This window comes from Pecten maximus, chromosome 7, assembly GCF_902652985.1.
Source record: "Pecten maximus chromosome 7, xPecMax1.1, whole genome shotgun sequence".
NCBI lineage: Eukaryota > Metazoa > Mollusca > Bivalvia > Pectinida > Pectinidae > Pecten > Pecten maximus.
In genome coordinates, this window is record NC_047021.1 from 34,337,665 (window position 1) to 34,613,819 (window position 276,155).

General features: G+C 35.7%; 4 protein-coding genes, 1 long non-coding RNA gene and 38 other non-coding genes across 46 annotated transcripts; 3 read left to right on the forward strand and 40 right to left on the reverse strand.

Moving 5' to 3' along the window:
- The first annotated feature begins 3,083 nt into the window (after positions 1–3,083).
- LOC117330667 lies at positions 3,084–12,170 on the forward strand. The gene is made up of 6 exons (XM_033889105.1): positions 3,084–3,720; positions 4,737–5,137; positions 8,166–8,389; positions 8,947–9,234; positions 10,062–10,408; positions 10,585–12,170. The coding sequence occupies exons 1-5, from the start codon at positions 3,441–3,443 to the stop codon at positions 10,396–10,398; spliced, it is 1,530 nt and encodes a 509-aa protein (XP_033744996.1). The 5' UTR covers positions 3,084–3,440; the 3' UTR covers positions 10,399–10,408; positions 10,585–12,170.
- Positions 12,171–13,865: 1,695 nt separating this feature from the next.
- Positions 13,866–94,822, reverse strand: LOC117330668 (prestin-like). The gene is given in 22 exon segments (XM_033889106.1): positions 13,866–17,616; positions 17,946–17,998; positions 19,035–19,124; positions 20,150–20,277; positions 20,448–20,502; positions 20,761–20,892; positions 21,404–21,505; positions 21,507–21,587; positions 21,930–21,999; positions 22,607–22,713; positions 23,372–23,467; positions 23,936–24,013; positions 25,058–25,171; positions 26,329–26,476; positions 27,220–27,302; positions 27,937–28,098; positions 28,829–28,993; positions 30,157–30,422; positions 33,167–33,277; positions 34,290–34,619; positions 85,589–85,861; positions 94,755–94,822. Coding segments are annotated over 20 exon segments (2,607 nt in total). The 5' UTR covers positions 85,857–85,861; positions 94,755–94,822; the 3' UTR covers positions 13,866–17,616; positions 17,946–17,977.
- Positions 73,850–95,280, forward strand: LOC117330669. The gene is made up of 2 exons (XR_004533383.1): positions 73,850–74,478; positions 93,693–95,280. It is a non-coding gene; the product is annotated as an uncharacterized LOC117330669 (long non-coding RNA).
- A 12,968-nt stretch (positions 95,281–108,248) lies between these two features.
- Positions 108,249–132,580, reverse strand: LOC117330672 (serine/threonine-protein kinase Nek4-like). Its single transcript, XM_033889108.1, is given in 18 exon segments — positions 108,249–112,756; positions 113,231–113,312; positions 113,756–113,813; positions 114,329–114,507; positions 117,144–117,271; positions 117,483–117,565; positions 119,528–119,579; positions 120,010–120,075; positions 120,078–120,186; positions 123,021–123,068; positions 123,319–123,479; positions 123,957–124,353; positions 126,704–126,861; positions 127,337–127,444; positions 127,827–127,923; positions 128,416–128,516; positions 128,978–129,241; positions 131,892–132,580. Coding segments are annotated over 18 exon segments (2,310 nt in total). The 5' UTR covers positions 131,997–132,580; the 3' UTR covers positions 108,249–112,642.
- A 1,983-nt stretch (positions 132,581–134,563) lies between these two features.
- Trnad-guc lies at positions 134,564–134,635 on the reverse strand. The gene has a single exon. It is a non-coding gene; the product is annotated as a tRNA-Asp (tRNA).
- A 238-nt stretch (positions 134,636–134,873) lies between these two features.
- Positions 134,874–134,945, reverse strand: Trnad-guc. The gene has a single exon. It is a non-coding gene; the product is annotated as a tRNA-Asp (tRNA).
- A 240-nt stretch (positions 134,946–135,185) lies between these two features.
- Positions 135,186–135,257, reverse strand: Trnad-guc. The gene has a single exon. It is a non-coding gene; the product is annotated as a tRNA-Asp (tRNA).
- A 237-nt stretch (positions 135,258–135,494) lies between these two features.
- Trnad-guc lies at positions 135,495–135,566 on the reverse strand. The gene has a single exon. It is a non-coding gene; the product is annotated as a tRNA-Asp (tRNA).
- Positions 135,567–135,805: 239 nt separating this feature from the next.
- Positions 135,806–135,877, reverse strand: Trnad-guc. The gene has a single exon. It is a non-coding gene; the product is annotated as a tRNA-Asp (tRNA).
- A 237-nt stretch (positions 135,878–136,114) lies between these two features.
- Trnad-guc lies at positions 136,115–136,186 on the reverse strand. Its single transcript has one exon. It is a non-coding gene; the product is annotated as a tRNA-Asp (tRNA).
- A 241-nt stretch (positions 136,187–136,427) lies between these two features.
- On the reverse strand, positions 136,428–136,499 carry Trnad-guc. Its single transcript has one exon. It is a non-coding gene; the product is annotated as a tRNA-Asp (tRNA).
- A 241-nt stretch (positions 136,500–136,740) lies between these two features.
- Positions 136,741–136,812, reverse strand: Trnad-guc. Its single transcript has one exon. It is a non-coding gene; the product is annotated as a tRNA-Asp (tRNA).
- A 240-nt stretch (positions 136,813–137,052) lies between these two features.
- Trnad-guc lies at positions 137,053–137,124 on the reverse strand. Its single transcript has one exon. It is a non-coding gene; the product is annotated as a tRNA-Asp (tRNA).
- A 240-nt stretch (positions 137,125–137,364) lies between these two features.
- On the reverse strand, positions 137,365–137,436 carry Trnad-guc. The gene has a single exon. It is a non-coding gene; the product is annotated as a tRNA-Asp (tRNA).
- Positions 137,437–137,669: 233 nt separating this feature from the next.
- Trnad-guc lies at positions 137,670–137,741 on the reverse strand. The gene has a single exon. It is a non-coding gene; the product is annotated as a tRNA-Asp (tRNA).
- Positions 137,742–137,980: 239 nt separating this feature from the next.
- Trnad-guc lies at positions 137,981–138,052 on the reverse strand. The gene has a single exon. It is a non-coding gene; the product is annotated as a tRNA-Asp (tRNA).
- Positions 138,053–138,291: 239 nt separating this feature from the next.
- Trnad-guc lies at positions 138,292–138,363 on the reverse strand. Its single transcript has one exon. It is a non-coding gene; the product is annotated as a tRNA-Asp (tRNA).
- Positions 138,364–138,600: 237 nt separating this feature from the next.
- Trnad-guc lies at positions 138,601–138,672 on the reverse strand. The gene has a single exon. It is a non-coding gene; the product is annotated as a tRNA-Asp (tRNA).
- A 237-nt stretch (positions 138,673–138,909) lies between these two features.
- On the reverse strand, positions 138,910–138,981 carry Trnad-guc. The gene has a single exon. It is a non-coding gene; the product is annotated as a tRNA-Asp (tRNA).
- Positions 138,982–139,221: 240 nt separating this feature from the next.
- On the reverse strand, positions 139,222–139,293 carry Trnad-guc. The gene has a single exon. It is a non-coding gene; the product is annotated as a tRNA-Asp (tRNA).
- A 241-nt stretch (positions 139,294–139,534) lies between these two features.
- Trnad-guc lies at positions 139,535–139,606 on the reverse strand. Its single transcript has one exon. It is a non-coding gene; the product is annotated as a tRNA-Asp (tRNA).
- Positions 139,607–139,847: 241 nt separating this feature from the next.
- Positions 139,848–139,919, reverse strand: Trnad-guc. Its single transcript has one exon. It is a non-coding gene; the product is annotated as a tRNA-Asp (tRNA).
- A 238-nt stretch (positions 139,920–140,157) lies between these two features.
- On the reverse strand, positions 140,158–140,229 carry Trnad-guc. Its single transcript has one exon. It is a non-coding gene; the product is annotated as a tRNA-Asp (tRNA).
- A 238-nt stretch (positions 140,230–140,467) lies between these two features.
- Positions 140,468–140,539, reverse strand: Trnad-guc. The gene has a single exon. It is a non-coding gene; the product is annotated as a tRNA-Asp (tRNA).
- A 239-nt stretch (positions 140,540–140,778) lies between these two features.
- On the reverse strand, positions 140,779–140,850 carry Trnad-guc. Its single transcript has one exon. It is a non-coding gene; the product is annotated as a tRNA-Asp (tRNA).
- Positions 140,851–141,088: 238 nt separating this feature from the next.
- Positions 141,089–141,160, reverse strand: Trnad-guc. Its single transcript has one exon. It is a non-coding gene; the product is annotated as a tRNA-Asp (tRNA).
- A 236-nt stretch (positions 141,161–141,396) lies between these two features.
- On the reverse strand, positions 141,397–141,468 carry Trnad-guc. The gene has a single exon. It is a non-coding gene; the product is annotated as a tRNA-Asp (tRNA).
- A 237-nt stretch (positions 141,469–141,705) lies between these two features.
- Trnad-guc lies at positions 141,706–141,777 on the reverse strand. The gene has a single exon. It is a non-coding gene; the product is annotated as a tRNA-Asp (tRNA).
- A 238-nt stretch (positions 141,778–142,015) lies between these two features.
- Trnad-guc lies at positions 142,016–142,087 on the reverse strand. The gene has a single exon. It is a non-coding gene; the product is annotated as a tRNA-Asp (tRNA).
- Positions 142,088–142,323: 236 nt separating this feature from the next.
- Positions 142,324–142,395, reverse strand: Trnad-guc. The gene has a single exon. It is a non-coding gene; the product is annotated as a tRNA-Asp (tRNA).
- A 239-nt stretch (positions 142,396–142,634) lies between these two features.
- On the reverse strand, positions 142,635–142,706 carry Trnad-guc. Its single transcript has one exon. It is a non-coding gene; the product is annotated as a tRNA-Asp (tRNA).
- Positions 142,707–142,948: 242 nt separating this feature from the next.
- Trnad-guc lies at positions 142,949–143,020 on the reverse strand. Its single transcript has one exon. It is a non-coding gene; the product is annotated as a tRNA-Asp (tRNA).
- Positions 143,021–143,253: 233 nt separating this feature from the next.
- On the reverse strand, positions 143,254–143,325 carry Trnad-guc. Its single transcript has one exon. It is a non-coding gene; the product is annotated as a tRNA-Asp (tRNA).
- Positions 143,326–143,561: 236 nt separating this feature from the next.
- Trnad-guc lies at positions 143,562–143,633 on the reverse strand. Its single transcript has one exon. It is a non-coding gene; the product is annotated as a tRNA-Asp (tRNA).
- Positions 143,634–143,869: 236 nt separating this feature from the next.
- On the reverse strand, positions 143,870–143,941 carry Trnad-guc. The gene has a single exon. It is a non-coding gene; the product is annotated as a tRNA-Asp (tRNA).
- A 237-nt stretch (positions 143,942–144,178) lies between these two features.
- Positions 144,179–144,250, reverse strand: Trnad-guc. The gene has a single exon. It is a non-coding gene; the product is annotated as a tRNA-Asp (tRNA).
- Positions 144,251–144,486: 236 nt separating this feature from the next.
- Trnad-guc lies at positions 144,487–144,558 on the reverse strand. The gene has a single exon. It is a non-coding gene; the product is annotated as a tRNA-Asp (tRNA).
- A 236-nt stretch (positions 144,559–144,794) lies between these two features.
- On the reverse strand, positions 144,795–144,866 carry Trnad-guc. The gene has a single exon. It is a non-coding gene; the product is annotated as a tRNA-Asp (tRNA).
- Positions 144,867–145,102: 236 nt separating this feature from the next.
- On the reverse strand, positions 145,103–145,174 carry Trnad-guc. Its single transcript has one exon. It is a non-coding gene; the product is annotated as a tRNA-Asp (tRNA).
- A 235-nt stretch (positions 145,175–145,409) lies between these two features.
- Trnad-guc lies at positions 145,410–145,481 on the reverse strand. The gene has a single exon. It is a non-coding gene; the product is annotated as a tRNA-Asp (tRNA).
- Positions 145,482–145,717: 236 nt separating this feature from the next.
- Positions 145,718–145,789, reverse strand: Trnad-guc. The gene has a single exon. It is a non-coding gene; the product is annotated as a tRNA-Asp (tRNA).
- Positions 145,790–146,025: 236 nt separating this feature from the next.
- Trnad-guc lies at positions 146,026–146,097 on the reverse strand. The gene has a single exon. It is a non-coding gene; the product is annotated as a tRNA-Asp (tRNA).
- A 34,061-nt stretch (positions 146,098–180,158) lies between these two features.
- LOC117330673 lies at positions 180,159–229,084 on the forward strand. 4 transcript variants are annotated; one of them, XM_033889109.1, is made up of 11 exons: positions 180,159–180,290; positions 181,656–181,901; positions 215,733–216,569; positions 220,173–220,251; positions 222,604–222,745; positions 223,845–223,957; positions 224,764–224,866; positions 225,820–225,930; positions 226,206–226,351; positions 227,186–227,326; positions 227,975–229,084. In XM_033889109.1, the coding sequence occupies exons 2-11, from the start codon at positions 181,741–181,743 to the stop codon at positions 228,140–228,142; spliced, it is 2,001 nt and encodes a 666-aa protein (XP_033745000.1). In that variant the 5' UTR covers positions 180,159–180,290; positions 181,656–181,740; the 3' UTR covers positions 228,143–229,084. The 4 variants fall into 4 exon arrangements, with proteins under 4 accessions (XP_033745000.1, XP_033745001.1, XP_033745003.1 ...); XM_033889110.1 differs by lacking the exons at positions 180,159–180,290; positions 181,656–181,901 and adding an exon at positions 193,661–193,746; XM_033889112.1 differs by lacking the exons at positions 180,159–180,290; positions 181,656–181,901 and adding an exon at positions 203,341–203,505.
- Positions 229,085–276,155: the final 47,071 nt, after the last annotated feature.

Genomic DNA, 276,155 nt, shown 5'->3' on the forward strand with positions numbered 1-276,155 from the left:
ATATATGTCTCTGATTATAATCACTATAATACATATATATATATATGGACTATCATTTATAAAATCGTGCCAAGCCCTTGTTGTCAAAGACTAACTATTCGACCTAATGACAAGCCGCGGGCTTGGTTTAATTCGGACTTAAATACGATGTGAGATAAGGAAAAGACACCGGCTATTAAAACAACCAGAGACATATATACATATCTATATATGTCTCTGAAACAACTGAAAAAAAATCGTGCACCAACAATTTAACAAATTTTAGGAAACAACGTAATCACGTTTAAAATTTAAAAAGACGTACAAAGGAATTGTTTTATGCGGACATTAATGGAATTTTATATCATTACTCTGATTCAGACCCTAAAATGTTTTTGGAAAATTTATTGTCCGTAGATAGTTAAAATCAGCTGATACTTCAAGCTCTATACCACCTCTAATTAATGATTATACTGGAATTCTTGAATTTACCGATGAATGTAAAGCTAATTAACGTCTTAAATTATTATACTTTGTTTCTACATATGTATTTCTACAACTGACGACACTGACATTGACGTACATTGTACCTGAAGTTGAACTACGTACGGACGCTACTTTTTGAAAGGTTAATTGTTAAATATCTAATTAAGTATTTACTTGAAAATTCGTTGATATATAAATACCAATCTGGCTTTCAGCCTGGTCGCTCTTTTGTCCACCAAATAATTAAAATCTATCATACTTTATGTGAGAATATAGAAAAAATGAGGCCAACATGCTTAGTATTGTAATATTTTCAAAGCGTTCGATCGAGTGTGGCACAAGGGACTAAATGTAAAATTAGCTAATTATGGTGTAAGTGGGATTTTTTTTTTTATTATCTTGGTACGTTAATTAAGTGACTTCGTAAGTAATAGAAACCAGCAAGTTTTCGTTGGGAATAGCAAATCTACTACAAGACTCTGTATTAGGACCCTTACTCTTTGTTATATACATCAATGATATAACGGATAAGCAGACGATACCTCCTTATTATGTTCTGAAAATTCTCTTTTGGCTGTCGAAACAAAAATTAATAATGACCTAGCAAAAATTCAAAGTTGAATACATCGAAATCAAAAATTACAAACTATTATATAAAGTATTAGTTAGACCTCATTTAGATTGATGTCGCAATCTAGATGTACAGCGTCGAGCAACAAACAATTATCTGGAATTTTTTTTTACATCTATCATTTACGGACGTCTACAGATATTAAGATTACAAACATTAGCATATATAAGATCACGTGGTGATATGAGAAAAGTGTGCACAATTATTTCTGGTAGATATGAGAAAAAGCTGTCAAATTAAAAAAAAAAAATGAAATTAATTATTTTCTCTGTGTTATGCAGTGCCAATAGGTAGCGTGATGAACTGTGATTTGCACGTACAAATCCCTACCGCGTGTTACCTGTACGTGTACGTGCCATTCAGGCGATGGGTAGCGGCAGGCAGATGTGTAATTTGATTGAAATGGAAAATGAAGAAAGTAGTGGACATATAGGTGGAGTGACTTTTAATGACATTTTGCAGCAGCTGAAGGAGCAAAAGACGAGTTTAGGTGGTATAAGATTGTCTAATTGATAAGCATTTGACTTATATAATATACAGCTAACCTAATATCCATTATACATATATATATATACTTGAAGCAATTAATTAATCCATTATGAACATTCCTTATCCTATTGTCTGTGTTCCTCTACCCTAACAGGGGATCTATGTTCCTCTACCCTAACAGGGGATCTATGTTCCTCTACCCTAACAGGGGATCGTACAATTTTACACGATTACATGTATAATAACTACAACAAAATTGTATTGTGCATTCGAAAAAAATGTAAATAATTCCAAATGCAGTTTTGTATACAATATATATTAAGGCATTGAGTCAATTTATAACGCTTAGATAATTGGAAATTCCAGAGAACACCACTATATAAGAAAACGCATACAGAGAAAATGAATCAACTGGCAATAACAACATCCATAGACCCTCTAACTTCTAATTTTGCTATCTACTACATGTATATCCATGTATGTCATTGATATTCAGTAACAAGGTTTTTCTTGAAAATATAAGTTCTTACTTATCAAATGACTGGTGTCTTGTTCCTGAAGATGTTTCCATTTAACTGTCAAATTTTGCCAAATATTTTACTTGACCAGTACAGACATTTAATTGAGGTAGATAATTAACTAAATCACTTTCTACTCTAGATCTACATTTTATATATATATCAGATCGACAATTTAATCATACTCTATTGCATCATGCAGCAACCATTTTCACAAGTAAATTAATGCTCATAAAAAGGTTCTTTTATATAAAAAGAAAATAACTTTAAAAGAATTGACACCAGTTGCTAACTTTTTTTCTAATTCTCTTCTAAATAGGGGTACTGGAGCGTACTTGGGGTAAGAAATTATATGTTATATATATATATACTATATAGCCTCGTATTACTATATAAAATGGAGTATTATATAGTAATACGAGGCTATATAGCATATATATACAATATATCATTTCTTACCCCAAGTGCCTATGCTCACAGGGGCTCGGTTTCGGGTTTCTGAGTAACATATGACATCAGTAAACAACCACAACACTATAAATTAAGTATTCATATACTTCTAAAACCTTATAAAAAATCGGGGTTATCGGGTGTTTTTATGCATCGATAACCTCGATTTAATACTTAATTTATAGTGTTGTGGTTGTTTACTGATATCATATGTTACTCAGAAACCCGAAACCGAGCCCCTGTGCCTGTGCTTAGATACAAATCACTCTAAGGTGAAATTTTGTATGGTGTCAGGGCCAGAGGAAACTCGGGCTAGCCTTTAATTTGTATTTTGAGTATCTTTAAAAACATTATCAAAACTTTAATACATGTATTTGGGGAGTGTTAAGTGCATATTAAATTACAGGCATAAATAATGTCGAACAAAGCTTCATAGCCTACTGTATATCAAAGAAATTTCAAATTATAGCCGGAACTTGAAAGTTGCCATGGCCTTGTGTTTATAATATACCGGCCACTTCCTGTTTACATCGTGGTTGTGCAATAGATTGAGTGATGACGCTCACCGGCTTGTTTATTGCACAAAGCTGACGGGAAACCTGACATTGCATGAAATGTGCTTACTATTACATATAACGGAGCTTTCTACCTGCTGTCATTCATAAAATAACTTTACAGCCGACATGTAGACGACAGCACACGACCAAAGTCTAAGCTTACCGGTAGTAGGCCTACAAATCAGTTTAATGATATTACTCTTTTAAGAACTGTTTTACTGTTTTTGACAGAATGACAATATTTCTACGCATGTGAGAAACAAAATTCAGCTTAATGAAAACCAAAAATTAATAGAAAATCTTAGCAGATACTATTTAAACTTTCCGAAAATGCCGGGACGAGGAATGAGAGGAAGAAGGGGACGAGGTCGTGGAAGAGGGCGTTATGGTCGGGGCAGAGACCTCCAACCTGCTGACCAGTCGTCTCGCTCTGGGGAAGAAGTTGAGATTGCCTTAGCACCTGAAGATTTGGACGTAAACAAGAACGCGAGTAGCTATTTTATGGGAAATGTGACATTTGACCAGCATTTTAAAGGTCAGGAAGCAAACAGAGACCGATATGCAGCGGCTATGGATGTGATGGTGAAAAATGGAGTGGAGATACCAATGAGTAAGTATTTTATTATAACATGATTGTGGGATAGGCCTATATAAACTTCAGATTTTTTTAATGGTGTACCTTGTTTAAACTTGTCTAAAGTGAACTTCTTTTTAAGCTTGTCAAAGCAAAACCCTAAAAACCTTTCTAAAACAAAAAAACTTATAAACCTGTCTAAAGGGAACACCCGATCAACTTGTCTGAAGTAAAAACCTCGTAAACCTGTCTAAAGGGAACACCCTATCAACCTGTCTAAAGTAAACTTATAATCCTGTCTAAAGGGAACACCCAATCAACCTGTCTAAAGTAAATAACTTATAAACCTGTCTAAAGGGAACACCCAATCAACCTGTCTAAAGAAAAAAAATCATAAACCTGTCTAAAACAAACACCTCGATCCAGACCTGTCTAAACTGGAATCCCCTGCATAATGCAACATCTTGCCTGAAATACCAAGTCCATATCCTGTCAGACATATTTGTCATAAATGTTCAACTTTTAGACCTGTTTTAACCAGAGACTTGTATATCAGATACAGTGTATATATATCTGATATACAAGTCTCTGTTTTAACCGAATAGATTAAACCTGACTAAAGCAAACACTTTACAACCTGTCTAAATCAAATTCCTTTCAAACTTGCCTAAACCGAACATATCTCAAACCTGTCTAAACCAAATTAACACTTCACCAGGAAAAAGCTTTTTAATGTTCATCTTTTTAGACCATACAAAAGCAAATGTAATGTCAAAATAAATGTCTAAAGTTGGAACTCAAATTTCAGCAGATGTTAGTGTGGTTGTAATATCTCTAATGCCAAAAATATTACACAACCAAATAAAAACCTATGTAATCCAGTGTATAATGTTGATTTCCGAGTTGAAATATAATCCAGAAAATTGCACAAAATTGTGCATTCCTTAAACTTTTTCATATTGCATGACAATTGCCACCCAGACAAAATGAGAAATGTTTTATGATATTGATGTTGTCATACAACATATATTTATCATTTTAAACTATTCTAGATGCCCGTGCTAGATCCCTAGCAGCTGCTTGGGCAAGGAATGACAAAGATCTGTCTGAATCCTTGTTGCGTTTGAGGGGAACTTTCGGACTGGTTGAGGTGCTGAAAGCAGTTACCTTATTGGATGCAGGACGAAGTGCAAGGACAGTTGAGAGAAGAATAAAACAGCTTCAGATCCAGAAAACTCCAGTCAAATCAAAAACTCTAGGAAAGCTAAAATCCAACCTGGATAATTTGCTGGTCCTCAAAACCACAGCAGGATCAGCAACGGGTTCGGTCAGTAAATACGTAAAGAAATGGGTGCAAACATTAACAGCTGATGAACTGGAGTTCTATGCTCTACACTTTCCGACGGAACCATGGAAAAAACTAGCTGATATTTGCCATTTCAATTCAGAAAAGGTAATTTGTTCATCTGCAAAAAAAAACAAAAAAACAAAACAAAAAATGCATCCTCAAATAAGCCCCCTCCACTAGTTAATGAATAAAGCTTATTTGCATAAGAGGACTTTTGAACCACTTTTAGCTAACTGTTTCAAATATTCTGATTCTGCAAAAAGGAAGAAGCAGGCTTATTTGTGGACGGGTATTTTTTGATAAATGTGTATGGTGTAGTCACCTCTAAGTCATGTAATTTTTATAACTCCCAAGCCAGGTGTAGATGACATCAGGTACTCTATAATGATAATGGCCATTATTCAAGGATTACCTTATAACATTTTTTAATGTTATGGAGATACAGTAAAACACAAAAAATGGAAGGTAATCTAAATAAGCGATTTATTATGAGAGTATATTCCTATTTTGGTGTTATAGCTCCGTGACATAAAAATATATTAAAGTTTATCCTTATGATTTAATTTACTATACGCAATCCCTGTGGAACTCTTTTTCTTTTAGAAATTAATTAGTACCTTGCTGTATTAGCCAGTCACAAGCAAAGTTACAAATGGCAACGTCATTTTTAGCTCACCTGGCCCGAAGGGCCGGTGAGCTTATGGCATGGCGCAGCGTCCGTCGTCCGTCGTCCGTCCGTCGTCCGTCGTCCGTCCGTCAACTTTTCCTTTAAATCACTACTAGTCCTAAACTACTCAGTGGATTTTGACCAAATTTGGTCTGAAGCATCCTTGGGTGAAGGGGAACCAATTTTGTATAAACGGTGGGTCTGGCCCCCCAGGGGCCTTAGGGGCGGGGCTCAATAGGGGAAATATAGCAAATTCTTTAAAATCCTTCTTCTTCTGTAGAAATGAAGGGATTTGATTCATATTTGGTCTGAAGCATCCTTGGGTGAAGGGGAACCAATTTTGTATAAACGGTGGGTCTGGCCCCCCAGGGGGCCTTAGGGGCGGGGCCCAATAGGGGAAATATAGCAAATTCTTTAAAATCCTTCTTCTTCTGTAGAAATGAAGGGATTTGATTCATATTTGGTCTGAAGCATCCTTGGGTGAAGGGGAACCAATTTTGTATAAACGGTGGGTCTGGCCCCCCAGGGGCCTTAGGGGCGGGGCCCAATAGGGGAAATATAGCAAATTCTTCAAAATCCTTCTTCTTCTGTAGAAATGAAGGGATTTGATTCATATTTGGTCTGAAGCCTCCTTGGGTGAAGGGGAACCAATTTTGTATAAACGGTGGGTCTGGCCCCCCAGGGGCCTGGGGGGCGGGGCCCAATAGGGGAATATAGCATATTCTTTAAAATCCTTCTTCTTCTGTAGAAATGAAGGGATTTGATTCATATTTGGTCTGAAGCATCCTTGGGTGAAGGGGAACCAATTTTGTATAAACGGTGGGTCTGGCCCCCAGGGGTCTTAGGGGCGGGGTCCACTAGGGGAAATATAGCAAATTCTTTAAAATCCTTCTTCTTCTGTAGAAATGAAGGGATTTGATTCATATTTGGTCTGAAGCATCCTTGGGTGAAGGGGAACCAATTTTGTATAAACGGTGGGTCTGGCCCCCCAGGGGCCTTAGGGGCGGGGCCCAATAGGGGAAATATAGCAAATTCTTCAAATCCTTCTTCTTCTGTAGAAATGAAGGGATTTGATTCATATTTGGTCTGAAGCCTCCTTGGGTGAAGACGAACCAATTTTGTATAAACAGTGGTTCTGGCCCCCCAGGGGCCTTAGGGGCGGGGCCCGATAGGAAAAATATAGCAAATTCTTTAAAATCCTTCTTCTTCTGTAGAAATGAAGGGATTTGATTCATATTTGGTCTGAAGCCTCCTTGGGTGAAGGGGAACCAATTTTGTATAAATGGTTGGTCTGGCCCCCAGGGGCCTTAGGGTGGGGCCCCAATAGGGGAAATAGGGTTAATCCTTTAAATCGCTACTAGTCATAAGTTATAAATGAATTGAACCAAATTTGGTCAGTAACATTCTTGGGAGAAGGGGAACAGAGTTTGTATACATTTTTACTCTGAACCCCCAGGGGCCTGAGGGGCGGAGCCAAATAGGGGAAAATAGATATTAGTCTTTAAATCGCTACTAGTCATAACGTTTTTAATGGATTTTAACTAGATTTGGTCAGGAACATCCTTGGGGGAAGGGGAACCGAGTTTGTATAAATTTTTACTCTGAACCTCAGGGGCCTGAGGGGCGGGGCCAAATAGGGGAAATAGGGTTTAATCCTTTAAATCGCTACTAGTCATAAAGTTATGAATGAATTTGAACCAGATTTGGTCAGGAACATCATTGGGAGAAGGGGAACAGATTTTGCATAAATGGTGACTCTAACCCCCAAGGGGCCTGAGGGGCGGGGCCCAATAGGGGAAATTGAGGCAATTCCTTTAAATCGCTACTTGTCATAAAGTTATGAATGGATTTGAACCCAATTTGGTCAGAAACATCCTTTGGGGATGGGGAATAGATTTTGCATAAATGGTGACTCTGACCCCCAAGGGGCCAAAGGGGCGGGGCCTAATGGGGAAATTGAGGTAATTCCTTCAAATCGCTACTTGTCATTAAGTTATGAATGGATTTGAACCCAATTTAGTCAGAAGCATTCTTGGGGGAAGGGGAACAGATTTTGCATAAATTGTGACTTTGACCCCCAAGGGGCCAAAGGGGCGGGGCCCCATATGGGAAATAGAGGTAATTCCTTTAAATCACTACTAGTCATAAAGTTATAAATGCATGTTGTAAACTCAGAGAGTCTGGACTTCATTATTTCTTTAAAGCAGTTGGGATCCCCACGCTATAACCATAAATAGCATTGTTTGAGGTTAACAAACAAAAGGAATTGAACATGAACATTATTTTGACATTTGGTCAAATCCAACCAGGTGAGCGATACAGGCCCCATGGGCCTCTTGTTTACATTATGGGCTATTACATGAAATTTTTATGCAAATGGAAATGCTTATTACAAGCAATATATTCTTAAATGTTAAAATGGTTTTGTGTAAATTGAAAATCTATATTTTGTCTTCATATTTTCAGGATTTCCACATGCTGCCATGGTTTCTACCATTTTGTTTTGGAGCGTCAGCGCCTGATGGATCTCTTGCACTTCACTGCCGAAATGTGACAGCAGAAAATGTCAACGATCTCTTAAAGGAGTATGCTATTCCTTACAGCCACATCAAACCCCTCACTGACAAACTGACTGATGAGTCAAAAGGCTGTGTGGCTGACAAGGAGGTCAAACTGGACACTGCATTGTGGTATGTACATAACGGTACTATAAGTAATTGAGTAACTCATTTTTTGTACATAGTATGTGTAATACGAGTCACTGACTTACTTTTGTGAGTCACAGTGAAACTCATATATTGTACATGTATTTGTAATATGAGTCACTGAGTTTCTACTTTATGCAATACATAAATGTGAGTCACAGAGTAACTCATGTGTTGTATGTGGTGTAATATGAGTCACCAAGTTACTATACAATATATAAATGCGAGTCACAGAGTAACTTGTGTAATGTTAGATTAACTCCGAGTCATTGAGTAACCCATATACATTTATACTGTACATTGTATGTGTAATATGAGTCAGTGAGCTACTATACATATGTAAAATGTGAATCTCTGAGTCAACCATGAACATGTATTGTATGCCATCGTGAATACAACCCCACATTTAATATATTGTACACACAAGAGTCAATGATGTACAATTTATTATACGAGAAGGTTGAGTAATGTATGTAAGTTGGTTTACCAATTTATTGTATGAGTAGGTCAGTTGCTAAGTATTTGACGTATTCTTTTTTTAGGTACTATGAAGATCTACAGTGTAAGGAGGTTGACCAGGCTATTCAGGCCAGACTGGACGCGGGTCATCAGGTTACACTGGCCACTGGGAAACTAATGGAGCGATTGCTAGTCCTGCGGATGATTCGGGAGGGAATGAATCTCCAGTCATTGGACGACATATATTTTAAATGGGACTGGGAGAGATCACCTGATGGTCCAAATGTTTTTGAGAGGACGCCCGATTACAGCAAGGCTTCATTTTCCCAAAGCCTACAGCTACATGCAGAGAAGAGGCTTCAGCATATCAGGTAAGTGATCCTACATACCCTAGGATATCAGGTGTGTGACATACATTCCCTAGGATATCAGGTGTGTGACCTACATACCCTAGGATATCAGGTGAGTGACCTACATACCCTAGAATATCAGGTGTGTGACCTACATACACTAGGATATCAGGTGAGTGACCTACATACCCTAGGATATCAGGTGAGTGACCTACATACCCTAGGATATCAGGTGTGTGACCTACATACCCTAGGATATCAGGTGAGTGACCTACATACCCTAGGATATAAGGTGAGTGACCTACATTCCCTATGATATCAGGTGTGTGACCTACATACCCTAGGATATCAGGTGAGTGACCTACATACCCTAGGATATCAGGTGTGTGACCTACATACCCTAGGATATCAGGTGTGTGACCTACATTCCCTAGGATATCAGGTGAGTGACCTACATTCCCTAGGATATCAGGTGTGTGACCTTCATACCCTAGGATATCAGGTGTGTGACCTTCATACCCTAGGATATCAGGTGAGTGACCTACATACCCTAGGATATCAGGTGTATGACCTACATACCCTAGGATATCAGGTGAGTGACCTTCATACCCTAGGATATCAGCAGGGTAATTTTATAGAATAAAATGTGTAGTTCTATGTTTGAGTGCCAAACGCCATTGCAGATTCTACCAAGATGATCAAAACTTTGCTTGATAATAAGACCACCTTATGTCAAGCAATTTGTTTTTTTTAATTAAATTTCATGACTGGTTATGAAGTTGAAAGTTTCTGAATCTTTATAAAAATCATTCAGCATTAAGATGGTGTATTTCTTTTTAAACTTGCAGTCTGCCCTTGGAAGCACCTATAGTTGTCATGGGAGACGCCTCAGGGTCTATGGAAATTGCGATCAGAACAAGCTCTATCATAGCGGGCATATTAACAGCTGTCACATCGGCCAAGCTAGTCTTCTTTGATGACCTGAATCGTGAGGCACCATTCTTGCCAAAAACGGTTGAGGAAATTTTGAATCTTGCAATCTCAACCAAAACGGGTGGAGGAACAACTCCCGCGGCCAGTCTTTACCCCTTCTATAAGAACAAAGAGACCGTGAAAACCTTCATTGTGGTGACGGATGAGGAGGAAAATGGATCGGTGGAGGTTGAGGAAGAAGGGGAGAGTTGAAAAACTACCTGTAAGTGTTGTGTATTTGTACGGTAATGTATTGTATTTACACCAGTAAAATAGGAATATCATTACCATACTTATCCTGTAATAGTTTCTTGCCATTATCAAATAATTATATTTTTAACAATGATCAGTAAATTTTAGGCAATAAATTTAAACAATTTATATCCGTTTTTGTTACAGATTCAGTCAGTTATTTAAAAAGTACCATGAGGAAGTTTACCCTGCCAAACTGGTGTTTGTGTCATTTCTCAACCAGACACAGGATGGACAGATGGTTTCGGAGCTCCGAGAGGCAGGGTTTAAACCTCTTCAGTTTAAGTTTGACAAGGACAGGCCTGACTTGTCCAAACTTGACCGGATGTTTGGTCTCATGTCGACAGAGACAGCCACCTTTGATGAGGAAATGGACCTTGTAGAAAAGACAATTAAAACAGAAGGACTTCAGAAAGTGTTCGAGAAACTGCAGAATGTAGCTTAATGATATGTGAAGTTTTACTTCAAATCAAAATACTCTTCAAAATCATGAAACGATGAACAGTAGCCATTGGACTCTCATCGGGATTGATGCAATACATGTACATTAGTCTTTCTACATACAGAGAAAATATAGGTTTTGAAAACCAAGGGCCCATATTCAAGAAACCATTCTCATACTCAAGCTAGAAATCTGTGCTCAAAAGCTATCTAAAAGAAAACCTAAACATCGAAAATAATATCTCGCATGTAAGTATTTTTGGAATGACTTCAAATAATTGAAAAAATATTAGTGATATCATATATTGATTTAGATTGATTCATCACCCAAAAGTATTTGTGTCCGAACACAAAATGTGTATTTGAGCATGAGTACATTTCCGTGAATACAGGCCCTGTTCACCCTTCGGAAATGTTATGATTTGTGATATTTATTGATAATTACCAGGTATGTTTTATTATATATATATACATCTGTTAGATCATGCAAGTAATATACATAACATATATACATTTTTATCGTGCAACTGGCACCGCATTGTTGGAATACACCCACCATATATACCATATATTTTGCTGTATATGGCAGTAACGGAAAACAGCTGTATTTTAGAATCTTAGCATTTGCGCATATTCAACTGACCTGATTCCAAGTGAAAAAACGTTTAAAAGGCAAACATATTTGGGACATTGTTGATACCATTTCACTTTGAAATGCTTATTTTTGAGGACTGTTGCAGGATAAATAGAATACATGGTCAGTATCTTAAGATATAAGCTGTATTTTTGGCTCGGGACAGAAAGACAAAAGTAGCTCGCCACTTTTGTCTTTCTTTACCCTCGCCAAAATAGGCACAAAAAGACACCGACTATGTATTCTGTATGTACAATAATTTGTTTTATGAAAATTTACCTTTTGTATGGATTGAATCCTCATTGTCATTAACAGTGATATGATGTTTGATCAGTTGATAAACTAAACCAGCATAGCACATGTAGAACATTATTTTTAGTTTGATTTGCATGACGTGCCATTGGAGTTAATCTCCAATCTGTCTATAGCTGGTGTTGATATTTAGGGAAGCATACATGGGGAAGGGCTATATATTTTTTTGTTTCCATTTTCAAAATAACAACAAAAGATTAGTGTTACTTCGAAAAGCATCAGTTATTAAATATTAAAATGTCTTATTTATACAAAACAGTGCAAGATTGTTTTTAATATATTCAATATGTTGTGTAACATGGATTTTGTGTTTAAAATATAATTTAAATAAAACACATTTTCAGCATTTTAATATTTTATGTAGTGTGTAACATTAATTATTTTTTATTTATTTTAGCCCTTTTTTCTGTTTTTGTTGTTGTTAAGTAGTTGTTTGTCCGAGTGGTCAAACAGTCTAGATAGCTTATAATTATAAAGTGAAGTGTCCATTTTCATTGTTTGTTCCTATTCAGCAGTTTGAAGATTTCATATTTTTTCAAATTATCATATATCTTTCTGTCTGAATGGCCAGAACCTGTCAATATATGTCCATCTTTATACCTCTTCCTGTAGATGCCATCACACGAGTGCACATATTGTACAGTACATTCACACATGAGTGCACATGTGCATTTACACACAAGTATGGTTTTTTACTTCTCTAGTCTTTAATATCAATGCTAGTTAGTAGTATAAATTCACAAAATTCTACCAGTAAATCAATTGTTTCCCTTTTTCATGTTTTCTTGTAATGATATTGAATACATACAATGTACATTTGTTTATTTATGTTTTCATATAAATCTGTGATATACAAATTATATACGAAAATGTTTTCAGATTTACAAAATTTAAAATAAAATATATTGTTTTGGAAGGTTTGTTTGGTTTTTTTGAATTTTTTTGAATTTTTTGAATTTTAAACCATTGCAGACATCTTAAGTGGAGAATACAGGTCACCTTACTAGTTCTGTATAGTGTGAATTGAAATTCCCTTTAGCCTTTAGTGGTGGGATGTCTGTTCTGAGAGACAGGTCACTATATAGCACCCAGTGTGTGTGGGATATTTTTATATCACTTTCCTATTACACAATGTAAGTGATATGCTTCCTGAACTCATCAGTCTAAACTGCTGTATCATTATTTTGAGAATAGAGATTTAATTTATCAGCTGTTGTTATACTGTTGATCGATAGTCAAACGTGATAATTTCTAACTATTTATGGGCGGTCTTCTCCAGCTCTTTTCTGTTGTGTTTTCACAATGTAAATTTTTACCAAATTCCTGGATGTACATCAGAAAAGGAACCAATCACATAGACTTGGTACCTATTCCTGACTACAAAATCAGCCTGTTATTAGTGAAATCACTCGTAAAATATTTTTGCATATGTCACTATAGTGTGATATATCCTGGAGCGTTTTTACATATGTCACTATATAGTGTGATATATCCTGGAGCGTTTTATATTGGCCGTGCCAACCAGAAATCCATTGTTTCATTTCACAAATATGTCATTAAATCAAAATGATCTACAATGATGGGCAACAAATCCATCGTGACATCATAACATAGATAATGACATCACTTCATAAATTGTGAATGACGCAACAAAATGCCCGTCTCCATTTGATTTAGCCCTCCGCATTTTGACTTTAAAATATAAGTTTTCTGAGTGATGTGATAAAAAGTATTTCAAATCTGTTTTCATTTCATTTGAGATTTTATGAAATTCTTCTCATACCGGTAGTTTTAATTTTTGCTCAATAAGGCTTGCAAAATTGTAAAAATGATTTATATTTAAGACTTGCTTCATGAAATCTCATATGAAATGAAAACTCATTTAAGTTCCTACATGTATTAAATATAATACAAATGATTAATATATAAACAGTGAGGTTGTAAGCTGAATTCTACCAAAGGGTTGAATATTTTGGGGCAAAACCTTGGAATCATTGTATTTGTGATCCAGTCCTCCAATAAAAAGATAACATACTAAACATTTAATATAAAAAACCTCAAATTTAATATTTTCTTGCATTTTTGCATAAGTCACTCAACATTTGATGCACTATGTGTGTGTTGGTAAAACCTTATATACAGAATACGTATATGTTTGTACAGTTTATAAATACTATACCCACAAATAAACACTGTCCTTAAATAGTACTTATAACGTGAGTATACTGATTAAGTACAGCACTTCTTCACATTTACACACATATAAATTGTTCCAGGCGATTATTTAAACTGTACATGTACATTTTTAGGTAACTCTGATTTTCAGGTATTAAAACTCTGATTTTCAGCTAACTCTGATTTTCAGTTAACTCTGATTTTCATGTTACTCTGCAGATTTACATTCATGCAATGTGACACATTAAAATAAATAGTACATGTATTAGGACCTGATTGTATAAAATATATAATATGATTTAAACAAAGGGAGGTAACTCCTCGGAACTCTTGTTTTATAAAACCGATGAATTTAATTTCTTTATTGTATTATTTAAAGGAGAAGACCATTTATGTGTATTGGATATTATTGTTTTAATACTCATATATGGAGTGTGGTATAGGGAAATTATGCAAAATTAAGTCCCTATAATTTGTTTTGCTTTTACAAATTGAAAACTCAATAGAAATAAAGACACTATAGAACTGAGGTCATAACTTCAACAAGGCCTGGCTATTTTCTTAAGGAATTTCAAAACTCACAATTATTAACATTTTTTTCTCTTTTGTTTTTTTTAAAGAATCTTAGAATGTGTCAAATGATTTTAAAAAGATATCACTCTTTGAGTATAGAGTGCTATGCAATTTTTTGAATTATAAATCTAAAATTATTTTTCAACTTATAAGCAATATTAAAACAATGTAAATATATAACTGGCAATATTTTGTGATGAAGCATTCTAAGGATTGACACAAGTAGATATTAACATACCTGATTACACTCATGATTGAGTTACATGTAAATGAGGGAATGGAATGAAATGAATCTAATGTTACGGTATTTACATATGAATTTTTGTTAATGATCAATTAATTTATGAAAAAACAAACAGAAATTGCCAACAAGTTTTGAATCTTGTGACGCTGAAGTGTCTGAATGACAATGGTGTGTATCTGATGACGTGGTTCACTACCAAGTTACCACACAATAAGCTCATGCCTTGGCTTATTTCAGGATAATTACGGTAGACAAATTCATGGGATATGACCATAAAGAAAAATGAAACCTTATACAGACTAGAGATCAAAATATAACTGTTATATAGGTCTCTGTTTAGGCTATTTTAATTAAAATACAAGTGAAGGTAAAATAAACAGGATGATTGATAATGGAAGATTACAGGTACTGGTTACGTTCAGGTGATCAGTCCACATCAGAAATAATTGTAAAAATATTAAATATATCACATATTTTATAAAATATATGTAGAATCAAAATGATCTAGATATCTAACACCATTTTAAATATATATATTTTCATGATGTAGGTAATATATGTTTTTATTGTATGATGATTTTACAACATTATAATCATAGCTAAAATTTTTCTACTCGATTCCAACCCTTTTTACTATGACACATACCCAAAGTCAAGGTCATAAAAAATGCAAGTGATGAAACAATACCATTAAAAGTGACAACACAATGCATTTTCGTTACATTCTCGCATACACACATTTAAAAATTAACAAAGAAATTTTAGAATTTTAAACAAAAACTCAACCTTCATTAATTAACAACAAATGAAAACAATGTTAACTACTCTTCAGAAGTGTATTTTAAATCAATTATTTTAATTAGAAAATAAAATTGAAATCTTTTGAATTTTCTTGTCATTTGTTTCATGATAAGATCCTTCCTTTCTTACTCTGGCTATACTTTATGTTATGTATTACAAGAGAAGAAAATAAAAAGAATTAATTGAAATAATTGATTAAAGAATTAATTTAGTAATAGTTCATGAGTCTCATAAAAAACCTTTGATTTGTAAAAGTTTGAGGAAACTAGTCTCCCACATATTGCACTTTAAAACAGTATTTTACATTTTTTTTTTAGACTTTTACCCTTACAATATGCCATACATGTATACTCAAAATGTTACCCTTACAATATGCCATTTATATATACCTGGTACTCAAAATGTGTTACCCTTGCAATATGCCATATACTTACCATCAATATTTATTTATAGTTTTATTTGTACTTTTAATAATATACATTATTATTAAATTTTGGGACCTTCATGATATATTTTCCATTTCTAAGAATAGATTTAAATACCTAAAGATGTAATGAAAAGAATCTTATTAAGGGTGCATGCTACCTTGTTTTGATAAGCATACTATCCAAAAGAGCTCCAGTTAAACAAACATTTAAAACCAGAATTAATTGAATGACTCAATGAAATGTAGATTTCATATGAATGCTACAATAAAGTACTGTCTTCTATGTAACATCTTTCTAAATTGAGGGCCATTTATTTGTTGATATGTCTTATTTAAAAACATCTTTGATTGCCTAGCAAACTTAAACTTACAATGGTCTGTAAAACAATACAAAAACATTCACATGACTGACTGTCTAACACCCATTCTCATGACTGACTGAGTAAAAAGTCACAACACTGTGACTCCCTGCTGTCAAGTAGACAGATGCAGAATTGTTGTGTAATCTCTTGGAGTTAGCTTAGTGGATAATTTGAATAGAATAAAAAATACACATTTTGGTATTTCAGAAACAAAAGTATTGGAAGCCTGTCAACATATTGTTGCCTGCTTTTGACTGGTCGGGATTTTGGAGAACTAGTTTTAACAGACTGGAAAGCCTTCGACAAGGGAGAAAACTTTTACAAAAGAAGTTTCCTTGTTCCAAGTGATGAAATCAATACTATATTTATGTTGTTCAATATTCAAACTGTAACAAATGAAACTGTCCACAGCTAACATAAATTTAATATACAACAATTTTTGGACAACTGTGAATGTTTCTTTTCTCAAAAGCAAATACAGCATTTTATAGCAAGGAACAAAAATAACCATTGGGACAGGGGATGGCCGTCTCTAAAATTGTGTTCATTACTTCTTACAACCAAAGACAAATTCTTAGTTTGATTATTTTTTTTTTTTAAATCAAATCTAATATTGGTGATTAAAACAATGATTTTAACCTGTTATTATTAAAATTCTTTTACCCAATCAAACAAATTGTATTTCTTTTATTATCATTTTTAAGTACATTATAATCAAATTGTATTATCACAAATAAAAATGGCAAACAACTGGAACATAAAATATTGATAAACTCAATGTAAAATTTAAGTAACACACTACTATGTATACTGGCATATGGAAATGAGATACCTGTTTCAGCAATGAGTAAATTGCTTATCACAGTATCTGTAACTATCACAAATAACTAATTTGGCTGACCATGACTCAAATAATTATATCTAATCTATAACTGGGTAACAAAATACTTGTTCCTTAACCCATTTACGCACACATTCACACTTTGTGAATAACTTCAGTTTTATTGTCAGCCTCAAGGCCTGGTCAAGTTGCTATTACAACTAGTGCACCAGTTTGGTTGCTATGACGACCATGACTTCAAGTTTTGTTGTGACAGCAACCAATGCTAAATTAAGTATACTGTAGCTATGATATCCAGTGCTTCTGGTTCTGTTGCTATGACAACCTGTGCTTCAAATATCAGTTTCTGTGCAATTTGTTAAAAACATCCTGAAAAAAAAAGATTTTGACTAATCAGTGAATTATTGTGAATTGCTACCATTTATTACGAGAGTTTTAAAAATTCAAATTTGTTCAATATTTTATTTTACAACATTTTTAGATAACTTCATTATTTTAGCAATGATGGAAAATCACATATTTTTTAACCAAGCATAAAGATTAAGAGATATATTCTGGGAAAAATAACGTTCCAGTAGATGAACACCCATTTTTTGCTTTTCTTGATTTTCTGTCTATTATATACAAAGTATTTGAATTCATAGCTTCCAAACAAATAAAAAAACAACAACAAAATCCAAATTCAAATCAATACTTACCACTACACACACACTAATGCTCTTCCACTTCATCATAAATTGGTTTTGGAGTCCTGGTAAAGATCAGAAAGATTACATTGTAATTCATTTCTAAACTAAACATACAGAAAAGGAAAATTGTGATTTAGGGACAAAACTATCAACTTCAGTAAAAAAAACTGTATTTGGAAGTAATTCATGAATATACGCATAAAAAAACAAATTCTTGTAAAAAACATCTCTATTCCAGAAAAAAAAAATTCTTTCCTAACATTTAACAGAATTTCAGCCATCCATCCAAAGCAAAGTTTATTTATAAACAATGTTCACACATATCTTCTAGATTCGATATCAACAATCTATGGAAGTTAATTTGTAAACATAATAAATTATAAACTCCTTTTACTTTCATGTCTATTTTCTTTTAATATCACATCTTGAAACACTTTTTTTCTCCTATATAACCACATCTGTTAATGTCATGTCTGTTGATGTCACTTTTCTGTTAATTTCATACTTTCTTGAAAGACATTTTTTCTGTATGAAAAGAGTTATATAACACAACCAATATGATATTTAAGAGTGTGACATTTCGATGACTACACTGTCACCTTCATCAGACCAATGACAGTGTAGTCACCGAAACGTCACACTCTTAAATATCATATTGGTTGTGTTATTATATAACTCCTATTATATTACATTACCAACCTGAAGAAAATGTTTCAGAATACATGTATACTTTTTGTTTGTGTATACAATCTAAATAATTCAAGAACTTTTAATGTCAAATGTTGGTGTGATCTCATAATATCACTGTGGCTGCATGCAGTTACCACAAAACAATACAGAAACAAGAGGCCCAGAGGGTCTGTATCGCTCACCTGGTTGGACTTGACCAAACATTAAATATCTGTATTTGTTGATGTCAAAAAAGGCTATATATGGTTATGGAGTGGGATCTCAATGGTTTTAAAGACCCAGGGCCTATTTTTACATCATGATTGTGTTTATCTCTTTATGCCCAACAATACTATACACTGTATATGGTTATGGGGTGGGGATCTTAATGGTTTAAACAAGTGGTGAGAATTAACGGGAATTAAATACCTTCTTTGATACGGTCTCATCGTCCTCAGCGATCTCGCCTATACTAACTGATATGTCTCCTGCTATCAACTCATTGTTCGCCGAGCCGTTCTGTAAAATGAAAATGTGGAATTTATCTACATAGCCACTTAAATGCTCCAACACCTTCATTAAACCATGATGGACAGGAATTTATCTACATCGCCATGATGGCCTGGAACTTATCTACATAGCCACTTAAATGATCAAATACCTCCATTAAACCATGATGGACAGGAATCTAAGCACAACAAATGTTATGTCTTTTATCCCCCATGGGTAAACATAATGGCCATCAAGTCAATTTTCATGAAAATTTCATTGGTGTACCTGAACATATCACAAAATCATGAATATTATTATCAATTTCATGGCATGACCCCATGTATTCATGGGTTAACTGGATTAATGGTTATTTCATGGGTTTTTCATGGTCAGGTGGTAACCTATGAATAATTTTGTTTTTGTTTTTGTAAATATATTATAAATGACCTACATGCACATTGTAACATATCATGAAAAATATGCTTAATTTCGTATGAAATGAGAATTTGTTGAGTTTAATATGAAACTTGAACTGTCTTCAGTATTGCTGACTTATACACCACTCCCCTCCCTAATACACCCCAATTTCTTCTCCTTCTATTAATTGACAAATGCAAAAATATTACACTGGCAGATTCACTTGATAACAAGTCAATTATGTGATAATACATATACAGTTGACCCTCGTTATCTTAAAGTAAATTGGGCCATGAAAAAACTTCCAGATATCCCGAGCATTCAAGGTAACCGAGTATATTTTATAAAGTTTTACTGCTGGAACTAAATGTTTACTTTAAGTTAAGCAGGGTCTTTGAATTAAATTCTGCATTAGATTTCAAGATAACAGGGTTTGATAGTATTTCACAAATAGGATGGGCCGATATATTGTAGGATGGGCCGATATATTGTAGGATGGGCCGATATATTGTAGGATGGGCCGATATATTGTAGGATGGGCCGATATATTGTAGGATGGGCCAATATTGTTACCTTTATCAGATTATTTTGTTGGATATATCAATTAAATCATATATAGTCCTGCAGTACTGTACCTTTGGCTTACGACTCATCCATTTCTGGTGTCTAGCTTGTAACACTGCGTCGTGTATAGACACAAATAGATTTTCTGTAGCTAAGACATCAAAGAATCCTGTCTTATCAAACATTTCACGTACACCCGCTGAAAAACAAACAATAATCCTTGTTTCAAATACTCTATCTTAATTCTGAAGTAGTTTATATTGAATTTAATACCAAATGATCTTCTGAGATTATTTTTCATAACAACACTTTCAAAAATATTATGCATTTAATTTTAGATTTGTAAATAATGAAGTATTTCATACTTACATTTACAGCAAGTTAAATATATTTTAATATCTACAGCCTTGAATTCATTTATCACCTGAAAAATAGAAAAAATAACAAACTAAGGACTTTTAATACACTTATATAACTGAATAAAAAAAAATTAAACATCAATCTATTTAAATTTATTTAAAAGAAAATTATCAAATCCTTTGGTAAGTAAACTGTAAAAAAATGTTTATGAGGGTGTGAGGTTATTGGTGAACATGTTTATCATGGATAAAATCAGTTTTAACATCTGTAATATGAATCTTGAGTTTGTACACAACTTTTGATATTGTGTTGGCAGACTTACAGCTTTCAGGGTTTTAATTCCCATGGAGTCTATAAAGCTCCAGTTGGAACAGTCGATGATGACTGTGGAGAAGTCGACTCCGGGTATTGATGGGTCGTCTCTGTAGTTACTCGCTAATTCTTCAAGGTTTCCCTGGAAAAGAAGACATATATTTATATCAGTAATAAAATTCTGGGTAAGAATTGCTAGCTGCTTCCTATTGGCTCATCTAGATTTCTCTCTAGGCCATTTGGCCATGTTTTGGTTGTGTGAGTCACTGGTCCCGAGTTCAATCCCCAGTACCTAATGGAGACAATGGGTAGTAATGATCACTGTTAATGAAATCAAAACATTATTGGCAATGTGGTTTTTTTTATTTTATCGCCCCATGAACTGCCAAGGTCATTTTGAGTAATTAGTCCACTTAGAAATTATAAATAACTTATCTGGATGACCTTGAGATCATAAAAGCCTCACCTCTGTGACCTTGAGATAATAAATACTTACCTGGATGACCTTGTGATATCATAACAGCCTCACCTCTGTGAGCTTCAGGTAATAAATAACTTACCTGGATGACCTTGAGATAATTATAGCCTCACCTCAATGACCTTGAGATTATAAATAACTAACCTAAGTGACCTTGAATTTATAAATAACTTACCTCGGTGACCCTGAACTCTACATTTCTTTCCTTAAGTAGCTTGATTTTGGCAGCTTTAATATCCTTGTGTAGTTGTTTGGGATTCGTCGTAAACTTGTATAAACTGCCCGCGGAAGTGATCGACACTCACAAAGAATAACGCATTCTCAAAACGGAATATTTTTACATCAGGTATCTCCACAGCCTGCAAAAGAGTTCAAAATTTAACAAATTAGCAATTAATTGTCTTACCTTTAGTCAAAACAAAAAACAATACTTGTTTACCTCAAAGCTGACATAGTGTAATTTTTTTCACTCAAATTATCAAAAGATATCCTTAAGGAACCTAAGCTAAAATTAAGTTGAAATTTTATTTCTGTTTTATCCAGATACAGAAATAATAGTATGCATGAAAAACAAATACACCAAGTCTTGATGTTATTTTCTCACATATATAAAGGATTCTACTGAGTCTAGTTCCCAATATATAAAACATATCTGTCAAAAATCAGTGATCTGATGAAGATTAAAGGGCAAGAATTCTTACTTCTTTATATACAGACACATCCCTGTATATATCTGTCTCAGGCATCTGGCCCAGTAAACAGGAGTATGGCCTGCAAAATAATTAATACAAAGAATTAGCAATTACGATAAAATATACAAAACTTTAAGAAATTCTGTTAGTCAATTAAATTAGTTGAAATTACAAAATCTTCAAACATGAGATCTGAGAGGAATCTTTGGTATCCATAATCGAAACAATCTTTTCTCTGGATTTCTTTGTTCTGTTTTTATCAGATAAATTTAGAAGTGTCAAGTTGATCATACACAATGAGTTGGATCATATTTTATGTTTGAAATTACATATTTTTTATATAAAGCTGGTTTTATATGCAGTTAAAATTGAAGCATACACAAACTAGCAACAAGCATACCAGGTATTGCTAAAGCAATACATACCAGTACATTGTACATGTCCACTACTGGCTTCTGCTAAAAATAATAACAGTGACCTTGACCTTGACCCAAAAACCCTGAAAGTTAAACTTGTCTGAGATATTATGGTCCTTTATCATTGTGTGAAGTTTGATCAAAATCCCTCAAGGACACGACAGACGAACAGGAAAACTACAGTGCCTCAGTTTTACCAGTAGAGGACTAATGAAGGGATACATCTACAAACGTAATTCATTATGATCCTACTGATATTTAAATTGTTACCTTTGAACCCTGTATACAATGGTCAGTATTGCTACCCCTACACCGGTCATCAAACCAAGGTCGACGTCCAGCACCGCCGTGGCAAGGAAAGTTACGATCCAGATTATCTACATTGACAAAATAATAGATTTTACTGACATACATATATACAGAATTAATCAACTGAAGTATTGAACTGCTTTCGGACAACTATCATATATTTACATGTATATAATAAAATGTTCACCATTTCCCTCCAAAGTTTATACTTATTAAAAGCTTTACAAAATAAAATCTGCATTTCTATAAGGTGGCAATTTCCAAAAATGGTCCAGAGAAACCACAGGGGCTTGACACATTCCTATGACCCAGAATAAAAAAAAATAGCCCTAGGGCCTGACTCCTACATCACATTTTATTGTTGCAGTGTCTGACCCCTAAATAATTTATTATTAATTGAATAATATGTGATCTACATGACAGACCCTGGGGTTATTTTTTTCATTTTAGGTCCTAAGAACATGTCAACCCCCTGTTGTTAAAACACTAGACCACCTTCACATAAAACCCAGAAATACTTTTGTTAAAAAATATGTAACCCTGGTAAAGAGAGATCTTCTCTTAAGCTCGATTGGTTGAGCGTAAGGCTAGTAAGTCAGAGGTCCCGGGTTTGATCCCTAGCAGAGGCAGTGATTTAAATTAAATTAATCCTGCACTCTGTTACAAATATATCAATTAAAATATAAGTATCATAATCAATCATAACATTACTTATCATATACTTACAAAATCTATCTTTGACAATCTCCACAAATTTGGAAGTTCCAACAACTGTTTAAACATTCCCTTTAGGGCTATAATGATGATAGATGCTAGTACCGCCTGGAATACATGTAATGGTAATTATTTGTAAATAAAAGGTTAATTACAATGTAAATCATTTGTGATGGTTAATTAAAGCTTAGCTAGAGAAGAAATGTTAATTACAAATGTAAATTACTTGTTTATAAAAAAAAAAAAAAAAAATGTATTTACATGTTCACATTTATCATGATAATGATAATCACAGATAGATATTATTCAAGCTGTACAAATATTCAACTGTCAGCAAAAGTGTAAAAGCTAGAATTGGTCTATATACACAATTATAAATTTATCGCATCGACAAAAATCCTTATTTTCTCTCCAGTTAACAAGAAGCCCAACAAGATAAATAAACAAAACCTTCACATGAGGTAAAATATAAAGAAATTACTCTTATAAATCCAATAATATTATACTAATATACATATGTACAAATTTTGATTTTCCTTTTCAACAAAGATATGAAGTGAGAAAGAGTTATCTTACCTTAGGGAGAGTACTGAAGTAGGGTCCTAAGAGGAGCAGTACAAACAGGAGGAGAATACAGGAAAATATACCAGCAATCTGAAATATACATCCTCATTAGGCTGGCATTCCTTATAAGGTTTATATCTAAATAGCTATATTGTATCAGGACCTACAGAGGAAATTATTATCAATTTTATGTATTTACTGACCTATTGAAATAAATGCATGTCGTAAATCACATAAAAGAAAATGTATCGCAGAGCAAAACAATCATTACCTACCGCCCCACCCATTTCTCTCCTCTTACCCCAGTTAACTCCCCTGACCAATCTCTGACCCCCGCCCTCCCCTCCTCCCTCTCCCTACCAATTAATACAGGTATATTTTTGTACTCTCCATCCTCTCCCTCTCCTCACCAATTATACTGATATATTTTTGTCTAACCTGAGTTTTTCTCCTCCTAAACACTCTCTGTCCCTCGATCTCCCCACTAACTAATACAGGTATGTGTTTGACTAACCAGAGTTATCTCCCCTTCCCACTCTCTGTGCCTCATCTTTGTCTAACCTGAGTTATCTCCCCTACCCACTCTTCGCTCCTTCCCAATGAATGTCCCTACAAGCTTACAAATGCATGGTTACCCTACCAGAGTTAACTCCCCTCCCACCTCTCTCTACCAGCTATTATAGATATTATATTTAACTTACCTGAGTTATCTCCCCTCCCACCTCTCTCTACCAGCTATTATATATATTATATTTAACTTATCAGAGTTATCTCCCCTCCCACATCTCTCTACCAGCTATTACAGATATTATATTTAACTTACCTGAGTTATCTCCCACCTCCCACCTCTCTCTACCAGCTATTATATATATTATATTTAACTTACCTGAGTTATCTCCCACCTCCCACCTCTCTCTACCAGCTATTATATATATTATATTTAACTTATCAGAGTTATCTCCCCTCCCACCTCTCTCTACCAGCTATTACAGATATTATATTTAACTTATCAGAGTTATCTCCCACCTCCCACATCTCTCTACCAGCTATTATAGATATTATATTTAACTTATCAGAGTTATCTCCCCTCCCACCTCTCTCTACCAGCTATTACAGATATTATATTTAACTTACCTGAGTTCTTCCCCCTACATGTTCCTGCACCAAACTTCGTGACAACGATGCAGAACTTGTGTAAGCGGAGAAGAAAGAACTGACGATGTTACAGGCGGCATATGCTAGCAGCTCCTGGGGACAACAAACAATACATATCCATGATAATACATTGTTATTTATAGCTAATTCTCTTTAATTACTAATCTGATACTCCATCCATTTCACTCACCATACTCTTCCAGTAGAAGATTTAACTGTACAATCTAGCTGATTGATGCAGTGAATAATGTAGTTCTGTACTTTCAGATGACTTTTTTTTTATATTTTTAAAATCAAAATCATGTAATGTAAAGTTACAAGTTGGGAAGTCATGAAGAACAACATCATTATAATTACCGTATGTGACCTAATAAGGGCGCCTGCCCTAATAAGGGCGCTCCTACCTTTTTTCAAGGAAATAAATCTGTGACTGAGTGTCAAAATGGTGTTCAAAAGTAATAATTCATGTGAAATGTTTTGCTACTTTATGTGTTCTATTTTTATTTTCGCCACATTTTGTCTATTCCTTCAGATGACATGTCAGTGCAAAGAACACCCGAAACTAAACACACATACAAATAATAACTTACCATCTTTATTTGAAGATAAAGTAAATGATTTCATTCTTGTTGATAAATAACTTTTGTTCAGAACAGAAAGCTAGTAAAAGACATTGTAAATCAATTATTAGGTCGAAGAAAACGATGTCTGATATGATCTGGGAAATTACCTGTGTCTATAAATAGAACACAAAAGAGTTCCACTTGAACATAAATGGTGGAACACACGTTCTCTGGTCTAAAGATCAGCTGGCATGGTTTACAAGTTTACAGGAATATTCAAGTGATGTTTAAGCTTAATATATGATAATGAATAGATATCTTCATCTGGAATATTTTCATGACTGAATATTTTACCGTTTCCTCAGCCTGGGGTATTCTGCTAGAAGGTATAGTCTGTTTCATAAAACTTCAGAATAACTTATCTTAATAAGGGTACCCCAACTGTCAATTACCTGTGCCCTGCGCCCTTATTAGGTCAAATAAGGTATATACATGTATATTATATACATATGATTATTTTCAAGGACATTTTTGGGGCGTTATTTTTTAGCTTTTGTTTTGCTTTTGTAGGATAACCAAAAAAAAAAAAATCACCATATTTCCATATTATCACTAAGCTGTTTTTTTTTTAATCATCTTATTGGAATTTAGTTAGGCCAAGTTAAGGGTTATCACTTCCATAATTACCTGATTTGCATCAATCTCATATTCATAATTTTTTGACAAAATTTTCCCCATTGAGACTGAAACAGCAAACACCACAATTGCCAAGGCAAAGGTATCACCGATCACATCAGGTGCCAACGTCAAATCTGGAGTTTTTGGAGCTGGAAGTCTACAATATAACATAATATAGCCAGTAAATTTAATCACAATCTCCGAATCACATCAGACAATGTAACTCTGTTTCTACCACAATACCCTGTGTTATTCAACTCTCAGACCATCAGTTAATCATTACAGCTGTTGATTAACAATCTGTTTATACCACATGTGGTATAAACTCTACGCATTTCGATTGGCTAACACGGTGAACTTTGACCCAAGCTGCAATTGTTATTGACGTCATCAATAATCTAATGATGTCACATCACCGGGTCCCGGACGTCACCGGTACACTTTATTTGCATACGCGAAATTATACTTGGCCACGTTTCCCTTTAATTGATTCAAGCCGATATTATTGTGGTAGAAACAGGTCACACGACTCGAAATTGTTGGATATGGAATTTATTTCACACTCGTAAGTTATTTTTTAAAAGTTGCAAAAAACACTCGCTTTCGAGTGTTTTTTGCAACTTTTAAAAAATAACTTACGAGTGTGAAATAAATTCCATATCCAACAACCACTCGTTGTGTAACCTCTGTTTATCCTCTAAAACAACCACACTCATTGTTAATTAATGTAAAGATGCCACTACAGTTTCACAAATCAATGTAATTTTAGACTCTAAACTTTCTCTCAACAATCTTTAATTTTCCTTTATCTATAAGAAAAGTCCCAGTAACTCCAAGTGCTCACTTTTACAACTTGGGTTAAATGGAACAAACATGTTCACAGAAAAAAATAAATCTTACCCTGTAGGAATGTCACCGACGATATCGACTTCATGATCTTCGTTAAGTTTCACTAATAATGATATGACGGTTCCTAAGATTACCTGTGGGACAAATAAACGTTTCAATGGTAAATACTGTCATGTGATGTATATGTATATTACAATATATCTTTCCTCTGATTTGTCTGTAAAAAATAACAGCTACCAAATTTTAAGACCATTTTTATAACTTATCTTCATTCCTTGTGTATATCTGAATCAGCAGGAGAAATGATGGCAATAAAATAAGATTATATATAAAAAGGTTCACAGAAAATAGGTAATACAACACTTATCTCTGTTTATATCCTGACTTTGTTACAAACAAAAATTTACATAAACTGTATTTGAAATTAAATTCATTTTCTGTGAGAAAATTTCACAATAAATATCTTCTTATTATGACGTCATTCAATGACGTTTTTAAAACATGATAAAGAAATATATAGCGGTACGGTAGATATCCTGTCATAAGCCCAGGGTTCTAATATAATCATAATCTTTATTTTTAATATGATGAAAACATGTACAGAAATTATTTTGTCATGGGTCTAATATAAGCTTAACTTGAAGTAGGCAATGGGTTTATTACAGGGCGATGGAATAATGTTTGTCAGCGTTTGAACTAACTGCAATAAACAAGGTTGGGCTTTTTACCAGGCGATGGTTGACTGTCATATAAATACGGTATACATACCACGATAAGTTCGATGGGAACTGGCATCTTTAGTTTCGGTTTAATTTTGGGGTTATTGTTGATGAACTCTTTAACACAGTAGAGTATTACGAGACACACTAGTGAGGTTCCTATGGTTACTGGGTTTGTCATCGGAATGTTCTTGAAGAAATCTATGTAGGTCTGGAATATATACAAAAAAATATCTTTAATTGTAAATGAATTATAAAGTATCAGCATATTAATTTGTTAACATGACAAATTGACATCAAAATGATGCACTATCACAAATTGATTGTCACATTAAAAGCTGAACAAAATTTGTTGAATTTTGTGAACATTTTCATGAAATATTTTCAATATAATTATATATCAATTATGAATACATTTGTGAAGCATATATACTTTGGTTTGGTTTGGAGTATCCGGTGAAAAACCATCAGCCTACGGTCAGTACCTGGCAACTGCCCCACGTAGGTTTTGAACTCGCAACCCAGAGGTGGAGGGCTAGTGATAAAGTGTCGGGACACCTTAACCACTTGGCCACCGCGGCCCCTCAACATATATACTTTCGCTCCCACTTGGATGCAAATGGAGCTTCAAAAACCCTTAATTTCACCAAGGTCCAAAACATGTCCCAAAAATTTAAGAAGAAAAATCCAGTCTGACTATAATGTTCAGACAAAATATCAGAATTCTAACACTAGTGATATGTACATGATTATAACTCTTCCAAACTCAATTGATGCATATATAACCATAAATGAAGTTATAGAATTCTAGCTGTACTCATAAGTCTATGAAAGATTTTTTTAATGGAAAAGTTAAAGATGCAGAGTACTACAGTTGGCAAGGTGAGCAAAACGAACAAATTAAACTTCAACCAAGAAAAACTTCAAAGGCTGTTACTTACATATACAAGTTTAAAAGCTCCACTGTATCGGCCAGTTGTTATCCCAAATATATGTTTGATCTGACTTGTAAACACATGACAGGCCGCCCCGGTAGTGAAGCCGCTGACGAGTGGATCGGACAGGTAGGTGGTAACGAAGCCCAGGTGTGTCAGACCCATAATCAGCTGTCAACAAAACATAAACAAAATCAAAATATTTTTATAAAAAAAATTCAGTTTCTTTATAACAAATGATATTCTGTTTAGTCTCCTGATTTCAGTCAATTTCAAATTCCTATGTATGACTTTTGGCACGACCTTCATCAGTTAGCTATAGGGATCTTCAATCACTTTTAACATCCTGTTATAAGCCCATGACATAATGAATCAAACTAAAAGGTGCCTTTAAGCAGCCTAAAATTTTATTCTTTTGATCTTCCTCAATGAGATCATAGGTGTGAAATTTTCCATAACAGTTTTAAGAATAATCAGCTTGTATCATCCATCTACCAGGTGGTGCAAATAAGGCCTTTAATCTTATTTTCACATATTCAAAGGACAAAACAGAAATTAAAATTTCATTTTCAGATTTCTAAAATTAGGGTGAGCTTTTGAATAATCATATTAAAACTGATATACAGTTAATTGGATCTAAAACACTCTGTTCCATGAGAATATGAATTCATTGATACGTTGTTTAAATATGTACCTGTAAAGTTTCATGGATATATAATTAATTTTTCTTTGTTTTCATGGTAAATAATCGAATGTGATTGGTCGAAAAATTCTTTTCATTCTTCTATGAAAGAAATTCCGAGAATGGCGCGAAAAATGTGACGTCACAAAACAACAATTGACGTTGCGTATTGATTTGAGAAAAATAATCCCATTTAAAACCAGTAAAATTGTACATAAAACATGTTTTAAATTAGAAAATCATTTTCAAAAATTAATTATAAGCGTTGATGTCAATTTTTTTTTAGTTTCATCGGGGTATGAAACAAATTTTGTTTGCAAACTTCTGTAAGAATCCGCTATGCGCAATACCTGTATATTATATCATTACTTTCCTCATTTTGTGATAGGGTAGAGAAAATTGTGGAGCAACACCTACAATTTTAAGACTGAGAAAGTTATGTCCCTTGTGCAAATTTTTTTTTTTTTAAACATGGAGGCCTCAACAGAATGTGGCATTCTTTGTCTGTTTACTTTATCTTGACTTGTTCAAACATCAATTACAACATAACATTGTGTTGGATCTTGAGATTTTTTTGGGTTCCTTAGTTCTAATATGCTAATATATATACATATGTAATAGTTACAAATGTATATTATGCAAAAGTACTCACATGAATTGCTCCAGACACAAAGGTGATTGCCATAGCATACTTAAGCCGAATCATCTCCAGTTCGTATTCAGTCATGCATCCCTTTACCCAGTCATGGGTACCGTTTGATTCTAGAGAGCTGTTCATTAATATAAAAGTGCTGTTTTCTGTTCCGTTTATCATTACTCCTTCAGTTGGTTCCAAAGTCGGCGCACACGCGGTGACTCCGGCGGGCATGTGTTTGTCCAGCGCTGATCCTATCATCAAACTAGCCACCGCAAATGTCCCTGAAATTTAGTGTTGTAAAACATGACTTTTGTACCTTAAGATACAATAGTTATAGCTCTATACAAGGTACATATTATTTTAATAAGCTTTTAATATCTTTTCTTTGAATTAGTCAGAAGAGTTTACAGTTCACAGTATTTACATTTAATGCATATCATAATGAATGTTTGAGTCACGTATATCATAATGAATGTTTGAGTCACGTATATCATAATGAATGTTTGAGTCACGTATATCATAATGAATGTTTGAGTCACACATATCATAATGAATGTTTGAGTCACGTATATCATAATGAATGTTTGAGTCACGTATATCATTATGAATGTTTGAGTCATGTATATCATAATGAATGTTTGAGTCACGTATATCATAATGAATGTTTGAGTCACACATATCATAATGAATGTTCGAGTCACACATATCATAATGAATGTTCGAGTCACACATATCATAATGAATGTTTGAGTCACGTATATCATTATGAATGTTTGAGTCATGTATATCATAATGAATGTTTGAGTCACGTATATCATAATGAATGTTTGAGTCACACATATCATAATGAATGTTTGAGTCACGTATATAATAATGAATGTTTGAGTCACGTATATAATAATGAATGTTTGAGTCACACATATCATAATGAATGTTTGAGTCACGTATATAATAATGAATGTTTGAGTCACGTATATCATAATGAATGTTTGAGTCACACATATCATAATGAATGTTTGAGTCACACATATCATAATGAATGTTTGAGTCACACATATCATAATGAATGTTTGAGTCACATATATATCATAATGAATGTTTGAGTCACACATATCATAATGAATGTTTGAGTCACACATATCATAATGAATGTTCGAGTCATGTATATCATAATGAATGTTCGGGTCACACATATCATAATGAATGTTTGAGTCACATATATCATAATGAATGTTTGAGTCACGCATATATCATAATGAATGTTTGAGTCACACATATCATAATGAATGTTCGGGTCACACATATCATAATGAATGTTCGAGTCACATATATCATAATGAATGTTTGAGTCACGTATATCATAATGAATGTTTGAGTCACTCATATCATAATGAATGTTTGAGTCACACATATCATAATGAATGTTCGAGTCACACATATAATGAATGTTTGAGTCACGTATATCATAATGAATGTTTGAGTCACGCATATCATAATGAATGTTTGAGTCACGTATATCATAATGAATGTTCGAGTCACACATATCATAATGAATGTTTGAGTCACACATATCATAATGAATGTTTGAGTCACACATATCATAATGAATGTTTGAGTCACACATATCATAATGAATGTTTGAGTCACACATATCATAATGAATGTTTGAGTCACACATATCATAATGAATGTTTGAGTTACGTATATCATAATGAATGTTTGGGTCACACATATCATAATGAATGTTTGAGTCACGCATATCATAATGAATGTTTGAGTCACGCATATCATAATGAATGTTTGAGTCACGTATATCATAATGAATGTTCGAGTCACACATATCATAATGAATGTTTGAGTCACACATATCATAATGAATGTTTGAGTCACACAGATCATAATGAATGTTTGAGTCACACATATCATAATGAATGTTTGAGTCACATATATCATAATGAATGTTTGAGTCATGCATATAATGAATGTTTGAGTCACGTATATCATAATGAATGTTCGAGTCACATATCATAATGAATGTTTGAGTCACACCTATCATAATGAATGTTTGAGTCACACCTATCATAATGAATGTTTGGGTCACACATATCATAATGAATGTTTGAGTCACGTATATCATAATGAATGTTTGAGTCACACCTATAATGAATGTTTGAGTCACACCTATAATGAATGTTTGAGTCACACCTATCATAATGAATGTTTGAGTCACACATATCATAATGAATGTTTGAGTCACACATATCATAATGAATGTTTGAGTCACACATATCATAATGAATGTTTGAGTCACACATATCATGATGAATGTTCGAGTCACACATATCATAATGAATGTTTGAGTCACACATATCATAATGAATGTTTGAGTCACACATATCATAATGAATGTTTGAGTCACGTATATATCATAATGAATGTTTGAGTCACGTATATATCATAATGAATGTTCGAGTCACACATATCATAATGAATGTTTGAGTCACACATATCATAATGAATGTTTGAGTCACGTATATTTCACCAAAACAAAATATTAAGTTTTATTACTGCACTCAAACAGAACGGCTTTAGTCTAATAAATGTTAACGATGAAATCTGTGAATCATAATTTGGTTTTCATATCATTATCAAGATTCCTAGTTTCGTGAGTAATAACACAGGCAGATATAGTTAAGTAAGAGTGCCATATACATTTTGTATCAGAACCCACAGGGGAACATGTATTTGATGTTCTGATGTGATTTTATAACAACAGGTAAAGTTATTATATGGGAGAGACATGGCAAAAGTTCATATATCTAAGGATGCTAATTTGAACGAGTTTGGTCAAGATCTGCTCAGTCGTTTATGACTAGTAGCTATTTTTAAACCGTCCGTCCGTCCGACCAGTGTGGAAATGTGTGACATTTGGGAACTTGTGCATAGTGCTCTACTAAACCTATAAATGTTTCTGTACTGGAATTGAAATAGGACTGTGTTTATACTATAAAAATTGCTGACTTACCCATCGAAACATGCCTTGATGTCCCAAGGAAGAAGTAGACAAGTGTTGGAAAAAAGGATGCATACAGTCCGTATACCGGTGGTAGACCCGTCAACATACCATAGGCCATACCTGTAGTGTCAGAAACAAAATTTAATCTCATTATGAATATTGATAAATTTCATATCTGTCAAGCCATTCTATGGCAGTAGTTTTTTAAAGTCCCCACCATTTCATGATTGGGGCATATATCATTTTACCTGATATAAGCCCAGGTGGGTAGTACACTAAAACTGGGCAAAAGTGGGGGGTGGACTTATCCCCAGATAGGACCTTATGCAAGAGGGAAAATTTTGGCCATCATCTTTACAATATAGAGAGAATAGCCCTTGGCTGTCATTCCTTAAATAATTTTGTTTCAACTCATTCATTTACTTTTAACAGATACATCAATTACAGAAATGAATTTGAATAATAAAGAATTTTTTTTTTTTAAACGTAGGGTCTAAATTTGAGAGCCTTGATGGACTCCTGTGTGAAATTTTTAAAAATCGCACAAAAAACGTGACAATATCTGGGGAGTGACTGAAATTAAATTAAATTAATCTTATATCTGTCAAATTGTTCTACATATGCTCCCATCTAGTTTTTACTTAATTCTGGCCACCGATTTCACTATAATTTTAATGCATATAACTGCTTTAATATGAATGTAATATATTTCCGTTTCCTCTGGGAAGCTATACCAAGGTAGAAAGAAATCAATATTGATTTTAACTGTTAAAAACTGAAAAGCTTAGAATTAAATAAATTTTACACCAATTATGAAATAAGTAACATCTATTTATATCAATATCTTCTGTCACTAGACAGGAATCACCAGATAGCGCCCGAATCAGTACACAGAGGAAATAAAAATAAATTCTGTTTGACTTGTGTGACCTTGAAAATAGGTCAAGGTCAATTATGTGAGGAAACTTTAAAGCACTCTGTCCTTAAAATAAGGCCTCTGGGTCTTTTGAGTTATAACTATGGAGAGTCCCTACCTGTATAATTTGCGCATCCCCAACTTAAAACTTTATTTCAGTACAAAAAAAATGCGCAAATTACACGAGGTTTTACGGTACAAGAAAAAACTACATACCTTGAGGAATATGCATGATCCCGACTGTTAGACCCGACACAATGTCCCCGGACAGGTCCTTTTTTACATTGTACTCCTTAAGGACATCAAAAAATGGAAAGATCCCATATAGAAATTTTAAACAGCAATTCCTGGAACATTGACATTTTGATTTAGCTTTACTTAAACTCTGTCTTAGAGTGCTTTGTGGGCGAGTTCCGGGTTCGAATCCCTCATCAAATTTCTGCTGCGAGAAAACTGGTCGGTCTATGACAAATTTGGCACTACCGTTAGACTGAATGTCCAGCAGCGATTCGCTGAGATCCCGATCCTCAGCATTCATCTTCTTCCCTGTAATGATCACCAAAAAACATCATTGAATAATTTGCATATTTTATCTAAAATTATCTTAAGTAATCGCTAAAATTACTGTGGATGAAAACTAGGGAAAATCTGGAAACATGGTTTATAAAGAATCTGAAATACAAATTAATATTAAATCAAAGTATTCTCAAACATTAAGAAGTTTTGCACTTTTCTGGAGTTACCTGCACATTTCAATTAATGTGCAGGTAACAAAATACATTCATGCTCCCTAAAAATTTTGAATTTTCCCCCCGAGTTTTTTTATTGATTCAAAACACACAAGATTATGCACCTGATTAAATGCTTGACAAATTAGCTACGAAAACAAACTTACTCTAAAACACACAAAAATATTTTCAATGACAAAATGTATCTGTTATAAAAACATTAATAACAGACACTATTTGTAACACACCTTTTCCATTAGGAAGCTTCTGTGATTTATACGGTAGATAAATATGTATATAGAACCAATTTGACTTCTCCCAAATTACTCCCATCATCACGTTAAATATTCATTGGAACTATTTGAGCCATCCACGGCAATATAATATACTGTACTGTAGAAGTTACAAGATCAATTCACTTCTATACAAACCAGATGCATCAGGCCAATCCTCTCCCAGGCAATTCATGATCAAAGTTGGTGCAATCTGAGTGCATTTATAAATTACACCACAAACATTTTGAGATGAAAATGCAGAACAATATCGTATTGAAGAATGATGCAACACGATGTTGTCATACAGAGCCACATGGTGCGTAGATACAATATAGTCTAGACAGTCAACATAATGACGTCATACAGGGCCACATGATAGATACAATATAGTCTAGACAGTCAACATAATGACGTCATACAGGGCCACATGGTAGATACAATATAGTCTAGATAGCCAGTATAATGACGTCATACAGGGCCACATGATAGATACAATATAGTCTAGACAGTCAACATAATGACGTCATACAGGGCCACATGATAGATACAATATAGTCTAGACAGTCAACATAATGACGTCATACAGGGCCACATGGTAGATACAATATAGTCTAGATAGCCAGTATAATGACGTCATACAGGGCCACATGATATATACAATATAGTCTAGACAGTCAACATAATGACGTCATACAGGGCCACATGATATATACAATATAGTCTAGACAGTCAACATAATGACGTCATACAGGGCCACATGGTAGATACAATATAGTCTAGATAGCCAGTATAATGACGTCATACAGGGCCACATGGTAGATATAATATAGTCTAGACATTCAACATAATGACGTCATACAGGGCCACATGGTAGATACAATATAGTCTAGACAGCCAGTATAATGACGTCATAAAGGGCCACATGGTAGATACAATATAGTCTAGACAGTCAACATAATGACGTCATACAGGGCCATATGGTAGATACAATATAGTCTAGATAGCCGACATAATGACGTCATACAGGGCCACATGGTAGATACAATATAGTCTAGACAGACAACATAATGACGTCATACAGGGCCACATGGTAGATACAATATAGTCTAGACAGCCAGTATAATGACGTCATACAGGGCCACATCGGTAGATACAATATAGTCTAGACAGCCGACATAATGACGTCATACAGGGCCACATGGTAGATACAATATAGTCTAGACAGCCAACACAATGACGTCATACAGGGCCACATGGTAGATACAATATAGTCTAGACAGCCAACACAATGACGTCATACAGGGCCACATGGTAGATACAATATAGTCTAGACAGCCAGTATAATTAGGTCATACATGGCCACATGTTAGATACAATATAGTCTAGATAGCCGACATAATGACGTCATACAGGGCCACATGGTAAGATACAATATAGTCTAGACAGACAACATAATGACGTCATACAGGGCCACATGGTAGATACAATATAGTCTAGAAAGCCAGTATAATGACGTCATACAGGGCCACATGGTAGATACAATATAGTCTAGACAGCCGACATAATGACGTCATACAGGGCCACATGGTAGATACAATATAGTCTAGACAGCCAACACAATGACGTCATACAGGGCCACATGGTAGATACAATATAGTCTGGACAGCCAACACAATGACTTCATACAGGGCCACATGGTAGATACAATATAGTCTAGACAGCCATTATATGACGTCATACAGGGCCACATGGTAGATACAATTTAGTCTAGACAGCCAGTATAATGACGTCATACAGGGCCACATCGGTAGATACAATATAGTCTAGACAGCCAACACAATGACGTCATACAGGGCCACATGGTAGATACAATATAGTCTAGACAGCCAACACAATGACGTCATACAGGTCTACATGGTAGGTACAATATAGTCTAGACAGTCAACATAATGACGTCATACAGGGCCACATGGTAGATACAATATAGTCTAGACAGCCAGTATAATGACGTCATACATGGCCACATGATAGATACAATATAGTCTAGACATCCGACATAATGACGTCATACAGGTCCACATGGTAGGTACAATATAGTCTAGACAGTCAACATAATGACGTCATACAGGGCCACATGGTAGATACAATATAGTCTAGATAGCCAACACAATGACGTCATACAGAACCACATGGTAGATACAATATAGTCTAGACAGCCAGTATAATGACGTCATACAGGGCCACATCGGTAGATACAATATAGTCTAGACAGCCAACACAATGACGTCATACAGGGCCACATGGTAGATACAATATAGTCTAGACAGCCAACACAATGACGTCATACAGGTCTACATGGTAGGTACAATATAGTCTAGACAGTCAACATAATGACGTCATACAGGGCCACATGGTAGATACAATATAGTCTAGACAGCCAGTATAATGACGTCATACATGGCCACATGATAGATACAATATAGTCTAGACATCCGACATAATGACGTCATACAGGTCCACATGGTAGGTACAATATAGTCTAGACAGTCAACATAATGACGTCATACAGGGCCACATGGTAGATACAATATAGTCTAGATAGCCAACACAATGACGTCATACAGAACCACATGGTAGATACAATATAGTCTAGACAGCCGACATTATGATGTCATACAGGGCCACATGGTAGATACAATATAGTCTAGACAGCCAACACAATGACGTCATACAGGGCCACATGGTAGATACAATATAGTCTAGACAGCCAACACAATGACATCATACAGGGCCACATCGTAGATACAATATAGTCTAGACAACTAATGCAAACACACATTATAGAAACTTGGCAACTATAGCTGTGTATACCAAAGATAATTTTTACTAAGAGAGTCAATATGGAATTTAATGTAGGAAAAAGCAAAAAACAGAGCCAACACAATTCAATATTATCATTACACAAACTGCATCATTAGACTAAAGACAACTTGACAATTGGCCAGGAACATCAAAGACTTGAAGCCTACGAAATGTTTTCCATTGTGTTATGTAAATTGTTATGTTTCAGCCTCTTTTCAACCTGGGAGGGATCATTACAGCTGTCCATTTAAATGTAAAATATTTTATGATGAAAAGTTATCAAAACAAATATCACAGCCCCCAACAGCAATTAAGTACAAACTATTTCATTTAACCAAACATTTTAAAAAATCATACCAAATTTCATTTCAATATGGTGAAAGACTGCGAAGTTTACCATTTTTATGTCATGGTATATGTTGGAAAAACTGAAACAGCATGTTACTTCAATTTTCAGATTCACTTTTACCAAACTTTAATGGATGTAGTGCCTTTAACATGAATTATATATTTATAAGGGAGTAATTCAATAGCAAGTCAATGCTTTTGATCCTTTGTACGATACAAACAAAACTGAAATTGCATATTATCATCAGAGAATAGAGTTAAGCCAACAAAATGAGACATTTAACTCGGGAACAAATTTGATAATATATATGAATTAACTTGATATATATATGGTTATTAAATGCAGCTTCAAAGTTTTGTTAATCTTGTTGTAGTATTTGTTTTCAACATAATTCAACTTTCTTCAGTAGAATATTTTCATATGAAAAGTTATTTTTGGAGTAATGAATTAACTTCTCATTTTTTTGGAGCCGTACCATCTACTGGATCAGAATATATCTACCCGTGTCACCTTAACGAGGCCTACATAACGATTTGGATTACCACAACAGTAAATGTTGAAACTCCACATGTTCAAGTAGCTAAAGTTTTAGCATATATGACCTCATTCCGATAAAAAATGGCTGCATTTCATATTTTGGTTGGCTGGGTTGCACAGTGATAATGCAAATTGTCTTATATCTAATCAGGGCTTTTTCTGGGGGGCGTTTTTGGGTCGTAAATGGGCCCCATTCCCAATTGAAATTATTTCATATTTAAGCCTAATTACTAACATTTGCAGTTTACTCCTGAAACAAATCTTTCCCAATTCACCAATTTTTCTCCCATAATGAGACAAAAGGCCCCATCCCAAGCCAGTGAGAAAAAACCCTGCTACTCTCCTAGCTCCCACAGTATAACCTCTCACCACACAACCATAGGGACCAACAGGGATGATTTCACATCCGTTGGGACCAACATGGATGATTTCACATCCATTGGGACCAACAAAGATGATTTTATATCCGTTGGGACCAACAAAGATGATTTCACATCCATTAGGACCACCAATGATGATATTTCACATCCATTGGGACCAACAAGGATGAATTCACATCCGTTGGGACCAACAAAGATGATTTCACATCCATTGGGACCACCAATGATGATTTCACATCCATTAGGACTATCAAGGATGATTTCACATCCATTTGGACTATCAAGGATGATTTCACATCCATTTGGACTATCAAGGATGATTTCACATCCATTGGGACCACAAATGATGATTTCACATCCATTGGGACCAACAAGGATGATTTCACATTCATTGGGACCACCAATGATAATTTCACATCCATTGGGACCAACAAGGACGATTTCACATCCATTGGGACCAACAAGGATGATTTCACATACATTGGGACCAACAATGATGATTTCACATCCATTGGGACCAACAATGATGATTTCACATCCATTGGGACCAACAAGGATGATTTCACATCCATTGGGACCACCAATGATGATTTCACATCCATTGGGACCAACAAGGATGATTTCACATCCATTGGGACCAACAAGGATGATTTCACATCCATTGGGACCACCAATGATAATTTCACATCCATTGGGACCAACAAGGATGATTTCACATACATTTGGACTATCAAGGAAGATTTCACATCCGTTGGGACCACCAAGGATGATTTTATATCCATAGGGACTAACAAGGATGTTTTTATATCCATAGGGACTAACAAGGATGATTTGCATATGTTGTTTCACAATTATTGATATTTTATATATAGATAAAAATTATATTTCATTCATTTATTTTTCTTCAAAACTGCATGCAGTGCTGGTAGGTTTCATCACTAACTAGAGCTGATCGCTGTAGAACTTCATAATATGAAATAATAAAGGTGGCATGACATCACAGTTCAATACAAATTTCTCCGAATCGCAAAAGATTCCTCAATAAAACATTAAATATCCTTAGTACTAAAACAATCTTATCAGATGTATACCATGACTATCATCCTGCAGAGATCTTTTTATTCTGTAGAAGAGGTTTATTTTTATGAACTTTATTCTGTAGAAGAGATTTATTTTTATGGCCTTTATTCTGTAGAAGAGATTTATTTTGATGGCCTTTATTCTGTTGCAGAGATACATTTTTAAGACCTTTTTTTTTGTAGCAAAGATGGATTTTATTACAATATTATCATTTCTTTTGTATTTTACATTATGTTCTATAGTTGACAGGAAATTGAGCAAATTGCACCAAAACTGGATTTCTTCTTTGTTGGAGGTGCAACACAAATTATTGGGACTGTCTACCTTAACTTTGTGAAAATATAAAGATATTTTTAGCCCACCATCATCAGATGGTGGGCTATTCAAATCGCCCTGCGTCCGTGGTCCGTCGTCCGTCCGTCCGTCCGTCCCTCCGTCCGTAAACAATTCTTGTTATCGCTAATCCTCAGAAAGTACTGAAGGGATCTTTCTCAAATTTCATATGTAGGTTCCCCTTGGTGCCTAGTTATGCATATTGCATTTTGGGACCGATCGGAAAACAACATGGCCGACAGGCAGCCATCTTGGATTTTAACCATTGAAGTTTGTTATCGCTATTTCTGAGAAAGTACTGAAGGGATCTTCCTGAAATTTCATATCTAGGTTCCCCTTGGTGTCTAGTTATGCATATTGCATTTTGGGACCGATCGGAAAACAACATGGCCGACAGGCAGCCATCTTGGATTTTGACTGTTGAAGTTTGTTATCTCTATTTCTGTGAAAGTACTGGAGGGATCTTTCTCAAATTTCATATGTAGGTTCCCCTTGGTGCCCAGTTATGCATATTGCATTTTGGGACCGATCGGAAAACAACATGGCCGACAGGCAGCCATCTTGGATTTTAAACCATTGAAGTTTGTTATCGCTATTTCTGAGAAAGTACTGAAGGGATCTTTCTCAAATTTCATATGTAGGTTCCCCTTGGTGCCTAGTTATGCATATTGCATTTTGGGACCGATCGGAAAACAACATGGCCGACAGGCAGCCATCTTGGATTTTGACAATTGAAGTTTGTTATCTCTATTTCTGAGAAAGTACTGAAGGGATCTTCCTGAAATTTCATATCTAGGTTCCCCTTGGTGTCTAGTTATGCATATTGCATTTTGGGACCGATCGGAAAACAACATGGCCGACAGGCAGCCATCTTTGATTTTGACTGTTGAAGTTTGTTATCGCTATTCCTGAGAAAGAACTGGAGGGATCTTTCTCAAATTTCATATGAAGGTTCCCCTTGGTGCCTAGTTATGCATATTGCGATTTGAGAGTTACTAATCGGAAAACAACATGGCCGACAGGCAGCCATCTTGGATTTTGACAGTTGAAGTTTGTTATCGCTATTTCTGAGAAAGTACTGAATGGATCTTTCTCAAATTTCATATGTAGGTTTCCCTTGGTGCCTAGTTATGCATATTGCATTTTGAGACCAATTGGATAACAACATGGCCGCGGGCAGCCATCTTGATTTTGACAATTGAAGTTTGTTATCACTATTTCTGAGAAAGCACTGAAGGGATCTTTCTCAAATTTCATATCTAGGTTCCCCTTGGTGCATAGTTATGCATACTGCATTTTGAGACCAATCTGAAAACAACATGGCCGACAGGCAGCCATCTTGGATTTTAAACCATTGAAGTTTGTTATCGCCATTTCTGAGAAAGTACTGAAGGGATCTTTCTCAAATTTCATATGTAGGTTCCCCTTGGTCCCTTGTATTGCATTTTTGGACCAGTCTGTCCTGAAAACAACCTGACAAACAAACAGCCATTATCGTTAAATCTCAAATTTTTTATATAGCTAGGATTCCCTTGTTTGAAAAGTACTGGAGGGATGTCTCAATTTGCACAGATTAGTAAAATGAAGGGAAAAGTAGAGAAAAGATCAATCTGACATGGAACCTATGAAGATCATTCAATGGTGGGCGCCAAGATCCCTCTGGGATCTCTTGTTGAATAATTAAAGTCAAGAATATTTTCTATCTTAAAAAACTTCATAATGCTGCTATCACTGTACCATGATATAACTTATCTAACAGTGTTACCTGCCAGAAGTACAGGATATATATCTTAAACAACATCAAAGAAAACACAATAAAAGTATACATAAACATGTCAACATATGTATAATGTTGGCTGGGTAACTAAACAACACATCACTGCTTACCTACATGTACATCGAAACCGTCACTTGTAAAATCAGTCAATACACTTATCAAAGACATAATTCCCTCCACAAAATGTCCGAAGTCTTCCGTACGAAAAAAAAACAAAAACACTCAAATATGTGCACTGCAGGTAGGTTATGTTAGGCAATCCGAAAATAAACTAACATATTCAGGAAACCACAAACACCAATAAATCGTAACAGAAAAGATAGCATGACGTCATTTGCTTTTTCCAAAAGTCAACTTCTGTCAGTTTCTTCAGCGTACATTATGATAATTAATTTTGTTTTAGTTATGGCAACTGGTGTATCCAATTAATCAAACATTCACTTTCAACAGTAGCCCATTTTTCTCCAGTTTTCACTCCATATCAAGTTAATTCATTACATGTTTATAGCCTTCAGACAGCAGGCAGCTTTATCATGCATTAATGAATTTTATTACTTGTTAATCGATTTTTCGACCATTTATTTTTGTTCATGTTTAATCAATTTAATTAATGTTGATTAAAAATTTAAAATATAATCTGAATTTCAATTGAACATATAAGATTTGAAACATTATTAAAAAAATCATATTTTTATATCGATTTAGGAATATTAAGAAAATATTGGGGAAAATCTTTAACCAAGAATAATATAAATCAGATAATTGTGCTCATCCTACACACAAATGCAGATTGAAAACATTTTAACATAACACCAATCCAGACCACTTAATCTTGTTCAAGAGCGAAAGTCAGGATCAAGACCACTTAATCTTGTTCAAGAGCGAAAGTCAGGATCATTCATTACTATCATGTATTACTGACATGAGAACGCGATCATTAACCCTGTGTGTCACAGAACACAACTTTATACTGAACAGGTACAACAGTTGTACAGGGCCCTGTGTTTGTTAACTGTATGTGTCACAGAACACAACTTTATACTGAACAGGTACAACAGTTGTACAGGGCCCTGTGTTTGTTAACTGTATGTGTCACAGAACACAACTTTATACTGAACAGGTATTACAGTTGTACAGGGCCCTGTGTTTGTTAACTGTATGTGTCACAGAACACAACTTAATACTGAACAGGTACAACAGTTGTACAGGGCCCTGTGTTTGTTAACTGTATGTGTCACAGAACACAACTTTATACTGAACAGGTATTACAGTTGTACAGGGCCCTGTGTTTGTTAACTGTATGTGTCACAGAACACAACTTTATACTGAACAGGTATTACAGTTGTACAGGGCCCTGTGTTCGTTAACTGAATGTGTCACAGAACACAACTTTATACTGAACAGGTATAACAGTTGTACAGGGCCCTGTGTTTGTTAACCCTGTGTGTCACAGAACACAACTTTATACTGAACAGGTATTACAGTTGTACAGGGCCCTGTGTTCGTTAACTGAATGTGTCACAGAACACAACTTTATACTGAACAGGTATAATAGTTGTACAGGGCCCTGTGTTTGTTAACTGTATGTGTCACAGAACACAACTTAATACTGAACAGGTACAACAGTTGTACAGGGCCCTGTGTTTGTTAACTGTATGTGTCACAGAACACAACTTAATACTGAACAGGTATTACAGTTGTACAGGGCCCTGTGTTCGTTAACTGAATGTGTCACAGAACACAACTTTATACTGAACAGGTATTACAGTTGTACAGGGCCCTGTGTTCGTTAACTGTATGTGTCACAGAACACAACTTTATTAGCCCACCATCATCAGATGGTGGGCTGTTCAAATCGCCCTGCGTCCGTGGTCCGTGGTCCGTCCGTCCGTCCGTCCGTCCGTCCGTCCGTCCGTCCGTCCGTCCGTCCGTAAACAATTTTTGTTATCGCTATTTCTCAGAAAGTACTGAAGGGATCTTTCTCAAATTTCATATGTAGGTTCCCCTTGGTGCCTAGTTATGCATATTGCGTTTTGAGACAAATCGGAAAACAAAATGGCCGACAGGCAGCCATCTTGGATTTTGACAATTGAAGTTTGTTATCGCTATTTCTGAGAAAGTACTGAAGGGATCTTTCTCAAATTTCATATGAAGGTTCCCCTTGGTGCCTAGTTATGCATATTGCGTTTTGAGACCAATCGGATAACAACATGGCCGACAGGCAGCCATCTTGGATTTTGACAATTGAAGTTTGTTATCGCTATTTCTGAGAAAGTACTAAAGGGATCTTTCTCAAATTTCATATGAAGGTTCCCCTTGGTGCCTAGTTATGCATATTGCGTTTTGAGACCAATCGGATAACAACATGGCCGACAGGCAGCCATCTTGGATTTTGACATTTAAAGTTTGTTATCGCTATTTCTGAGAAAGTACTGAAGGGATCTTTCTCAAATTTCATATGAAGGTTCCCCTTGGTGCTTAGTTATGCATATTGCGTTTTGAGACCAACCGGATAACAACATGGCCGACAGGCAGCCATCTTGGATTTTGACAATTGAAGTTTGTTATCGCTATTTCTGAGAAAGTACTGAATGGATCTTTCTCAAATTTCATATGAAGGTTCCCCTTGGTGCCTAGTTATGCATATTGCGTTTTGAGACCAATCGGATAACAACATGGCCGACAGGCAGCCATCTTGGATTTTGACAATTGAAGTTTGTTATCGCTATTTCTGAGAAAGTACTGAATGGATCTTTCTCAAATTTCATATGAAGGTTCCCCTTGGTGCCTAGTTATGCATATTGCGTTTTGAGACCAATCGGATAACAACATGGCCGACAGGCAGCCATCTTGGATTTTGACAATTGAAGTTTGTTATCGCTATTTCTGAGAAAGTACTGAATGGATCTTTCTCAAATTTCATATGAAGGTTCCCCTTGGTGCTTAGTTATGCATATTGCGTTTTGAGACCAATCGGAAAACAAAATGGCCGACAGGCAGCCATCTTGGATTTTGACAATTGAAGTTTGTTATCACTATTTCTGAAAAAGTACTGAATGGATCTTTCTGAAATTTCATATATAGGTTTCCCTTGGTGCCTAGTTATGCATGTTGCGTTTTGAGACCAATCCGAAAACAACATGGCCGACAGGCAGCCATCTTGGATTTTGACAATTGAAGTTTGTTATCGCTATTTCTGAGAATGTACTGAATGGATCTTTCTCAAATTGCATATGTAAGTTTCCCTTGGTGCCTAGTTATGCATGTTGTGTTTTGAGACCAACATGAAAACAACATGGCCGACAGGCAGCCATCTTGGATTTTGACAATTTAAGTTTGTTATCACTATTTCTCTGAAAGTACTGAATGGATCTTTCTGAAATTTCATATGTAGGTTCCCCTTGGTGCCTAGTTATGCATATTGCGTTTTGAGACCAATCAGAAAACAACATGGCCGACAGGCAGCCATCTTGGATTTTGACAATTGAAGTTTGTTATCGCTATTTCTGAGAAAGTACTGAATGGATCTTTCTCAAATTTCATATGGAGGTTCCCCTTGGTGCCTCGTTATGCTAATTGCATTTTGAGATCAATTGGAAAACAATATGGTCGACAGGCAGCCATCTTTGATTTTGACAATTGAAGTTTCTTATCTCTATTCTCAAAGTACTGAATGGACCTTTCTCGAATTTCATAAGTAGGTTCCCCTTGGTCCCTTGTATTGCATTTTTGGACCAGTCTGTCCTGAAAACAACCTGGCAAACAAGCAGCCATTATCGTTAAATCTCAAATTTCTTATATAGCTAGGATTCCCTTGTTTGAAAAGTACTGGAGGGATGTCTCAATTTGCACTGATTAGTAAAATGAAGGGAAAAGTAGAGAAAAGATCAATCTGACATGGAACCTATGAAGATCATTCAATGGTGGGCGCCAAGATCCCTCTGGGATCTCTTGTACTGAACAGGTATTACAGTTGTAAATGTACAGGGCCCTGTGTTTGTTAACTGTATGTGTCACAGAACACAACTTAATACTGAACAGGTATTACAGTTGTACAGGGCCCTGTGTTCGTTAATTGTATGTGTCACAGAACACAACCTAAAACTGAACAGGTATAATAGTTGTACAGGGCCCTGTGTTCGTTAACTGTATGTGTCACAGAACACAACTTTATACTGAACAGGTATTACAGTTGTACAGGGCCCTGTGTTCGTTACCTGTATGTGTCACAGAACACAACTTTATACTAAACAGGTATAACAGTTGTTCAGGGCCCTGTGTTCGTTAACTGTATGTGTCACAGAACACAACCTAAAACTGAACAGGTATAATAGTTGTACAGGGCCCTGTGTTTGTTAACTGTATGTGTCACAGAACACAACCTAAAACTGAACAGGCATAACAGTTGTTCAGGGCCCTGTGTTCGTTAACTGTATGTGTCACAGAACACAACCTAAAACTGAACAGGTATTATAGTTGTACAGGGCCCTGTGTTCGTTAACTGTATGTGTCACAGAACACAACTTTATACTGAACAGGTATTACAGTTGTACAGGGCCCTGTGTTCGTTAAATGTATGTGTCACAGAACACAACTTTATACTGAACAGGTACAACAGTTGTACAGGGCCCTGTGTTCGTTAACTGTATGTGTCACAGAACACAACCTAAAACTGAACAGGTATAATAGTTGTACAGGGCCCTGTGTTTGTTAACTGTATGTGTCACAGAACACAACCTAAAACTGAACAGGTATAACAGTTGTTCAGGGCCCTGTGTTCGTTAACTGTATGTGTCACAGAACACAACCTAAAACTGAACAGGTATTATAGTTGTACAGGGCCCTGTGTTCGTTAACTGTATGTGTCACAGAACACAACTTTATACTGAACAGGTATTACAGTTGTACAGGGCCCTGTGTTCGTTACCTGTATGTGTCACAGAACACAACTTTATACTAAACAGGTATAACAGTTGTTCAGGGCCCTGTGTTCGTTAACTGTATGTGTCACAGAACACAACCTAAAACTGAACAGGTATAATAGTTGTACAGGGCCCTGTGTTTGTTAACTGTATGTGTCACAGAACACAACCTAAAACTGAACACGTATAAAAGTTGTTCAGGGCCCTGTGTTCGTTAACTGTATGTGTCACAGAACACAACCTAAAACTGAACAGGTATTATAGTTGTACAGGGCCCTGTGTTCGTTAACTGTATGTGTCACAGAACACAACCTAAAACTGAACAGGTATTATAGTTGTACAGGGCCCTGTGTTCGTTAACTGTATGTGTCACAGAACACAACTTTATACTGAACAGGTATTACAGTTGTACAGGGCCCTGTGTTCGTTAAATGTATGTGTCACAGAACACAACTTTATACTGAACAGGTACAACAGTTGTACAGGGCCCTGTGTTCGTTAACTGTATGTGTCACAGAACACAACCTAAAACTGAACAGGTATAATAGTTGTACAGGGCCCTGTGTTTGTTAACTGTATGTGTCACAGAACACAACCTAAAACTGAACAGGTATAACAGTTGTTCAGGGCCCTGTGTTCGTTAACTGTATGTGTCACAGAACACAACCTAAAACTGAACAGGTATTATAGTTGTACAGGGCCCTGTGTTCGTTAACTGTATGTGTCACAGAACACAACTTTATACTGAACAGGTATTACAGTTGTACAGGGCCCTGTGTTCGTTACCTGTATGTGTCACAGAACACAACTTTATACTAAACAGGTATAACAGTTGTTCAGGGCCCTGTGTTCGTTAACTGTATGTGTCACAGAACACAACTTTATACTAAACAGGTATAACAGTTGTTCAGGGCCCTGTGTTCGTTAACTGTATGTGTCACAGAACACAACCTAAAACTGAACAGGTATAATAGTTGTACAGGGCCCTGTGTTTGTTAACTGTATGTGTCACAGAACACAACCTAAAACTGAACACGTATAAAAGTTGTTCAGGGCCCTGTGTTCGTTAACTGTATGTGTCACAGAACACAACCTAAAACTGAACAGGTATTATAGTTGTACAGGGCCCTGTGTTCGTTAACTGTATGTGTCACAGAACACAACTTTATACTGAACAGGTATTACAGTTGTACAGGGCCCTGTGTTCGTTAAATGTATGTGTCACAGAACACAACTTTATACTGAACAGGTACAACAGTTGTACAGGGCCCTGTGTTTGTTAACTGAATGTGTCACAGAACACAACTTTATACTGAACAGGTATTACAGTTGTTCAGGGCCCTGTGTTCGTTAACTGTATGTGTCACAGAACACAACCTAAAACTGAACACGTATAAAAGTTGTTCAGGGCCCTGTGTTCGTTAACTGTATGTGTCACAGAACACAACCTAAAACTGAACAGGTATTATAGTTGTACAGGGCCCTGTGTTCGTTAACTGTATGTGTCACAGAACACAACCTAAAACTGAACAGGTATTATAGTTGTACAGGGCCCTGTGTTCGTTAACTGTATGTGTCACAGAACACAACTTTATACTGAACAGGTATTACAGTTGTACAGGGCCCTGTGTTCGTTAAATGTATGTGTCACAGAACACAACTTTATACTGAACAGGTACAACAGTTGTACAGGGCCCTGTGTTCGTTAACTGTATGTGTCACAGAACACAACCTAAAACTGAACAGGTATAATAGTTGTACAGGGCCCTGTGTTTGTTAACTGTATGTGTCACAGAACACAACCTAAAACTGAACAGGTATAACAGTTGTTCAGGGCCCTGTGTTCGTTAACTGTATGTGTCACAGAACACAACCTAAAACTGAACAGGTATTATAGTTGTACAGGGCCCTGTGTTCGTTAACTGTATGTGTCACAGAACACAACTTTATACTGAACAGGTATTACAGTTGTACAGGGCCCTGTGTTCGTTACCTGTATGTGTCACAGAACACAACTTTATACTAAACAGGTATAACAGTTGTTCAGGGCCCTGTGTTCGTTAACTGTATGTGTCACAGAACACAACTTTATACTAAACAGGTATAACAGTTGTTCAGGGCCCTGTGTTCGTTAACTGTATGTGTCACAGAACACAACCTAAAACTGAACAGGTATAATAGTTGTACAGGGCCCTGTGTTTGTTAACTGTATGTGTCACAGAACACAACCTAAAACTGAACACGTATAAAAGTTGTTCAGGGCCCTGTGTTCGTTAACTGTATGTGTCACAGAACACAACCTAAAACTGAACAGGTATTATAGTTGTACAGGGCCCTGTGTTCGTTAACTGTATGTGTCACAGAACACAACTTTATACTGAACAGGTATTACAGTTGTACAGGGCCCTGTGTTCGTTAAATGTATGTGTCACAGAACACAACTTTATACTGAACAGGTACAACAGTTGTACAGGGCCCTGTGTTTGTTAACTGAATGTGTCACAGAACACAACTTTATACTGAACAGGTATTACAGTTGTTCAGGGCCCTGTGTTCGTTAACTGTATGTGTCACAGAACACATCCTAAAACTGAACAGGTATAATAGTTGTACAGGGCCCTGTGTTCGTTAAGTGTATGTGTCACAGAACAAAATCTGTAAGGTATCGTTGCATCATTAACCGGACATTAAGCTTTGATTCATTTGGCCTCAAAACAATTTACGCAATTTACTGCTACAGGCAATGACCATGGAGGACCCCACACATTAATTATACCCCTTCAAAAGTGAAAGGAGCAACAAATGTGTGCATCTGTCTGTCCGTCTGTCTGTACATTTTCACCTCAGTTAACCTTTGTGTTTTCGTACCCTTCACAAATCAATACATTTCTCTAATATAAGAACTCAAACATTCATCAAACTTCATGAATAATTATGTGAATAATATTAATGAGTACATGTACAGTACCTGGTAATTACTATAATATCAATACATAATGAAATTAGGTCATAGTGACCTATATTTTCTATTTCAACCTGTATTTCTACATTGATATGGTGACGTACAGCTTCACCAACCAATTAAATGCTAATGTTAATTAGACTAACATGTTAACTAGCAGTTTCTTTGTGTGGGCTAAATGTCAGCTGACAGACGGTTTTCATTTCTTGTAAAGTCTCATGGATACTTCTGAAGGGACTGTTACAGAATGTACAGTGTGAAAGGGAGGAGGGGGGGGGGGGGGGGGGGGGGGAGCGGGGAGGGGGAGGGGGAGGGAGGTTGTATATTTCAGTGTACATGTTCCAGATGATACTTATCTTTATTTTTCTCTAAATATATCACAACTTAGTCAGCTCACTATTTAAAGATATGTCTTTTAGCCCTGCAGTCTAACAATCATAACAATTTATACTACTCGGTACTTCAAAAATGAATACAAACAAATACATGAGGAAAAAGACAATACACATTGTATTGTTTTCTATTTCATAAATCAAATCTCAATGTATTAACCTCTCCATAATTGCAGTAAAATATTTCCTATATATATGATATACAAAAAGTAAATACCTTATACCACCTAGAATATAGACATCTTGTATCGAGCGATTTTGGGAAACTTCAAATGCTACAATTTTATAGTCACATTTAAGTCATGAAATTATTTTTAATATACTTTAAAGATTACTGAAAACAATTCAAAATATGTCACTCCTTGAAAGGCCTATGTCTATAATTACCTTCACATAAAATTAAAAACTTGAAAATAATTTACAGTACAAAGAAGTAAATGTATACAGCCAAAAAGGGGGAGATATCTTAACCTAAACAATATGTTGAGACAATCTAACCCCCAAAAATATGGTGAGACCAAACCTCAACTAGAAAATGTCTGTAAGGCATAAATGTCCCCGCTACCACCAAACAAAATTTGGTGAGGATCACATCAGCAGTTCCCGAGACAGGATGGGACGGGACGGGACGGGACGGGACAGTGCGATTCCTTAACCTCAAAAAAATTGTTAGATACGGTATACCTTATCCTCCAAAAATGGTAAGACACTTTAACCTCGAAAAATGGTAAAACACCTTTTAGTTTTTTCCAAAAAATTTGTGAGACATAGAAAACTAAAAAAAAATGGTGAGATACCTTAATTGTAACCTCAAAAAAAAAGTGAGACACCTTCATCTATATAAGTGGTCTTTTCTTTTATTATCATCTTACTCTTAATAACATCAAACTGTTTATAATCTCCAAAAAAATGGTGAGATACCTTAATTCTATTGTTACCTCCAAACAAAGGAAAACCTAAAGAAAAAAGTGAAGCGCCTTAACCTCTGAAAAACAAGTGAGGCACCTTGATCAATATAAGTTGTCTTTTCTTTTATTATCATCTTACTCTTAATAACACCAAACTGTTATATAATGAACAACCAGAGCCAGTTCGGCCTGTTAAATTACCGACAATTACATCAGGTACCACTGTATTCCGCCAGCAGATCACGATCATAACTTTTCCAATGTGTTGTACATGCCTTCGGCCACTTGGGCAAATCACCTAGTTGATGGCATTTTGTTACGATTAGTATCTGCAGGCTATCGTCTTTGAAGGTGTAGATCCACATTGCTATAACATTACATTTGTACATCAAACTATTAATCAATCCCAGCGAAGTATCGCTGGTTTTGCGTACAAAGGAATTGTTTATTATGGCTATTACAGCACAATCCTATAGTCCTGCATGATTTTTGAATTTGAAGAAGCTGAACCTTAATTTTTGTAAATAAAAAATAAATTGATTCAGAACTTGGACTTTATGTAGCTGTTATTAAATTACATGGTAAAATTGATAACGATAAGCCACGAAGGACATTATAACGTTGTATCAAAATGTCAATAATTTCCTGAAATTATAGATCAATGACCAAAGCAAGATATTGACCCCAATGTTATATGGAAAATATTCTGGTAAATTTTAACAGAATACACGTACATATATTGAAAGGAATGTTTTAAAAATATACATTATATTAAAAGGAATATTGTAACATAATATATTATATTAAAAGGAACATTGTAACAGAACACTTTATATAATGAGGATCATTTTAACAAAACATTTAATTAAATGGAAACATTGTAACAGAACACTTTTTATTTTATCAAAAGGAACAATGTAACATTTTTTTTCAAAAAAAAAGAACTTTTAAAAAAGCTTACAAACCTTTTCAAAAGGAACATTGTAACAGCTAGACCACTTTATATTAAAAGGAACATTGAAACAGGCCACTTCATATTAAAGGAACATTGTAACAAAACTTTTTATTCAAAGAAACATAGTAACAGACCATTTTATATTAAAAGGAACATTGCAACAGACCAATTTATATTAAAAGGAACATTTTAACAGAACACTTTATATTAAAAAGGAACACTGTAAAAGACCACTTTATATTAAAAGGAACATTGTAACAGACCACTTTCTATTAAAAGGAACATTGCAACAGACCATTTTATATTAAAAGGAACATTTAAAAGACCACTTTCTAATAAAAAGGAACATTGTCACAGACCATTTTATATTAAAAGGAACATTGTAACAAAACTTTTTATATTAAAAGGAACATTTTAAAAGACCACTTTCTAATAAAAAGGAACATTGTAACAGACCACTTTATATTAAAAGGAACATTGTAACAGACCACTTTATATTAAAAGGAACATTGAAACAAAACTTTTTATTTAAATGAACATTGTAACAGACCATTTTATATTAAAAGGAACAATGTAACAGACCAATTTATATAAAAAGGAACATTGCAACAGACCATTTTATATTAAAAGGAACATTGTAACAGACCAATTTATATAAAAAGGAACATTGCAACAAAACTTTTATTCATCGGAACATTGTAACAGAACACTTTCTATTAAAAGGAACATTGAAACAAAACTTTTTATTAAAAGGAACATTGTAACAGACCATTTTATATTAAAAGGAACAATGTTACAGACCAATTTATATAAAAAGGAACATTGCAACAAAACTTTTTATTCATCGGAACATTGTAACAGAACACTTTCTATTAAAAGGAACATTGAAACAAAACTTTTATTTAAATGAACATTGTAACAGACCATTTTATATTAAAAGGAACAATGTAACAGACCAATTTATATAAAAAGGAACATTGCAACAAAACTTTTTATTCAAAGGAACATTGTAATAGACCACTTTATATAAAAAGGAACATTGTAACAAAACTTTTTATTAAAAGGAACATTGAAACAGACCACTTTATATAAAAAGGAACATTGCAACATAACACTTTATATTAAAAGAAACATTGTAGGTGGGGTTTTTTTAAAATAAAGAAAAAAATTGTAACAGATCACAATTAGAAGAACATGTAACAATTTTTACAAAACTCATATAAAGATTAAACAGGAATTACGTTTAATTACCAATTAGTAAATTTTAGAAAGAAAAAAATAATGAAATGATTAAAATTTTCTTCAATAAGAATTATCTGTAAAAATCAGTTTCTACCGTAAGTTAGTTAATAAACAAACATTTTTGGAAAACATTAGTGTAACATTATGATCTTTCAAAACATTCTCATAATGATGATAAATTAATTAAAAACAAATCTTACCTCGGGATGAAATACAATTCCAACTACCTGTTTAAGGACCGAATTCAAATAAATCCAGGTCAGAGATTTCAGACATCAAATAAAAAGTAATATAATTTCAACCTGAACTACATTAGTGTTTACATTACCGTGTTGGTGGGTTACGGTGCTCTCTAGTAATGATGAAAGTTTACGTTGTCAGCGGTATGAGTGTCTGGCCTGAGGTCTCAGCTAAGTTTCTACAACTCACACCTGTATCTACATCTTGGTAGGTATACAGGATGGAATGAATGCTTTCAATGTGCCACCAAGTACTAATGCTATGCCCAGGCTAGGTAAATCATTACTGAGAGGACAGGTAAGTTCATGTCTTTTGTTTACCTGTCAGAGGTACAGGTAATCCAGCATTGTAATGTACACCTATATACTCATAAATAGTGTTAATGGAACATGTATATGGTTATGGATGAATCTAATTGTTAATTGTTAAGCAACGATCTCTCAGACATTTTGGAAATTGTTGCTGAATTTCCATCAGTTGCAGAAAAAGCAAAAAAAAAAAAAAAAAAAGTTGGACTCATTTTCATGACAATGTCATCAATGCATAATCTATTGCAATGTTCATACAGATAGTAAGAAATAATAATATGAAAATTGCATGCTCTTGTATATTTTGTACACTATTGCGGAAATTTAAGGGCAATTATTTAAATTGTAATTACTAATGTTCCCAAACCTTTTATCAAACCTTTTGCAATAAAATATGATTAAACTAATTGAAAGAAATAATGTGTGTAGCAAAAACAAAATAAAATTCCCATAATGATCCTTGACATACTGTTTCTGATGTGCAACAAGAGGTTCACAGTATGCATGCACATTGAAGTTGGTTTAGCCCAACTTTTTTCATTGCATACCGGCCCCGTTTCGGTTAAGCCCTTTTTGTTTTATAGTCTAGCGACAAGCTTGTACATGCTTGTGATACGCTTCAGACAGACTTCAATTTTTATTTCATAAATCAAGTTGCACATTTTTAATCCTTAAAATACAAGTGTGCAATACAAATTGCACTGTATGAAATGAGCTTCATAAAATTTTTGATTTTTTTTTTTCTTCAAATTTTTAACTTATTAATATATAATTTCTTTTAAGCATCAATTCCTTTTGTCAAATTATTGACCTTGAAATCTGAAAGCCAGCTGAGGTCAAGTTCAACTTACATGTACATTACAAATATTCTGTAAATCAAAGCAAAACAATATAGTATTAGTTTTCAAAACTGTTAATAATGTTTTACCTGGAATTTCATATTGTTGTAAATATTCTGTAGGTTTATATGTGTACAGGTAAATTTTGTATGCCACATAAACAAAATTGAAAGACTGGAAAAAATATCATTAAATTCTAAAAAGTACATATTCATGCATGGTGTACTTTTTCCTTGTTAGCATATATAACAATAGTGATGTACTGACAATGATATCCAGCGCCATTTTGTACAGAGAAATTAGTGTTTTTTATCTGTTGTACCTTTAATGATAATATTTGTTTTAAAAACATATAAAACTTCTGACAACTTTAGAGAGCAGAGATTCTGCAACCCCACAATTACAAAATAATTTATCTGACTTCAAACTGTTTGTAACATTTAACATGGAACATTTGCACAGCATTGATTACATCATCACTTCTCGTGTACATCATATACATGACATGTAAGTGTTGACACCTGTAATCATCAATCACATCTACCTGTGAGAAACGGTACCTCTCCGTCAAACCTATAAATAACCCTGAGTATTCAGACAACCTGCCATCTCCGACAAGTTAACAGTGATCTTGTATTTCCTATATAAAATAACAACTGAGAGTTACGTATTCTGAATCTCTGTCTAATCCAACCCATTTAAATCCAAGTTTTGTATTCTGGACAACCTTTTGAAAAGTTGTGATTAAATTTTAATAAATACAAATAAAACCATTTTCTGACATGTACACCTTGCTTAATTCCAACCCCATTGTCAATCTCACTGGACACCAGATTAGACAGGTCCTAATAATAGACATCTTATCTAAATATCTGAAATTCAAATGCATTATAATTAAAACTGTTTTTTATATTACCTGTTTGTAGGATCACGCTTCAACTCGAGGTAATATCCCTTATATAATAATTCCAGATGATGTTATAACACTCCGGATGTTTTCAAAAACTATCAAATTTTAACATCCTTGTAATAGGTAATATATAGACATTAACAAATGTAAATCCAAAAGGTGAAACTCAAGAAAAATTTTCTTCACTTTTACACTGTAAGAACATTCAACAGCAATTAACGGCCTATGTTAACACAGACAGAAAACAGCATCAAATATGAATCACGTACAGTACTATTGAAACATACATAAAACCTTACAGCATGTTTCTACGACGTCAAACAGCATCTATATTTACTTATCTCGTACCTGAGATAGTGGTCTGGAATTCTATATATATATATATATACGAGAGAGACGTCAAATATTACAATTCTGCTGTTGGCTAGAAAGTTAACTTGGCCAAGGCCTTGTTAACAGTCGATATTCACTTTAATTGTGTCGGTACAATGACAAATACAGTGATAAATCAAGCTTACAATGTAAGCAAAAATAATGACAACCATTTGTAGTTTTAAAGAATTTCACCTAAACTGAATTCAAAAGAACTTACATGAAAGAAAAAAAATAAGAATCAAGTTATTATTTTATGTGAACTAGCTGATCGACCTTCAAAACACTGACATAATAAAATCATTAGACTTATCAATGTTTATTATAGATCTGTTTCTATTTAAAACAAAAAATCTTAAATTAACATTTGTGCACAGGAACTTGAATTCAATTGGTTGGTAGGATGTAGCAATGATTTAAATATATACTTGCAACTTAATAATTATCTATAGTCAAGAGCCTGTGATCTATGTTTTAAAGGTCCCTGAGATATATATAGGTATTATACACCTATACTCTGTGAAGCCTTCCCTAAGCAAACATTTCCTATTTGTGAAGATCTCGATCTTCACTTTTCAAGTATATTAACAATGTAATTGAAAACAATAAAACATTTTTCAAACACAAGACGAGAGAGCTCGAGCTCTCCAAACTGAGTTTATATCAAGGCCATGTAGCATTATCTCATTCTGATAAAACTTCAATGATTTGGTAAAGTATATACCACTACAAAGCTACGTGATAAAAACTGAAATCTATATATTGTTCCAAATTCAGATAGGATCAAAGACAAGGCCGGTAACTTATAAATCAAACCAATTCTGTTGGTTCTGACTTTAGTTAAGGCCATTCAAATTTATATACAATTGTATTTTAATAGAATTACTTCTCCACTTTTAGAAATAGTTAGCCATGGAGTACAAATCCTAACTTGTAGAAGTGTACAATTAATATATCTCCCAGTAACTGTATGTCTGGTGTAAACCTCACCTATGTCTATATATACTATCTGTACATGTAATTGGTCGGTTAAAATGACTTTTTTTGTCCTATAATAAGCCCACCCCTTAACCATGAGCTGACATTTACATACAATGGTTCCGTGGACTAAGTCCACCACTTCACCATGAGTTGACATTTACATACAATGGTTCCGTGGGCTAAGTCCACCCCTTCACCATGAGTTGACATTTACATACAATGGTTCCGTGGACTAAGTCCACCCCTTCACCGTGAGCTGACATTTAAATACAATGGTTCCATGAGGATTAAGTCCACCCCTTCACCATAAGTTGACATTTACATACAATGGTTCCGTGGGCTAAGTCCACCCCTTCACCGTAAGTTGACATTTACATACATTGGTTCCGTGGGCTAAGTCCACCACTTCACCGTGAGTTGACATTTACATACAATGGTTCCGTGGGCTAAGTCCACCCCTTCACCGTGACTTGACATTTATATACATTGGTTCCGTGGGCTAAGTCCACCACTTCACCATGAGCTGACATTTACATACAATGGTTCCGTGGGCTAAGTCCACCCCTTCACCGTGAGCTGACATTTACATACAATGGTTCCGTGGGCTAAGTCCACCCCTTCACCGTGACTTGACATTTACATACAATGGTTCCGTGGGCTAAGTCCACCCCTTCACTGTGACTTGACATTTACATACAATGGTTCCGTGGGCTAAGTCCACCCCTTAGCCATGAGCTGACATTTACATACAATGGTTCCGTGGGCTATGTCCACCCCTCCACCATGAGTTGACATTTACATACAATGGTTCCGTGGGCTAAGTCCACCCCTTCACCGTGAGTTGACATTTACATACAATGGTTCCGTGGGCTAAGTCCACCACTTCACCATGAGTTGACATTTACATACAATGGTTCCGTGGGCTAAGTCCACCACTTCACCGTGAGTTGACATTTACATACAATGGTTCCGTGGGCTAAGTCCACCACTTCACCGTGAGTTGACATTTACATACAATGGTTCCGTGGACTAAGTCCATCCCTTCACCATGAGCTGACATTTACATACAATGGTTCCGTGGGCTAAGTCCACCCCTTCACCGTGAGTTGACATTTACATACAATGGTTCCGTGGGCTAAGTCCACCCCTTCACCGTGAGTTGACATTTACATACAATGGTTCCGTGGGCTAAGTCCACCACTTCACCATGAGTTGACATTTACATACAATGGTTCCGTGGGCTAAGTCCACCACTTCACCGTGAGTTGACATTTACATACAATGGTTCCGTGGGCTAAGTCCACCACTTCACCGTGAGTTGACATTTACATACAATGGTTCCGTGGACTAAGTCCATCCCTTCACCATGAGCTGACATTTACATACAATGGTTCCGTGGGCTAAGTCCACCCCTTCACCGTGAGTTGACATTTACATACAATGGTTCCGTGGGCTAAGTCCACCCCTTCACCGTGAGTTGACATTTACATACAATGGTTCCGTGGGCTAAGTCCACCACTTCACCATGAGTTGACATTTACATACAATGGTTCCCTGTCACACATCAAACCTCTGGTCACAGTCTGAGCATGTGCAGTACATAAGTAAGGTGATCACCTTAAACAAATTTATTTTTTTATTTAGCCTACTTTTAAATAGTGGTCAGCATGATAGAGACAATGTCCAGTATTTATGTTCATGAAGAAACAATAAATTTAACCGGTACAGAACAGATTTGTCCTGAACTATAACACTCGACATACCACAAGGTTGAATTATAACACTGCCGACCATAACCGCTGGACTTTTGATCTGCAGCTCTTAAATAATGTCCAGTGTCGGATACTTATGTACATAAATGTGCTGAATTGTTACTCATGGAGATAGTAGATATACGCCAAGTATCTACATATATACAAAGGTCAAAGAATATATGGTAAGGTCAAGGTCAGATATGTGACCACTACATATACAATAAAGGTCAAATATGTGACCACTGCATATATATCTTATGATCAATATGAAAAACTTTTTAAAAATGTCAAGGTCAAAACTGACCATTGCATAAATGGTTAAGATCAAATTGAAAACTTCATAAAGAGTCACGGTCAACCTGACAATTGTATCAAGGGCCAATTTTGTCAAAACTGACTACTGATCAAAACTGACAATTAAATTGATCAAATGACCATTTATGAAAACTGATCAAAGTCAAGTTCAAGAGTAACCATTTTTTATAAATGGTCAAGGTCACAAGAATTACGTGTAATTGTATGTGTGGCATGTCCTGATTTGTCAATATATTAAGCATTTTATATGGGTACTCAAGGATTTATTTGAAGTCACTAATGAAATTCATTAATTTCCTTCAGTCCAGAAATTTAAAGTTTTCACCCAAAAATCATAGAAATGCTAGTAAAAGAGTATAATACATGTATCTATACATCCCATGATACACCGTCATGCATAACTAAAGTTTGCTCTATTATAGCTTTTATAGTTTGTCAGAAACAGCCTACCAGCAATATGCGAGAGCTAGATGCAATATCTTAACGCTGATTTTCCAAAAATTCAGAAATCCATGAAATATATTTTTATAATAGTGTAGTAGGCTCTACTTCCCATGGTTTGTTGGTCTAGCTTTCACAGAAACAGAGCTTAACGCAAAACCTTAACATTGCTGTAGTGCCATCAGAAAAGCCACTATATGCCGACTTTTCAAAATTCGTCGTAGTTGACACAAAAACTGTCCTATTCACAAAATGGGTCGAGGTAAAATATTTGACCTTATTTTATGTCTCCAACAAAATGCATTAAAGGATTTCAGAATCAGTTTCCTTTCAAAGATTTTTTTTAAAAATGTGTAAACAGTAGAAAAAAATACGAAAAAACGTTTACTTATCTTCACAAGTTATAAGATGAAAGCTAAAACAGTGGAACCTGAAACTTATAAAAGCCTTAGTATAAGTCTCCTTAAACTGGGAAAATGAAGCAATATTTTCTTCAAAACTGCGAAGATAGGCATGGTTTTTTTTTCTTCATTTTGGGAAAATAAACATTTTTTTTCTGTAAATCAATGCAAAATATATCTATCTCTGTCAAATAAGCTGACACCCAAAAACATTGGCATTGTTGACACTGTAGGTAAACAGGGTTGCCAACCTGTAAGTAGCCCAATGTGGGAGACTTTTTTCACGGCATCTGAAGTGGTGGCCATTTTGTCATGTTCTTATTTTGTATAAGGAACTCAGTAAAATGGCTAAAAGTAAGAAAGAAGAATATTTGACTGGTCTCTACATCTGCCAGCCAGTGTATCATTTTAACTATAATATGGTATCTTCAGGTTCTCTGTCAAGTGTAGTGGTCTACAAACACTTCAGGATGAAGAAGTACCTAACGTTTTCACACCTGTCTCACTCTTCGGGAAGGTCACCTTTACCATCTGTTAATGTCAGGGTCATTTGATATATTTGTGTATATGCCCTGGTATAGAAACAAACAAATCATGCTATCACCAAATCAGGAAATACTTGGTACTTATATGTGTTATAAAGATATTAACAGTATTTGTACGTTTAGTAGATATCATACATTAAATTTTTTTCAACAAATACCAGGTTAAAATTATACCCAAATTCCTGGTTTTGTCTCTCACTTTACAAAAGTATACTTCGCAACCCTCCAAAATTAGGAGGCAAGTTCCTTATATTTAACCTCAGACTTAGACAAAAGGTGTTAGTAAAACTTGATAATGATAATTTATCATTACAGCAGTTTATGATAGGTTTTATTATTTCTTTTTTTTAATTGTTAAACTAGAAACAGGTCTAGTTAAACCAAAGGCCACATAGGTAAAAGGCAAGTGTATTGCCACTGTGCCGCCAAATCACCCGGAAAATTTTTCCATTTTAGAAAATCACTATGACAAGCATTACTCTAAGAGAATGCTCGGAAATACAGACAATTCCCAGACACGTAGGTGAGAGAAATAAAAACGGATTTCAAAAGAAATGTACTATCAAATAGCCGATTAATCTTGTTTGAAAAGACCGCAATCTGAAACTACAATAAAAAATATGTTTGTTGATACTGATCTATATACTGTATATACATGTAACATATGTCGCTAACGCATCAGATATAGATATATACATGACTATTCACCTGTACATCAATATTGGCAGCATGACAGGTGTATCAATTACGTAACTACCTACCATGTGGAATACAATGGCAAGATATCAAATTATCAAACATATGCAATTGTTGAATCTATGATTTGCATAACATTTCTTATTTCCTTTAAGGACATGCTGTACCTTATAAACAAACCTGGGAGTTATTTCCCTTGATGATACATGCTGTATGTACCTTACACAATATCCTCACCATGGGTTGTGGATTAAGTTAATTTCTTTAAGAATGTTTGGTACCTGACAGTGATCATTAAAGCTGTGATTTGTGAAGAGTTACCTCCCTTAAGGATATATAAGAGAGTTTGTTTTTTGTCATCTAAAAGAAATAATACAATGTAATTACATATACAAATGAATGGCATTTCCTCCAAAACCTTCAAAATCCAAAGTGACAGAATCAGAATGAGTGAGCGTGTACTTTTCATGACCCGTAAAGTCATATATATTTTATGAATATATAATTTCTTCAATTTATTGGCATATTTTAGTATGTTTACAAGGGCATTAATTCAAGTTTTATTCAACATTTTGTGATACTATAACTTGCAATAAATATAATAACTTACAGAGAATTTTTGCATATATATGGCACAAAATAAAACCCCACACGATTTAGAAATTGATTTATCACTTAATTTATGATTATCTGAGTGTTAATTATCATTGTTGTACCAAGGTTTTTTTCTGGTGGCTTTTAGGAGCCACTAATCGACCCCTGGCTGGTGATGATTCCCGACTATAATTATTTCATATTTAAGCCAAATTCCCAAAATTTGCAGTTTACACCAAAAAATATAATTTCCATTTCACCAATTTCCTTCCAAATATGAGACAAAAAGACCTCATCCCAAACCAATGAGAAAAAGCCTGGTGTCATTAACCTTGGGTATTTTGAGAATGTAAAACCATGAAAAAGCATTAATTAGACACTTGTCAGACTTTCAAATACTTACATCAAAATACAATTAAGGAAAAAACAGTGATATAATTAAGTTTCTTAGTCAACAAAAACTCTTTTGTCACTATAGTATATGACTAGTCCTAGTAACACAAATCAAGATCTCAGAAGACTGTGATTTCTTATGGAGTCCTTACATGTTATACTCAAAACATTATGTACATAAAAAAAACTTCACGGATTAATTGTACCATATGTTAATTAGTCATTTTCTAGCTCCTGTATGAACTTTGTGTCCAAACCAACATTTTGTAAATGACCTACGAGAAAATAAAAAAAAAAAGTTGTCACTCAAAGCATTCATATGGCAAATTAAGTGTCACTAATTAGCTTCACTAAATCTTAACATATTAAATTTGAATAATTTAACACTAGAACATTGGGAATTAGCACTAAAACACAGAATCAAGTTTGAGCCAACTGAAATGGGTTCTATGAATAATATAAATATGGGCCTAGATCAGCCTCTAGCAATGACCCCTTGTAGAACTCTGGAGTGAAGAAAGATGAGAAATAACACCATGGATGATGTACCGTTTATACATCATAGGGACTCAGAGATGTCCAAACTTTTTCTTTATGCAAACACAGACCTTAATACATGCTAACAAATTAAGCTAAGTCTGATAATTATCATCAACATTTTAACCTTAAACCATAAAGTAGTTATTGTCCTTCTTATATATATAAAAAATAACAAAAAAACATACTTTGCCGCAAGGCCTTTCTGCCCTCTCAGGCTTCTTCAGGCGCCTGAAGAAGCCTGAGAGCTGGGCAGAAAGGCCTTGCGGCAAAGTCTTGTTTTTTCATTATTTTTTATACATTCACCTTCGCAAGAACAGATTACTTTCTTTTATGCTATATATATATACATGTACTAAGAAGTTTTGATTGATTGATATTTGATGTTTGGCATTTTAAATATGGTTATAACTAAGTTGCAGACAAAAAAACCAAATAATCATTACAAAAAGAAGAAAACAATGAAGTAATTGTGATTCCCTACATAAAAGTTTCCAGGTTTATTTATAATCATCTGATAATTATTGGTGTACTGGTTATCAAAAAACATCATTTTAATTGTCTTGAGTCCACTTCAATCATCAATTTTGTTTGTGTGAGATTATATATATACATATATATATATATGATTTTGTAAAAGCTTTCATCTAAAATCAAAGAATACATATACTGAATGATTGTATTTTAAGCGAAGGTGTTATTTATCTTCATGAGACAATTTCTTATGTTATTTGCTGGTTTTAATTTCAAAGATCAATTATCTTATTTTTAAATCTATTTTTTTTAGGGGAGGGGGGTGTCCCAAATGTAGCAGCTGGTGGCTACCTCACTCAACAACATATGAGACCCCCCTCCCAACATGCTATCAATAGCAGGGCAAATTGTCTTGCCCTGGGACTAAAGGACACAATTAACCACAACAGTACAAATCTCTAGAGAGGTCCATATATCTTCATTTAAGGTGAGATTCAACACAAACCTGACCATAGGGCTAAGGATTGAACGAGATATACTACAGATCTTTATAACATCACTTACCAAATATTCTGATGAACCATTTGTTTCTGAGAAATGAAATGTAGTCTGACCATAAGGATCCGCCATGATACCAGTCTGCAGACATTTTGTCGAAAATGACACATGCAACATCAAAGTAGCATAAAAATCCCCAACAGAGTCCAACTGACAAAATATTTGAATTTCAAACAATGTGTCATAATTATGATACATACACATCATATTATGTATACAAACTTCCATTGATATCCAAGATGAGAGAGATTAAAGATAAGAATTTTACAATATATTTTACATGAACATGTCATATAAATTAATTTTATGTGCTGTATTGAAAATGGACTAAAACAGTCACTTTGATTTGGTTGTTGCTTGGTAACAGATGTCCTAAACCAACATTGTAGATTACAAATGATTAAAGTCTAAAGGTTCATTATTTTTCTACTTCTACATTATATTTATATATAGATTAAATAACCATACAATTAATTGTATTGCGCTAATTATACTTATATTCTACCATGTTTGCTATGTAACGCCAGTTTTGATTGGTTTAAAACCATGTATTATTTTCCAATAACCCACGCTCGTGCCAATAATACACGGTCGTGAGTCACGGCTGTTACAATTTTATATATCTAAAATTCACCTGTTTTATGAAAGGTTACTATAGCCGAGTGGGCTAATGGGTTAGTCTTTCAATAAATTTTTATCAAGACGCGAGTTCCAATCCTACAGAGGCCCCTTTTTTATCTTTTTCTTTTTATCCTTTTTTTTTTTTTTTAATTTTCAAAATCAATACCATATGATAGATGCTCTTGATCGTAGTACTGTATTGCCTGTACATTTCATCAACAAATAATGCAATACTCAAGAAATAAATTACAAGGTTTTCTCGGGGTTTCTTTGCTGTTTTTCTATTAGAAAGAGGTCGATCTCAGAACTAAACAGTACATGGTAGAATAGAAATAATCAACTTTGACTCGTGTATTGTTGCAGGATATACAACTCGGACTCGGATATTTTGCAATTTTAATTAATAACTCAGGCCTGTGGCCTTCGTTATTAATTTAATTGCAAAATATCCTCGTCCTCGTTGTATATTCTGCAACAATACACGAATCATCGTTAATTATTTCTTTAATAAGCTGAACTTGTATAAATTAGTATACTGTTTGTAATATCTTGTTTTCTTTATCATACAGAAACTTTGTAACATTGTTTCTGATTGGTTCCCCCACATCACATGACGTTCGGAGGTTATGATCTTGCCTCCTTGTTTGTGAACCGGCTGCTCCTTGTTGATAAAACACTGTCTCAAAGCAGTGAGATATCATACTATCTATTAGCTGGGATCCTGTCTGGTTTTCCTTCAAGAATTTTTACTCAATTTAAAACAACAAATGCAGATGGCCAACCCTACAACAACAACAGGTAATTTATTTTTGTTGATGTTTACTCTATTTACTTGTTGATTGAATATATATAGCACTCTGTACAGCACACTGATATCTGACAGTCTTGTTTAGTGAGAAGTTGTTTAAAGGTTTAAAGGAATTCGACCCTGTGACCTTGAATATGGGTCAAGGTTATATTGATTCACAAATTTTGTTGGGCCTTTATCTAAGAAACCTATCAGCCAATTAGCATGATTCTGTGAGTCTTCATTAGGGAGAAGAAGTTGATTACATGTTTTAAGGATTTTGACCCCTGCGTCATAATGAATATGGGTCTAGGTCATTCCTTTTGACAAACTTTGTCAGGCCTCATCCAGGGAACCTATCAGCCAAATATCATGAATCTGGGACGCTTTGTTAGTGACGGCGACCATAAAATGGAAGTTTGTTCCTGACCAAATCACAAGTAAGATTTAATTTTAAAGTTTCCAAAAGTGTTAAATTAGAGAAATACTTGACTACATTGGTCCCTATGTACATCAACACATACCATATATATTGTGTATGTCCTGAGCAAGCTTTCACTACTACATGTATATAGTGTATAGGTATTACATTTCAAGGGGCATATATATATCTTATGTAATAAGTTGTCTTTTACAATTAACAGTTTGAACTAGTTTGGAGTTTCGAAATCCAATACAACTGGTACCATATTGTAAACATTTTGCAGTAAACACTTCTACACATTTGTGTGTTTCATAAAAAAAATATTTGCTTGTATTTATTTTGCAACTTTTCTGTATTTAATGACTACGAATTTAATCCCAGGCCAGCATATAATAATAACTACACAGAATCTGTTCTGGAAACTTCTTGCAGTAATAAATTCACAAAACCAACTAGACAATTTCTCGAAATTATTAAGTTAATTAAGTTTAGAAAGAAAACAAACCTTAGTTTTATGATAATCAATTCAAGTTTATGTGTAATATATATATGATCAAGTATTTTTGTCCATATTAGGTAAATATTCAATGACAAACTATGAAAATCATTGTAGGCCTCTATTTTTGATAAGTACATTGAATCTCGCCATCTATCTCACATTTGCTACGTTGACACACCAGAGAAGTGTAAGAGTTATGTCCCTTCCCTTTAAATTTTTTCTGATCGTTCATGGGAGGTAATCTTAATTAAGCATGGATAATTTTAAAATGTGTGTACTTTTGAATTTATAATTTCCTTCAAAATTTCATTTTTTAACATTTGCAAGCAATTTGGCAGATATTTGTTATCTTGTTCATATATTTTGGTGACTCGGGTGACCTGTAAAATGGATTAATTATTACTGTTCATAATGAAATACAAAGAAAAAAGTAAAATGATAATTATTCAAATCACCTGCACTGTCCAAAGTTGAAACAGGCGATAAAAAAAAAAAAAAATCGAAAAGTTTATTTATTATGAATTGCTTTTCAACTCCTAATGCATAGGAAACAGAATTAAGATGTGATAATTTCTGATTGTAAACGTTTTAGTTTGTAGACAGGGAGTAAGTATGATTTCACTGCAACCTGGCACCCCCAGCTTCACAGTAGTCCACTGACTACCGACTCCACTGACTACCGACAGGGCTCAAAGTGGATATTTTTAAGAGGTGGCCTATTTGACTACCAAGTCATAAAATCTAGGCGCCAATTGGAAAAGTTAGTCGCCGTTGAAAGATTAACCAATTCACACATTTTCATAAATTTTTATTGACCATGCAGGCGCCTTTTAGGTCAATAACTGGTCGCCAATGGTGAATTTAAGGCGTCATGGCCACTGAAATAGGTGCCACTTTGAGCCCTGTACCGATCAAATTAAAGGGAAATTCCCTCTAGAGTGTAAAACAAAGAACACTTTTCACCATTATTCAACTTTGGAGAGGGTTAACAATTTTCAGTATTAACCATTTTTGAAATCTGGAAACATCAAAGAACTCCTGAATATGCAAATATTGAAAAATATAATCAGAACAATTGAAATTTGAAGTCAACAAATCGGTAAAATATCAAATTGGTTCCATTTAGTCTGTTTTTGTTTAGAGTTTTTGGAAACCCTTGGGGCATATGATCAGTTGCCAAAATTTGCCGTCAAGGTACTTGGTTCAGATAATCAAAAGTTGATATAAGTATATAGCTTTTGTATTCTGCTTTCAATTAGTTTTTTGGATGACTTCATGCAATAAAAACACCCAGAATTTTTTTGGTATCAAATAAAACAGCTATATTTACAATACCGTGCTTTCTTAAAAGAGATTTCTATCAGAAAAATCTGTCGGAAAGTGGTTTTGTTTTCGTATTTCTACCTTTACTTTATTATAATTTTCAGATTTAAATAGCCAGACACATCCTGATTATTATTATGAGGAAAAGTCTACATTTCAGAGACGTTTCATAAAAACATCCAATTATCAATTTGGCAAATTGAACAATTTACTGTCATGATGAAGTCATTAGACAGAATTAAGATACACTTGATGTAAAATTGTGGAGAGCACTATTGCCAAAGTTCTCTCAGTTTATACCACAGAATTATATCCAGTCCAATTCTAAATCAATACATTTGACACTTACTGGATAGTCTGAAAATCTCTCAACTGTAACACAGGTTGGGAGCTTGTGTGTAAGATCTTTATATGAAATTAGAATAAATCTACAACACCACTCTCTCAACTGTAACACAGGTTGGGAGCTTGTGTGTAAGATCTTCATATGAAACTTAAATACATCTACAACACCACTTTCTCAAATGTAACACAGGTTGGGAGCTTGTGTGTAAGATCTTTATATGAAATTAAAATAATCTACAACACACTTTATCAACTGTAACACAGGTTGGGAGCTTGTGCTACAGATCTTTATATTAAATTTAAATACATCTACAATACTGGTTCTTGTGAATATTTCCTGTGTCAATAAATTAGAGAACTAAATTTTCTTCATACAGGATGAGAGGTCTCTACAGAAATGGTTGTTAAATATGGAACAGTTTATTATTTTAATATGTTTTCTTTGGGGAATCGAACCCAGGACTAGATAACTTACTTTACTGACATGAGCTAAATCTATAATGGGAAGCATATTCGATCTCCCTGAAGAAGGGTAATATTTCTACCTTTTATGGCTGGCCACCATCAGCCCTGAAGTTTCTGAAAAGAGTTTTTAACCAGAATATTCTAATACTAGATTATCACTGTCTAGTTTGTCTAGATTATAAAACACAATTTTATTTTAAAGTTCTAATATTTTAGAGACAGGGACCAGTCTAGTTAATTATATACAGTTGTAATATATATAATAGCCCTGAAGGCCTGGTATCTCACTGATACACATCTGTCAAATTGGCTTAAGATCAACAAATGTTTCTATTCAAAAAAAATATATATTTCAACATGATTGAACATCAGTCATAGGCTATATAATTTCTTTTAAAACTGTACATGTAATATGCATTCTCTTTGAAACTACATGTATACTCCTTGTCTCTGAAACTATATTCAAAATTCTCTCTGAAACTATAATTGTTCTGTCCAAAACTATATTTGTTGTCTCTGAACCTATCTTAAATCTCTGAAAAACTATATATTTGTTCTCTTTGAACCTATGATTTTTCTCTTTGAACCTACAGTTGATCTCACTGAACCTATAGTTGTTCTCACTGAACCTATAGTTGTTCTCACGAACCTATAGTTGTTCTTTCTGAACCTATAGTTATTCTCTCTGAACCTATATTTGTTCTCTCTGAACCTATAGTTGTTCTTTCTAAACCTATAGTTGTTCTTTCTGAACCTATAGTTGTTCTCTCTGAACCTATAGTTGTTCTCTCTGAACCTATAGTTGATCTCTCTGAATCTATAGTTGTTCTCTCTGAACCTATAGTTGCTCTCACTGAACCTATAGCTGTTCTCTCTGAACCTATAGCTGTTCTCACTGAACCTATAGTTGTTCTCACTGAACCTATAGCTGTTCTCTCTGAACCAATAGTTATTCTCTCTGAACCTATATTTGTTCTCACTGAACCTATAGTTGTTCTCTCTGAACCTATAGTTGTTCTCACTGAACCTATAGTTGTTCTCTCTGAACCTATAGTTGTTCTCACTGAACCTATAGTTGTTCTCTCTGAACCTATAGTTGTTCTCACTGAACCTGTAGTTATTCTCTCTGAACCTATAGTTGTTCTCACTGAACCTATAGTTATTCTCTCTGAACCTATAGTTGTTCTCACTGAACCTATAGTTGTTCTCTCTGAACCTATAGTTGTTCTCTCTGAACCTATAGTTGTTCTTTCTAAACCTATAGCTGTTCTCTCTGAACCTAATGTTGTTCTCTCTGAACCTATAGTTGTTCTCTCTGAACCTATAGTTGTTCTCACTGAACCTATAGTTGTTCTCTCTGAACCTATAGTTGTTCTCTCTGAACCTATAGTTGTTCTCTCTGAACCTATAGTTGTTCTCACTGAACCTATAGTTGTTCTCTCTGAACCTATAGTTGTTCTCACTGAACCTATAGTTGTTCTCTCTGAACCTATAGTTGTTCTCACTGAACCTATAGTTGTTCTCTCTGAACCTACAGTTTATCTCACTGAACCTATAGTTGTTCTCACTGAACCTATAGTTGTTCTCTCTGAACCTACAGTTGTTCTCTCTGAACCTATAGTTGTTCTCACTGAACCTATAGTTATTCTCTCTGAACCTATAGTTGTTCTCACTGAACCTATAGTTGTTCTCTCTGAACCTATAGTTGTTCTCTCTGAACCTATAGTTGTTCTTTCTAAACCTATAGCTGTTCTCTCTGAACCTAATGTTGTTCTCTCTGAACCTATAGTTGTTCTCTCTGAACCTATAGTTGTTCTCACTGAACCTATTGTTGTTCTCTCTGAACCTATAGTTGTTCTCTCTGAACCTATAGTTGTTCTCTCTGAACCTATAGTTGTTCTCACTGAACCTATAGTTGTTCTCTCTGAACCTATAGTTGTTCTCACTGAACCTATAGTTGTTCTCTCTGAACCTATAGTTGTTCTCACTGAACCTATAGTTGTTCTCTCTGAACCTACAGTTTATCTCACTGAACCTATAGTTGTTCTTTCTGAACCTATAGTTGTTCTCTTTGAACCTACAGTGGTTCTCTCTGAACCTACAGCTGTTCTCTCTGAACCTACAGTTATTCTCTCTGAACCTATAGTTGTTCTCTCTGAACCTATAGTTGTTCTCTCTGAACCTATAGTTGTTCTCTCTGAACCTATAGTTGTTCTCACTGAACCTATAGTTGTTCTCTCTGAACCTGTAGCTGTTCTATCTGAACCTATAGTTGTTCTCTCTGAACCTAATGTTGTTCTCTCTGAATCTATAGTTGTTCTCTCTGAACCTATAGCTGTTCTCTCTGAACCTATAGCTGTTCTATCTGAACCTATAGTTGTTCTCACTGAACCTATAGTTGTTCTCTCTGAACCTATAGCTGTTCTCTCTGAACCTATAGCTGTTCTATCTGAACCTATAGTTGTTCTCTCTGAACCAATAGTTATTCTCTCTGAACCTAAAGTTGTTCTCTCTGAACCAATAGTTGTTCTCTCTGAACCTATAGTCATTCTCACTGAACATATAGTTGTTCTCTTTGAACCTATAGTTGTTCTCTCTGAACCTATAGTTGTTCTCTCTGATCATATAGTTGTTCTCTCTGATCATATAGTTGTTCTCTCTGAACCTATAGTTGTTCTCACTGAACCTATAGCTGTTCTATCTGAACCTATAGCTGTTCTATCTGAACCAATAGTTGTTCTCTCTGAACCTACAGTTGATCTCTCTGAACCTATAGTCGTTCTCACTGAACCTATAGTCGTTCTCACTGAACCTATAGTCGTTCTCTCTGATCATATAGTTGTTTTCTCTGATCATATAGTTGTTCTCTCTGAACCTATAGTTGTTCTCTCTGAACCTATAGTTGTTCTCTCTGAACCTATAGTTGTTCTCACTGAACCTACAGTTGTTCTCTCTAAACCTACAGTTGTTCTCTCTGAACCTATAGTTGTTCTCTCTGAACCTATAGTTGTTCTCTCTGAACCTATAGTTGTTCTCTCTGAACCTATAGTTGTTCTCACTGAACCTATAGTTGTTCTCTCTGAACCTATAGCTGTTCTCTCTGAACCTAATGTTGTTCTCTCTGAACCTATAGTTGTTCTCTCTGAACCTATAGCTGTTCTCTCTGAACCTATAGCTGTTCTCTCTGAACCTATAGTTGTTCTCTCTGAACCTATAGTTGATCTCTCTGAACCTATAGTTGTTCTCTCTGAACCTATAGTTGTTCTCTCTGAACCTATAGTTGTTCTCACTGAACCTATAGTTGTTCTCTCTGAACCTATAGTTGTTCTCACTGAACCTATAGTTGTTCTCTCTGAACCTACAGTTTATCTCACTGAACCTATAGTTGTTCTTTCTGAACCTATAGTTGTTCTCTTTGAACCTACAGTGGTTCTCTCTGAACCTACAGCTGTTCTCTCTGAACCTACAGTTATTCTCTCTGAACCTATAGTTGTTCTCTCTGAACCTATAGTTGTTCTCTCTGAACCTATAGTTTTTCTCTCTGAACCTATAGTTGTTCTCTCTGAACCAATAATGTTTTCTCTGAACCTATAGTTGTTCTCTCTGAACCCATAGTTTTTCTCTCTGAACCAATAGTTATTCTGTCTGAACCTATAGTTGTTCTCTCTGAACCAATAATGTTTTCTCTGAACCTATAGTTGTTCTCTCTGAACCTATAGTTGTTCTCTCTGAACCTATAGGTAATCTCTCTGAACCTATAGTTGTTCTCTCTGAACCTACAGTTGTTCTCTCTGAACCTATAGTTGTACTCTCTGAACCTATAGTTGTTCTCTCAAAAACAAGAAATATTACCAAGCCAATCGATTTAGCATAAAAAATAACTTGTTTCTTGGGTCTAAAATTCTGATGTCATTCTCATCCCCTGCAGTGGTTACCAGTACACTTCCTGGCATTAAAGCTATATATCTATGGAGTACATACAGCATCACCAGCCACTCTCCACAGCTCTCTCAAACACACCTGATCCATCATTAAGGAATTTAATACAGATGTTTCTGACATTTTCTACCAAGTCTATACATCTGGTGAGGACAAAATTGTTGTAAACTTTATCCCTAGCTATTTCTATAATTACCATATTTAAGGCTAATGTTGCTATTACTCAACACAGGAAAATTATTATAGCAAAGAACTGTAACAGAACCTGTATATTATAAGCTCTAATATCAGGGGAATTATTAGTAAGGTATTGCATAAAAAAAATATGGAATTTACATCAAAAGATCAAAATCACGATGACTACAAATAACTGCTGAAAATTTTAAAGCTCAAACACACACATATATATATAAATTTATATATATACATGTATGATATTGTAGTGTTTTGTATATATAATGCAATTGACTTGTTCTGGTTTCGAGATTATATTGTTTGTGGACTACAGTATGTATATGTGATGTCGAGCATGGGCTTTTTGATCAATATCATTACATGGCTTAATTCAATACTGACTGTTTTATAACCATACATTATTAATAATCGACCTGCGACATATATATAATACACACATGTACAACATGCATTGATACATGCGTAACGTACACGTATATACACAATGTTTATGTACGGCCTACACACACATACGTGTGTAAATTACACATGTGAAAGTCCTACTAGCACACATGCAACATAAACACACCTACAATCTACACATGTGTGCAACATGTACAATTGAATAACACACATGTACATTATCCAGCAATATAAACGCATGTGTGCAACATAAACATGTGCATAACACATATATACAACTTAGTAGCAATACACACATATGTAAAACTCATATATATACACATATGTACAATTGTATAACACACATGTACATTATCTAGCAATATAAACACATGTGTGCAACATAAACATGTGCATAACACATATGTAGTACAACTTAGTAGCAATACACACATATGTAAAACTCATATATATACACATAAAATTATGTACTATATATCTTTACGACATGTGTGTATCCTACAATTACACAAATTCAATCTATCAAATGTACACACATACATATATCAGATGTATACACTTGTACATGCAGATAGATAGATAGAGAGAAGATATATATATAGAGAGAATGAATCGTACCTATATACAACACTACAAGATCTTTACTGACAGCTTGTACTAATATGTTATAATGTCTATGGTACTCACAGAAGGGATAATACTTTTGCCTGTTGAGATGAGTTCCCGCCATGACTGTTCAGCTAAATGGGTAGGTACGAAGATATTTAGTTAGTCAGTATAAATTCAGCATCCTGTGCACGAGGTCCTACACTAATACTAACATTAGCTTATACACGTTATACAGCGCTGTACTCTGTATAGAGGCTCATTCATGTTCAATCATGGAGAAAAACCTACTATAATCTTAAGCAGGTTAACATTATAATGAAGGAAGTTGGTAAAAGACTATATCTACTGTATATATATATATATATGTGTGTGTGTATGGGTAGATTCAGGACTCAGAACAATAGGTAGTATGGTAGCCGGTAAAATAGTGACAGATTGATTTTGACTGCCTTCCAGGCAAATATTGGTTTTCTGAAATAATGATGATATCTGTTTGCGACCATTACTATAAAACTCCTTCAGGCATCAAATTAGGAATCTATGCGTTCTGCATATTGAAGAAATTCTCTTTGGAAATTTTTGCTTATTATCAGCTGCGATCATCTCCAGCCAGAAAGCTTTGATTGGATTTAAATTCAATTCTCCTCAAGGAACATCAATGATTCATCAAAAATATTTTGCACATGTGCATGTGGAAGAAAAAATCTCATCATTGTTCAACGGCAAGTTTACACCTGTGAGTATCTTACGACTGTTTCTTGTAAAATGTTTTATAATGAAACATGGACACTTTGTAAATAAATTGAGTGAATATTTCAGTCTGAGGAGCATTTATTTATTTTATAGCAGCCTTGTGCATACCTTGTATGTCTAGTTTTATGATAAGTGTCTTTTGCTGAAGATTTACGATACAATATTAAAGGTACCAAATTGTGAGAATTTGTTCATTTTTTTTTTTTTTGTCTTTTATGTACGGTAAATCAATTTGATATATATAAAACATGATGCATATACAATGTATATTAAATTGGAAGAAAGCCAAATGAAGCGAGTATTGATATATTATATCTTTATATATATTAGCTGATCATTGTCGGGTCTGGATCAAGAATGAACACCAGTTACAACTGTTAAACTTGACAGCTGGGTTTATAGAGGTTAATATTTCACTTCATCCGATCCTGGGACTTATATCAAGGAGCAGATGACATTCACAACAGTGAATCTGACTTTAAGGTACAGTTTCTGACTTAGTCAAATTGAACTCAGATACTGAACTAGTATTCTATATATTAATTGCTGTGGTACATTTTGGTTATTAAGTTATTTGTTTAATTATTTTAAGGCTAAACAAAATTATCTGTTAGTTTCCTGTTAAAATCTTGAGAACTTCGGCTAGTTATGTGGGTATTTTTTCCACTTTTAAAGACATGTGCAGTCTTATATTAGTTAGATTAAGGCCAGATCAAAATTTCTGTTTGTTTCTAGAAAAAGTTTTGAAAATTTATATGATAGAAATTATAAGACATCTAAAGTTTTTTTCATTAAAAACATGTGGAGCCATAAATGATAAAATATATATACATGTAGCTGGGTGATCGTTACAATTCTTAGGCCAAATCAAAAATGCTGTTTGTTTCTCCAATGTTAATGTAGGGTGGTTATACTTAACCAACAATAATCTTATCATTAATTGTGATACATGATAGAAGGATAACAGTACTTTTAATCAATATTTTATATTAAGGGTCATTAGTAGTGTTGTTCTGATTAATTAATTCAATCAATGATTAGTCGTTTTACCTCTGACTATGACTAATCAATCATGATTTTTTGTGATCGATCATAGTTTGACTATAACATAGAAGTTTTCAAGATTTATAGCTAACTTTAACAAATTATAAATGAACAATATTATTGGTAATATAAAACGCATCAAAACATTATTTTAAAACATAGCTAGATGTTTTAAAACATATTCACAACATTTTCCCCTATTTTGGTTAATATTTTTGCAGATTTTCCCTTTCTGTTTATGATTGATCATCGATCATTTAAGAAATGGTGATGATCGGTCATGAAATTTATTGTGAAAATTTAAGTCAGTATTCAAAACTAAGAGGCACAATGGGCCTGTATATCTCATCTGCTTCTAATACAACTTTGAAGTTGGTCTAATATGATCACCATCAGGGCTCAAAATGGATATTTTTACCAGGTGGCCTATTTAGCAACCAAGTCATAAAATCTAGGTGCTAATTGGAAAAGTTTGTCGCCAGCCAAGTTGTCTTAACTTTGAAAAAAATCTTTTAATTCTTTAGTACAGTATAATATCTCTGTAACTTTCTCGATTGTGAATGTCATTTTAGCATTGACTGCAAACCTTTCAAGGATTAACAAAATCCCAAACATACACAATTTTTTAGGGGTTATGCAGGTGCCTTAAATGTCAAATAACTGGTCACCAATGGTGAATTTAAGGCGCCATGGCCACTAAAATAGGCGCCACTTTGAGCCCTGACCATTTGATTGTAATATAAGAGTTTGATTGTAATATAAGAGTAAGTCTAGCTATATAGGTTTAATTGCTTAAATTAATTTTGTAGCCATTCATTCCAGCTACTCACCCAAAACCAAGACCCCGGGTCCCTTTTTATTAAAAAGTCATCATGTAAAGAATTGACAGACTTGTCACCTGTGACCTTGAAAGTTGTTCATAGACCTTCATCCCAGCATCCTAAAGACCAAATATCAGTTCCTGGGCTTCTTCATATTGAAAAGAAGTAATTTAAAGAATTTAGCATATTTGACACCTGTGACCTTGACTAAAGGTTAACTTCATTCATTTGAACAAGCTTGATAGCCCTTCACCCCAGTAGCTACATGTGCATCCCTAATAGGGGCCGCGGTGGCCGAGTGGTTAAGGTGTCCCGACACTTTAACACTAGCCCTCCACCTCTGGGTTGCGAGTTCGAAACCTACGTGGGGCAGTTGCCAGGTACTGATCGTAGGCCGGTGTTTTTTCTCCGGGTACTCCGGCTTTCCTCCACCTCCAAAACCTGGCACGTCCTTAAATGACCCTGGCTGTTAATAGGACGTTAAACAAAAACAAACCAAACATCCCTAATATTGTGTCCTTGGTTCTTGGTTATTGAAAAGGTAATATTTAAGCCTATTTGACCCCTGTGACCTGCAATGTGGGTCAAGGTCATTTATTTGAACACATGCTACAGGCCCATGCAATATCAGGTTGCTGGGCCATTTGGTAATTAAGAATAAAGTTGTTCAAAATAAAAAATTGCCGCCAGCCAGCCAGATGACGGCCGGGTGGCTGAATGATCAAAGAACACCATATCACACCACAACCTCACTAGACCAAAGAACACCATATCACACCACAACCTCACTAGACCAAAGAACACCATATCACACCACAACCTCACTAGACCAAAGAACACCATATCACACCACAACCTCACTAGACCAAAGGACACCATATCACACCACAACCTCACTAGACCAAAGGACACCATATCACACCACAAGCTCACTAGACCAAAGGACAAGTGAGCTAACAAGTATTTTTTTCATGTCTACAAGGACAAGTGAGCTAACAAGCATTTTTTTCATGTCTACACGTACTTATACAACAATATCAGTAACAGATTTCTGTTGGTGATATTCATAGCAGTATTAAATTCTCACCTAGCTACCACCTGTCTATGCCAGCCTGATTCAGTCACATGACTTAATCCCTGTGTCACTCGACTGAATCCTACACCAGATTAGTCTCTATAGCCCCTGACTGACCATATAGGGCTGAAGAAGGCCACCAGGTAATGGTCGAAAGCTACCAGTGAGTAGAACTATTTGTTGAGTGACATTATTTAAAAATTTCATTTATTTTAGTATTCTCTAGCTTTTTTAACTATTTTTTTCCTTTTTTTTTTTTTTCATAATTGATGGATCACTACTTACCACGTTTCATACCTGTCTTTTCTCTATATAGTAATAACAGAGATTTTCATGTCAGGGAATTGGTCCTCTATATAATGGTAAACTATTAAAGCCTGCTGTCAGAATGGTATGTACACTGATCAGGGATGCCCTTATACACATAAAGGGGGATAGCATTTTCATGTTTACTAATGTATCTTTGGACGCTATTGTCATATGGCCTAAAGTTTTCTGTATGTAACCTTTGAGTTCCACCAGTTGAAAATGTGAATTTTGATCATAAATAGTAGAATGGTTCAGCCAAATACATCTGCACTTTCATAAATTAAACTATAAATAGGATCGATTGACATTTAGAATTTAACAAAAATGATGAACAAAGGTTTATGAATATCTTGATATCTAAATTTTACAATTCTGGTTTAAAAAAGAAAAAAGGATGAAATGAAAAAGATAGAATCTAACACACTTAGACCAAATACAAGGACTTGATTTTAATACAATGATAAAATGGTGAATAAAATAAACAATTTAAAAATGATGTTGAAGAATTTGACTAGTTCTACAACAAAATGAACTTCTCTTCAAATAATCACTCTATATTTAACAAATGTTGTTTGATTCACAACAAAAATATTTCTTTTACCAGCCATGAAATTCAGATAAGATTTTGTCCTTAAATATAAAAAGAAGTACAATTATCCTGGTAAAAAATAATAAGTTCAGCAAGTGAGGGGAGACAACTCCTAATGAACTGACCATTTTTAATGATTAACTGTGAAATCAGTAAAATTTGCTCAAAATTAAGTTTAGTCAACAGAACATAAAAAGTTTAATTCTAACATACAATAATTGGTCGTCCAAATCAGACATAAAGACTCAAGAGGATTCATTTTCCACTGTCCATCATTGATGCTATCTTTAATTATCTGAATACCTAAATAAAAGAATTCAATAAAAGACAAGAGATTTAGAATTTTCAGAATGGAAGAAAATGTAGATTATTTTTTCTAATTACCATATTTAGCCGCAAATAAGTAGTGGAGGAATGGTAAGCAAAAATGGCAACCAGATAATTAACTGCCTCAGGCTTACCGAACCATAAGCGATTAACCAAGTCGGACTAACCAAACCGTAACTAGACAGACACAAGATGTGTTGAACAGATCTTACTCTGCCGTAGGATGTCAAAAATACTGTACTGTACATGTTCCCCCGTGGGTTCAATATACAACACACTTAAGACAGATTTGGCTTTTTTAGTAATCAAATTCATTCAGGTTAACTATAAACCTCTTCAGAAAACTATTCTACAAACCTCAAACTTAAACAACTACGTGATGTACTGGCGAGTGGTGACGTATCCTTCATGCAGTCCAAACGCGCATCCTAGAGTGACAGTAAAAAAAATCTTGCAAACTAATTAATGCTTGGACAGATAGAGTACCCTAAATGTAGCACAAACGCTTGTGGGATGGCCTATTATTTCATCAAAGAGAACTCAGTCAGATTATGAAAGATTAACACTGTTGACCTAATGTGAAGTATACTCTCAAGTACTATGATGTAAATACTCGTACCACTTAAACAAGATAACATAAATTGCAGAGTGGGATAAAATTCAGAATTGGTGATTTTAAAGTAGTCAATAGGTACAATCAAGGTCAGCAGGTCGGCAAATGTAGTACCATAGGAAATTCTTGTGACATTAGGGACATGTCAAATACATGTACAGTGGACCCGCGATAATCCGGACGCCGATAGTCCGGAAAACTCGCAGTCCGGACGGAATAGCACGGGAACGGATTTCCGTAACGTTATTTGTACTCACCAGTCCGGAAATTCGGTTTCCGATTCCGGAAGCCCATTTTGGGAACGGAAAGTACTTTTCATTAGTAAATTGCCCCCGATAATCCGGACGATTTTTTCACCACGAGGAGAGAAAAATGTCGGGCAAGTCACCCGTGTCGACAGCTGTACAGACTATCGCTTGACATTGTGCGTAGTCATAGCGACCGCTGCCAGGTCATAGCCCCGGGTGTTTACCTGTGTTACAATGTAGCTCTGTTTTTATAACGGTACATTGCTTTTCTTTACGATCGACCTAAATGCTTCAGTATTAAAGGCTTTTATAGTGTAGACTGGTCTTGCTTTTATCAACTTGACGTACAATATCTATTATAGTTATTTTACATAGTGCTATTTCGTAGTTAGCAATAATTAATTCACAAACATACAGTATGTGATACGATACTTAATCAATCACAAATGCATGTAATAAATTTATTATCGGTAATTAACATCACTAACAATTGTATTGGGTAAACAAGGATATCGGCTTGTAACACCGTTACGTGTAATGACGACTCATTGAAAGATGCATGCTATTAATTACACACATGGTACATTTACCGGGTCTTTCATTTCAGGTTCATAATTTACGTAAAAAAACGTACATTGTACATAGTGGGTCTTTCATTTCAGGTATTTAACGTATGTAATTTCTACTCGTTTGTGAACCTCTGGGACGTAACCCATGTGTGTTGTTTGTAGGTCACATATGTCCGCTATAAATAAAACAACTTTCACTTCACATGTTCTTTTAAAAACATTGTTTATTTTTTAGTTTCTACAAAATAAAAGAAAACAAGAATCATATCAAGAACATAAGTATATTTATTTTTTAAAAAGACTGACAATTAGACGTGTTTATGAAACGTCATTAAAACGTCCCGTATTGTATAGAGTCAAGGGAGATAACTCTTACACAACAATTTTTTTTGACCTGGTTGACGAAATTCGGTAGTCCGGAAAACTCGTAATCCGGACGGTTTGGGCTGGGAACGAAGGTGTTCGGATTATCGAGGGTCCACTGTACATATGCTGTATCCTCATTAGTATTGTAATAAAGCTGTTTCATGAAAATTTTAACCCGGCCCTTACAGACAATGCCAGTTCATGGGGCCCAGGGGTATATAGCTATACATGTAGTCCCCCTGGACATTGTACTGGGGCCCAGGGGTATAGCTATACATGTGGTCCCCCTGGACATTGTACTGGGGCCCAGGGGTATAGCTATACATGTAGTCCCCCTGGACATTGTACTGGGGCCCAGGGGTATAGCTATACATGTAGTCCTCCTGGACATTGTACTGGGGCCCAGGATTAAATAGCTATACATGTAGTCCCCCTGGACATTGTACTGGGGCCGAGGGGTATAGCTATACATGTAGTCCCCCTGGACATTGTACTGGGGCCCAGGGGTATAGCTATACATGTAGTCCCCCTGGACATTGTACTGGGGCTCAGGGGTATAGCTATACATGTAGTCCCCCTGGACATTGTACTGGGGCCCAGATGAAATAGCTATACATGTAGTCCCCCTGGACATTGTACTGGGGCTCAGGGGTATAGCTATACATGTAGTCCCCCTGGACATTGTACTGGGGCCCAGATGAAATAGCTATATATATACATATAGTCCCCCTGGACATTGTACTGGGGCTCAGGGGTATATAGCTGTACATGTAGTCCCCCTGGACTTCGTCCTGGTGAGCTAAAGAGAAACAAAACCAGTAAGTAGATGGACTTGCATGTAGAGTACACGTGTACACTTATAATATAGTAATTGAGATGAGGGGTGGATATATATTGAGATCTGAACAGGGGACCACCATGGGGAGATGCAATCGGACGGTGAACTGGACATCTGGTACCTACCATGGTATTCTGGCACTACCAATAAGCTGCTGCCCACAAATAAGCCCAGTTCATTCTGAATTTTTCCTAAATCATCAAATTTTAAAATAGAAATTAAGCTAAAAGTGGTTCACATATAAGCCCTTCACACTAAATTTTCCACTAGGGGAGGGAACTAATATTTGAGTACAAATACAGTAAATTGAAGGGACATAATATAAACTAGAATTTTGTGTAAATGAAAAACCGATTTGCTTATAACAATACCATCAGTATACTGTACAATGTAGTAATATTTCCAATGCTTAACAGGGGAGTAGAGTATGAAGAAAATGGATACACAGACAGCATAGTCGGCCATAGTCCATGTACGATTGTACTGTCGGATATTGACGGCAGTAAGTGAACAGATCTAGACGTGTAACGAGACTACAGTGGCCCCCATGCATGGGTTACCAACAATTTACAGACAGAAACTGCAACACAAAACAACATGCATAAAACACACAATATTAATGGGGGTGTTTTTATTTATTTATCAGAGATTGTTATGTAAGTGTTTGTCTTGGCCACAGGTATTTCCTGACATAAAAGGGACTTTATCAGGTATTCTGCAAATCAGAACATGTTTTCTTTTTCTGTTTTTTTTTTTTCGGAAAAGAGCTTTTGTTTTAAATTTTGGCAGTGTACAATTCAGATTTGGAAAATTTAGCTGAAGTTTAGAAAAACACAGGGCTAATCTTAACAAGAATGGATGTACTGATACTGAACCCTGCAGACACCTGACAAAACTCCTTTATAAAAACAACTCAAATTATATCAAAGGGGACATAGACCAAATAGCATACATAAGGTGATTATTGCCAAATCCAATGGTTATATACTGGGTATAGTTAAGTGACTTTAACATTGGAGCATATATGGAGGCTGTTTTGATAAAAGTCCTTGGATGGCAAATTCTCAATTGTTGGTCAATTTAATACAATTCTATACATAGTGTACACGTATATCCTACTAGATCTAGAGAGAATGTCTCTTTGGGTCGATCAGTTGAGTGTAAGACTTGTAAGCCAGAGGATCCCGGGTTTGATCCCTAGGGGAGGCATTGGAATCAGAGCCTTAATTTTCTCCTTGATTTTGGAAAGGCTTTTTTGTCCCATTTTGGGAAGAAAATTGGTGAATTGGGAAAGATTGTTTTCAGGAGTAAACTGAAAATTTTGGGAATTTGGCTTAAATATGAAATAATTTCGATTGGGATTGGGAATGAGGCCCATTAACGTCTCCAAAAAGCCTTGGGAATATATATATACAGGTATAATTGATAATGACAGTTGTTAAGATGAACACAAGATCCATTAGCACAGGTCTGGTGATCACCACATGTACAGTTCAGCATCAATACAAATGTACTCCAAGTTTCCCACAACTCTCATATATCATATTGTATCGATCCTAAAAAAGTATTGGGATACTTCATTTCTAGCCATCATAAAAAATAAAGCAGTATAACCCCCAATACCACTCAAACCTACAGTAGTTGTATCCTGTTTGACATGATTTTGAAACTTCGTACGAAAAATATTACAGAGACATCAAGAAAATTGAGAAACTTTCTTTGTTTCATCTTGTTATCAGTTCAAATCATGTCCTGGTATGTAGTTTTGATATCTACAATGTAATCAAATGTTATCAAACCTTTAGTCCAAGTTTCCTCTGGCCCTGATACCAGACATGGTGCTATGCATGATCAGGGCCAATGAAACTCATGTTACAAAACCTTCAGCCTCATCACCTCTACTCCCTTACACATCTTTTGTGATAAATCAAAGGTCACGTGTCAATGCCCCGAAATATTCCATATAGCTTTTACATAAAGTAAAAAGGCAAACTTTGTGGAAAACTCAACATTAAAGTGTTATTACATCAGATATGATATTCAATGAGGCCAAAAACTGTAACACGTTACAAAAACACTGATAGTCCCAAAACTACGTATGTATACGTGTTCTACATGTGAAATAAAAAAAGTTCAGGTCAAAATATAGTTTACAGTGGCGGCAAGATTGGTCTAATACACGAATTCAGCGCGTGATTTAGGATGTTTCTTGCACATGGTGATTGAATACAAAATCACAGTTCATAAAAACGACCGTGTAATTTGTGTTACTAAGATGAAAGAATAATATTCATCATATTCAGAGATAATTTACTATGTTAAACCCACCTTCCATTTGTAATGATCAAAGTCTTCCTTTTCATATCAACAATGACTTGGCCATAGATAATATAATTCAGTCCCGTGTCCTCAGTAGGCCGTGGAGGGATGTTCTTGTGTGCTGCTTATCAAGTAAACAGAAACTTCGAACGTGGAATACCCCCACTAATTTTAACCAATCACAGCACAGTTTTTGCTGACCGTCCGGATTGATCTACGTCATTAGGTGTTTCCCGAATAAATGCGTCTATTTATAGAACATGAGGAGACATCGTGATAAGTAAGCTACTAAAACATTATGTTTATGTGAATTTGTTGCCTTCACAGGTGTTTCTCCTTATTTATAATAGCTAGCAGGATAAGATTCCATGTCAATTGATAAATTATATGCGTTTGTGTACCTAAGGACGTACGCGACCATGCTTTTCAACACAAATTCTTCTTTTCAAAAGTGTTCCATTTTTCTTGATATTTAAAAACTATAGATAAATACAGTATATATATTTTTCTTCGTGAAATCACTTACTAATATGTGTATCTGATCAGTCCGTGATGAAATTCAAATCAATATTAAACTATAATTTGTCCTATAGCTATAACGTACACGTACAACATACCTCTGATACAAATGTAGCATTAATTAAATCTATCAAATACAACCAAATGTTTATATACATGGAGGTCTCTACCCATATGCACGTGTATATTTTTAGCAATCTTAAGGCAAATCATGAGCTCACACATATTTGACTGTATAAATCTGTTAAACTTACTGGCTTTTGAATTAAAGTTTTGTGTATTCTCCATATGAAACTCATATCCTTTCCTTCAGTGCCTGGCTATCATCGCTAATCATGTCGTTCAGCCTCCCAATATTTTTACTAGATCCTATGCCACCAACATCTTACTCTAGTTTGTCTCTATATATCTGCTTACATTTAGTTTGTTATACAACACTAGAACAAAATACCACACGAATATGTATCCCGTTAATAGGCTTACACTGTAAACCATATACTGTAGTATCATAATTAGTACACACATAGATTCTAAAACATCACAGAGCCGTGAAATCACGACATTTATCAGCATCAACCATGCCAATCTGCAGCATTCTCTGCTGGTGACATTGAACTTGGAATCGTGGATAATTACAATAATAGAGCCAGAAGGCAGGGACTTTGTACCGAGTTTGTGACTTTGGAGATATCCATTGGGCCATGTGATTATCACCATGCACAGGGACCTGGGGAATTTTACAGCCCGGGCGGATTTGAACATATCCCAATGTGTATTAGGCTGTTATTATGTTTTATTCTTCTTTAAAAAATAAATAAAAATTTGAAGGGGATAAACAGATATTTTTTTTCTTTTGAAAGTTATTTTAGCCCCCTAAATCGCCTAAAATTGACTGTTTAATACCAGAATATTTTCATATTCCTAATACTCAGAAAACGAGTACCACAGGGGATGGGTAAAAATATTCAACCCACGGCCCTACTAAATCTAAAATATTGGGTTTCCCTGAAAGTTTGCTTGTCGGAGTCGACATGCCCGGTACTTTGAAAAGTTTCGGGAAAAGGAAATGTATAAATTGGTTACTATTTTTGCCTTATTTATCGTTTAGTTACCGTCTGGTTTCCAACTTAATTAATTACAGGCTAACCTGCCTTTTGCGACCCACTGTATCCAGCGACCTTCTGTCTTATCCGGCCTATTCAGAGTCCCCGCCGATTCCCACGAGGTTCTGAAATCGCATTCAGCGACCCCATGTATAACGCAAACGACCTTGACTTTCGAAGTTTAAAAACATTAATTTAACAATTTCCATAGTGTTTTTTTATCATCTTACTAAATTTATTTAAACCCACTTATCATTCAATCGCCAAGATCCACTCGAACAGAAATAAAAAAGGGTTTCACAAGCCATACATAATCCAAATATTCAAACACACAAAAAACGAAAGAAACTAACCTTTGGAGTCATCTCCGTCCTTGATTCCTTGTTTGTTTGTTGTCATGGTAACCTCATTTTGGTCATTCGTTGATTTGTTCTCGGTTATTTTATTTTTGACAGCATCAATATGGGTTGCCTTGGTAACGTCATTTTTCGTCGTCATGGGTTTGGTTTGATATCTGACATTGTCTTGGACTATGAAGACTCCCGGTTTTGGAGTGTAGGAGATGCCCTTGGGGTAACCACCGAGTTCTCCCTCGGAACTGAAGGCCTTGTTGTCGCTCATTGTACCTGGCACAGATATGGACATTGAAATATGACAACAGTAAGAAAAGGACATAGCTGTCATCAGTTTCCCTGACGTCATTTGAAGGCACTGCTAAAATGAATTTCAATATTACGTTTTTGATTTAACCCAAGCAGTTTTCTTTACTGAAAAAAAAATTAAATAATTGGAGGAATGAAAAAAAAAAAAAAAAAAACCAACCAACAACAGAAAATTAAAAAAATTAAAACAAAAAAAAAACAAAAAAAAAATACGATAACAAAAAAAAAGCAACAACAACAACAACAATAACAAAAAAACAAACATCAATCATACTTTGTAATTAGTTATATTTCCCCGTGTTATTTTTTACAGTTACTTGGTTATTACTATTCCTCGTATCACATGAAACATTATCCTTCAACGCGATAAATTGGTTCAACATTTTACAGCATGCAGCTTCATTTGTGGAAACTCGCTAACTTTTCAATCCCGTTGAACGATGTTGGCTAATACATTTTAAGGTCTTGACAAGACAGTTGTTTATGCATTAAATTGTCCATGTTATGTTTTACCAGCATTTGACTCCGTTTGCTGAGATAAACATTTATAATGCATATCACAGGGACATGAGAATCAATGATGATGTTTTGTCTGTTGAACGTAATATCAACAGCTGTGGTCATTTGATGATGAGGACACACATTAAAATTCAACGCATAGAAAAAAGACATTGAGTAACGGATTCCCCTTTTACCAAATCCGTATCTAAGATATGGAAACACATAAAAATGCAACTATATTCCCTTTACACGATAGACTACGGAGAGAACTCCAGACGATATGTCACAATTCGCATGCCCCTGTGTAGCAACACCGTACAATACATGAGTAATGGCAGGGTCATTGTAACCTCGTGTTTCGCGCTATTTTCCGGTCGTCAGGAACACTAATTAGTTATATTTATGAATAAGCATGAGCAAAAATGCCTTGTTTCAGGACAGACAAATACATCTTCTTTATCAATTGTTACCGAAAATATAATAACAACCACACGAGAAAGAAAATACAGTTTCGCGTTATGATAAAATATTCTTACATTAAATAGACATGTTTAAGTGTGTGTATTTACAACTCCGCTGGCCTATTCTGATTGGTCAAAGCATGTGAACACGTTACTGACATATTTTGATAAATGACCCACAAAATTACTTTTCATTCAAAATTGTTGAAATTCATTGGGGAGGGAAGAAATTTTAAAATTTAATTTGTCTTAATGAAGCTGACAGCTTGTAGCGCACACCAAGGGCCTATCGGCATATCATACAATTTAAAGACTCTAAACATCATTTTCTATCACTATGGGCGGAAACTTGTGTTTTATATTTAGTACGTTATATTTCACTTATTAAACAAAATCAATTTGATTAAAATAAAAATCTTCACTGCATTTAGTGTATAGAGATGGATTGTAAAATGATATGCAGCCGTCATTTTACTTACAGATGTATATGAAGCACAGCAGCATTTTTTACACGTTCCATTGTCAACTGGTTCATCAAGAGAATGTCGATATAAAGTTGACTTGTCGACCCTGATTAACATTTAATTTTCAAACTTATTATTATTTGATATTTATCGTACTTTAGCAAAACCGAGAAAAAATCTTTATTGAACACGGCTGATCGCGATAGAAGGGAGATAACCCTCCCTTGCCTAACGTCTCATCCAGAAGTGCTCTCCCCTCTCTCATAATGGACTGCTAATTCAGTCTGCTTGGAATTGAATACACATGTATACAATAAATCATCATCATTCAGTATTATGTACCAGTTGTGAGCATGACGTCGATTGGTTTGCAGATAGAGCTATTACACATATTTCTTTTAAAGCCCCATACTCCCAAAGAAATATATATAAATGTTTACATTTTGACTTCTTCACAGTTTTCTGACTTAATATATATACTAAGCAAATTATCGCGAATCAAAAATTGGAGGCAAATGTGTATTTATGAAAGTATCCGGGAAATTCCCAAAAATGATAACTGGGTCCGACGGACTAAGTTTCTATGCAAATTAGTCCCACAATGCAACTGGCGGGTTATAAGTTACTACAAAATGGCGGAACACCGAAAGCATGGGCCTGCCAAAACGCAGACAGATTTTGCCAAAAAGAAACGTACAAGGGACTGGAATCGGCGAAACCCCATACTTTTCTTAGGAAAAGCATTGATTCGTTGGAACCTTTCAATGGTCGAGCATCTTGGATTCCAATTTATACATGTATGCAACTACAATTTTAGGTTATTTGGGAGTATGTGTTTTTTGTTAAATACGATTACATGTATATCGAAATATTTTTTAACAGAAGTAGAATAATCGTGACTGCACTTTTATAAGACTTAAAAGTTGAGCGATTTTATCAAAGGTTATTGTCAACACACTTGTATTATTAAAAATCCGAAAAAAATACTGAAAATATAAATGTAATTGTGCATTGTGGATCAGAGTGCAAACTGAACCAACGGACTGTATGGTACATGTAGGAAATGTCAGTTCAAAATGGATAATGATGTTTTGTTTTTTTTCTATCTGGGTACCGAAATATTGAATAAACCTACTGTGTACTACATACCATCTGATACCCAGATACGTTTTATATAATTGATACGGGCATCAGAAGGAAGAAGAGCGAAAAAAAACATGAAATTAGGAAAAGAAAGAATCCATCAAGACCGGAAAGGCTGGAATTTAGATAAAAGATCGACACAAGACAGAAAGGGATGGGACAGGCAGCACGGAATGCCTTATGCAACTTTTGGAGTAGAGAAGATGCGGCCACTATCGCTCTGGATCTCTGACTCTCTGGATTGCGTCCATGTTATGGCAAAGTTGAAAGCTCAGTCACCTTTTTCATTAAGCAAAAAGACAAGTTTGATCATTTGATGCATATCAAGCAAATCTAGAAGTCGTCATATTGTTTACTTGATTGGCTCTGGTCTTGGTTGTTGCTCCCCTGTAATCGGCAAAATTAGTCCACCATCGATAGTCCATGTCATCAGAGACCTATATTCCATTTAAGAAAATTCACTAAGAATAATTTGGTTTGTCTACTCCACGTTGCCTTTTGACATTGCTACAGACACCTAGACATATCCAGCGTCACTGTACTAGATAATGTCCACGGATAACAGTTTTTTTTGTCGGTTATGTCTTTCAATTTACTCACTCTCGTGATATTTTAAAGTGAAATTTCAGTGAATTTATGGATTATTTTCATTAGGTTCCATAATTTTGTGCGAACATTTATTTAGTCTTTATAAAGCAATGATACTGACATTCGATGTGCATCGGTAACAAAATGTATTCTTGTCGAATATTAGCCCGAGTTTCCTCTGGCCATGACACCATGTCTGGTGTAGGGCCCCTACACCAGACATGGTGTCAGGACCAGAGGAAACTCGGGCTAGTCGAATATGTTTGTCGATTTTGAGAAAGTGTAATTTTTTTTAATTTTCAATACGTCTGATTTCAAATTCGAAAGTTGCCCCACAAAGTAAAAAAGAAACCAAACAAAAAATAAATTAGAATATTTGTTAGAAAGAACATATTTTAGCGGAACAATAATAATTACGATGAATTACAAATGCTCATCAGTTTTTGTGAGTACTAGTAAGTAATAGATTGCATGCATATTATAATATGTATACATATAATTACCATAACAGCAATACAGAACCTGTTAACAAAACCGTAACATATAAAGAGTAAACACATGCGTTCCAGTAGAATAAGCGTCTTCATGCTTCATGGGTCAAAGGTTACGTGGCGTTTTAAAAATGACATCGTCGGATACCCACGGTTGATTGCACTGGGCTACGCTACACTAAATCACAAGTGAAGCGTAACGAAGTACAATCAATTGTGAGTATTCACGATGGGAAATGATAATCTGGATGATAACAACGGACCACGTGACATACTAATACTAACGATCACCTTATCATATGATTCTATTTTTGTCAACTTTTCCCAAAATCATTTTTTGCAACTATCCATAATATCGTACTGCATCGCATTATTTGTAGAGATTCTTTCTTTATATTTAATCATCGCGTGACAAAGTTATTTTGTAATTAACCTGATATTTCCAAACAATGCATGTTCGACAGTGATGATATAGGCATCATACAGTTGTTTCGTCTTTCTACGTTCGACAGTGATGATAGGGACATCATACAGCTGTTTCATCCTTCTACGTTTGATAGTGATGATAGAGATCGACATCATACATTTGACCGTCCTACTTTCGACAGTGATGATACTGACACCATACAGTTGTTTTGTCCTTAAAAACTAAACGTTATGAAAATCAAGAAGTTCGACTGGCCCCTAGAATATCAAAATCATAAATAAAATTGAGCTTTATGATTTTGGTCCCTAGGATATGTCTGATTCTAAGTTTGAAACTAGGGGCAGATAATCTAGTATTAGAATTTAGCTTGGTAATTCTTAACAAAACATAGGGTCTGGTGGCCAGTTAGCTGCGATAACGTAGCTCTGGACGACGGACGGACAATTTTTGACAGATGGTCGTCGTCAGAGCTACGATTCCCTCCCATTGCTCGTAATGTAGCAAAACAGTGAACCTCGAAAATGCTACAAATAGCGGATATCGTTTAACTTTGGAGTAATAGTTCGTATAATTAAACATTTCTAATTCAATTTTGCAATGTATTAGCCTACCGTCTAATCTAGAAATCTTTTTAATTCGCATATTCTGATATCATACTGCTCGGAGTTGTCTCCGTGATCCGCCATGATACTGCTCGAAGAACTCTCGCGAGGATTCTAACCCAAATATGGAACCCGTGATCCATATATGAATGAAGCTACTACGATAAATAAATACATAATCAGAGATATTTAACCACTCTTTTGTAACTCCGGTGAAGAAAGCGAATCTTACTTTGCGTAATTAAATAATTTCAGAATGAATTGACCTTCCTTACCGAGATATATTACTCCGAATCTGTTTTTCTGTTGAAATCTCGCGGGAAACCTCATTAGCATCAATTTATTTTGATTTCCTTATACGGAAATTGACCTTTACACTTGTATCAAAGATGGCGGTATGTTTGAACTGATATCTTCGTGTGTCTTGCTCGTTTTGGATTTTACTATTTATTGTCAAACATTTGAAGTAATGTGCAGGTTTGTTGCTTGAATATTCATAATAGATACCAGAATCATCAATTTACATTTTTTTTTTATCCGAGAAAAATTTTACCACTGCTAATACTGCCCGATGTGAATCACATCGGGGCTTGCTACACTATCGGCAATGGGAGGGACTTCATACCCTGCCGGAGAGCAGTGTAGGCAGGGTATGAATATTCGTTCTAGTAGTAGCGATGATGAGATACATTTGACACATGCTAAAAATAACATTTCTAGTTTTGCCAAATTATACTGCTAAAGTTTTGATTTCATATTCAATCCGGGAATGTTGCTGCCTGTTCAATGATTTTCACATTTGCGGGGAGATTTCTCACTTCAATCTGATCATGTCGTATTGCAAGCCAAGTTATCATTTAATCTTTAGAGCAATATTGGTCCAGTATTTAACCAAATTATTTAATATATCTTACTTATAAAAAGATATATAGTCAATGATATCACATAAAATGTTCTTTATAAGATATCTTGTATACTTCTATGTCATTTCTTATATAATAAATAGGATATGCTGTATACTGTATAATACACACGTATATCATTATGAAATATACGATAAGAAAATTACATAAGATATCTCATTTATTATATATATTATAAGAGCATATAACATACCTCATTTAGTATATAACATATCTCATAAAGAAATATTTCATGTGATATATAATTTGGTTATAGGTACTGGATCAATATTGCCCCATTAATAAATGACAACTTGGCTTGCCATACGACTAGGTCAGATTGAAGTGAAAGTTCTTCCTGAAAAGCTGTTACCGTTATAAGACATCTTACATAATATGGTTGATGAATGGATTAACACTGCTCCATGAATAAATGACAACTTGACATGCCATTTTGTCAGTCAAATATTTTGATTTTGTGTGTGAATATAAGATTATACACGCATTACTTTAAAATAGGTTACGCGTGTTCCGGTTATAATTAATTTTGATGAGAGCACATCTCAAGTGTATATTTGATGATTTAACTACATATGTACGTATGTCGTACGTGGAAATCTACCCAAGGGATCTAGATTGTAACCTGTGCGCGTAGTTGTTTTAGAACTCACGAACAATTGCTTTCAATATATAATGCCCTATATAATAAACTGCAAATGCTGTTTTTAAATGTTTGAGGGTTTTCAACAAAATCAATATCAGCAGTGTTAAACTGAATATCAATGTCAAGAAAGTTAGAACTTAGAATTTAGAAGTTGATTTGCGGACAAATGTAACTTCAGTTTTTGCTTGATTAATCAAGTTCCATAAACCCTGAACCAGCAACACCCCCTCCCCCCCCCCCCCCCCCCCCCCCCCCCCTCCTTTTTTTTTTTTTTTTTTTTTCTTTTTCATCCTTTAAGATCCGCGTTAATAGAAGTTAAAATTGATGCTGGTAAATTACCAGATTTCAAAATATGTCATCAAAAACACAAGGTAAAAAGTTAATGGTATACAGAAATGTTGGTATGGACGTAATAATAAAGGACCAAGTACAGATCCCTGAGATACGCAAGAATCTGTTGTTTTGATTTTATATTTTATATTTTATTTTATATTTTGTATCTGTTACATTGATAAGCCAATGGCTTAAAGATATGAATAAAAGTTGAAACTTGATAAGGTTATTATATAATACAAGCTCAACCCATCAGTATAGGGTCGCACGCGTAGTACATAAACAAGTGGGCGTGTCTCCAGCACTTGTTATCTCGTATTTATAATGTCATTCAGTCTATAAGTCAACTTAAAGGCATCAGGGAAACATTTATATCTACAATAATTACACAAGAATTTTTCAACTAGAGACTTTTTAATGTTGAGAATTTCCTCCGAACGGGTTTATACATTGAGAGGGTTAGTAAACTTTATGGTCCATACTTCTTCTTCAGAAGGAAATACAGAGTACCGGTATTACTACTCCATCGCCATTAGTAAACTCAGTGTCCATCATACGGAAAATATCACACTTCAATCCCCTCCACTAAAATGTCACGTGTTACTGAGATAATATTCAGTAACGCAGGTGATTTGAAAGATAGTTATTTGTTCCTTAGGCTATGATGGAAAATAGAAAGGTAGGAAGATATCACCTGACCAGGATAAATATGAAAACCCATTTACACGTGAAGCAGCAGTTTTAAGATTAGAATAATCGCCGTATATTCATAGTAGGGACATGTCGTATGGTAAGTAAAATATCGCGTGAACACTTGAAAAACTGTGCTTTCAATCGGCTGATTAACGTTACGCCTCAGTTCCTATATCGTCAATAATCTTTAAGAAATTCTCTAACTTAAAACTTTCCATTGGAAGGCATTGCAGAATTTAAGGAAACAACCTCAAAATTTATTCCTTGAATTCGGTAGATGCTTTCCTTCGGTTTTAAGTTAAAGAATTCAGCATAGGAAGAGGAATTCAGAATAAGAGTATGAATTCAGAATAAGAATAACAATTCAGAATAACAATTCAGAATAAGAGTATGAATTCAGAATAATAATTCAGAATACTAGTATGAATAAGAATTCGACGATAAGACAGTGTGGATCAAGTTAATTTGTATGTAGGAAACATAAAGCGACGAATATATTGTTATTTTCTATTAATATCTTATTTAGGTCCCAACATCTTGGTGATATGCTGAGCCGCCTTCAATCAATTCCGGACTTAGACAGCAGACGACAAGGGAAAGAAACACTGGATAGAATTTCTGATTTATTCTTTAAAAAATAAACTAACATGTAAATGAAACCATAAATTTAACTAAAAATCTATAAAACGAGGTCAAATATGAATAAATTATAGACGTGCATGGAGACAGTTGAAAAAGCGACCGGAGAAACAGACCAGATCAATGTTGTTTTTTTTTATTTAAGATAACTTTTTTTCTCATAGAAAACATTTTCTGGTTAAAGAAAATCTATTTAAATTCTGTAATGCGCTACAGTGTTCAATGGAACTACATTTCATTGCAAGATGAAACTGGGACCATGTGTTCCGGAAGAGTAAGTATATACAGCGATTCTCTCCTTGCTAACGAGAACTTAGGTGGAAACACTGGAGCCATCAGACATATTAATGATTACACAAGGATATTACTCAATGATATCGTGATATCGACATAATCGTACGTATACTTTACATACATTATATACTCAATTGAGTCATTTATATAATTTTACGCTAAGGAACAGGACTGCTATTTCTTTAGAAATTCTTTGACAGTTGTCAAAACCTCATCGTCGGAGACCCACGGTCGATTGCACTACGCTGATCTACACTTATCACTGTATCGTAGCTTAGTGCAGTCAATCGTGGGTCACCAATGATGCAAAACGTCGACGGTAGTAAAATGTGATAATTCCCATAACCAAGTCTCTATTTTACTTTACAGGACTCGTGGGCCTGTTTATTACAGTAAATTTTACAAAAGTAAGGGCAAAAACTGGCCTTAAGTTCTGAACATGAAATACATGGTTTTCTACATATCTAATGTATTTTGTAAATGCATATCTGATTAATTGTATAGTATGATACGCCTGATGTTCTCGGTACAGTGCAAACTCCAATGAACATTTAGAAAGGCCTATATATACTCTTGCCAATATTCTCCTCTTTGTGACAATGTTTTTAGCCGTCTGTTTGATGGTTTGATGTGGATTACTATTGGTCAAACATACCTGTGCTGATGAAGACTTTATGACGAGATTCGTGTCTTATTGGGACAAAATCTACACGCCAGATGGTCACAATCTGTAAAAAAAAAGATAAAAAAAAAAAGCAAACAAAAACAAAAAAATAAATACTATCTTGAAAGGTATGAAGAATATAGATAATCAAATACAAAATTGTGTGTTTGTTTTGAAATAAGAGGTTTTCTGATTTGCTGTTGTTGTTTTTATTTATGTGCCATATTATATCTTGGTGCTAAGAGAAATCACAACAAACTGTTAAATACATGGTTATAAAGGTAACCGTACCAGAAATGTTTTTTCAAAGTATTATCAATATTTTTGAAAAGTTTAAACATGCCATCTGGGCCCTGTTGTTCAATGATTAGCTTAATTACTTGATAAGTGAACATAACATTTATCCTTTACTTCAAATCATATGTGTTTATATTCTTCAAAATAAGCAGATAGGAAGAGACTGACAAGTGTTATAGTTTCATAAAATTTTGTCAAGTTTGTTTTACCAGAAATAATATAAAGAACTTGGCCCTGATGCTATGTCATATGTGCTATGATTGTGATCATATTCTAATCTTGTAATGACATCAATTTTTTCGAATGAAAAAACAACTGCAATAGTCAATAGGGCACCGAATTTGGTAGCTGCAAGTGAAATGGTCACCGAAGTGTTACACTAGTTGTACCTGATCTATTTAGTACTGTTAGTGTATCATTGTTAAATAATTGTTAGATTCGCACAAGACTGCCTTATTACATTTGTGTGTATGTAGTATTTAATGATCACGAATATAGCGAAATTAAATCCTCACGAATATCACAAACTACACAGTATGCGTAGGGAAGTGAATACCAATAATAGGATAACTACACCACAGTACTTGATAAGGAAGAAAGGCCTGGTTATGTTGTTACGATTCATATTGGTTTTGTGAAAACTGAATGCTATTCTTGTCCAATCATATCTGTAAAGATGTAGTTTAATAAAATTTTCGGCACGTACCGTATATATTTTTTTTAAATCTTATTTTTTACTTATTTAATATATTGTGACGTCACAATTCCTAGGAACCAATGTTGGAAGCTTGATACTGCTTAGAAAAAAAACTTTTCTTACTATTTCTTATTTTTGATAATTTAATTTTGAATTAGTTTATTGTTTATAATGTTTATGAAATTCGTGTTCGCAAGATAGAACCTTTAAATCAGTCCATGTGTGTTGGCCTGAAGTGTGATTACCTACTAAAATATTTTGACGTATACAACAAATATTCTTTGGCTTTTTGTTGACGTTACACAGATGGTAAAATATGAGAGAGGATGAAATAAACACATGTTAATTACATTGTATATCCTTGGAATTATTTCATATGACATCATATATTTGTTGATGCTAATAGACGTCTTACTGGGCACTTCATCAGTTTGACTGGATCTACTCCACAACAAAATGAATGTGGTGTTGAGGTTCTCGTTGTAATTGCCATGGTACAAGCTACATTTTGTAAAATACGTTGGTGCATTTTCATTCTTTTTTTTTCTTTTCCTTTATATCAAATTACGTTTTTGATGTAAACTCAGGTGCTTTTAACATATTAAAACGTCTTCGAAACAACTTGTTTCTTTGCAATGTTTTAGAAGATATATTTCGTTCCATTATACCGATTTATCATAATCTCGTTTTATTGTAGTTGTATATTTTCCGTCAATTCGAATATTGACTATTTACATGGTAGATATACAATATGGTGATGCACCAGTTTTAGACAAAATACATTGATGCAATAAATGACCCACGTGGTGAAAAAGCGGCCATTTTAAAACCTTAAAACACGTGCTTACTTACCTGCAGTACCACGTGGAATATGGAAGGTATCCTATATATATCCGAATACTCAATTATCTTCCTCTTTTTGGAGTATTCCTCTTCTTATTTGAAACCTGAAAAATATAAAGGTCAATTGTTCCTGTCAACAACTCCACGGACATATGGAACAGTACAAACGTCACTCGTGTTAATTTCAACATTGTTGACAGCGATAAGAGAAGGTGCGTTATCTATATTCATGATATTGGTATGTCAAAGTCAGACTTACATAATGTAGTGGGCATGGTGTATAACTGAAAGAATTCTGATTCATTATAGATATCCACATTATGTACATGATATTTTAGGTGACATCATTATCAAAAATAGGACATTTATTTAATGAAGGAGTCAAGGTTCGGCGAACCTTTTTGCACAATCCTTAAGGATAGCTGTAATGCAAGTTCTGTATGTTGTTTGTATTTTTATCTCTTTCAGCCTGTAATATTAAACATTTGTTTAACAGATCTTGGTTCCTTGATTTTTAACATGTGCCTGTATTAGATTAATTGAAAGTTCTAAATGGTAGTTAGTTAAGGGAGATACATTTCTACATAAAACAGCATATTTGATTGGATTATTTCACATCTAAATATCACGACGAGTCTGATTGGATTATATACCCACATCTACATACAACAGCGTATCTGATTGGATTATATACCCACATCTATACACAACAGCGTATATGATTGGATTATATACCCACATCTATACACAACAGCGTATCTGATTGGATTATATACCCACAACTATACACAACAGCGTATCTGATTGGATTATATACCCACGTGTGCACACAGCGATGTATCCGATTGGACGAGATACTTACATCTACAAGATTAAGAGTTTTCTCATTCGGAACATGTCTGGAACACATGGTGAGAGGTACTATGCCGAGTTCCGAGTTGATTTGACAGATGTAGCAAATTAAGCAGGGGACGCTTACCTTACCGGGACGCCTGGTCTCATACTCCTATAAGTCTATAAGTGAATATCATATTCACACCTTTCTCTCCTTTTATCTTATCTTACTACTTTGTCTCAACGTGTCATTCTTTCTTTCTTCTTCCTTTATTACGTATCCGTCGGTATTTACTCTCGAGAAAAATAACTAAGGCATACCATTGTTTAATTTTGTACCTAATCTCATCAATTAACATACATTTTCAATAACTGTATGCAAAGAACGATCATTTGATCACTGGCGATTAGTTTTGATATGAAATTGAATGATCTAGTACTGAATAAGTAAACAGTGCAAAAATGACAGATAATTCAGGGTGAAGACATCACGATTACGACTTACCCATACCTCACATCATTCACGCCCTATACATGACATCAGGTCATGTCATCTTTCAAAACTTGTTGGAACACACATTGTTTGGCCAATTCCTTATATGATAAGCACCTGCTACGTTTCCGTATGCGCATACATTTTTGTGCGTGTTTTTTTTAAATGATAAGAGACCGTGGTTATACAGTATTTTGCAAACAAAATGGTTAACCAAGGGTAACTTTGATTAATTGTTTCTGGTTCTTCTTAAATTTCTTACATTTCTGAAATAAATTTATATATACTAGTGGATAAATGTTACCCTAGGATTTTCTCAGGAAGCTGAGATCGCGGACTGTCCAGTGATATGGTAATGTGGTATCAGGGGGTGTATGATTTTTGTATGGAAAGAAATTAGATCGTAATTAAAACATCTCCATAATCGATGACTAGGAAGAGGGGATCCTATGTATAAAAGTCTGTAATACATAAAACTCGGACACGCTCAGTCACTCTGTGTAAGCGTATGCTATCTAACCCCGGCAAACTCCGCGCGTCATAAAGATCCGGGATTATATTTTAACACTTTGCTAAGTTTCAAAATTTCAAAACGAAGGAGCAAATTGCATAGATGGTGATTTTAACACCAGATGTGGGGATGAATAGGACGATGTCGAATGAGTTGACACTCTACCAAGGAGGGAAATTCTACATGTGTTTAAGTTTCGACGACCACTTGATGGATCTTTGTACAACTACAAATTTCTGTATTTTAAATGTAGAGGTAAGCCAAGTTGTCATTTATTCACGGAGCAACGTTGATCCATTGCGACCAAATGACTTAACGTGCATTTCAAAGAGAGGCAAATCGGTCTAGGACTACATTTTGGTCTCCCATGAACAGTTGTGTCATGTTAGTGATTTTAAAGAAAATACTATGAGAAACATCATTTCTACTCTACAGGGTGCCCCAGATAGCAACCCGGATCACTCACTTCTTCACTATACCTACACATCAATAGTAAGGAATATATTTTACCAGATCAACCTGGAATACGTTATAGAATAAACATTTATAGGTCAAAAGAGTCAGGATGACCTATGGCTATGCCTGTTGTTCAATCCTTTTTCTTTCAGAAATATCTTCTTTGAGAAATAAAATTTGTTGAAATGAAATGACCTATAGCCATCGTGATCCATCCGTCGTCGCCCGCCGTGCGCCCATCTTCGCTAGCCAAGGTTTCTGATTACGTTTCACTCCACGTTTCACTCTGGAGTGGAGTGAAACGTAAACAGAAGCCTTGGCTAGCGAAGATGCAGTGCGCCGTCCGCCGTACGTAAGACTTTTTATTTCAAAACGTTACTCCACCTTAACTCTTGGGTGGATTGCTTCCAAATTTGGTTTGAAGCATCATTGGGGGGTGGGTGATCATATTTTTTTTTTTATAAATGAGGCTGGTCTGACTCCTGGGAAAAGAGGGGCAGGGCCCAAAATGGGGACTTTACTGAAATTTTGCTTTAAAATCCGACTCCTCCTTAACCCTTTGGTGGATTTCATCCTAATTTGGTGTGAAACATCATTGGGGGAGGGCAATCATATTTGATATAAGTGAGGTTGGTCCGACCCCTAGGGACAGAGGGGCAGGGCCCAAAAGGGGAACTTTACTGAAATTGTTCTTTAAATTCCTACTCATCCTTAATCCTTGGGTGGATTTCATCCAGATTTGGTGTGAAACATCATCGGGAGTACGGCGATCATGTTTTATATAAGAGAGGTTGGTCCGACCCCTAGGGACAGAGGGGCGGGACCAAAAAAGGGGAACTTTGCTGAAATTTTACTTCAAAATCCTACTCCTCCTTAACCCTTGAGTGGATTTCATCCAGATTTGGTATGAAATATCATTGGGAGAGGACGATCATATTTGATATCAATGAGGCTTGTCCTACCCCTAGGGACAGAGGGGCAGGGCCCAAAAAAGGGAACTTAGTCAAAAGTTTGCCTTAAAACGCTACTCCTTAATGGATTACAACCAAATTTGGTTTGAAATATCATAAGGGGACAGCAATCTTAGTTTTTATAAATGAGGCTTGTGGGGCTCCTGGGACGGAGACGTGAGGCCCCGAAAGGGGAACTTAGCCAAAATTTTGCTTTAAAATGCTACTCCTTCTTAAAGCCTTAATTGATTACAACCATATTTAGTATGAAACATCATTGGGGAAGGGCAATCCTAATTGATATAAATGAGGCTTGTCCAACCCATGGGGACAGAGGGGTATGGCCCAGAAATGGGAACATGGTTGAAATTTTGCTTTAAGATACTGCTAGTCCTTAATCCAAAGTAGATAAAAACCAAATTCGATCTGAAACATAACTGGCTGCGTATAGACAATTTATGGTAATGATGCTTGGTTGAGGTGTGTGTCCCTGCTGTAAGTGTTTGTCAGATGACAGTTAAAGCCCATGGGCCTCTTGTTAACTGACGGATGTTTTTTACAAGCCATCCCTGATACAACGGCCCAATTGAGAGAAAAGTAACTGAAGATCGCAAAATTGAAGAAGTATATAGTGAATTTGAAACTTTTGTCTATTTAGAAATGAATCTTGCATCAATACGAGTTAAAACGCGAATACATAACAGCTCTCGTAAATCATTTCGTAAACTATATTGGAACGATGCTTTTAATCTTCGGTGGAATATTATCAAGAAAAAACTTGGCGTAAGTTCGTAAGTAGCACGAAATGCACTCTAAATTCAATTTATTGTCAGGAAAGGAAAAAAATCGACAAACTACTTCTGAAACACAAACGAAGTTATCAAGTTTATCTACAGGACGATCTTGCTCGAAAACTTGATTCTTGTAACTCGCGTAATGTTTGGCGGGAAATTGGAAATCTTGAAATCCACAATAACAGGAAATCCATGATTCCGATGGAGGTTGTATATGACAATGTAAATGTATGTTATATCATTCCCACTGTCCTGGATAAATGGAATAAGGACTACAGTAACCTATACAACTCTTCCAGATGAAACTAAGAATGTTGTCGCTCATACAGATTCAGACTGTCTTAACGTACGATAAATATGGAGGAAGTGAATTCATCAGTGAAACGTTCAAAATTAAACAAAGCCCCCGGTATGGATGGAATTCCGTATGAAGTTTGAACAAATGAAAGTGGCGTTAAAATGCACTTCACTATATTCAGTAGCTGCTTTAGTAATGGATGTGTGCCTGATAAATGGGAGATAGGCCTTATCAACCCTTCACTAAACCATCAACTGGCCCTAGACGTCCACTTATATACCGTGGAATAACTTTACTATCTACTCCGTACAAGATTTATTGTGACATTCTGAATATTCGCCTCACAAAGTGGTTAGAGGATAACGACTTTATACAGACGAGCAAAATGGATTCCGTCGAAACAGAAGCTGTCAAGATCACATTTATACATGTATATATATATACTATTATCAACAAAAACTATCCAAACTCCCAATATACGCTTGTTTTATATATCTGAAAAGGGCTTTCGACACGGTGACATTAATATTCAGAGGGCGTGCATACTTTTTTTAAGTGTCTCATAAGCCGAATACGACTGGGCATTATGTACATTTTAAACATAGTTAGCTGTTACTCCTTGTGCATTTGTAATATGATGTGTGACACTCAAATAAAATAAAATATGGTATTGCTGGATACATATCACAGTTATTCTCGATAACATTAACGGACTTCTGTATTGTCTTGTAATGTATTGTCTTGCATTGCATTGAATTGCATTCCATTGTATTGCATTGTATTGCATTGTATTGTATTGTATTGCATTGTATTGTATTGCATTGTATTGTATTGTATTGTATTGTATTGTATTGTATTGTATTGTAGGAAACATACCACAGTTATTTTCCATAACATTGACGGGCCTTCAGTATGATACTCTGTGAACTAGCTACCAGCTACTACAAAGGAATCACACTTAAAGATGACCATGGCTGATGACGGGGCGATTGACCCAGCATCACTCATTTGCATCACATGCTAGGATTTTAACCGAAACAAACGTATAATGATATATCATTTTAAAGCATTCCGCCTGATAATATTTTCCAACAGTGATTTTTATAAGTTAAAGTTACTTTAAATATGATTTTCACAATTATTTTAGATATCAATATTTGATATTTTTTGTATGTAGCATATATCTGAAAGGCACCTTCAGTATGCTTTAATTTGTGTTTTAAAGTATAAAAAAAGAACTACCTGCATAAGAAACTAAGTAGACAGCAAATATGCAGCTCTCAAAATACATGTATTCTGTAACCAGTATTAACTTATGTAGCTGTGAATATATATACATCGCAACCAGGTCATGAAATATTCAAATGACTTTACCACCATGACTAATTAAAAAATAATATGTGTTTGGCTCTTAGTAGATTTTTATTTATTTTTTATATGGTTTATTATGTAATGATACCATATAGTATTTGTGATATACATGTAAACATCTAAGATACTCGTGTATTTAAATATTTTAGCATCATTGACAGTTGATATACGCCAGAATTATTTATGATTAGAACTAAGCTCACGGTATAGGTCACACGGCGCTTACTAAGTTTAACAGTATCTAAGTCTTAATACGTGTCTGTCGAAAGATATAGGAAACTCGACAAACAAAAGGTTTCTTAGCGCATTTATCTATTGTTTGAAGTAAAATATCAATGGAATGCTGACATTGAAAAGAAAAACGGCAATTCTTACTGAAATCTTGATAAAAACGAGGTTTGGTTTGGTTTATTTTTGTTTAACGTCCTACCAACAGCTAAGCCTTCAAATACGACCTCCCATGTATGCAATATGCATGCGTTACGGTGAATGTGTACGTTTGGATCGGTGTTTGTCACATAGTCAACTTTATAGTGCTACCTCACTGAAGCATACTACCGAGGACACCGTAGAATATCTCATCCGGACACATTATACTGACAACGGATGAACCAGTCGTCCCACTCATAATATGCTGAGCGCTAACAAGCAGGAGTAGAAACTGCCATTTTAAAAACGAAAGGAACAATAGTGCACGTGCAAGTATTCTGGAAAGGTGAGCGTTGTCTGCTTCGTCGATGACACCCAATATATGCCAACTCCGATTGCATTCACATTATACATTAAAGCATGATAGATATGAATAGGAAAGTGAAACGAGACAGTTCAATGCATACCCAGAATATCGAACATGTTCAATTTTAGATAATACTGAAATAGATGAAGTTTACTAATTATCATAATGGCGGCCACTAGCATCATTTAAAAATATGGTTTGAAGCAGACATTCTAATTAGATAATTTCTGTAAAAACTACAGCAAGGATTATTCCTAAATAATCGTCTACGTGTATATCAAGTTTTCTGTATACACAATAGATTTTCTGCACTACGTGTTAAAATGGGCCGGCTTTTCGTAAATATCAAATTTTCCAATGAAGATCCTATTAGCTGTTCGAGAAATTTCAACGTACCGTACCCCTCATCGATACTAGGCGATGTGGTTTGATTGTACAAAAGGTAAACAAGGAAGAAACCCCTTCGAATATGAATTAAGTATCAAATAAAACATGTACCGAAAATCTCTATGCTTGAGGACAAAAATGTGGGAAATTAAAATGGGCCGAATAAATGCTCAAGATTTTTGTTTGTTTGTTTGTTTGTTTGTTTTTTTCATTTTAGGATAAATTCCATTTTCCGTGTTTGTATGTATTCATAGATTAGCTATCATCATTCTATTTTGCACCTTCCAAAGTAAACAATGATACAAACCTCACTTTCCTATGTGACAATCCTCAATTTTGAATTGTCTTCACTGATAGGTACTAGGTCCGTAGAAACACTTTACAAGGTTGGCGATCGTTTTCCTGTAGTTGAAGTGAATGCCATCATGTCACGTGACCAAGTGTATTGAAACTTTACTTGTTACATGTGTGTTTGATAGACAGATACACCTAAGTATTCGTTCTAGGTGAGAACATGACCTGTTTCGGAAAACGTCACACACACACACACCAGTTGACATAGACTTAATTGCCACCTGTCTCTAGAATATTAAGATTATGAATAAAAATTGAGATTTATGATTTTGGTATCGGGGATATGCCTAATTCCCAGGTTTCAAACTTGGAGGATATATAATCTAGTATAAGAATTGAGTGGAGCAATTCTAACAAAAAAAAACAACTTTTTGGCTTGTGGCCAGTTTTCATATAAGATAGAAGTTGACAATACTTTTCATAATGCCCGGAAAGCTACTAAAGTTATAGTTAGACTGAGTCAAGAAGTTATACTCCATGTTAGCTTAATCATTTTGAAGAGATACAATTCAGTATCGTTTATATTTTAAACGAGCTGCACATATATTTTTAAAGGTTCTATAAATCTGCATATTAGATGTTACGAAAAGCATGACTATTATTCAACCATGCATACAATCTTAGGAGGAAGATACTTTTGTATAACACGGGTGTATGATAAAATACCATTGTACAGGATTGGAGTCACGCTCTAGTTGCTTTTTACTGATAACTCAATGTATTTTCCGAACGTTCTTTGGGGAAAATGTCAATTTATAAAGCAAAGCTGATGTGACATATTATGAATGAATATTGACGTCGTTTTAGAATTAAAGTGGCAGTAATTGATGTTTTAACCGAAATGGCTGAATTAGCGATAAGATCACTTTGATTTGTCCCTCTCTTACTTTTTGGTACATACTGGCCACCAGACCCTAAGTTTTGCCAAGCTAAATTCTAATACTAGATTATCTCCCCCTAGTTTGAATCTAGAATCAGACATATCCTAGGGACCAAAATCATAAAGCTCAATTTTATTTATGATTTTGATATTCTAGAGACAGGGGGCCAGTCGAACTTCTTGATTTTCATAACGTTTAGTTTTTAAGGACAAAACAACTGTATGGTGTCAGTATCATCACTGTCGAAAGTAGGACGGATCAAATTTATGATGTCGATCTCTATCATCACTGTCGAACGTAGAAGGACGAAACAACTGTATGGTGTCCCTATCATCACTGTCGAACGTAGAAGGACGAAACAACTGTATGATGTCCCTATCATCACTGTCGAACGTAGAAGGACGAAACAACTGTATGATGTCCCTATCATCACTATCGAACGTAGAAGGACGAAACAACTATATGATGCCTATATCATCACTGCCGAACGTTGAAGGACGAAACAACTGTATGATGTCCCTATCATCACTGTAGAACGTAGAAGGTCGAAACAACTGTATGATGTCCCTATCATCACTATCGAACGTAGAAGGACGAAACAACTGTATGATGCCTATATCATCACTGTCGAACGTAGAAGGACGAAACCACTGTATGATGCCTATATCATCACTGTCGAACAATTACAAAATAACTTTGTCACGCGATGATTAAATATAAAGAAAGAATCTCTACGATGCAGTACGATATTATGGATAGTTGCAAAAAATGATTTTGGGAAAAATTGACAAAAAATAGAATCATATGATAAGGTGATCGTTAGTATGTCACGTGGTCCGTTGTTATCATCCAGATTATCATTTCCCATCGTGAATACTCACATTTGATTGTACTTCGTTACGCTTCACTTGTGATTTAGTGTAGCGTAGCCCAGTGCAATCAACCGTGGGCATCCGACGATGTCATTTTTAAAACGCCACGTAACCTTTGACCCATGAAGCATGAAGACGCTTATTCTACTGGAACGCATGTGTTTACTCCTTATATGTTACGGTTTTGTTAATAGGTTCTGTATTGCTGTTATGGTATGTATATGTATACATATTATAATATGCATGCAATCTATTACTTACTAGTACTCACAAAAACTGATGAGCATTTGTAATTCATCGTAATTATTATTGTTCCGCTAAAATATGTTCTTTCTAACAAATATTCTAATTTATTTTTTGTTTGGTTTCTTTTTTACTTTTTTGGACAACTTTCGAATTTGAAATCAGACGTATTGAAAATAAACGAAAAAAGAATTACACTTTCTCAAAATCGACAAACATATTCGACTAGCCCGAGTTTCCTCTGGCCCTGACACCATGTCTGGTGTAGGGGCCCTACACCAGACATGGTGTCAGGGCTAGAGGAAACTGCCTACACCAGACATGGTGTCAGGGCCAGAGGAAACTCGGGCTAATATTCGACAAGAATACATTTTGTTACCGATGCACATCGTAGTCAGTTTCATTGCTTTATAAAGACTAAATAAATGTTCCGCACAAAATTATGGAACCTAATGAAAATAATCCATAAATTCACTGAAATGTCACTTTAAAATATCATCAGAGTGAGTAAATTGAAAGACATAACCGACAAAAAAAACTGTTATCCGTGGACATTATCTAGTACAGTGACGCTGGATATGTCTAGGTGTCTGTAGCAATGTCAAAAGGCAACGTGGAGTAGACAAACCAAATTATTCTTAGTGAATTTTCTTAAATGGAATACACTGTAAGATAATATTTGAAGGTACTTCTGAATCAACATCTGTTTGTTAATTGAATGTCCAGTTATATAATTCGTAAGATGCGACTTGATTTGGGATCCTATCTTTTTCCTTGACACTGCCTCACTTTTGGCCTTTAGTTAAGCGTTCGCCCCTGTGAGGAAAGATTTGGGATCTGTTGTCTGGACAAGATATACCGGAGTCTGCATAATTGGTAATTTCTGCTCTCTGATTGAGTTTAAGCTTCAAAGGTGATGAAGCACGATTCGCCAGTTTTTAGTTTTATTTTTTTTTAATTTTTTGGCAATAACAAACAAATTCAATCATTGATTGTCCACAACGCACTAACGATGCCATTTAATAACCATTAGTTATCAACATTACAATTCAACATCTATAATGCATATATATGTATTGACTTTCATATCATAATTACATACATATGTAGTTCACAAAATGATTTTTATAACTACAAAAAAAGAATTTTCTGCTCGACCTAGACCACCGAGTGCGTTGCCTGAACTGACCTGGCACTGCACGTGCCATAGGTACCTCAAGTACCGCCACCTGGCGGTCAGACTGGCAGAGAAAGTAATTTCCCGCTAATTCCAGTGTCAACCGCGGGAAATATGATGTTTATTTTGTTTAACGTCCTATTAAAAGCCAGGGTCATTTAAGGACGTGCCAGGTTTAGGAGGTGAAGGAAAGCCGGAGTACCCGAGAAAAAACACCGGCCGACGGTCAGTACCAGACAACTGCCCCACGTAGGTTTCGAACTCGCAACCCAGAGGTGGAGGGCTAGTGATAAAGTGTCTGGACACCTTATCCACTCGGCCACCTGCAGCTGGTGGAGTAACCTGGCATTACATTGTGATGGTAATAGAAACGTCTGTCAGTGGCCTCATCATTCGAAGATACCGTCCTTAAATTACCTTATTTAATTAGTACAGTAATGTGTACGTAAAACAATACAATCAGTTAAACATTATGATTAAACATTACAGCATATTTTGCAATTTCCACGAATGATACATCCATCTTTCGTCAACGTTTATGTAAAACTTTTTGGACCATGAAAAAATTCCACCTTAACAGCAAAAAGCAGTAATCGAGTGTAACGATAGTGAGTAACGATAACATTGGAATACTCCATTTCACCTTTTCAGAATCATTACTCTGATTTGACCTAAACTTGTAAACATGGTAGGAGTCATTAAGCAGACTCAGAAACTTGCCTGTCCAGAACTCATATCATATTTCTTGTAACTTGTCAGTGGTGTCGATTTATCTGTTAAAATCATTCAGTCTTGCGATTTCATTTATAAGCCAGTATACTCTTGTAAGCAGTGTTCACAGCTGTGATATGCGAAACTGCATAAAAATCTCATTAAACTCAAGGAGTTGTTAACAAGACCAAATCTTTATCGTGACTTTAATTGGGCATGACAGTGTTTTCCATGGAATGCATCCCTGTATGGTTCAGGACCATATATCAATGATATTTACCTTTCCAGGGAGAAGAAACTCGTCACAATAACAAAGGCGTTCTTTGATATTTGGATTGAGGCTGTTGTGATGATGTTCCACCTGAGAGTTGATTGGTTACTCCGTGTCTGCACATGTAGATCTAGATCTTATATCTCACACCTGTGCTCACCTTACTGTAACACAATTTGATTGGCTACTTCAAAGCCCATTTTTCCTAGATTCTATGCTTCGCACCTGTTAAAAGGATACTTACAAAATTCTATCAATATGTATAACCACGATTGAATACCAAAATTAAACAAAGAAGTAACGATACGCTGTGTGGTTGACCGTATTTTATTACATAATGACTACAGTAAATTATGCAAGCCAGAAAATGTCTCCATTTTGTTTAAGGGAATGAAACATGTCTGAGGTTTCACCAAATCACTCAACACCTGATTCTGTTTAGTCAATAGAAGCTGATGTTGATATTCCTCTGCGCCAAAAATGGTCATTCTTACATATTTGACCATCAAATTCCTGTGACATAGCCAAATAAAATCCATCACATTCAACTTTCATTAAAACAAAGAAAAACTGTTCGAATAAAAAAAGGTTATCAAATAAAAAGCTGCCAGCAAAGTGTTTGATTTCAAAATTAGTCCTTTTCTGAATATCGTGTCTGTCAAATTTTGTAAACAACAACAGCTGTCAATATTGAAAAATGAAACTTGTGTTGAAATGTGATATAGTTACAAAGGCAAACAAACAGGCTTTCCCCTTAAATATTGTATGATATTACAGCTCCATTCATCAGTATACATATAAATTGTCAACACAACAAATGGACGTATATTGTAAATGATGGCATGCTTCCTTCTTAAATCACACAGAGTTTAGGCTTACTAATATATCTGAACATCACGGGGAAAAATATTCCCGAGAATTGCTTAATGAAACTAAAGGAATGTATGAAGAAATAAACACAAACTGTATATCCTGTACCCAAGATTAGCTCCAGTTTTATCAGGCTCCAACACCAGATACAGATATTTTTAATGGACAGATATTTGCCTCACTAGACATGCGTTTGTTAAAATGTTTTAATATCTAGAATTCAGGCCAGAGGAAACTGGAGCAGAAATATACTGTACTGTTGAATCAAGTACTGTATGAAATATTGATAATTCAAGTATTGTAAATAAATTTCAGGTTCTATAAAAAGATATTCAAATGAGAATAATCAGTAAATAATCTTGACATTTAAAACCATAGCAAAGCATAAAAAAAATCTTAACATTTTACGAAACTATAAAAACAAAAGTCCAAAGTTTTTGCTTTAAAGAAACTTTCTGATTTATGTCAATTATCTTTGTAGTTAAACAACACAGACTTTTTAATCCTTATTTTCCAGCTAATTTGCAAAAAAAGACGACTCAGTTTATTTGATTAAATTAAACTGAATACAGATAATTTCACAAAAACTTTCACGTTTCTAATCTTTTTCCCAACATAGCCTCTTTGTCCTTGGAATAAAATACATATTCTATCACGATTAAGTTGTCACTGGACAAACTAGAAACACGTCACTACCTCGATGTTAAAAAAACCCCTTGAAATCCCAGATTGATCAGAACTCTATCTTCCTATTAAGAAATATATATTTACATGCATCATCAAATTGTACTGCAATTAAAAAAAAGGTATTATTAGGAAATGGGTCTAAATACAATCACTGGTTCAGTATATATTGCAGATTTAATTAGAGACAGGCAAACATAGAATCTAGAACATTGCTTATCACACATGCTACTAAAGTTTTTGTGAACTAGATTATAGCTACATTAGCGATGTGAAGCTGTGAAATGGAATGTCTAGCAGTGCTCATAATACACAGGTGATAAATAAGTGATACTGATGATGGTAGTTTTAAAGGTCATCTACACACACTGACGTCTGATCATCTATATATTGACCACTGGTCATCAGGATTCACCTGATTAGCACTTAACCTCTAAAATCAATTAAATCAAGAAAAATTTTAAAACTTCGGTGATTTAAAAATTCAATTTAAGATTTTTTTAAAAATTAAAGAAAAGAAAAAATATGAATTCAATAACCTACAAGGATAGTCCCACATTTCACCCAAAATAGAACCCCAGAAACAAATTTATAAAACATTCACAATTATAAAAAATATCCTTAAATTCTGACATAATGATTATATTACAAGCTTTAATGCAATTGAAATTGTGGTACACAAAATGTTCTTTATACATTAAGAAACAAACAAACATATACTGGCAGGGTTGAACATCAGAGACACACATGTATGTGTGCTCGTAGGGTAGTGAAAGGTATTGAGGTTCTTGTTGTTAAGGACTACATATCGGCAACAGGATTCAGGTGATGTCAATCTAATGTAGCAAGGTCTACTCACAAATAATGTAAGTATGATACAAACATGTGATATCTAAGTAATACCGACAGATCGTGGAATCTAGTCGGTGAGATGAAACCGAACAATGGGCGGAGTCATGTAGGTGTTAAACCACTAACCAACTTACTGAGTGATATCATTTATACCATGAAAACAATATTCTAGACCTTTTCTTAAATCAAACAAAATATATATCATTTTTTCTGTATCATTTCAATTAGATAAGGCAAAATGAGAGATTACTTTTTTGTTTCATAAAAAAAATCATTTTTAGCTAATATTTTGTTTTCCCCCTTTTTATTGAAATAAAGCAGAGCAATCCAAAATATCGGGGCTTTTATCTCAGAAACGAATTCTTATATGATAAAAAATAATGTGATTGTACATATAAAAGAGATGTTAAGAAAATAGTAGTTTACATTAAAAGTTTGGCATCCCAGGAAAGTTCAAATTACACAAGTGATTTATAATCAGACCTCAATACAGATATCAGGATTCAATTAAATGTTCAGAGGACATTTTAACTCATCTTTATTTAAGGTGAATGAGATTTCACAAATTATTCCTGTTGACTAATTTACCTAACTTACATATACATGTACATGTATATATTACAAGCAGTTGTAGAAATAAACAAATACAAAAGAAATGCATAGATTAACAGATTTCAGGACGGAAATTAAAATCAAACATTAAATAATTGTAAAAAAAAAATTAAATATTTACAAAATAAATATAAAATCTATGTACCAGGTTTGGGTAGTGTGAATTCTTCAGTTACTGCACGAAGCTATATCAGCAGTAGGTCTTGATCACAAAAATGTTTTCAATATGTTGAATCACATTCATTTAATATTAAATTTTCAACATGTTAAATCATATATAATTCTATAATGAGTTAAAGTAACACAGGACGTATATCTGTTTTTCATAAACGAGATCATCTCATAATTAACAACCTTGATACATTAATTCAAAATATTTCACTCAAACAAATGCTTTTGATATATCACAACATCACCATAAAATATTTTTTTGCACATTCAGAATTTGAATAACTATTGAAATACTGTATGTTCCTTACAAAAGGAAATATGTAAAATTGCTGTATGAAGTTATAATATATTTTCATTTTAGAAAGATACATCTTAGTTAAATGGATATGCTAACTTGTATAATATACCGGTGTGTTAGTTGAGAAAGTTACCTCCCTTAAGCCTATACATGTCACTGCAAATACAATATATCTGCTATTTGTGTTAAAAATGTCTTCCTTAACGAACTGGTGAGTTGTGATAATAAGGCTACCTCCCTTTGACATACAAAGTAAATGTCACTTGATACATTCTAACTGTGTACAAATTGTTTTCCTTAAGGGTATATGCCACCTTATACAATACACTGTGACATGTTTCCTGTGATTTATGTGTTTATCTGTGATTTATGCAAGAAATTTTTCCTTTAATAATACATGTACATGAAATATTACAACACTTAGTGTTTGTGAAATTATTTTTCTTCAGCATATCATTCTATATCAATGTCTTTTGTATACGGTATACTGTGTAAAAAGTTATCTTTAAAGGGTATATACAACCTTGCGCATTTCTCCTGTGATTTATCAAGAGTTATTTCCCTTAATGATTTTTTTTCTTTCAAATTATTTGATTATAAGGTGATATATGATGCAGAAATATATCATTCTATTCACATATCAAAAACCTCTTTCACCCTCCGCTAAATAATTATATATTAATATATTCTACTTCTAAACACACACACATATATTTATATACATATATATTTATATATTATAAACTCTTCAGTACCCACAGAGTGCTAGGCACATGTCTACTCAGACCAATTCTTGTTAGTAGGATATATTTGTAGAAATTCCTTAAAACATTTGACACAAGTGTCAATACAGAATCACTTGTCCGAATAAAGACCTAGAGGCCCAATTTGTAAACAACATGAGAAAAAGCTAAAATCAACAGTTAAAATTTGCAAATTTTCCTCAATCTGACTTTACAATGTCTTAAGGGGGAAAAAAACAGGTAAAGAAAGCTTTACCTGGTAATATAAACAGCCGTCTATGTTAAATATGAGACAATGAACCACATTTACACACATGAACAATTATAAGGTATTGTCCAACCATTTGACATATCACAAAAGACACATGTCCTGGTAACGTCATTAAGGTGAATTTAGTGAGTCTGTGATCTTGCAGCTGAACTGGATGCTCCGATTGTAAAATGTCATTATTTTCTTTACATGAAGATGGTAGCTAGCTCTGTAAGTTTGGCAGCTGTAGTAGGCACTCCTCACAGAATTTGAGCTGCCAGATCTTGCCTGCATACAAATCGAAATTCTCCTTGCCCATCAAAGTAACCAACTGAGGCTGAAAAAGTTCAAACAATAAATAAGTCTTACAACAATTCCTTTAACATGAATCAGTTATGAAATTCACTTATAATCAACCACCATTTATCTTGGCACACTAAAAATATATAGCGCAATATTGTCGCAAAGACATCACATGCCATAGAAACCAAGGTACAGAAACTGGGTTTGAATTACTCTTCACCTGATAACCGCATGTGCATTGTAATAACATTTTATGAATGCAACTGATTGCATACTTATATATTTTCCCAGTATGAAAATGTGTAGTTGAAAGTCATACAATACAAGCATAATCTGGACTGTTTACATATACCAGTTATCCATGGAACTATAAAATACTCAGGTTAAAAAAAAACCATTTGATTTAAAATACAAAATTTTTTATTGGCCTTTGACAGCAAAAGTATTGTGACTTTTTCTATACAATAATGCATATAGGTAAGGAAAAACAGATCGATTGACTAATTACCTCAACTTCATCATCCTCTATATTACTGAGGATTTGGTATGCCTTGTGTAAGGTATCAAACCCAACGCCTGCCACACAATCCCTGGAGGAAAAGAGACATCAGTATAAATACAATGAGAATAAAAATCTCCTCTTAGATTCAAGTTTTCTACAATGTGGATGAACTTCAGGATTTGTAGACCTGTTTTTTCTTTAAAGGTAAGCTTTTAATGATCAGATATAAACATCATTGTCACCATAATTAAGGCATTTACTAAGGGTAAAATTTCTTGCCCATGGTTGTGTCCTTGGACAAGTCATTTTACCCTAATTGCTCTGTATGGCATGCAAAGAGCCTGCCGTAGGTTCAGTGAGGTAGTCACCAACTACTACATGGATACCCCGCCTCAAAATGACCTTGGCAGTTCAAGAGGTGATAAACCCAGCAAACAAACAAAGATACATAGCACAAAAATTAGTGTCCCAATAATAATCATGTGAAGTTTGATTTTACTAAAGATACCATCATTATATAGCTCTACGTACTTGTGTAGGAGTTGTATCCTTTGACTCAGTCGGTTGGCACTACATAATGTTTCTACACCTGTAAACATACAAACAAACAAACCTATAAACATACAAATAAATAACTGGGTAAATATTTATCACCTATGACCGATAACTGTGAATGGTTATAGTTACAAACAAATAAATATTCATCCTTGCTAAAGACATTCCCTTGCCTAAGACAATTAAAGCATAAAAAAATCTGCTTACTTTAAGTATCTGATGATTTTGGACAAATTCTATTTACTAAGGATGTAATCAAAATTATGTGTGAAGGAAACTGTTTCTGTAAACTATTTTGAAAAAGTATTTCACTCCTTAAGGTTTAACCCTAGATATACAAATCCTTCATCACCTGAGTATTAGACTATCACTTCTTACTTAAAATCATGTTTTGAATATTTAAAAATTATCTCGATGTGATCTGCATTTACATTGTATGATGTAATCTGTATTTTGAGTGAATGATACAAGTCTGATGTAATCTGTGTTTTAATTGGATAATAATTGTCTGATGAATGGAATCTGTGTTTCGATTGGTTAAAAACTGACTTGGCAGTGAGGCTGATCGGTGGATATCTGGACTAGGAATGGGCGAGAGTGTTTTTTCCTCCTCCTCTTCCTCCACTGTTTTACTGGTCGCTGAATCCTCATCAGACTTATCATCCTCCTTGTTCAGTTTTAAAGTGGTGTCAAGTAGGGAAATAAAATTGTTCATCTCTTTGTTCTCCCTAGAAACATAAAACACAATACTTGTCAAACAATTTGTGTCATAACTAAGGAAACTTCATTATTGCTATCTAACAAGTTATCACTGAAAAAAATCCTTCCCAAAGCTGTAACAAAATTTCATTTTATAACTTAATTTCAAAACAAGATACCGGGTAGGTGTTTTATAGTATTGTGATAGAAAAAGTTTAGTAGGATAATTAAACAACAAACAAGCTCTCAGCACAAGAAAGTCTGTCATTGTAATCATATATGAAATTCATAAGGAATCCTGCACAAAATGGCTAATTGTATGTGAGAATGGACATCAGATGGTCCACAACACTCCACTATTCACATGTGAACTTTGCCCAAGATAAATCTGTTTGTGGTCAACAAAGGTCTATAACTCTTTATCATAAAGTCGAGGACAAAAACCTCAACATCAGCAAACAAGTTCTCTCACATAAAAGATACAACTCACCAAAGTTCTGCCCTCTCACGATAAATAACTCACATACAAAATTAAGCCCATTAAGCAGAACTAGTTTAGTAGGGGTTTTAACACTGTCACTTAACAAAATATGTCATACAAATTATGGATTTTTTTATCAATTAGCTTCTAATTTTCATCCTCCATGCATGTTTAGGATAAAACAAACATGATAGATACTATTTGATATAAGGGAAAGCTGTTGTTATTTTTTCTAAGAGAATTCTTCTCAAAATTAATTCGCATGATAAAATTTTAATACGTCAATCACACGTGTTGGTCACAACACAGTAACTCATCAATACAAATCTAGCAATACTACAACCACAAAACCACAAAACCATTCAGCACAGCTATATCAAAGTTTTCTCAACAAGAAGCAATATCAACACTGCATTAAACAAATGATATAAATTTTGTTCATAAATAAAAATATTCTATTTTCCTCAGAAAAATTCTGATTTCTTATTCGTTCTATGTATCAAAAATTTCTAATGACATAAATTTTATTTGAACTAAAATTACATGTAATTAAATCAAAATTCAAGTTATGAAATCAAATTTGACATGATGAAAATAAAAACAAATTAATTACCAGTAGTTCTTTTTCAGTTTTACGAATTCATTTTCAAACTGAAAAAATATGTATTGATACCGATGACCCTATTGATATCATTTTCAAAAAAAGATGACTTAAAAACGATTAAACTTCTGACTATACGATGTTGCAAAATGACACGCTATCTCCTAGCCATGCCAGGATGCCACACAGTCATACAGAAACCATCACCGTGTGAGTGAGACAGACGACATAAATGCCATATGGTAGCTTTCTCTAATACAGTACCCGTCATTGTCAAATGTGCTCGATAGGTCGTACCCATCATCACACGTCGACCAGCTACACAAACAGAACAATGGTTTAGTTGGTTTACGAAGTTAATATAATTAATGTTAAAAGTCTGGTTTCTACAGGTTTCTACATTACAGTGAAACCTGACTTTACCGACCACTGACTTTACCGACCACTGACCTCAACGACTATCATGTAACCATATCTACGAGAATGACGACATGCTCCATTGTATTTGCCGACATTGTCATTTACGACTCAGTGTCATTTCCGACACAATGACTCGACACCACAGTGTGTCGGTAAAGTCAGGTTTCATTGTATATACAGGGTTAAAAAGTTACAAAGAAACATATAGACTTGGCTAAAAGTCTGGTTTATACAGGTGTCCAGATTATACAGGGTCATATGGTAATATATACAGCAAGTTGGACCATCTAGTTAAAGGTATGTGGTTTAAACAGCTGTCCAAATTACACAGGAATACAAAGTACAGTGTACATAACAAGACATCAGAGAGGACCCTGCAATGTTTCCATCTCTAAACCCGAGTACAACCCCAGTGTTACATAGACACTAAATTGTTATAGTTATAATATCCAAATATTACAACATACATATTATTTCGATATTTTGAAATGATGGTGAAGAAATTGATTCAGGGGTTCAAGAGGTATCATGTACACAAAGGTTTGTATATCATAAGTTTGTCCTTTGACCCTTTAACCTTGAACAATGACCACTCAAACTTAATAAAGTGACCTTCACCTTGAGAAATCTTTAACCTATTATTCCTATTACATCTGCACATACACATATTACAATGTATCATGATGGTAAATTTCAGAAAATCTGGCTCTCTGAAAAGGCATTACATGATGTCTATTTTTAGTAACAGCTGACCCAGACCTTAACTTTCTAAACCCCTACCACACATTTGCATATCACAGTGTATCATCATGTGGTATTTCAGAAAGTTTGACTTCTGTTTGGGCTTTATATGACGTATTATATTCCTAGTTCTATTTTTAGTAACAATGACCTTGACCTTGACAAACCCGACATTCTCTGATCCTAGTGCAACACCATGTGAAGTCTCAGATAGTTTGACCTCCTGATATAATTTCCAGAAAAGAAAGTGCTGAGGGACAAGTGGACAGACATCCTGATTACTACAAGGCCTCCATCAGATTGGCATGAGTGAAATTAGTAAGTATTCCTTAATGGCAGACCTTCAAATGAATGAAACATCTTGGTTCACATACACTTGTTTTACTATCAAAAAGCTCATCAATTTTTTCAATTTAAGATACCTGAGCTTTTCTTTATCTCTCTTGAAATCCTCATTTTCTTTAAGAATTTCTTCCTCTGAACTAGAGCTGTCTTCCTGTATAGACGGCTGTCGGATTTTAGGTTTTGATTTTGTTCGAACAGGTTCATGCTACAAATCAAAAGATGTACATATTAAGATGCTATCTAGACCTGATAACATGAAATATCTGCAGTGATATACCAGGAATACCAAGAATGCATTTTCTTCATTAATTTTTGTAAAATAAGCATTATATTAAGTATCTGAAAGTGTTTAAAGAGTTACATTAACAAGATAAAAGTATATATTTGTGTTGTGCTTGTTGTTTTTATTTAAATACCTCACTCTTTTCAGCTTTTGTCACCCTCTGAGATTCTGGACGCTTTAATTTGACTTGTCGTGCTGACTGAGGACGCTCCATAGCTGTAGAGTATCAATTTACATTACACATTAACAAATGTAAAATGTATACATTAAACCATTAGCCAATGTATGAAATAATATATATAGAGATACATTCAATCATAATTAATTGCAAATATTTGGTAGATTTTGTCTTATTAAAAAGAATATGAAATCCCCCCCCCCCCCCCCCCAAAAAAAAAAAAAATTCATTTTGATTTGATGGATTAAATTAAAAGATATCTAAAATGTGAAATATCTCCAGCCCAATGATGATGTCCCCAGTGATGATGTCCCCAGTGATGATATCCCCAGTGATGATATCCCAGTGATGATGTCCCCAGTGATGATATCCCCAGTGATGATGTCCCCAGCCCAGTGATGATGTCCCCAGTGATGATGTCCCCAGTGATGATGTCCCCAGTGATGATATCCCCAGTGATGATGTCCCCAGTGATGATGTCCCCAACCCAGTGATGATGTCCCCAGTAATGATATCCCCAGTGATGATGTCCCCAGTGATGATGTCCCCAGTGATGATGTCCCCAGTAATGATATCCCCAGTGATGATGTCCCCAGTGACGATGTCCCCAGTGACGATATCCCCAGTGATGATATCCCCAGTGATGATGTTCCCAGTGATGATATCCCCAGTAATGATGTCCCCAGTGATGTCCCCAGTGATGATATCCTCAGTGATGATGTCCCCAGTGATGATATCCCCAGTAATGATGTCCCGAGTGATGATGTCCCCAGTGATGATGTCCCCAGTGACGATGTCCCCTGTGACGATATCCCCAGTGATGATATCCCCAGTGATGATGTACCCAGTGATGATATCCCCAGTAATGATGTCCCCAGTGATGATGTCCCCAGTGATGGTGATGATGTCCCCAGTGATGATGTCCCCAGTGATGACGTCCCCAGTGATGACGTCCCCAGTGATGACGTCCCCAGTGATGATATCCCCAGTGATGATATCCCAGTGACGATGTCCCCAGTGATGATATCCCCAGTGATGACATCCCCAGTGATGATGTCCCCAGCCCAGTGATGATGTCCCCAGTGATGATGTCCCCAGTGATGATATCCCCAGTGATGATATCCCAGTGATGATGTCCCCAGTGATGATGTCCCCAGTGATGATATCCCCAGTGATGATATCCCCAGTGATGATGTCCCCAGCCCAGTGATGATGTCCCCAGTGATGATGTCCCCAGTGATGATGTCCCCAGTGATGATGTCCCCAGTGATGATGTCCCCAACCCAGTGATGATGTCCCCAGTGATGATGTCCCCAGTGATGATGTCCCCAGTGATGATGTCCCCAGTAATGATATCCCCAGTGATGATGTCCCCAGTGACGATGTCCCCAGTGACGATATCCCCAGTGACGATGTTCCCAGTGATGATATCCCCAGTAATGATGTCCCCAGTGATGTCCCCAGTGATGATATCCTCAGTGATGATGTCCCAAGTGATGATGTCCCCAGTAATGATGTCCCGAGTGATGATGTCCCCAGTGACGATGTCCCCAGTGACGATGTCCCCTGTGACGATATCCCCAGTGATGATATCCCCAGTGATGATGTACCCAGTGATGATATCCCCAGTAATGATGTCCCCAGTGATGATATCCCCAGTGATGATGTCCCCAGTGATGATGTCCCCAGTGATGATGTCCCCAGTGATGACGTCCCCAGTGATGACGTCCCCAGTGATGATATCCCCAGTGATGATATCCCCAGTGATGATATCCCAGTGACGATGTCCCCAGTGATGATGTCCCCAGTGATGATATCCCCAGTCATGATGTCCCCAGTGATGATGTCTCCAGTAATGATGTCCCCAGTAATGATGTCCCAAGTGATGATATCCCAAGCCCAGTGATGATGTCCCCAGTGATGATGTCCCCAGTGATGATATCCCCAGTGATGATGTCCCCAGTCCAGTGATAATATCCCCAGTCCAGTGATAAACTTACAAGATGAAGCATTGTTTCTACGTCTCTGCCTTGCTGACAAGTTTGGTAAACTCTGAAAACAAATAGCTGAAGAGTTACCTCCCTTTATCACTTAATTACATTAAATGTTTAATTCAATTACAGCATTTCTTACCACAGTGACTATCAAATTCAAATAATTCAAGAGGAAACTTTTGATCAATTTGATAAAAATACAGATTATCACTATACACAATGTTATGAAAGGTATATATGTGATGATTCATTGTCTTTTAACTTGAACTTATACACTTTTATGGCAGAATATATTCCGGACAAAAATCTCTCAACAACAAAAATTGTTCTGTCTATACATTGTTTTTAGTTAAGTAGCATAAAAAGATGTGAGAAAATTTCTTTAGCACACTCAGGTTGATCCAAGCCAGTGACTTTTTATTTAAATTACAATTAGCATCAAATCTATTTATAACATCACTACAATGTCTAGTTACTGGACAACATACCCTTGGAGTTTCCGAGTCCCAAGAGGCATCTTCCCGAGAACTGGAGGTACTTGAGGATTTGGACTCTGTAGCTGAATGCTTGTCTTGACCAGGGAGCTGGCGTCGCTGGGGAAGTCCCTCCGATTCCTCCACCTTAGGGGGAGGTGGTAGTGGACGGGGCTTGTCCACTGGCTTTGGCTAAAATAGTAAGAAATTCACTTGATACAATATAAAACAATATTATCCTATGGAGAATTATTTTGCATTTAAACAAAGGAAAATGTTGTGTTTTGTTACACCATAAACACTGAAAAATAAATAAAAAACAAATAACTGTGGGTTTTTTTTCTTAATATCTAGCTTCATTAAAAAGACCCTAAAAGGTTATGGTTATATAATGTAAGTCAAAATTACACAAACTTTATTCTATGCTCTTTGTTTATGCTAATTAACATAACTGATTTAAATCAAATTTTGGACATTAGTTTGCAGAACTGAGCCATGTGAAAGAAACAAACTTAAAATTTGTCATCAGGTAGAGTTGTAAACCCTAAATTTAAGAAGTTTTTCTCAATCACACACAGTGGAAAAAAAGAGAGTTCCTTTTATGAGATGATACACAAAGATAGCTTTGGTTGGCAACATTTAGAAGAGTCTGGAAGAGCAGAATAGATTCACAGTGGTGCACAAACAGCCAAGTACAGGTATATTATTACAGGAAGCTATAGTTGACTTTACATCTGATAAACCTATACTAAATCCATATTTTCCTTCCCCAGCCCTATCACCATTCCTAAATCCTATTCCTCCATTCCAGGTTTGATTATTAAAAATGTACAGCATTAAAAAGCATAGATTCTTGTTTTATTTTAACCTGCAGTAAAATATTAAAATAAAAAATAAATAAATAAAAATTAAAAAAAAAAATCTCTGCAATCTTCAACTTCATTTTTAACAAATAAATCGAAATAACAAAAAAAAATAAACAAGAATGTTCTTCTAAAAATTCTTTGAAACACTGCAGTGATGTCAATTCCAAACAAGCTAAACAGTAAGCTTCTGAATGAAGGGGGAAAGCTCTCAACTGAAGTGTAAATTCCAATAAATATTGCTCTGAAGACGAGATTACCGATGCAGAAACCAACTTTATCAACTGAAACTACAAAAGTATTGGCAGATTGGCAAACACTACAGCAGAAAAAAATTCAAAATAAAGCTGCTAGACACAGCAATGCTCTTCAAACTGTTTCCAAAACATGTACTATTTCATACACATGCATACAAATCTGGTGGAAAGTGTTAACTCAATCAAAACTTTATTTCTGTTATAGAGAACTGACTTGTGTATATAAAACTTGTAACTCAAAACTTGTCAAATATAAATTTAAAAAATGTTTTTGTCATTTTAATCATAATTTAGACTATACATTTGTATCATCAGAACATTTGATAAGAATCAATTATCAGCTAACAAGCATATCAAAACAAGCTTTGCTAGCACAACATGAAATTGTAGAAAGTTTCCACTGCAAAAAGTCACAAAAATTTGAGTTGATGAAATACCACATGTCGGTATGCCATTCATAGAATTGACTTTGAAGCGATCACTCTTCATATTTTACTTTTAACCCTACCTTAAAATTTCCACCTGGTTCCACATCTATAAAACAATCTTACCTGTCCATACTTATCATATGTGTGCCCCATCTCAGGCACTGTGTGGAATCCAACCTTGGCATATACATATTAGTAACTATTATGTGTGAGTTAGACACAGGAAAAAACATGTATTGTTGTACGACATTATCTATGGGATATATTTAAAACTGAAAAAGTTGACATCTAGAAAATTTGTTGAATATACCCTTTAGTGGTGATTAAAGAAAAGCTTTTTTAACCTGTATGTTAACTTAGGTGCTGGCATTGCTGTTTACTTATAATTATCTGAAATCCATTCTAAGTTTCAAATCAACATATATATGTAGCATATTGAGAGAAGGCCATATACATGATGGCATTTGTCTGTGACCCTTCCAAATTCCAACGGTATTGGTACCAATAAATACAAAGGGACAGCACTCTAATGGACACTCACAAAACTGGATTGATTTATAATGGTAACATTGATGTCATTATCAATATACATGCATATCCTGCCCTAGTACATTATGTACCTGGGTCTAACATTGTAATAATTGTTACCGGAAAAGCTAGTAAAACTGTTACTATTTACCTGGTATTCTTCATCACAAATATTATCAAAATCTATTCAACTTTTGTCCAATACATTTAATTACCAAAGTAAGACAACAATTATTTATGGGAGATTTATTTTTATAATTTTCAAATTGATTGAAAAGTGGAATCAAAATCCTCATCCCTGCATATTCTCATTTTTAAAATACAGACTGGTACCTCCTGTGAAATAATTATACAACTAACTTCTCCCAAATGTCATCTGAAAAATATCCTATCTATAGATTTCACAAAAATACCCATACATTTAATAAATGATTCTGTCATTTTAGTTTTTTTCACATATTGTATTGTTAAGCATTCTACATTAAAGTCAAACAGACAAATGCTCAAACCACTCATAAGATATCTAAAACATGACAGTGAGTGTGTAGTGTTTGGTTTTACACGGAAATGTTAACAGCACAATATTAATTTAATGCCACGATACCATCAAACTTTATTTATACAGCCATTTCTGTCCTGAAATAAACTTATTGTTTTAAATAAGATGTTAAACAATACCAAACCAAATATCAACTTAAAATGACTTTGTGGCAATTGGAACACAGAAAAAATCACACTGGACAGTGGACTAGACAGACATCCTACTATGAATTAGTGGGAACTGGTTTAACAAGTCTGGATTATATGTCAAAAGAAATATTTAGAACTCTCACTCAGAAAGAAATTCAATAAAATGTTCCTTTCATGGTTAAGTATGTGACTAAATCTAACAGGAAAGTATTAATTCACACAAACTAGAGAACAGAGGCTCCCCTGACCCCACTACTTACAGATCGCTCACGTGCAGAGCTACGGGGTTCCGAGTCAGTGGCCGCATGCTGTTTAAACCCAAACCAAAGTCAAAAACTAATGTTTAGAAAGGCGTTACTTTTTAACTCTTACACCAACAAAATCATCTGTAAGGTGCACACAACATTCTTCTTGCTATTTTTGTTAAGACCAAATTAATTTCAATTTCTGTATTAAGGATATCATATTGTTTTTTTATTATTTTTATTTTTGTTCTGTAAAACATATCTCTTTCTATATTGTATGTATCCATTTTAATAAAGGACAAGAATCACTCACGTTTTTGAAAATGGACTTTTGTGGTTAGTGTTTGCTACACTTGCTGCTGAGTCTGCCTCGGACTTGTCTTCGTCAGTGCGGCTGTTTTTCTTGGATATCCAACTATCTTTCTTTTTCTTCCTAGGACTAGATGAGTTATTCTTCTTAGGTGAAGAGGGTTTCTGTCAATCAAAATACAAAATATAAATAATTTAAAGTGTATTACAATATTGTAGTTATGTACTTCTTCCTTGGACTAGATAGTGTTTTTTTTTTTTTTTTTTTTTTGTGAAGAGGGATTCTGTTGAATGCAAAAATAATTAATTGGAAGAGATGATATCTTCTGATTTCAAATCAATATTGTAGTTATGCTCCTTTCTTTTTCTTCCTGGGACTAGATGAGTTATTCACTTCAGAAGAAGACTTCTGTAAAATGAAATGAACATATAAGCAAATTTGTAATATATATAAATATCTTTCATCTATGCTGTAGCAACGTCCCTTGTTGAGATTTGAGTAGGCAGTAGACTTTTCAAGATGTCTGATGTACTAACTGCACTTGGTTGATGTGAATTAACACAGAATTCAGCTGAAATTAATTTTTTAGGATGAATATTCACACAAACCAAATAATCAATCAAAATAAAGTTAAATTTCACCTCTTTTTCTTTCACGGTTTTAGCTTTCATAGTATCCTCATCTGAGTCTGATGAAGATACGGGTTTCTTCTCAGCGTGGGCTACGGCCTTGTCCTCTGCTATTGGGGGCAGTTCCTGTTTGGCGCCGTCTGAAGGCTTTCTGGCATGAGTTGGTTTTCGTATAACCACTGGTACAGGTTGTGGTTCTGCTGGAGGTGGTTCTCGATCACGGTTGCCATGGCTATTGGCATTGACATGGAACACACTGACTTTCTCTTTTCCTCCATCGACAACATCCTGAGCTGCCGGAGCTGGTGGTGGACGTGGTGGGTGGTGGGATCGATCACTGGCACTTGATCGTGATGAAGTGGGACGGGCCCTGGCAGCACTTGTCGGTCTGCCGGCACTACTTGGTCGACTGCAAGAATAATCAGCAAATCAAAAATTAAATCCATACAATAATCACTAGTATCAAACAACACTTCTCACTGAATATTTCATCAAACTGGAAACATTACAAAAATCCTGAAGATTGTGAAGCATTGCCAAAAGATCACCAAGATATTTGATAATTACAGGTTTTTTTTTTTCAAAATCACAAAAAACAGGTCACAAATTAATTTTGGAAAATGCTTTTGCAGACCACAATTGCAAATGTGAGAAGATATCAAAATACGAACTTGAGGTCCATATTGTAGTGAGGTCACATCGATGATTAAAACATTTAGTGATTAAACACAAGTAAAAGTGACATGGAAATTTTGATACAAGGGTGGTAGTTAACTTCAAATAAACAAGTTTTCTTGAGAAATGTAACTTAAACAAGTTTTCTTGAGAAATGTAACTTAAACAAGTTTTCTTGAGAAATGTAACTAGCTTTATGGTTTTAACCGTAGTGCTTAATTTGTAGATGTAGATGCAGAGTCTACCAAAATTGTGAAAAGAGCTCACAGCAATAAGGATAAAATGTACAGACACTGTATGTGTGAACACAAAAACTTGAAATCAAATTTCTCCGGCAAAGATTTGTCATATAAATAAAACAGAGTATGTTATTTGTGTTAAGGACAATGGATGGAGAAAACTGTGATGAAATCAACAGGTGACATGGCTGCTCGCTTACCATTGTAATATGATGCATGAAAAAAAGAAAAAAATTCAGATTTTTTTTACAAAAAATATTGATGAAACTAGCAAACTAACCCAAAATTCTAATGAAATACTTACCCAGCATTTGTGTATTTACATATATAAAATCACTGTTATATTCAGCTTTCTTTCAATTGTTACCTTATAAATTTCAGACTAACATATTGTCTTACAATTGATTTTAAAATGATATGTACTGGCTCCTAAAGAAATATCCTGCTTTACTGCGAATTGGGTCTCCTTTATACAAGAGTTTGACATTTGAAAAACCTGTTGGAGATCTTACAAATATTTATTAGGACTTCATAACCTTTTAAAGTCAGATATGTTTGAACAGAACAGAAGAAACGCACTGACTTAAATTAAGCAAACAAAATCAATAGAAAATTAATGAAGATAAATATACATAATTCTTGACAGGAAATGTGTACGCTGTAGAATATCTTTTAGGAAGATATCTCTAACATTATCATACATAAAATATGTTAAGTAGTTTAACTCCTTAAGTTCCCAAAATCTGAAATAGCTATATAACTTGAACAGTAAACTTTTGTATCAAAAATTGGTTTTATCTTTGTTTACACTGACTTTTTAATTTTTTGTGTTATTACAGTTGACATATTTCTTTTTCTACTGTCATTTGAAGAACATCACATGTTTTAAGAAGTTTTAAAAAATGTTGACCAGAAATAATGAACCGATCTATGACTCTACAGTGAATACCTAATTAGCTCAACATCATACTTACCATTTACTGTCTAACTTTATACTATAGTAAAGACAATATTATTTTCATAGAGAATTCCTTCTTTACAGATTTCATTAGAGATAAGACTGCCCGTAACTTCCAGTATTTAAACCTTTCTAAGCAAAGCCTGGCCTAATTCAGGGACTGTATAAACCAATGTCTGTTGGTCTCTATAAAGCAATATTCATAGATTTTGTTTCCAACTTTTGTTATGCATATATCTGTCATTTCCAAATATCAGTTCAAGCTTCAGGATCATGAAACTGTTGTAGGATTAATAAAAAATAATAATTAAGGATAACATATATTGTTTTATATTTCTCATGAAATCCCAAATTCCATATTTGTAGTTCTGAGCCAGATTTTATTTCCTTTCTCGATACTTTTGATGTACCCTTATAACAGACTGTCGTTGTTTAAGGCAAACATAATCGAGACCTCTACAATGTCAGCTTAATCAGTAAATCAAATGGACAGAATAAGCTTTCATAATGTTGAAATATCAGATATCAAAATTTAGAAAATAAAGAAGAAACTGTTTATTATTTGAGTATATTCTATGGAAAATTCAGTAAAATTTTCTTGCTCAGAGAAATTTGGAATTAACACTTGGGAGATTTAACCCAACAGCTAGATTAGTCTAAATTGGTTCATAGACTCAACAAAACCACTTTTCATCTTGCTCTATAAGTCTTTTCATCTTGCTCTATAAGTCAATCATATCAATGGTGCCTGTCCAGGAGATGTAAAACTATTTACTAAAACAGCTGTAAGATAAAGAGCAGTCTCTAAAACGATGAAGGGAGGTAACTCTTGGTGTTATCTTGAAATATGAAATTAAAAAGAAGAAATTTTAGGGACAACACTGTACCTCTTCTTGGTCTCCTCCAGGAAGATTGAGATGTTCTTTTTGATGTAGGAGTCCCGAAGGATACGGTTGACTGTTGGGCGTTTCTCAGGGTCCTGGTGTAACATGTTTTTGATGATCTGGAGAAGCTCTGGAGTGTACTGTTTTGGCATTGGGGGCATCTAAATTAAAGCAAGTCAAAAATGGCATCAGGACTAACAACTTCTTACAATGAACTCACAAGGAAGACTGAGAGAATTATCAACTAAGAGGCCAAAAAGACCTATAAATAATCTTTTTTTTTTTGTACCAGTATGATAAAATATAGTTGAGAACTGTTTAAAATTGCTTTAAAGGGAATTATAAATACCATTTGCACTGCATATATGAAAATATAATGATTTAGTTTTGTGTTGTTTAACATATTATCAACAGCTATGCCTATCTAAGGACGGCCTCAACTTTGTGAGAAATGAATGTGTGTGGTGAATGTATGGTTTCGGAAGACTGCAGTATCATTGTTTGCCATTGTCTCCCTGCGATAGTGCGGAACTGATGCCAAATTTATAATTATAATGCAAACCACTTGACTACTCTACCCCTTCCAATCCTTCCATTTTAACAACTTATCACCAGACTCCTTTTGATATACAATACCTTTCCTCGTAGGATTTTGTACACAAGGGAGTTCATGTCTTTGGCGTTGAATGCATGTTTAAGCGTCGCCATTTCATACACACAGCAACCTAGGGCCCACACATCGGACTGTAAATTCAAGTAATCTTGTTATATTGTGAGTAGCTTATTTTTTAACAAACATTTTTTCTCTGAACATCAATGATAATTCATCTCTGTATCATATTTAAACACATTTCTCAGCTGGATCATGCACATAATGATTGGTCCAAAATGAAAGTCAAGAAAACATTTAAATTTAATCTGAATATCAAATATTTCTGTATAAATAAAATACAACATTCCAACTAAATCATATAGAAGTAAATGTCAAATATGTAAATAAGGTGGGTTTCTTTTCTAAATGATTATATTAATATAACCCAGTGTCAAAACTGCACATTTTTTTTTCTTTTGCAAAAATCTTTATGAAATAACTTTCCAGATTTTAAAGGGTTATCGATGACACTACCTTGTGATTGTAGGGTTTGTTGGAGAACAGTTCAGGACTCATATAGTAAGGTGTTCCTATAAGGGTAGTAGCCATGTCGCTGGAACTATCTAACACTCTGACAAAAACAAAACATACCCGCCATTTCAGGTCAGTTTATATAGAACAAAAATAACATAGAAATATAACACATTATCTGTAAAGTCTTGACGGTTACAGTTGATCTGCTGTCTTAATTTGATTCAATAATTTTCAAGATTTCAAATGAAATATCTGAATACAGTACTTAAGGTTCTATATTTTTTAAATGTTTCAAGGATATATAATAAAATCATAAAAAAATACATTGAAAACAATTAAAAGAGAAAATTTGTGCTATAAATTTGTTTTAAAAATGGTCTTAAATGAAACTTTGAAAAATTTGACCAGTCGAAAAAAACCAATCTTTCCAGTGCTTTTCACAAATTCAACACTAATTGATAAGATGATCCAAAAAAAAAGTCCAAACTATGACTTTATTTAACAATATATCGGTACATGAGAATAGTTTTTATGTACACACACATGTACTTCACAGCGATACATACTGTTTTTAAAAGTAAATACATACCTTGCTATACCCAAATCACCCACTTTGATGATTTTACTCTTTGTTAGAAATATATTCTGAGTTTTCAAATCTCTGTGTAGAATGTTCCTTTCGTGCATGTACTGCAGAAAGAAAGTAAAGCATTATCAATACAGGCAAGTTAAACTCTGTTAAACAATTCTGATATAATCATATGACCTAACTCATACTTAATTTTGTAAATAGCAAATTTTGAGGAACATGTTTCTAGTTGCAGCTGGTGGCTACCTCACTGAGGAATATATACGGATTAACTGGTTCATCATATATACCATCCACATCAATTGAGGCGACGTGTCTTGCTCAAGGATGTAACCACAACAGCAGTTACACGGACAGGACATAACTTCATCTTTAATTTCGAGAAACACAAATCTCACTCGAGTTTGAACTACACATACACCTCAAATCTTCTTCTAAGATTGCAATGTCTGATGATCAAACTACTACACTGTAATATAAGTTTTCTGACCTTTCTTATATCAATTCTAGCAGACAAATAATTATAAGTGACCTTGACCTCTATATAACAGATAAAACTGACCTGCAATGCCATGGCGATCTGGACAAACCATTCCACAACCTGTCGTTCATCTAGAGCCTGGCCTTTATTTTCCTTTAGTTTTGTGTACAAATCTCCTCCCTCACAATACTGCATGGCAATAAACAAGGTACCCTCCTTCTCAAATGAGTCTTTGTATGACACAATGTTTGGATGCTTTAGTTTTGACAGTAACTTTGCTTCTTGTTCTGCTGATGAACGTTCTCTTTTAGAAGCTTTTTTAAGGTTTATCTTTTTCAAAACATACTGAAAATAGAAAATATGAGATTAGCCATATCATAATATTTCAAGAGTAGCATGTAGTTAAATGCAATTGTTGAGAAATAATACATTACATATCTTAATTTCAAAATGTTTGCATATTTTAGATAATCATTTAGATATCTTATAGTCATTGAAGCATATAATAAATGTGATAATTAATGCATAAACTGCATAAGTACATGTTTGTCTGGGAGATTTAAGCCATGAACAGAAATAAAATCACATCTTTCTTTTCACACTGATTTGAATGCAGAACACACATCAAAGAAATAGTGTTTCGAGAAATAAGAGATTGCAATCGGCACATGTACAGTAATGTCAGATAATATGTGGTGGCCTCTGGGAAAACGGGAGATAGTCAACTCGTACCCATTCCAAGTCGTACCCACCAACCCGTACCCAAATATTGGCGAAGTCGTACCCACATAAACTGGCGAACTTGTACCCAAGTATGGCTAACTCGTACCCAAGTGTGGCTAACTCGTACCCTTCTTTTTCCATTAAAATAAATATTAAAAATAATAAAGAATATTAAAGATTTTCAACAGTCAAAATTTTTTTATTGTTATCTTTTTAGCATGTATCACGTTATTTTATGTAAACAACATTAAAAATATACATGTACATGAACACTCAGCTTTTATTTCTTTCAATACTATGATTTCAATATGGTAATTCTTGTTTTCTTTGTTGTGCTTTTTGGATACCAGCATTTTCTTTGTTCTTTTTGGATACCGGTATAAATAAATGATGTGTGTGTAATGTACACACGTGTCACACATCTGATACCACGTGGCCGCCGATGATGCTAGTGCAGTGTAAACTAAAATAGCGCACGAGGAAGCCATTTTACGTAAAATAAACACAGCTAACACACATGAAATAATCTTACCGATTGTGTGAGTATAATGTACACAACTGTTGCGCACACATTAAAAAAAAGATAATAACCGTACAAACATATTAACATGTATGTATCAACACATGTATTGTTGTCATTGTTTTAACTGTAATTTGATGTATATGACCAATGGAAAAAGTGAGAGTGTTTAACCATTTCAACAAGGGTTATAAATATAAGTTTGACACAATGATGATCATACGACATTATATATCACCATGGCCTGCGTCGTTTGTAATGAGGAAGTGAGACCCCGACAAGAAGCAATACAGTGCGACCATTGTGATTTATGGCAGCACAGAATCTGTGATTCAGGGGGGTTTTCTCTGAACGCCAACATTTTTTTAACAATAGATAGGTGTTGTTTCAGGAAACAATGGGGATGCAATTATATACTGTTTCATATAAGTTGTCCTTTTTTACCTGTACAGTCACCTGAGATTTACCTGTGTTTCACTAGGCATATATCAGAATTATATTTTTTTCCAGCTTTTTGTACATGCCAACATTCAACAAATAGCAACAAATATATGATACAATGTACCATGTAATAACATCATTTTTTTGTCTCAATTTACTTTATTTTTATTTAATATTTTCGATAGTTACGAAGTATTTGATATTTTAACATATATAACAGCTTTAATAGTTAGATAATTACCAAGTGTTTTATATCTTAACATATATGACGGCTTTAATATTTAGATAATTACCTAGTGTTTTCTATTTCTATATGACAGCTTTAATATTTAGATAGTTACGAAGTATTTGATATTTTAACATATATGACCGCTTTAATAGTTAGATAATTACCTAGTGTTTTATATTTTAACATATATGACGGCTTTAATATTTAGATAATTACCAAGTGTTTTATACTTTAACATATATGACCGCTTTAATATTTAGATAGTTACGAAGTGTTTTATATCTCAACATATATGACGGCTTTAATAGTTAGATAATTATCAAGTGTTTTATATTTTAACATTTAATATTTGATATTTCTATATGACGGCTTTAATATTTCGATAGTTACGAAGTATTTGATATTTTAACATATATAACGGCTTTAATAGTTAGATAATTACCAAGTGTTTTATATTTTAACATATATGATGATGAAACTGAATCTTTATGAATTTGTTGTTGATTGATGCATTGTATTCCAATGCATAAACTCAGGTCAAAAGTGAATTAGAAAATGACAGATAAAGCATCTGTTTTATATTTTCATTTGATTAGGACTATTGATCAAAATACATTAACGCAGTCACCTATTCATGCCGATACTGCTTTTGCCATTACTGTATTCTACCGTTTTGTGATTGGTTAATGTTCCTTATATACTGAAGTTAGAGTTGTCTCTCTTGATATATATGCAGCGTATTGAACGTCTGAAACGAGTCTCTTGATCCAGTGGACTTCGTTATCTTATTTTTATAAGATGGGTATATATACGTACGAGTTCGCCAATTCCTTTGGGTACGACTCTGCCAATGTTGGGTACGAGTTCGCCAATTTTGGGTACGACTCCGCCAACTTTGGGTATGAGTTCGCCAATTTTGGGTACGAGTTGGTTTGGGTACGAGTTAGCCATAATTCGTGGCCTCTTACGTTATACGAGTACGAGATAATTATATATCAAGAAATGTCAAGGACCAACTGAAAGTCCTCTCGTCTTGGTTAATAAAGCTTTAAAAAGATATATTTTTCTTTCACACAATTTACCTGTTTTTTGTCTCTTTTATGTCTTGCCAGTGTCACTTCACCATAACTCCCTTTTCCTATCTGTTTGATAAGTTCAAACATATCCAGTCCGTTACTATAGGCCATGATGAATGATATATGCTTGTCAATTCGCCGTTGGTATGTAAAATTTAAAATACTTAACACGTAAAAAGCTTGTTAACTATGATACCACATTACTTATAACATCATTGTAGCATACACTGTTATGTTTACGTGTATCAAATGGGAAATTTTATGAAATATTTGTCGGGAATTTCCACGGATTTTCAGCCAGATTACACATTAATGCTACATTGATGGCATTTATTTCACGTCTTCGGAGAAAAAAGTTCGTCTAACAATATTTGTAGATGACACTAAAACATTTAAACAATAGCCACCAGTTATAGACTTGTTCATTGTGATTGTATTTAGTTCATAGCGTTGATCATATCTGATTGTTTTGACATTTGGAATTCCTTCGTTGTTTCCTCGCGGTCAGCGTCCAATCCATATTCTGGTCATTTAAAATAGAAACATTTAAACACTTGATATGGTGAATTTCGCATGCTGATTCTCTCCGTGGTACACTGTGCCCAGTTTCCACCTTATTTTAACATATACTATATAGACAGTACATGTTGGAACTGAAATGCTATAGGAAGTGCACCATGGGATTTGTTGATGACACGTTTCCTAACTCACCGCACAGGAGATCATTAGCAGGGGAAACAACTCATGACGAGAAGAAAGATTTCCTATCAAAAGGGCAAGATATATTTATCAACCGCAATTTTAGGAAATTTGAATCAGTTCTTGTGAACTGAATATAGACCGATAGCTACTTAAGATGCTACTTAGACATGCCAGTCAAAAGATGAAACAGATAGAAGATGAGCAATAAACAAAAAAGTTTTCAAACTAAATCTAAGATCTAATTTTTTACGGCCTTTATTTTTATAAGAGAATTTTAGAAATGAGTTTTTATATCTACGACTTTTGTTGTACACTATCACTATCATCAATAAAACTAAAAAGGATAGAAAAAAATATGTGTAACACCGGACAAATACTAGAATAACTTACACGGATGAGACATGACTTATAAAGAAAGGACCATCCGGAAATACAGGCGTGATCATATGGCGCGGGAAGGATGTCATAATCAAATATTTTTGCCAAGGCAAAAATAAAATATTGACTAGGCAAAATTATTTCTGCCTAGGCAAAAATCGAATATTGCTTAGGCAAAAACATTTCAGCCTAGGCAATATCCGATTTTTGCCTAGGCAGAAATCGAATTTTGCCTAGGCAGAAATTATTTTTGCTTAGGCAGAAATCGAATTTTGCCTAGGCAGAAATTATTTTTGCTTAGGCAGAAATATTTTTGCCTAGACAAAAATCGAATTTTGCCTAGGCAAAATTCGATTTGCCTAGGCAACAATAGTTCTACCTAGGCAAAAATATTTAATTATGACATCCTTCCCGCGCCATATGATCAGGCGTGGCGATATGATAGAGATTTTCAAGATCGTTAGAGGCTCATATGACCAGAGACTTATATACTAAGTATAGGTCTCTGATATGACAGACAAGGCTTAGATAATTTGATTAAAAAGAAATGGGAACAAAAGACACTAGAAAGTTTTCTTTTTTCAAACAGGATTGTGAACGAGGAGAAGGTTGTACAGGCACCGTCGATCAACTCATTGTAAAATATTGGATTAATAAGGTCAACATAACACAATCACAAAATACGGTAAATCCTCAATACCAACCCGGAGGAAGTGACATTGAAAATTCAATTAATTCCAGGGAATTGGAACTGAGTATACAAGCCTAACGGCATGAATTGAGTTACAGGGGCATGTGTAGTCTTATATTGAATAATAGTCAGAAAAAAAAACTAAAAAAACTATATATAAAAACTTAATATATAATTTAAGTTTTTATGACTACTGTTTTTAATCTAAGACTACACATGCCCCTATGATTCAGTAGCAACATAGTAAGACTATGTAAGGAAGTACTATACCCATTGGGATCTGAAATTAAAGAGAACGGCTTCACATTTGATTGAACCATTTTCATTTATACAGCAATCAAGCGGGCTCTCTATGATTCACCAAAAGGAAACAAAATTTGTCGGTATCGCAGAGGTATCAATTCAGTACAAAAGGCAAGCTATATCAAGCAGAGGGTATAATAAGTTGAGAAGAGGCGTGTATGTAGGACTTTTCTGAGAAAAAAGACTGAGAACGGAGCCTCATCACATCGGAATCTTCCACAAACATCACAGATATACATAAGTGAAAAAACAGCAAACCAATGATGAGCATTAATGTTTTAAGGAATATTTGTGAAACTAAAAAAAACAATCATACAGTATTTATCTCAGAAAAGTGACAAAATCTTACGAAACTGATGTCAAACTTATGGACTACATTCGTATACAACGACCCGGAAATAAAACTTTCTACGTCAAACCCGGTCTATGAACGTTGAGTGGCCCCATGGACGAGCGAGATCTTATGTATGCATTTCTTGTATGTAATGAATGATATTTTTTAATCGATTGAGTTTTGAGCTTCCTTTCTTTTTTATCGAGATGGATCTTAGTCTTAGAAATAGATGATAGAGAGAGAAAAATGAAGATTTGGAAAAAATAAATCCTCCCCGGCGGGGAATTGAACCCCGGTCTCCCGCGTGACAGGCGGGGATACTTACCACTATACTACCGAGGATTAGATGTTATAGGTCAACACGTGGAACATAGCTATCAGCGTTGAGTGGACGAGCGAGATATAATGTATGTATTTCACAGGATAATAGGCATTGGTAAAAGTCGACAATTCAATTTTGTATCAATGATATTTTTTAATCGATTGAGTTTTGAGCTTCCTTTCTTTTTTATCGAGATGGATCTTAGTCTTAGAAATAGATGATAGAGAGAGAAAAATGAAGATTTGGAAAAAATAAATCCTCCCCGGCGGGGAATTGAACCCCGGTCTCCCGCGTGACAGGCGGGGATACTTACCACTATACTACCGAGGATTAGATGTTATAGGTCAACACGTGGAACATAGCTATCAGCGTTGAGTGGAAGGAGCGAGATATAATGTATGTATTTCACAGGATAATAGGCATTGGTAAAAGTCGACAATTCAATTTTTGTATCAATGATATTTTTTAATCGATTGAGTTTTGAGCTTCCTTTCTTTTTTATCGAGATGGATCTTAGTCTTAGAAATAGATGATAGAGAGAGAAAAATGAAGATTTGGAAAAAATAAATCCTCCCCGGCGGGGAATTGAACCCCGGTCTCCCGCGTGACAGGCGGGGATACTTACCACTATACTACCGAGGATTAGATGTAAGGTCAACACGCGGAACATTGCTAACAGCGTTGAGTGAAGGAGCGAGATATAATGTATATATTTCACAGGATAAAAGGCATTGGTGAAAGTCGACAATTCCATTTTGGTATCAATGATATTTTTTAATCGATTGAGTTTTGAGCTTCCTTTCTTTTTTATCGAGATGGATCTTAGTCTTAGAAATAGATGATAGAGAGAGAAAAATGAAGATTTGGAAAAAATAAATCCTCCCCGGCGGGGAATTGAACCCCGGTCTCCCGCGTGACAGGCGGGGATACTTACCACTATACTACCGAGGATTAGATGTATAGGTCAACACGCGGAACATTGCTAACAGCGTTGAGTGAAGGAGCGAGATATAATGTATATATTTCACAGGATAATAGGCATTGGTGAAAGTCGACAATTCCATTTTGGTATCAATGATATTTTTTTAATCGATTGAGTTTTGAGCTTCCTTTCTTTTTTATCGAGATGGATCTTAGTCTTAGAAATAGATGATAGAGAGAGAAAAATGAAGATTTGGAAAAAATAAATCCTCCCCGGCGGGGAATTGAACCCCGGTCTCCCGCGTGACAGGCGGGGATACTTACCACTATACTACCGAGGATTAGATGTTATAGGTCAACACGTGGAACATAGCTATCAGCGTTGAGTGGACGAGCGAGATATAATGTATGTATTTCACAGGATAATAGGCATTGGTAAAGTCGACAATTCAATTTTGTATCAATGATATTTTTTAATCGATTGAGTTTTGAGCTTCCTTTCTTTTTTATCGAGATGGATCTTAGTCTTAGAAATAGATGATAGAGAGAGAAAAATGAAGATTTGGAAAAAATAAATCCTCCCCGGCGGGGAATTGAACCCCGGTCTCCCGCGTGACAGGCGGGGATACTTACCACTATACTACCGAGGATTAGATGTTATAGGTCAACACGCTGGAACATAGCTATCAGCGTTGAGTGGACGAGCGAGATATAATGTATAGTATTTCACAGGATAATAGGCATTGGTGAAAGTCGACAATTCCATTTTTGTATCAATGATATTTTTTAATCGATTGAGTTTTGAGCTTCCTTTCTTTTTTATCGAGATGGATCTTAGTCTTAGAAATAGATGATAGAGAGAGAAAAATGAAGATTTGGAAAAAATAAATCCTCCCCGGCGGGGAATTGAACCCCGGTCTCCCGCGTGACAGGCGGGGATACTTACCACTATACTACCGAGGATTAGATGTTATAGGTCAACACGCGGAACATAGCTATCAGCGTTGAGTGGAAGGAGCGAGATATAATGTATGTATTTCACAGGATAATAGGCATTGGTGAAAGTCGACAATTCCATTTTGGTATCAATGATATTTTTTTAATCGATTGAGTTTTGAGCTTCCTTTCTTTTTTATCGAGATGGATCTTAGTCTTAGAAATAGATGATAGAGAGAGAAAAATGAAGATTTGGAAAAAATAAATCCTCCCCGGCGGGGAATTGAACCCCGGTCTCCCGCGTGACAGGCGGGGATACTTACCACTATACTACCGAGGATTAGATGTTTATAGGTCAACACGTGGAACATAGCTATCAGCGTTGAGTGGACGAGCGAGATATAATGTATGTATTTCACAGGATAATAGGCATTGGTAAAAGTCGACAATTCAATTTTTGTATCAATGATATTTTTTAATCGATTGAGTTTTGAGCTTCCTTTCTTTTTTATCGAGATGGATCTTAGTCTTAGAAATAGATGATAGAGAGAGAAAAATGAAGATTTGGAAAAAATAAATCCTCCCCGGCGGGGAATTGAACCCCGGTCTCCCGCGTGACAGGCGGGGATACTTACCACTATACTACCGAGGATTAGATGTTTATAGGTCAACACGTGGAACATAGCTATCAGCGTTGAGTGGACGAGCGAGATATAATGTATGTATTTCACAGGATAATAGGCATTGGTAAAAGTCGACAATTCAATTTTTGTATCAATGATATTTTTTAATCGATTGAGTTTTGAGCTTCCTTTCTTTTTTATCGAGATGGATCTTAGTCTTAGAAATAGATGATAGAGAGAGAAAAATGAAGATTTGGAAAAAATAAATCCTCCCCGGCGGGGAATTGAACCCCGGTCTCCCGCGTGACAGGCGGGGATACTTACCACTATACTACCGAGGATTAGATGAAGGTCAATACGTGGAACATTGCTATCAGGGTTGAGTGGACGAGCGAGATCTAATGTATGTATTTCACAGGATAAGGGCATTGGTGAAAGTCGACAATTCAATTTTTGTATCAATGATTTTTTAATCTATTGAGTTTTGAGCTTCCTTTCTTTTTTATCGAGATGGATCTTAGTCTTAGAAATAGATGATAGAGAGAGAAAAATGAAGATTTGGAAAAAATAAATCCTCCCCGGCGGGGAATTGAACCCCGGTCTCCCGCGTGACAGGCGGGGATACTTACCACTATACTACCGAGGATTAGATGTTATAGGTCAACACGTGGAACATAGCTATCAGCGTTGAGTGGACGAGCGAGATATAATGTATGTATTTCACAGGATAATAGGCATTGGTAAAAGTCGACAATTCAATTTTTGTATCAATGATATTTTTTAATCGATTGAGTTTTGAGCTTCCTTTCTTTTTTATCGAGATGGATCTTAGTCTTAGAAATAGATGATAGAGAGAGAAAAATGAAGATTTGGAAAAAATAAATCCTCCCCGGCGGGGAATTGAACCCCGGTCTCCCGCGTGACAGGCGGGGATACTTACCACTATACTACCGAGGATTAGATGTTATAGGTCAACACGTGGAACATAGCTATCAGCGTTGAGTGGACGAGCGAGATATAATGTATGTATTTCACAGGATAATAGGCATTGGTAAAAGTCGACAATTCAATTTTTGTATCAATGATATTTTTTAATCGATTGAGTTTTGAGCTTCCTTTCTTTTTTATCGAGATGGATCTTAGTCTTAGAAATAGATGATAGAGAGAGAAAAATGAAGATTTGGAAAAAATAAATCCTCCCCGGCGGGGAATTGAACCCCGGTCTCCCGCGTGACAGGCGGGGATACTTACCACTATACTACCGAGGATTAGATGTAAGGTCAACACGCGGAACATTGCTAACAGCGTTGAGTGAAGGAGCGAGATATAATGTATATATTTCACAGGATAATAGGCATTGGTGAAAGTCGACAATTCCATTTTGGTATCAATGATTTTTTTTAATCGATTGAGTTTTGAGCTTCCTTTCTTTTCTATCGAGATGGATCTTAGTCTTAGAAATAGATGATAGAGAGAGAAAAATGAAGATTTGGAAAAAATAAATCCTCCCCGGCGGGGAATTGAACCCCGGTCTCCCGCGTGACAGGCGGGGATACTTACCACTATACTACCGAGGATTAGATGTAAGGTCAACACGCGGAACATTGCTAACAGCGTTGAGTGAAGGAGCGAGATATAATGTATATATTTCACAGGATAATAGGCATTGGTGAAAGTCGACAATTCCATTTTGGTATCAATGATATTTTTTAATCGATTGAGTTTTGAGCTTCCTTTCTTTTTTATCGAGATGGATCTTAGTCTTAGAAATAGATGATAGAGAGAGAAAAATGAAGATTTGGAAAAAATAAATCCTCCCCGGCGGGGAATTGAACCCCGGTCTCCCGCGTGACAGGCGGGGATACTTACCACTATACTACCGAGGATTAGATGTATAGGTCAACACGCTGGAACATAGCTAATCAGCGTTGAGTGAAGGAGCGAGATATAATGTATATATTTCACAGGATAATAGGCATTGGTGAAAGTCGACAATTCCATTTTGGTATCAATGATATTTTTTAATCGATTGAGTTTTGAGCTTCCTTTCTTTTTTATCGAGATGGATCTTAGTCTTAGAAATAGATGATAGAGAGAGAAAAATGAAGATTTGGAAAAAATAAATCCTCCCCGGCGGGGAATTGAACCCCGGTCTCCCGCGTGACAGGCGGGGATACTTACCACTATACTACCGAGGATTAGATGTATAGGTCAACACGCTGGAACATTGCTAATCAGCGTTGAGTGAAGGAGCGAGATATAATGTATATATTTCACAGGATAATAGGCATTGGTGAAAAGTCGACAATTCCATTTTTGTATCAATGATATTTTTTAATCGATTGAGTTTTGAGCTTCCTTTCTTTTTTATCGAGATGGATCTTAGTCTTAGAAATAGATGATAGAGAGAGAAAAATGAAGATTTGGAAAAAATAAATCCTCCCCGGCGGGGAATTGAACCCCGGTCTCCCGCGTGACAGGCGGGGATACTTACCACTATACTACCGAGGATTAGATGTTATAGGTCAACACGCGGAACATAGCTATCAGCGTTGAGTGAAGGAGCGAGATATAATGTATATATTTCACAGGATAAAAGGCATTGGTGAAAGTCGACAATTCAATTTTTGTATCAATGATTATTTTTTAATCGATTGAGTTTTGAGCTTCCTTTTTTTTTTCATCGAGATGGATCTTAGTCTTAGAAATAGATGATAGAGAGAGAAAAATGAAGATTTGGAAAAAACAAATCCTCCCCGGCGGGGAATTGAACCCCGGTCTCCCGCGTGACAGGCGGGGATACTTACCACTATACTACCGAGGATTAGATGTTATAGGTCAACACGCGGAACATAGCTATCAGCGTTGAGTGACGAGCGAGATATAATGTATATATTTCACAGGATAATAGGCATTGGTGAAAGTCGACAATTCCATTTTTGTATCAATGATATTTTTTAATCGATTGAGTTTTGAGCTTCCTTTCTTTTTTATCGAGATGGATCTTAGTCTTAGAAATAGATGATAGAGAGAGAAAAATGAAGATTTGGAAAAAATAAATCCTCCCCGGCGGGGAATTGAACCCCGGTCTCCCGCGTGACAGGCGGGGATACTTACCACTATACTACCGAGGATTAGATGTATAGGTCAACACGCGGAACATAGCTAACAGCGTTGAGTGAAGGAGCGAGATATAATGTATATATTTCACAGGATAATAGGCATTGGTGAAAGTCGACAATTCCATTTTGGTATCAATGATATTTTTTAATCGATTGAGTTTTGAGCTTCCTTTCTTTTTTATCGAGATGGATCTTAGTCTTAGAAATAGATGATAGAGAGAGAAAAATGAAGATTTGGAAAAAATAAATCCTCCCCGGCGGGGAATTGAACCCCGGTCTCCCGCGTGACAGGCGGGGATACTTACCACTATACTACCGAGGATTAGATGTATAGGTCAACACGCGGAACATTGCTAACAGCGTTGAGTGAAGGAGCGAGATATAATGTATATATTTCACAGGATAATAGGCATTGGTGAAAGTCGACAATTCCATTTTGGTATCAATGATTTTTTTTTAATCGATTGAGTTTTGAGCTTCCTTTCTTTTTTATCGAGATGGATCTTAGTCTTAGAAATAGATGATAGAGAGAGAAAAATGAAGATTTGGAAAAAATAAATCCTCCCCGGCGGGGAATTGAACCCCGGTCTCCCGCGTGACAGGCGGGGATACTTACCACTATACTACCGAGGATTAGATGTAAGGTCAACACGCGGAACATTGCTAACAGCGTTGAGTGAAGGAGCGAGATATAATGTATATATTTCACAGGATAAAGGCATTGGTGAAAGTCGACAATTCCATTTTGGTATCAATGATTTTTTTTTAATCGATTGAGTTTTGAGCTTCCTTTCTTTTTTTATCGAGATGGATCTTAGTCTTAGAAATAGATGATAGAGAGAGAAAAATGAAGATTTGGAAAAAATAAATCCTCCCCGGCGGGGAATTGAACCCCGGTCTCCCGCGTGACAGGCGGGGATACTTACCACTATACTACCGAGGATTAGATGTAAGGTCAACACGCGGAACATTGCTAACAGCGTTGAGTGAAGGAGCGAGATATAATGTATATATTTCACAGGATAAAGGCATTGGTGAAAGTCGACAATTCCATTTTGGTATCAATGATATTTTTTAATCGATTGAGTTTTGAGCTTCCTTTCTTTTCTATCGAGATGGATCTTAGTCTTAGAAATAGATGATAGAGAGAGAAAAATGAAGATTTGGAAAAAATAAATCCTCCCCGGCGGGGAATTGAACCCCGGTCTCCCGCGTGACAGGCGGGGATACTTACCACTATACTACCGAGGATTAGATGAAGGTCAACACGCGGAACATTGCTAACAGCGTTGAGTGAAGGAGCGAGATATAATGTATATATTTCACAGGATAAAAGGCATTGGTGAAAGTCGACAATTCCATTTTGGTATCAATGATTTTTTTTAATCGATTGAGTTTTGAGCTTCCTTTCTTTTTTTATCGAGATGGATCTTAGTCTTAGAAATAGATGATAGAGAGAGAAAAATGAAGATTTGGAAAAAATAAATCCTCCCCGGCGGGGAATTGAACCCCGGTCTCCCGCGTGACAGGCGGGGATACTTACCACTATACTACCGAGGATTAGATGAAGGTCAACACGCGGAACATTGCTAACAGCGTTGAGTGAAGGAGCGAGATATAATGTATATATTTCACAGGATAAAAGGCATTGGTGAAAGTCGACAATTCCATTTTGGTATCAATGATTTTTTTTTAATCGATTGAGTTTTGAGCTTCCTTTCTTTTTTTATCGAGATGGATCTTAGTCTTAGAAATAGATGATAGAGAGAGAAAAATGAAGATTTGGAAAAAATAAATCCTCCCCGGCGGGGAATTGAACCCCGGTCTCCCGCGTGACAGGCGGGGATACTTACCACTATACTACCGAGGATTAGATGAAGGTCAACACGCGGAACATTGCTAACAGCGTTGAGTGAAGGAGCGAGATATAATGTATATATTTCACAGGATAAAAGGCATTGGTGAAAGTCGACAATTCCATTTTGGTATCAATGATTTTTTTTAATCGATTGAGTTTTGAGCTTCCTTTCTTTTCTATCGAGATGGATCTTAGTCTTAGAAATAGATGATAGAGAGAGAAAAATGAAGATTTGGAAAAAATAAATCCTCCCCGGCGGGGAATTGAACCCCGGTCTCCCGCGTGACAGGCGGGGATACTTACCACTATACTACCGAGGATTAGATGTTATAGGTCAACACGCGGAACATAGCTATCAGCGTTGAGTGAAGGAGCGAGATATAATGTATATATTTCACAGGATAATAGGCATTGGTGAAAGTCGACAATTCCATTTTTGTATCAATGATATTTTTTAATCGATTGAGTTTTAAGCTTCCTTTCTTTTTTATCGAGATGGATCTTAGTCTTAGAAATAGATGATAGAGAGAGAAAAATGAAGATTTGGAAAAAATAAATCCTCCCCGGCGGGGAATTGAACCCCGGTCTCCCGCGTGACAGGCGGGGATACTTACCACTATACTACCGAGGATTAGATGTTATAGGTCAACACGCGGAACATTAGCTAATCAGCGTTGAGTGGAAGGAGCGAGATATAATGTATATATTTCACAGGATAATAGGCATTGGTGAAAGTCGACAATTCCATTTTTGTATCAATGATATTTTTTAATCGATTGAGTTTTGAGCTTCCTTTCTTTTTTATCGAGATGGATCTTAGTCTTAGAAATAGATGATAGAGAGAGAAAAATGAAGATTTGGAAAAAATAAATCCTCCCCGGCGGGGAATTGAACCCCGGTCTCCCGCGTGACAGGCGGGGATACTTACCACTATACTACCGAGGATTAGATGAAGGTCAATACGTGGAACATTGCTATCAGGGTTGAGTGGACGAGCGAGATCTAATGTATGTATTTCACAGGATAAGGGCATTGGTGAAAGTCGACAATTCAATTTTTGTATTAATGATTTTCTAATCTATTGAGTTTTGAGCTTCCTTTCTTTTTTATCGAGATGGATCTTAGTCTTAGAAATAGATGATAGAGAGAGAAAAATGAAGATTTGGAAAAAATAAATCCTCCCCGGCGGGGAATTGAACCCCGGTCTCCCGCGTGACAGGCGGGGATACTTACCACTATACTACCGAGGATTAGATGAAGGTCAACACGCGGAACATTGCTAACAGCGTTGAGTGAAGGAGCGAGATATAATGTATATATTTCACAGGATAAAAGGCATTGGTGAAAGTCGACAATTCCATTTTGGTATCAATGATTTTTTTTAATCGATTGAGTTTTGAGCTTCCTTTCTTTTTTATCGAGATGGATCTTAGTCTTAGAAATAGATGATAGAGAGAGAAAAATGAAGATTTGGAAAAAATAAATCCTCCCCGGCGGGGAATTGAACCCCGGTCTCCCGCGTGACAGGCGGGGATACTTACCACTATACTACCGAGGATTAGATGAAGGTCAACACGCGGAACATTGCTAACAGCGTTGAGTGAAGGAGAGAGATATAATGTATATATTTCACAGGATAAAAGGCATTGGTGAAAGTCGACAATTCCATTTTTGTATCAATGATATTTTTTAATCGATTGAGTTTTGAGCTTCCTTTCTTTTCTATCGAGATGGATCTTAGTCTTAGAAATCGATGATAGAGAGAGAAAAATGAAGACTTGGAAAAAATAAATCCTCCCCGGCGGGGAATTGAACCCCGGTCTCCCGCGTGACAGGCGGGGATACTTACCACTATACTACCGAGGATTAGATGAAGGTCAACACGCGGAACATTGCTAACAGCGTTGAGTGAAGGAGAGAGATATAATGTATATATTTCACAGGATAAAAGGCATTGGTGAAAGTCGACAATTCCATTTTTGTATCAATGATATTTTTTTAATCGATTGAGTTTTGAGCTTCCTTTCTTTTCTATCGAGATGGATCTTAGTCTTAGAAATCGATGATAGAGAGAGAAAAATGAAGACTTGGAAAAAATAAATCCTCCCCGGCGGGGAATTGAACCCCGGTCTCCCGCGTGACAGGCGGGGATACTTACCACTATACTACCGAGGATTAGATGAAGGTCAACACGCGGAACATTGCTAACAGCGTTGAGTGAAGGAGAGAGATATAATGTATATATTTCACAGGATAAAAGGCATTGGTGAAAGTCGACAATTCCATTTTTGTATCAATGATATTTTTTAATCGATTGAGTTTTGAGCTTCCTTTCTTTTCTATCGAGATGGATCTTAGTCTTAGAAATAGATGATAGAGAGAGAAAAATGAAGATTTGGAAAAAATAAATCCTCCCCGGCGGGGAATTGAACCCCGGTCTCCCGCGTGACAGGCGGGGATACTTACCACTATACTACCGAGGATTAGATGAAGGTCAACACGCGGAACATTGCTAACAGCGTTGAGTGAAGGAGAGAGATATAATGTATATATTTCACAGGATAAAAGGCATTGGTGAAAGTCGACAATTCCATTTTGGTATCAATGATATTTTTTAATCGATTGAGTTTTGAGCTTCCTTTCTTTTCTATCGAGATGGATCTTAGTCTTAGAAATCGATGATAGAGAGAGAAAAATGAAGACTTGGAAAAAATAAATCCTCCCCGGCGGGGAATTGAACCCCGGTCTCCCGCGTGACAGGCGGGGATACTTACCACTATACTACCGAGGATTAGATGAAGGTCAACACGCGGAACATTGCTAACAGCGTTGAGTGAAGGAGAGAGATATAATGTATATATTTCACAGGATAAAAGGCATTGGTGAAAGTCGACAATTCCATTTTGGTATCAATGATATTTTTTAATCGATTGAGTTTTGAGCTTCCTTTCTTTTTTATCGAGATGGATCTTAGTCTTAGAAATAGATGATAGAGAGAGAAAAATGAAGACTTGGATAAAATAAATCCTCCCCGGCGGGGAATTGAACCCCGGTCTCCCGCGTGACAGGCGGGGATACTTACCACTATACTACCGAGGATTAGATGAAGGTCAACACGCGGAACATTGCTAACAGCGTTGAGTGAAGGAGAGAGATATAATGTATATATTTCACAGGATAAAAGGCATTGGTGAAAGTCGACAATTCCATTTTTGTATCAATGATATTTTTTAATCGATTGAGTTTTGAGCTTCCTTTCTTTTCTATCGAGATGGATCTTAGTCTTAGAAATAGATGATAGAGAGAGAAAAATGAAGACTTGGAAAAATAAATCCTCCCCGGCGGGGAATTGAACCCCGGTCTCCCGCGTGACAGGCGGGGATACTTACCACTATACTACCGAGGATTAGATGAAGGTCAACACGCGGAACATTGCTAACAGCGTTGAGTGAAGGAGAGAGATATAATGTATATATTTCACAGGATAAAAGGCATTGGTGAAAGTCGACAATTCCATTTTTGTATCAATGATATTTTTTAATCGATTGAGTTTTGAGCTTCCTTTCTTTTCTATCGAGATGGATCTTAGTCTTAGAAATAGATGATAGAGAGAGAAAAATGAAGACTTGGAAAAAATAAATCCTCCCCGGCGGGGAATTGAACCCCGGTCTCCCGCGTGACAGGCGGGGATACTTACCACTATACTACCGAGGATTAGATGAAGGTCAACACGCGGAACATTGCTAACAGCGTTGAGTGAAGGAGAGAGATATAATGTATATATTTCACAGGATAAAAGGCATTGGTGAAAGTCGACAATTCCATTTTTGTATCAATGATATTTTTTAATCGATTGAGTTTTGAGCTTCCTTTCTTTTCTATCGAGATGGATCTTAGTCTTAGAAATCGATGATAGAGAGAGAAAAATGAAGATTTGGAAAAAATAAATCCTCCCCGGCGGGGAATTGAACCCCGGTCTCCCGCGTGACAGGCGGGGATACTTACCACTATACTACCGAGGATTAGATGAAGGTCAACACGCGGAACATTGCTAACAGCGTTGAGTGAAGGAGAGAGATATAATGTATATATTTCACAGGATAAAAGGCATTGGTGAAAGTCGACAATTCCATTTTTGTATCAATGATATTTTTTAATCGATTGAGTTTTGAGCTTCCTTTCTTTTCTATCGAGATGGATCTTAGTCTTAGAAATCGATGATAGAGAGAGAAAAATGAAGACTTGGATAAAATAAATCCTCCCCGGCGGGGAATTGAACCCCGGTCTCCCGCGTGACAGGCGGGGATACTTACCACTATACTACCGAGGATTAGATGAAGGTCAACACGCGGAACATTGCTAACAACGTTGAGTGAAGGAGAGAGATATAATGTATATATTTCACAGGATAAAAGGCATTGGTGAAAGTCGACAATTCCATTTTTGTATCAATGATATTTTTTAATCGATTGAGTTTTGAGCTTCCTTTCTTTTCTATCGAGATGGATCTTAGTCTTAGAAATCGATGATAGAGAGAGAAAAATGAAGACTTGGATAAAATAAATCCTCCCCGGCGGGGAATTGAACCCCGGTCTCCCGCGTGACAGGCGGGGATACTTACCACTATACTACCGAGGATTAGATGAAGGTCAACACGCGGAACATTGCTAACAGCGTTGAGTGAAGGAGAGAGATATAATGTATATATTTCACAGGATAAAAGGCATTGGTGAAAGTCGACAATTCCATTTTTGTATCAATGATATTTTTTAATCGATTGAGTTTTGAGCTTCCTTTCTTTTCTATCGAGATGGATCTTAGTCTTAGAAATAGATGATAGAGAGAGAAAAATGAAGATTTGGAAAAAATAAATCCTCCCCGGCGGGGAATTGAACCCCGGTCTCCCGCGTGACAGGCGGGGATACTTACCACTATACTACCGAGGATTAGATGAAGGTCAACACGCGGAACATTGCTAACAGCGTTGAGTGAAGGAGAGAGATATAATGTATATATTTCACAGGATAAAAGGCATTGGTGAAAGTCGACAATTCCATTTTTGTATCAATGATATTTTTTAATCGATTGAGTTTTGAGCTTCCTTTCTTTTCTATCGAGATGGATCTTAGTCTTAGAAATAGATGATAGAGAGAGAAAAATGAAGACTTGGATAAAATAAATCCTCCCCGGCGGGGAATTGAACCCCGGTCTCCCGCGTGACAGGCGGGGATACTTACCACTATACTACCGAGGATTAGATGAAGGTCAACACGCGGAACATTGCTAACAACGTTGAGTGAAGGAGAGAGATATAATGTATATATTTCACAGGATAAAAGGCATTGGTGAAAGTCGACAATTCCATTTTTGTATCAATGATATTTTTTAATCGATTGAGTTTTGAGCTTCCTTTCTTTTCTATCGAGATGGATCTTAGTCTTAGAAATAGATGATAGAGAGAGAAAAATGAAGACTTGGAAAAAATAAATCCTCCCCGGCGGGGAATTGAACCCCGGTCTCCCGCGTGACAGGCGGGGATACTTACCACTATACTACCGAGGATTAGATGAAGGTCAACACGCGGAACATTGCTAACAGCGTTGAGTGAAGGAGAGAGATATAATGTATATATTTCACAGGATAAAAGGCATTGGTGAAAGTCGACAATTCCATTTTGGTATCAATGATTTTTTTTAATCGATTGAGTTTTGAGCTTCCTTTCTTTTTTTATCGAGATGGATCTTAGTCTTAGAAATAGATGATAGAGAGAGAAAAATGAAGACTTGGATAAAATAAATCCTCCCCGGCGGGGAATTGAACCCCGGTCTCCCGCGTGACAGGCGGGGATACTTACCACTATACTACCGAGGATTAGATGAAGGTCAACACGCGGAACATTGCTAACAACGTTGAGTGAAGGAGAGAGATATAATGTATATATTTCACAGGATAAAAGGCATTGGTGAAAGTCGACAATTCCATTTTTGTATCAATGATATTTTTTAATCGATTGAGTTTTGAGCTTCCTTTCTTTTCTATCGAGATGGATCTTAGTCTTAGAAATCGATGATAGAGAGAGAAAAATGAAGACTTGGATAAAATAAATCCTCCCCGGCGGGGAATTGAACCCCGGTCTCCCGCGTGACAGGCGGGGATACTTACCACTATACTACCGAGGATTAGATGAAGGTCAACACGCGGAACATTGCTAACAGCGTTGAGTGAAGGAGAGAGATATAATGTATATATTTCACAGGATAAAAGGCATTGGTGAAAGTCGACAATTCCATTTTTGTATCAATGATATTTTTTAATCGATTGAGTTTTGAGCTTCCTTTCTTTTCTATCGAGATGGATCTTAGTCTTAGAAATCGATGATAGAGAGAGAAAAATGAAGACTTGGATAAAATAAATCCTCCCCGGCGGGGAATTGAACCCCGGTCTCCCGCGTGACAGGCGGGGATACTTACCACTATACTACCGAGGATTAGATGAAGGTCAACACGCGGAACATTGCTAACAACGTTGAGTGAAGGAGAGAGATATAATGTATATATTTCACAGGATAAAAGGCATTGGTGAAAGTCGACAATTCCATTTTTGTATCAATGATATTTTTTAATCGATTGAGTTTTGAGCTTCCTTTCTTTTTTATCGAGATGGATCTTAGTCTTAGAAATAGATGATAGAGAGAGAAAAATGAAGATTTGGAAAAAATAAATCCTCCCCGGCGGGGAATTGAACCCCGGTCTCCCGCGTGACAGACGGGGATACTTTTTTTATCTTTAAAATATACTTTTAATTTTCCCAGCAAATAGGACCCCCGGGGTTGGGGCCCCGAAGGCTCCTCACAGTGCATATAAATCACATATTCAATTAATTTAAATCAAACAATATCACAGTTTTGCTGAATATCACATAATGAAATATCAATGTGAGCCTTGAGTGCTTTTTATCTTTAAAAATAATTTCTTCACAGTTCATTTAAAGCATATTATAGAATTGTATGAAAATATCATATCACAGGCTTTTGCTATAATTCGTACATACTAAAAATATCATACGGATTCTTTAATCCTCAATAATACTGTGCTTATAATCAGATATCTAAGACATATGATGTCAAATCCTCTGATACTAGGGAAATATCAATTTCCTTTAATAAATTGTTATCAACAGCAATATACTTTTTAAACAGCCGATGCTTCTTCTTCATCTGGTAATAGAATCGGACATAGTCAAAATATTTTCGAAAAGTGTACTTGAAGAACGTCTTCAAGTTCAATTTAATCATCTTACCAACTACTAGATTACGTCTCCTCAAAATACAGAAACGCACTACACCCAGAAAGAAGTTAATGAAAAACGGATTTGTACGTTTAATTTTTCTTGTGTAACCCAGAAGAATAAGACTTCCAAGAGATATATCCGAAACGTAATTTTGATCAGCAGCCGAAAACAGTTTTTTAATTAACGTTTGAACATAAGCCAAAAAATCCGAAAGTTCTGAGCAGTCAAGAAATAAATGCTGCAAAGTTTCCGAATCAGACGTACAGACTAGACATTGATCACTAACAACAGTGCCAATTTTCTTTAACTTCTCCATCGTAAATATGGTGTTATGTACAATACGAAAGTGAACTTCAATAACATCACAGGGTAAAAAAGCCAAGTACATAATTGCAAAAACTTGTGGAAGACAAACATCATGAAAAATATCTGACCAATATTCAGATGATTTCGGCTTTCGAAAACAATAACGAATAAAACAAGCATAAATATCCCGTGTAGTTTTAGGATGGAGTTGTACAGTTGTTCCACAACCATCCGTATAAGTAATTTTAGGTCCGCAGTCTGTTCTTATATTAGAATGCACATAGTTCAAAATAATTTGTTTATATTTCACTGGAATGCAACTCAAAATAGTTTCATAATCAGATAAAATAGTATCCCTAGAAATATCTGGGTTACTCTCTTTAATAATATCAGCTACAGCATTTGAATTGAGAAACTTGGAAATAACCTCAAACGTCAAATGCTTGACTTTGACAATACCAGCCTTGGCAAAATATTCATTGAAAATAGGCTTGTCGGCATTCAAAAACATAGAATTAAAAAACAAAGGTTGTTCGTAAACAAAAAAGGCGTCCTCATTATAGTACACCTCATTCACTGTCTGAAAGGCATACCAAGCCTTCAACATTTCATGATAAACAATGGGCAGTGATCGCAAACATTTGTTTGGAAACTTACAATAAATTACTTCAAATCCAAGATTTAGATCAAGAATTTTGTTAAAGAAATAGCTACACATACACTTCCAGGCTGCTGTACAGGACATATCCAGCCACCTAAATAAAAACTTTAATCTATATGATCTTAATTTTAACTCAATATCAGGCACATTTAAACCACCAACCTTTCTTTTGGCAATGATAGTGTCATATGCCACTAAATGAGCACCATTTGACCATAAAAAGTCAATACAAATCTTCTTAATATCAGTAATAGCTGACAGAGGCATAGTCTGTGAAGTAAGACAATACCAACATCTCGACATCAATAAGGAACTAATTACGGTAGCTCTACCTTGTATGGTTAATTGTCTTTGTGACCACATTCTCAAAATATTTCTTATGGAAGTAACTTTAGTGTCCCAATTCTTTTCATTACATACTCGTAAACCTACACCAACATACACGCCAAGAATGCAAATAACTTGTTCAGACAATTTTATCCGAAAATTGTCAAGTTCAGCTTGTGTAATATTTCCATTGCCAATACATAATAATTCTGATTTATCTTTATTCACTTTAACACCAGAACCCTTACTATATACTTCCAAAAGGTTAAAAACATTTACAATAGACTGTTTATCCTTAAGTGTTAAAGTTGTATCGTCCGCATGTTGATACACTTTTGACTCAAAATTGGTACGAGGAACATTGATACCTGAAACATCAGGAGATTTTAAAATCATTTGTCCCAGAGGTTCCGCAGCTAAAACATATAGCATCGCTGAAATCGGACACCCCTGCCTTACTGAGTTATGGATAGAGATAAACTTAGTTAGATTACCATTGTATTTTACAGAACTAGAAATATTTGTATAAAAAATCTTGATCCAATCAACAAAGTTTCCTCCAAAACCAAATTTTTCTAAAACTTTAAATAAATACTTATGACAAACACGATCAAAAGCCTTCTCTTGATCAATTTTAAGGATATATCCCTCACAATCTTCCTGTGTAGTTAGATCAATGATATCACGGACACAAAAAATTCTGTCCGAAATATCACGACCAACCACACAGCACGATTGAAAGTTTGAAACAATAGAGGGTAAAACAGTTTTTAATCTATCAGACATAACACGTGCTAAAATTTTATAGTCTACATTAAGAAGGCTAATAGGTCTCCAATTTTTCAATAGACTTTGATCACCTCTTTTTTTATATACAAGATTGATAACTCCTTGCCTCATTGTTCTGGTCAATTCTCTATCATCCCAGATACTTTGCACAATACAAGGGAAAACATCTTTCAAATCATCAAAAAAGTGACAATAGAATTCAACGGTCAGACCATCCAATCCGGGACTTTTACCTTTTGACATAGTTAATAATGCTTTTTGTATTTCATCAACAGTCACAGGCGAATCACACCTTACTCTATCCTCATCAGTAACTTTTTTGTCAATAAATGATAAAAGATTATCTATATCACTATCATTTGTTTCAATACAATTATACAATTTATTATAAAAACTGAATATTTCATTGGACATCTCATCACAAGAAGTCAATACATTTCCATCTATGTCCTGTAAACATTTAATAGTATTACAATTCTGTCTAAACTTCTCAAGTTTTAAAAAATAACTGGTGTTTTTATCACCATCTACGGCCCATTTCGCTTTTGACCTCAAAACAGCACCATTACATTTTTCCTTTTCAAACTTTTCTAAACTCTGTCTTAATTCATCATACTTAGTACAATCAAAAGGTTTCCCATTAGCTATATCACAAGAAAAACCCTGTAATTTATTCTGAATCCTATAAAACTCGGACATCCGTAACTTACGTCGGTCCTTACCATATACACATATATGTACCTGAGAGAATCTCTTTATCTTATACTTGAGATTATCCCACCAAACTTTCGGCTCATCTACATATAAAGCACACTTCTTAGCAGAATTAATTATAGACCTTATTTTTGTATTAAAATCTTCTAACAAAAAACAATTATTAAAAATCCATATACCTGGACCTTTACTGCCAAAATCACAGTCAATTTTCATTACAACAAAGCTATGATCACTAAATGAGGTATCATTATAGTAAACATTTTGTATATAAGAACTTAAATTTTTAGACACTAAAAAGTAATCTATTCGACTTTGTGATAAAGTGTCATTGCTCACTCTTTTACGAGAAAATACAGCACTATTCTTATTTCTATTTCTCAAAATATCATAGATATTACAATTAAACATAAGACGTTTCAAAGCCGACACACTTGGATTTACCGTATGCGCCGTGATACCTGTACGATCTATAGTAGAAAGTGTAGTGTTAAAATCACCCCCTGTAATCAGATTCTCTGAAAAAGGTTCTAACCAAAGTTGTAAATGTTCAAAAAATACTTTCTTGTCATTTACAACATTCGGAGCATAAATATTTACAAAATTCCACTCAGTATCTTCAAGTTTTATCTTAACACGTAACACTCTTCCATTATAACCACCAAAATCAATTACACTATCTTTAAAATCATTAGCAATTAATATAGCGACACCTTTTCTGTTGTCATTGTTATTATTAAAAATAATCTTACCCTGCCACAAATGGCGTATTTGATCTACAAACATATCATCCCAAAACGTTTCTTGTAACAGCACAACTTTATAATTATTATGCTGAAAATACTCAAATAGATTTTTAACTTTTACAACATCCCTCAGTCCGTTTACGTTTATAGATAAAACAGTAAAAATTAGAAAAAACAACAAGACAAAGTTCATTACAGACATTCTTTGACTTTTTTAGCTTTCTTCTTCTTTTTCTTTTTCGTAACTCCACCATCTCCAACTTTTATTTTCAGAAAATCTCTACTCTGTACAGAACTATGTCTATCAGGGCAACTCTTATCCTCTTCCCCCTCCTCCGTGCCCTCATCGTCCCAGAACTTGGAACACGCAGGTTGAGCGAGTACATCGCCGAAACGTACATCATTTTTGTCAGTGTCCTGATACCTCTTCTTCGACGTCACTGGTTAGCTGATATCAGCTGATTCTGACGCATCTTGTAGGATTAACTCGCTGTTATCCGGTTGCGCATCATAAAAACTTGGGTAAAACTTAAAAGGTACTCTGTGCCAGTGTCTATTTAGACGATTTTTAAAAACATTTAGAGTGGGGGCTTCTACTACTGAACTGGAGAGTAAATTCCACGAATCCACCACTCGTCGACTAAAAATTCTCTGTGTGACTGTTGTTCTGCTCTGTTTTTTATATAGTTTTTTTTAATGTCCTCTGGTGTTAGTTTGTGTCATCGTGAAAAGCATGTTTTTATCCAATATGTCTATATTATTCAGTATTTTATACACTTCAATGATATCATTGCGTTTGCGTCTATATTCTAGTGTTGGTAGCCCAAGTTTTTTTAGTCTTTGGTGATATGGCAGATCTTTTATGGAGTGTACTCTTTTTGTGGCTCGTCGTTGAACATTTTCAATGGCTATTTGGTCATTCCTTAGTGTAGGTGACCAGACTTGTGTTGCATATTCTAAATTTGGTCGAATAAGGCTTTTATATAGTGATAGAAACATGGTTGTGTTCATGTACAAAAAAGTTCTAAAAATTAGACCCAGAATGCTATTTGATTTACTGACTGTTTGGCTAATACGTCGACTTACTTTCAATTGGTTGTCAAAAGTGACCCCTAGGTCATTTTCTTTTACTACTTTCTCAATTTGATTACTAGGAGGAAAGTGGTATGTGGGGTTTTGGGCTTGATGTCCAATGTTTAGGTGTTTACACTTTTTTTTTGTATTCAAGGACATTTTCCAGTCTATGGTCCATTGTCCTATGTTATTAATGTCTGATTGGAGTTCTGGTGATGTTGTTACATTTTTGTTGTTCTAAATAGTTTGGAGTCGTCAGCAAAAAGTTTCATAACACTATGATGGACTACATCTGGGAGGTCATTATGTATATTAAAAACAGAACAGGGCCCAGTACACTACCTTGGGGCACACCACTAGTTACATCTACCAGACTGGACATTTCCCCTTGAATGACTACACGTTGTTTTAGTCCTGTAAGGAAGTCCTGTAACCACATTAGTACATTCCCAGTGATTCCATAGCCTTGTAGTTTCTTCAGCAAACGTTGTGTGGGACTTTATCGAATGCTTTGCTGAAATCCAGATATATAGTATCGACGTTTTCTCCTTTGTCCACTGCATCGGCCCAGTGTTCCAGTACCTCAAGTAGGTTTGTAGTACATGATTTGCCAGTTCTGAAACCGTGTTGGTGATCTGTGAACAAGTTGTTAAGAAGTTCGCCTGGGATAGATGTTAGGCTAATGGGCCGGTAGTTTTCTACTTTATGGTGGTTACCATTTTTGAAGATCGGTGTTACATTTGCTATTCGCCAGCTGTCAGGGATCATTTTTTCTTCCATAGATTTTTTGAATATGTATTCCAATGGTTCCAACATTTGGTCAGTGGTTTCTAGTAACAACTTAGGATGAAAGACGTCAGGCCTTGGTGATTTGTTCGGATTCAGTTTTTTATGGCCTTTTAAATTTTTTCTTTGTTGATGTCAATATTGGATAATGCAGTCTGATGTGGTCTCACTTAGAAGTACGGAGAATCGTCGTTATCTGGTTTGTGAAATACAGTGCCGAAATAGTTGTTGAGCTCTTCAGCAGTTTCTTAGTGGGAATTGGTGATAGTACCGTCCTGACTAACAACAGACTGCTGTGATCACTGGTGCTCATAGACTAGAGTCACCATCATTCCCATCAGACAACGGAATAGGCTCCGTAGCCTGGTTACATTCCACAACAGATTGGGAATCACTGTCACTAGTAACGACCGTATCTTCACTCTCCGAATGAGTGTCATATGCATTATCGCCAGTATCAAAACAGCTACAGTCATACCGGCCGCATCGATCACACAATGACTCTACACGCCTGGGCGCGCGCGAACAGTCACACAGGTAACGAATTTCCCCACACCTGGTACACGGCTAAGTTTTACAAACCATTCTGAAATGACCTTGACATCAACACGTGTAACATACAAACTGCGGACAGTCTCGAAACAAATGTTGGTCCGAGTAGCATAGCGAGCATACCTTCATCTGGTTATCGTGAATAACCCGGTAGTATTCACTTCCAAATTCCATTGTATATGGCAGCGATTTCAATGTTTGCGGTGGTTTAACACGCACATATCGAGTGCCATCAGCAACACTACTGCCCTGATAATACCGACGTTTAATGGGCGACACTATTTCCACATTAAGCTGTTGGAGCTTACTCATAATCTCAGTGTCACTAATGTACGCCGGTAGGCGAAGAAAACTCACAAGGGTAAACCGTTTCGTAATATCGCGACATTCGAACCTTACCCCATCAATGAGTACACCATCTAACAAAATGTTTATACCTGCTCTCCCCTCAAGGGTGACTTCAAAAAGATTTCCAGATTTTGGGACGCAGGCAAAAACTGAACCCTCGCCACAAAGTTCCACAATTTCCGTAATAACACGAGCAGCTTTGATATTTTTATTGTCTAATACATCAAAAACAACAGTATTTCCTTTGCTATATTGTCTCTTTACAACAGAACCCCCGGAGGCCGCCATCCCCGCCGGTGAATCCCGGATACAGGAATCGGCGAAATATCACTTAATACAGTGAAATGTCACATAATAAATGTTTGAATGCAAACAGCAATATCAAAACAATGAAAAGTCACAATAACAGGGTCACAGACCCAAGCTTACCACCGATGTCGACAGATTGTATCTACGTATATATACAAGCGTCCATTCGTATAAAAAAATCAATTTTTGTATTAATGATTTTCTAATCGTTTATCCACATGAATGTTAGTCTTAGAAATAAATGATAGTGAGATAAAAATGAAGATTTGGAAAAAATAAATCCTCCCCGGCGGGGAATTGAACCCCGGTCTCCCGCGTGACAGGCGGGGATACTTTTTTTTTTATCTTTAAAATATACTTTTAATTTTCCCAGCAAATAGGACCCCCGGGGTTGGGGCCCCGAAGGCTCCTCACAGTGCATATAAATCACATATTCAATTAATTTAAATCAAACAATATCACAGTTTTGCTGAATATCACATAATGAAATATCAATGTGAGCCTTGAGTGCTTTTTATCTTTAAAAATAATTTCTTCACAGTTCATTTAAAGCATATTATAGAATTGTATGAAAATATCATATCACAGGCTTTTGCTATAATTCACATATCACATATCACATATCACATATCACATGATGAAAAAGTTGAATACGTCTCGATTTAGTATTAAAACGCTTATGCTAATATAATACATATTGAAACAAAAAATGGACGAAACTAATCAAATCGATAAAACATATAACGATATGTTTTCATTTCCTAGAGAAATGTCAACATCTTTTAATAGTCTTTTATCAGCAACAACATATTTCTTAAACAGCTTATATTACATTTATTCTTCAATAATGTTTGATATAATCAAAATAATTTCTAAATGTGTACATAAAAAATGTCTTCAAATTCAGTTTCGACATGTTGCTTACAACCAAATTCCGTCTTTTTAGAATGCAAAATCGCACGCATCCTAAGAAGAAATTGATAAAAAAGGGATTTGTATGCTTGATTTTCCTAGTATAGCCAAGAAGTATAAGACTTCCGAGAGAAATATCTGAAAGGTAGCTTTGATCATCGTCTGAAAAAAGCTTCTCCATTAACGTTTGGATATAAGCTAAAAAAATCAGAAAGTTCCGAACAATCTACAAACAAATGGTGCAAAGTTTCTGTATCCGATTCACACACTAGACATTGATCACTCTGAACTTTGCCGATTTTCTTTAACTTCTCCATCGTAAATATGGTGTTATGCGCAACACGAACATGAACATCAACTATATCACAAGGTAGAAATGACGTATACATAATTGTAAAAACTTGTGAAAGACAGATAGTTCGAAAAATCCCTGACCAATATTCTAGTGATCTGGGATCTCTGAAACAATAGCGAATAAAACAAGCATAAATATCACGAGCAGTCCTAGGATGAAGCTGTACAGTGGTCCCATTACCGTCTTTATAAGTTACATATGACATGGATTCTGTTCTTAAATTCGTATGTACATTATTCAAAATCACTTCCTTATAATTTGCCGGAATACATCCCATAATAGCATCATAATCGGATAAAACCTTATCCGTAGAAATATCAGGGTTACTCTCATTAATAACACTGACTATAGTACTTATAGAAGAAACTTCGACACAACTTCTTACGACAGATATTTAACTTTTACTATACCTGCCTTAGCGAAATATTCATCAAAAACAGGTATGTCATCGTTCAGAAAATTGGTGTTAAAGAACAAAGACAATTCATAAACAAAAAACAAGTGCAATCAATGATTGCGAAAGCTCACCGGCGGAAGCAATCACACTATACATTAATTGTTTATGTATGTATAAGCATGTCATTTTGGGAATGTACGTCACACAATATCGCTCCTAGACCTCTGATGGATATATAAAGTAAATAAGAATTTAGGTTTGGACTAACAAGCTTTCCAAATATACCCCCAAATCTTTCAAGTGGTTTTGGGGCCAAAAAATGGACTTACAAGCTTTCCAAAACTTACCCCTAAAATCTTTAAAGTGGATTTTGGTAACTTTAAAGTGGATTTCGGTGCTAAACAAGTTAAGTCCACCAAATGGTAAAATGCGAAAAAATCACAATTTTTTTTCTGCATGATTTTGCCATAACATCTCTCCTTGACCTCAAATGAATGTATAAAACAAATTGAAATTGAAATTGTACGGCAATTTCTTAGTTATTGATGTTGTTTTCTTAGTTACATTTAGTATGTTCCTTTTCCATCAAAGCTGAATCATAATGTTCTTTTGCTGGCATGCAAGGTTTGCTGGTTATACATTTGTTTCATCTTTAAACAACATGCTATTAAGTAACTGTAGTGTGTTAAACCACGGGTTTGGAGGACTTATGTTGAAGTGTATGTTATGCATCTGCGGTAATCAGTTCCAAGAGCAGGTATATCCGCATGCTTTCCCTCGATGTGCTATTGAAATAGAATTGCTTGACCATCAGTATTAGTGGACTATTGTGACACTGATAACATTTAAGTGCAATTGGAAAAAAAACATAAAAAAAAACAAGTTAATTTGTAAATCTGATGTGATGTTGCTGGAAGAAATTGTTAAACATGAATCTTACTTTGGCAATATTTGTATCCATTTTCCTCCTCTAAGTAATGGTTGTCTGAAACTGAATTTTGTTTATTAGTTCATTTGTTTAAGTAAATCAATAGAGAAATATCGATATACAATAAATACAATTTGCAAGCACAGTGTTCTTGGGTATCCGACTCGTCGTTTCCTGAAACTGAACTGTAGGGACATGTAGGTACCTCAGTTGCATCAAGTGAGTCAGACAGAAGTGATTCCTCCTCACTGTCAGAAAACAGTGTCTGTGGTGTTTGCTACAAATTAGAATATTATTTTGTTAATGAATAAATACATGACAAGATTCAACATTGTGTGTTTGGTTTTTTTAACAGCTATATTGATTTTCGATGCTTTTAAAATGATTTATTTGATAATATTAATTCTATGTTTTAGTGGTATTGTCAGTGTGACAGTGAATGGGGCCAAGTATACGAATATAGTTCTCTATAATTCAAGGTTTTGATATTGTTTTTTATACAAAGTTTCTATAATATTGGTTTTTTATTCAAAGTTTCTATATTGGTTTTTATACAAATTAAGTTTCTATATGGGTTTTTATACGAAGGTTCTAACAGTTTTTATACAAAGAACATTTTTGTCATGCCTTTGATGGTCCTTCTTCAGGAGCTTCTGCTGAATCAGGGATGGACGTGACTTTGTCCTCATTTGCTTCCTAAAAGAAGAGAATAATGTTGGATATTTTTTTAAATGATTATCTGAATTCCTTTATGTGTTATTTGGTGACTGTTTTCATTTCATTTTCATGAATGTTATTATTAATTCATTTCTTAACTGTTGTTTTTGTTTTGTAGACTTAGTTGCTTTTTATCAATTGTTTTCCAATTCAGTAAGTTCGTTTTCATTTATCAAAATCCTTTGTTAAGAATGTGTTTATTTTATACATGCCTTCTGAATTTCTAATTTTGAAAATATTGTAGAGATGGATTCAAGGTGATGAAGAATTTCTGGCATTTTTCCCCTAGATTTTCTATTTTATTTCAGATGGTTATTCATTCTCTCAACATCCATTTGAGTGTGTGCGTTGGATAAGCAACACATATTGTGTTCTAAATTGTCCATTGCTCCTTCTAAGGGTCCAACAGAAAAAGCTCTCAATGAATAACTGAAGGATTTTATAGCAGCTTTACACATCCTTGCTGATCTTTTTACAGTTTGTATTTGTTTCGCTGTGTTGTAGGGTTGTGTTGTTCTTATTGTCCTCAGTTTAGCAATGCTTGTTGAAAGATCTTCACTGTCTTTCTTGATTTTGGTAAATGTATCGTATATTTTGCCCATTTTCTAAATCTGCAAAACAAATCTGATTGTCATCTATCTCGCAGGGTAAACAACAACAAAATACCAAATTGAAAACTATATAAAAGGTACAGATGTAATGCAGGATGTTTGACTTGATTTGGCATTTGCTCTTAGGGACAATTTCCGAATGGTAATTTTTGTAAGAAACAGACTTGTTTATAAAACTGTGTCTTGTTATTACTTTATTTTTTACACCTGTTATATACATTTTTGAAGGTGGTCTTTTGTTGTTGAATTCAAATAAGATGACTTTATGTAATAATCAACAAAAATGATAAAGTTATGGATCATACAAATTTTAGTGGTTACAAATAGGAAATACATGAAAAGAAATGTATCAAATTACTTTTGAATTGTTATATAATGTGGGTTTTTTTTCATGTTCGTTCATTTTGCTGTTGGAAAATTATATTACAAATATCTGCCACATTTACTGTGAATTGCAAAGGTTCTCATTGGAACTTAAACATTATTCTTACAGAATTTCCAGTTTGCATAACACTTAAATTTGTGGTGTGAACTCTGAAAATGAAACATAAGTTTTTAAATAATGGAGCTGACAAAAAGAAAAAAAAATCTGCTGAATGGTGGTTGTACTCTTTCATTTTGTTCTAAATGTCCTGAATGTTGTTATCTGATACCTGTCTGAATTTTTCTTCATATGAACTACAGTTTCCTTTGATTGTGTCCTCAATCCTCTAAGGATGAAAAAGCATTAAAACTTCTCTGAAATAGTTTTCTGAATCTTTCTGCTGATGGTATCGGACATACCTGATGATTGCTGCCCTTGCTCTCTTTCTAACAATGGTGCCATCCTGTAACATTATGTCATTGCTTACATCTTTGTTTGTGTTTGTTTCTGTAATTTCCTCTTCAATGTCATCCTCAAGATTCTGATCCTCTTCTTTGGAGCTTTGTGAGTATTTGATTCTAAACAATGAACAAAAAATCAGCGAGGCACATATTTTCCATCACATGGGATCTTTTAGAATATCTTTTCAGCATGTTGTTGGTTTCAATGTCAGTGGTATCATCTGGTAAAGTTTGTAGAATTGTATGGCTCTTTAACATGATGATTCTTTCTTCAGGTTGTGATGTATTAATGAAAATGATTTGTCTAGAAGATTTTCGAAGTGGTAGTGATAGGATATAGAAAGTTGCTTCTTTGGCAGACACCTCTACATTGTTTAAAATCTTGTCTCCAATACGTTTGGTTTCCTGTCTAAGGCTACAGTTCCCTTCCCTTGCTTCCTTGCATGCATTGTAGATTAAATTGCTCATTCCTATGCATGACTTAGTTATGTAAGTCACAATGTACATGGCACATGCATAAGGATCAATGACATACTGTAGATCCATATTTGCTCGCCAGCACTGTAATAAAGGCTTGTTGTAGTTGTTCATCCTCACTTCATTAACACTTCTAGCAAGAAAGACTGTCGGCGTTTGAACTGTCGACCGCACTGCCATTTTGTAGTCTTCTGTGAGTTTAAGTTTTGTTAACAAAGTTGCAGTAGCAATGTCTTCAAGTTTTAATTCATCAAGTGTCTTTTTGATAAATTTCCAATTCTCTTTGTGTAATCTCAGTTCATTTTCTGGTTTTTAATGGATGCAGAATACATGTACACATGTATTAGGCATATGTGGCTTTGGAAAGTTGAATCTACATGTATCTTTGTCCTTTTTCCTGTATGTTTTTGAATGCAAGTGTTGCTGATATCCAGTGATTTCACCAAGACTGCCATCTTTCTGACATGTAATGTATCTATCAATAAATTGCTTTTCACTTTCTGGATCATCTGCATCAAGTACTGGAGAGTCTTGAACCCACATTAACATGTGAAAATGTGGAGATCCTCGCATTTGGAATTCCACCTTTTAAAATTAGTCCAAAACTCTACCAACAGGGTTTAGGTCATTCAACAACACTGAATGTATCAGTTTTTGCACCTGGTAGTAATAATGGTGTGAACAAGTGACTGGGTCAGACTTAATGAGTCTGGCTTTATGCTCCCATGTGAATTTGCTGATCTCCTCCTCCGAGTAGTCCTTGTTTTCTACAGTTTTTCCAAATATCTGTAACAGATGGACCCATCGAGTTTCTGCAGTGGACAAAGATGCGAACCATGTAGGAATCTGTAACTGCCGAATCATAGCAAATAAATCCTTTTTTGATTTTTCCCAATATGGCGGGGAGCCACGCAAGTCTTTAAATATGCGAAAATCTTCATCAACTCTGCAGTCTTGTTACAATCTCTGGGAATTTGAGCATTCCTGCAGTGATATTTTGATTTCCCTTTGTTTTTCGTAGACATAGTGAAGTCTTGTCCAAAACATGCTTGCAATTTTTTTAACTTAAAAAAATATTTGGAATATGTCCTGCAAATCTTCTATCTTTTTGACGAAGTTCAGATTTACAAAGGGCCTGTTTCCGAAATGGCCCTTCTCTAATTCAAATTTCCTGTTGGTGGTGCATTGCCCATGCCGTTGTGGTCACAAATCTATAAAGTATAAAGATTTAGGTCACTTGGTTTGTTTTGTATGGCTCCTCAAAGTTGTACCTTTCAGAAGCTGTCTAAGTGTTGATAAAATGTGCATGTTATGTAAAATATTAATGAAAATCTAATCAAATGATGGTCACCGTAAAGAATACATTCATGGCATGATTGTGACAAAAAATCATGTTTCCATCGCGCCATTTGGCTGTTTTATGGAAGAAACAATCTCAAAAATGCCATTTTCGATGATAACATTTTAGACACAAAAACTGTGTTTTTTAGAGAATACACCCTTTTATGGGCGTTGGATGCAAACCAATTTTTATCCTATTAAACAGTACGTAATATGTTATTGATGAGAGGAAAAATCATCAACATGTAAGTGGTGGAACATTTTCAAATCTTGGGTTGAATTAGCCTATGGTTGAATTGCCGATTTTCGACTTTCTTTAGATAATTAACAAAAAACATGAGAGTATTTGCTCGGTATGTTGAGAATATGTACACAGATATGAAAAAAAGTGAGAGAAACACTTTTTCATAAAAAAAAATCCAAGATGGCTACTTCAAAAGTCCCCGTGGTTGAAGACATTGGCTGACAAATAGACAGAACAACAAACAAAACGTGTTCCTTATGATTTTGGTTGGTTTTCGCATTTACGGGAGTGTTCATAGCTACGGGCGATTGTATAATACCTATATTTATAAGTTTGGTTAGTCACATGGTAACGGGGATCTTTCATATCGAGCCCCAAACATACTTTCGACATATGCACTCCGTTGCCGCATGGAAAACTATTTCAAGTTTTGTCGGAATTTCTTCACCTGTGGTTGTAATGGTCGAGGGTTTTCCAGCGCCCTATAATACCCAAAGTAGTACAAGATACTGGAGATGTGCGCACACATTCCCATCGTTCTCTCTCCAACTGGGCACTGGCAGTAGTAGTCCTTTATTGGGGCCTCATCATCGGGTGAAACGGTGAACCGTATCCAAACGTTATATTTCGTTTGGCTTTTGTGTCGAGAATGTATTTGCCATCGGAGAAGGTCTGGGGAGTGCTGGTAAAGCCACACCTCATAGTCTCCGTCATCACTTAAATGTTCGGCGATGTAACCAGGAGCCAGAGATATCTGATACGTTCCACACGTAATGGTTCTCAAGTAATCGAGATCGAGACGGGGAAACAGTACGGAAGATGCATCCATCTTGACAAACTCGGACCTTGCCGTCTAGATAGATCCGGATCTGTCTTGACTCTCTGAGCTAAACCATTCGGTGTTGTCAAACGGTCCTTCATACGTTCAGCCATTATCCTATCTTTGGCATCTCTCTCTGGAGGCTGTGACGATTCGAAGCAAAGCCTCGATGACATTGATAAAGCTGTTAGACAACAATTGCGTTCGGAAGAACGTCCAGTGTTTCAGACGACCATGATAGGATTCCACAATCCACCTCGATTTGGTGATACTTCTGTCAAGATTTGCTTGGACGTCAGAATGTTGACTTTGACCGGGTTTCAGATATGACGGCATGCTAGTATTGAGGCCAGAGGCTTCGAGAACTGGTAGGACATCTCTAAAACCTCGGTCAACGACAACATTGTCATCTGGTTGTAGCCAAGTAACTAGCTTGTCCATGACTTTTTTTGTAATTGTAGCATCATTTTCGCTGCCAGTGAATGGTCCTACTGTGTCCAGAATGTAGCCATCTGGTAAGGCGATGCTCATGAATTTGAGATAGTTTCTCTTCTTCTGGCCACAGTAGGGCATTCTCTGGAGCTTGTGGTTGGAGCTTTTCTGGATATGCATATAGTTGCCATCTAATATGGCAGTGGCATTATCTCCAAAAAATGCTTCTGAAAAGACAGTATTGTGCCCGAGCAACTGTTCTCTTGTCAAGTGATCCGGACCTAGAAATTGTGGGACTATCGATGTGTCTAATGCTTGTATTATGGAGTGGAAAGTTTTGGACACACTTGACTTGGAAATTCCAAAAAGAGAAGAACACTGACTCCAGGAAATGTCAGTTTTCAGTTTTACCCAGAACAGTAATAGAGCATCGTGTGTAGTCTTGGTATATATACCAGATGAAAGATATGGGGAACAGTACGAGTGGATTTCGAGGAACTGATCTTTGGACCAACCTGTCCAGGCCATGCATGCCGAGTCATCAAGAGAAGAAAAGCTTATTGCAAACGCAGACTGGTTCTGTGAAAGGACGTGCGACACCTCTAGGAGGTCATTAATGATTTCGGACGATTTTGATGGTAACTGAGATTCCAAGGAACCTCTACCATCAAGGACAACCTCTGTAGACGGATCTAAGTCGTTACCAATAAGGTGAATGGAGCAGACGCGGGATGAGGTGGGACACCACAGTTTGTGTGAATAGATCAGGTGATGTCTTGCACGTTTTGGTAAGACTGATTATTTTGTTCCATTTATTGCAAAGGTAACAAGACAGAGACAGCATTTTTTGTGTGAAGATGATCCATTCAAAAGATCATGAAGGGTCAGCAACGGCAGGATATGGGACGGGGAGTCGTCTTCTTCCTCTATTTCCTGGTTCTGCTCGGGTTCAGGTTCAGGCTGATTTTTGTTCCGAAGATACTTCATGTAGCACTTCTGGCAAATAAGTGCTTGTTCCTTTGCTGACATCAATCCTTGTTGCACCAGCGTATCTAGGAGCCATTTATATTGTGGACTATTTACATTGCGTGCACTTCTGTTCTTATTGCCACTACGTTTCTTGAAGTATAGTTGACAGCCTTCTCCAACACATTTACCCTCCATCTTGAAACAATAACGATTGGTTTATGAAGCGTCTATAAAGTAACAAAATAGCAAGCCACCGATGTTTATTTAGTCGTTAGATATCATAAAACTGTCATGAAAATATCCGCTCTGATATTCAATATAAAATTTTGTATATAATAAGCTATATAATAAGGTTTCAGACAAGGTTGTTACTCATTTCCCCTTTTCTTTCAATTTACAACCACATTCATGCGGCGATATGAGAACGTTCCACCACATGGAATTAGCTGATTTTTGGTACACATATGAAACAAGTAAAGCTCTATCCGATTTTGTGATGGAAATTTGCATCCAAAACTATATAACGGGAGAAAATTGCAATTTTATGGCATTTTTCTTCATAATTGTGTCTCTGCAAGTGCATTTTCATTTTTATGAATAAACACGAAGTTTTGGAAATTTTTATCAAAAGAAATTTATACTATGTTGCGAATTACAATTTCGAGATAACCTTCTTTTATTTACGACCTTATATCTTTGATTCTCAAAATGACAACTTTATAAAAATACATTTTCACTGACATTATAAAATCTGTGTGTCGGAAAGTTGTAAAATTATTCTTCGGAAAAGAAAAAAACTGTAGTTGAGCTAGATAAGAAATTATACGGGGGCAGGCTCCTATGGAGAATTAACATTACTGGAAACAGGCCCTTTCACTGTAGTATACATATTTTTCTCTGTTGCAATTATCTGACCTTGCTTGGCCGCAAAAAAGTGTTGGGAATGAAAGTTCTTCTGAATGCTTACCCATAAACATACTAAGTGGTATATTTCCTTCTCCTGCAGCAACAGATATAATGTTCCTCACCTCATCAATAACATTTTCTGGTTGTAACAGTGTGTCCAGTGATACAGCTGTTTCATCCTCAGCAGTAGTTTCATCCCAAGAATCAGATATTATTTCCTTCTCTGTGTTCTCTTCAGTTCTGGCATGAGGAACCGTGTTGCTTTCTACTGAAGTTTTCCATTCTCCCTCTACTGTAATTCCTTCTTGTCTATAAAGGGGACTGTTCTCCACTAGCCACTTGACTGCACTTATCACTTTATGTGGGCATATTGTCTGGAAGTTGTAATGTCTTTTGTAGGATAGTTTACGCTTCAGTTTCAATGGAATAGCACAGTTGTCATCTAAGGATCTTAGCAGGAGTGCAACTGTTCTGTTAACATCAGTTGGTACATTAACAACATTTTCATGCAGACTCATTTGTCCTCCACGCGGCAATTCATGTAATTGCATGAAAGGAATTCTTGCTGCAACCAATTTTTCTTCCATGTTAGTTAAAGCCAATACTTCAGGTACCTCTGTAAATGCCATGGAATTCGCTATTGCTAATGATGGTAATTTACATCTTCTTACTGAATTCAAACATGTTAAACATATCCACTCCTTATAGTCAACACTTCTGATTCCAGTGTACACCTCGCTGGTAAAAGCATCACTCAATGCATTTCGTGAGTCAGCACATCTAACGCTTTCTCTATACCACAGCTGGTTACAGCATGTGAAAATATACACAGGACCATGTTGCACAGTCTTATGGAAAAACTTATCATGTTTTCGAAATCTGCAGTTGTTTTGAGTGGCTTTGCATGTGCCTCCTCTTTTCTAAACAAGTCATCTTTTCTTAATAACTGTTTACGTGTTTTGTCTCTGTCTTTTGCTGATATGTTTTCTTTCCGCATAAATTTTCTTTCTTAACATATATAGCATCATTTCTTAGAAGTTTGTGCTGTTGTTCCCAATTTCTGTTAAGTTTATTTTCTCTTTTGAAAGTGTTTTCTTTTTCTGTGGTAGTGACATCCTTCCGTTTCTCTCTTTTGTGCAATCTTTCTTGATTTCTATTGAACTCATTTTCTCTTTTTGAAACATTTTCTTTTCTCTATTAAGAACATCTTTTCGTTTCTCTCTTTTGTGCAATCTTTCTTGATTCCTATTGAACTCATTTTCTCTTTTTGAAACATTTTCTTTTTCTCTGGTAAGAACATCTTTTCGTTTCTCTCTTTTGTGCAATCTTTCTTGATTCCTATTGAACTCATTTTCTCTTTTTGAAACATTTTATTTTTCTCTGGTAAGAACATCTTTTCGTTTCTCTCTTTTGTGCAATCTTTCTTGATTCCTATTGAACTCATTTTCTGTTTTTGAAACATTTTCTTTTTCTCTGGTAAGAACATCTTTTTGTTTCTCTCTTTTAAGCTGTCTTTCTTTATATCTATTGAACTCATTTTCCATTTTTGAAGCATTTTCTTTTTCCTTGGTAAGAACATCCTTTCGTAGTTTTCGTTTATGTTCCTTTTCAACCTGCCTACTTGTCAAGTCTTTTCTTTTCCGCTCATTTTCCTTTTGTCTAAATTGTACAGACTTTCTCTGATTTTGTTTTCTTAGTGTAGATTTTTCCTTATGTAAATCTGGTAGCATGTTAGAGTCTTTATTGATCAATTTGCACAAATGTTTGGAAGACATTGTGGCTTGATGTAATATTTCTCTCATCAAATGTCCTTTCATAGACTTGGGTGCAAATGCTTGGCTGTTCTCTGTGCATATAACCACCTCATAATGGTTTCCATTTGCATGGTTGATATAAATTGATTTTTCCTGAACTTCAAGATTTCTTTCCACTATCTTTCCAGAGTATTTCATTCAGTCATACTGTTCACCTACTCTGGTGTAGACATACATATATATCTGTCTGTAACAGATGAGCTGATGATAAAATTTCCACTTCGGTGGCCCATACACCAAGCTGTCCCATTCTGGTCCTTGAGAGGTAGTTGACTACTGGTTCATTTGCAAGAGGGCTAAATAAAACTGCAGTTTGCACCATGTGTTCAACTACCCTTGTTCTGATTTCCTCATGAAACTTTTCATCTCCAGTCATGATATAAGAAAGGCTTCGAAAAAAACAATTTCCATCTCCAACAATCTTATGAATTATGGAAGGCTTGCCAATTCTGCAGGGAGAAGATGAAAATGAGTGACCATGGATTAGAGAAAGGTTCAACTGTAATGTTCTCTGAAGTTGCCAATTGAAATCAACTGGATTGAAAACAAATTTGCTCCTGGCTGTTGATACAAGTGTCAATTCTGCTGTTGAATCTTCATTTACAACTGTTGGCTGAAGTTTAGACACCCGATTCTTTGGGCTCTTCTTCCTTGAGGAATAAAGTGGAACTGATAATGATTTTTCCTCTTTCATTATATTGCTTCGTTGAACATCAGATGCACATTGTGGTGCAAAATTATTCTTACAAATATGTTTCTGTTTCCACTGGTATGAACTAAAAAAAATTCCACACGTAACGCAATATGTACACTTGTGATTTTCCAATGTTTTTGCACTTGTATACAATTTTCTACATTTTTCACAAGTGAAGATCTGTTTGAAGCATGAATGTTTCCTATATTTGTACTTCTGTGCATACACAGTTCCACATTTGTTACAATAGTAGCACAAATGCCTTTGTAGATTTACTCTGGATTTGTATGTTTTTCCACATTTCTCACAGTAGAAAATGTTTCCATTGTACATGTGGGCTCCCTTGTTACCGAGCAGAAAGCACCATGTTCCGTTTATGTGATCTGAAAATAAATCAAAAGTGCATAGCTTATAATTAGATAGACAGCAGTCTGGAAGCAATCTTGGAGCTCACCATTTGAGGTAATATGAATTTAATCAGTTAAAATGATTTCCAAAACATTTAAAATACCACAGACCTTATTTTCAAAATTCCTGATCTTGGCATTCTATTACACAATTTACTGTTTGTTACTGTTACAGCAAGCCTCAACTGACCAGTCAAAAATTTTCACTCAGGTACAGATATACCAATCTACTTGACAGACTCATGTAAGATTATATTAAACAAGTAGAAAAATCGGTAATTTTTTTTTTAATTCTATGAATTCCAAATAGATGAAAGACAATTTAAAAAAGACATTTTACTTTATTCATTTTTTTTTTTTTCAAAAATGCATAAATTAATAGTAAATGAGTATTACAATTAATACATGTTACAGATTGAGATAATGTTCCAATGATTTTTAGATTCCCAATGAAAGAACTGCAAATCTGTAAGTGAACTGTCACCATTATTGTGTGTGATCTGCATGCATGCAATGTGAGAAAGTACCTGAAACCAAATTGGAAAATTCGATCCAAACATTATACCTGTTTAGTAATTTGATGCTTAATCAATATTAAGGGTGTTCATGACTCCTCCATCTTGGGATGCTGCCAAAACATTTTTCACGCAATGTGACAGGGAGCGGATATTAAGTGTCTCGGAATCTTGCCATTATGACACTTCTTGTGATATTTTGAGGAACGTTTCACTGAATGTTTCAGATTACTGTGCTGAAGATATTACCAGGACATGTAACTATTTAGTGAATGGCAAGTGTATATGGTCAAAATATGTGAAACAAAGGATGAATATTAGAATACCTGTAGATAGACAATTATAAGGTGAAATGTTAAATGCAATTAGATGCACACCGTTTAACTGGTCTTACTTTCGTGAAAGTTAATTGATGCAGTTTACAATATTAATCATGTGTCGTAGTATATACTGGATTATTTACCTCATAGAACTACAAATTAACTTTTTTTACAAAACCAGTTATACGGTTTGTATAGTAATAATAAGTTATGTACATCATGCAAATTAGAAACCATCCACATACAGATATAGTTTGTGACTGAAAATGTAAAAGAAATTTAATGCTCATTCACTGATGGGTTAATGTAGAGGAAGTGTTATCATCAACAGCAGCATCTAAAATATTAAAAGGAAAATTAAGTGATTTCATACTAGAGTTAAAATTTACCAAGTACCTTATCTGGAAAATAGCATCCTGTCTGAAAGAAAACAAAGTATTATTCCATTTCTACAACACAACATATCTGAAACATAAAATAAAGATACACCAATGAACACAATTGTTTGCCCCACATACTCCCAATTTGCATATTCTGGGTATGTTGCTTATGTTCAGCTTTGATAGGAAAGGAGCAAAATGCAAAGACCAAATTAAGTGCACAATATAATTAAATGCAAAAAAAAAAATATTTCCACATTTTTTTGCAGTAATATCACATGTAGTGCTCAATGAATGAATACATCGATTTGTAACAGTGTGAGGCATATGGCTCTGGACTGAAATCCAAAAACTTTAAAAGTGGGTTTTTTGTGGCAAAAAAGTTAAGTTCCACAAAATGGTAAAATGCGAAAAAATGACCATTTTTCTCTGCATGATTTTGCCATAACCTCACTCCTAGACCTCTAATAAATGTATAAAACAATTTAGAAGGGCATGAAATGTATACTTTTGGACTTACAAGCTTTCCAAAAACTTACTTTAAAGTTTTGGGGTGGGACGCCGACGCCGACGCCGGGGTGACAGCATTAGCTCTCGGTTACTCGTAACTGGTGAGCTAATGAGTCCACATCATAGTTAACTTCATTCACTGCCTGAAAGGCGTACCAAGCCTTTAACATTTCATGGTAAACAATGGGCAGTGATCTTAAATACTTGTTTTGGAACTTACAATAAATAACTTCAGAATCAAGATTTAAATCAAGTATTTTTTTTTGAAGAAATATTTACACATACACTTCCAGACTGATGTACATGATGCGTCCAGCCACCTTAATAAAAACTTTAATCTAAATGATCTGAGTTTTAACTCCATGTCAGGTATATTTAACCCACTATCCTTTCTTTTCCTAATAATTGTGTCATACGCTACCAAATGTGCACCACTATGCCATAAAAATCAATACATAATTTCTTAATATCAGTAATTACAGTCAGAGGCATAGTCTGTGAAGTGAGACAGTACCAACATCTGGACATCAATAAGGAGTTAATCACAGTAGCTCTCCCCTGTAGGGTTGGCTGTCTGTGCGACCACATTCTTAAAATATTTCTAACAGTAACAAATTTACTCTCCCAATTCTTTTCATTACATATACGTAAATCTATACCAACATATACACCCAAAATACAATTCTACCATGTTTGCTATGCAACGGCAGTTTTGATTGGTTTAAAACCATGTATTATTTTCCAATAACCCACGCTCGTGCCAATAATACACGGTCGGGAGTCACGGCTGTAACAATTTTATATATCTAATATTCACCCATTTTATAAAAGGTTACCATAGCCGATTTAGTCTTTCAATACATTTTTATCACGACGCGAGTTCGAATCCTACGGAGGCCCCCCTTTTTTTTCTTCTTTTTTCTTTCTTTTTTTTTATCCTTTTTTTATTTTCAAAATCAATGCTATATGATAGATGCTCTTGATCGTAGTACTGTATTGCCTGTATATTTCATCAACAAATAATGCATCAAGAAATAAATTACAAGGTTTTCTCGGGGTTTCTTTGCTGTTTTTCTATTAGAAAGAGGTCGATCTCAGAACTAAACAGTACATGGTAGAATAGAAATAATCAACTTTGACTCGTGTATTGTTGCAGGATATACATCTCGGACTCGGATATTTTGCAATTTTAATCAATAACTCAGGCCTGCGGCCTTCGTTATTAATTCAATTGCAAAATATCCTCGTCCTCGTTGTATATCCTGCAACAATACACGAATCATCGTTAATTATTTCTTAAATAACCTTTTCACATAATTTAATACGAAAACTTTCAAGTTCATAAAGTGTAATATTTCCTTTACCAACACATAATATTTCTGATTTATCTTTGTTTATCTTGGCACCAGAACCCTTACTCAACACCTCCAATAGTTTAAAAACATTTACAATAGACTCTTTACTACTAAGTGTCAAAGTTGTATCATCCGAATGTTGATACACTTTAGATTCAAAGTTAGTATGAGGAACTTTTATACCTGAAATATCAGGAGATTTTAAAATCATTCCTCCCAGAGGTTCCGCGGCTAAAACGTATAGCATTGCCGATATCGGACACCCCTCCCTAACAGAATTTTGAATAGAGATAAACTTTGTTAAATTACCATTGTATTTGACAGAACTAGAAATGTTAGTATAAGAAATCTTGATCCAGTCCACAAAATTTTTGCCAAAACCAAACTTTTCCAAAACTTTAAATAAATACGAATGGCTAACATGATCAAATGCTTTCTCTTGATCAATCTTAAGGATATATCCTTCACAATTTTCCTGAGAAGTTAGATCAATAATATCACGCACACAAAAACTGGTGTCAGAAATATCCCGACCAACTACGCAGCACGATTGAAATTCTACGGAAACATGTCTGCGATCTTTTCCTACATGGAAATCCCGCGTTTTGATCTCAATCAAATCTAGTTATGTTTGAATTCGTGCTACAAAAAGAGAGTGACGTATCATATACATAAATTATTGATAAAAATCGGTTAATTGAAGCAAATTACAAATACATAATGGATTAACCAAAGTGAACAAAGTAAAAATGCACATTTTGAAATCGTTAAGCGAACTTAACCCCCGCACGCAATAATACCACACAGATGACTTGCTCCAAATTAAGACATAGCTAAGTCGTTATTACAAGATACTAAGTCGTTATTACGACATAGCTAAGTCGTTATTGCGAGATACTAAGTCGTTATTACGACATAGCTAAGTCGTTATTACGAGATACTAAGTCGTTATTACGAGATACTAAGTCGTTATTACGAGATACTAAGTCGTTATTACGACATAGCTAAGTCGTTATTACGAGATACTAAGTCGTTATTACGACATAGCTAAGTCGTTATTACGAGATACTAAGTCGTTATTACGACATAGCTAAGTCGTTATTGCGAGATACTAAGTCGTTATTACGACATAGCTAAGTCGTTATTACGAGATACTAAGTCGTTATTACGAGATACTAAGTCGTTATTACGACATAGCTAAGTCGTTATTACGAGATACTAAGTCGTTATTACGACATAGCTAAGTCGTTATTACGAGATACTAAGTCGTTATTACGAGATACTAAGTCGTTATTACGAGATACTAAGTCGTTATTACGAGATACTAAGTCGTTATTACGACATAGCTAAGTCGTTATTACGAGATACTAAGTCGTTATTACGAGATACTAAGTCGTTATTACGAGATACTATGTCGTTATTACGACATAACTAAGTCGTTATTACGACATAGCTAAGTCGTTATTACGAGATACTAAGTCGTTATTACGAGATACTAAGTCGTTATTACGAGATACTAAGTCGTTATTACGACATAGCTAAGTCGTTATTGCGAGATACTAAGTCGTTATTACGAGATACTAAGTCGTTATTACGACATAGCTAAGTCGTTATTACGATATACTAAGTCGTTATAACGACATAGCTAAGTCGTTATTACGAGATACTAAGTCGTTATTACGAGATACCAAGTCGTTATTACGACATAGCTAAGTCGTTATTATGAGATACTAAGTCGTTATTACGACATACATGTAGCTAAGTCGTTATTACGATATACTAAGTCGTTATTACGACATAATATTTTTTTCGCTGTGACCCTAACTGGCTTCCGTAAAATTCTGAAATAATAGACGGTAAAACATTTTTAAGTCTATCAGACATAACACGAGCTAGAATTTTGTAATCTACATTGAGAAGGTTAATTGGTCTCCAATTCTTTAACAAGGTTTTATCCCCCTTTTTCTTATACACAAGATGAATAACACCTTGTCTCATAGTTCTGGTCAATTCTTTATCATCCCAGATACTTTGTACAATACAAGGAAAAATATATTTTAATTTGTCAAAAAAGTGACAATAAAATTCAACCGTCAGGCCATCCAAGCCCGGACTTTTATCTCAGACATAGTAGACAAGGCATTTTGTATTTCATCAACTGTCACAGGCGAATCGCACTTAACTTTACCTTCATCAGTGACCTTCTTGTCAAATTTCAAATTTCATGGTATACGGCAGGGACTTCAGAGTAGGGGGTAATTTTACACGTGCATATCTGGTACCGTCAGCAACATTTGTTCCTTTATAGAGACGCCGTTTAATGAGGGAAACTAATTCAACACCAAAAATTTCAAGTTTTTCTTTTATTTCATCGTCATCAATATATGCTGGAAGATGAAGGGAACTAACCAGCATGAACTTCTTAGTGATATCATGGCAATCGTACCTTTTCCCGTCAATCAAAACACCGTCCAGTAATATGTTGATCCCCGCTCTATCCTCCAAGGTAACCTCAAACAAATTCCCGGACTTTGGAACACAGGCAAATACCGATCCTTCACCACATAGTTCAGATATCACATCAATAACCTTGTAGGCTTTGAGGGATCTATTGTCAACAACATCTACTATCTTCTATTGTCTTTACCATGGCGTCTTTTTCCACTAGATACGACCGAAGAGGGCCCGGGGGTCGCCATCTCTTTCTTTCTCTTCTTCTTTACACCACCATCTTTTATTTTCAAAAAGTCTCTACCCTGCACAGAGCCTTGTTTATCCAAACTACTCTTACCCTCCTCTCTCTCCCCCTCAGTGCCCCCCATCGTCCCAAAATTTGGAGCACGTAGGTTGAGCAAAGACGTCACCGTATACAATATCTTCGTTAGTGTTCTGACTAAGCTCCTCACTAATAGAATACTGCTGTGATACAGTCTGACTATATATATGTCTCCATCACATTGGTCTACATTATCATCTGTACTCATCGACTCTGAGCTCTCCTCATTCTCATCGAAAACCGGGATGGTTTCAGTGATCTCGCTCTCCACCGTGGATCGCAAATCATCATCGGTACAGTAACTAATATCACCTACAGTATCCTCTTCTGTTAACTCCACCTCATTTTCAGAATTACTACTACACTGGTTGGCCCCCGTGTCAAAACAGCTACAATTATACCTGCTGCAACGCTCACACAGTGTATCGATACACCTGGGTACGCGCGAACAATCACAATCGTACCGAATAGCACCACATCTGATATGTTTCTAATCTATAGAGTTTTGAGCTTCCTTTCTTTTTTTTATCGAGATGGATGTTAGTCTTGAAAATAAATGATAGAGAGAAAAAAAATATTATAAAAAAATTGAACCCCGGTCTCCCGCGTGACAGGCGGGGATACTTACCACTATACTACCGAGGATTAGATGAAGGTTAACACGTGGAACATAGCTATCAGCGTTGAGTGGACGAGCGAGATATAATGTATGTATTTCACAGGATAAAAGGCATTGGTGAAAGTCGACAATTCCATTTTTGTATCAATGATATTTTTTAATCGATTGAGTTTTGAGCTTCCTTTCTTTTTTATCGAGATGGATCTTAGTCTTAGAAATAGATGATAGAGAGAGATAAATGAAGATTTGGAAAAAATAAATCCTCCCCGGCGGGGAATTGAACCCCGGTCTCCCGCGTGACAGGCGGGGATACTTACCACTATACTACCGAGGATTAGATGTTCATAGGTCAACACGTGGAACATAGCTATCAGCGTTGAGTGGACGAGCGAGATATAATGTATTGATTTCACAGGATAAAAGGCATTGGTGAAAGTCGACAATTCAATTTTTGTATCAATGATCTTTTTTAATCGGGATAAAAGGCATTGGTGCAAGTCGACAATTCAATTTTTGTATCAATGATCTTTTTTAATCGAGTTTTGAGCTTCCTTTCTTTTTTTATCGAGATGGATCTTAGTCTTAGAAATAGATGATAGAGAGAGAAAAATGAAGATTTGGAAAAAAATAAATCCTCCCCGGCGGGGAATTGAACCCCGGTCTCCCGCGTGACAGGCGGGGATACTTACCACTATACTACCGAGGATTTGATATAACCGTCAACTTCAAGTTGGCTGATGTATGGTTCAGGGGATATAACTCTTACTTTAAATATGGACTAAGACCACAATTAGCTTAGCTATATGTTTCATTGTAACATTAAAATTCATAATGAATTCCCAAAATCTCATATGCAACTTTCCATCTCACCTGGCCAAGACCAACATCTGAGAAGCAAAATATAAAAGTTTCAACCCAGCATGTTGGGCATTTTCTGGAGATAGCTGTCAAAATGTGTCACCAACGTGGATTATATACATCCGGGTCAGGGGTAGAGGTCAAATCAGGACTCATCACACAGTGTCCTGGAGCACATAATAAATGATCAATATTATTATTTTACATCACAAAACCTAGATTGACATTTCTACTATAAATCCACATTAAATTCATCAACAGAAATCAAGTTCAAAGAGACATTTGATTTGTTTTCCTGAAATACATACATTTTTGAGGGGACTTCGGGGCCTGAACCCGGAAGTACTTAATTGTGGTCTCAGTCCTATCGTATGTTTCCGGTACAGGAACATATCATGTTCCTCTACACCGGATTCATTTATTTTACAGTTCATATCATTTTAAGTTCGTTTTCCGGTTATGTTACGGTTGCTCTATAGTTATATACAATATCGTGATTACTCCAGAATGCATCCAGTCTATTTTCAAATGTATCAATATTTGGAGCAGATACAATGTCTTCTGACAAGCGGTTCCACATTTGTACAGTTCTTATTGTGAAACTATTTCATCTCTGATTTGTCCTGTGCTGTTGGGGGGAATCATCTTGGCATAACCTCGATCACTATGTCTGTGTTCTGTCTCCACCAAAGCCTGATAAACTTACAAGATTCCTTATCGTAAATACCATCTTGTGATTTTGTAAAGTTCTATCAAATCTCCTCTCATCCTTCTGTAGGTTAGAGTTGATAGTTTTAGTTTCTGTAGTCTCTCTTGGTATGTCAGATCCTTCATCCCCGATTGACTTTTTTGTGGCCCTTCTTCCTTTACTTTAATAAGTGTCCTCACCGAAATTGCATAGTGACCTTACCAAGCTTTTGAATAGTGGAAGAAATTTTTGGAGTTCATAAATTAAAATGCTATCCTCAAGAGTCCGAAAATTTGATTAGCTTTTTTTTCACTTTTCACTGATATGGTTTTCAAAAGGAAATTCAGAGTCTATATTAGCAACCATCTCCTGTGATTCTTTTCACGTGACTCGGTCCCAACAGCCGAGCAGGGAATCTACACGTTAGTCGCCTCTCAGGGACATGATATTGGAAACAGCCATAGGCTTCTATTTCATAAATCCATGGTAAACGTAAATCTAATACTTTATGATTCTCGTTTAGCACTGGGTTGTGTGATACTTATATGATTGGTGTATGTATAAAATACAGTATTTGTCGATAATGATAAGACTTTCATTACTAGTTTCCAGTTGTTTCCGTCTTCTAGGACACATGAGTGAATCAAAGTTAATGTGATACATAAACAATATAATTGACATGTCGCTTCAGACATTTGTATTATAGATAATCGGTTGTTTGCTGTTGTTGTTATTATTTTATTATTGTTTTTTTTTTTTTTTTTCATGCCCCAAAAACTCGACGTTTCCGGAATTAATTTTTTTTTTTCAGAATGAGGAATGGCAGCTGGGGCTCACACATAACGTCTGCTGCCTGGTGTCAGTGATGACGACAATCTCACGCGCTATCTTTTGTTCTGTTGTCTACAAACCACGAGCCGTTGTTCTCGCTTCAGTTTGATAATAACATTGAACAGTAAGACAGTAAGAGGATATGTATATCATTTCGTTCTAACACAGATATACGGTTGCCATATTCATAATCTTTGCTGCAAAAAATGATTTCATAATGTTCCATGTGAAAATTTGGTTATCCATGAAACAAATACGTATACCGCGAAATAGATAGGATGTGTCTGATCTTTGTTAATTTTCAACGAAAAACTGTAATTCATTCTTTATTCTGCTATTAATTCAGTTGGTTTTAAATGAATTACAATCATAAACAAATGCATTCTGACATATATGGTACTTGAAAAGATCATAAGGGTGGTTTGGGAGAAAAATGTGTAGACAAGAACGTTCTATAAATAGACCTCTAAGAGCCTGGGTACACATGACGACCGTCTGGTCCCTAATTTATTTGAGACGAAGATTATACAGCCCATTGTGTGTTGGAGTGGTTTATATACCCCATACAGAGTTACGACCCTTTGTTCATTGCAGAGAGGTTGTCTCGGTGTGATCATTGTCATGGGTGTGTTTGAATGGTGGAGCGGTACCTACTAAAACCGGCGTTATATCTAATTATATACAGAGTTATCGCCCTTCCTTCAGTTGAAAACTTGAAGCATCGCGTGAACTTAAATTTGGTTACATGCAACACTATACGTTATTGGAACCCTTCAATAAATTCTCGTACCCCTGTGGTTTTACATGATTATAGAAAATAATTGTTGTGTGATATCTCAGCGACTTAATCGTCGGCAGCGGCCATTAATTCTAATTATATGGAACTTTGGGAAAGGAGTTGCTTCTGCGACAATCTAAAAATATGATCGATTGAAAACAAGATTGGACTATTGTGTGTTTTATACAATAAAAAATACACACAGTTTTCACAATTACCATCCTGGGAAAAAGATTCTCTTTCGATCTTTTAATTCTAAAGCGATTAAATAATTAATTTCATCGCAAATAAATTATAGCATGCACCGATATGACGGCATGAATCAATATACATTGTAGGTACTGGATCCTAAACTAGAAATAGATCATTCGTCATGTAGTAATAACGTCAGAAGAGACAAGTAAGTTGTCGAATTCTAGAGGCATTCCACCCTTCATAAAGACACACATATATATATATACATATACATAACTGCCGATCTTTTATTAATTACTGTTAATTAGATATATACATGTATCTCTATTCCGTGTTGCAATTTTATGTACCTCTATGACAAGTAGTGTTTGAACTGTCGGTAATGTAATATACCTTTTGTCAGAATGTACCCAGATTATCCACATCTCGCTACAGTACTGAAACGTATTAATTACCGGCTTTGTATAGATCATATTTGAACTCCACCTCAAAGATGCCCAAGCTTATTATTGCACATGTTCATATCAAATTAAGAAGAAAAAAAAATCATTGAAGTGTTTTTTTCAAGAGAAATCGTTATCGATACATGATGCTCGTTATGACATATCCGCAAAACCCAACGGAAATGGGTAGGTCATTGACAACCAAAACTATCAGTCTCTTTTACACAAAGATAATTATTCGTTGCTCGGTTACTGTTGTTAGGCCTAATTACACGTATTTCGTACATAATAAACAGTGTGTTCCGTTTGGCGTTGCTATATACGTACATATCTAATAAGTCAATCTATAAAGGGCTGCAGTGTATTGATCTCTCATCATAACTGTATGTATAGAAGTCAAACATGTAGTCAAATCAGGTCAACAATAATTTTGTTTTATACGATAAAATGTATTGTTAATATATGCATTTACCTCACGAGTACAGGTACATGTGTACATGCCACCCCATATTGTGACATGCATCTAATTAAGCGCAAAAAGGGATATTACTACTATAAAATCTCCATTACTTACAATACAATTGTATATGTTATATGGTAGCATACACCCTTAAGAGATAAAATGGGATTTAGTACACGTTTTTTTTTTTTTTGCATATATTGAAGGGAGATAACTCAAGCGTTATATTCCATATACAATATACTACGTTTAAGTATACATTTAATCCCTTATAATATATTTGAATGTAGAAGGGGCTACAACAGACACAGGGAATGTAGGCAAAGGTTCTGGCGCATAAGAAGATATATGTTACATAATGTACTGTTCTTTTAATCAGATACCTTAAGGATAGGCGTGCTGTGTATGGTAGCAAGTTCGCTCGTATTTGATTACATACAAATGTAGGTAGATATGACGGAATATATTCTGTATACCTGATTATCGATCTGCAGTTCTGTGTTTGTATTATGTGTTAGCATGAAGATAACACCTATTGTAGATTTACCAGTTTCTAAAGGACAAAGTCGCTAGCATACAGGAGATAGATTGGGGACTGATCTACTAAGGAATGAAGGTAAACGTCAAAAAACGGGTACAATCCCTGAGCCAAACTCGTGAAACATGGAAGTACTGAAGTCGCGTTCCCTGGGGATTCAGAGGAAACAGAAACCAATCACATGGGTCAATATCACAGGTAAGTAAATGATCTTATATGAATCTGTGTATTCAAATTATGTTTGCATGTGTAGGAATGAATGTGTCCGAGACAGGTAGATACGTTCACTTACCAAGAGAACAAAGGCATTGTACTAAATGTCAACAAGATATTGAAGATAAGTGTCATTTTACTATAGTATGAAAAAGTTTTCATGATTTAAGAAAAAATACATAAAACCATTTTACTGGTACAAACTATCAATGAATAAACTTATCCAATTACTGTGTGTCAATAATATTGGCGAAATTCGCAAGTTAGTAAGATATGTATATGATGCCAACAAAGTCATAGTGTAATTAGCATACTATAGACATGTTACCTGTATTTTATAATTTTGTGTAGTTCAGTATTAGTCAGAATTAATTCGGCCGTGTTCTCCGCCATTTTGAATGCATGCATTGTTATATATATGTGTATCTAGGAATCCTATATGCTATGTAGCATTTGGAAATAGATTTAATTGAATTGAGTGTGTCCGGGTGAAATTTGGCGGAAATCATACGAAATTACTTTGTGTTATCGATCACATTCTGTAATTACGTTTTTAAAATTCTAATTAGTGAAGAGCGCGTCAATGTGGTCGTGAATGTAAATATTGTTTTATCTTGCGTCATTGTGATTAGTTGTATAAAGCATATAAAGAATCGGAATCTGAACACGTATGACTATAATTCTATCAGGGAGACCAGTTGAGCAATCGCAACATCTCCGGGAAATTTCCGGCAACACTCGGAAATCTACCGAGTGTTGCCGGAAATTTCCCCGAGATGCTGCGATTGGGAGACCTGAGATGGCTGGAGTCGCGGTCATCTTTTGGGAACGTGTTATGTTTGTCCAAAATAGTGAAAAAATGTGATATTTCGGTCACTGTAATGGAAATTAACTAGCTAGCGAAAGTAATAAAATCATTTTATATGAAAAGTTAATTCTTTTAGTTCATTTTCAATAAATAGGCACACGTGTCACACTTGTGTTACATTTAAATACGTGTTGATGGAAATCTACTATTTACGTCATAGATGGGTGTTGTTTTTACTTGATATTGATTTGTTTACAGAAAGAGCTTGCTAAGTGTTAGATGAATTCGTCCATTTGTTCTTAATTGTTAAATTAGCACCTTTTTATGTTAGTGACGTCACATTTAGACCTATTTGGACACAGAAGTTAGAAACAGTCGCCTAGTTGATCGTGAAATCGGGGGCATTTCATAAGTAAGATTTTCACTGAAATTGACCAAACAAATCTATCTGGTTCTGTTGGGTTTTTGTTTTTTTTATCTTTTTATAACTATTTCCAGAAAAGTGGCGTTTACTGAAATATGATTTTTTTTTATTATTAAAGAAACTGGTGAGTTGGAAATTTAAGCCCAGTTTGGATAAACTGATCCAACACTCAAACGGACAATTAAGGCTGTCACACAACAGATATGCCACACGCTCCCATGTTCAAGTGCAAGACGACGGGAAGATGCAGACGACATTCCACCGAATACAATCACGGGGCAAGCGGTCAAGGTCACGGAACAGTTGGAACAAATAGTGTTGGTCTCTACCGACAACTTAATCGGAATGGCAGCGATTCTAGAAGGTAGGTTACTCATGTTGTTGTGTTTGGAGGACTTTGGTGGACGGTATGGATGTTCAAAATTGTGAGAGTTATCTCGTCGTTGATGACGTCGCTTATTAGTTTCGACTAGTACATGTAAATTGACAGGTATTGACTGCCGGTCTTGAAAAAGTATTGGAACTTGTTTTTTCCTTTTTCAATTCAATTAAACATTTATTTAAAAAAAAATCATTTTGACCCGGAAAAGCGGGTGTAGGGGGGGGGGGGAGAGACAAGTTATACAATGTAATCAAATGAGTGTGGGATTCAAAAGATAAAGATTTGGTCTGGAAAAATGTGTATATTTAATGAAATTGGCAGATAAAATGATTAATGACTTACAATTAAATCTTTAATTTTTTAACTTTTTTAACGGCAAGATGTAATTATTCACATGGTGGAACAGTGCCGTGACAAATATCTAATGCATCCTATTAAAATGTAAAGGTTGTCTCCCTTGCAACTGTGCAGGGATTGTCAAGCTCTCAGAATCTAAACTTTTGTGTTTTCTAAAGATTTCCATGCATAATCATAAAGTTTCCAACTATTTTGTGAATAGGACCTACCCTACAATTGGGAAATTTTTGTACATATCAGATTTGGAAAATTTTGTGGCTGATTTTCAATTTGGAATGGCGGCCTTATAATAAACACTTGAGATACAGCTAGTGTATCTGATAATATTTATATTTTCTGAGTTTTTTTTTTTTTTAGTTTCTGAAATAAGGGGGTCTTTTATAACACTGTGTCCACTAAGCAAAAAAGTAAGACAATGTTTCAGATATCCTTGAGAGCTGAAGTTCCGATGAGCATTGTACTTAAAACATATTGTGTTTCTTCTTAGGTTTCGGAATTTCAAAATTAAAATAGTTATCAATATCCCTATGTAAGGACCATGAGAAGACACAAATTAATTTTATATACCTTTTTTTGTAGAAGATATTATTACTGTGAGAGAACAATGATAATGACTATTTTGCCCCCAATATTGTTTTTATTGTTCCTCAGTGACAGAACAATGACAATGACTATTTTGCTCCACAAGATGACAGCATGAGGTGCTTTGTGTTTTTGTTATTTTGTGCCAGATTTTTTTCCTACAGAAGATTTTAAGTTCATGAAATTGTGGTCTGGTCACTGTAAAAAGATGATGTTGAATTAGACAAAATAAAAATGACATATATATGTACTATATCTGACACTGTGAAATCCTGTATGTCCTATATTTACCAGGTATACACAGTAAGATCTTGATAAAAACCTATGATATAATGCCATATTTTCAATTTTCAAAGAATGACAGCATAAAAGATTTAAATCTTTATTCCAAAATAATTCTATTTCTGTCAGTGTTCACAGCTATTTTTTCAATTTCCTTTTGAGAAATGATCAAAACATAGATGAATATCAAGTAGTTCAATGATATTCAGAAGAATTTCAAGATAAAAATTTTGTATTGTTTACCAAATTTTAAACTTTGGTTTTCACAACATAACTAAAATATTCAGAAATGAAAAAAAAAAAATTCTAGAATGACTAGGCTAAATTAGTAACTTCATCTATTTTACAGTTTGTGCTGTTAGATAATAATAAACAGATTATAATGCCTAGCGTCTCCTCCAGGTCCCAACAAAAATATAGCACTGCAATTTCAATATCCTGTCAAGTGTATTAAAAACAGTTAAAATTCTGTCTGTCATCAGTTTATCGTGTTTTTACGGGTATTTTATCGTTGGTGTGTTAAACGCAAATTGTGACCTATCTCACATTTCTTTTGAGAATTTCTTAATGATGTGTCAGAATTTTGCCACCAAATTCACTGTCTACAATTAAATTCTGTTGGGTACATGGGGGTTATTACCTCCCCTGACTTTTATTACTTGGCACTATGAGGGCTCGATCAATATTCTGCTTGAATCTGAATCCGGAATATCTAACTGCAAAAATAAAGCAATACAACTATGAAATTCTTCAATGACTCTGAAATGCTGTAGAATTTTCTGCTTAAAACCCTTCAAAGGGTAGCCACTAACAAGTTATGGAAAGATATGTCCATAGACAACTACTACCTCTCTATAACAGCCACTTGTCTATAACAACCAGCTGTCTATATCAACCAACTGTCTATAACTATCACCTCTATATAACAACCAGCTTTTTTTCAACTACCATCTGTCTATAACTATCACCTGTCTATAACTACCAACTATCTATAACTACCACATGTCTATAACTACCACCTGTATATAACTACCACCTGTCTATAACTACCACCTGCCTATAACTACCACATGTATATAGCTACCACCTATCTATAACTACCACCTGTCTATAGCTACCACCTGTCTATAGCTACCACCTGTCTTTAACTACCAACTTTCTATAACTACCACCTGTCTAAAACTACCAACTGTCTAAAACTACCACCTGTATAAAACTACCACCAGTATAAAACTACCAACTGTCTATAACTACCACCTGTCTACAACTATCACCTGTCTATAACTACCAACTGTATATAACTACAACCTGTCTATTACTACCACCTGTCTATAACTATCACCTGTCTATAACTACCACCTGTATATAACTACCACATGTATATAGCTACCACCTGTATACAACTACCACCTGTATACAACTACCATCTGTCTATAACTTTCACCTGTCTATAACTATCATCTGTCTATAACTACCACCTATCTATTACTACCACCTGTCTATAACTACCACCTGTCTATAACTACCACCTGTCTATAGCTACCACCTGTCTATAGCTACCACCTGTCTTTAACTACCAACTTTCTATAACTACCACCTGTCTAAAACTACCAACTGTCTAAAACTACCACCTGTATAAAACTACCACCAGTATAAAACTACCAACTGTCTATAACTACCACCTGTCTACAACTATCACCTGTCTATAACTACCAACTGTATATAACTACAACCTGTCTATTACTACCACCTGTCTATAACTACAACCTGTATAAAACTACCTCCTGTCTATAACTATCACCTGTCTATAGCTACCACCTGTCTGTAACTACCACCTGTCTATAACTACCTCCTGTCTATAACTATCACCTGTCTATAACTACCACCTGTCTACAACTATCACCTGTCTATAACTACCAACTGTATATAACTACAACCTGTCTATTACTACCACCTGTCTGTAACTACCACCTGTCTATAACTACCACCTGTATATAACTACCTCCTGTCTATAACTATCACCTGTCTATAGCTACCACCTGTCTGTAACTACCACCTGTCTATAACTACCTCCTGTCTATAACTATCACCTGTCTATAACTACCTCCTGTCTATAACTACCACATGTATATAGCTACCACCTATCTATAACTACCACCTGTCTATAACTACCAACTGTCTATAACTATCACCTGTCTATAGCTACCACCTATCTATAACTACCAACTGTCTATAACTACCACATGTCTATAACTACCACCTGTATATAACTACCACATGTCTATAGCTACCACCTATCTATAACTACCACCTGTCTATAGCTACCACCTATCTATAACTACCACCTATCTATAACTACCAACTATCTATAACTACCACCTGTCTATAACTACCACCTGTCTATAACTACCACCAGTATAAAACTACCAACTGTCTATAACTAGCATCTGTCTATAACTATCACTTGTCTATAACTACCACCTGTCTACAACTATCACCTGTCTATAACTACCAACTGTATATAACTACAACCTGTCTATTACTACCACCTGTCTATAACTATAACCTGTATACAACTATCATACGTCTATAACAACCAGCAGGTTATAACAACCACCTGTATATAACTATCACCTGTCTATAACTATCACCTGTCTATAACTATCACCTGTCTAAAACTACCACCCATCTATATCTACCATCTGTATATAACTACCATCTGTCTATATCTACCACCTGTCTATAACTACCAACTGTATATAACTACAACCTGTCTATAACTACCACCTGTCTGTAACTACCACCTGTCTATAACTACCACCTGTCTATAACTACCACCTGTCTTTAACTACCACCTGTCTATAACTACCACCTGTCTATAACTACCCCCTGTCTATATCTACAACCTGTCTACATCTACCACCTGTCTATAACTACCACCTGTCTATAACTACCACCTGTCTATAACTACCACCTGTCTTTAACTACCACCTGTCTATAACTACCACCTGTCTATAACTACCACCTTTCTAAAACTACCACATGTCTATAACTACCACCTGTCTATAACTACAACCTGTCTATAACTACCCCCTGTCTATATCTACCACCTGTCTATAACTACCACCTGTCTATATCTATCACCTGTATATAACTACCACCTGTCTATAACTACCACCTGTCTATAACTACCACCTGTCTATTACAGAATCACTTCTATCTACATTTATAATAATCTTGTTTTATTGTCACAATTTATCAGCATGAAAAACTTGTTTCCGTTGGAAAGACTAGATTTAAATACAAGTTAACCATATGTTCTATAAATGATACGTTTGTCAGAGAACCACCACTTGAAATAGACATAGTTCTGTGAACCCCATTATTGTGGAGGTGTGGACATGTATATATTAGGAATTCTTTACTGTCAAGTGACCGCCCTCTTTTTATACCTGGTCAAACGTACCCCACACTTTCATGTAATTTACCCCTTTACTAGGTAAATTATATCCTTTATAAATAAGTATTTGCTGGCACTGACTGATTATCGTCAGGTTTAAAGAAGCAGTTACGGTAAATGTGCTCAACATTCTCGAATTTTTGTGGAAAATTTAAGCCTCCAACATTTGAATAAGGATATTTATGAACAATTAATAATTACCGTATTCACTCAGAAGGCCAGCACTTGGTCAATATGGGTGGGCTTATCAGAGGATAAATATTGCAATAAAAACTTCTCAGAAATACATCACATCCAACACACATTAAAAATAAAAAATAAACTATCTCTGAACATTTGAACAGCTTGAACAATTGCAAAAATTGTAGTATGAGACCCTAATGAAAATATAGCCCTGCCAGTATGCTGTTCACCAAGTAATGCCCTACCAATCATCAGGCTAAAGGGAAATTCCCACCAGTCTGAGCTGATAAAGACTGACAGGCTATACTCACTTTACATGAGTCTAAAGGGAAATTCCCTCAAGTCTGAGATGGTAAGGTGACAGGCTATACTCACTTTTACACTAGTCTAAAGGGAAATTCCCACCAGTCAGAGCTGATAAGGTGACAGGCTATACTCACTTTACATGAGTCTAAAGGGAAATTCCCACCAGTCTGACTGGTAAGGTGACAGGCTATACTCACTTTAAACTAGTCTTAAGGGAAATTCCCACCAGTCTGACTGGTAAGGTGACAGGCTATACTCATTTTACACGAGTTTAAAGGGAAATTCCCACCAGTCTGACTGGTAAGGTGACAGGCTATACTCACTTTACACGAGTCTTAAGGGAAATTCCCACCAGTCTGACTGGTAAGGTGACAGGCTATACTCACTTTTACACTATAGTCTAAAAGGAAATTCCCACCAGTCAGAGCTGGTAAGGTGACAGGCTATACTCACTTTACACTAGTCTTAAGGGAAATTCCCACCAGTCTGACTGGTAAGGTGACAGGCTATACTCATTTTACACGAGTCTAAAGGGAAATTCCCACCAGTCTGGCTGGTAAGGTGACAGGCTATACTCACTTTACACTATAGTCTAAAGGGAAATTCCCACAAGTCTGAGCTGGTTAAGACTGACAGGCTATACTCACTTTTACACTAGTCTAAAGGGAAATTCCCACCAGTCTGAGCTGGTTAAGACTGACAGGCTATACTCACTTTTACACTAGTCTAAAGGGAAATTCCCACCAGTCAGAGCTGGTAAGGTGACAGGCTATACTCACTTTTACACTAGGCTAAAGGGAAATTCCCACCAGTCTGAGCTGGTACAGACTGACAGGCTATACTCACTTTTACACTAGTCTAAAGGGAAATTCCCACCAGTCTGAGCTGGTTAAGACTGACAGGCTATACTCACTTTTACACTAGTCTAAAGGGAAATTCCCACCAGTCTGGCTGGTAAGGTGACAGGCTATACTCACTTTTACAATTTAGTCTAAAGGGAAATTCCCACCAGTCTGACTGGTAAGGTGACAGGCTATACTCACTTTTACATTAGTCTAAAGGGAAATTCCCACCAGTCTGACTGGTAAAGTGACAGCTAGGTTATACTCACTTTAACACGAGTCTAAAGGGAAATTCCCACCAGTCTGAGCTGGTACAGACTGACAGGCTATACTCACTTTTACATTAGTCTAAAGGGAGGGAAATTCCCACCAATCTGAGCTGGTTAATACTGAAAGGCTTTACTCTCTTTTACACTAATCAAAAGGGAAATTCCCACCAGTCTGGCTGGTAAGGCGACAGGCTATTAATCTCTTTTACACTAGTCTTTTATATATATAAAGGGAAATTCCCACCAGTCTGGCTGGTAAGGTGACAGGCTATACTCTCTTTTACACTATAGGCTAAAGGGAAATTCCCACCAGTCTGAGCTGGTTAAGACTGACAGGCTATACTCACTTTTACACTAGTCTAAAGGGAAATTCCCACCAATCTGGCTGGTAAGGTGACAGGCTATACTCACTTTTACACAAGTCTAAAGGGAAATACCCACCAGTCTGAGCTGGTTAAGACTGACAGGCTATACTCACTTTTACACTAGTCTTAAGGGAAATTCCCACCAATCTGGCTGGTAAGGTGACAGGCTATACTCACTTTTACACAAGTCTAAAGGGAAATACCCACCAGTCTGAGCTGGTTAAGACTGACAGGCTATACTCACTTTTACACTAGTCTAAAGGGAAATTCCCACCAATCTGGCTGGTAAGGTGACAGGCTATACTCTCTTTTACACTATAGGCTAAAGGGAAATTCCCACCAGTCTGACTGGTAAGGTGACAGGCTATACTCACTTTACTCTAGGCTAAAGGGAAATTCCCACCAGTCTGACTGGTAAGGTGACCCACACTCACTACTTCTACAGAACCACCAATGGCTGGAATTGACCAATGGCCATATAGCTGACTTTAAGTACTACCTTCCTGAGAATGGACATTTGGATAGTTATATTGACCCCTTCATCTACATCAGAATTTACATATGAGACAGAGTAATTACAACCTTAGTAACCAAGCCAGGGGAGGTTAGGGTCATGACTTTGCTGAAATGTTTTTAATGTTTTTGGTGTCTGACTCTTATAGACACAAAGCTCTAGCAACCAAAGATATAGTTCTGTAAAAGAGCTTCATTATATAACAGTGAAATCGTGATGCTATATGGCCATTTGTTAAATCATACAGCACATGCTCACAAAAACATTTTTGTGTTATCATAAATTTAGATGCGATAAATTAAGAAGCAGGCCTATCTGCTGAGTGTTGTCCTTGTCAAACAACTGACAAAGCATACTTCTTTAATGGCTCAGTTGGTAGAGCCGGCTCAGTTGGTAGAGCCAGGGATTATCGTGCCAGAGACCTGTGTTTGATTCCGGTTGGGTACTTACCCCCACAGGTATGTGATTTTGCTTGTGTATTTTCATGATGTCAAATTATTGTCTTAAAAATAGAAAAGTTCAAATGTCAATTAATCATTGCAAAATGGCAAAGAAGCACCAAAAATGCATTTTTAAGCATGTTTCTGAAGTAAGACAATAACAAGAATGTAATTTTTTGTGCTTAAGTGATATTGACTTTATTAGAATGGTTTGTTCCTTTAATATTTCATATATAACCTGAAGTCTTCAGTGTTAACCAAATCAGTCCCTTCCCTGTCTGGGAAGTATCTCGAATCAATACCATAAGCTTGCTCTAGCAACTAAGTTTCTTCAGTGATTTTGATATAACTTTACACAAAGCTCAACTTCTACAATACACCAGATGTAAGTTTCAGTATTCAATAGCTAAGGTCAAGGTCACTGTTATTATTAAGAGGACATCATCAACTAATTTATTGATATCACTAGTGCTCTGGGCCCACTTGTTCAGAAGGTGATTCAGCTAATTGCAGTTTAACAGCAGTTTTAAAAAACTAACATCACAGAAATTTATTAAGCTATAACAATCATCAGTCTTTCGCTACATTTTTTGTACCTGCCTATTTTAAGGAATACACACACTCAGGTTTTGAAGTAAAGGTGAAATGAAAGTTTCACTAATCAAGTGATTCAGCTAATCACCTTTCGAACATCTGGGCCCTGGTGACATCATTATTTAAAGGAATTTCAATCATTCAAATTACCGGGTATATGGAGAAGTCTTGTATGAGAATTCATTGAATGAGTTTGTGTTTCTGGCTTCCAAGGTCAATACCAAGGTCACATGTACTTTCTATAACTAGGGACTTCATTTTGGATCAAACTTTATCATGAGAATACCTGGGGAGAGATTTTTTCATGGTTCAGAGGTCAAGGTCACTGTTACCACTGTTACTACATATCAAGCTTTGTTGAACTAACTACCAATTTGCTTGAGAGCTGGGATATAATCCATCTTTTTTAGACATTTTCTAGTTTCATCAAAATTACATTAAAAGGCCTCTCAAAATAGGGGCCGCGGTGGCCGAGTGGTTAAGGTGTCCCGACACTTTGTCACAAGCCCTATAGGCCTCCACCTCTGGGTTGCGAGTTTGAAACCTACGTGGGGCAGTTGCCAGGTACTGTACTGACCGTAGACCGGTGTTTTTTTCTCCAGATATCCCGGCTTTCCTCCACCTCCAAAACCTAGCACATCCTTAAATTACCATGGCTGTTAATAGGACTTTAAACAAACAAACCTCTCAAATTAAGTCTTATGTTCCAATATGTACATTGATTGTATGACAGCGGCTTGTCAAGTCAATGGTCATGAGTTTGATCCCCAGGGGAGGCAAACATAACGAATAAATTTTCTGTTCCATATTTCATATTCTCTAACTGTACATTTAGCCTGACAATATACTGCCCTAGGTTGATTTATACAATGAGGATGTTTATACATTGTATATGTATATTATCCTATAATTTGTATAGTCTCTTATATATGAATGCACAATTTGACGAGGAAATTTTATCAATCATGCTGTATAGAATAGTTACCCTGTATATGTATGTACATGATAGCCTGGTGTCACTTACAATTCCTCATATGACTATATTAAATAATATTCAAAATTTTAACAACAAAAATTAATAACTATAACATCAAGTCATGAAATTTAATATAAGTTCTGAGCGATGAATTTGAAATTGACTCAAACATGACTGAATTTAATATCACAGTTGGTTTATGATATTTTTTATAAAATTCTTTATGAAATGTTGTAACTGATAACATTCTATATGGCTATTAAATGATCTTACTTAGCATGCAACACAGAAGGAAAGACTGGGTACGTTGGCTGAATATCATTATCGGATTCTGAATTTGATGCTTCTGTTGAACACCTGACTGCCCGACTTCGGGGATATCTCGTATGATTTCTGACATTGTATTTCAATAATGAGGCTAAATTGTCACTTGAAACATACCACTGTTGTAATTTTTGTGTTTCTTCAGGGCAGGAACAAGTGCATGTATCATGCACAGCTTTACCTGGGTAAGAATTTAAAACTGGGCCTGGAATCAGATTTCTTAGCCTCCTGCTGAGATATTGAAATGAAATAAACATCAGTGAAAGGGATTATCTGTTGCGTAATGTGAAGTATAATCCTACAATATTTGTATATATCCTATACATTTACATGTAAACAAAATGTATAATCTCCAGTTTATATGTGAACAAATTTATTGCATCTTGTATAACAAAAACAGTAATGTATATGCAGCCTTAAGTCTTTACCTGGATGTCATTTTACTATTGGACTCTATTTTTTCTTTCTTTTTTTATTACCACTGAATCCAGTGAAATTGATACTATCAGTAACTTCTACACAATGAAAAAAATTATATTGAAAGTATTAGGAAACCAACACACTGTTCAACAGGAAAATTTGGCTTTATATGAAAGATGTACATTATAATATAATGTGTGGCCGAGTGGTTAAGGTGTCCCGACCCTTTATCACTATAGCCCTCCACCTCTGGGTTGCGAGTTCAAAACCTACGTGGGGCAGTTGCCAGGTACTGACCGTAGGACGGTGGTTTTTCTCCGGGTACTCCGGCTTTCCTCCACCTCCAAAACCTGGCACGTCCTTAAATGACCCTGGCTGTTAATAGGACGTTAAACAAAACAAACAAAACCAAATGTACAGGTACATATATAGATATTAATTACATCTGCATGATGTTCATATTATCATAGACCGTTATACATGTAGTTTAGATTTAGCTGCTCCCTAATGTCATCTTAAAGAACAAAGCAAGCCGTATGACACACTATCTTGAACACCTGCTTAGCATCAACCATTGTGTGAATTACCAGAAGAAAAAACTTTATAGAAATAGAAGGATATCATGCTGAGAAAATGACAAAGCATGTATATAAAGATAGAATAAAGAAATAAGAGTTCTGAGTATTAATTTGTTTGATGAAAATATGATATTAACCAAAACATGGCATTAACAGAAGAAACAAATTATTCTTTAAACATGGAACTGACCAAGACTTTCCCATTAATTTTTGGATGAAGAAACATTTTAAAGATAGTCACTCATATATTTTTCATCATGAAGTCTTCACAAAAAAAAACTTGTGTGGGTTTCCTGATACGGACTGATAGAGTGTTTGAATTCTTTATCAGTATTTAATCAATCTTCATATTGCTGCCTCTGGTTATATTGTTCCTGGATGGGTAGAATACAAACATTTCAATGACTGTGATTTTTCAAGCTACTGTTGACTATATATACCTGGTCTGATAACTGATATTGCCTTTTAACAAGCGATAAAGCACGCTTTCCTCCCTGTTTCCCTGTAGTTTTCCCGTAGACTGTAAAAGAACATATGCCTAACATGTGGTGAATGTTGACTTGCCCACCGCTAAGGCGATTACTCGACATCAAAGTGGGCGTGTACCCTCCCAACACTCCAGAGGTTCGGTACAAAACCGTCACTCAATAATTCACTTCATCTTTAAGTGTTAAAAAAAAGATATATTTATTTCAAAACCATTGGGCTGTATGAAATGTTTAGTTCATCGGTCAAGTGTCAAGTTGATATTCAGCTTATAGTCGGCCCTGCAGAAAAAAATCCTGTCACTAATCCAGCAATGGTTTAAGATAGTTTATTTCTGGTTCATAATATATATATTTTTTTCAATTGGATAAAAAGATTTAAAAGCTGCAGTTTTGTCGTTTATCAGGGGGACCTAAAGGGGGTGTAATGTTACATCTGAAAATGTCTGCCAAATTGTCGGGCAGCAAATACCTTTCTGCAGGGTGATAAAAGAATTTGTCTGGATGAAAAAAGATAATGAAATATTTACTCACTAACTTAAGGACGCCATAGTACAAATGTCTTCTTGTTTAATTTGGAACTTGAAACATAATAGGTCTTGTACGTTTTTCTCCACCCCGTTATTTATATCTCCTCAAATGGCCCTGTTTAAACAATGGGCCTGAATTGTTAAGAAAAAGGTCATGTTGGATCTCCACCGTTCAATGGATTAGCAGGCCCTTTATGTATTTATAGACAAGTTTAAGCGGTTTATGTAGTGTCTATTGTATTACATATCTACAACGAGAACCACACACCAGTTCCAGGGTCCAAGTAACGTTTACTTTTTCTACTTTGAGCTGTATACAGGTAAGATAATAATTATAAGGACTTGCACACAGGTAAGATAATTAGTATAACGACTATGTAGAAATATGAAAAAGCATAAATAATTTTGCCAACTAAACATGAGTTTTTGGTAGACGATACATGTTCATATTTAAGATTTGACAGAATTTTTTTAATTTTTATTTTGGAATATACCTGGATTGTCAGTCGGCTAGGCATTTTTGTTTTACAAGATCGTTAAGTTAGAAAAAAATACTTGTGGACATAAACCCAGTCTGTACTGGTAAACATGTAAGCAGTCACATGTTGTACCTGCACTTAAAGTCAAGTCAATTTCAGGTATCAAATTTAGCTTTAAGTATTTACACAGGGACATACATGTACACCAGGCCATGCCTAAAGTCGTGATAAGCTACCTGCATGTGCAGTGGCATACTGATTTACATGTATTTTGTATTTTAAACATTTTTATTATCATAAATTTTGACAGGAAACACCTATATTTACTTAATGCAAGAACAGACATCTGTATTTAAAATGTCTCTGGTTTACAAGTACAAATTAAGTTTCTTAACAGTTTTAATACTGTTAAAATTTATATTTAGTTTAACTATATATAAGTTTATAAAAATTACAGGTATATATTGTAAAGATTTGTATAAAGATATTATAGGTATATAATGTACATATATGTGTAAAAAGATTACCTAGCTGTCATTAAAGAATTCCTGTAAATAAAAGTTGATCTGCCATTAAGGATACCTGTATATAAAGTTTACCTTTCATGAAGGATATACCTGTGTATTAAGAATGATATATCTGTGCATACAGTTTACCTTTCATTAAGGAATACTTGTATACAGTATACCTCTCATTAAGGAATACCTGTATACAGTTTACCTCTCATTAAGGAATACCTGTATACAGTATATCTCTCATTAAGGAATATCTGTATGCAGTATATCTCTCATTAAGGAATACCTGTATACAGTATATATCTCATTAAGGAATACCTGTATATAAAGTTTACCTTTCATTAAGGAATACCTGTGTATAAAGTTTACCTCTCATTAAGGAATACCTGTATATAAAGTTTACCTCTCATTAAGGAATACCTGTATAAAGTTTACCTCTCATTAAGGAATACCTGTATATAAAGTTTACCTTTCATTAAGGAATACCTGTGTATAAAGTTTACCTCTCATTAAGGAATACCTGTATATTCAGTTTACCTCACATTAAGGAATACCTGTTTACAGTATACCTCAGCTCTCATTAAGGAATACCTGTATATTAGCATATTGATAGCTTATCTTATGTATAGATAATTGTTCCCTGCAGTAAACTACTTTAATATATTGTCAGACTTGTCTCAAAATTGTGATAAATTTAGGGACTGATACACCAAAAAATCAGTCTTCAGTGTGGAAAATGTAATTAGGAGGGGGGGGGGGGGGGGGGGGGGCAGAGATGTCTAAATTGGTAGAGTATGGGAGGGTAGCTTGGTGAGGTAGGGGTTTATGTGGTCCAGAATTCTCAGCTAGGCTGTATCCACCATCAGACACCTATATCACATGTCATTAATATTTGAATGCTTCCTCTAAAAAAGTCCTGATAAATGATATATTTTTCCCTTTCATTTGTTGTTACCTACACAGTTATACACAATCTTATATGTAAGTAAAAATTAAAATGTTGGCTGACATGTGAATGATGGTGAAAATTGGGAATATGTATTTGTATGAGGAAATGTCTGATCATAACCGACAGTTGGTCGGCCCCAGAAGATGGTCTACACAGAGAATATCAATCAGTTTTAGAGTGTTTATGTGTGAATGTTTCAGTTCAACTGTGAAATGAAGGGCTCACCGAGGGTCAAGTTGAGCGAAAAAGAGAATGAGAGACAAGAAAAGAAATTTCATTTACATTTAATGATGCTTAGAATAGGACCACTTTGTGGCAAGGAACATCAAATACTGACTGGAACGTAGATTCTGGTCGGGTAATAACGTGTGGGTAATAACGTGTCGGAATGCTAAAGAAAATGATCAATGCACATTGGAAATTATATATATAGTATTTGAGGTGATGACTTGCTGTGAAGATCAAAATTGGGAGTTAGCTATTTTCGTGAAAGGCGATATATGATTTAACACCTGACAGATGAAGGAAATTATAAGACACCTGTAAAATCCATCAAAAGTTAATTTGAAACAGGTTGGTCGTGACAGGTGAAAAATTTACCTTGACCAGATCAGTGACCTTGAATAAATCATTAAAACTGTGTTAAAAAAATAATTGCAAAAAGAGAGTCAAACAAAAGAACAATAAAGAAAATTTAGAGGAAGAAATTAGAATTTTGAAACTATGTGGATGAATCTTGGTGGTGGTGGTGGGGGGGGGGGGGGGGGGGGGGGGGGTTATAGAGCCTGGTTCAGCCAGGAGACATATGAAAGTATGGTAAATGGCAAGGTATATATATACACTTTGCCACCATCTAGACAATGGCTCTTTGGTCAGGTTTCTGATTGAAGGGAAAGGTACAATATCATATGTATATTTTAAAAACTATTTCAACAAGCTGGAAGTGACATTTGGTCCAAGGTGTGCCAATATAAAAATATTACTTTTATACAGATTTATGGATAAGGACATACAAGATACATACAACCATGCACACTATGTTTATGAAAATTTTATTATAATGCAGAAGATGTCTTACACATGAGTCTTCATTTCTTTCTTTTTGAGATTATGAAGGACACAATTTAATCTGGACACCTGTATAAACCAGACAACTAGGTCCCATTCTATACATGTCTATGTAACCCTGTATAATCTGGACACCTGTATAAACCAGACAACTAGGTCCCACTGTATACATTTCTGTGTAACCCTGTATAATATGGACACCTGTATAAACCAGACAACTAGGTCCCACTGTATACATTTCTGTGTAACCCTGTATAAACTGGACACCTGTATAAACCAGACAACTGGGTCCCACTGTATACATTTCTATGTAACCCTGTATAATCTGGACACCTGTATAAACCAGACAACTAGGTCCCACTGTATATATTTCTATGTAACCCTGTATAATCTGGACACCTGTATAAACCAGACAATTAGGTCCCACTGTATACATTTCTATGTAACCCTGTATGATCTGGACACCTGCATAAACCAGACAACTAGGTCCCACTGTATACATTTCTATGTAACCCTGTATAATCTGGACACCTGTATAAACCAGACAACTAGGTCCCACTGTATACATTTCTGTGTAACCCTGTATAAACTGGAAACCTGTATAAATCAGACAACTGGGTCCCACTGTATACATTTCTATATTAACCCTGTATAATATGGACACCTGTATAAACCAGACAACTGGGCCCCACTCTATACATTTCTATGTAACCCTGTATAATCTGGACACCTGTATAAACCAGACAACTAGGTACCACTGTATATATTTCTTTGTAACCTGTATAATATGGACACCTGTATAAACCAAACAACTAGGTTCCACTGTAAACATTTCTATGTAACCCTGTATAATCTGGACACCTGTATAAACCAGACAACTGGGTCCCACTGTATACATTTCTATATTAACCCTGTATAATCTGGACACCTGTATAAACCAGACAACTAGGTTCCACTTTATATATTTCTATGTAACCCTGTATAATATGGACACCTGTATAAACCTGACAACTAGGTCCCACTGTATACATTTCTATGTAACCCTGTATAATCAGGACACCTGTATAAACCAGACAACTAGGTCCCATTCTATACATTTCTATGTAACCCTGTATAATCTGGACACCTGTATAAACCAGACAACAAGGTACCTATGTGTACATTTCTTTGTAACTTGCTGTATAATCTGGACACCTGTATAATTTGGACACCTGTATAAACCAGACAACTACGTTCCTATGTGTACATTTCTTTATAACCGGCTGTATAATCTGGACACCTGTATAACCCTATATATACAATCTAATTCAAATCTTTTCCCTTGCAATATGATTCTGTAATTATTAAACCAACCTGTCCTTGAAGAAAATATTGACCCATTTGGTGTTAGGTTTTACTGTTGATTCTCGCTAGTAAATATATGATCTGGAATTTTTGATAAAAACTTTAGGCGACATTTGTAAGGCATAAAGAACGGTAATTGTGTGTGGTTCAGCTATTTTTGACAACACGACACCACCAATTACCGTTGATGGACATTGCTATTTTTTTACAGACTATTCACAGTCAGGATCTCGGTGGTAGTTATGACATAAACAGTTCTTATTTTATGTGTTTATCGGACATTTTTATACACAATTTATGGGGCATTATTCAAACACATAGTGGAAACATCTCACTTTGAGTTCTTTTTTACATTTAATTTATGACAGTCTTGCCGAAAAATTGTCATAAAAAAGGAGGTAATGCGTCACCTTACCTTTATCATGGCACTGACTGAGCCCTGTGATCCCGCCTTACTTCAACACTGGCGCTGTTTTCTCTTAAGGTTTTATGTTATATTTGTAATTTGTGTAAGAGTTACCTCCCTTTATGAATTTTTATCAAAGTCATCAAATATAAGGGACAACATATAATTTTTAAATAATATTTCTTCCAAAAACATGGCATTATTTCATATTCATTTTTCTAATGTCTTGATAAATTTTGAAATTAGTACAAAAATTGTATTTTCTAAATCTAAATTTGATTACAGATTAAATATATCATTTGTTTAGTGAATCGGTGTTCGATTTGAGTAACATGCATTATGCTTTGTCAGTTGATCAACTTCAGCCAGCATGATGGATATTTATTTCTGTTTTGAAAAGCATTTTCCTGACAATGGTGTGGAATTGTCATTAACAAAAAACTGTGACTGTTTTCAGTTCAGAACTATTTTTTTTTATTTTCAGTTATTGTTTTTAAATTCTTCCTTATTATAAAGCATCTACTGGTACTACTGGTAAGGAAAAAGTAGGAAATAGTCTGAAAGCAAAATCTAAAAATCCCTGTGGTATCAGGCTTTTAATTCATTTTATATCAATGACGCTCATGCATGAAAGTTAAAAACTTGATCTATGATATCTATAAAAGTCTTTGATTTATGTATCTTTTGTAACTTAATAAAAAAAAAAGTGTTAAAAAACTCGGATAATTTCATTATAAATCAGATAAAAAATGTAATTTTGTTGAAAAATCAATTTAAGAAGTATTTTAGCCTAAAAGTATATTATTGAAGTTTGATCTATACTTGTACCTAGTTGGTTAGGCCACCTGGTCGACCGACTTATTGATATTTAAAGTCACAGTAGTAGTTGATATCAGATTTGTGACTGTTCATATGTACTGTGTATTAGAGTCAGGTTTTATGTACATTGAGGAGAGAGGGGACAAACATGAAGGAAGAACGGGGTTGATGGATAGGGAACAAGAATGAGTGTTTTTTTCTTGTCGACTGTACAGCTCAATTACAGTTGTGAGAGGGAGATAAGTGGATGATCTCTCTGTGACATGTGGTATACCAAGAGACATGATCTTATGTAAGCAGCAATATCTTCCGTGGTAACTCTTCCTAAAACGTAAGTGATGGTTTCATTCAGTTACACAGTTATACTAATTACATACAAATTTACATATCTTTGATATTTCTGAATCTTTACCTTATTAGTATAAAAATCTATATAAATATCTAAATTAAAGATTTAATATTTTTAATTGTTTTAATTATAAACTTATATTTAGAAATCAAAATTGAGTCAAGAGGATTAATTGTGCAATTTAGAAATCAAAATTGAGTCAAGAGGATTAATTGTGCAGGTGGCATTCACTGTTTTTCAGCTCTCTAGAAGAATATCTAACACTATAACTGTTCGTTAATATAAAACAAAGGTAAATAGCAGAATCAACAATTTTTTTTTTATCTGGTTATTAAAAAATTGCTTCATCGATGGAATGGCAATTCCGTAATGATCAATAACTCAAAAGAGTGATTTCAGCAGATCAAATACATGTACCTTGTAAAGTGACTGATTTTCATCTGCTATAGCCATCAACACATCCTTAAATATGTGTAAATGGAAACAATTTTATAGCCATAATGTCTTTATATGTTCTGTTATTACAATGATTAATCATCAGATTTTTTCTGTATTCATCTTGATCTCCATTAATCGTATAATATGGTGAGACAAAACCATAGTAATATATCCCACACATGCAGTGATCGCCACAGTCATGTATACCATGCAGTAACAACCACAGACTCATGTATCCTACACAGTGACAACACCCGACTTATGTACTGTATGTATCCTATACAGTGACAACACCCCACTTCATCACTGTATGTATCCCACACAGTGACAACACCCCACTTCTGTACTGTATGTATCCCACACAGTGACAACACCCGACTTCTGTATGGTATGTATCCTACACAGTGACAACGCCCCACTTCATCACTGTATGTATCCCACACAGTGACAACACCCCACTTCTGTACTGTATGTATCCTACACAGTGACAACACCCCACTTCATCACTGTATGTATCCCACACAGTGACAACACCCCACTTCTGTACTGTATGTATCCCACACAGTGACAACACCCCACGTCTGTACTGTATGTATCCCACACAGTGACAACACCCCACTTCTGTACTGTATGTATCCCTCACAGTGACAACACCCAACTTCTGTACTGTATGTATCCCACACAGTGACAACACACCACTTCTGTACTGTATGTATCCCACACAGTGACAGCACCCCACCTCTGTACTGTATGTATCCCACACAGTGACAACACCCCACTTCTGTACTGTATGTATCCCACACAGTGACAACACCCCACGTCTGTACTGTATGTATCCCACACAGTGACAACACCCCACTTCTGTACTGTATGTATCCCACACAGTGACAACACCCCACTTCTGTATTGTATGTATCCCACACAGTGACAACACCCTACTTCTGTACCGTATGTATCCCACACAGTGACAACACCCGACTTCTGTATTGTATGTATCCCACACAGTGACAACACCCCACTTCTGTACTGTATGTATCCCACACAGGGACAACACACCACTTCTGTACTGTATGTATCCCACACAGGGACAACACACCACTTCTGTACTGTATGTATCCCACACAGTGACAACATCCCACTTCATCACTGTATGTATCCCACACAGTGACAACACCCCACGTCTGTACTGTATGTATCCTACACAGTGACAACACCCAACTTCTGTACAGTATGTATCCCACACAGTGACAAAACCCCACTTCTGTACTGTATGTATCCCACACAGTGACAACACCCCACTTCTGTACTGTATGTATCCCACACAGTGACAACATCCAACTTCTGTACTGTATGTATACCACACAGTGACAACACCCCACTTCTGTACTGTATGTATACCACACAGTGACAACACCCTACTTCTGTACTGTATGTATCCTACACAGTGACAGCACCCCTCCTCTGTACTGTATGTATCCCACACAGTGACAACACCCCACTTCTGTCCTGTATGTATCCCACACAGTGACAACATCCAACTTCTGTACTGTATGTATCCCACACAGTGACAACACCCAACTTATATACTGTATGTATCCCACACAGTGACAACACACCATGTCTGTAATGTATGTATCCCACACAGTGACAACACACCATGTCTGTATTGTATGTATCCCACACAGTGACAACACCACACCTCTGTACTGTATGTATCCCACACAGTGACAACACCCCACCTCTGTACTGTATGTATCCCACACAGTGACAACACCCCACTTCTGTACTGTATGTATCCTACACAGTGACAACACCCCACTTCTGTACCGTATGTATCCCACACAGTGACAACACCCCCACTTCAGCACTGTATGTATCCTACACAGTGACAACACCCAACTTCTGTACTGTATGTATCCCACAAAGTGACAACACCCCCACTTCTGTACTGTATGTATCCCACACAGTGACAACCTCCCACTTCTGTACTGTATGTATCCCACACAGTGACAACACCCCACGTCTGTACTGTATGTATCCTACACAGTGACAGCACCCAACTTCTGTACAGTATGTATCCCACACAGTGACAACATCCCACTTCTATACTGTATGTATCCCACACAGTGACAACACCCCACTTCTGTACTGTATGTATCCCACACAGTGACAACACCCCACTTCTGTACTGTATGTATCCCACACAGTGACAGCACCCCACCTCTGTACTGTATGTATCCCACACAGTGACAACACCCCACTTCTGTACTGTATGTATCACACACAGTGACAACACCCCACTTCTGTACTGTATGTATCCCACACAGTGACAACACCCCACTTCTGTACTTTATGTATCCCACACAGTGACAACACCCCACTTCTGTACCGTATGTTCTGTATCCCACACAGTGACAACACCCCACTTCTGTACTGTATGTTCTGTATCCCACACAGTGACAACACCTCACTTCTGTACTGTATGTATCCCACACAGTGACAACACCTCACTTCAGTACTGTATGTATCCCACACAGTGACAACACCCAACTTCTGTACTGTATGTATCCCACACAGTGACAACACCCCACTTCAGCACTGTATGTATCCCACACAGTGACAATACCCCACTTCTGTACTGTATGTATCCCACACAGTGACAACACCCCACTTCTGTACTGTATGTATCCCACACAGTGACAACACCCCACCTCTGTACTGTATGTATCCCACACAGTGACAACACCCCACCTCTGTACTGTATGTATCCCACACAGTGACAACACCCCACCTCTGTACTGTATGTATCCCACACAGTGACAACACCCCACTTCTGTACTGTATGTATCCCACACAGTGACAACACCCCACGTCTGTACTGTATGTATCCCACACAGTGACAACACCCCACTTCTGTACTGTATGTATCCCACACAGTGACAACATCCCACTTCTGTACTGTATGTATCCCACACAGTGACAACACCCCACTTCTGTACTGTATGTATCCCACACAGTGACAACACCCCACTTCTGTACTGTATGTATCCCACACAGTGACAACACCCCACTTCTGTACTGTATGTATCCCACACAGTGACAACACCCCACTTCTGTACTGTATGTATCCCACACAGTGACAACACACCACTTCTGTACCGTATGTATCCCACACAGTGACAACACCCCACTTCTGTACCGTATGTATCCCACACAGTGACAACACCCCACTTCTGTATTGTATGTATCCCACACAGTGACAACACCCCACTTCAGCACTGTATGTATCCCACACAGTGACAACACCCCACTTCTGTACTGTATGTATCCACACAGTGACAACACCTCACTTCTGTACTGTATGTATCCCATACGGTGATAACAACCCCACTTCTATACTGTATGTATCCCACACAGTGACAACACCTCACTTCAGCACTGTATGTATCCCACACAGTGACAACACCCCACTTCAGCACTGTATGTATCCCACACAGTGTCCTGACTGGGGGAAGCTCTAGGACATCAGGCTCCCTAGAGGTTGGGTAGCCTCCTCTGTACCATTAGGTGTACATAGTTTGTGTGAGGGCCTGACAGTGTTGTGACAGTAAAAATCCTCTGGTAATAGAAAATGTCACATGTGGTTACTGCTGATAATGTGGGAACACATATTTGACAGGGAGGTTTGGTAATACAATACTTTCGTTGACAGGTAAGTTTCTTTTCAATATGTACCATAAATATTTTCTTTAATTTACTTACACTTAATTCTAAGTTCATTGCATACAGGTGTCTACCATTGATAGATCTATGTTAGTGCATGATATTGTTTTTAAATATTTCAAATGCAAATTTTTTTTTTCCTTACTTAATGGATGATACATTACTTTTAAACCATTTTGTCTTATTTTCATGTATCTATTTATCTATGTAGAAATTATTTTATTCTATTTTTAATCTTTTGACAAAATTTATTTAGATTGTTAGATTATGTATAACAAAATTTAATTATAAAGTAAGTATAACAAACAAATCAAAACAATTATAAAAACCATTTGTTATATGAAAAAGTGAGAGAGTGAGGGAAAGAATAAGAGAGGTTGAGGAAAAAAAATTTTAAATCAGAAATAATACAGATGTAGTTAGAAGGAGGAAGTAATAGGGAAGACAAGAAGAAATTCTACAGTCGGCGATTTTTTAGAGGGGAGGGGAATTAATTAAAAAAGGGATAATTCACCTGAGATTCCAATTTTTCTGATGTAATTATATGTTGTTAAGTTGTCCTTTTATGCATCCAATTATATCATACAGATATAACATACATGAGGCACAGAAATATTTTTCCCATCAACATCAAATATGTTACTATTTATGAAATATATGTTATTGATCAGATGTTATGGCTGAAATGTTTTTAGAAATCATTTATCTTATGATAATCAGATAAAGAGTCGAGGATTCTTTACAAATGAAGCTTAAACGGAAGTTTAGGGTGCATGGAATTAGTCAAGTGTTAAATATAGGTATGCATATATCACTATGTCAGCAGAGAGAATTTGGTCAACTTCCAATTTATAGATTAGATTCATGCAGTTTGTTAAAATGTTACTTTAGATGGAATATATCAATTCTAAAACTAGTCTGCGTCAAAGACTTCCTGGTGTGTGGTTTCAATTAAAAATCAAAAGGTACATAGATGATCCTGAATGAAGAAGATGGATCTGAAGTCCCCCCTCCCTGGACAGGGGTTAATGACCATGATCACCATGTATACTCTACCTAATGGTAAAAAATGGTGAACGGAATCTTAGTCCGATGAATGTTTCCTGATTAGAATCATGTGTAGATTTGTAACACTGCTAATTGTACCATTGAGGATGTCACTCCGCAGTAATCTGAAATCTGAGAAATTCTTAAAACTTCTGTTGTGTATAGTATTTCTGATGTATTTTATCTCGATCGGTACAAAATATCACAGTTTGAAAAAATCTGATGCAAATTATATTGATAAGAAATCTAAGTTTTTTTGGGGATTCTCAAGATTTCAAATACATTTCTTTTCTTTTCTTATTATACAACCAGCCTATATCTCAAATCACAAGTTGACAAGGAAAACTTCAGAGTAAGATCCATCTGTCAACTTTTCCTTTGGAAGGTGGCTCCCCACAATCTGCTGTAATTGAACTGAATCACCAGAGGAAGGCCATTAATATTAATTTAAGGAAGGAATCGACTCACAGAGGGCAGAGGGTTAGTGTGGAACAGTGAACAAAAAATACAATAAGGAACCAATTTCAACTGGCTAAGATAGAGTTGCACATTCTTGATATGTGATGTCCCTTGGGGAAAAGTCATTAATTACAGTTGGATAGTAGGGGTTAGGAGAAATAGGGGGCAAATATTGGACATAGGCCTAGGGTTGGTGTCCATAAGGAGAAATAGGAGGAAAATATTGGACAGAGGTGAGGTGGTCATTCGGAGAAATAGGGGGCAAATTTTTGACAAAAGGGTGGTGTCCATTAGGAGAATTAGGGGGCAAATTTTGGACAGAGGGTTGGTGTCCATTAGGAGAAATAGGAGGAAAATATTGGACAGAGGTGAGGTGCTCATTAGGATAAATAGGAGGCAAATTTTGGACAGAGGGTTGGTGTCCATTAGGAGAAATAGGGGCAAATTTTGGACAGAGGGTTGGTGTCCCTTAGGAGAAATAGGGGGCAAATGTTGGACAGAGGGTTGGTGTTTTTGAGGAAAGACTTACTCAACAAAGTTGATTTGATATATTTTTTTGTATTGAAATCAAAATTTTATTTCATGCTCAGCATGAATCTGTTTTTTTTTTGTTTTTTTTTGTATGACAGATTTCTGGCAGATCATTACAAATATTGCCTTTGGGTGAGAAAACACAGATTAGTTTCATTGATTATTTTTGTCTGGATGTAGTTTGGATAACAGGGAGTTGAACAATATGATGCAGGAGTTCTTGGGATGTTATTTCATATACGTAAAGATAATAGAAAATCACTAAACCAAATCTCACAATTCTGAAGTAATATTGACTACAACAATTCACACAAGGAATCATCACTGTGCACAGACTGATAAATATCAGCATATGTTCTCAAATCAATATTTATTTTTTGCTGCTGTAAATAAGTTATGGTTGTCAAGAAACTACGATAAATCATGGATTATCACATTAAGTGGGACAGAAATGATTATTAATTTAACCCTGGAGATTTCCTTCGTTAGAATTATACAGGAAATCTTGATTCTTTACACTGAGGCAAATATACACATGGCGTCTGAGAAAAATAGCATATTTCCAATGATATCCCAATACCAACCTTATACACTCGACTTGACAGGAAGTCTACCACAGAAATAGATCTGGACATTTTGGTTCAACTATAGGATTTTTATCAATATTTGATGAAAAACGGTCAAAATGTCAACACCTAGGCTATAGGGTCTCTCCGGTAATGTTATGGTGTCAAGAAATACATCTTATTGGATTACGATTGTAGATACGGTGACTACAAAGCAGTATGCATCTTGTGAAATGTTTAAAAATGCATGTCTTCTAACAGCTATATTTGTCAGTGAGGTGTAATCAGAGCTCACTTCATCAGTGAGTCAAGCTTACTTTTTTAGAGATTTAGAGCCTAATTTGTCAGGGAGTCAGAGCTTAATTTGTCAGGGAGTCAGAACTTGCTTTGTCAGGGAGTAAGAACTTAATTTGTCAGGGAGTCAGAACTTGCTTTGTCAGGGAGTCAGAACTTAATTTGTCAGGGAGTCATAACTAGCTTTGTCAGGGAGTTAGAGCTTAATTTGTCAGGGAGTAAGAACTTAATTTGTCAGGGAGTCAGAACTTGCTTTGTCAGGGAGTAAGAACTTAATTTGTCAGGGAGTCAGAACTTGCTTTGTCAGGGAGTAAGAACTTAATTTGTCAGGGAGTCAGAACTTGCTTTGTCAGGGAGTTAGAGCTTAATTTGTCAGGGAGTTAGAGCTTAATTCGTCAGGGAGTCAGAACTTGCTTTGTCAGGGAGTCAGAGCTTAATTTGTCAGGGAGTCAGATGTCAGGGAGTCAGAGCTTGCTTTGTCAGGGAGTCAGAGCTTGCTTTTTCAGTATGGGCTTACATTGTCATTTAATATTTGTCAGAGCTTACTTTGTCGGTAAGCATGAGCTTACTTTTCCGGTGAGCCAGCGCTTATTTTGTCAGAGAGACAGATCTTACTTTGTCAGTGACTTGAGCTTATGTTAACAGACCTCATTTAGAGTTGGTTTGTTCTGATAACCGAAGTATGCAAGTTCTGGACTTCAATTTTTAACTCATTGAAAATTAATATAATAGGACTTACAATATGCAGTCAACAACAGATATTTTTTATCAGTTTTTATAGCAATTTAATTTCTAAATAAAAAAAAAAACTACTTAAAAATTCATCCACGCTCCTTCATTCAAATTCAATTAATATTCTTCTATTATGAAAATATATAATATGTATATATGGGGTGTGGAGTTTTGTGAGCAGCACATGCTTGGCTGCCTTGGTATATTAAGAATGGTGCAATAAATTCTGGATTCTATAGGAGATGTACATATGGTTAGCAGGATAGATTGATGTCATTTCTAACAGGAATTCATTTTTAATGATACTTTACAAAGTTCCTTCCCCTTGGTTAAATCTAGACTGATTTCATACCAAAATATGATAAATTCATGCAAGAGAAATTGGATGTCGCAAATATATACATAAGAAGAGATGACAAGACAAGGTCTTACCTCAATATTATGCATAGAACTAAAAAAATTTACAATCGCCTACAAAATGTCTAAACTTCCATAGTATATTGTATATCCATTATTCAGTTTATTGAACATACGTATATTTAAAAGTTATGTAATGAAAATAAGACCTTGCTGGTCTTAAATTGTGTCTGCAGAAAGAAGTCAGATTCATAAAAATTGATTAAAATATTCAAGTTTTTGACATGAAGAACAAACGACTGATCTTAATAGTATAGAAAGGGGAGATAACTATAGATTGTACATGGAGTATACCAGTATTATGATGTTTACATTAATTAAATATTTAACAAATGGTATTTTTTTCATTTTTTTAAAGGGAGATAACTAAAAATTGTTCATGTAGTATAAGGTACATGTATTATGATGTTTACTTTAATTAGATATTATCCAAAATGGCCTTTTTGTATTTCTTAAAAGTTTTTCTTAAATGCTCTCAGGACTATCAAATGGCAAATGAAATATTGTTGTAGTTTATACACACTGTGTGAAATCCTCTACTTATCGTACAGAGCATGGAATTGTCTGTTTGGACATTACCTGGTGACAATTAGTGTCAGTTTTATGGTACAAGATCTTAAAAAACACAAACAGGACAGGTACAACAGACAAGTTCAATAACATTGACCAATGTTGTATTACAAACATCACCCAACATCTGTGTATTATCTCAGTGGTAAAGATTTGTATCTCCTACATTTTGTATATGTTACATGGTAGATAATGAGATTTTAATGTCTAGCATTGTTACATCCTGTTGATATACACCTGTATAGTGATGGTGATTCACTTAAGGGTGTATGCTACCTTACAAATTATACTTGTAGTCTGTGTGGTTTATTACATTATTGAACAAATACCAGAATTCTAATTATAGCGCATGAGAGAATTAATGTCATGTGTTAATTCTTGTTTTGATAAAAAAAATATTAAGAAATCAAATAATTTGCCTTTCACATAATTATTTGATTGTTATTTTTGATAGATATTTCCCTTAAGGATAAGTATTTGTTTGCATATTATTTCAGTTATTAGTGTTGGAGTTGTCTACCTTTAGGGTACTACCCTATATCTTTTACCTACGATTTGTTTGAGAGTTGTCTCCCTTTGGTTTGTATGCTTCCCGTACACTGTGAATTGTAATAATGTGCTCCTTTAAAACAATTTGCTTAATAACATCTCATTAGGTGGTTCAGCACAGGAAAGTTATATCATACACCCTTAATGTAAAATTAATTTTTGTGTTATGAAATAAATTTGGGTGATTATCTCCCCTTTCATATATAATCCTGTCAGTCAGTGCAGATTAGTGTTACAGACAATATTTCTGCTTTAGTGAAGTGCTCAATCCTGTTATTCTCCTGGAAATAAAACTTAAACATAACATAGCAATTATAATCACCAACCGTATGATTGTGTATAATTGATAACATCATATTTACATGTTCACTTAATTGTGCTGGAGGATGCTAAATCTAACTCGTTATTGGAATGGATATTTATCCTGAGTGTGTAAGTACGAAACCATGTTTTGTAACATTATATCAAAGATGATCTTAAGGCACACTGAGTGACTTGTTCTCCTAGCATCAGAAAGGACTGGGCTGCAAACTTCACTCAACTTCAATTATGACTGCACAGACCCATCTTTAAGTCTAAAGGAGCTCACCTCCCAAAATTTATCTTTTTATAATTTCTAAAAACATTTTTTGGAGTCCAAAGGTAGTTGAGGTCCACCATACATACCAATAACAATGCACAGTTATGATAAACAGTACAATAATTGTGTTGGACCTCAAGAATTAAACAAAAACTGTGATTTGATCATCATCCATACCAGTATATTATCATTGACGCATTTTATAAAGAAATAATTTTTTAGTTCGTTCAAAGAGAAAAATACCATAGATTTGTCCAGATAAAACAGATAGTCAATTTCACCTGGTGTGAAATGTAACTTGGAAGAAAGCCAAACTCTCATTTATCCCATTGACTGAGGGCCCCATGGGCTTATCAGTTAAGCATTATACAGACCCATTATACCTCTTGTCATGTAGTAGTCTTCAATGTTACATGTAGGCTTCGTTTATCTGGTAATGAATGGGGTTGTTTTTGCCCATAACTTACTCCAATATACAACTGTTCTGTTGGGATATTGCGTTCTGAAGATGTACAGCATGACCGCCCCATTCAGGGCTACTTTTGTGTTTCATTGATGTGTCGAGTAGAACAACAAAACTTAAGCTGGTACATGTTGTCAACAATCTCTGGTTTCCAGGTACTTGCTAATATAATTCTGATTTTGAGCGAGATTATAGCAGTTTCCATCTAGGCAAACATTTTTATTTTTTAAATGGAGATTCTGAGCGGATTTGTGGAAAAACATGATATGCTTGAAACACTGGTGAAATTTTCTGCATAAGACGTGCCAGTATCATGGAGACTAAAAGTTAAATTCTGGATCATAGAAGCCAAACCACTAAAGACATGGTAAGAGGGACTAGCAAAGATTTGCAGGGCTAGGCAGAGTCAGACTGACAAGGAGTAAGTCTTTGTTGGTTGGTTGGTTGGTTGGTTGGCATATTATATTAGATTATGAAGCAATTAATCCAGGGGCCATTTTATGGTTTTAAGGGGGAATCATTAATGGAATGGGCCTTGGTGGGGGAAACAAGAGATACATGTAACTAACCTAGGACTGACTATAGTAAGTCGTATGGGAAGTTGAAGGGACTAGAATAAGACTGACTAACTAGTGTTGTCTTAGGAGAAGTTAGTAGACTAGTATTGGAAGGGAGTTAGAGGGACTACTAGTGAGAGGACTAATAGGGTTAGTCTGAGGGAATGTTAGAGGGACTAGTATTGGGAGGACTAACTAGGGTTAGTCTGAGGGATGTTAGAGGGACTAGTATTGGGAGGACTAACTAGGGTTAGTCTGAGGGATGTTAGAGGGACTAGAATCAGAAGGACTAACTAGGTTAGTCTGGGGGATGTTAGAGGAACTAGTATTGGGAGGACTAACTAGGGTTAGTCTGAGGGATGTTAGAGGGACTAAAACTGGGAGGATTAACTAGGGTTAGTCTGAGGGATGTTAGAGGGACTAGTATTGGGAGGACTAACTAGGGTTAGTCTGAGGGATGTTAGAGGGACTAGAATCAGGAAGACTAACTAGGGTTAGTCTGAGGGGATGCTTAAGGGACTAGTATTGGGATGACTAACTAGGGTTAGTCTGGGGGGATGTTAGAGGGACTAGTATTGCGAGAATAAACTAGGGTTAGTCTGAGGGAATGTTAGAGGGACTAGAATCAGGAGGACTAACTAGGTTAGTCTGGGGGATGTTAGAGGGACTAGTATTGGAAGGATCAACTAGGGTTAGTCTGAGGGGATGCTTAAGGGACTAGTATTGGGATGACTAACTAGGGTTAGTCTGAGGGAATGTTAGAGGGACTAGTATTGGAAGGATCAACTAGGGTTAGTCTGAGGGGATGTTTAAGGGACTAGTATTGGGATGACTAACTAGGGTTAGTCTGGGGAGATGTTAGAGGGACTAGAATCAGGAGGACTAACTAGGTTAGTCTGAGGGGATGTTTAAGGGACTAGTATTGGGATGACTAACTAGGGTTAGTCTGGGAGATATAAGAGGGACTAGTATTGGGATGACTAACTAGGTTGAATTAAAGTCTAAATCTTATGAAATAATGGATTTGAATATCTAATTCACTGAAAAAAAAAATTCTGACTATGACGTTTTCCTTGAACTTTAAAACAAAAAGCAGTAAAGTGTTGTATATTGGTTAAAAAATGCACTGTTAAATATCAGCTCTCAGTTTGTCTAACGATATTTAATACCTTGCCCAGCAGGTGAAAAATCTTCACACACGAAGCATATGGTGCACTTAATTACACTTTGATAACAACAACATACAGTTTGTAACACATTTACTCGCCAGGGTGCCTGACATTTACTTGAAGCTACGAGCCAAACCAGGACATCAACAATTGTCACTCCCCAACAATACATCTCGGAAATTGATGGGAGGACGGACAAATTGTTCAAAATAACGTCTTTAGTAGGAGTTGATTTATACGAGTTCGCTTGAAAAACTTTATATTCATGGTCATTGATACTCTTGATCCGGACTGACAAAATTGTACAAAATGGACGATTATTGTCAAATGAAAGATCAGTTAAAATGTTTCTCCATCCTTTGTACAATGCTCCCATAGGGTCTCTGCATTCTCCTCACCTTACAATGACAGAGCTGGATGTTTAACCAACAAAAGATACGGTAAATGTCCTGTTGTTTTGATGATGAAATTTTGCAAGCAGAAGTAAATAAATGTCTTAATACTCATGGTATTTACCTATTCCGTTTGTGTACCACAAAACACATGTTTTCTCCAGGTTTGGGACCTGTTAGGGATAAAAATGAGGTCAAACATATTTGAATATTTTCAAGACATGCGGGTACATACATGTACGTATATCCTTAGATGGTTACTTAAATATCCCCTTAACATCATCACTGTGAGGTAATAACATGAAATCAGGGGAGGTAGTAACATAATATCAGGGGAGGTAATAACATGATATCGGGGAGGTAATAACATAATATCAGGGGAGGTAATAACATGATATCAGGTGAGGTAATAACATAATATCAGGGGAGGTAATTACATGATATCAGGGGAGGTAATAACATAATATCAGGGGAGGTAATAACATGATATCAGGGGAGGTTATAACATGATATCAGGGGAGGTAATAACATCATATCAGGGGAGGTTATAACATGATATCAGGGGAGGTTATAACATGATATCAGGGGAGGTAATAACATAATATCAGGGGAGGTAATAACATCATATCAGGGGAGGTTATAACATGATATCAGGGGAGGTAATAACATATCAGGGGAGGTCATAACATCATATCAGGGGAGGTAATAACATGGTATCAGGGGAGGTAATAACATCATATCAGGGGAGGTAATAACATCATATCAGGGGAGGTAATAACATCATATCAGGGGAGGTAATAACATCATATCAGGGGAGGTAATAACATCATATCAGGGGAGGTAATAACATCATATCAGGGGAGGTAATAACATAATATCAGGGGAGGTAATATCATAATATCAGGGTAGGTAATAACATGCTATCAGGGGAGGTAATAACATAATATCAGGGGAGGTAATAACATGAGGTTATAACAGTTTCAAAATTAGAATGGTGGATATATATATACACAGAGCATTTTTAAGTTTCGACTTTTTGTAAATGTTCAGTTATACCAGTTCAAATGCATGGTTAAGGTTGAGTTTTTCAAACATCATATGCATTAATCTTAATCCTTGATGACGATGACATGATAATCATCACAATAGATAACAATGGACTGGCCAGTGAGGTTATTTTGATGGAAATATTCAAATTTGTGAATTTAATTGATACATTAAGATGCTTTAGATTTTAACTGATAATCTTCAATCTGCACAATAGATATGTTTTACTGAAGATGGTTTTTTGGACTTTTTGTGGTGTTTTTATAAGCAATATGATTGTTTTCCATTTGTCTGATTTTCACTATTTTAGTCTTTCTTCAATACTAGTTAAGAGTTGAACCCTTTAAAGATAACAGCAGTTTAAGTACTTGTAGTAAGAATTAAAGCCGCTTAAATTTCTGCATTTTCATTTATTGAGCCGTCATTCAACAAAAATTAAATGTCAGCTATTTTCCCCTGATCACTTAACCGGTTAAGAGTCCAAAACTTTGGGTTTCTTATTGCTTGAACAACATAGTGCTTTAGTAGGTAAACAACAGGAATGTTTGAGGTATTAACAAATGTGATACAAATATAATCCCTTCATCTATATTGTTCTGTGGCTTCAATACAAATCTCATGTTGAAAGGGCAATTGTCCTTTTTGTTGAAATGTTACTTACTGCCTGATTAGTTCAGAAATATATACTGCCCGAGGAAATTGATGTGTAATGAATATTAGAGTGTTGGTTTATCCTTGGATCTGACCTTGACATTTGGTTTCCATATATATCAAGCATGAAAGAGACTAGTTTTTGTTACAAAATATCAAAGGTCATATTAAATTTTAAAATGAATTGAACTTCAGTTCATCAATATATTATAATAAAATCTGGATTTTTATTTCATAAATGACGCAATAATTTTAATTTTTATTCTCTTTTATTTACATTTGAACCTATAATTTTACTGCATCAATAACACTGTTATCCTATTTATGATTAAAAAAGCATCTTTCAAAGTGAATCATTTAAATCTTTCACTAATTGATATCCCAAGAACTGATTTTTAAATGGATATTTTAATCTTATTGATTTTGAATTTATTGAAAATTTAAATATATTCATTTTTTTACATAGGTTTATTTTTAAAAGCATATACACAAGACTATATTTTTTTCATTTTTTTTTTTTTTAATGAAACAAATGTATGGCACAGGGAGAGGATTTTATAACATCTCTTTCAATATATTTACATCTTTTAAATTAAATAGGGTAGTTTAAAACAGGGATTTTCCTTTTGAGTATGCCTATAGACAAATTTGCTATAGAGGTACATAAATGTTACAAATAGGCTACAGATACCACATATCTATATATAGAACATATATTAGTACAGGCCTACCTCACTAGCTCAAACATCTTCAAACACATACTGGTGAGGCCGAATCAGTTTAATTGTATAACAGGACCAACAGAACACCTTACAAGGTGGAAACTGTTCCTCATCAGTAAGAACAGATTCACTTCCATCTTAATAACACAATAAATCACCAGGACAAAACAAAGAAAAATTCTTTTCCTGTTTAAATATTTTTTTCTTTACAATTCTGCAATTTGGTTTATTAGGAAGAGTTGGTAGGCCTTTGTGAATACAAAGTGTTCCATTTTCAAAAGAAACACAGGTAAAACCATAGCTAATCTCGCAAACACCCTGGTGTTTGTACATTAACTATTTCAATAGCAAATAATATTTACTGAAAGTCTGGTCATGAACCTTAATTACATCTATCAATGCATGTTGCAAAATTGGGATTATTTTTAATATAAGTATTTGGATAAAAAGTAAAATTGTGAAAATGAAATCCGCAGAATTTAAAGTGTGAACTGCCACTCCCACACTAAATTAATGGTGCTATTCTTGAAATGTAAATGGATAGCAACAAATTGAATGGTGAATACCATGAGGAAGGGGGATATAACAAATTCTTCAGATCCTTCCAGAGTTTTCCCCCATATTTACTGCTATATCCAGGTGAGTATACAGACCCTCTGGGCCTCTTGCTGACACACCATTGTCATACAGACATATCTATCAACCTTTCTTGCATTAGATACATTTTAAATCACTGCACCTTTTGGTGCAGCTGTTTCTAGGGGATTCGGATTGAAATCTCCTTATATGTAAATGGATGTGTTTCCTTGTTAATATTTCATAATTCCTTTATCAAAAATGTCAGTTTTAAAGGTGCTTGTAAAAAAATGATAGTTTTCCTTTTCTTTTCTTTTTTGTAACAACTGAAAGAAGGATGACATACACAACTGTTGTAAGACGTACGTTCCAACAGATCACTGCAGATTTTTTCTCTGACAGATGTAGATACATATTAATATAATCGGTTATAGAATAATAAATCACTTTGTATTCTGCTCAAACTTTACTGTGCAAAGATAACAAAATAATTTAGACATGCTGTAAGGAATCAATAGTAGTTCTGTATATATAATATCTATAGCTGCATCAGTCTATCACACTAGTTAACCCACCGTGCCGACTGTGGAGAGCTAATTATTGCATTTAGCGCATACTTGGTAATATGCCCACCCATGTTAATCATAGTTTATATATATAGATATTGTATTGTTTTTTATTGTTATTTATTGTTTTTTTATTGTTTGTTTTGTTATGTATTGTTATGTATTGATTAAGTATTGTTATTTTTTGTTATGTATTGTTTTTTATTGTTTAATTGTATTGTTATGTATTGTTTTTTTATTATTTGTATTGGTATGTATTGTTACAATGTATGTATTGATTATTTATTGTTATGTATTGTTATTTAAATATCTATTATTCATTTTACAGATGTAACCTGTTACCTATGGGAAAGAAAAATCGGCCTGTGTCAAACGGCACCCATGGAAACAAGGAGCATCCGAAACCTCCCAGTCCATCAAGGACGAAAAACAAAAAATCGACCAATGGTGTTCCTCAGTATCTTCTGAGAGTGGGAGTCATGGCCGCAGTGGCAGCTGTGGTCACTTATCTCGTCATTATGTATGTCCCAATGTCGTATTTAACTTCCTTGATTCCAGAAGATTTAACAAGATCAAAAACTCCACCTCTCACATCAGAGTCTAGGCCCTCCCCACAGTCAAAATCATCATCAAAGTCATCGTCACAATCAAAGCAAGGGTCAGAATCATCTCAATCAAAGTCATCGTCACAGTCAAGACAATCACCAGAATCATCATCACAATCAAAGTCGTCGTCATCGTCATCTTCGTCAAAATCATCTACATCATCATCATCAAAGAACAGTGCTCAAAATTCCTCAGATAAATCCAAGCCGATTTCAACCGGTGGGTGGCAGTTAGCTAGTGATAAAACTAACCAGCAGTTTGATTCCTCTCTATGTACGATGGATCGACTTTCGGTACGAGATTTGACAAGTGAACAGTTTGAGAAAGTTTATAGATACAAGAAACCCCTGATAGTGACGTTTCCTAATGGAGCCAAGGACTGGACACAGCCTGACCGATGGTCAGTGAAGAATCTCAAGCGTGAGTACGGCAAGTGGTCAGTTCTGTATGGAAATTCACTGGAAATTGTTCGAAGGGGAGGAAATGGTCACATGCAGACTTCGTTTACAGAATATGTTGATAGGCTGATGAAGGACAGAGATGCCATGGGCGATCCCTTGTAAGTTTAATTTACTGTAGACAAATACAAAAATACAGCACACATTCACACAATTACAGTAGACATTTATATAATTACAGCAGACATTCTAACAATTACAGCAGACATTCACACAATTACAGCAGATATTCACACAATTACAGCAGATTTTCACATAATTACAGTAGATATTCACACAATTACAGCAGATATTCACATAATTACAGCAGACATTCACACAATTACAGTAGATATTCACACAGTTGCAGCAGATATTCACACAGTTACAGCAGATATTCCCATAATTACAGTAGATATTCACACAGTTACAGCAGATATTCACATAATTACAGTAGACATTCACACAATTACAGTAGATATTCACATAATTACAGTAGATATTCACATAATTACAGCAGATATTCACACAATTACAGTAGACATTCACACAATAACAGCAAACATTCACACAATTACAGTAGATATTCACACAATTACAGTAGATATTCACATAATTACAGTAGACATTCACACAGTTGCAGCAGATATTCACACAGTTACAGTAGACATTCACATAATTACCGCAGACATTGACACAATAACAGTAGATATTCTCACAATTACAGCAGATATTCACATAATTACAGTAGACATTCACACAATTACAGCAGATATTCACACAATTACAGCAAACATTCACACAATTACAGTAGATATTCACACAGTTGCAGCAGATATTCACACAGTTACAGCAGATATTCACACAATTACAGCAGACATTCACACAATAACAGTAGACATTCACACAATTACAGCAGATATTCACACAATTACAGCAGATATTCACACAATTACAGTAGATATTCACACAGTTACAGCAGATATTCACACAGTTACAGCAGATATTCACACAATTACAGCAGATATTCCCATCATTACAGTAGACATTCACACAATTACAGCAGATATTCACACAATTACAGCAAACATTCACACAATTACAGTAGACATTCACACAATTACAGCAGATATTCACACAGTTACAGCAGATATTCACACAGTTACAGCAGATATTCACACAATTACAGCAGATATTCCCATAATTACAGTAGATATTCACACAGTTACAGCAGATATTCACACAGTTACAGCAGATATTCCCATAATTACAGCAGATATTCACACAATTACAGTAGATATTCACACAATTACAGTAGACATTCACACAGTTACAGCAGATATTCACACAATTACAGTAGACATTCACACAATTACAGCAGATATTCCCATAATTACAGTAGATATTCACACAGTTACAGCAGATATTCACACAGTTACAGCAGATATTCCCATAATTACAGCAGACATTCACACAATTACAGTAGATATTCACACAATTACAGTAGACATTCACACAATTACAGTAGATATTCACACAATTACAGCAAACATTCACACAATTACAGTAGATATTCACACAGTTGCAGCAGATATTCACACAATTACAGCAGACATTCACACAATAACAGTAGACATTCACACAATTACAGCAGACATTCACACAATTACAGTAGATATTCACACAATTACAGCAGAGCAGCAGATATTCACACAGTTACAGCAGATATTCACACAGTTACAGCAGATATTCCCATAATTACAGCAGATATTCACAGTTACAGCAGATATTCCCATAATTACAGCAGATATTCACACAATTACAGTAGATATTCACATAATTACAGTAGACATTCACACAATTACAGTAGATATTCACACAATTACAGCAGATATTCACACAATTACAGCAGATATTCACACAGTTACAGCAGATATTCCCATAATTACAGCAGATATTCACACAATTACAGCAGATATTCACACAGTTACAGCAGATATTCCCATAATTACAGCAGATATTCATACAGTTACAGCAGATATTCCCATAATTACAGCAGATATTCACACAATTACAGTAGATATTCACACAATTACAGTAGACATTCACACAATTACAGTAGATATTCACACAGTTGCAGCAGATATTCACACAATTACAGCAGAAATTAACACAATTACAGTAGATATTCACACAATAACAGTAGACATTCACACAATTACAGCAGACATTCACACAATTACAGTAGATATTCACACAATTACAGTAGATATTCACACAATTACAGCAGAGCAGCAGATATTCACACAATTACAGCAGATATTCACATAATTACAGTAGATATTCACACAATTACAGCAGATATTCACACAGTTACAGCAGATATTCCCATAATTACAGCAGATATTCACACAGTTACAGCAGATATTCCCATAATTACAGCAGATATTCACACAATTACAGTAGATATTCACACAATTACAGTAGACATTCACACAATTACAGTAGATATTCACACAGTTGCAGCAGATATTCACACAATTACAGCAGAAATTAACACAATTACAGTAGATATTCACACAATAACAGTAGACATTCACACAATTACAGCAGACATTCACACAATTACAGTAGATATTCACACAATTACAGCAGAGCAGCAGATATTCACACAGTTACAGCAGATATTCACACAATTACAGCAGATATTCACATAATTACAGTAGATGTTCACATAATTACAGCAGAAATTCACACAATTACAGTAGATATTCACACAATTACAGTGCAGTATGCTGTATCTTACTAATCTGCTTTACTTCATATAAACGATACCTTAGGAATGCTACAATAATTCTTTTCACTGATATAACAATTGGATCTGAAGTTGTTAGATTTACATACTAACTAGTAGTCTGAAGTCAGACCTAACATGACAACAAACAAACAGTGGATCGTTACACACGGACACGCTTCAGCGGTTGCTGACATTGTTGACATTTATTACTGATGTGTTTCGTCTCCCGTTTATTTTGTCCTGTAAACCGTAGAAAATTACCCTGTTGCATGGATCAAGTATGTAAGGGCTCACATGGAAATTAATCTTGTGTTGTTTTATAAATATCTATAATTTATGTTTTACAAAATGATGGATCACAACCACTTCTATCTATCATCTGAAAGTAGCGAGGTAGATGTGTTGAAATTTTCCCAGGGTCAGTAATGTTAATTTACTATGTAGGGATTTAGGATAGAATTTTATAGTAATTCAAAATTCTGTTATAAGATCTCCCTTTTAATGCTACAATCTGTTTATTTGTATCATTGTGGCTTGTACATAGTGTTTAATATAGTCTCTGTCAATCAGCTGACCAAGCATGTTTCTTTGGCTCAGGAGGTAGAGCCAAGGATTTTCACACTGGTGACCGCGGTTCAATTTGTGTTGTGGCACTAGGCAGGAATGAGTTTTTCCCAGTTCTTTAATTCACAATACTTTACAAAATGAATATCCAATTAATAACTTGTTATTTCATCGTTGAAAACCCACAGATCACTGCTGCTCTTTGGTTTGTTTCCATGCAGTACACAAATGTCAGCTAGAGCAGAGTCTCAGACAATGTTTTTGGTCAATTTAATAGAAATGCTGTTTACTCATTTATTTTATTTAATGTTTAGTTCTACTAAATATATCATGTTGGAATGAGTTTTACTATTATATTTTTCAGCTACATCTTTGACCGAAGTTTCTACAACGATTCAACTTTGCCCAAAACTTTAAAACCACCAAAATATTTCGAAATTAAGGTGAGAATGTTTGTACTAATGTTGTGTATACTGCAAGCTGATTATTTTCATGGGTCAAACATTTCTCAGTTTTCATTTTAAACAAAGGAATTAAATTAACAAATTAAAATTTGGGGATCTGACCATAAGATCGCAAATATTGCTCCCTTAAAAATTGTTTAATGTATGATTGTTGGTCAAAAACTCTGTCACTGTTGCAGAATCTTTCCCCTTGTCAGGTTTTCTTTATTTTTATCAGTAGACATTTGTCCCGAATGTTTAATAGGTATTCCTCTCAGTTATATTCAGCTTTTAAACACAAGATTTCATCGAGATTAAACGTGAATTATTTTCAGGTAACATTTACTCCTAGATCAAAGTTTCATGACCACGTCAAGGGCCTGAGAAATAGCGAAAATATCATCCCCAACAAAAATAATCGTCTATACAGTATTTGCTATTCAAAAAAATTAAAAATACAGGAATAAGCCTATGCCTGGTACATTCTAATGGGCTCGACCTTGTTTAATACAGATCATTTTTAATCCTATCATACATTGTCCAGTTAAAAGCCCATATGTCCTACTTTGAAAGTTTGTGTTACAGGATAAATTTAGTTTATAAAACAGTTTGGATTTGACTATGTTTCAAATACACTGTTACTAAATTTTTAGTCATATTTCATGTATCAATTTCACTCTGAAGGCAAAAATGTTGAAATAGCCAGATTGCATTTATATTCATTACACTTGCAGTTATAAATTGATTAAGCAATTTTGTAACTTCAGAATTTTTAAAACATGGTTCTGAAGATGCACATTTTTTCATCAATAAAACTTTATACGCAAAAATAATTCTGTTACGAAGCATTTGCTTTTTGAACTCAAAATGTACCAAGTCCATTGAAGTAGTAATATGAAAGTCTGTGAATCTGATAACTATCAGTGATATTTGATAAAGTTTGGCAAACATTTTTGGTTAAATCCTATGAAATTTTCATTTTCAAATGGCAACAAAGGAATCAGAGAGAGCTATTGATAGACAAAAAATTCCTACAATGTCCTGTCGATGAATCTTGCTTGTTGTTTGAACTCATGTTACAGGTATATTCCAAGTTAATGTTGATGTTGATTTAGCGGCTGAACTTTGATAACGATAAAACATCTAGGTACTTTTTAGTTGATAGCATGTAGACATAACTTGGCATCAGATACTTTTAAACTCTTGATTGAAATGCCAGGCTTCAGACATACACTGATGCCTTTCTAAATCAAGCATCAAACTGACTTCAGATTTTTCCTTTTAAAGTGTATTTCATATATGTACATGTATTTCAAAAAGGTTTTTTTTCATTAAAATTGAATAACTAGACAGCCTTATTTTAAGATTTAATGTTTACAAATTTACAGTATGTGGGACCTAGTTGTCTGGTTTATACAGGTGTCCAGATTATACAGGGTTACATAGAAATATATACAGTGGGACCTAGTTGTCTGGTTTATACAGGTGTCCAGATTATACAGGGTTACATAGAAATGTATAGAGTGGGACCTAGTTGTCTGGTTTATACAGGTGTCCAGATTATACAGGATTACATAGAAATGTATACAGTGGGACCAAGTTGTCTGGATTAATTAGGTGCCCAAATTGTACAGGATTTTGTCAAATTACAGTCAGCTTCGCGAACACTGTTTCATGTCCATGTCCATGTCCGACTCCAGGTTTAGTGATTGAGGTCATCCCTCCATTTTGTGTTCTATAGTACATCATGTGTCAGAATTTTTATAAAATCGTTCAAGAAATACAACTTCCTTATTCCTATTTTTATTATCAAAACAGAAACAGAATATGTGTGAAAAGTTAGCTACATTATCATATAAACATACAGTGTAGATGTGCTCATTTACACATGTGATGGATGTAAGCAGTTTTACATAATGAAAACTAACACCAACATTATTCTATAATGATTGTTTTCCTTTTACCCATAACTTCCTCATAGATTTTAATTTTGTAGATATTTGATATCTATGCATGTTACATGAATCGGAAATGAATTTACTTTTAGATAATTGATGTGAAAGGTCAAATGTCATTCAATATATCTCTTTTGACTACTTATTTCCTTAATATGAAAATTTATGTGTGGTTGCTCACAATAGAAATGTGATATGAGGAATTATATTTGATTATCTCCCTTGATAAGTAATGTTAGTCATGTGATATATTGATTTACATCTATTACCTCCCCTGATTATATACATTAGTCATGTGAGGATTTACGTGATTATCTCCCTTTGTTCTTTATAATTTGTATGATTTATTTCACATCAAAGATAATATTAATAGTTATATTGTTGTCTCGATTGTCAGGATGGCATTGATGACAGTATATTTTTCATGGGAGCATCCAGCAGCGGAGTTAGTTTTCACAAACATGCTGATGCTTGGAATGGCGTTATCTTCGGACGGAAACGCTGGTTTCTCTATGACATCCACCAAACACCTCCTGGAGGTAAAACGGAAACTATTTCATTTGTTTATAATTTTTTTTTTTTTTTTTTTTTGAAATTCATGAGTTCGATTTAAAGAGAAATTATATGGGCTCAGGAGAAGAAATTCGTGGAATTTCTGTGTCTCCATTAGGGGCACATTTAACAAGATATTGGTGGGTTACAGGTAAGATATGTTATAACTGTATAACTTATGAACCGATTGATGTTCTGTTAGACCTGTTATTGGCTATATACATCTCGGGAGGATTTGGTATTGCAAGGTAATAAAAACTGATGGAAATACTTATAATGTGTTTGAACTACACTTTCCCCATAAGCCCAGGAAAATGTTACCAAGATCGTTGCAGAAGAATGATTAAGTACAGTCATGCTAGCTTTTTATCTGATTAAAATCTTAAAACAATCTAGATTTGTGTAACATTTATTGAACTAAAATTTCCTTTCCTTTCATCTCTGCCACCAATATTGTCCCGAAGATAAACATGTGCTGATAAGTGGAATGAAATATTCAGGGTTTTTTTTATCTTGTTTAAAGTGACAATTTAGCTGGAAGGCACATTTCCCTGCATAATTGAAACATACACACCATTTCAGAAGCTACACATTTCCGTTTAGCTAACAGTTTTTTTTTTTTCTGTCTGACAAATTATTGATTTCAAAATCAGTGTAAATCAAATATTTATTCAAGAAAGGAAATGCATGCTTCATGACAACCTGCTCAACAATTCACAGATAGTTTTATGTGATGCGAACAAACAGCTATGTTCAGAATGTAACATTTCAGGTCAAAAAAAGAATCAAGAAAGAGCTAGCTAGCTAGCCTTAATATGTTTTTTCCTAAATTATTGAAATACATACTTATCAATGTGTTAGGTTAGGGTTAGGATTAGTATGTATATACCAGCAACCTTGGCCCCTCACCACCACCTTAAAAAGGAAATCGCTCCCTCATGAAATTTCAGAGGGTAGTTTCATATATATATTATCAATCTCAACCTCTCCATCCTTCCAGGGGTTTGTCCGAACATTCCTCAATGGACATATCAGAATGCATTCTATATAAATAGTATATATATCTTTATGTGTGTACCTGTACAGGTGTGTATCCTGGGTTTACACAAGGGGAGTGGTACAAAAAGCTTTACCCTCACCTGGACGACGCCCACAAACCCCAGGAGTGTATACAGGAGGCCGGGGAAATATTATACCTGGTAAGTAATACAAGTAAACTCAGGTAGACTGTAATCAGACTGTATCAGTAAATCCAGGTAAAACCAATAATAGAGGCTTATTTCTATATAAAATCAGGTTAACTTCAAGAAAGGATACAGGTAAACTCAGGTAAACTGTAAAACAAACTTAAGAACAATTTACCTGGTAAGTAAGCTGTCTGATACAGGTAAACTCAGGTTAATTCAAATACAGGAGACAGGTAATTCAGGTAAACCGTAAAGCGAGCTGAAGTTCATCCTGACTAAAAAGGTAATTTACCTAGTAATTAAGATAGTTTGGTACAGGTAAATTCAGGTAAATTATATCACCAATAAGGGTTTATTCAGGTAAACAACACAAAGAGAAGAAGTAATAAATCTGCAGGGTTGATATGGATAAATTCAAAGATGGATGATAAATCTTGTTACTCTAAAAGGTATGTGTGTATCCATGCCTGTTACTTGTTTTTATGATGTAAATCACCTCAATGTCAAAATGCAAATTAGTATCACAGTTTAATAGTGTCAAATTATTATTTTTACAAATAGTAATTCATGATAGCGTTTTTATGATAAAAGCAGTAAAGGTACAATCCTTTTGTTTTAATTTGTCTGAAATAACATTAATCAATATTACACTTCTTTTTCAAATGTTCCAATACATGATGAATTTTCAAGTAATATAAATTAATTACATAATGGTACTCGATTGTTGCTTTAAGTGCAAAATACTTTGTCTTGGAGGGATTCAATGGCAAAGACAATGATTTCAATGATAAGTTATTGAATCGATTGTCTGTTAACAGCCGGAGGGAACATACCACGGCACCATCAATTTGGGTGACACTGTAGCAGTAGGTATACAGAAGAAACGTGCTAAGACCAAGGAGGAGCGCCTGTTTTACGAGGGTAAGGTTAGGGCAGGCAGAGGTTTGAGGGTAAGGTTAGGGCAGGCAGAGGTTTGAGGGTAAGGTTAGGGCAGGCAGAGGTTTGAGGGTAAGTTTACGGGAGGCAGAGGTTTGAGGGTAAGGTTAGGGCAGGCAGAGCTTTGAGGGTAAGGTTAGGGGATGCAGAGCTTTGAGGGTTAGGTTAGGGGACGCAGAGCTTTGAGGGTAAGGTTAGGGGACACAAAGGTTTGAGGGTAAGGTTAGGGGACACAGAGCTTTGAGGGTAAGGTTAGGGCAGGGAGAGCTTTGAGGGTAAGGTTAGGGCAGGGAGAGCTTTGAGGGTAAGGTTAGGGCAGGCAGAGCTTTGAGGGAAACGGTTAGGGCAGGCAGAGCTTTGAGGGAAACGGTTAGGGCAGGCAGAGCTTTGAGGGTAAGGTTAGGGCAGGCAGAGCTTTGAGGGTAAGGTTAGGGCAGGCAAAGTTACGAGGGTAAGGTTATAGGGCAGGCAGAGCTTTGTTGTAGTGTGAGATTTTCTTTAATTCATACATACTCAGAAAAAATTAATAAAAATAGATAAGTTTAACATCAATTAATGCTATTGTAATGGTGGTGTTGAATACAGTAATGGCTTACTGATACTAGTATGTAAACGGATATTAAAATGACCTGATCAACAGATATCTTGAGAACCATTTCTCGTAGTATTCAATTTGATTTTGTTGCTTTAAAAGACAAATACAGATTAGGATGGGCAACTATTGTTCATGTAACTTGTGTCCAATCCTTTTGCTGTATATTGGCAATAAAATATGTTAAAACAAAACCAATACATATGTACCTTTGTATTTTACAAACAAACTTGTCACATCTGACTTAGCAGTGTACAACATGGGAGTAAGAATTTAAGTTGGAGTTGTCATATTTCTTTGACTTCCCTATATATATCTCAATTTCATCCATTATCTTTGGACACAGAGCTGGCAGTCTCTAATGAACTGGGTGGACTTTCACAATCAGATGAGAGAAAAAAGAAACTGGAGTCAAGAAAAATTCAAATTTACACCAAACTCCAACAATTACTACCAGGTAGGGCATTTTAGTTATCATTTCTTATCAGGAGGATGTATTCTGTGACCAGCTTGATAATGTTAGCATTGTCATCCTTTGACTGAAAATTAAAGGTCATTGTCAATTTTAAATGTCACCCCAGTACTGTTTGCTCAAACTGTTTTAATTTTTTAAGGTTCACCTTCTATGAAGTAATATTATTGATAGACATGGTCGCCTGCAGGGATATGAACCTGACTTCTAAAGTTTAGAATGAAGTACTTTATACAATGACTTTTTGTTGAATTTGACAGGTAATGCTGAGGTGAAAATGAAACAAGGACAGATGTATTTTGATTTACAACGACTGAGGGACGGACTGGAAAACACACAGAAAGCAATTGACCTTGACCCAAATTTTGTCATCGCTCATCTTAACAAGGGCAAAATACTCACACAGGTATAGTAAATATATGTTTCTTGGGTTCTACAAGTTATTTATACGTACACATGAAGCCATTATAAGACAGAGATAATGTGTTAAACTTGTTGTTTATTCATCAATTCCATTTGCTGATTAATTTACTTTATTTGCCCTTTGCTAATTTTTTACCTTTGTATTATTGTTTGACCTTTGACTGATGGTTGACCTTTGTGTGGTTGTTTGACCTTTAATTGTTGGTTGACATTTGTGTTGTTGTTTGACCTGTCATTGCTGCTTGACCCCTGTTTGGTTGTTTGACCTTTGATTGTTGTTGACTTTTGTGAGGTTGTTTGACCTTTGAGTGTGAATTGACCCCTGTGTAGTTGTTTGACCTCTGTCATTGTATGACCCTGTGTGGTTGTTTGACCTTTGTCATTGTTTGACACCTGTGTGGTTGTTTGACCTTTGACTGTTGTTGACATTTGTGTGGTTGTTTGACCTCTGTGTGGTTGTTTGACCTCTGAGTGGTTGTTTGACCTCTGAGTGTTTTGATTGACCCGTGTGTGGTTGTTTGACCTCTGTCAATGTTTGACCCCTGTGTTGTTGTTTGACTTATGTTGTTGTTTGACCTCTGTCATTGTTTGACCCCTGTGTGGTTGTTTGACCTTTGATTGTTGATAACGTTTGTATTTTGGTTTGACCCCTGAGTGTTTTGATTTACCCCTGTGTGGTTGTTTGACCTCTGTCATTGTTTGACCTCTGTCGTTGTTTGACCTTTGATTTCTGGTTGACCTTTGTGTTATTGTTGGCTGACATTTGTATGTTTATAAACATGTTTATTTATGTTTGAGTTGTACATATGTTTCACAGTTGAAGAAGAATAAAGAGGCAGAAGCGGCTTACAACAAGGCTCTCGCCCTTAATCCTGACCTCTGGGACATCCACGCTGCCATGGGAGACTTTTTCATGAACAATGGCCGTCCAGCCGAAGCAGTTCCACACTTCAAAAGGGTAACACTTATTGCTATAGTCACTTCATTATAAAAATAGAATTGTATTTTATAAAAGCTAAATAGTGTTAAAATATTGATATGCTGGAAGATGTCATCTAATATCTGGAGCTTTTCGCAAAGAACATTGGCTATACGGCATTATCTTTGACGGTCTTATATAGCATTATACTTGAAACATATTTAGGTCTGTAAGGGCTGGGAGTTGTAATATACTAATGCAGTATGAAGTTAGTGTAGCATACAAATATGGGAGATTCTATAGATCTCTACTGACAAGTCATGAAGAGAATACTGACATGTCAAAAAAAGTTTGCATTTAACTAAAAATCAATTAGGTGAGGGTAAATCATGAACAAGGTATACATTTAATTATCTGGAGATTCTTGAAAATCTACAAGGAGAATGTGACCAGGTGTTTCCGAATGGCTTGTATTTTTTGCTCATCAGCAACATCTACATGGTAAATCTAGGTGAAATCCAGGCAGTGAATCATTCTTAAAATAACAATTTAATTGGGTCCACCATATTCACTGATAAAAGCATAAAACACATTAAAATTGTATCGATTAAAATAAATACCTGGGTACATTATACAGAGCTATGACTTGTCCAGTATATTGTACGTGTATCCGTGTATCGTTAACAGGGTACGGAACTACAGCCAGATATGATGCCGTTCTGGTTGTATCTTCAACAAGCACAACAGCAAGCAGGTGATAAGGAAGCTGCCCTGAACACAGCGCAAATTCTGAACGAGTTGCGCCTGAAAAACATGAAGACAGAACCACTTCAACCTGTGAAGAAGTCTGGATAATAAAAAACAAAAAAAAACAGCGAATACTGGATAGCAGATAGTACAGTACTGCCCACAGGGGTTTGGCACAAGTTTCCACTCCACAGTCCATATATAAGTATAATAATTATGTATATGGACCATCGGTTGGGGATTTGAGCCAAGTCCCTGAGGTAATGCCAGGATATAGATTCTGTAGTCTGTGTTATGTAGGTACTTGTAGATGGTATATACTGTACCAGTTTAGCCTGACACAACATGTCCCTGATTTTACCAGGTAGTTGGGTTTTTTCTCAGGTCTACGATTTAGTTGTGAAAATATTTAAACATTTCTACATTTTTCTGCCATTGTGGTTGGCCAACAATACATTCCAAAACTTCAAACTTTCCTTGTCCCAGCTAGAGCAATCTGTTCAGATTATGATGATATATCTTAGAATTTATAGAGATTATTAAAATCTCCCACTTTTCGTTATCCCATAAATCTGGGAGGACTGGAACCCCCTGCCTCCCTCCATCTATGTGACTAATGTGAAAGTCTCAAAGTACTTTTTTTAAGGAAGCTGGTTAGCTTTAGAATTTTGTTGGTATAAGCACTTTTTAAAATTTTTAAAATTCCAACTTGAATCCACTCCCTCCCATCTCTATAGCTGATGTTAAAGTCTCAAAGACACTTTTATAATAAAAGTGGTTATTTTTAAAACATTTTGTATAAGCCTTTTTCAAATTCTATAGCCAATTTATTTTAATATGATATTCAAGGGAGGTAATTGGAGGGGAGATTATTTGATGCATTTAGTTTCTAAAAGTAACTAAATTTTATTTTTATTTTTTTTATTTTTTTTTTATTTTTTATTTTTTTTTATTTTTTTTATTTTTTTTTTTTTTTATTAAAGAAACATTTGGAACAAACCTGACAGTGTATAGTACACTTGTGGTTTAGTTTACAAATAAATCCTCAAAAAAAAAATTCATAATGGAGTCCCATTTATCTGAACTAGCACTACTGTTTAGTAATCCGCTGTGTTACTATATATGGATGTTTCCTCCTCACCCAGTCAGTTAAGTGCTAATAGGGCCATCACAGTGATTTTTTATGTTTACAAATCATTATATTCACAAAGTTAGAGGTTGTGTTGTGTTACATTCCATTTTTTATGTTAATTTATGATATTAATTGTTATTTTAATTTAAGAACAAAAGTGTGTTGAGTTTTATGTAAAGGAGAAAGAATATTTTGTGTACATGTGTGGTCTGTGTGTGAGCTTGTCGTGTCTGCATTGCAGTGTGACCTAGTGAAGTGCCCCCCCCCCCCCCCCCCCCCCCCCCCCCCCCCCCCCCCCCAATCACATCAAATCTGCACAGTATAGATTTAATTAGCACTGGTATATGTAGTTAGCACAATTAGATTTCACAGGTATGGGTTTTGGTTTTTGAATCAAATTAACAAAATGACACTGAAATTGTATATTAACAAGTTGTCAAGTAAGTTTTCAAATTTTTTTGATTTCTGCAAAAGTACTTTTTTGGCGGACTCAAATTCAGCGCATAACATTCACTGAATTTTGAAAGATTGCTACAATGACGAACAATCTTGGTCTTAATATTTTTTCATAGAAAACAACATAAACAAATATACAATAAGCACAATCAAAATTTGGCAGAATGCATGCAGCACAAAAACCGCTAAAATATGTACCTTTACAGAACTAGCAGTAGGTATATTTTATTATGATATATTTTTTTTTTTTTTTTTCAAACATGAGAAACCTGGAACAGGTTGAAAATGTATGAGCTTACAAATTCCTAATATGCGTTACACACATTAGAATTCACACAGAACAAAATTCCTAATTATAAACTAAAATGTCAGAACACAAATGTTTGGAAAGGGAGTTGGTTTGTTCAGTTGAAATAACGCATACAATTCATTTAGGACAGTGTAACAAGGGAGATAACTGTTGTTAAGTATCGATACAATGTGACAAGGGAGATAACTATTGTTAAGTATCGATACAATGTGACAAGGGAGATAACTGTTGTTAAGTATCGATACAATGTGACAAGGGAGATAAATATTGTTAAGTATCGATACAATGTGACAAGGGAGATAAATATTGTTAAGTATCGATACAATGTGACAAGGGAGATAACTGTTATTGTCTCTGTGTAGTTGACCTGTGTGATATCAGTGTCGTTGAGTGAACTCCATTGTTAGTGGTTTGGAGTGTGACCCCGGATGTTGATCATTGATGACCCGGAGTGTGAATTTTGTCATTGTTATAATTTATTCAATTCTTTATCTTTTTACATTCTTGTTGAATAAAATTGTGTGAAGGATTTAAGCAGTGTTTTTATTCTATTTCAAAATGGTGGTGCCCATGGAAAATATAATCATGTGAAGCAAACCATATCTCTAACTTAAAATATTAAAACGAGGACAAAAGATATACCACTAACACCAGATTGACACGAACATTTTTAGGTCATCTGACCCGAAGGGTCAGGATGACCTATAGTCATCATGCTTCGTCCGTCGTCGTGCGCCGTCCGCCGTGCGCCGTGCGCCGTCCGCCGTCCGCCGTGCGTAAACTTTTCACATTTCAATCTTCTTCTCAAGTTCCACCAGTGGGATTAAGCTGAAACTTGCCTGAGATGATCCTGAGATGGTCCTGACCAAGTGTTGTTATTTTTCGGGTCAGTCCGAAATCCAAGATGGCCGCCATAGCCGCCATTTTGAAAACACATTTTAAACTTCTTCTCAAGTTCAACCAGTGCTGTTGGGCTGAAACTTGCCAGAAATGATCCTGAGATGATCCCGACCAAGTGTTGTTATTTTTCGGGTCGGTCCGAAATCCAAGATGGCCGCCATAGCCGCCATCTTGAAAAACACATTTTAAACTTCTTCTCAACTTCCACCAGTGCTGTTGGGCTGAAACTTGCCAGAAATGATCCTGAGATGATCCCGACCAAGTGTTGTTATTTTTCGGGTCAGTCCGAAATCCAAGATGGCCGCCATAGCCGCCATCTTGAAAAACACATTTTAAACTTCTTCTCAAGTTCCACCAGTGCTATTGAGCTGAAAATTGCCTGAAATTATCCTGATATGTTTGCGACCAAGTGTTGTTATTTTTCGGGTCGGTCCGAAATCCAAGATGGCCGCCATAGCCGCCATCTTGAAAAACACCTTTTAAACTTCTTCTCAACTTCCACCAGTGCTGTTGGGCTGAAACTTGCCAGAAATGATCCTGAGATGATCCCGACCAAGTGTTGTTATTTTTCGGGTCAGTCCGAAATCCAAGATGGCCGCCATAGCAGCCATCTTGAAAAACACATTTTAAACTTCTTCTCAAGTTCCACCAGTGCTATTGAGCTGAAACTTGCCTGTAATGATTCTTATATGATCCCGACCAAGTGTTGTTATTATTTCGGGTCGGTCCGAAATCCAAGATGGCCGCCATAGCCGCCATCTTGAAAAACACCTTTTAAACTTCTTCTCAAATTCCACCAGTGCTATTGAGCTGAAACTTGCCAGAAATGATCCTGAGATGATCCCGACCAAGTGTTGTTATTTTACGGGTCGGTCCGAAATCCAAGATGGCCTCCATAGCCGCCATCTTGAAAAACACATTTTAAACTTCTTCTCAAGTTCCACCAGTGCTATTGAGCTGAAACTTGCCTGAAATTATCCTGATATAGCCGCCATCTTGAAAAACACATTTTAAACTTCTTCTCAACTTCCACCAGTGCTGTTGGGCTGAAACTTGCCAGAAATGATCCTGAGATGATCCCGACCAAGTGTTGTTATTTTTCGGGCCGATCCGAAATCCAAGATGGCCGCCATAACCGCCATCCTGAAAAACACATTTTAAACTTCTTCTCAAGTTCCACCAGTGCTATTGAGCTGAAACTTGCCTGAAATCACCTGATTTGATCCCAAACAAGAGTTGTTATTTTTCAGGTCGGTTCGAAATCCAAGATGGCCACCATAACCACCATCTTCAAAAACACATTTTGAACTTCTTCTCAAGTTCTACCAGTGCTATTGGGCTGAAACTTGCCTGAAATGTTCCTGAGATGATCCCGACCAAGTGTTGTTATTTTTCAGATTGGTCTTAAATCCAAGATGGCCGCCATATCCGCTATCTTAAAAAACACATTTTAAACTTCTTCTCCAGTTCCACTGGTACCATTGAGCTGAAAATTGGCCTCGTAAAAACTTTGACATGGCAGCAATGGTGGCCATTTTGTAACATGATTGCGCAAACATGGTTTTCCTGAACAACACCTATTTTAAACTTCTTCTCAAATTCCACCGGTGGGATTCAGCTCTTACTTACCAGAAATTATCCTTAGATGGTCCAGACCAAGTGTTATTATTTATTGGGTCAGTCAGAAATGCAAGATGGCCACCATGGCCAACAGTGCCACTATATACTTGCTACAGAGAATGCATACTACAATTATATAAGGGTTTTAATTTAGAGTCAGATGACCGTTAAGGCCCCTGGGCCTCTTGTTGATTGAATGTTCATCAACATTCCTAAACTTAAGAACCTCAAAATTTTCTATAGGAAAGTATGTACATCTTTGTCGCAGGCCCTTCCTGTATGTCCATGACTTGTGTATTTCTGGTGGCACGTACTATCAATTACTATGATTTTGGTACAGTATAGGGACCAATGGATAATGTTCATATTAACTGCTGAAATGTGAAATGGAAAAAAAATCATAAAATGTACTTTCATGGCGGTATGGTCAGCAAAGCCTTCCTTACCTGCTGTGCTAGGCTCTTCCGAGAAAGTCAGACTTGTAGTTGTACGAGACCAAAGTAGTTAGAAAATGTAAAGACCTATATATACTATTGTCATGACCAAGGGAGGGACACCATTTTCACATGGTATGCCAGTCTGTTCAAAGATCTTTCTTCCAAACTCCATAAAGACATCAGCCAAGAACTCGACTATCTGCACGAATTCGTCCTCGGTATAGAATTTTATCGTGTCTTCATGGTCAGTCGTGCGTTTCACGAAGGCTGTACAGAAGAAAACAGTTTCATTAATAACGACTTTTAACTGAATACTTTTGCGACTCTAAGTGATGTCAGGGGCCGATCTAAAGATAAAAAAAAAAAAGGCTTCATTTCTGTACAGAATGATACCTGTGAACCTGGGATAGCTCCTATAACGAAGACTACAGCGCCCGACGCTGGGTAACTCTAGCTGGAGTAATGTATACATTTTTCGCCAAATAAGGAATATAAAATGCCCCGTGTAGCTACTTTGACCTTCTATGACTCGTCATTGATGCCGGGGACCAAAAGTAAAAAAAAATCCGCGGAAGATATTTTACGCTCCAGTACGTCCACAGTCATGGACTTGTATTGTTTGATTAACACGCTTTATACGATAAACTTATGAAAAAAAAATATCTTGCTATGATTGATTGTATCAAACTTTACCGAGTATAAAATCCGCCTAAAGCTTCATTTATTGTGGTGTATTTGTACCAAGAAGGATAACTCTTGGTTTTAATTCACGAAAGAAGTATCTACTTCCGGAAAACATTCTTGGAATACTGTGTATGCTATAATTATAAGATTGTGTTTCATTCATTTTTACGATGTTTTGATGGTAGCATTAGAAACATTCACACGATGTTTAAAACGCCATCATACGATTAGATTACAGTTAACATTTGTGTCGCGTTGATTGTAATCATTCACTTTATCACACTAAATGGTCAGCCAAGAGGTCATTGTACAGAGCAAGTTTGACAAACAAATGAAATAATAAATCGATACAGATATTTCTTGCACAAGGATTTCATCGATCCAGTTAAAAAAAAACAAAAAATAAGCTCCATTTAAAACAATTGTTTACATGTCAAAAGAAAAGTTGAATTACCATATTTTAACCCTACCCGATATACACTATACAGATTTTTTTTATAGAACAGTTTTATTATCAGATTCCAAGTCGCATTGCTGATTAATCTTACCCAGTTTCATCAATATTCCTGAACTTAGGAAATTCCTTAATTTTAAATTTTCCATATGATAGCATAGGAAGTTCCTTATTTAAGATGTTTTCCTTTTAATCCAATCATGCTTTCCAGTGGAAATGCATATATTATTGAATCTATGGTCTTGTTAATAATGTTTTATTTAATTACAGTTTTGTTTATGTTAAATTGAGATAAACAACATAAATAGACGATACTATTTGAGAAATAACTTTTTTTTTCTTTCTCTTTTTTCCAGGAGTTATCTCGCTTAGAGCGTTGCGAGATGAGTTTCTCAGAGCAGGCGGGTCGTAACAGATAGTACTGACAGAATATCTTTATCAAACCTGAACACAAATATTTACAATTCCAAAACTAGATAATATTGTTTAAAACATATTGGTAGCTTATACTCTTACGATAAATAAATATTTATAACGACAAGGTTGAGGAGAACAAGATTTATTTGATTTTTTTTTTTTTTTTTTTTCCATCTTTCCCATTCCGTCATAACTGAGGTTACTCCTTCATCTCATGGGATGCATCGTAGTGAAGAAGAAATGTCAGGGAAAATGGTGGGCGTGTCTGTCGGACGGGGCGTGTCAGAGATTTCTTACATACATTTGCAATGGATGCCTTTTAGATGAGTTTTTCGTTCAAAACGCCCCCATTATCTCCCTCGCATAGTCACAAAGTAAAGCATCTTTGCAGATAACATGTGCTCTTCAGATGCACCTACTAATTTGAGTTTGTCGTAATTGAGTGGGTTTTTTTTTACTTTTTTTTTCTGGTAACTGCTTGGTTACCTTACTTCTAGGGTGTAGTTCTCGTGCTGAAAATATCTGGTTGATATTACTTTGTCGTCAGTTGAGAATTCCGATCAAATTGATCTGATGTCTGTCGTAGGTATTTATAGAAGCTGCGAGTGTCTTACAACATTGTATAAAATATTGGTATTAACCAAATACCAGAGTGCTGTGATAAAAACTGCTGATCACATTTTATAGTTTTACAATTTACATTTGTATATATCGTGTAATGCATATAGTGTATTATACAGTTGTATCCATTTTTGGTTTCTCAGTTTCCATTGTATTTGTGTTCCTAGTATCCGTTGTGTATTCATTTTGTACTCCATTTCGTGTGTTGTCATGTTCCTGTCATTCCGTGTGTATTCTGTTTGGGTCTCCTCGGTTTCCCGTTGTTGCATTGGTTCTCCCGTTTGGTTGTTTTGTCTCTCAGTTCCGTGTGTCATTCCATGTTTTGGTGTCTCCTCAGTTCCGTGTTGTTCCTGTTTTGGTGTCTCCTGTGTTCCTGTTGTCATGTTTGTGATCTCCATTTGTGTGTATTCAGTCTGGTGTTTCCTCAGTTACTTGTGTTTATATGGTTTTTCAGTTCCGGTTATTCCTGTGTTATTCATGTTGGTGTCTCCTCAGCTCCTGGTGTTGTATTCCATGTTTTGGTGTCTCCTCAGTTCGGTTTGATTTGGTGTTCCATGTTTGGTTGTATTCCATGTTCCTCAGTTCCTGGGTCATGTGTTTGGTGTATCCTAGTTTATGTCTCCTCAGTTCCTGGTGTTGTATTACATGTTTTGGTGTCTCCTCAGTTCCTGGTGTTGTATTCCATGTTTTGGTGTCTCCTCAGTTCCTGGTGTTGTATTACATGTTTTGGTGTCTCCTCAGTTCCTGGTGTTGTATTACATGTTTTGGTGTCTCCTCAGTTCCCGGTTGTTGTATTCCATGTTTTGGTGTCTCCTCAGTTCCCGGTGTTGTATTCCGTGTTTTGGTGTCTCCTCAGCTCCTGGTGTTGTATTACATGTTTTGGTGTCTCCTCAGTTCCCGTTGTTGTATTCCATGTTTTGGTGTCTCCTCAGTTCCCGTTGTTGTATTCCATGTTTTGGTGTCTCCTCAGCTCCTGGTGTTGTATTACATGTTTTGGTGTCTCCTCAGTTCCTGGTTTTTGTGTTCCATGTTTTGGTGTCTCCTCAGTTCCCGGTGTTGTATTACATGTTTTGGTGTCTCCTCAGTTCCTGGTGTTGTATTCCATGTTTTGGTGTCTCCTCAGTTCCCTGGTGTTGTATTCCATGTTTTGGTGTCTCCTCAGTTCCTGGTGTTGTATTCCATGTTTTGGTGTCTCCTCAGTTCCCGTTGTTTGGTGTTTCTCATTTGGTGTCTTATTTGGTGTTGCTATTCAGTTTGTTGTCTCCATAGTTTCGGTGTTCTATTCCGTGTTTTGGTGTTCTCGTTCCTGGTGTTGTATTCATGTTTTGGTGTTCTAGTTGGTTTTGTTTGTTCCTCAGTTTGTGTTGTATTCCTCAGTTCTGGTGTTCTATTACTGTTTTGTGGTTCTTGTTCGGTGTTGTATTCAGTTTGGTGTTGTCCTCCAGTTCTGTGGTTGTTTCCTGTTTTGGTGTTCTCATTCCGTGTTGGTTTCCTGTTTGGTGTCTCCTCAGTTCCTGGTGTTGTATTCCATGGTGTCTCCTCAGTTCCTGGTGTTGTATTCCATGTTTTGGTGTCTCCTCAGTTCCTGGTGTTGTATTACATGTTTTGGTGTCTCCTCAGTTCCCGGTGTTGTATTACGTGTTTTGGTGTCTCCTCAGTTCCCGTTGTTGTATTACATGTTTTGGTGTCTCCTCAGTTCCTGGTGTTGTTTATCGGGTTGGTTCTCTCATCGTGTTGATTACAGTTTGGTTCTCCTCAGTCCCGTTGTGTATTACATGTTGGTATCTCCTCAGTCCGGTGTTGTATTCGTGTTTGGTGTCCTCAGTTCCTGGTGTTGTATTAAGTTTTTGGTGTCTCCTCAGTTCCTGTTGTATTCCATGTTTTGTGTTCTCAGTTCCTGTGTATCATGTTTGGGTCTCTCAGTTCTGGTGTTCTCATTCAGTTTTGGTGTTCTCTTCCTGGTTTTGTGTTCCAGTTTTGTTCCTCAGTTTGGTGTTATTCATGTTTTGGTTCCTCAGTTCCTGGTGTTGTATTACATGTTTTGGTGTCTCCTCAGTTCCTGGTGTTGTGTTATATGTTTTGGTGTCTCCTCAGTTCCTTGTGTTGTATTACATGTTTTGGTGTCTCCTTAGTTCCCGGTGTTGTATTACATGTTTTGGTATCTCCTCAGTTCCTGGTGTTTATTGTTTATGTTTAGTGTCCTGGTGTCTGTGTTGTATTCATGTTTTGGTGTCTCCTCAGTTCCGTGTTGTATTCAGTGTTTTGGTGTCTCCTCAGTTCCGGTGTTGTTGTTTGTACACTGTTTTGGTGTGTTTCCATGTTCTGGTGTTCTCAGTTTCTGGTGTCTCCTCATTCTGGTGTTTCATCAGTGTTTGGTGTTCCTCAGTTTCTGTGTCTGTTACATGTTTTGTGTCCTTCGTTTTGGTGTTATTCTAGTCTGGTGTTGTATCTCAGTTTTGGTGTGTTTCCATAGTTTGGTGTTATCCATGTTCTGGTGTCTTATTCCAGTTTGGTGTCTTCAGTTTTGGTGTTGTCCATGTTGGTCTCCTCAGTTCGTGTGTGTCATGTTTTGGTGTCTCCTCAGTTCCTGGTTGTGTTATGTTCTGTTTCTTGTTCCTTGTATTACATGGTGTTTGGTGTACTTCCCAGTTTAGTGTTGTCTCAGTTTTGGTGTTTATTCCGTTTTGGTTCTACAGTTTGGGTCCCGTTTTCCTGTTTGGTGTTCCTAGTTTGGTGTTCGTTCCTGTTTGGTGTTCCTCAGTTTTGGGTTGTCTCCATGTTTTGTGTTTCCAGTTCCTGGTGTTGTATTCCAGTTTTGTGTCTCTATTCAGTTTTGTTTCCATGTTTTGGTGTCTTCATGTTCTGTGTTGTTCCTAGTTTTGTGTTCTCAGTTCCTGGTTTGTTCTGTTTGGGCTCGTTCCCGGTTGTATCCATGTTTGTGTCTCCTCGTTGGTTGTCTCCTGTTCGGTGTTGTATTCCATGTTTTGGTGTCTCCTCAGTTCCCGGTGTTGTATTCCATGTTTTGGTGTCTCCTCAGTTCCCGTTGTTGTATTACATGTTTTGGTGTCTCCTCAGTTCCGTTGTTGTATTCCATGTTTTGGTGTCTCCTCAGTTCCTGGTTTTTTGGTTCTTAGTTCCGTCTGTGTTCCTGTTTTGTTCTCTTTGGTTCCTGTTGTTTCCTGTTTTGGTATTCCATCTTTTCGTGTTCTGTTTACTGGTGTTTGTTCCATGTTTGGTTGTTCTCATTTTTGGTGTCTCTCATGTTTCAGGTTCGTTATGTGTTTATTCGTTTTGGTGTCTCCTCATTCCTGGTTTATTCCATGTTTGGTGTCTCCTCAGTTCTGGTGTTGTATTCCATGTTTGGTGTCTCTCATTCCAGTTTTGGTTTCTGTTTTGGTGTTCTCGTCGGTGTTTTCTGTTTGGTCGTCCTCGTTCCTGGTTGTTTATCCAGTTTTGGTTTCCCGTTCCTGTTTCCATGTTGTGGTCTTCCATGTTTTGGTGTTCCAGTTTTGGTGTTCTACCTCATTTTTGGTTGTATCCATGTTTAGTGTTCCTGTTTCACCGTTTGTGTATTCCAGTTGGTTGTTGTATTCATGTTGGTTCCTCTGTTTGTGTTCCATGTTTTGGTGTCTCCTCAGTTCCCGGTGTTGTTTTTTGTTTTGGTTCCGTAGTTCCTGTTTGTTCTACAGTTTCGGTGTTCTCATTCCTGGTTGGTGTTCCATGTTTCGGGTTCTAGTTCCATGTTGGTTGTCTCTCAGTTCGTTGTTTTTCATGTTTTGGTGTCTTTGTTCCCTGTTGTTGTGTCTCTCAGATGTTTGTATTCTGTTGGTGTTCCTCAGTTCCTGTGTTGTATTCAGTTTTGGGTTTCTTCCTGTGTTCCATGTTGTAGTTCCTGTTTACTGGTGTGTATTCCATGTTTGGTTCTCTCAGTTCTGTGTTATTCCATTGTTTTAGTGTTTTCATTACTGGTGTTGTTCTCCTAGTTGTTGTGTATTACCAGTTTCCTGGTTGTTCTCCATGTTTCGGTGTTTGTTCCCGATGTTGTTGTTGGTCTCCTCAGTTCCCGGTGTTGTATTCCATGTTTTGGTGTCTCCTCAGTTCCTGGTGTTGTATTACATGTTTTGGTGTCTCCTCAGTTGGTTGTATTCCATGTTTTGGGCTCCTCAGTTCCTGTGTTGTATTCCATGTTTTGGTGTCTCCTCAGTTCCCGGTGTTGTATTCCATGTTTTGGTGTCTCCTCAGTTCCCGGTGTTGTATTCCATGTTTTGGTGTCTCCTCAGTTCCCGTTGTTGTATTACATGTTTTGGTGTCTCCTCAGTTCCCGTTGTTGTATTACATGTTTTGGTGTCTCCTCAGTTCCTTGTGTTGTATTCCATGTTTTGGTGTCTCCTCAGTTCCTGGTTTTTGTATTCCATGTTTTAGTGTCTCCTCAGTCCTGTTTACTGGTTTTTGTATTCCATGTTTTGGGTGTCTCCTCAGTTCCTGGTGTTGTATTCCATGTTTGGTGTCTCCTCAGTTACTGGTGTGTATTCCCGTGTTTGGTGTCTCCTCAGTTCCTGTGGTTGTATTCCATGTTTTGGTGTCTCCTCAGTTCCCGGTGTTGTATTCCATGTTTTGGTGTCTCCTCAGTTCCTGGTGTTGTTATTCCGTGTTTTGGTGTCTCCTCAGTTCCTGGTGTTGTATTCCATGTTTTGGTGTCTCCTCAGTTCCTTGTGTTGTATTCCATGTTTTAGTGTCTCCTCAGTTCCTGGTGTTGTATTCCATGTTTTGGTGTCTCCTCAGTTCCCGGTGTTGTATTCCATGTTTTGGTGTCTCCTCAGTTCCTGGTGTTGTATTCCATGTTTTGGTGTCTCCTCAGTTCCTGTGTTGTATTCCATGTTTTGGTGTCTCCTCAGTTCCTGGTGTTGTATTCCATGTTTGGTGTCTCCCTCAGTTCCTGGTGTTGTAATTCCATGTTTTGGTGTCCCGCAGTTCCTGGTGTTGTATTCCATGTTTTGGTGTCTCCTCAGTTCCTGGTGTTGTAATTCCATGTTGTTGGTGTCTCCTCCTCAGTTTCCCGGTTGTTGTATCCATTTTTGGTGTCTCCTCAGTTCCTGGTGTTGTATTCATGTTTTGGTGTCCTCCTCAGTTCCTGGTGTTGTATTCCATGTTTTTGTGTCTCCTCAGTTCCCTGTTTGTATTACTGTTTGGTGTCTCCTCAGTCCTGGTGTTGTGTTTGTGTTTCAGTTCTGGTGTTTATTCCATGGTTTTGGTTATATCGTTCTCGTTCTCCTGTTGTTGTATTCCATGTTTTGGTGTCTCCTCAGTTCCTGGTGTTGTATTACATGTTTTGGTGTCTCCTCAGTTCCTGGTGTTGTATTCCATGTTTTGGTGTCTCCTCAGTTCCTGGTGTTGTATTCCATGTTTTGGTGTCTCCTCAGTTCCTGGTGTTGTATTTGGTGTTCCTCAGTTCCGGGGTTTTCCATGTTTTGGTTCTCCTCGTTTCCTGGGTGTATCCATTTGTGTTCCTGGTTGTGTGTTGTATTCCGTTTTGGTGTCTAGTTTGGTTTGTTCAGTTGGTTTTTCTCAGTTACTGGGGTTTATTCATGTTTGTTCGTTCTCTCAGTTCCCTGTTGATATTGGTTCTCATTCTCGCTGTTGTATCCATTTTTGGTGTTGTATTCCATGTTTTGGTGTCTCCTCAGTTCCCGGTGTTGTATTCCATGTTTTGGTGTCTCCTCAGTTCCCGGTGTTGTATTCCGTGTTTTGGTGTCTCCTCAGTTCCTGGTGTTGTATTCCATGTTTTGGTGTCTCGTCAGCTCCTGGTGTTGTATTCCATGTTTTGGTGTCTCCTCAGTTTCCGGTGTTGTATTCCGTGTTTTGGTGTCTCCTCAGTTTCCGGTGTTGTATTTGGTGTCTCCTCAGTTCCCGGTGTTGTATTTGGTGTCTCCTCAGTTCCCGGTGTTGTATTCCGTGTTTTGGTGTCTCCTCAGTTCCTGGTGTTGTGTTATATGTTCCGTTTGTGTGTTTTGATATCCTCTTGGTTTTAATTGTTTCATATAGTTTTACGTTCTTATACACATATTTAATCTCAGTTTTCGTCTGTGTAAGGTCTTTCATTTATTAATTATTTTACATCATTCTATTAGATAATAATTCCACATTAAAACACTTAAAGTAAAGATGGACAGTTATTTGGAATTACGAATAACTTTCTAATTTGACTTTTATCGGGGGAGTTATTTTCCATCCCGAATTTCCATACTGCTGGCACACTTACGAGCCTTAGAAGGACCAAAACGGCTGTATGATGTCCATAACATCACTGACGAGTCTGGCTGTATGGTGTCCCTAACATCACTGACGAGTCTGGCATGGTGTCCCTAACATCACTGACGAGTCTGGCTATATAGTGTCCCTAACATCACTGACGAGTCTTATATGGACCAAACGGCTGTACGATGCAGCTTGTATTTGTTTTTCCCGGCGTGTTTTCTATGCTATTGAAATACTTGTGTTTTTGTAAATACATTGCTTTGACGCACCAGACGAAAATATATTAATGTAGTTTGAATTATTGACGTGCTTTCTAGGTGTACTTTGATTTTTAATAATTTATTGGCGTTAAATGGATTGTTTTGTGTGTACAGTTCCAAATTCGCCAATCCAGCTTGAGTACTGAAGGGAATACGGCAACACGATCAGGAAATAATGAACCGGTTGCAAAATAAAAAATAAAGATATAAAAGACAAAAGAAGAGGGAGGGGGGGGGGGGGGGGGAAGACAAATGCGATTATTTCAAAACAAGGATGAAAATTTTTATTTCACCAAAATATGGAAATTTGAAAAAAAAATTCGAAAAGAAAAACCCTGTTTTGTTAGGAATGAAAAGATACCTTTATTTCATTGATATGTTATGATAATGATTATGATGATTATGACGATGAAAGAATAAAAACTCGACCTTATGAAAATAATCATGCAACGCCTTATTGTCGTTTACTTTTCATCACATAAAGGGAGTTATCTCCTCCCTTTTATATTTCATCACATCACTCTGTCTAAACTATCGTACGCCTCTTAATTTCATCGAATATGTATCAGCGCTCATTGGGGGTATAAATCTTAGGAGCTGTACTCCAACGTAGGTCTGACGTTCAATTAGAAATCTTTTTCTCGGGAGGTAGTATTTAATGAGTGTTTTATATCCCATTAATACAATGCCTACCGCTAGTTTTAGGAGCGTTTCAATTTCATTAATTATATAAACCGTGACGCATGTCCCAGAAGTTGCACGCGCCTTCCTACTCCGGACACCCGCGCGTTATCTAGAATACGAATAATAGATACTTAGTTATTGGAACTTAAAGCATTGGGATTAATATCGATAATTACTTCAATGAAAATAAACAATAAACGATATCCCAGTTACAGATTAGAAAATGTCTGGAGGGCAATCCTGGGAATGGATGCCAAGCCGGCCAGTGAGGAATGTGTCTGCTGTTCATTTCATCTTCAACAGAAATGTTTCAGATTTAGGAGAGATTTTGATATCGGCCTTTAAATCGAGGTTGATCAATGAAATATGAACGAAGTTTTTTTGCCAATGTATGTTTTTATAGGATCTTGCGTTCGAACACGATGATTTCGGAAACGTAACAAGCATAAACCGCATTTTAGAATTATTTTTGGCAGAGGTTGCTTTCATATCATCCTCCGATTAAATTTTATCCACATTACGTTTTTTAGGCAAAGCCCCAGCTGTACCTCAAGACAGCCAAGCTAAGGAACATTTGTAGGTGTTTAGATGTTGACGATAATGTTCAAATCTGATATGATACTTAAAATTGTGAAAATCTGTGGCTATTATCATCAATAAGCAACCACTTGTTTTCAAACAAGTCAGTCGTCTGATGCAGTCCGTGCAGCTGTCGTCTGCACGCATCTCTCGGCACGTGCGCAGTCAGGTGGTTTGAAGCGTCATGTGACGTCTCCATGTGAAAGTGCGGTATTTTACACTTTATTCTTTTTTGTCTATATTCAGCCAATGACTATCTACTAATTCACTTAATGTTCTTATTATAAATATTTCTTTCATTATTGGGTTATTGCCAAGGTCTAAAGAATATACGCAGTTCAACATCTTTTGTTAGTAAACAGTATAGAGACTGTCTCTGATTTTTAAGTAGAAATGATTAAATATTCTGTGTTTATTTAACTGAAATTTAAGTATAAATAAAATAAGAATTTAAAGTTATATTGAACCTGTACACAATGTATACACGTGTCCTCTTAATAGAGCAAATAGATTCCAGATTTAGTATTCCTTTTTTGTTTATTTGTTTTTCATTTCCGGTTGTTTTTTTATTATTATTTTTTAGTGGGTTTTTTTTTCGTTTAAATTTTTCTAGTATTAGAATAAAATGTTTGTTAGATTTAATTAATTGTGATTATATTTTCAGATTTCTTTATTTATGGCAATTCATTAATTCAAAAAGAGCCTTAGTAAAGTCTTGTTTATGATTTGAGCTTATATTCGGTTGCTTTAGGAACCACATAATTCTCCGGATGTCGATATGAAACATCCTGCCGGAGGTTTAGTCTAAAGAAATTTTATTGATTATTGATTTTAATGATTACAAAAGGATTGACCACATGTTATTTCAACTTATGTATTCTCCCTTTCCGTAATGCTGTACAAAATATATAAAAATATGGAACGTCCAATAATAAGAGGATAACGAAATCGTATATATATCTATATTTATATCCTATATTTATTAAATATTCTATATTTATATTTATATATAGAAAGTTGACGAAATGCAAGTAATGTCTTCTTTTGTCAGTTATAGGTATTTTTCAAATTTTGTTTTAGTGGTGTCAGATCAAAATCGTCTATTTTGTTTAGGAACAGAGTACGCGTCATGATGTGATATCTCCTATCGTGTAAATATACTACTAAACTACCTAATACGGTAATTTATAGAAACATTATAGATCATTCAAATCTGACTATACAACTTTTCTATGGATTATATCGACATTGACTTTAGTTTCCTCTTCATTACTTTGTATTGGATTTATGATGTTTAGTTATTCTTTATCCATGATTTGATTCCCGTCGTCGTTTTGTATCTTTCTCATCCCTCTCTTCTGTTTTCTTCTTCTGTTTTCTGTAGAGGTACCAATTTATATTACATCATCACATCTATGACTGAAACATGTGGTCTCTATCTGTCAACAGGTTTATTTATTTCAAGAACATTCCCTGGACCTACCTCGAGTGTTTGTGAAAGTGATTACTGAGATATTTATGAGTTTTGTTCATGAGGTGGCACAGGAATATCATATTAAACGTTCGATGCAAATAAGTTATGAAACCGATTCACTTAAATAAGTATTCAGTGGATGTGTAACGACTGTGGAATGTTAGATAGATGACTGTACCCCCACCCACATACTGTTTTTTCTTTCAATTTCCTTCCAAACATCTATGTGCATAATCTTGCATATAATGTTTTGATTAATGAAACGCCAGATGTATAAACATATCACTTTCCTTGTATGTGAGCGTGCACTGCAACATCACGCGCGCGCGGGGGAGTATTCGATGTCCGGAAGCATCAGTCTTCGTCAATATATACCCAATTCATCACAAGACTGTCATGCGCTTCGGCTGAAAAAAAACCATATCTGTTACCCAGACAGTGATCAAAGGTTCTCGGTGAACTCTAAAGGAACGACTTGATTCCGCTTGTCCGGACTAGAATAGATTGGTACTGTGACCTTGTACATGTATTCAAATTACGTTATTTTCTAATTTCTTAATCTCCTGTGTTTCTGTCTGCTTTATCTATATCTAAGTTAGAAAGGGAACAATATACCAGTATTATTTCACACAGTAGTACGGATACCCACACATGCACACGTGCGTTCTGCAGAATTGGCCGTTAGAAACCGAAATTGATTTGCCGTCCTAGTTTCAACTCCGCAGATCCTTTCGTATCATTTGTGTGCATCTATCATACATTTTTGCGTTTTCTTTTCAAACACTTATCTTTGCCTGACCTTGGGAATTCTGAAGCAAAACCTATCAAAACAAAGCGTGCTACGGCGTAGTGAAGAGAGAATGCACGTACATCGCCGTATTAGTATACTTCATAGTGAGAAACTCACGTGCATAACCCGTGCATAACCCGTGCGCATAGGTCCCCGGGGGATGGCTAATTAATGGAATTTATCTGTCAGCATCACATTGGGAATCATTTATAAACGAGATATGGTTCTACCTGGTGGTGTAACTCTCCCCACATAACCTGGAAATCCTCCAAACTCTTACCTAACGATATTACGTAATAGATTTGATAAAAGCATGTAATGTCTAGTGCCGTAAACAAATTACTGACATGTCGAACGTCTTGTCAATTTTTACATGTTTACAGTTTCGCTGTTTAGTCTCCGGGTTTCAATTAAGCTGTCTTATATTATATATACTTATACATATATTTACCTTGGTTCATGTTTATCTCGTTACCGAATTTGCAACTAAAATATGTTTCGTTTGAAATCGTAGCTTCATCTCCAGCTTTCTAATTATCTTTTAAGTTCATTTTTTGTAGCATAGGTCCGGACAAAATTACAATTTAACATGGTGTATGGCTAAATAATACATTTACAAAGCATGTCAAATGAACATGTTTCTCATAGTTCTATGAATGCAATCCTGAAGAATGGCAAAGTGAGTATAGAATATCAAAAATACAGAAACTGTAAGCATGCTACACTGAAGCAGATCATTGTCACAGTTTATGACGGGTAGGTAGGAGTACATTTGTATATCAATTCAGACAACCTGGGGTATATTTGTATATCAATTTAGACAATCCTGTGTGCGTTTTTATTAATCAACAGGTTGACCCTGGCTACTAAATTTGATTAACAGATAGATAATCCTTTTTATACATTAAAGATATAAAGACCTGGTTATTGTTACCGACATAACGAATAACTTTCAAGGCATACATGCACAGTTTTATATTTCATACTGGAACATGTAAGTTACGAAAGTCGTTTTGGGATCACCATTATATTCATCAAAGTTAAGAGGGATAGAAGCTGTTTTTGATGACCATGAATCAAAATTGAAATTATGTTCATTGTTTAAAATGTTTTTTAGGCAGTCGAACTCTCGGGGAAACTTCTGAACAAGCTGACGTTGCATACACAAACAATCTAACAAAGTGCATATCACAATAAAAATGTCTTTTGACAATCTTGATGTCATCCATTTTTTTCACTTGGCGTCTCTTCGGCATTCCGTGATATCTTTATGATCTTATTTTCTACTGTAATTCTATTTTTGATGTTGTTGGGCATTTTTATCATTTTACGACTTTTGTGCGGGCTACATAAGGTGGCTTGTTGATGTAAGTCAATGTTTTCGACCATTTTGACCTGACGCGACACCAATAAAAGATGTAGTCTGGATGTGCGGAGGCTGATCAGCGGATCCATGTTAGAGCACCTCTCGTGTTATCTCGGCTTCATTCTTGTTTACTCTATACTTACATACCCTGTTAATGTCCATTATCCTTGGTCCCTTCGGTCAAATTCACATAAATATAATCCCGCGTGAAAACAAGACGTCCAGCTCCAGACAGACAGATCAATATTTGTCCAGGCTCCGGTAGCTGTTTTCCTTCACGCTTCCCGGTCTGACCGCTCTGATTTTAGAACAGTATAAATTTACACAAACTACAGAATTAACACCCAGGTCAGGCTCTGATGTCCTCTACTTAACCTGACGGGTACATTAAAGTGCACCTGTCGTTAACAGGGTTGCATCGCAATAAGAGTTGATTGACGATGGTTGTTAGACTTCGTGAAGTCCTTAACGTAAGATTTCCCATAGGAAATCATTACTGTGGTTAAGGACACTTTCCTTCACTTTAAACCCGTTCATGCCGCTTGACTCCAATAAGAATTCTTTTCTGTGGATTATTAGCTAAACTGGAGTGCAACGACACTCTGCAAGATGAAAATGTCGACATAACAACGTTTTCCCGTACAGTCGACCCTTTAACAACACACCTGACATCAATAGAAGGACATTGATACAGTATTACTGATGACATAATTATCGTTTTGGATGGCGATTCAAAAAACAAGAAACGGGATCACTTGTACTTTGTAAAGATAATATATTTACAGTGACCGAAAACGAGGAAAATATGAGGTATAAGACGGTTGAAAAACTGTCGTAAAAAGTCGGTAATCAGATAAATGGAGACGTCTTTGTCAAATGGCATCTTAACAATCATGTTTAAAAGGAGGTGGTGCATAGGAGGGCTAAATCGGCCCACGGCGATTTTTTTCCCAGAAACATATTTTTGTCAAAAGCATAATATCCCCGATTATGTGGGAGGAATTAATTTCCATTCCTCAATGTATATATTCTTTTTTTGGTGATTTCATTATTTCCCCATCTAACTGCATAAGAAGCTAATGTTTTGACCACTAATTATTATAGAACACATTTTTATTTCCTATATGTGAAACAAATTCACCCCATTTGTTTAAGGTTTAATTTTGTATATGAATCATCACGCTCCGTGACACTTAAATTAAATTTCAGCCTACTATCAAAATTTCCGGTTAGAAATAATCTATGGATATTCATAAACATTTAATGAAACAAATTTATTTGGTGAATTACTGGATATGCCAAGATTGTATTATGTTAAATGCATACACCCCCAATTTTGGACAACATATCAAAGTACCGAAAGTACTGAAAAATAGAGGCAAATGCTAAAAATCCAACAAAAATAACAATGCAACCAGACTTTACTGCTTGTGTCAGACAGGGTGCTCCTTTTTAACCCTTGGGTTTTTGATATAATTTACTTCATGATCTTTCTTTGTAAGCAAACATCTTGTGTTATCCAGTAATTTTTGATGATTTTTTTTGGTTGTGTATCAAGATTAATATGCAAACATGTTTTTTAAAAGCAAAATTTGATAGTACTCCAACGATTATTACATTTTATCTACTTAACAAATAAAAGAAAATTTCAAGAAGATAATTTTTTTACTGATAATTTTGTTAAAAAAGCTGTAATTACACTTTCTATTATACAAATTCATACTAAACACACATGTTTTTATAAAATATAACATCACATGAGACTATCAATGCAATATGAAATTTATCAAGTACTTTTGTACGAGAAATATACTGAATTTAAAAGGGAGGGTACACATTGTTTACAGAAATCATGTTAGGTGGCGCTGCGTATACAGCATTTGCCAATTTTCGTTTTAGTGTCTAAAATGACATGTATTTGGTAAAAGTCTATCATAATATCATGCATAAAATAATATTCGGCCGTGGGCCGCCATGCACCACCTCCTTTCAAAACGTGGTTACGATATGATAAACCCTCATCATCGTCATCGTCCAAAGACATTACTGGTTTAAAGGTGTGCCGTCACTCAATGATTGTTCCACCATATATACTAGTGAGGCAATTTGTCGCAGAGAAATGTGTTTGTACAAATTGACAAAAAGATAGCGTTTGTTGGTATACAGGTTCCTAACGAGCTCGTAGTAAACATAATTAATTAGAAAATATTGATTGTACAACGTCTATCGAAAGTAAGACTAGGCGCAGTAGGTATCAAAGGGATTCGTTTGAATTTATTGGTTGTGTTATTCCCAATAAAAAGGCCGTATGAATCATTGGTTGTTCTGCGTCTCGATTCCGTACGTAACCAGTAATAAACGGAAATTCGTGCGAGACTATTGGTTGTTTCATGTTTAATCAGAAAAGGGGTTAGGCGTACTCGGAAAAAACGAAATTCGTGAGAGACCATTGGCTGTTCTATGTCCATTCAGAAGCTGTTTTAGGCGTACTCGGTAATAAACGGAATTCGTGCGAGATTATTGGCTGTTCCGCGTCAAATCAGAAAAGGTTTTCGGCTTAATCGGTAACAAGCGGAATTCGTTTAAGACTATTGGTTGGTCTCCGGAATTATTGCGAGACAATTGGCTGTTCTACGTCCAATCAGAAAAGGTTTTAAGCGTACTCTGTAATAAACGGAATTCGTGTGAGACAATTACTTGTTCTACGTCCAATCAGAAAAGATGTTAGGCGTACTCGGAAAATATGGAAGTGACTATTGGCTGTTCTACGCCCAATCAGAAAAGGTTTAATGTGTGTTCGGTAATGATTTGAATTCGTGAGAGTCTATTGTTTGTTCTACGTCCAGTTAGAAAAGATGTTAGGAGTGCTCGGAAAATACGGAATTCGAGAGAGACTATTGAATTGGCTGTTCTACGTCCATTCAGGAAAGGTTTTAGGCTTACTCGGTATAAAAAAGAAATTTAGTAATAGACAGTTGTTTTATTGATTTTAACGTAAAAGTGTAACCTAGTGGTCCGCTACATGTTGTTTCGTTCGTTTTCGAAGGCGATTTAATCACTTTCTCCAACATTTCCTTTGTGCTCGGTGATATACAGATACAGAGCAAACAGTCCGCTATTGTCTGTCTTGCTACAATTCATCACAGAATACAAAGAACAGTCAGTCTGGTCTATTTTTCCTGGTGACCTTCTAACATGAAATATATACAAATCCTCATCATTCTACAGAGGTCATCTTGTTTGTCTGTATCCACCGTCGCACACAGGAAATTGATGGGTCCCATACGTGTTGTGTATATTTTTAGTTGACGTTACGTGTAAATACGTCGGACTAGACGGCCTTCACAAATAAATAAAAGGTAACGTTTACGAGCTCAGCGTGCACGCCCTTCTAAACACATCCCCTTATGGCCGCCCTAGGGTTACATTATTGGTCTACATCAACAGGTGGTTAGTTAACGTTTCCCAGGATTCCATGTGTAAGCATTACAACGAAATGCACTCTGGGAGATCTAGAGATGGGTGTTTAGTGGGTATTCGTTCTGTTATGTAAGGTAGGAACTTTATTATTGTGAAATATACTGATTTATCATGGATTTGTGTAGTCATAAAACAGCGATAATGATAATGTGTTTGAGAGTATGTATGTTTCTAAGCGAAAACGACTTCAGTTTCGAAAACAAAATGTATCAAACTGAAATTCAGAGTCCATATAGAAAAATCAACAACAGACAAGACAGAAAGCGGTGACAGCTAATGTAAGGACTCAAGCACCACATATGGAATCCGTTATGATGCATTTCGTCACCACGCGCGACTATTGTTGTCTATAACAAATGATCAAGGACACAGAAAGTCTTTAACAATAGCGGCCATGATACATCATAGGTTGGGGATAATTACGTTAACGACTGTAATATTCCTTCACTGTAGACTACCTGAGAGAGTGTAACCTATACTAGAGACTTGTAAGTGACATCATAACGACACGATATCCTATTCCGGGAGTTCCATGTCCAGTCTGATAAAACCATTGTCTATCTTATATTGTTATTGACTGGTGGCGTTAAAGAGGAATTGTTTTATTGCCACATCTGATTTTGAATCTATTACGTTTGACGTTCTCCGCTCAGTCTCCTCACTTCCTGTTGTTCCTTTTTGATGTCTTCTCGACCTTAGTTCTCGTCAACATTTGTTCTTGTCTTTCCTTTTGTTGATGTCTCCTCAATATTTGTTGTTATTGTCTTTTTTTCAATTTCTGATGTCTTCTCAATATTTGTTGTTGTCTTTCTTTCCTTTTCTGATGTCTCCTCAATATTTGTTGTTATTGTCTTTCTTTCCTTTTCTGATGTCTTCTCGATATTTGTTGTTGTCTTTCTTTCCTTTTCTGATGTCTCCTCAATATTTGTTGTTTAAAGTTGATGTCTCCTCAATATTTGTTGTCTTTCCTTTTATTTCGGAGTCTCTTCATATCCCGATACTGTACATTTCAGTAATATTTCCCCAAAGTCCTTCGTGTGTTTTCCTAAGTGGTGACCTCATATGGCCAAACCTAAATTTACATGCAAAAACATTCAGCCAAACAAATGAATGATCCTAATTACGTTCCCCAAACGAGGTCGGGGACTTAGTGGGACGCTGTGTTCCTTTCATTATTTGTCTGCTATTCCTTACCACATTGACGTGTTCATGCGTTTCAAACCCGCTGGCTGGATACTTCTGAAACCTCTCGTGAGTGTCTGAACACACTGTTGTTTTACAAATGTCGCCATTTCCAGGCCTCTGATTGGTCGAAAGTAATAAAATGCTGATTTCAACCAAATTCGATATCGAGACTGTGGGGTTACTTTGAGGAGAGTTTATAATGGTTCCCGTTAAAATCATTTTTGTATTTGTCTTTTTTTTTTTAATTTGGCATATTAGTTTCTATATATGCTTGGTTGTCTGTTACTAAAACGTTCTGAGATACAATATTTGAAAAAAAGAAGACCTTTCTCTTTGTATTTTACAGTAATCAAGTCAACTGATTGTGAGGTATTGTTTGTTTGTTTGCTTAGTTTATCGCCCCGTGAACAGCCATGACCATTTTAAGGTGGGGTCTCCTTGTAGTAGCTGGTGACTACCTCACTGAACAATATACGGCGGCCCGTTGCATTCCATCAAGAGTAATTAGAGTAAATTGTCTTGCCATATGACACAAACACGACCACACAGACCGGTCAATTTCTCAGCTTCCCGAGACACACACACCGACATGGGTTGGGAGCGTCTAACCACACCCCTCGTCGGATCACGTGACCGGTGCTCTAACGGACTGACCTATCGTGGAACATATTTGGAGGTAGGTAATGACGAAACACAGAGATAATTTCAGCAAGTAAACACATTCTGCTGTCCATTTCCTGTCAATAGTTTAGTTCCGTGTACTGACGGCTCGTGTGTGATGACGTTTGTTTCATTCGATTTATTAACGATGCATGAGAACAAAGATGCTATGTATTTCCAGCACATTGATTTTACACGTAGTTAGCGTGTGATGCAGTAGTTACTGTACTTGTCTTCCAGCTTGCTCGCGCTATGTACCATCTCTCATCCTTCCACCACTCTAATGATCTAATTAGGTAAATAATTGTGAAGAGTTTTCTAACGTCATCTAGAACACATCCCCAGGAGGTATTGAAATGTTGAAGTTGTCTCGTACTTTCTATGGCTACTCTCTGTCCCCATCCGCAACATGTTAAGATCAAGGTAGGTCATCCAGCCGCTAGAGACGTCGGAATAGTTCAAAGCATTGTGCTGTGAAGAGCATGCGCACTGGAAACATTTTGTAAATATTTTAGACACCTCATTTCTATTTTATATGCAAATACTTCACTTTGAGGTACCTGAAATGAGCAAAAGCAAAACAATGCACAAATGTGAAGACAGAATTAAAATCAACAAAATCAAGAAAAGGGATGATGAAGTTGGCGAAGACGTTTTTATTAACCTTTTCAAAAACATAACTTTTGAAAATTTTGGCGTCCACGTCGCCTACTAAGAGATTAGATTCACTTGCTGGTCAAAGAACCGATTTTAATAATACATGTAGTTTCAGTGCTAAATCATAAGTTTACAAGCGACAATGTGGTAAAACTGATCAGAATGAAGAATCAATCCCTTCCTTGTGCCATTGTATTAAGTACTGTAAGTGTTTTCGTGTCAAATACCCCCAAGCCTACCACTGACAAACACTGCAATATGATCAGTAACGTTGATTTTCCTGATATGGCGTGGTTTGATTGCCCATTGTTCTCCGAAATTGACGATGCCATCAAAGTTATTCGATTATGCCCCAAGCATTGTTTCAAAACGGTTAGCATTACATAGCAACGTGATTACCTTAGTTACTGTAACAAAGGTAGTTACGGCAGCAGTTACGTGCGAAAGGCAAGTATAGCCGATAAAACCAAGATCGTTTATCGGCGACATGAGTATATTTCAAAACCGTAATTGCTCTTATTCCCAATCCACCTTTTGAAATGTGGAATTGTTGTTTTTTTTTATAATAGGTGGCATAATTACAAAGAAGTAAAAAAAAATGTAACGAACATTTAATTACCCATAAGGGAAACGCCCATTTCATTTTGAAACTGGGATTCGGAGATAATTTCTGCGAACAATATCACATGCATCCGCAGCAGGCAAATGTAAGTTATGAAACTATATACAAACGCCGTCTTCCCATAGCTATCTCAGGCGTGCGGCGGAGGGAACGGACACCAAAATGTCGAGAATCAGTCTGCTTCCTTCGTTGTATGAATCGTTCTGTTTCTGGCTGTTGCAGACAGGTACATGTATTAAAGGGCGTTTACTTTGGCTATAAACCCCGCAAAACTCAATTGTTCGGGTGGTACAGTGGCAACACAATTGTCGTTCACCTATGCGGCCGGGGTTTGATTCCCCGATTGGACGTGGACTTTTCTCCAGGCCCGCGGGCGCTTCCATCCGAGCCAACGAGAGTGATTAATAACTTATTATGTAATTGGTATAACTTGTTATGTTATTGGTATAACTTGTTATGTAATTGGTATAACTTGTTATGTAATTGGTATAACTTGTTATGTAATTGGAGTAACTTGTTATGTAATTGGTATAACTTGTTATGTTATTGGTATAACTTGTTATGTAATTAGAATAACTTGTTATGTAATTGGTATAACTTGTTATGTAATTGGTATAACTTGTTATGTAATGGAATAACTTGTTATGTAATTGGTATAACTTGTTATGTAATGGAATAACTTGTTATGTAATTGGTATAACTTGTTATGTAATTGGTATAACTTGTTATGTAATTGGTATAACTTGTTATGTAATTGGTATTTTTTTGCTATGTAATTGGTATAACTTGTTATGTAATTGGTATAACTTGTTATGTAATTGGTATAACTTGTTATGTAATTGAATAACTTGTTATGTAATTGGTATAACTTGTTATGTAATGGAATAACTTGTTATGTAATTGGTATAACTTGTTATGTAATGGAATAACTTGTTATGTAATTGGTATAACTTGTTATGTAATGGAATAACTTGTTATTTAATTGGTATAACTTGTTTTGTAATTAGAATAACTTGCTATGTAATTGGTATAACTTGTTATGTAATTAGAATAACTTGTTATGTAATTGGTATTTTTTGTTATGTAATTGGTATAACTTGCTATGTAATTCGTATAACTTGTTATGTAATTAGAATAACTTGTTATGTAATTGGTATAACTTGTTATTTAATTGGTATAATTTGTTATGTAATTGATATAATTGTTATGTTATTCGAATAACTTGTTATGTAATTGGTATAACTTGTTATGTAATTGGTATAACTTGTTATTTAATTGGTATAAATTGTTATGTAATTGGTATAACTTGTTATGTAATTGGTATTTTGTTTGTTTGTTTTTGTTTAACGTCATATTAACATTTAAGAACGTGCCAGGTTTTGGAGGTGGAGGAAAGCCGGAGTACCTGGAGAAAAACCACCGGCCTACGTTCAGTATTTGGCAACTGCCCCACGTAGGTTTCGAACTCGCAACCCAGTGGTGGAGGGCTAGTGTTAAAGTGTCGGTACACCTTAACCACTGGGCCACCGCGGCCCCTTATGTAATTGGTATAACTTGTTATGTAATTGGTATAACTTGTTATGTAATTAGAATAACTTGTTATGTAATTGGTATAACTTGTTATGTAATTGGTATAACTTGTTATGTAATGGAATAACTTGTTATGTAATTGGTATAACTTGTTATGTAATGGAATAACTTGTTATGTAATTGGTATAACTTGTTATGTAATTGGTATAACTTGTTTTGTAATAAGAATAACTTGTTATGTAATTGGTATAACTTATTATGTAATTAGAATAACTTGTTATGTAATTCTTATAACTTGTTATGTAATTAGAATAACTTGTTATGTAATTGGTATTTTTTGCTATGTAATTGGTATAACTTGTTATGTAATTGGTATAACTTGTTATGTAATGGAATAACTTGTTATGTAATTGGTATAACTTGTTATGTAATGGAATAACTTGTTATTTAATTGGTATAAATTGTTTTGTAATTAGAATAACTTGCTATGTAATTGGTATAACTTGTTATGTAATGGAATAACTTGTTATTTAATTGGTATAACTTGTTTTGTAATTAGAATAACTTGCTATGTAATTGGTATAACTTGTTATGTAATTAGAATAACTTGTTATGTAATTGGTATTTTTTGTTATGTAATTGGTATAACTTGCTATGTAATTGGTATTACTTGTTATGTAATTAGAATAACTTGTTATGTAATTGGTATAACTTGTTATTTAATAGGTATAATTTGTTATGTAATTGATATAATTGTTATGTTATTGGAATAACTTGTTATGTAATTGGTATAACTTGTTATGTAATTGGTATAACTTGTTATTTAATTGGTATAAATTGTTATGTAATTGGTATAACTTGTTATGTAATTGGTATAACTTGTTATGTAATTGGTATTTTGTTTGTTTGTTTTTGTTTAACGTCATATTAACATTTAAGAACGTGCCAGGTTTTGGAGGTGGAGGAAAGCCGGAGTACCTGGAGAAAAACCACCGGCCTACGTTCAGTACCTGGCAACTGCCCCACGTAGGTTTCGAACTCGCAACCCAGTGGTGGAGGGCTAGTGTTAAAGTGTCGGTACACCTTAACCACTGGGCCACCGCGGCCCCTTATGTAATTGGTATAACTTGTTATGTAATGGTATAACTTGTTATGTCATTGGTATAACTTGTTATGTAATGGAATAACTTGTTATGTAATTGGTATAACTTGTTATGTAATTGGTACAAACTTGTTATGTAATTGGTATAACTTGTTATGTAATTGGTACAAACTTGTTATGTAATTGGTATAACTTGTTATGTAATATGTATAACTTGTTATGTAATTGGTATAACTTGTTATTTAATTGGTATAACTTGTTATGTAATTGGTATGTAATTGGTATAACTGGTTATGTAATTGGTATAACTTGTTATGTAATTGGTGTAAAATAGATAAAGTCTATATTGCTCGCTTGTTGATACAAAATCAAGACAATAAATGCAGTTCGCAAATAATTAATTTTAACGAAAGTTATTGAGTTTTGCGAAAATTAAGCGGGTATTTTCATGCTTGCTTCATACAAGTAAATAGAGGATATTGAATTGTTTTCCGTTTAATATAACATATACAAATGTATTTCACGAGTTTGACAAAATATTTCGATATTTTCGCACGAGTGTTATAAAATATTTGTTATATTAAATGGGACACCATTCAATTTTCATTTTATTGCATTTTATATGCTTAAAAACAAAATTAAAAACATCGAAAAATCTATAGTGTTAAAAAGTGCGGGAGTCAGTAACATAATTCATGACGTTGACGTTGTTGACGTTACTCCAAGTCAACTTGACGGCGCCATTATTGAAAGGACTGATCAACGCAAGTGTTTTCTGCTGTTATCGGAGAATATGTGTATGAATAGCTAACGTCAAGTGAGTATTTTGTCAAAAACTAGTCTAAATATTTTAGACATACAGCAAAATAACCAATGTATCTATCTTCGCTTCGATTGGAAAATTCGGCAAGTTTCAATGAGGTGAATACAAAGGTTTGCTCTGATTGGTCAAAAACGAAAAACTTATATTTTCACTGTAAAACTTGAAAGAAGAGGTACATTTTTCCGGGAGTGTGACTTGGAAGATGGGTCGAAGATACTTGGCATCGATTTCTAACACGGTCCATCGTGCTACGTTCCTGTAAAATGGGAAATAATATCGGGCAATTCGACCAATAAGCTTAAGATACAGAATCTTCCTCGATCAGAATTTATCGGTCTGCGATGAAAGTTGGACGGGGGTTTAATTACACATTGCTCGTCCATTTATCTTTTATCGATCAGTAGGTTGACCCAAAATAACCCCAAATAGTCAGCGTCTATCTATCAGCTACTACGGATTTCATTTTATATCTGACAAAGTGACGCCATGGCATCCTGTATCGTGTTGACATTTCGTTCCCCGCGGGAGACTGAGTTCTCGTCGTTTCACGTAATTGGCGTGTTAAATAGATTGGCCGGAATGTGTCATTTATCTGCTCCTATGTTTACATGGCTCGGGATCGTTATCTCTGATTCTGCAATCATCCATGACAAACCTCTTTAAAAATAACAAGAGCCCATGGGCCTTAATTAACGGTCATCTCACTAAACTATTGGTGATTGCGTTCTTCATTGAATATCAAATAGAAAGAGGCCCTATGGACCTAAACCGCTGATTGGCATGGAGTTTTTAGCTGAGAAGTTGTTTAAAGACTTGAGTCCTGTAATCTTAAAAGGAGGTCAAGGTTATTTACTTGAACAAACTTGGCAACCCTTCACCCCAGCATGATACAGGCCTAACATCAAGTCCGTGTGCCTATTGGTTACTGAGAAGAAGACGTTTGAAAAATTGAGCCTATTTGACCTCTGTGACCTTGAATGTAGGTCAAGGTCATCCGTTTGAACAAACTTAGTAGCCCTTCACCCCAGCATGCTACAGACCCAATATTAACTCACTGGGGCTCTTGGTTATTGGGAAGATGTCGTTTAAACATTTCAGCCTATTTGACCCCTGTGACCTTGAATAAAGGTCAAGGTCATTCATTTGAACAAACTTGGTAGCCCTTTGCCCCAGCATGCTACATGACTAATAAAATCTATTACCTGTAAGTGATCGAGATCGGGTTATCTCAGTCGAGGGCTAAGATTCTGTAACATAGATTGTGTTGAAGTTCACCTATAACCGAGGCGTTAGCCGAGGTTGGGATGTTACAGAATCTTAGCCCTCGACTGAGATAACCCGATCTCGATCACTTACAGGTAATAGATTTTTTTTTCTCGCACCTCTTACATATATCTAGTTGTATAATAACAACCCATCTATATATGCGTTTAGAGTGTAAGAGTATCCCGTCTGGGGCCTCCCGGTTCAAAGCCGATTAACCACTTCATCTGCGCTTCGAATTCAGTCCTTTCGCGTAAAGATATAGTTCGGTTATATCAAAGAAGAAAAAACAATGATCAATCGGTACATATTATTTTAATAATAAACAACAACCAACCAAACAATGCATAGTAATTAAATACATGACAAAAATAGTTTGAATGCACATATTTCTAATAATATTGGTTAACTTGCGCGGATGAATACATGAATGGGTTAAAATTCCGCCAGAACTCACGTAAAGGAACCAGACAGATCGGACGAGATAGAAATATCTAGCACTGGGTATCACGTGAGATTTCCCTGTCCGAGGTGCGAGAAAATATGAAGTTCCTGGTCCTCTTGGTTATTGAGAAGAAGTTGTTTAAAGATTTTAGCCTATTTGACCCCCGTGACCTTGAAAGTAGGTCAAGTTCATCCATTTCAACAAACTTGGTAGCCCTTCACCCCAGCATGTTACAGGCCTAATATTAAGTCACTTGGCCTCTTGGTTATTGATAATAAGTCGTTTGAAGATTTTAGCCTATTAGACTGATGTGACCTTGAAAGTGGGTCAAGGCCATTCATTTGAACAAACTTGGTAGCCATTTACCCCCAGCATGCTACAGGCCTAATATTAAATACATGGGCCTCTTGGTAGCCCTTCATCCCAGAATGCTTTATTCCTAATATCAAGCCCATGGGCCTCTTGGTTATTGAGAAGAAGTCGTTTGAAGATTTTAGCCTATTTGACCCCTGTGACCTTACAAGTAGGTCAAGGTTATTCATTTGAACAACTTGGTAGGGCTTTATCCAAGCATGCTAAAGGCCCAATGTCAGTACCATGGGACTTCTGGTTATTGAGAAGAAGTCGTTTGAATGAAAAGTTGACGCACGACGCGACGCACCACGACGGACGAAGCATGATGACTATACGTCATCCTGACCTTTATGGTCAGATGACTTAAAAAGAAAATTACATAACTATCATAGTATTTTCTCTTCCAACCATCACTTCTCATTACAACGGGTACATACGTGGTGTCGGGAGCATCCTGACGGGTATCACATGTGCGAACGGTGACGAGATACACCATGACTGGTACCACACGTGGTTATGGGGACATCATGACGGGTATCATGTGTGGCGATGGGGGACATCACGACGATACCATATGTAGTGATGGGGACATCATGCCGGGTATCATACGTTGTGACATATGGTGACGAGAAACATCATTAAGGGTACCCCTCGTGGTTATGGGGAACATCATAACGGGTATCAAATGTGGGAACGGTGACGAGATATATCATGACTGGTACCACACGTGGTTATGGGGACATCATGACGGGAACCACATGTGGCGATAGGAGTACAACAAATTGTGACATGTGATGACGAAAGACATCATGACGGGTACCACACGTTGTTATGAGGGGACATCATGACTGTTACCACATGTGGTGACATATGGTGACGAGAGAAATCATGACGTGTACCACATATGTCGATGGACGACATCATGGCGATACCATATGTAGTGATTGGGGTATCATGACGGGTACCACAAGTGGTAATGCTAACATCATGGCTTGCGGTAAATATTACTAGATACATCATAAAGGGTGCCACTTGTTCTGACACGAGACATCATGAGGGTGCCACACGTGTTGACAGGATACATCATGAGGGTGCCACACGTGGTGACAGGAGACATCATGAGGGTGCTACAGGTGTTGACAGGAGACATCATGAGGAGTGCCACACGTGGTGACAGGATACATCTTGAGGGTGCCACACGTGGTGACAGGAGACATCATGAGGGTGCCACTTATTCCGACATGAGAAATCATGAGGAGTGTCACACGTGGTGACAGGAGACATCATGAGGAGTGCCACACGTGGTGACAGGAGACATCATGAGGAGTGCCACACGTGGTGAAGGGATTTTTTATGGAATATTAATCAAAAGGATTTGATACATACAAAGGGTGTAGTCATACAACTTATTGGGTTTCCCCCAATTATAGAAAAAATTGTGCAAAAATGCCGAGATTAAAATGTTGATATTTAAAACAGATTCTAGAAATGAGCGGAGGGAGTGGTATTCGGGTTGCACCAATGGTCCATTGGTTTTTGGCGTTTTAATTGCTTCTTTATGAAAGACTATACAACAATTCGGTCGTGCGTGACATATTGTGTAATGGTTGATCATTATCTTCCTTTGGAAGAGGTTTGAGATGTTGAGCTGGCTGGATATTCATGTTCGAATTAATAAAATCTCGATGGAACACAATACAACAAGACAGTAAACTTTATCATGTTTTAATCACTAATACAGACATAAAAATCACATTAAAAAGATGCGATGATGAACCTAAAGTATTTAAAAGCATATCTCTTAAGCCAAAACAGTACGGCAGAGTGTATTAGGCCAAATGGCTATGGAAAGCATATCATATTTGCATTTTACCATGATGTATCATTGTGTTAATTACCAACCAATCAGAAACGCCCTGAATTCCATGGAAATGCCCCCTTAATATCTATCCAGAAATAAGCATAGGTAGTTTCTAAACAGCTATAATGTTTCAAGAACACGTTAGATTTTGTTTTCTCTACTATGGACAAGAGTTTTCAACGTTAATAAATATAGAAGTAATATATTTTTCATTGCGGTTTAACACGATGACGTCAGAAATTCATTGCAAATGTACACATCGCTTTAAAACTGCTTTGTGACGTGAATTCGTTTGATAATCTTAACGATCTACTATTATCTATATTTGCGGCAGGTCGAATTGATTGGACCTGGAAGACTATGTCAAAAGATTTATAAGCGAATTGATCTTGTCGCGATGTTCTTCAGGTCACGTGGGTAAAGCGATGTTCTTCAGGTCACGTGGGTAAAGCGATGTTCTTCAGGTCACGTGGGTAAAACCTTTAGATGCCTCTTCTTTGCAAGACTGCAATGACGATTCTAATGAATGTAAAATACTAACATTCAAAAGGGAGACATTCTGTCATTTGAACAGGTTTACATTCGATTCAGTGTTTTAATTTTCTTTAACTGAAAGAAAATGCTTAGCACATCAACATCTTTATCGGCCGTGAGTTATCTTATCAGCCATCTCTTACATAGATGTATATGTAGCAAGTCTCGTTTGATCAGCCTCTCGCTGGTTCCCCGAGACTACAGAGTGGATTCAACGAGATCTTCAGTACGAAAAGGTCTGCGTCAGTACACTATAGATGTCAAATTAAAACAAACGAGTGAGGACAAATCGGTTCGTCTTCGGAACGATTGAGCGCGCGTCAGGTAGTTTTTAAAAGCTCAAATTCCACCAGACTAATTCATTCTTATATCTCACAAAAAATAACGACACCGAGTTAAGATACAATGGTGCGTGTTTGTTTATCGCAATATGCCAGAACTTGTTTACATCCATGTCGGTATACAAGCCCATATCGTCATTCCTGCAAACAGTAATTGCTTTGGTCACTTTGATGTCTTAATTGACCAAATTAAGTCAATTGTGGATATTTCAAAACTAAAAGCCATTAGTTGTTAGATGTTTTGTAAAACCTATCTTATTAATGCTATCAATGGTCACATAATATGCGTTCCAAAAGTGTACCAGTTGTTCTTAATTTACAGTTTCGTATTGAACGGTGCGCACGCGGCCTTTGACGTATAATATATAAAAAGAACGTGAAAAGTGCAATACGTGCAGAAAGTAACATTTGATACGGAAATAATGCACGTGTAATTACGAGTAAACAAAAATGTTTGTTGTTAGTTGTAGCTTACTCGTAATAGTCACGTTATTGTGGTGGTTTCTAATATAAATACGTTAGTATGGTGTAGTGGGTAACTATGGTAACAATATAACGTTGTAACCAACACTAAGACACAGTCCAACATTACCCGCGTTTTGGCATAGGTCTTTACCTCCTTAGAAATATACAGGAGACATGTATCTCTCACCGGGTTCTCATCCAACGAAATCGAAGTCATTTATGCAAATATTAAGCAACTTTTTTTTTCAAATATCAAATTAGGCTAGTTATGTTGAATCATTTATAAGAAGTGTAGCCCTGCGTTCAAACACATCAGGTATCTGCGTCTGTTAGTAATTGAGAAGAAATCATTTAAAGTTTCTAGCCCATTTGAACCCTTTAACTTTGAATGTAGGTCAAGTTCATTCATTTGAACAAAATAGGTAGCCCTCATCCCTGGCACGCTACTGACCGTATGATTATAAGGCATGTGAGCCTCTTGGTTATTGAGAAGAAGCCATTTAAAGAGTTTTGCCTATTTGACCCAAGTGACCTTGAATGTAGGTCAAAGTCATTCATTTGAACAAACTTGGTGCATGTAGCCCTTCACCTCAGATTGCCAAACTTACTACTAACATATCTTTCAAATTATTACTACCTTAGTATTGTATGCCCCTCCTCCTCCTCATTATTGACAAATAATTTCTTGATGGCAGTGAACAAGTTAGACAGTCATACAATCGTGGCTATATAACGCGGTATTATGAGTTATAAACCTTTCTATTTTGCAACAATTACAAAATAATTTATATCAACTTATATAAAATACAAACGTATCTACTTAGAAACAATTGCGATACAATTAATATAAACTTATGTTAATCACTTTTGTTTGTCCAGATGGAAGCGCGCGAGAGGTCTTATGGTTGGAGGAAACTCCCACGTGGTTTGGGAGTTTTTGGTATACCAAGATCTATCATTTCCTCTTGTGTATGTGTGCATGTTCGGTGAACATAATACCACCGTTAGGTTTAGACTAAATATAACCTTTCAATGAATGTCGTGGTATATTAAAGAAGAAAAAAATGTAAGGTGATCAGAAGAAGGGATGAATTTATTCTGTTCAATATTATCTTTTAATTGGGCGGCCAAATTGACAACGTTAAGCATTCAATATGGAGAATATTTTTGAAGTACACTTGACTTTCTTCCCAGCAGTACAACACGAATGGTTTCATACTGTCACACAAATGGTTGGTTTGCTGAGTCTTGGCTTGGTACTTCCTGTGTGGGCCGACGTCTTGCGTGACGTAATCAGCACGATCAGACGTGATATGCCGTTAACGAGGTGTCGTTGATAAAATTGAGGACTTGATAAGAACAGGGATGGGCTTTTATAAAACCACAGAAAAAGCATATCGTTGTATATACAAAGGTACAATTTTAACAAAACATATATTCTAAAATAAAAAAAAAATTAAATTCACCCTCAAAAGATTATACCATAAAGCTAGGTAACACGTGCCGAAATCTTTTTTTTTTTTTTTTCCTCCTGTTTTTCTTTTTCAAAAAATTAGCTAATAATTAAATGAAAATGCAGAACGAAGACCGCCCGGTTATAACAAAACATTGGAATCTAGAATAAGGGACGCTTGAGTGTAGACCACGTGCACGCTTGTCCTTGAATGGATGATTGAACATGTAGTAAACGAGGTCCAGGGGGGTCAAATTTACCAAAATATTTAAACGACTTCTTCAAAATAACCAAGAGACACAGGGACTTGACATTGGACCTGTAGCAAGCTTGGGTGAAGGGCTACCAGGTTTATGACCTTGGCCGACATCCAAATTCATAGGGGTCAAATATGCTAAACCCTTTAAACAACTTCTGTTTAATAAACAGGAGGCACAGTTACTTTATAGTAAACATGTAGCAAATTAGGTTGAAGGACTACCAGGTTTGTTCAACTGAATGACATTGACCTACATTGTACTTTCAAGGTTACAGGTGTCATATAGACTAAAATCTTTTTAATAATCAAGAGGCCCAGGGATTTAATATTGGGCCGGTAGCATGCTTGTGTGAAGGGCTACCAAATGTGATCAAATGAATGACCTTGACCTACTTTCAAGGTCACAGGGGCAAACAGGCATAAACCTTTAAACAGTTTAATTACAAAGAGGCCCAAGGACTTGAAATTGGGTATGTAGCATGCTCAGGTGAAGGGCTACCGAGTTAATTCCAATCAATGACCTTGACCTATTTTCGAGGTCACTCGGGTCAAATATGCTACAATATTTAAACAACTTCTTAATAACCAAGAGGCCAAGAGACTTGATATTGGCCCTGTAGCATGCTTGCGTGATGGGCTACCAAGTTAATTCAAATGAATGACCCTGACCTACGTGTGTACTTTTAAGGTCACGTGGGTCAAATATGTTAAAATCTTAACAACTATTACAACTTTTTTCAATAACGAAGAGGCCGGTGGACTTTATACTGGGAATATGAAGCATGCTTGGGTGAAGGGCTACCAAGTTTGTTCAAATGAATGACCTTGACAATCAAGGTCAGAAGGGTCAACTATGTTAAAATCTTTCAGCTTTCAGAATGTTTTTCTGATAGCCAAGGACTCCACAGACCTGATCTGGTGCCAATAATATGCTTGAATTGAGGCTTAAATGATTTACTAGAATAAACCAAGCAAGCCGTTTCTGATAATTTGATTAAGTGGTATTAGTTAGTATCTGCATATCAATGACCTAGATCAACTTCAGAGTTGCTCTAGAAGCAGGTGAGGGATTCAGACCCATTTAGCCTCTTGTTGTCGAAAGCTTGCAATTTTTTTCGCAATATCCGAATGAATGAATATTAATAATATTATTGATGAATATTATCTCGAACCCCTGCGCACAGTGATAGAACGGATCTTCTGACCATCTAATAAATGTCATTCGAAATGGCTAACGAATATATTATCTGTGTTTAAAACGGTAAATTGTCTTTATGGAGTCGCCGGATATAGGACTTCCTTCTCTTCCGTCTCCAAATATAAAAGGTGTTCGCATTGATTTCAAACTAGAGCCGATATGGCTTTAATACAACCCTAGCTCAAGCTTTGCCATGACCATGATTAATCCAAATCTGTAAAAAGTTTGTTAATGTCATGTTTTATAACGGTACTAAATGCTGAACGTAATGCGCACAGAAGCTGTTCAAGTTCCAATAAGACCGATGTTTATTTTATGCTTCAAAACTGAGCTTCTCACTGAGGTCCCAAAAGGGAACATACTTTCTCTCTCTATATATAAAAAGAATTACACAATTTCCCAAACTGTTATCAAATTACAATTATGATAATGATACCAAAACACCTCACACACAACATACAATAAACAAATAGAAATAAACAAACGAAATACGGTAAAATGAAAATAAAATAAAAGCAAATAGATACACAAAAACACGAAAACACAAACGCATACAAACAAACAAAAATCAAAATCCTACGGAAACCCATAAATGGCGGTCTTCAAGTTTTATTATTTCTTATATTTGTTTTTATTCCACCGTATTGCCTGCCGAAGTATCTTTGTAAATGCATTTGCTAATTGTGTTGCAAAATGATAGGACGGGATTCGGTGTCGAGTTATTGTGTTCAGGTCTATGTAGTTTCAGTGTGATTAAACTATAAATTGGCTCACTGGTCTAACGACACCTTAATCACGACATTTAGGGATTCAAAAATCTCTTAAGTATTCTCCTAGATTTAACACGTCACTTTCAACACCCCATGACAATACTGAGTATGTAGTTTACAATATAAGTATCCATGGTGTCGAATCCTGGCCGGGATATCGTCCTTGATGACTGGCTGACGAGAATTTTTACATCCTGTATGCGTCATGTTGAGAGCTAAATACCACAAAATGGGGAGTTTAGCAATTTTTCTCGGGCATGAAAATTATCTCAGTCATCAAGTATACTACAAAAACGATTACACGCTTAGTGAGACCCGGTCAAAGAGAGGGAGCATCACGTGCGTTACATTACTAAAAGAACTCGGTCAGACACCGTCGTAAATTCCGGAATATAGTATTCAGGTTTATTCTGGGTATTAGTTACTCCCCTTTTCTCATATATTCGGTCATCTGCAAAGTGTCGTAAGTTCCGGAATCAACTATTCATGTTTATTCTGGGAATTAGTTACTCCCTTTTTCTCATAATGTCGACGTCTTTCCCGGAGTTGACAGTCCATAATATTTTCGGTCATCAGCAAAAGTGTCGTCAATTCCGGAGTCTACGATTCCTACCGATTCTGGACATTAGTTTCTAACAATTTATCAGAGAAAATGACCATTCCAACAATTCCATTATAACGCCGGTACTTTATATATAGATATACATGCATCATTTGTTACGAGATATCAAGTGTTGGATTTTCTATAATTGGTCTTATTAATGTAAAATACTTCCTCCATTTCGTTTTATTTCTAACATTTCATTTCTATTAACTCCAAAATGTCCCCCAGCAAAGAAAGTAGAAGCGTCCAACCAACTCGGATAAGAAGATTTTCTGTCAGACTCATTGATTATCATTGTTTGTCAGGGGTCCTAGGCATTAGATTTGTTCAGAATAAACTTTGATAGCGTGTTATTTCTTCGATGAAACACCTATTTCTATTTTGAAATTGATAAAGAATTTTTAAAGGTAGTATTTAAAAATGCCACTGTGTTTTATATATGAAAATTAATATGTAGAAATAAAGAAGAAAAAATAAACTTTTAAAATATCAGCGATCTTTCATTTTCTTGTTTTTAACTTTCATGGCTTAGGGTTGATTCTATCATGTGACATGGCTTAGGGTTGATTCTATCATGTGACAAACTTTAAGAAAAAGTTAAATTTTAGAAATATTTTTGGCATTTTAGTGTATATTTTTGAAGTTTTGAAAAGGAAATATCCATTCTCAATACGGTTGAAATTGAATTGGGAGACAAAAATTTTTTTTTCACAAATGCTTAAATTTCTTGTATACATTCTTGAAATCGATAAAAAAATTATGAGAATAAATCAAAATTTGTATAACAATCGCGCTGCTTTTTAAAATACATATTCTAAGGACATTTTAGTTATTCATTAGATACGGTTTTGAAAGTGGTGCTGCATTACATGTCATTTTCAAAGACCTCTAGTGCAAAAACAAGCACGACGACATACTGTTTTCTTTCCAGAAAGTTAAATTTTCGAAAATTTAGACCTCAGACTTTCATACATCCTTAATCATGCTAGATAACTGATATAATATTATTTAATCAAGACAATGCAAGTGCTGATCAGAGCCCTGAAATAGATCAATAAGAAGGTAGCCCGAGTTTCACTTTGCTCCTACAGCCCAGACAGCCATATAGTTTGATAGATACGATCGGTTATATTTCCACTGAGTAGAAATCAGTTCTAATCTGGTGATTCTGTGAGTTAGTTTTCATTCTACATTATTTGTCAAAATATATATTTCTCTTAAACAGGAACCAATATGGCGGCAGCTGCGCCACTCGACCACTTCCTGAATGTCGGATGATCAGAGACGCAGTGGATAATTAACTTGTGCGCCTTCACCAAGTGGGCAGGACTTCCTTTTCCGTGATTGGGCGCGGTGTACACATGGAATATTGTGTCATCTACCTGGTCACGTGGGTTCTCCCAGTCTAATTACCAAAGAAATTGTCTTGATTTCTGTACAAAAACGTTTAAAGTTGTAGTTTGGTGTGATTATCAAATTAGCATCGACACAACACGCATATATGGTGGCCTCCGGTGACGTCACACACATTTTAAAATTCCATCAGCAGCCATATTGTTACGAATTATTATGTATAAAAAGAAATACTGAATATAAACGTTATTGTTTCTGGACCGCAGCGACTGGTAGACTGGTTCCCTCCCTTAGTTCTCTACTCGCCGCCAGGGCTGCGCTCCGCACAATGTGTAGACTGGATTATCTGCCTTCGTGTCATTTATCATCGCTAGGCTGTGCTCATGAATTGTATTTTCGAAGCGCAGCCTAGCGGAGATCAATAAAACTACGGCAGGTAATCCATCTACATGTGTACACAAGGGAGGTAACTAAGGAGGGTGCCAGTCTACAGAGACTGGATACTGTGAACATAATTATTTACACCAAATGCTTGACTTAGAAAAATATTATACGGAAAATGTTGTTACAATGTAGTGCAATCATAAATCAGCGGAATGCATTCAGTACGAAAATTATATTTATATTTTCAGTATTTGATCGCTGTTGTAGGCGGAGGGCATTTTCCCCTCAATTATGCTAATGTACATACTACAAAATTTTGAAAAGTGGACTTGATGAACTTGGTACACTTTTGTGCACGCGTGCGTTCTTTCGTCAGCATTATCAACTCAATATAACTTCGAAATTAAATGCTAAAAAGACAAATTACTCGAGCTATCTTGATGAATATGCATCTAGTGTTTCTACAGATTATGGACCGATCTACAAAAAACAAATTGTAGTTGATTTTTGTGTGGTTTACCAATTAACAGAAGACTGTAAATAGCTGTATTTGTAGTCGTGCATTTCAATAAAGATGTAGAATGGGGTGTATATTAAGCCTCTAGGCAGATGTTACTACTTAAGATGGTAGATATCTCCTGTTTTGATATGTTGAGAGTCTATCCAGTGCCATCATTACCGTACAGTATCATAGCTTTCGTTTTTAATATTAGAATATCTTGGTTTTCGATAAACAACGCCGCGACGCAGTGTGATGGTTCGCGTATTATCGCTTTCAAGCACACAATTTGAATTTAGTTTTTAGTTTATCTCATCGGTTTGAGTCATAAATAGAAAGTTGGGATACTTTTTAGTTTATTACGGAGTGTTGTAGTGAGATAACACGTTTCTCATGGTGTCACAAAAACCGACGGTTTTATCAGCGTTATGAACACGAAGGATGCACAACAACACATTTACAAAAACAAGAAGATACCATCGTTAAAAATAAAACCGCAATTTTAACGAGGGCAAAATATTAAAGTGTTACCTGAATGGTTTTCGTTATGGTTATTTATTGTTATATAAAGTTGTAAAATAAAGTAAATAAAGATATGTGAAAATCTTTTATCGTTTTCGAAATATGCTACACAAATGGCATTCGTCCCAGATAGTGACCTATCTAGCTGTGAAGTCACAGTGTAAAACAAAACAAGAGGTCCCAGAGGGATCTTGACGCTCACCGTTGAATGATCTTTATAGGTTTCATGTCAGATTGATCTTTTCTCTATTTTTCCCTTCCTCTTACTAATCTGTGTAAATTGATAAACATCCCTCCAGTACTTTTCAAACAAGGGGAACTTATATATGAAATTTGAAATTAAGCGATAATGACTGTCTGTCGACAATGTTTTCAGATTGGTCCAAAAATGCAATACGACAGGCCAAGGGGAACCTACATATGAAATTTGAGAAAGATCCCTTCGGTACCTTCTGTAAAATAGTGATAACAAACTTCAGTTGTCAAAATCCAAGATGGCTGTCTGTTGGCCATGATGTTATCTGACTGGTCCGAAAATGAAATATGTATAACTAGGGACCAAGGGCAATCTATATATCAAATTTCAGAAAGATCCCTTCAGTTCTTTCTCAGAAATAGCGATAACAAACTTCAATTGTCAAAATTCAAGATGGCTGCCTGTCGGCCATGTTGTTATCCGATTGGTCCCAAAATGCACTATACATAACAACGGACCAAGGGGAACCTACATATGAAATTTCAAAAAGATCACTTTAGTACTTTCTGTGAATTAGCGATAACAAACTTCAACTGTCAAAATCCAAGATGGCTGCCTGTCTTCCATGTTGTTTTCCGATTGGTCTCAAAATGCAATATGCACAACTTCATACCAAGGGCAACCTACATATGCAATTTGAGAAAGATCCCTTCAGTACTTTCTCAGAAATAGCGATAACAAACTTCAATTGTCAAAATCCAAGATGGCTTCCTGTCGGCCATGTTGTTTTCCGATCGGTCCCAAAATGCAATATGCATAACTAGGGACCAAGGGCGACCTACATATGAAATTTGAGAAAGATCTCAGAAATAGCGATAACAAGAATTGTTTTCGGACGGACGGACGGACGGACGGAGGGACGACGGACCACGGACGCAGGGCGATTAGAATAGCCCACCATCTGATGATGGTGGGCTAAAAACAAATGAGAGACCAAGCTTGAGATCAAATATCACGAAAACGATTAAAAGTACCAGGAGGAATAAGACAATGTGTTCCGGAAGTGTCAGCGTCGGATTGTTCATCGACAATTAATACCCGCCATGTAGTATAGTACACAATGCCATCCGTGTATAGAAATGCCACGTTCTTATAAAGATGACCGGGGTAGTAACAACGAAACTATAAGGGATACTGACCAGCGTGGAGCGCTTCAGACGTATTATAAAAATGAAATATATTAATTCTAAACGCTTCAATCCAGAAATTTCGTAATTTCCTTTTTCTGACGTAGCATTTCTGCTGAATTTTAGGAAATATTTCATTTTCATATTTTCAATTGATGAACTTAAAGGTTTAGTTGTTCTATTTCCTTTTGTTTTTGTTTATTTGTTTGTTGTTGTTTTTTTTCCTTTTGAGTTGTTTTTTTGCTGTTGTTATTGTTCCGTAAAAATGTCGCTCCGGATGACACTATTAGAGGGTATCAGTCCCATAGTATCAATAATATCTCTAATTTGTCACTGACATTGGAAATACTCTCTTAATGACAGGGCTTTGGCATCTGGGATGGGCTTTATATTTATTGACATATAAATATACAATAGAAATTCAAGGAAACCAATAAAAAAGAGTACATTTTTTTATACAAATGCAATATAAAACTTCGCTATTAGCCCAATTGGGCATTTGATAATGAGAAATAACCCCCAATACCATAGAATGTTCAAATGTTTCAAACAAAACTGATTGAAAATATCCCAAGATGATTGGCAATATGGTACACAAGTTACATTAATTTGCATTAAGAAATTTAATACGGTGTTGAAATGCGTTCTGGTGGCATAAAACCAATTATATCTGGGGAAAAATTGTCAAAATTTACGGTTGGAAAAAGATATCTTTTCAAACCCATTTTATAGTTATTTATCAAAGATACATAATTCCATTTTTACCATAAAGAGATGCCTAATTCTGGCTTTCCTTATGCAATGTCTGAAATAATTGCAATGCTAAGTTGACGTTTTGTTTTGAAACAAATGTTTCAGTCAGAGTTGTAAAGAAAGATGAAATAAATATGTCATAATCAATTTCATCATCGTTAATCTGCATAATCGCCGGCATCTCGGTAAATGCTAAACCACGGCCCGAAATTGACAATAACCTGTCAATTAAAATGTCGTGATGATGTCACAGACGATTTAAATGTTCATTGAGCATGCGCGAAAGTGCAAAGCAGTGTCGTCTGCGCAAAAAAAAAGTAGCCATGTTTGAAACTGTTAAAGTGCTGGAGGTTTCAACTAGAAGGCGGACAAAAATGGCTGACCGAATACAACAAAACAATGTTCTGACGACGAAATACGGGGCAAGGAAAAAAGGTAATGCATTTTCTTTATGAACAATTTGAGTTAAAATGCAAACACACTTTATTTGACATGTTCAGAACTGACACATAGCCAAACTTTAGCCGACAATTAGAATGAAGTGATAAGTTAAAGTACCGTCAATACCAAACGAGTTTGTTTCACAAGACTTTTATCCCGCCAATATACCTAATGACAAAAGTTATTTTCATAAGAGGGATGCTTGTCTTGGGACTCAAACTTAACGTTGGTAGTTTATAATAGAGTGGTCCTGGGATTAATTTTATACTTTTAAGCCATGCGATTTTAAAGTCCTAAATAGTCTACTTTAAAAAAAATCGAGCATAATATATTCAAATACACTGTGATGTTGCCTGGACGAGATCCTTTCACAGGAACCAAAGAAATACTTTGCGCGATAGAAATTGTGCATATTTTGGATTAAAAAATTGGGGCGAAACAGTATTACAACAACGCTGAGCTACGAACTTGTTTTGTGTTGATATTTTCGACAGTGTCTAAGTTTATTATTCGAAATGTTATAGTAAATTTCAAAATGGTTTGATATCTATATCTAGATATAATGTACTTCTCAAGTTAACTTCAAATTTACATGAATGTTATTTTAAGTTTTGATTTAACTATGTCTTTGTGACGTAATAATAGCCAGGTAATCAGTTTCCCCTGAATCTGATAAGAGTGCAGCCAGCATATAATTGTTTTATCTGCTTTGCTCATGAAAACATGTTGGCGTTATGAGTGAAATTATCCGTCAAATTGGATCCATAGTTGTCATGATGAGAAAATGGTGATATATAGTTTTATATGCTACAAGAAAGTGTATGCAATACTTTTACATTATGTAATATAAAAATGAAAATGATGAATTTCGTGCCGAAATGTAAACACAATCGCATTAAATACATTAAAAACTCAAGTGAATCACAAGAAACGATAAAACATAATGAATAATACCGAAGTTCTACATAAAAGTTTGTTTCACAAGATTTTCATCTCGCCAATATCCAACACGTCGACACATTGGGGTCCGCATCCAATGACGATGTCGTTTCACAATAGGGATGCTTGTCTTGTGACTCAAATTTCACTTTGGTAATGTTTCTAGGGTTAAGTATAAACTTCAATTTATGTGAGCAATTTTTGACTTATGTCATTTTGAAGTATTGTGATTTCCTTTATTTCTACCCAACCAGAGTTGGTCTTCAGACTTTGTTGGGAGGAATCATTTCTATCGAAATACAGGAAAACAAATTGTGTGATACAGAAATTTACTTTTGGTGTATGGCTTGGCATATGAAGCAATATTAGAACGAAGACAGGCTAATATTATTGAATTACTGAATCAGACGTCGAACAATAAATGTTGATGTCAAAGACACCGATGAAAGCAATTATGATATTGTTGTAAGTAGAACAAAATACTTTGGATATTCAACACTCATCTTGGCGTATATCGTCAAAAACAAATCGAATCTGGCCAACGGAACCAGGTCCGGGCTCCTCGGATTAATTCAAGTCCTCAGAATCATACCAGCATTGAATATGTACCTCTTGCATATACTATAAGGTTGTGTACTTTAAAACGATAATGCTGACAAAGAATAAACCATTTAAATGTGAATTTAGTAATATATACAATATCTGTCGAATAGTTGCTTCCTGGAGTTGTTCCGTCGGACCAAAAAATATGTGGAAATTCAAAACGGAAAGTCGGAAAACATCAAAGGCCTGTGAATTCAAATATTAAAAATACAGGTAATGATTAGCATGTACACGGAGGTATGGAAATGTAGTTCAAAAGAGTGTTCATTTCATGTTGAATTAACAAATGCCATTTATGACATCGGCGTGACATGGTAGAAAAGACAAGTTATGTGATCAATTCAGAGTAAAACCAATTCTTTTTAGCGACGATGTGAAATCGCAATATATACAGGATGGCCAGGTCTTCACTGATTGGGAGTTTATTTCAATTATTCATGCATTTCATTTCAAAAGGGGTTATTTTCGAGTTTAGCATCCGGTACGGCGCGGGATTACAGCAATCTCGGCTGACGTCACGAGTAATGTACATGACGCTGATTCTATATTTGTAAGGACGCTCCAAGGACGATCGACATATTACACGGGGACGCAATAATTGAGTCTTTGTGGGCTTTCAGCTGTTGTAAGTACACTGTAATCGAACAGTGTATAATTTAATTGTAACCTATTCCCCACTCACCACTGCCTGGGGTGACGTAAATGTCTAACCCATCTTGGAATCTACTACAAAAATAACAATTTGTGAGACATCCGTTACGATATTAGCACGTCTCTATATAACTTTAATTTATATACACCGCAATTTTATACATATGCATGAACCCTTGCCATTTGCAACTGACGTAGAACTCAGCGACCTCGGCGAGAATACCTTTCCTAAATTACTATAAAACCGACATCCTGATCGAATTTACAATGCAGTGACTGCAATGGTATTGGACAGCAATAGATGTAAAGACTATTATTGTATTCGGGAGAGTGGTAACGTGTATTTTACCACGCAACCCTGATCTGGTCCTACGTCAGCCATATTAGAATGATATTTTATTGTGGTACTATCGGGAGAGATTGACATCAAATCCGGCCAGTATCTAACACCACATAGCAAATTAAGGCCTCTGTCGATACTTTTTAAAAGTGCCGTAAAATGGCCCATGTAAATAGAAAACCAATCCAACAAGACTCATGGTAAAATATCATACGAAATCCTCGAGAGACGACACAGAGTAATCATTTAAGCGATGGAAAACAGCAAGGAATAAAATTAGAAAAAATACGAAGAAAAACCTTTTGAAGGTGTCAAGTCTGGTTGTTTGAATGACCCTCAACTTCCCCTCGCGGTTTGCTACAAACGCCACCTAGTGGTAAGCGTTCTGCATAGATCGCTATATACTCCGTGTCACAGGGACCTGGGAATTGACTTCAGTCTTCGTGTATTTGGACCTTCCAAATTCTCAGGTCCCTGTGCTCTGTATCTTTACTTTGTCAATCACCACTGATGACGTCATGCAATGGAGAGAGCGCGGGAATGAGTGTGTACTTTATTTATATAATGCCTCGTCACCAGACCGCACGTGACGGGAGGGGGCCGCATACTTGAACGTGACTAATGCACCTACTTATATTCAGCATTGAGCAGATGTTGTCGGAAAGAACGCCTATCGTTACGTTATCAATATCTACCAGAACTATTTGTCAATGACGCCAAAACTAATAACATACATAACGTGTGTACAATGTATTACGAGGAAAATTGTGAATGCATGTATACATATTTAGAATACTTAAGATAGTGATCTGTTTAACCATGTAATTAGATAACATCTGTCTGAAATAATATTCTCCAGACTGGTGGACTCAAAAACGGCAATATAAGCAGGGACATTGTAAGTTAAAAGACAACAAATAAAGATAATTGCCGGTTCCGGCTACAGTAATGAGAGAGTATGCATTTGTACATGCACATAAGATTTGTCACTTTTTATAGAATAGTCGTAATATTGAAGATCTCAGTAATCAAATACCAAAACAAATCTGATAATAAGAATATCTGAGATACATAAACGCTTAGTTTGTAAATTCGTCACTAAGCGACAACGCGTACGCCCTAGATACATGTACTGAAGAACGTCGTAAAATGTGTGGTTAAACCACTAAAGCGCTTATCGTCTTATTAATCTGACAAAACAAAATGATTCATCCCATGTCTAACATTTTCCTGCAAAATATGTGTATATTTGATAACTTATTTCAAATTATCAACATGAATAAACACCAAGCTATTTATCAGTATAATACACCCATATTTTGAAGCACTTAGCGGAGCTGTGGTCGGCTATAGGTTATCATGCATTATCTCGATTCTGACGTCACGACATTACATGTGTTATGACGTCATCAAAAAAGAAGAATGTGTTATATATCAATTATTTTCTACCGTCGGCTTGTCTCACAGGAAAACTTGAGCATACGTAAAAAACAAGCAATTGAAAGCATCCTCTATATTTTAGCAATAGAAATATGTTTAACAAAGGACAAAATGGAAGAGAGAAAAAAGGTCAAACAGTATATTGATAACCACTGTCGACAAGTTTAAAAATAAGATATTTTAGCCGCAATACACCGCTCGGCCAGAGAGATCATCGGCTGAGCATAAGAATAGTAAGAGGCATGCAAAGCAACAAATGGACGTTGGGAAGATGGAATTTGGCTTATTCTACAGTGGCCAATTTGTCGCCGTTGAAGATGTATGAATGAGGTTTCAGCCAGATACTTTCTTTGAAAGAAGAATTGTATTTTGGAAGTTTATTTCATCAGTTTTATAACAGCAAAAATAAAAAGCTGTTTAAAATTTTGCATCTTCGTAGTTTTCTTGTAAATTAAGCCACCCCGGTAACGGTAATTTGGCATGGCATGTGGAGTTCTGTAGAATCCATTGAGTAAAACGGATCCGTCAGATAAGTGGAACAGTATGTGAACACTTCACATATGTATGTTGTACCTTAAGGTGTCATCCTCTAAAACCTATCTCTGTACACGCGTTGGCATGCACATTCATGAATCTTAGTCCTGCGTACGCCAACTATATACCATTAATTCAATTCCTCTTTGTCAAGGTCACGGGGGAAACGTTTTAGATGCCACCATGACCGTGCCGGAATGTGTAGCCGTTATTCTGATCAATGATTAGTCTGTT

What these genes read in the sequence shown, in the direction of transcription:
- LOC117330667 (XM_033889105.1), top strand. Translation starts at nt 3,441, where the DNA reads ATGCCGGGACGAGGAATGAGAGGAAGAAGGGGACGAGGTCGTGGAAGA. An exon ending in TGGAGTGGAGATACCAATGA is followed by an intron (nt 3,721 to 4,736) that starts GTAAGTATTTTA and finishes AAACTATTCTAG; the next exon opens with ATGCCCGTGCTAGATCCCTA. An exon ending in AAACTGGACACTGCATTGTG is followed by an intron (nt 8,390 to 8,946) that starts GTATGTACATAA and finishes TTCTTTTTTTAG; the next exon opens with GTACTATGAAGATCTACAGT.
- LOC117330673 (XM_033889109.1), top strand. Translation starts at nt 181,741, where the DNA reads ATGCCACACGCTCCCATGTTCAAGTGCAAGACGACGGGAAGATGCAGA. An exon ending in CCGGGGAAATATTATACCTG is followed by an intron (nt 223,958 to 224,763) that starts GTAAGTAATACA and finishes GTCTGTTAACAG; the next exon opens with CCGGAGGGAACATACCACGG. An exon ending in AGGGCAAAATACTCACACAG is followed by an intron (nt 226,352 to 227,185) that starts GTATAGTAAATA and finishes TATGTTTCACAG; the next exon opens with TTGAAGAAGAATAAAGAGGC.